This window comes from Apteryx mantelli, chromosome 3 (genome assembly GCF_036417845.1).
Source record: "Apteryx mantelli isolate bAptMan1 chromosome 3, bAptMan1.hap1, whole genome shotgun sequence".
In the NCBI taxonomy this organism is placed as follows: domain Eukaryota; kingdom Metazoa; phylum Chordata; class Aves; order Apterygiformes; family Apterygidae; genus Apteryx; species Apteryx mantelli.
The window spans coordinates 46,343,197-46,628,059 of NC_089980.1; the positions used below are offsets into that span (position 1 = coordinate 46,343,197).

At 38.9% G+C, this 284,863-nt stretch overlaps 6 protein-coding genes across 12 annotated transcripts; 3 read left to right on the forward strand and 3 right to left on the reverse strand.

Annotated features, from left to right (window-relative positions):
- Positions 1 to 16,083: 16,083 nt before the first annotated feature.
- Positions 16,084 to 20,329, reverse strand: NANP (N-acetylneuraminic acid phosphatase). The gene is made up of 2 exons (XM_067293273.1): positions 20,235 to 20,329; positions 16,084 to 20,018 (listed from the first exon to the last, which is right to left on the reverse strand). Exons 1-2 carry the CDS (start codon positions 20,322 to 20,324, stop codon positions 19,323 to 19,325), a joined length of 786 nt encoding a protein of 261 aa, XP_067149374.1. The 5' UTR covers positions 20,325 to 20,329; the 3' UTR covers positions 16,084 to 19,322.
- A 7,793-nt stretch (positions 20,330 to 28,122) lies between these two features.
- On the forward strand, positions 28,123 to 52,472 carry EIF2AK2 (eukaryotic translation initiation factor 2 alpha kinase 2). Of its 2 annotated transcripts, none has more exons than XM_067293278.1 (16): positions 28,123 to 28,248; positions 29,520 to 29,636; positions 32,729 to 32,843; positions 34,035 to 34,222; positions 36,545 to 36,671; positions 38,343 to 38,425; positions 39,369 to 39,453; positions 39,938 to 39,972; positions 40,141 to 40,269; positions 41,988 to 42,107; positions 43,407 to 43,514; positions 45,190 to 45,382; positions 47,713 to 47,838; positions 48,431 to 48,529; positions 50,587 to 50,649; positions 50,745 to 52,472. In XM_067293278.1, exons 2-16 carry the CDS (start codon positions 29,533 to 29,535, stop codon positions 50,862 to 50,864), a joined length of 1,695 nt encoding a protein of 564 aa, XP_067149379.1. In that variant the 5' UTR covers positions 28,123 to 28,248; positions 29,520 to 29,532; the 3' UTR covers positions 50,865 to 52,472. The 2 variants fall into 2 exon arrangements, with proteins under 2 accessions (XP_067149379.1, XP_067149378.1); XM_067293277.1 differs by lacking the exon at positions 28,123 to 28,248 and adding an exon at positions 28,541 to 28,565.
- Positions 52,473 to 53,065: 593 nt separating this feature from the next.
- Positions 53,066 to 59,193, reverse strand: GPATCH11 (G-patch domain containing 11). Its single transcript, XM_067293280.1, has 9 exons — positions 59,178 to 59,193; positions 58,815 to 58,894; positions 58,494 to 58,720; positions 57,558 to 57,599; positions 57,358 to 57,478; positions 56,455 to 56,545; positions 55,270 to 55,374; positions 54,473 to 54,554; positions 53,066 to 53,466 (listed from the first exon to the last, which is right to left on the reverse strand). The coding sequence occupies exons 2-9, from the start codon at positions 58,859 to 58,861 to the stop codon at positions 53,411 to 53,413; spliced, it is 771 nt and encodes a 256-aa protein (XP_067149381.1). The 5' UTR covers positions 58,862 to 58,894; positions 59,178 to 59,193; the 3' UTR covers positions 53,066 to 53,410.
- A 75-nt stretch (positions 59,194 to 59,268) lies between these two features.
- On the forward strand, positions 59,269 to 119,751 carry HEATR5B (HEAT repeat containing 5B). Of its 5 annotated transcripts, none has more exons than XM_067293281.1 (37): positions 59,269 to 59,302; positions 62,011 to 62,130; positions 62,280 to 62,448; positions 62,994 to 63,205; positions 64,951 to 65,059; positions 66,497 to 66,646; positions 67,153 to 67,324; positions 67,717 to 67,874; positions 68,946 to 69,195; positions 70,813 to 70,968; positions 72,413 to 72,663; positions 73,099 to 73,210; positions 74,451 to 74,603; positions 74,896 to 74,995; positions 75,812 to 75,921; positions 77,130 to 77,293; positions 79,282 to 79,457; positions 80,785 to 80,890; positions 83,155 to 83,345; positions 84,931 to 85,090; positions 87,911 to 88,100; positions 89,447 to 89,616; positions 91,832 to 91,976; positions 92,827 to 93,066; positions 94,948 to 95,199; positions 96,937 to 97,118; positions 99,398 to 99,466; positions 101,709 to 101,888; positions 103,226 to 103,463; positions 104,139 to 104,399; positions 105,397 to 105,524; positions 105,708 to 105,852; positions 109,286 to 109,555; positions 111,647 to 111,871; positions 114,304 to 114,455; positions 117,456 to 117,669; positions 119,204 to 119,751. In XM_067293281.1, exons 3-37 carry the CDS (start codon positions 62,323 to 62,325, stop codon positions 119,506 to 119,508), a joined length of 6,222 nt encoding a protein of 2,073 aa, XP_067149382.1. In that variant the 5' UTR covers positions 59,269 to 59,302; positions 62,011 to 62,130; positions 62,280 to 62,322; the 3' UTR covers positions 119,509 to 119,751. The 5 variants fall into 5 exon arrangements, with proteins under 5 accessions (XP_067149382.1, XP_067149384.1, XP_067149385.1 ...); XM_067293283.1 differs by having other exon boundaries at positions 92,848 to 93,066; XM_067293284.1 differs by lacking the exon at positions 104,139 to 104,399.
- A 4,048-nt stretch (positions 119,752 to 123,799) lies between these two features.
- STRN (striatin) lies at positions 123,800 to 191,541 on the forward strand. Its single transcript, XM_067293286.1, has 19 exons — positions 123,800 to 124,118; positions 137,932 to 138,035; positions 145,661 to 145,734; positions 148,954 to 149,032; positions 150,354 to 150,518; positions 161,676 to 161,811; positions 163,934 to 164,069; positions 167,922 to 168,032; positions 170,308 to 170,394; positions 170,971 to 171,114; positions 173,922 to 174,058; positions 178,578 to 178,753; positions 179,804 to 179,851; positions 180,526 to 180,647; positions 181,461 to 181,628; positions 183,917 to 184,057; positions 186,436 to 186,543; positions 187,897 to 187,983; positions 188,071 to 191,541. The coding sequence occupies exons 1-19, from the start codon at positions 123,822 to 123,824 to the stop codon at positions 188,238 to 188,240; spliced, it is 2,490 nt and encodes an 829-aa protein (XP_067149387.1). The 5' UTR covers positions 123,800 to 123,821; the 3' UTR covers positions 188,241 to 191,541.
- Positions 191,542 to 200,148: 8,607 nt separating this feature from the next.
- On the reverse strand, positions 200,149 to 265,011 carry VIT (vitrin). 2 transcript variants are annotated; one of them, XM_013943959.2, is made up of 18 exons: positions 264,989 to 265,011; positions 246,619 to 246,688; positions 244,398 to 244,463; positions 243,225 to 243,381; positions 240,693 to 240,826; positions 235,824 to 235,901; positions 230,833 to 231,039; positions 230,072 to 230,122; positions 224,617 to 224,655; positions 224,459 to 224,515; positions 223,757 to 223,819; positions 218,230 to 218,277; positions 212,920 to 212,982; positions 209,747 to 209,894; positions 208,787 to 208,890; positions 208,018 to 208,244; positions 204,112 to 204,625; positions 200,149 to 203,497 (listed from the first exon to the last, which is right to left on the reverse strand). In XM_013943959.2, exons 2-18 carry the CDS (start codon positions 246,647 to 246,649, stop codon positions 203,319 to 203,321), a joined length of 2,166 nt encoding a protein of 721 aa, XP_013799413.1. In that variant the 5' UTR covers positions 246,650 to 246,688; positions 264,989 to 265,011; the 3' UTR covers positions 200,149 to 203,318. The 2 variants fall into 2 exon arrangements, with proteins under 2 accessions (XP_013799413.1, XP_067149390.1); XM_067293289.1 differs by lacking the exon at positions 230,072 to 230,122.
- Between the last annotated feature and the right edge of the window lie 19,852 nt (positions 265,012 to 284,863).

Sequence of the window (284,863 nt, forward strand, 5' to 3'; positions counted from 1 at the left end):
TACCTTGTGCACCATATGCACACACAGCCGTGTTTGTTAGGGAGATTTGTAGCATTGCAGTTAGTAATAAGTGTAGTCTCACGTTTTGAACTTTTAAAGAAACTTCGGTAAATCCAAAACACCCATTGAAGTATTTATTTTTGTCTCTAATAATAACACCTCTGATATAAGAATTTGGTCTGTCATCTGTAGGATGCAAGTTAGCCATACCTACAGTTTTATTTTTCACCTTACTGCAGTGCACACTGTTTTTACCTCAGTCCTGTGCAGCAAAAGAGGCAGTAAATTGTGCATGTTGCAGACCAGAGTTTGCCATCCAGAGGAGCTTCGGTCAGCTCAACACTGCTGCATTCTTGGGAAACATGAAAATAGCACTTGAGCATGGGTGCGGACAGGCTGACACTCACAAACCCATGATTTTCATTGCTCCTCAAGGCCCATGGGGAAGGGTAAAGTGAGCTGAAAATTACAGGTACACATTTTACCCAGAAATTAGTTTGAACAATGAGACCGTCACTGCATAGCCATATCTCAAAGGTCATAAAACAGCATGGAAGTAGCTCAACTGTCATTACTATTGCCGTAGCCCTTACTTTATAGTCCCCGGTAGGTAATGTACTCCTTGGAGGAGTTCTTGTACTCTTTTAAGTTTCAGCCGGTGGCATGATCCCTCTGTGGGAAGAAGCACTTGACAACAAAAAAGAATGGCATGAGAACCCAGTGGCCACACAGAGTGGAAGTGTTTTAATAAAGAGCAGCTTTCTTAGGGCCAGGTGTAAAAACAGATTATATTTAATTGTTGAACCTGTCCATATATATACCTTGCACACTTTACTGTTTCACATTTACTGCTTAGTTCATGTTTCAGTTACGGTGCTGTTTCAGAAATTTCCCATGTCCTGCTAGGCCTTCCTTCTTCATTACATATAATAAGCATTTTGTTGTTGCCTGATGGCATCTAGATCAAATACTTCGTTGGCAAGATCAAGCTCAGCAGACCAGGAACGGGAGCCATGAGGTGTTCTATAAAATAGCCTATGCCTTTCATGAACTGAACTGGAGGTTTGTCAGCAACGCGGCCCTGCAATTAAATGAAATAAGCCTTGGCAATAGCTCTGCCATATCTGCCTGTACAAGGCTCCCTCAGCAGCAACGCTCCCATGGGAAATTAAGTGCCCGGCAGGCGCATGAGCCAGTCTCGGTGTCTGGTGTCTGCAGCGGGGGAACCTCAGCCCTGTCTCCAGACCAGCCCTGGTGGAGGAAGCGTTTCAGGCTTCCCTGAAGTTCGGGACAGAGCTAAGGGGAAGGTGCTGCCTGCATCCACGCAACGTGCCTGGCCCGGAGAGCGGGCGGCCGCAAGGGGACAGGGCAATGGTGGGCTGGAGGCCTCTGCTCTTCCTCTGCTTTCAGTCCCCTGCTGGAGGCTTTTCCTCTGCAGGACCAGCTGGCGGACCTAAGCGTGGATATGAGTGAAACAATAAAACAGAACAAACAAAAACCAGCGCGAGAGAATATGGCCTTCCTGGGATGAAATGGTCCAAGCACAGCTTGTCCCTTTCGCAGGAGACCACTCAATCTAACTTCTCTGGGAGTGATCTCTCCCCCTTGGGAAAGTCACCTGAGCCTGGGAGAGCAGAGAGCACCCTGGTGATACGCTGGGACGAAAATCTCTCCCTTTGGCAAAAAATACATTGTTCGATTCAGCGATTCCCCTGCTTTTTTGTATTAATGGCCACCATCATTCCACAGAAACCTCATGGGAATGAAAGAGAGGAACCACCTTGCCTGCACACTTTTGACTAAAAACACAACATAGGATACAATCCTGGGGACTGCTTTCCATGTCCTTCTGGATCATCAGCAGTGCAGAGTCTAGGAACTGCTCATTTATTTGTTTTTTGTTATCATAATTTAGTTTTTCATAAACCAAGCTTTTACTAGATTAGAAAAAAAAAGAGACTAGAAATGTGTGAATGACTGATTTCTTAATGCTTTGGCTGGGCTGAAAAACATAAAAACAATATTACCTTCACAATGAAAAAAATAGATCGGTTTGGCATCTCCTATATTTTAAAGATAGTTTAATCAAATTTGGCTTCAGAATTTTCTGAAATGAAAAATTTGAAGACTTCTTTTACTTTTACAAAATATTTCCCAAATGTAACCAGAATTCTCAAATCTTCCCTAAACTGTTAGACTTGAGATTGCACTTTTTATAAGTAAGACATTCAAAAAAATTCACTCAGATCTGAGTGATGCAACACTTCAAGAATTTCTAAAGACAGAAACCATTATACAGTTTTGTGTTATTAAATATGATGGTAAGGGTGGCAACATAGTCTTGTGCTATCATGGGTTTGTGAGTATCAGCCTGTCCGCACCCATGCTTAACTTCTTTAATTTTTCCCATGAAACTTAGCTGCTTCAAAGTGTATTCTCAGAAAATGCTAACTTCTCCAAGTTAGGCAAATCACACCAGCGTTTAATAGTCTCTGCATTACCCTCAGTTTCATGTAATTAAGTATGTCTGGGCTTTTTAAGACAGGACTAGAAAAACTCAAGAAACTGGATGGGGAATAGGGAATTCAGTGATGAGAATCCTCATTAGAAAATAAGACAGATGGAAAATAAGATTCATGAAAATAGTAAGGGAAATTAAGAGCCTTTCATCTGAAGTGAAAGCAAAGATGACAGAGCTTGAAAAGAGGATGTATGCAAAGTGACTTAGTACACATACATACAATCAACTATAGTTTAGAGATCAGTTCAGCATCTTTTCCTACCAAAAGAATAGTGACACAAGGACACTTAAAATTGTTCATTTGATCATTACTTTTCACAGTGCATATGTACCAGAAATACTAAAAATCACCTTAGTTAAGTAAAGAACCTTAAGAATAGAATTAATGGAGAGAATAAGTAAAATCCAAAAGCAAATCAGGAACTTACATGATGAAAATAAATATTATGCAGAGCTAAAATAATCTAAATATATATAAAGGGTCTGCATCGTCTCACTTCACCGCATTCACCAACTGAGTGCTCTCCAGCATGGTTGACACTGCTGAGTGTCTTTTACACCATCCTCGAAAACATCTGGTATTGACAGCTGTCAGAAAAGGGAAGCGGACTTAGTAGACTGCTGGTCTGGTTTGCAATGGTAATTCCTGCAGTGCCATTATGGAAGTGAAAGGTAATCAGTTGTGTGGGTTAAAAAAAAAAAGAAAAAAGAAAAGAAAAGAAAGGAAGAACCAAGATTTCTTTTTTCCAGCGGGGGATACTATGAACCTGAAGAGAAATCCCTGTCTTGGAAGTCTGGCCAGATGCTCAGCTGATGTAAATCAGCAGTGCTTCACTGCCTTCAGCGGAGCTACTCCAGCTGACACCAGTTAGGATCTGACCCACGAAATTTAAATTCCCCAAGCACAAAGTTTAACTCTGCTGAGGAAGGGGAATGGTGAATATGGCTTTCTGTTGGTGTGGCAGCCCTGTAATTCTATGTTGCAGCTTGGGGCTCAGGGCCCAGCTGCCCTCATCTCGGTGTGAGGATGAGGGCACCCTGCCTGGGAGGGTGTCTGAAGCAACCTGCTCTTTTCAGCCTGGCCAGATCCAAGCCTGAGGGATGTCTTTTAACAGGTACTAGTGATATAGCATGTGCTATTGCTGGGCTCAGGAGGAAAATGTTGTTTGGTCTTTGTCACTAGTGTAGTGAGCATATGTAAAACTGTAGTTTGTAGTTGTTTTGCCCTATGCTGAAGCCCAGGAGCAGGCTAAGCTGGTTTCAATGGGGGTAATCAGGAGATCTGAGTCCCCAAGTGAAGGAGGAGCTGCTGCATGCCTAACCTGGGGCACAGAAGGGTATAGATAGCCCCTCTGAGCGGTATTTCAGCCTCTGGACATACTGAATTTGCCAAATGAAACCCCTCTGTTATTCATTTGTGCAGCTTACTTTACTCTAATTACCTAATATTTCAATACACTGCAGTAGTATTTTTGTCCTATCTGCTGGATCCTTTAAACAACAAATAGTGAGTACCTTACCTCCAGTGACTATGGATTAGTTAAAGGAGCGCCTAGAGTTCCTGATAAAGGGGGAATTCCAAATACGGATGAAAACAGTCAGGATTGCCTTATGGCTTGAACATGCAAAGGCAAAAAGCTCATTAATAATACCACATCATAATTTCTCTTAAACAGATTAGATTTTCATGACCAACAGCACTAAAGTTTATTTTATATAGACATACTTATTAAAAACAGTCTCTTTCTGCTTGTGGCTGGGTCTGTTTAGCTGTGTTGGATGATACATGACTTGTTCTCTCCCAACACATTGATAATGTATTTTAGTATCTCAAAACATGAGATTTCCTTGTGTCCAGTATAAGGAAGCTTATTTTGCTACTTTTAGCAGAGAAAGGTATCTACAATAAGGTGCCTTAACATCAATAGGGCCAGTTCCTCCCTTAAGAGCTATTTTTTTCCATAAATCAGAGAATTTTGCCTTATGCAATTTATTTGTTTAGAACTCCTGCCCCTTTGGGTAGGGACCATAAGCTTTATCGAGCTGAGTATAATTGAATGCGCATGTATCCTGGTTTTTATTTCTGCTATATAAAAGACAAATTCCTGCCAGCTGTTGAAGACAACTGCCTTTGCAGTTAATGCTATCGTGACATGAGGTTTTAATGTCATATTTTATCCAGTCCTTTCATTACAGAATGCAGCTCACTTATTTGTTACTTACTAAAATGTCATCCTGAGTACATGAACAGCATGCCTACGAAATTCCTACTGCAGTTTCATAGGCAAAGGAATAACAGTCAGTAAAAACCTGTGTCCTGAAGCCCCCGGATTTTTGATTTTTAGTTCTCTTTACAGTCCTTCCATGAAGACTGTAGCTGCCTAAATCCTCTTCTGAAACTGTTTCCCTAACTTAGGTAATGTTTACCTTCAAAGCTATGCTGGTTTGCTGTATAATTTAAAAGTAGTCATATAATCTGAAGGCACTCTTTATTTCATTTCAAAGGCGATACTTACAGCTGAAGTTGGTGATAAACTCAATTAACCAGGCTGATACAGCCTTATTTAAGTCAAATTAAGTGCACTTCTGCAGTGGTTAGCATCTATTTCATTAAATGTGATTAAAAACTGCTTGGAAGTTAAATAGTATGCCTTTGAATATAGATAAAGCCAAAGGAAGACAGAATTGGCAGCTAAGCTTGAATGGGGCTGGAAAGTTTGCAGTTCTTTGTATCTCCAGCACCAGAGCTTTGTTTGGTTTCATTAAAACTTGGATCCAGCAGAATGTAATGGATGTTGCTTAGAAAAGCTGCCTGCTTGTTTCTGATAATTGGATTTTTCTAGCCCAGATTAATATCCACCATTCCATCTCATTACCTCTTAGAGTATACCTCCAAATAATTAAAAAAATGAATGCTGAAGACTATCTCATTAAGGTAAACTTACAACAACCCCTTTGATTTCAAATAAGGAGTTCCTTTCTTCTCTTGCTGGAAAGAGGCCACAGTTTATTTAGCCCAGCAGTGGCAAGAACTGATTTATATGTTTGGGTGGGGGGGCGGGGTGTGTGTGTGTGACTTTTCAAGCCATTACTGCTGAATCATTGTGTCTCAAGTAACACAAAATTAGACTAGTAAGCTTTAACAGGGGTCTGCAGAAACTAATTTTGAGGGGGTTACAGTGACAAAATAATGAAAAATAAAGCATTTGTGTGTTTCCAGAGAACTTCTGGCATGTAGCCTTGCACCAAATGGAGACTGACAAATGCACCTGCCTGATATTTAATGTTAGAAATAATAGCTTTTCTGTTTATTCATCATGGTAATATTATCTATCTGTGTTTTATGTGTAACTTGCCATGCAGTAATATATCTAGACTATTCCCAGGTCTGCTCAAGCAAGGTACTAAGGTACAAGCCTAAAGTTAAACCTGAGAGCTGTTTTCAGACTGAAACTTGTGCAGTGTATAGTTTTACTCAATACTCCTTCCCAGGGCAAATTTCACATCAAAAGCCATAAAATCTAGTAATGTCACATTTAAAGAGGTACACTTCTAGTATCTCTTTATAGAAATATATTATTTTAAAGCAATACATAAAAAAACAAAACAAAAAAACCTTATTCCTGGCTCTATTGTAAGCAGTATCTGGCATACTAAAGATAATAAACACCACTTTAAAGAATAAAAGGAGAACAGTCATGATATTGATTAAACCAATAAATAACTAGCTGCTGAAGGAAGTATCCTATAAAGAGAGGACTATATTTTATTCTTGATTAAGGATATGAATTTCAGTTTTATAGTAAGGTAGGAGTTAGATATTTCTTTCACTGTGACTTACCTTGGGTAACTTCTCTGGATCTCATGGGTCCACAGGATATTTTGAATAACTAGTATGGAGATTTCATGTACTAGGTAAGCAGGCAGGTCTGAAAACTGTATTTGAGAACACTTTCCTCCAGGTGTCAATTGTGTTTGGAAGCTGGGAGATAATGAAAATGGTTGATGCCCAGAGGGCACAGTGATTGCATCTGAAATCCCTGCAAGTTTTGCCTGGTTTCTGAGGTATTTGTCTGCAAGGGGTAAGAAGCCTCATATTATAATCTTTTCTAAATGAGCATGGAAGCTATATGTAAATTATATACATTTAATCTTAATTCTGGGGAAACTTTTCTTGAGGTTTTTAATATTATAAGAACACCTGTCTGGGACCAGATCAGAAGTGCATGCTGTCTGCAGGGGTGCCTGGTAGCAGATTGCTAGGGAGGAAGATAAGAAATGAGACATTATCTAGAGTGAGCCTTTCCCTGTTAAATACTTTCAGCTTCTGGCTGTCAGTGATTTAGAGACTTCCTGAGCCATAAGCTGTATCCAAAACATCATTTAACATTCTTTTTGGATGCATCCTCACATCCACAAACTTGCTTCATCTTTGGGAAACTGTTTATACTTTGGCAGTTGCAACATCCTGTGGCAATTAACTCACGTTCTTTCTTGACATACCCTATGTGTTAAATGTGGATTTATTTGCCATATACCTGTGTCCTGATATTGCTGTACTTCTGACCACCTTGTGCTCATCTGTAGAGATGCTGGGGCATCACTGCCTGGGAAATCGTCTGTTTTCTTCCCAGTAGCTGCTGGAGCGCAGGGCTTAGGCTGCTCTGCATGGTGTGTTAGCTTTCCTGTGCTCCAGACTGCTGCACACTGACAAATACTTGCCAGCAGCTATGAGTTTTGTCCTGGGGAATTCCAGGTAAACATGATCATTCAGCTTCTTGGAGGGAACAGCTGCTACTTTTGCTCAAAGGGAATTCCCACTGACTTTGATCTACGAGAGAAGACATTGCCCCCGATTTGCTTTGCTGCAGTGAGGTAAAAGCCGTATTAGCAAAAATGTTTGTCAAGGGCATGTGATAGGAGCAACTTCACAAGCAGCAGGCCAGGTTTTTCCACCCCATACCCATGTCATAGCTGCTTTGCTCTTAAGTGGGTTCTCTACTTGTTCCAGTGAAAGCATGGCCACAATCTGAGCTAAAGAATAGCAAGTAAGAACAGAATGAATATCAATTATTTCTTTGGTATCATTCCTGTGGATTTCCACAGGTCTTAGATTTTGGCATTTTTACCATCTAACTTTGTGTTCTTTGGTGCATTGGAAAGCTCTAAAGCCTCTAAAAGATCTGCTTTTCATTGCATAATGAAGAAATGTTGTTCATTAAAACTAAACATTCATTAACTGTCCTTACTTTGGGCATGATGCACTGGCCAACCTTCTGGGCTTATACTAAATACTGTATAAACTTGTTGTAAGAATACCTACCCAAGGAAGCTTAACAAATGGATCCTTAAAAGTAGACAAAACAAGTGAGAGGAGTTAGATGGGAAAAGGAAAAGCAGGATTTAAAAAAATATAGTATGAGGTGCACAGTTTCCAGTCAGTCAGGAATACCAGTCATAATCTTCTGCAGTCTCAGTAGTTAAAAGTGCATTGACCACTTACACTGACAGTTCCAGATTTTTATGATCAAAATTTTGGGTTTTTTATTATTATGATCTGAGTAAGGCACCCCTAGGTGTTCAGGGGGCCTTCAGGAGAAGACAGGCAGCCAGTGCAGAAATGTGTGTGTGGTGTGTTGCTTTTTCTCTTTCTTTTTTTTTTAAGTGCATGCCATAATTCACAATCATTTGTCAGAGGTGCTTTCCTGTAGGAATACTCTTCCCATACAGCCATGTTCCTTGGTGAGAAGAGTTGCTGGATGCAAGTGAACACTTTTGAAGCATTCCAATATGACACTGTTCATTCTCATTATAATGGACAGATCCTAACACCATGCTGTCATTGTTTGCCTAGAACAGCCTTGGGGGGAGGCTTTACCTGAGGTTCGATGGCTAAGGCCTCTATTGAAGGCTGGACACAAGCCCCACTTCCACCCCAAACCTGCCAGGTGACTCTCAGCAAGTCACTCTGGGTTTGAGTCTCATACATGCAGTAAGCCTGATTAGTGCCAAGTGTGTTATTCAATTGTATAGGATGCACTGGGCATCTCTGCATGTTGTATTTGCAAAACTTTGAAAGGCAGAAACCCACTGCAGGTGTTGATCAGTCTTTCTATGCTCTTAGGGTCAGTGTGATAACTGTCATGGGGAAGGAGCAGGCTGTGCTAAACCCAGGCCCTGTTTACTTTAGGATGTGCTAGTGCAGTTGCACAGGGACACAGTAGCTTGTGGGCTGGTTCTGCTGAAAACTAATCCTCACCTGCCACCTGCTGAGCATTAAGAAAAAATGCAGTAGAAACTCTTGCTTCCTCATGCTGGGACCTTAAAGCCATCACTCCAGTGCCAAAATTAAAGTCGGGGGAGCTGCTGGACACAGTCACTGTGTTTTGTGTGAAAACCAGCCTGCTTTTTCAGGTGCCCAAATAGAAATGTAGGTGCTTACTGTACAACCATGTTTTAAATCCCCAATCTGGGGATGTAGCCAAGAGCTCCTCAGAGAGAAAAATACGATGTAGTAGCAGGTAACTGTTTATAGCAATCCTTTACATGAGGTCACAGAAATAGTGTTAGTGTATTGCTTGGTTAAATTTAGATAGAGGAGCTTAGCAGGAGAATTTTGAAATTGTAAAGAAACATCAGCTATGCAGGGGGGGAAAAAAGCTCTTCTGTCTTAAATCCAGTGCTTTAAACCTAATGCTTATGTGATGTAAATCAAATTCAGTGCAAGTACCGTGGCACCTGTACCCTCTAAGGCTGGTTCTTGTTTGGCACTGTGATATTATGACAAAGTTGTTGATGACCTTAGATATGTTCTTCAACAAACTGTTGGGCATCTTGCAAACTATGCCTCGGATCCCCATACTTAAAACAAAGATGATGCTTATCTACATAGATCAAAAAACCCCTTCTAAGTAGGGCTACTTTTCCATGTATCTGTACAGAGCCAAGTGAAATGGAGTCCCAGCATCAGTTATGACTTCAGGAGGGCAGCGGGATGTGAAGAGTGCTCTGACCTCATCCATTGCTTCTAGGTGATGTCACGTGTAAAACAGTGACAGAGAAAACAATAGTGAGAACAGGGGAAGGAAACCCTGGGCTTTTAACTGCATCTAACAAATCTCTAATGCCACCTGCTGAGAAAACACTGAAAATGAGAACAGTCTTCAGCAAGCTTATTGCAGTATTCTCATTACTGATATCTTAATTTCTTAATATAAAAATATTGAAATTATTTTAAGAAACATAGGTGAGCAACTATGAGCACAATAAAGCAGATCTGTTTTTAAATGCCCAAATGGTAGGACTTCCTTTTGGACACTATATTCCCCCAGACTAACTCTTTGCAATCGAGAAATGCCCCTGATATTCAACTTTAACTTTCTCTTTTTTCACTCCTAAACTAGTCAACCACAAAATTATTCTAAAATACATTTTGTTTCTTTAAATGTAGAAAGGATTGCTTACTGGCAGCATTGTGAATCCTTAAAGGCATCTCTGTAGCACCCAATATTGCGGGGGGGGGGGGGGGGGACGGACGGATGGGACGGATGGATGGACTTCTTTTTCCTAAACAAACCCCCATACAAAGCAAGTGCATACAAACATGGATACAGTGCTCATCCTTAACAGGAAATAGGCCCCACGATTTTTCAGTCTCTTTCTGAATAGCCTTACAATTTGTTTTTGTGCCAGTGTGACCCTGCTGACATCTGAACAGTTGTACTATCAGAATAGAATGGAGAATCGAGGCCTATTACAATTCTTTCTGAAAACATATGATAAAATTATCATGTGGTATTCAGAAAACATATGATAAAATTATCATGTGGTATTCAGAAGTATCTTTGTCCATCATTCACTGGTGATAGGACTTAAGCTTCAGAGAAGGGTATTTAGTCAACCTAAAAAAGATTCCTGTAAAATTCTGAAAACACAGATCTTAACACAGAGAACATTAGAGGCCAAGGGTTTTTTTCTCTGCCGTTCATCTGCTGCATCCTGCTCACCCTGAAAATAAGCACGTACACTGCTACTCTACAGAAAAGAGGGAAAAAAACAAATGGCACATGGTGTGGGTCAATAGAACATCATTAAACAGGGATGCAGTAGTCAAAATATAAGAGCAAAAAATTGTTATTTTGGTAGATTTGTCTCAAAGTAAATAAATCCCTGAGGTAGGGGTTTGTTTTGTGTACGCTTCCATACACAGCATGAAAATACAATATAAAGCTACAATAATATAGAGATGAACCTGTGGCTGCAGCAGCAGTTATTTAAAGGGACATAAAAAGTAACAGAAAAAAGATATCAAATATAAGTGTTTTGTGTATCAAGATATTAGGTACCATTTAATACTTTCAACTGAGAGGGATGGAAGTAAAAAGTATATTTATCTAGTTACATTTACTGAAAAAATAAACAAGCTATTTGTGTTGTTGATGCATTTTCTTACTGAAAGGAAAAAAAACACTTGGAACATTCAGGACCCTTCTCATTTAAATGTCTGAAACAAAACACAATAGAAGGCATCAACAATTTGGAAAACAAAGACTATCAGTCCATACATTGCAGACCTCCTGATAAATCCTAACCCTGCTGAGATTTTATGTGCCACAAAAACATGCAATATTAACACCAAAGAACACCTAACCAACATAACAACAGAAAACAATTAAGACTGATTTTATCAAAAAGGCAGACCTATTACACATTATTACTCTGATAAAAATGGTATGGTAATTTTGAGGATAACTGTTGGTCAGACTAATTAAAAGAATAAAAGAAAATAATTTAGTGAGGTTGTAATACCTGAGCCTCAAAAGAACCAACAAATATGTATTTGCATACTTGATATATTTTCACATGTAATGATTCCACATCCAGCTGGACTATTCTGTAATGTGGGTGACTGGTATGGGAAGTGTCTGTAGATGCTTTCATCTTCTATCAAAATTTTCTAGGTTAGCTAGAGGAAATGGTCATCTTGTGTCTGCCCAAATGCAATACTTTTGAGGATACTCAGTGACAACATAAGTAAATACAAATTTGCTAATCTGATGCTCATCAGGATGTATTTTGACCGAGAAAGCAGGATAAATAGAAATGCTCTCCATCTTTTTTTCTTGGATGTTCATTGAGCAGATGGGGAAATTGAGTCATAACTATACTGACTTCCCCAAATCATGGAGAAGTACAAAGAAAACCACCAAATCCTTAGTCTCAAGCATAGTACATAGCTGACCACACTCATATATACTTAGGTACATCACTGTACTCTATTGGCCTTGTATTCTATTGCATTTTATATAGTTATTGATGTTGCAGGAAAATAAACATTTCCAGAACAAAAGACAAAAGGAGACCTAATAAAAATCTGAATACATTAAATATTAAAATGTAGTTTTAATTGTGTTCCTTCCATGTTGCCTAGTAGCATATTATTTCCAAAATAAAAGGAGGTGGTGATTCACATACAGATTTTCTCAGTGTCACAAGGTTGTCCTTAAGTATAGTTAATAGAAAAATCCCATTTTTAGAGTTGGTGATGAACAGACTGAACGGACAATGGGAAACTGCTGAAATTATTAATGTTTGATTTTCCTCACAATATTAAAGTCAACTAATCAACGTTTGTTTTGAAACTTTGAGGAAAGTAGCTCAAACTTAGTATTTTAAACCTGTCATAAACTGATATCTTTAGATGATTAACAGAAGAATTTGCATGCTTTTTTACACATTTTTATACTTTTTTAAACATATTTACAAATTTGCCTGGCTGTACAATATGAATAGAAGTTTCTTTGGAGGAAAGGCTATTTAAAACAAACACAGCCCTAATATGTGCTTGCTGCACATAGCTGCCAAGAAGCTGATAATAACTGTATATACTTACATGATCTTATTAGAAAAGCTGGCTCTCTTCCATTACTTTTTATTGCAGTCCTCTGCAAACTTTGTCCTAGATGCCAGAAACCGTTGTGATTCAGAGAGCTATGGAACTACAACTGATCAAGTAAATGGCTGAGATCAGTTAGCAAAGGGAGGAGAAGCGCAAGGCAGAGGTCGCTTACTAATGATTTTATAGATGTGTATACGAATCTTTCTTAAACTTGTGACCTTCCGCTGATCTGAATAGTAGCATTTTCTTGTTATTGTTAAATGTTCATGTTGCATATGTTAAATTAGACCCTATGCAAATTTAGTATCTGGTCTTTAGTTAGGTCTTGATATGATTAACATGGCTTGCATTTCTAAAGGACTAAAATTTCATACAATATTAATATCATAATTTCATTTTGTATTTTTTTTAAAGTATCTTTTTCTGGCATTTGAGGACTGTTCAGCAGAAGGCTTTCATGCAAATCTGTTCTTCTCAGGTGGAAAAAAAGCCAAAATACGCTGTATGGAGAGGCCAACATGATTCTTTGCCTCTAGAGCCCTTGCAACATAGGCACAAAGTTGCAGTTTTTGCTTTAGACACAGCTGACACCATCTCTGCATTATGTCTTTTGTATGTGCGCAGCATGATCTAGAAAGTGAGTTATAATGGAGACAATCCCACTGCAAGGTTGATAGAAAAATAAAAGCTATGCACAAAAGAGCAGTATGCCACTACATACAACAGAGATGCATTGTATTTCTATTTGCTGCACTTCTCAACATACTTAAATGATTTCCAGGTGATGAGTTTGGTTAGTATAGACTTAAGGTAGTGTTTTAAATTTTGTTTAAAAGCCATAAGATAATTTAGAAGTAAAATCCCCACAATTCAGAGCTGAAGTTGAAAAAAAGAGTCACTGCAGACGCGAACAGTCAACACCACTTGGTTCTGCTCCTGTACGGTAACGTTGAGAGCAACGAGAATGAGAGCTGCAGGGCAGACACAAGTCCTGCTGCCCTCACACGCACCCGTGGCATCAAAGGCCAGTGCCTCTGCACTGACCCTTCTGCCAGTGACATTAATGACAGAACTGAAGGACTTAAATTTCTTATGCATGTTTGTACAGTTTAAGATGCTAGTCCCTATCTGCATTGGCTGTAGGTGCTATTGAAGAACAAAGTTAAAATGTTAGTATTTCCTAAACCAAACTGCATCAGCACGTACGTTAGAAATGCTTGTCTTTCCCGACTTCTTGCACAATCTGTTAACAGAGGCGTTGCTGGCTGCTTTATGAATCAAATGGAACAGTAACTGCCCTCTTCCCCTCCTACCTGGATGCTGATGTTTTGAAACAAGAATGTGGCTGGTCACCTGTTTATTGTGTGAGCAATTAAACATCTTGTTTACATATGCACAGACAACTCCCATCAAAAACCAACCTTGGGTACTCTCCCCTTTGGTAAGCCTCCCCTCTGAACCCTATCCTTAACTGCATGACTAGTTATATAGAACCAGGGATAGTTTTTCTGTGTTTAAACACACAGATAAGGAGCAGCTCAATATAGGGCTATATTGTGTTGTGTATATTGTGTGCTATATGTATATAATGGCATATTTCAGTACGCTGCAGCCTAGAACAATCTCTTTGGAATAAACAACAGTCCTTCATTTGAGTTCAATGGGCTTTGAATTAGACAAACAACACTGAGGAGGGTTATCTTTTGAAGATAAAGTTATTCCATTGTAGCTCTGACCTTGATCAGACTCTCACATTCATTCAGTTGCATTTAATACAAGTAGTCTCGCAGTAGAATAGAAGTCTCTATCTGACTCCATCATCTAGGCTCCTTTATAACCAATGGAGAAAAATAAAGACATTCCTAGGACATGCGCCATCACAATGTAGCTGTCTCATATAGCTCAGCTGAATTGCGCTCTAAACATGCTTATTTGTACTGACTAGAAGAGGATCTTAGGGCAACTGGTTCTGATGGTAATCCTCCACCACATGTACTCATATTAGGTGATATGAACCCTTGCTACAATTCATTGGGATTAATGCAGAATATAGAATTTAAGCATGCATGTAAATCTTAGACATTGTTTCCAGTAGTGACATAACCATGGTATATTAGGCTCATCATTCTATGATTTGGCTATCCAAACTCATATCACAACTCTGCCTGGGGTATCCTTCAATATTTATTTCAGATTAACACAAAGAATTACTGTGTCTGACTAAATAGATTCTCTTCCTTATCTGGTAGTGCTAGATCCTTTAAAGCAGCAAAGCAGACTGACTTTCAAAGTCAGTCTTGCCTACCATTTATATTACCTCTGAGGAGTAAGCTACTGTAATGATGGGGGGAAAAAAAAAAAAAACTAACAGTGGGAGAAAAATAAAACAAGGAAGGCTATTCATAAAATATTAAAAAATAACATTAATATATTGATATAAAATTAATATAAAAATAATATAAAAGTAATTAAAAACCCTTAATAAAGAGTATTTTTATTCATTTCCTAAGAGCAGAAATTGCTCTAATGGATCAGACTACTTCAATGTAGTTCTAAACCATATTTACTTGCACTGTCAGGTGACAGAGGCTTCAGAGGAAGACAACTAGAATGGGCAGGTGCAGGTAACTAGTGCACAGTAAAGTTTCCGTTGCCAATATTTCAGGGAATAAGAAACCCTTTAGTTGCTATCCATGAGTATCCTTTCCAAACATCTTATTTTTTTTCCATTAACAGTATTCTGACTAAAGGGCTTATCTCTTGTATAAACGCTTGAGTCACTTCTAAGAACTACTAACTTTGTGCTAAAATTTTTAAAGCACGTAAGAAAACGTTATTTCTGAGACTCTCACTAGTTAGCCCAATGCTTTCCACATAATAAAACTTAAACAAGAGCAGAGGTGCTATGATATGCCTATCTGTGATACTTCAGATAGCTAGCTGGCACAGCCAAACATGTGGGTTAGGGACTGGATTCCCCTGTACACAGTTCAACACCCTACCCTCATCTAGAATCAAATTTAAAAGAAACTTTCCATCTCTCTCCATCTCTGAATGTCCAGAAGATGTGTGAGTTGTTCCATTACTCAACAGAAAACAACTGGGACAGCCTGATTTTCTACAACCAAGAGAACCATGAGATACGCAACCTTGCACCCTCCATTCTCCAACTCACGCACAGGTGAGTGTAGAAATAACTTAGATACGGCTTTGTTCACCCAGAATACACTGAAATGGGTGCCTAGGACTTGAGATTACTGTATGTCCTTACCCTATCTGCTTTGCAGCCTGTTCTTAAGCCCCTGCTGCAGTCAGTGCTGATGTCAACTCACACAGGCATGCCTGAGCTGGCACACAGCTTGGCACGTCACATTCAACTAGCAATGAACTGCAGTTAGGAATTCCATTTGGTTCATACAATCTGGCCAAAAAGTTTTATAAATACATAGTTATGTTTCAGCTTCTGTCTGAAATTATGGAAATTACACACATTCAACACACAAAATATGCAGGTCACAGATTTTTAAAGCCTAATTCTATGCCATTTAAAGAACAACTAGAATCCTTGTCCTTTGCTGTAAGCCTGGCCACAAGCATATTTATCCACAGTAATAATACAGTGTTAAAAGAAATTTTTATAAACAAAATATTTTTATTAGACTAGTACATGGGTTATTTTAAATCAAGAATTAAAATACAGTTGATATTAAACTATTGTTTCAGATCATTTCACTACAGTCAAAGTTACTGAAGATTAACCTCAGGAGATAATATTTATCTGAAAATAGGTGTTTAAAAGTACAGGTGGAATTTCTTTTTCTTTTTTTTAGTGTGTTTTGGCAGTATAATTTAAACTAGACAACCTACCTCCTACAGCATATTTACTAAGCAAAACCAGAACTCAACTGAATACACACAGTTTCATTGATCTATTTCCACTTCTGGTGTGAAAATGATCCCATGGTTATATTTATTTTTCCATTTCCATAAATATAATTAATTTTCAGCAAGCTTTCCCAGTAGGAGTAAGAGCTCCATCCAAGAAAACCAGCTCGAGAATTTGGAGATATTCCAGATACTTAATCCAGTTTACTGAATAAGTGGTTCTAAGAACATCCCGGATGGAAAAATCCCTTCCATTGTTTTTTCTTGTTTTATAGCAGCATCATAACAACATTGGCCTATGTTGAACAGGTAGTCACACATAGCCTGGTACAGTACCCAACATGGGGGGGGGGGGGGCGGAGGAGGACACCCTTGAGTGTGGCTTCTACAGACCACACTATCACCTGAGCATTCGGTTATAGTGTTTTTTTCATGTTTCATTCCTAGATTTAAGAAAAAGGCTGGCCATGTGTAAAACAAAGAATAGTCTCTTCTAAAACAAGAGACCTTTCATACAATATGTAAGCTCAGCATCCTACTTCAGGATGATGAAATGGCATGAGACTATAAACCTCAACCTATACATACAACAAAGAAAAGGCAACTGGGTGTACATCCTTAAAGCCCCTAGATAGAATTGTAAATTATTACTATTTGTCATTTTTAATCACAGGTGTATTCAGAAATTTCATTCATACCTAAGTTCTATTACCCTGATGCTGTGCAAACAATGCAGAGCTATGCTGTGACTATTTTGGGATGCTGTTGTATTTGAAGTTGTTTTTTGTATCCGACAGCATGCTTAAAACAACTTCAACTAAATTATGTTTTGGGATCCATCTAATATTTTGGATACATTTTGTTGTCTTTTTACATAATATTCCTTAACAGGCTCAATGTTCTTCATTATTTTTCTCTCAGCCCTTGGTAATAAGGCATGTTAGTAACAATGCTTCTCTCTGTATTCAATTGCTTTGCTCATCAACTAAACCACAGTGACTGTTTTCATGCTCAATGCAATGCTCATGTTCCAATGCAAAATAAAATCTTATCTTAGACCTCTTACTTCAGGAAGAAGGGTGCGTCCAGTCAGTCACACTGACTCATGTTACATGTGGCGACTTGCTATCTACCGCTGTAACTGGATCATTTTTAGCACATGCCCATTTCCTCATAGGTACAAGTGGAGCCTGCCTCTCTTCTCTTCACTGATGTCATTAATGTCTCAAAAGTCTTGGTTATCTAACACAAAGAACCTGGACTGGTTTACCCTTTTTAAAGGACAATTTGATGAAAGGTGTTCAAACCTCAAGGAGTATTTCAACTTTCTTCAGTGCAGAATCAACTTACTTTGATGCAACCTACACTTTCTGCCAAACAATTTAATCCAAATCAAAAACAGCCTCCCCTAAACTGAATCTGTCACTCCACATGGAGACTTACTTAATGCATCAATTTAAATTCAATTCAAGATAAGCAATCTATCTTTCTTTTATAAAGAGGATTCCTTCTACATACTCTCTTCCTGCTGTTTTTTATACTTTTTGCTCATCTTTTATTATTGCCTGCGTGTGCCACTTCTGCCAGCTCCTCAATATCCCCACTTTCACAACATTTGTAGCATTATTCTAAAATATAAAATGTATGATTGCTCACATAATGTTAGATACTCAGCCCAATTTATATATAGCAAATAAGTTTTGAAAAAGGCAGGCTTTCTACTTCTCCATTCAATATGTGAGCACTTTCCCAAAGTTTTCATATGCATTATGTAGTAAGAATATGATATCCAGCAAAATTAAATCATAAAGATAATTTGGGAAAGAGAAATGTTACAGTGTTTTAGAGAGTCATCTCCTTTATCTAGTGGAAACTGTACATACACATTATGAAGTTGTGTACAGCACTGTAATACATATTACATCATTTTCCAAGTTCCTGGAAGACAGTCATAAAAGCTGTTTACCAACAGCTAGCTCATATTTTCTCCAGAGTCAATCATATGAAATACATGTAGAACCTGAAGTAAGGAGGGACTGTACAGCGGTACCATGAAAACAGTCAAAAAAGCACTGATTCTGCTGATTCTGCAATTGGATCTGAAAGATAATATACCTGAGCAAGATTGAGAGCAATTTCTCCAAAAAGTCTGATCAAAATTCATCAACGAAACCGGTCCGAACAAAATGTTTTACCTTTTTAAGAGTTTGACAGTACAGCAAGAAGACCACTGAAAATACCCCTGGCATACCAATTGCAACAACAATCATAATCTGAGTAACAAGTGTACTGCATATCTGCATAGGCACCAAGACAATACAGAACAAAACCTTATCCATTAGGTCCCTCTGATAAATGATCCCCTCTAGAGATGCAAATTTTTATGTACATTTAAGTATTTTTGACAAGAAGTACCAATTCCATAGAAGAAAAGCCACTGCAAAGTCAGAGAAAAATTCTAAATACGAATTTAAACTTGAAAAAAAGATCAAAACCAAGCATTTTCTAATGGTCTGATACACAATAAACTCTGATACTTTTTATAAATAGCAAAATTCTTCAATTCTTGAGATAAACTGCAGATTCAATTTTGAAGATTTACTAGATTGTACCACACTCTCTCTCACCTTCTGCTCTTTTATACACTGCAACCAAACTTTGAACTGAATTTTTAGCTAAACTTACAAGTTAAAACACATGAAAGACCACAACATTCAACTTTTCCAGTATAAGAACAAGAGCATGGCAACTCAAGTCAGAGACAGATATGCTTTAAACAGAGTCTGTCAAAATAATTTGTGGACACAGACAGTTATTTTAAATTAACTGCACTTGCATCATTTAAATTAATCTAATTCCTTGTTTCTATCCAGCTTCATTGTCAACTGTGCTCTTATTCATCCATCTGCTGTTTGAGAAAACATACTGGACATGAGTTTAAAATCCCAAGGTCAGATTTTTAATAAGAGTGAGAGTCACCTAGCAGCTTTGCATTTGTCAGACTGTATGCTGGAACTGTCAATGTACTTCATTACTACTAACCCTATGGTCAGTTTCTGAGTTAGTATCAATTTTGTGGTCCATCTTCTGTAAAAGTGCTGGAAGATCGAGAACAGAAGAAATAACATAGTGAGGCACTGGGGAGGTATCTGAGGGGGTCGTCATTGTTTTGTTTAACCAGACAGTTGCTTTCAAGCCTGCATTCAGGCCTCCTTGAATATCTGTGTCTAGAGAGTCGCCAACCATAATACACTCCGCAGGCTGAACCCCCAGAAGATGGCAACAGTAATAAAATATAGATGGTGCCGGTTTCTCCTCTTTCTGTTCTCCTCCCACAACAATAGCATCAAAGTATGGCTGGCAGGCACATGCTTCGATCTTCTCTCTCTGGGTCTGCTTGTCGCCGTTAGTCAAGAGCAGCAAGCGGACCACCTTGCGCAGCGCCGTGAGCATGCCGCGCGTGTCCTCAGCCAGGGTGAGATGCTGCAGGCGGGTCGTCTTCCACAGGAAATAGCACTCGGCCGCCAGGCTGCGGTTCGCCTCCCCCCCCACCGTCTCCTGTATAGCCTCCTCCCAGTGCGAAATTCTCAGGTCCGTGATGCACGTTTTAGCGGGATCGTGACACTCCTCGAGCAGTTTCGCCTGGACCTTATCGCAAATGACACGGGCTTCGTCCTCGCCACAGCGGTGCTTTGACTGCAGGGCGTTAACCACCTTCAACGAACACGAGAAACCCGTGAGAGCGCCGCACGCGGAGCCCGGCGCCGCAGCCGTTAACGGCTACGTGCCGGAGGCGGACCGGCAGCGCCGCGCCCGCCGGGGAGGGACGGGCGCCGAGCGGGCCCCGTCGCCGCCCCGGGGCCGCGGAGGGGGACGGGTAGCCGCGGCCCTGCGGCTGCGGCCCGGGGAGGAGGGGGACAAGCGCAGTACCTCCTCGATGGCGCGCCGGCCCGCCGCCGCTGTGTCGACCAGCGTGTTGTCCAAGTCGAAGAAGACGGCCTTGACGCCCTGCGGCCCCATGGCGCCGCCCGCCCCGCCCCGCTCCAACGGCCGCGCCGGCGAGGGCGCTCCCAAGTCCCGCGAGAGCGCCCGGGCCAGCGCTCAGCGCGGCAGCGGCCAGCTCCGCCCCCGCCCCGCCCAGCAGCGCGCCGCCACGCCACGCCACGCCACGGCGGTGAGGCAGCGCGCGGCGCGGCTGTTGGCGCCGGTTAACGGTTGTTACGGGGAGCGGGAGGGGGAGCGGCACGCCTCAGCTCCAGGGCAGGCGCTGCACCGCCGCCCTGTGCCACCTGCGGGCGTCCGTCTCCCTCGTGCGTCTCCCTTAAAAGGCTCTTCCAGGTTTTTGCTAAACTGGAGATGAGGGCTAGTGTGCCTGCGACGTCTTGGGGAAGCCCCGCAGTCATGGTGTTCTCCCTGAGGTGCGACACTCGCCTTCCCTCACTTGGGAGGGAGAGGCGGCAGTGCTAGAAACTGTTGAATCGGGGAGGAGAGACGTGTCTGGGAGGAGAGGGAAAGAAGAGTGAGAACAGGACCTTTGGGAAAGTAGTGGTAGAAGGAAATGAAACTGGCTACTGGTGGTGGCACTCCTTTGCGTTATTTTAAGGAATGGGTTTTGGATGAGGTAACCATGAACTGGAATTTGATTTTTTGTTGTAATGCTGCCAGAAGATAAATTTATTAAGAAATGGTTTTTCCTTTATCTAGTATTAAATATGTAATAACTTTAAGAAGGGTTGCAAAGTGACCACCACTAGTTTTCTGCCCTCTCCTCTTTAACAGTCCTATTGCCTTTAGCAAAAGTGACAACTCAGTTCTATATACTGTTTTTGTGCTACACAGCATTATTTGTGTACTGTAATGACCATGGCTATTATCACAGGTGAAGTCTATTATCCATCTCATAAAATGTTATCAGTAAGGTCTTTTTATTGTGTGGCTCCCAAAGATGCCAAAATCCTTAGGTTTGTATTCTAGAGTGTTTTTTGAACAGATGTTTGTGAAAACTACATACAAGGAGGAAACATATATGGGAAAGGACTACATTCAATTCCATGTCAGGCACAGTCTTTCACGGTTCTACAGTTGCTTTCTCTGGAGCATGTCCTTTTAGAGCCACCTACAAGCAAAGAAAGCCATAATCCATTCCACAGCATCAAAATGATTTGTTTGTGATAAAGTCAAAGCCAATGATTTCAGTATAAATACTTCGGTATTTGGGGAACTGGTATAATATTAGAATATTTGAAATTCTAAAGCTTAATATTTTCTAGAACAACAGGAATCCAAAAGGGGATGAAAGCACAAGTTTTACAGTTGTACACACCGACTACTGTTTCAGAATAATCATTTTACACAAAGTGAAGTTTAAGGGCAGGCTTGATTGGTCAAGGAATGTGCCTATCTTTCTTGGATAAAATGTTTGGATAAGTACAGTATCTCTTTCTCTCTTCAGCCAGCAAGTTTTGTTGATTGATATCTGTTAGTATTGCTAATACCAGTTAGACATTAACATTAAAGTTAAATGTAACTCACAGCACTGGAGGAAACTTTACATGTTACCAGAGATACCAGAAGTTCACTACAAGCCACTTGCAATTTTGAAAACTGCACCTTTGTCAGCAATCCCTTTGGTGGACAAAAGACATTGAGTTACACAATACATAGGACCAATAAATTTATGCCACAGAGCTTGCTGTATGGCAAATGAAGCTAGACAAGACAGTATTTAAGGAGAAAGATTCTGAGAAGAAGCAGACAGCACCTTCAAGACATGGCTAAGGATTCTGTAGTTAAGGAAACGGGAGATTTTAATAGAGTTTAAGACACAAAACCTTAAGAATAAGTGTTGTTCTGTAATGGGATTTTTTTACCCAAGGTGAATGTGTAGCACTGAAACATTGTAGCTCCAGGCTACATTAATTTACTTTCCACCCAGATTTTTTTATTCTTGTCAAGAAAAAGCCTCCTAAATATATGTGATTGAAACCTCTAGCTACATTTCATTGCTATTATTTAAAGATAAATTGCAAACCAAGTAGCACTCAGTAGCCTCATTTTACCCAATAAAATTCTACCTCTTCCTTTTGAAAGCCCTCCTTTCTAGGAATCTGAAATTAGGTGGGTTTAGTTGTACCTGATTGAGTTTGTCCAGATAGGCATTCCCACAGAAATGGCTGCTAAATTCTAGACTCCGTGTTTTGATTTTCCTTCTGATTTAGTGGAATCTCCTCTTAAATTTACTACTGGGTTAAAGGTACAAGAAGATGCCATCAAGAAATCTGTTATTCCATATGTAAGTGAGAGAGATGAGAGTCCTATGGCTGGTATGTGTTTTATGAAATTTTGTGGGACTTGTGTTGAAGGTTTTGAACTTTCAATTCAAGGAAACTCAGGTGTGTTTTTTGACATTGAATTATGAAAAAGGTTTATGTTTTGAGTAACAGATTTGAATGAAAATAAGGATGGTAATAACTTTGTGGATACTTTAGTGGCAAGAAAATTTTAAAAGTTATTACATATTTAATACTAGATAAAATGTACCAAAATATAATGGTTATTTATACTTTTGCCCTACTCAGATCTTTTTTGGAGCAAGGAATCTTATCACAGGATCTTCAGCAAGGTATATTTAATAGGTTATGAGTCTAAAATGTATACTTGAATCCTTTAAACCATGTAAACTAAACTATTTAAACTTTGCTATGTAACAGGCACTAACTGGATTTGGCAGAATTTAAGTGACTTGATGGCTTCACATCTAAACTGTAAAGAGAAACCAGCAGTAGAACCTATGAGGATGCTTGGATTTGGAGTACCAGTAAAACTTCAGGTCAGCACTGATTAGATAATAACATTTATTTTCTTTTTTTTTTTTTTTACTTTAATGTTTGTTATTTCAGTGCTTATGTAAGGACAAAACAACTCATATATAGACTATATATTTCATTTGGGAAGTCTGTGAAGTTATTTCTTTATTAGTTTTTTTTTCTCTGAAAATAGATCGTAAAATATTGACGAAAGCAAGTGCAAGTTGAAAATAATTTGACTTTTGGATGAAGAGATATTAATTCCTCTCTAGCCTGTATTTCTTACTGCTTTTACTTTGCTATTTGAGTTTCATATACTATAATTGTGTAACTTTTAAGCAAAAAGCTAAATTTCCTTCTTTTAAAGAAAAAATTAGTAAAGCGGAAGCTGATTAAATCATAGGTTTGTCTTTTCCAGATGGTCCCTTGGAATCAGCTGAAACATAGCAGTAAATTTAAGCACAAAATGAATACAGAAAAGGTAATTACAAACTGGATTCAATGTTCAAATTTGGCAAAAATCAACATTTTTCCTGACCTTGGAATTAAAGGTTGAAAAGTAAAATCAGAGATGTGTAATCAAGACAATTTATATTCTTTAGTGTATTCATTTGTAAAATAGTCTCAAAAGCAATTATTTCAGATTGAATAATAGTTGTAAATTTTAAAAAAAGGCAAAATGTTATATCATTGTGTGAATACATACAATAAAGAAACAATTGAGAGGCAGCTAAACTGAAATCAAAACAGAGAACTTGTCTAATCATGCACAAACATATGGATATGCTTGATTCCCTAATTAAATAGAGATTATAACAATCATCACATTTGAAGAAAAATAACAAGTGAATTTCAACATAAAATAAGAAATTGCTACATACTTATCAGATCAATATCAAATCATCTTACTTTACAACAGAGTTTGGGAATTACTGGACCGAAAAAGCTACAAACTGAGTTGTAGATGAATAGCTGATCAGCAAGAGTTGGGATAAGAAGCTGCAGTCAAAGGAAGAGTAGTGATTATCTGGGAAGCCTTGACTGTTACTATTGGAGGAAGAAAGGATTAGAATGGGCATTCCCTATTTGCAGATCTAGGATCTGTGAATGGGAAGAGGTAAGGAGAAAGCAAGAAAGGCTGTTTGCTGGAAGACAATCACAATTACCTTGGAATCTCAATTGGGAGAAATCCACAAACTCAGTAGCAAAGGGGTTATAGTAGCTGTGAAGGCTGAGTTATATTTTGATGTGCCTCTTAAACGTGTTAAGTCCTGATCCTGGAAATGCATGGGAACTGTATATTAAATATTATGATTTTTTTAATTATTGGAAGAACACAGAAAAGAAAAGTGGGATGCTGTAGCATCGGAGTACCTACCACAAAAATTCAATTCTGATAGAGAATTGTCCTCCTCAGTGTATTTTCTTGTGTCTTCTTGAACAGATTAATTTTGTTTTAGGAAATTTCACTTTTTTTTTTTAATATTTGAAAAGTGGAAGAGGTCTTGGATAATGTAGCAGCCCTTTTAATTTCTTCTTTGTTGAAGCAAATGTGCTGTGTAATTGTTGATATTCATTACTGATAGACTCTGTGAAACTAATTTTGTGAAATTAGCTTTAGGCACATTGGCCACAGTAGCTATGTCTAAACTAGTAAATTAAGCAGCACTAGAGAATCTTCCCAGACATAGAATGTGATCATCTCTGCTGTTAGTGTTTGAGCTCTTGATGTGATTTTTGTTCCCCAAATAATTTCCGGAATGGGTCAGTGCCATTCCCAAAAGGAATTTTGAACACATCCTTTGCTGGAGGTAAGGAGAATGTGATTGAACGGGGGGTGGCCAGGCCTCCCATTTTGAAAGCTGGCAAATTTTTCCTGTCAGTTTACTAGAATAGGCATAGCCAGTGTGATGGTTAACATGCATAGAAGTAGAATATGCATGTGTTAGCAGGATCAATGTCTTAAATAATAAGAATGATAATGATTTATGATTCCAGATAAATGTTATCTGTTAGAATAACAAACTATAAAAGATAAAATGCACTCACTTCATGTATTTCCATTTCAGGAATGGAAGAGAGTTCCAAATGGCATTTAAAATAACCACCTTACTGTGACAGAATTTAATGTTTTTCTTTAATTCTGTGCTCTAGTTGGCTTGTAGTAAAATGTATTTCTTTCTTTTGATCAAATGTGAGAAGTGTTAGACATGCTAATTTTACTTAATTACTATTTTTCAGAATTTATCAAGGAGAGTGATTAAAAATAGCTGAATTTCTGGGATTTTCTCTGCTTAGAAAGATGCAGCCTGTTTTAGAGAACCCTGTGTTCCAGTTAGTAGGCAGTGGATCCCATGAAACATGGGGTAAGTTTGCTCTGTTCATTTCAGAAAAGGTACATTTATATAAAAGCAGTCTCTGTGGTTTCAAAACAGTTTCCCAGTTGGTCAAAGAAGTCATAATTGCAAAAGAAATATGTCGTAAAAGCTTTGATAAGATACCTATTTTTACTGGAAGCTTCCAGATACAGAATTGAAGCATTTAAACCATGGATAATGATAATTTTTTATGTCATCAACTGGTGTTCACTTCAAAGTAGTTGTGCAGGAAAATGGCATAATCATAAAAGATGCTTGCATGTATACTTGTAAAATTCCCTGCAAGGTCTTTTAACTTCAAACAGTATTTGCCATGCTGAATTTGTTTGAACCCTGTGGTTATGAAATAAGGCAATAAGGCCACTCATAACAGCCTTTCTATCAGCATTTCAGCATGCATTATCTATGTGCAATCTTACACTTTCAAACATACATACTACTTTTTCATTGTTCTTTCTGTATGATTGTTGGAGACTATAAATGTTTCACAGAAGCTCAGAGCCAGGAAATGGATGGAAAATTTGAAGACTGTTTACTAACTAGAAGCCAAGTTAAAATAACAGGTAGATTGCAAATTCTAAAAATGATAAGAATGCCATTTTTGGTATCTTTAAATGAGAATCCATATAGGAAATTATTCTAAGTGGGTTTCCACAATGAAGAATGTCATGAACATTTTTAAAGAAAGCCTATTCTGTCCATACATATGGTCGTACTAACTTGAGAATTATGTGAATAGTATATTGTTTGTCCTTTTTTTGTGCAAGATAATTATGCTTTCTTAATCTGCCAGATGACTCTCAGTTCTTATCTAAGATTTCTGAAAGTTTCGTATTTTCTCTGCATCCCCACCAGTAGCTGAATGGGTTCCTTTCTGGCTGCATCTGTGCTATGGAAGGGTAGGACTGCTCCCTAGGTGCAGGAAGGTGCCCAAGCTATTTACTCATTCTAAGGATGAGACCTAAAGCATTCTGTTGTTTTCTTTCTCACCTCTGTAGCTGTCTGGTTGCTACTGGAAGGAAATCTTGCTGTGAGGGGTGCAGGGAATGAAAGCACAGTCTAATAGGTTATGCATCTGGATGATCAGGAGTAGAAATATAGTGCACACAGTGGAGCGTGCCTGCTCCATAGTTTAAATATAGCCTCTGGAAAATGATCTCTGAGATCTTTTTATTATTTTTTGAAGAATATATTAATTTGGTGGCTGATGTTTTTTTATCTCAGTAAGAGATTAACTGTAACGTGTCTTAATGTTCAGCGATACCCTTAACATGTTTTAGGTTTAAACAAGGGTTAAACAATAAGAGATGAGAAGTACCTCTCATATTGGAGAAAGTTATTTGTTGGTTGAGACCAAAGCAGATGACTGTGAGGAACTTCAAAGAGATCTGAGAAGGCTGGTTGGACTGATTAACACCATTCAGCTCTGAGAAATGCAAACAGTGCAGGCTGGAAGGCAAAATGTTTAAGTTATACAATTGATTTGTAAGTTTTCTAAGTTCAATATGGGCACCTTGGTATGATCTCTGAAAAGCAAAAAGCTTATCAGCACAGAAGGAATGATGAAGCACCATGTAGAGAGGATGATGGATTTTTTTTTAAAAATCAATGGTGAAACTTCATTTGGAATATTTTGTGCTCACTGATCATGTCATTAAGCTCCCACAGATGCAGAACTGGAAAGGTTTCAGAGAAAGATAGTAAAGGCAATTAAGGGCTGAGGAAAAATGTATGGAGAGAGACTTCAATAAAATGAGATGCAATGGGATGCAATAAAGTAATGTGATAGTGAGCTTCTCTTACTTCTCTCAAACTAACTAAAAGTTATTTCAACTCAACGTATAAAAGGAAATATTTTTTTTAAATGTGCCATAACGCCCATTGGCAATACACTTCTTTGGGAAGTTGCTGAAGTTAAGACTATGAAGGTATTGAAAAAGATTAGGAAATGAACAGCAAGAATATTTGGAGCTGTACCTTTGCTGTAACATTAGCATTGTCACTCTTGGTAAGGTATATATGAGAGTACTGACAGGCTAGTCCCTTGTATTACCATTTGTATTTAGCAGAGAGAAAGGGGAAAGTGGTATGAAAACTTAACTGGGTGTATCTGGGTGTATCTATGCATCACTAACCTCCATGTCCAGAAATGGAGCTGTATGGTATGTGGTTACTGTAACTGTCTTGTATCACTTGGAATACAAAACAGTAACAGCTAGGCAGGAAAAAGATAGTGCTTCAGTAATACTAGTAATGTGACAAACATCTTTGAGAAGCAACTTGTTTGACTTACTAACCCTAGTAATAATTTCTAGAAAATTAAGTGGTGTCGAACAAACATGTGGCAAAGTAGCAAAGCCAGGGTTATGTGCGGCATAAAGAGTAAATTTCCCCACACCTGCAGGAGCAGAAGAGCTGGTTTTGTGCGGGCGAGGCCCGCGGGGACTTCTACTCCCATTTCGTCCTTGGCCGCCAAGCCCGGGTTTGGCGGAGCTTTGCAACAACCCCCCGCGGGCGAAATACAGCTGTTCCTGCCTGCCGTGGTGCGGGCAGCTTTTGCCGGGCCGCCGCATCCGCATCCGGCGCTGTCGGCGCCCCCCCCCCCCCGTTTCGGTTTCGGTTCCGGCCGAGAGCCGGCGGCGCTCCGGTAAACGAAACTGGAGCGGCCGCTGACGTGCGGAGCCTGCGTCGTGGCTCGGCTCGGCTCGGCGTGGCGGGTCGCTCCTCGGGGGTTCTTCCAGCGTGTGCCGGGGCACGGAGGTAGCCGTGGGAAGAGGCGCTTGGAGGGCAGGCGGGGTCTGACATGTCCCGCGGGGGAGGCTCTCTTCACCCGGCTGTAAGGCGGCGCCCGAGCGAGGCGCCCTGCTTGCGCCGGGGCTGCCGGGCGGGCTCGGGGTGCTGGGCTTCAGGCACAGCCGAGCGGCCCTTGCGTTTGGGGGAGAAGCCCCGTCGCTACCTCCCGGAGCCGAGCCAGCTGCTGCCGTTCCTCCCGGGAGCGGGGGCTGCAGCGGGGAAGAGGGACTGCTCGCCACTGGGCTTGGAGGTGGCAAGGGCCGCGGGGGACGAGGCGCCCGGGGGTGAGCTCAGAGAGTCGTCGTGGCCTGTGGAGGGATTTGAATCGGGGTTTCCAGTGCTCAGAGAGCCTGAAAATACACGGGAGTTTCCAGGCCCCTGGGGAGTGCGTGGGATTATAGCCCATTGGGTACTCTGTTGGGTACTCTTCCTTTTACTGTGCATTGGAATGGTAATCCTAACCGGGCATGTGTTGGGAAACAGAAGTATCCTTTCTGGGTGCCGTTACAAGTTGCCCGTTAGAAAAAGATCAGCTCAAAGTGGCCAAACTGTACGTGCACTTCTGTAATCCAGAGGAAATTTTCAATGGAATAGTTCAGCAGGCAAATTAATTGTAGGCAGTCAAAAGTTTGGAAATGCTCTTCCTTGCTGCAATTGCTGGTATTTTCACGTTGTTAGCTGCTTCTTCCCTCCCTCTCTCCCCAAGTTTCCGTTTAAAAAATCCTGCTGTTAAATTGATTTACTTTTTGCTTTTTAGTGTAGTTCTTTATTTTTTCTTCTGCTTATCTATTTGAGTTGTTATCGTTGCCATGGATTTATTTTCTGTATGTGTCACTGGGGCCTGACAATCATCACATTTTGAAAGGATATGTTAAAATGCCTCTCTGCCCCACTCTGAAAGAACTCATTTTAATTCTGTCAGGCGAAGCTTTACTGATTTTTTTTTCCTCCTGATTCAGTCAGTGATCAGCTTTTTCTTGCCACATCTTTCCTAATCACTAAAATCCCCATTTCACTTTTGAAATGTGTTGTTCTAGTTAAAAACAATAGGTCTTGAAAAACAGTTGCAAATCAACTGCTTGGGTTAGAAAGCTACCGTGAACTTAATCCTAGTGGTACCAGTTTTATATTTTATGTCACAATACTTGTCTGTCAGAATTAAGGGCTGTCTCTTCACTGTGCATGGAGACGTAGTCATGTCCTTGCATATTGCTTTACAGAACCTTTTTTTCTCTCAGAGATTGTGCCAAAATGGAACGAGACTGCATGGCCAAGATCAACAATTATTGTCAAAAGAATAATTTTACATTGCTTTATAGTGATGTCCAGATGACTGGCCCTTCTCATGATCCTGTGTAAGTTCAGAATGCATGTCAATGAACTCTGGGAATCTTAATTCAATGTACAAAGCAGCTAAAGCTTGCAATCAGTGTCTTTTTAGGACCTGTGAAAAGTAAAAGCTAATTTTCTGAAAGTGTATGTGCGGTAGGAGAGCTGATTGAAACTTGTGTAAAATCTTACATTTTAGCCTTACATACAGATTGTTGGGGGAGGGTCATGTGAATTTAAGGAGAAAACTTATTTCAGAGTTAATGGCTGTTTACCAAGGGCAACAGCAATGCACATTTTACTGGTAGCTATATTGTAAGTATGTTACGTATATGTCATGGAGAATCTCAGGAGGTCGGGGATTATGGCAAGTATTTCAGTTTATGATGAATGCTAAATTAAGCGCTTTGTTTATTATTTAGTTTTACAAGGGTGTTTACAGGAATTATTTTTTATTTCTGTTAATTCCTAAGCATTTGCATAAGGGTTGGGTATGTTAAGTGTAGTTAATTTTTGAACGTCTGTTACAAGAGAAGGGTCTTTTTTGTTAAACTGCTTTGCTTTTATTTTTAAAGATAGTTACAGGTGATGGAATATGTATTATTTTTAACATCAATAGGGTTTTTTTTGCTGTTTTCGCCTTGCCAGAGGTCATAGATACCCAAGATCTATGATATGTTTCTTTCTGTTTGTTTGCTAGTTTGCATGAAGACAAACCTCATGCTGATAATCAGGATGTTTCTTTTAAACTACAGTCTTCCACATTGCCAGCTAGCACTGTCCATGCTGAGCTATTATTAGACCTAAGCATAACCCCAGAGTAAATTAGTATGCATTAGCTGTATCTCAGATTTTGATCAGTTATCTTACTTTTTCCATACAGCTCATGTAATTCAAGAAAGTAACCCTTATCACAGTAATTGCCACTGCTATAGTCGCACAGCTGCATGTTCATAGGTGACTCAAAGGTGATGGCTGGGACTAATAGAACTTAAACATGTTTCAGACTTACCCATTTATCTCATTTATTGCATTTTTTCATTTTCTGTGTGTTCCACTACATTCACAACCACAATTTAGCCAACTGTCTTCTATTTGTAGGTCATGTGCAGTGGGATAGTGGTATCTAGGAAAATCCTGGATAACTTGGCTATTCTGAGGAGTATGGTGTGCAGTGCCTGGCTACAATGAGTCAGTGCTGTAGACCCCCTTGGGTGTCCCTGTGGTGCCTCAGTGCTCTGACTACTAGCGGGGCGGCTTGGCCATTGCTGATCCAAGCTGGCTCCCTAACCCTTCTGTGCTGTGTCCCACCTCACAAGCCCTCCTGGAGCTGTCTGGGACATGACGCAGAGATACCTGCTGCCAGCTCCTCCCATCCTTCCCTGGCTTTGGTGCTGTAGCAGCTGCTGCTATGATGTCTGGCAGGGATGGTGCTGAACACAGCCTAAGAAGCTTGAGAGCACAGGCTGGCTCTGTCTTGAGCTGCTCCAATGACTTTGCACTGCACCGCCAGCTTTCCTGGCCTGGGTACATAGCATGTGGACAGCCAGGCCAGCCATGTCGAGTCTGGGCAGGGCTTATGAACTTGGGGTCCATGGTGGGTAAATGTGGCTGTACTGCTTTTGGGACCAACTCGTGTAACACTCCCTCAGATTTAAATCTAAGGGATGAATAGTCCTCAAGTCAGATAATTAGCTCATGGTCATTGAGACTCGGACTACAGATTTCCTCAGAACACTTGAATAAAATGGTGAATTTTGGATGCGAAGTTGTAGAATGTGCATAGTATTCAGCACTTATGTATAGGTTGGCTAACAAGCCCTTTCTGGAAGAATGATCTTTCTTTTAAGCTTTTTTTATGCTCTTTTTCATATGTAGAGTATGTGGCACAGTGTGGTGTGCCTTGTCCCACTCTTTCCATCCTTAAGAGCTCTCATAAAGGCTCGCTTATGTGATGACTGCAAGCACTATTCTGCATCATGTTCCTTTTTTCACCCTAACGTTTCATTAAAGGAGAGTGAAGCTGGAGAGCGCAGTTTCATTAGAGAATAAAGTAGGGATAATGAAAATAAGTCAATTCCTGAAATCATTCCACTCTTCATGAGACAAATTCTCCCACAGAGAGACTCATGCTGTTCTACCTAGACTGCTGCTTTGTGTGTAATCTATCTCGTTTACTGTTAGCTTGAATAGCTTTATGCTGTGCTGCAATCTGAAGTGCAGTCATATCCTGAGGCCACAGTGGCACAATCACTTCAATTCCATGGAAGTCTGTGCTGTTGCCAAAAGCAGAAATTGGTCATCCTCCTCTCCTCTATTGATTTGGCTGAAAATCAGCCTTCTTTATTAGGTCACTTTTGAGTTGGACCAGTTTCCTGGTCTGGCTCACTGTGTAGCTGCATGAACAGCAGTACATGAACAGTTGTGCAAGGGAGATGGAGAGGATCAGTGGCTGAGGTGGAGAAGTGGTGGTGTGTGGGGGTGTGTGTGTGTTTTTTTTATGTTTTTTTTTTTTAAGTGGTAGCAGAGGGTTATGCTGAAGTTGAAGTGACTATATAATTCCATCCTGAATATCTCATATATGTCTTTTATTCTTTTTTTGAGAACTGGTAGAAAGGGACTGCCTTTAAATTTTTGTCACATGAAGCATCAAACACATTTTTTGCACCTACTAAATATTGTATGTAGCAGTATATCAAAGGTGTGTATAATGGCACTTCTGTATCCATGAAACCTAAGCTAGCTAATCCTTTCCCTCCATATAGCTTTGCAGTGCTGAGAAACATCCTGGTGTTAGGACTTCACAGGCCTGCCTTTAATAATGGTGACTTGATGCACTCCTTAGTGATTTCACTTTTAAAATCAGTTCAGCATTTAGAAATATTGTTAGAACCAACAAAGAATATGGATTTGTGATTAGGGAGGAAGCATAATTTTTTAAAACTATTTCTTCTAAATAATTATGATAATCAGGAGTTGGATATATCAAAGTACATGAATGCTCAAATACCTCCATGGTTAATCTATAGTATTTTGCAGATTTTTTTTAAAAAAAAAGAAAGTTGAATCCAAACAAAATTGTATAGGACAAAATGTAACAAAGTTTTCTTCATTGCAGATTTACAGTTGTGGTTAAAATAGATGATGAAGAATATGGTACAGGCACTGGTAAAACTAAGAAAGAAGCAAGAGCAGCAGCAGCAAAAATATCATGGGAAATGATAGGAAAAAAGGTGAGTAAACTCTAGGATTTTTTATTAGTAAAGGTTGAAGGTGAATTGCTAAAAGTAGAAAGAATAAAATATTGTTTTTTTTTAATTTGGAAGAGGTTCTGATTATTTAATTTAAATTGTCTTTGCTCTTTGTTATTCAGTGCTTTTCTACTTTTTTCCACTGAAGTATTTTCCTTGTCATTCTACTAATAGATTGTGTGTAGTATTAAGAGTATTTCCTCCTCTTATGTCTAGGAAGAGGAGGAAATTAATTTGCCTTTCTTAAGCTGCCTTGGTGTGTCCAGAGTGTACGGTGTTGTGGGGGGGGTTTTTTGTGTCTTGACAGTTGTTTGATGATGTAATACAATGTCTTCAAAACATTTGTAGGACGTTATTCAGTATGTCTGTTGCCGCTTTGCTCATAAAATTGCATAATCTCACCTAATACTCTGTTCATCTTTGTTTCCTTGTCATTATATTCCTGATGATATAGCTGATTCTGTGCTTTTTATCCTTGATAAAGGATTGATTTTAGGTTTGAATTTTGTTCCCTTAATTTTTTGCCATGTGTTTTGTAGTAACCATTCTTTATTTTTCTTTCTGACTCTGAATGCTTCCTAGTACCTTTTAACTGAAATCTTTTCTTGTCTGTTACCATTTGCTTTTTACCATGACACCATCATTATTTAAAAACAATTGCTGCATGTTTGCTAATGTATTATTAATGGTGGCAAATTGGGAGACAGCTGTGAAAGGAGCCCTGTTTGTCCTCTCATATATGCACCTGAGCATTTGCAGCCTTTGCTCATAGCAGCATCAGCAGCTTCCTGCTGCCACCCCTCTTCTTGGTTCTGAATCAGGCTGGGAGCAAATTCAAGAGACAGAATTCACTTGTTTGTGAGATATCTCACTGCTCATTCCTTGCCTTTTCTTAAAAGAGGGTGTGAGACATGGTGATGGGTTGTAAAATACATTGGTCCAGTATTTGGAAAATTTGGCTTAAGTTTCTTTGGAAATTCAAAATGTAATAGTTTTAGGTTGGGGTAGCTGTCTTCTGCCTTAAAAGACTCTATTAATGCACATTTGGAATATTTAAAAATATTTTGAAATGCTCACAAACCTTGCAACTATACTAGTTCTCTCATACACTGTTCTTCTTAAACCATTTATTAATCTTAAGTTTTTAAGTTACCTATTTTGCCTGTTTTGTAGCAAAGTAGATCTTCAAATGTGCAAAATCAAGAATTAATGACATCTCCAGTAACCTTATTACGTATGCCAACAGCAGAAGTGCTACCTGCATTCAACTATGTCAACTGGCTGAATATATTTTCACAACAGAAAATGCAAGTAGTTGGTTATAATACAAAAGCATATGCTGGAGATGACCACATTCCCAAGTAAGATGTACTTAGAGATATTTGCTTTTACGTCTCCTCTGTGTTTGCTGATAATACTGTTAGTTACCATGAATAGTGTCATCTGAGTCTTTTGGAAGTACGGTCAAGATTTGGAGATAGGCTGGAAAGAATCCAGTGGAGGACCACTAAGGTGTTTAGGGATTTGGAGCACGAGACATATGAGGAGAGACTAAAGTTCTGATCAGTTCAGAAAGCTATTACATGCTATTAGTGGAGTCATGGAAGAAAAATCAGCCAGGGCAGAAACAGGAGGTGGAGAAAGCAATTCTGACTCAGGATGTCTTTAAGTTGAGATTGCTGGAGATGACTATATACAGAGAAGTACTGTTATATGTTTGCCCAGTTCTCTCTCTCTGTCTGTCTCTCTGCTCCTCTTGCTCCCTCCCCCCGAAGCATCCACAGTGGGTCACTGTCCCAGGATATCAGACTAGATTGACTTCTGGTCCTGTGCCGGATATTCTTTTTTTGCTACGTGTTTCTCTTACAGTGTGTAAAGAATGCTGGGAATAGTTATGTTTTGGGGAATTTTTTTGATAGATGGGAGAACATTGAAGGAATAGGTTGAAGCACAAACAATACCTGTCAAAGAAATAGAGGGGTTTGTATTAGGGGTAACTACTTCTTGGATCTGATCTCAAAGAAAATAAAAGAGTATGTTCTAGTCTCTGCTTTTGAAACCTCAGCCAGAAGAAAATACACCACTTACAATGATTTTTTAAGTTAAAATGACAGCAGAGTCTGGCTTCCTTCAGCCAGTGCTTCAGTGAGGCAAAACAGAGAGTCACTTCCTCAAGAAAAGATTGGTGGGTTTTTTTTGTTTGTTTTTTTAACTTTATGTGTCAGAATAATTTCCTGCTGCTTAAGTAGGCCAGCCTTCAGCTTTAAATTTTCGATTATCTTGGTTGCTGCTCTGGCACCTTTGTGGACCTCTCAGCATGTAATTCTGAGGAGTGATAAAGAATATATATATATTAGCTCTCTTGACAATAGCTGCTGGCAAACTCCTTAATGTCCTAGGATCATGCTGTGGTGGAAAGTAGAGTGAACCTCTTTGAAAACGTCCCATTTTCTCTTGCTTTTTGCCCTTGGGTTTAATTCAGACACCCTTTTTCCTATGAGGCAAGAAACACTTTTATTTTCATGCTGTTCATGTACATGGCTTTCCTAACGAGGCAGTAGAACTACTGTTTTAATTCCGTTGTTCTCTAAGGATACAGCTGGGTAGAGAGCGAGGTATCAATATAGATTCTGAGTAGGGCTCATACGGTATATATCAAGTCCTGAAGGAACTGAGGAGTGAAGTGATTGAACTGCTGCCAGTTTTTGAAGTCTGCTTCAAATCAGCTACTGTAGTGGACTACTCTACCATACTTAAATCCAGTCACGGTTTTAACGTCGAGGAAGTTGGAGATAAATATATTGCAGGGAATAAAAGATACTAATAGGGTCTCTAATCCCTACACACATCATGTGGGCCAAACAAGCATGTTTTGGGTCTCTTGTCAGGGAACTAGTTGTTCAGTCATTTATTTCCACTGTGATTATGTCCTGCAATATATGAAGTTAATACATTTTTATATGAATTTTGAGAATCAGAGCCATATATTAATGCCATCGTTCTGTGTTTTTTTTTTTCGTCCCTGTGAAAATGACCATGCCTTAGTAGTATTCTTGAATAATAAATGTTCAGGAATTCATTCTAGGGAAGAAGCACTTTATCAAATGCTTCTTAATTGGTACTTGTGTCCCTTTAAGGATCAGCTTGGTTAATAAAGTTATTTACAAAACATATTAAATAACAGCCATAATAAAAACCTTAATTCTCTTTATTTTATCAAGATTTCTTGATACTGACCTTCACATACTGAAAATTCACCAGAAACATATCATTCTTTAAGCTACACCTTAATCAGCTTGCTCTGAGAGGAGGGTTTTTTAAAAATAACAGAATCCTGTAGGCAAAACTATTAAAATTTTAAACTAAAAAGCACTGGATTACATTGCATATAATGGCACTTTACATTTCAGTTCAAAATTTGCAGAGAGTCTGTGGTTGTGGGTGCCTACCAGATGAGGCTTTGAGGAGTTCAACCCTCAAAAAATGTTAAATACATTATTCTGAAAGCATGCCAAATTAGGTATCTACCATTACTAATTATATTAAATGAATATTGAAAATATTTTCTTGAAGATGTATATTTTAGGCTTCCTTTCTATAATGTTGGTTGACTGTACTGTTTTTTAATTAAAGCTTGTCATTACAGGGTGTAAGGAGACTTTATTCTCTGTTATATTTTACAGGTTTTTGGTTACTTGTACAGTTAGTGGTCATGTTTATGGAAAGGGCACTGGAATTTCTGAAGCTGCTGCTCAACAAGCTGCTGCAAAACAAGCATATGAGAAGTTAAATGAGCAAGGAGATCTAATAGTATGTACTACATTTAGCCTAAGAGAGAAGTTTAATTTTTGTATCCTTAATCTTTGAAACAGATTTCCTTATTTGGCTTAAAAACATATTCCATGGATTACTTTTAGGAAAGAAACGGTCCAGATTTTGGAGGGTTTGTTGGGCTACAGCATTCTGTTGGTGAAACTTGTTGTGTTTTTATGTCCGGTTGCTGGGTTAAAAAACCTCATAACTGCTATCTCTAACTGTGTGTTTCAGAACATGGTCTGATATGTTATAATACAAAGATGCAGGTATATTAAAAATTTCTGTATTCTCTCTACTGATTGTCTCTTCGAAGTGCTGTCAAGCTGACTGCTATGAATGTAAATCTCTTATTGCCTTCCACTGGGTCTAAAATCTTCTGTGAAGTATGAGAAAGGCAGAATCAGGAGTGAGAATCAAAAGAACTGTCTTTTTAGGGTTACAAGGAAAGATCCTATTGAAGCAATCTCTAACACCATCTGCTAGAGAGCAGAGTTGTTGTCTTCATGACAGCCATCATTATTTCCATACATGCACAAAAGTATCAGAATTCTAAAATCCCAAACCACTTCTGAAATACACAGAATAGTACATATGAACTAACTTATATGGCATGTAATTTGAAGTTTTGTAGTGGAGGAAGGCAGTAAGGCAGGTAAGGAAAGAAATCTTTTCCATTTTAAATACTTGACAGCTTTCTGTGGATTTTTTCATTTTTAAGTTACCCACTTAATTAGAATGGTCTATTATAACTCTAGAATCCTTCCTTAATATTGTAATGTATTGTGAGCTGAAGGATTTTTATTATAGTCTGAAACTTACTACCTCAAGCAGAAGCTCTGTCTTAATTATTCTAAATGCAGAGTGGTAGTTTCTTGTTTACTTGTTTTTAATTTTTATGCTAAGTTTATTCATTCTCAGTGGTGTCTGTTTGACAATCAAAATGTAACTAAATGTATGTAATCAGCAAAAAGCAGTAAAGGCCCAGTGTATTCCTGAGCCCCAAAAAGAAGGGAGAAGAAAGGTTTCTGTTTGTTGTTTTTTACTGAAACATAAACTCTAAATTTGTTGACTTTTCATCAGGTTAAGGTCTGTTACAATTGTAGGGTTTGCTTTTAATGTTACATTTAAGTTCTTATGACATGGGGGGAAAGAAGGAGGGGATTCTACTAAGCATTTAGGATTAATTAGGCCCTGAGTTAGCAATACAGATTTTAAGGGTTATCGCACTGAAGGCATTTAATATATATATATTTTTAACAGACTTATAGTTAGATTTGCTGTTGTCCTGATTACATATACCAAAACCTACGTATGTCTCGTTTTTCACATGGACAAGTGCATGTTCCACTAACAATGGAAACATTTGCTTTTGGTAACCCTCTATTGTCTTAATTCTTAATAGATCTCAGATTCTGCTTCTGCAGATGTCAGTATAAGCTGGATGCGAGTGGAAAAATGCTGCCTGTGAAAGGGCCTTGTTTTTCACTACTATGGGTGGAAGTTGGGCAGATGCTTCTCCTATGCATTGCTTCAGCTGGTAACAACTTCCACTTAGAACCTCATAATCTTCCCTCCTCCCTTTTAGAATGGCACCTTTTGCACTAGGGATTTTCTAAGTGATTTTGTTAAGCATTTTTAGTTTAGTTTTTTTTTTTTTTTTTTCAGGGGGGAAGGGAAACATCTAACATCAGTTCCACAGCTAGCAAATCTAGTAATTCCTTTGGAATGTCAAATCTGTCTGCCTCAGAGTAAGTTGGATTCACTGATAGTGTGATATTAACAAAATGTATTTACTAATTTTAGATGATCATGTGATCTAGTTCTAAATAAAATCGCTCATAGTTTCTTTATTGCAGTGTAAGGATGTTCGAGTTTGTAATTCTTTGACTTCAGAAGAAAATTCATTATAATTGTGCAAGTCTATTTGACCCGAGTCCTTACAATTTAGCTTATAATAGTGTTAGAGCTTTCTGATATATTTATAGCTTGGCACAAATAATTCTTTCAGAAACACTTCTATTGGGACATAAACAAAATAATGAAATAATGCTACTCCATTCAGTAGCGTTATTTCATTCCATTTCTAACACTCGTTTTCCTATTGTGGCACTCTTGTGAACTTGGTATAATTCAATTTCAGTACTTTTCTGTGCTCTACATTCTGATTTCTTCTGTATTTTTTTTTCCCTTTCATTCTTCATAAATCTTCATTCCCACTGAAGGGAAAACTTGCTTACCGAGGGAAAATGAATGTGCCTAATGTTTCATTTGTGGTTTGGGAACCATAGATAAGACCTTTTGTGCCTAACAGTTAATTTGACAGTGGTGCTACTACTATTTCTTTTATCTTCCTTGTGCCGTTGTAAAGCAAGCTGATACATAAAATGCCAGAGGTGGCTGTACTGCATTGAAATGAACCTCTGTACTTAACCTTGTTAATTGAAGGATATCATCCTTTTTAGTTTTTATACAAATAGAGGATTTTATTGTAAAATATTGCTGTTTTATTAGCTGTTCGGAATAAAGTTTTGTAGCTTAAATCAATCATGATTATTAATGCTTTTTTATGTTTTACTTCTTAAAAATTGTACCCTGTTTAATGCTTCTTTTTTCATAGTAGCAAGCATTGTAATTTTTATTTAGGAATGTGTTACTTACACCTAAAACCAGTCTATTATTTTTCCATGATAGTGGTATTTCTTTTGAAGACTCAAGTGCAAGCGTTGTAGAAAAAATAAAAAACATGGTAACAAGTGAAAAGCCTTTACCTTTTCAGGTATAGTATAAAAGTGGTCTTACTCATAATTATATTTTAGACCCTGAATAGAGCAAGCTTCTGGTCAAAGTGTAGCATCAGTTTGCTCCTCTATGCGCTAAAGTTATTGCTAGAAAACATATGTGGATTTTTTTCCCCTGAATATTCTGCACCTTATTGCTGTGAACCATTAGTTGTTTATTTATTTACGGTAGACCCAGTTTATGTACTGTTAACCAAATGGGCTTGTACTCCCAAGAAAGAGGACAGAACTAACCTTGTATTTTCTATGCAAATAGAATGATTTGGAAAGAATGATGATGTCATACATAGAATATGTGAAAAAATTAAACTAAGATACAACATCAGTCTTATTACTTTGTATAAGGTATGTTCATATTTATAGACAATTGCTAGATACAGTTTCAGGCACATTTTAAACTAATTTTTTATAGTGAAAATATTCAATATATCTTAGTTGTGTTTGTTTCTCTTTTTTGTGTAGAGAAATGCTCAAAGTTCCGCTCTGAAGCCCAAAAGGTATGTGTTTATTTCTAGATAGCTATTTTCCATAAATGATCTTGCAAACCTCTTTAGTGTTTTCTGTACTTAACATAGAAATATTGCTAATAGCAAGTATGTTTCTTTTCTCTTGTCACATACTATAGAAACAGTTCATTATAAATTTTGCTTTTATCCTTGTTAAAGAAAACTGGCACCTAAATTTGATAAGGCAAGAAACGAGGAAGAAAGTATGTCAGATTCAGATGAAAGTTTGTCAGATTTGGACACAAGTGAAAGTGAGGAGGGTAAAAATGCATGCTCTGTGGATAAAAGGTAAGAAAGAATTTTTGATAAGATTTGTTTGGCAGTTACGGTATGTGGTGGTCTAGATTTCTGTTTGTTTATTTGAAATAGAATGTGGGAAAATACTGCTGTAAAAGTAACTTTCAAAGAAAATTGATACTTGGGTGTTTTGTTTTTTTTAAACATACTCTAGCAACTGATATGCAGTGATATTTGATGCTTACAACCAGAAGTCATTTGTGTGAAGGTATGAAAGTAATTACAATACAGTCTGTCAAGGCAGGTACATATATCGAAATATAACAGGTAAAATGTTCTACTGACATAGTGAAGTGCCATCTGTAACCCTTGTAATAGGAAACTTCCTGGATGCATTGGCTTGTGGCAGCCTTCCATCACCGTCCTTCCTGATTCCTCAAATTGCCTTTGTGACATAGCAAGCTTTTTTATAATCAAATATCTACTATCTGAAATATTGGAGAAAGAACATTTTTGTTTCACACATGGAAGGATGGGAAAAGTTCTACCATCCAGAAATCTCCCAATAAATCTGTACTAAAGCACAAAATAGCTTGTGATCAGTTTGATGGCAAGTCTGAAAACCTTTATCTGGATTATAACAAAAAATGAAAAGAAAGGGGCCAGTGTGAATCTGGTATCCTTTTTTGATAAATACAACAGTTAAATGTTGCATTATCTTGCTGATCGATTCTACTGTTCTAAATAACTTTAATACGGAGAATTTTATGAAAGCCCGTTTAAATGGATCACTCTGAGGTTGCCTGAAGAGCATGTAGTGAAGCAGGAGCTATGAACTCTTTGGCCTTAAATGTTGAAGAATATTTTAAGCAAGTGCAAGTATGTGTGTCACAAGCAGTATATTTCTGTAGGAGCTTAATACGACTTTAAACATGGGTCTGTATTTTGTATGTTCAAGAGACAGGTTAGAACATTCTTATGAGTACCCAAATAAAGGAATAGTTTCTTCGTTTTTTGAAGCAATGCAGAGTAATGAATGAAGTGGCTTTATTCTTGTTGCCATATGAAAAAACTAAAACTGTCATGAAGCTTCATTTGCAAATGCCTAAAATTGAAAATTGAAGGGTAAGTAAGTTTTGAGATCCTGTTTGGTGAAAATGTTGATGGGTAGCATGAATAGAAGCACGTTCCTCTTGATACATGAGTTTGAATAGACTGAGAAACAACTTGAGAATTGTCATGTTAGCGGAAAGGACATTCCTCAAGTTGAAAGTTTTAAAAGTCCTTTCAAAGTTACTGTTAAAGATGTTTTGGACTAAATTCTCAGTAACATTTTCATACTGATGCACTTTTATGCAACCACAACTAAGATATGTGGGTGATCTCATTGCTATTTTGCCTGGCATAGAACTAGACTTAAGCCTAGAATCTGGATGTTTCTTATCCATAGGTGATAGTATTACATCTGAGTGCCTATCTCAGTTTCTCTTTGTATAAATTATGAAATATTTACTAGAACTACTAGTTGGAACTCATTCTTTCAGATTTCAGGTGAGAGCTGTAACTGTGGATTATAGGATCATTTTCCCTTGTTTTTTTTTGTTTATTTTATTTTATTTTATTCTTCAGGACTTAGACTTAGACCTAAATAGGTGAGTGATCCTTGTAGAACAGTATTTCAGCAGATGTATTGTACTTTACAAAATCATTCTTGTATCTTCTAAGTTTAATGTTAAAGACACTTAAGTTACTTTTTTTTTTTTTTTAAGATTTCTTACGGATTTTAAAAATATAGTGCCTATTGGTGAAGGTGGTTTTGGGAATGTTTTCAAAGCAACAGCAAGGATTGATGGGAAAACCTATGCAGTCAAACGAGTCCACCTCACAAAGTAAGTACTGTATATCTACTTGTGTTATTTATTTATTTTAGGACGTCAGTTTTTAATAGTTTAATTATTTTGTCTCTTTAATAGTTCTTATAGTATGTAAGCAATTTCCACTATTAATTGACCATTTTTCTGGTTAAACTCTGTTTTCTTTATTTCTAAGTGAAGCTGAAAATAGCATGCAACTCTGCTAATTTTTATATGCTGTGGAATAATTTTAGGTGCAGCTGTACAAAAATGATTTATTAAGTTTTACATTCCATGAACAAAATTTTACAGAGTTTTTAGTAGTTATGGTTATTATATGCTTGAAGAAAACTTGCTGATTTACTTTGCTGAAACTTTGAAAGTAGCAGTGTTACTTTGGCAGGTTGCATTGTCTGAAAATGTCCTTACCGGTAACATATAACATGACTATAAATACAGAAAATGAACAAAAATGAAAGTAATAAATTTTTGTGTATGTAATTGGAACATACTTCATATATAACCTGTGTTGTCATTCTTTGGACACAATGTTACTTGTCCTTTATAAATCCCAACACAGAATCATTATCTTAAATTATTTACAGTATTTTTCTATAACTAGTATCTAGTAGTGTATTTTATCAGCAGCTAAAAAACTAGAATTTCTTTTAATCTGTTCAGCAAATTTCAAGTTGTTCCTTTAAAATCATAATACTTACCTTAAATTTGGAAAAAATTGTCCCTTGTATTGTGTAACTGCCCTTCTTCAAATTTGTGTGTCCTTCACAATTATACATTATTTTAATTTGTATTACAGTCCTGAGAACTATACTAAAAACTATTCTACTGATGCTTCAAATACAGGCTGCTGGTCTGTTGATGGGTTTGACATTACTTTACTAGGCAATATTATGGCAGCCAGTGTAGGGCAAATTTAGTAATAGGTTTTCATGAGTATCTACACTGACTTCTGGGTTTGTAAACAAACTTCACAAAACTGAAAAGAAATGCGTGAGTGTTTGCTACATTGTGTTTTGCTACTCAGTGTAATTATGCATTGGAACTGCTTTTACTTTTGGCTCTTTTGAGTGGGACTTTCATTTCTCATAAGGTTAAAACACTTCAGCACTTGGGATAACTGAGCAGATGATAAGAAAAACACAGTTTCCAATTACAAATTTTAATTTATTAAAAATTTTTTTTTTCAAAATTAATGTAAAACTATCTGTAGATTACAACCACTCCATGATAGCATGTCTTTTATTGAATTTAGAATTTAATTTTCTTAGGGAAATGTCATTTGTTTGAGTTTTTTTTTTTTTTTCTTCTGTGTAGGAATGTAATGCGTGAAGTGAGAGAACTTGCAGGACTTGATCATGAAAATATTGTGCGATATTACTGTAGTTGGAAAGGAAAGTACTATGTAACTTATCCAGACTCAAGGTAATTACAAGGCAACTCTGCAGTATGAAACAGCAGCTCCCAGATTGCAATCACAAGCTTGTTTGCCATAATGAAGTTTGTGTTGTAAAAATGAAGGCTGATGATTCATTATAAATCTTTATACAAACAGAAAGGCGTACACATACTTACTGTTAGAAGAAAAGGCTCAGTACGTGTATCTCCTTCTCTTGGTGAACACTCTGTATTATGCAACTTTATCTCTCTCCTCTCTTAATATAAAGAACTTACTGAATATATGTAGGAGCATAAGAATGCAGAACTGAAAATTTGGGGTTAGAATTAACAGCAGAAATTAAAAAAAAAAAATTTCTAGCAGTTGGCTGCCAAATCCTTAATTGGGAAGTTTTCTGATTTTTAAAAGTACTGGTCATCCAGCAGCTCTCATAAATTTAATTATTTCTCCAAATTAGCATTTTAACCCTGATGTCTGATACAATATTATTTGTGAATACAGAGCTGTTGAGAACAGAAATACAGAATGAAACGTTCTTTCAATTAGAGGTAGTCTTTCAAAAGACTTCTGGCAAGACCATGGTGAGAAGTTTACTGGTAAATTAGGATATTACCTAAGTTTCTACTGTATGTCTTTGTCACTAGCAGTGGATTAATACTTTCAAGTAGGTTATCACACTTATCTAGAACCATAAAATATTAATGGCTTAAAAATTAGGCTTAATATCTGTTCAGTGTGCTCAGAAAAAGAGGAATAAAATGGGGGGGAGTCATTGTCAAAGAAGAACAGTTAATATGGCAGAGTCTCGATATCACTTAGGCATTTTATATTAAACAGTTATTGGATAAAAAATAGAAAAAAATCTTCAAAGCTGAGGTCCCAACCTGGAATTCCACTTACTGCCTTGACCTCAGGGCTACAGAGTAATAAGCCACTTAATATTTGTTCTTTCCATACCTCAGAATGCCTTATTCCAAGGCACTGAGATCACACAATGCAAATAGGAAAAGTGGTACCTCCTCATTGCTCTGCTGTCCTGCCCCTCTCCATCTCTGCCCTCAGCCTATTCTAGGGTCTGATGGTGAGGGAACCCTTCTGGAAAGCATGAGGCTGTCAGATTGGTGAATATATTTAATGCAGGTTTCCAGTTTTCACAGTTGTTGCTCTAACTCACAGACTTATGTAAAAGATGGTTGTCGCACTCCCTTCTCCGAGGGACAAAGGTTAAAGGAATGTGATCAAATGATATTTGAGGGAGTAGAGGAAACATAATGCTGTGTTTGTTGAGCAGAATAGAAAATTGCAGTGGTTCCTAGAGGGCCAGGTGGGAGCCAGGGACTGTGCTGTTTCTTGCTCTGTGGGGCATGCCTTTAGATATGAGGGGAGCAGAATCTGGGCACTCAGAAAATTTTCAGTGCAAATATGGAGGCAGGCAAGAAGTTAAAAATCTTCCAAGGGTAAGTAGGAACTGAGCAGGGATGCTATGGTCTGCAGTTTTACTTATTTAGATCTAGTGCAAATTGATATGACATCTTGTTAAAATCAAGGGACTTGCACACCCTGTTCTGGGAAACTCCCCAAATGATAACAATTAGGGGGGGGAAAAAAAAAAAAAAAGGAGCCGGAGAATCATTGATGCAGTGGCTTGGGAGGAATTGTATTTTGCTAATTTTAATATGGCTATATAATTTGCTTTTGCAGGCAGAGGCCACCTTCTAAACATAAATGTCTTTTTATCCAAATGGAATTATGTGAACAAGGGACATTGGAAAACTGGATTGAAAATAATCGAGAAAAACGAAACTATCAGGAGATGGCACAACACAAATTTTTACAAATAGTGAAAGGAGTAGCATATATTCATTCTAAAGGGTTAATTCATCGAGACCTCAAGGTAAGTAGAACAGGTCATTTTTTAAGTGGAAAAATGTAAGTAGTACTCACTGGAAATTCAGGAAATGTTAAATTGTTTTAGTCTTTGCTTATTCTATGATGTGCCTTAGTAGTGTGCCTCTTCTGATATGACCAGTATTTTTTTTTTTTCAGCAACCAGATTTAATTCTAAAATCAGAAGGTGAACTAAAGGATCTCAGAATACAGTAGTTCAAAAAATCAATCATCCATTAACAAACCTATTGTTACTGGGACATGAGACTGCCTATTGGAAAAAGAAATAGAAACTTACTTCAGTAATAAAATTATATAAAACATTTTTCTTACGATAACAGTGGCTGTCAATCAACCTGCTTACCAATCTTATAAAAAGAAAGGTGGCAAAAGGTTGAGACTGGGAAGTTTGCTCTTGTCTTGGGATAGTCTATTTTAATACATGCTGCGTTTTATAACTACATACTCTAGTTGTTGTTGTTGTATCCTGTACACATATAAATATGTGTATGCTACCTTTTTGGATAGAATTTCTGAGTCTCCAGAGGAAGTGCATAATCTTATAACCTTTATATTGAAATAAAATATTTTTAAAGGACAAAATTGCAAGCCTTTTCAAGGTTTCTAATGCTGGTTCTAATGTTGCTTATAGAGTTTTAAATCAGTCGCTGCACAGGCACTGATACAATTTTTAATTACACATTTACATGCCATATTTTTTACAGAATTAACATTACTCACTTCTTGAGCAACTCATTAGTATGGTGGTGTTTGTAAGAACTAAAAATAGCTGTAGCGAGTCGCACTAAATGTTGATCTAGCATGTTGTCCTCCTCATATAATGGATAATTTTGGATACCTGAAGAACATTATTAGAACTTAGAGATGCTACAGTGCTGCTTGCCTTGATGCCTGTTCCCTCCCCTCAAGACTATCCCTCCAGCAACCTGAGTTTTGTGGAATTCTTGAGCCAGCGGTGGAATCTTCTGCGTTTTGCATTCACTGCGTGGTTCCAGGCCATGTTCATTGCACACTCGTAGAATCTTGTCTTACAGACATGCATGTCATCCTGAACTTTTCTGTGTGGCTTACACCACAATATTGGAGTCAACTACAAATACTCATTCATCTGTTCTCCCCAGATGGCTGGGAAGAAGAGGCCTAATAAATGTCTTCTCTCCCCACACATTACTTCTTGGCTCTTCCTACTCTTCTGGCTTCATATATCCTTGCTCTTTCAGTCCTGCTTTATTTTCATCTCAGCTCAAACTCCTACTTTTCCCTCTTCCTATGAATCTGTTGCCCCAGTCTCTCATCTGCAGAATCTGGCCGTAAGCTACTTTCAAGTTCTATTGCTAACTTGTCTGTCTGCATATGAATTTAGAAACTTCTTTCTCCCCACTTCAATCTGCTGTCCACTCAGATGCTTTGCCAGTTGAGAGCTCCATGTCCCAGAATCCCAGCTGCAGGATAGGTTCAAGCTCTGAGGTGAATGTCTGTTTGTGGCTGGTATGAATGGAGTCTTCAAATAGCATTGCCTTGAAGCACTGTAGGTACTGTGTTAAGTGTGTGGACTTGGTCAAACTTGAACAGAATTAGGTTGGGCATTCTTGACACAATGATCTCTTCCCATAAAACCTTAAATATTTCTTGGCCTTGGGGGCCACTGGAGCTTCTCTGAGTAAAAGATAGTGTGTTTTTCTTTTTTTTGTTTTAATAACATTCAGAAATTTATTTTCTTTACCTTCTTTGGAATGACAGATGGTTTGGAAAACTGCAGCAAAATGTATATGATTCTATTTTTAGTTGCATGTAACTTTATCAAAATTTAAAATGGGAAGTTCAAAGAAACCTTAATACTTAAAAGTGATAGTGAGATGCCTATAGTAAGCCCCAGCTTTGCAACTGATTTAATATGGATAATACTGCTGTGAAACCTAGGTGAAACTATTGATTTGAGTGGAACTCCATGTGAGCCTAAAGGCTCTGCCCAAGTGTGTCAAATCCCAGGACCAGGATCTAAGATTATAAAGCACTTTTGAAAGTGAAATGTTCTATGCAAAATGTATCTATCTGAAGAGAGTTAAAGCATGACCTGAGCTAGTGAAAAATGTTATGGTTACTATGGTGTGTGCTATTTTAAAATTGGTTTGTGTGTTTAAAAAATAAGTTAATTGAATGTTCCTCTGTTCCCCCTCCCCCCCCATTTGTTTCTTAGTACTAATTTCTGTGGAAAAATTACCAAATTTTATGAGAAGCACTTCTGTGGTGCTTATGGTTGACAATAAATCTTAGCCATTTGACAATTTACTTTTTTTCCTCCTCCCCCCCATATAGCCTCAGAATATATTCATATCAAGTGAAGATAAAATAAAAATAGGTGACTTTGGGCTTGTGACTTCCGAGGCATACAACCCTCTGACTGAAAACCGAGGAACAAAATCATACATGGCACCAGAACAGGTAATTGTCCTGCTATATTAGGGTGTCTGTTATTAGACTTGCATTATAAACTCAGTATTGGTTGGGCTCAGCCCTAACATCAGTACTAAACAAAGTTGCCTAAAGTTCCCTGGTGTGATTGTAGACCAGCATAACCTCATTCTGGAGAAAGCAGTCTGCCAGTTTAGTTGGTGTAAATTACAAGGTTTGAAGCTGATGCATAAATAATGCTCTCGCAAAAATAGGATGCCCCCCATGAATTTCAAATTGAATTTAAGTAATTCAGGACTTCTGATAATTGTGGCATTTGCGTCCCTGTATTTTATTTCTTATTTGTACCAGAGAGACATTGTCTTATCACTATAGGTCTGTAGAAGTGTTAATTCCAGTGTATTCAATGTGACACAACAGTAATTATTTAACAGGCCTTTGGCAGAAAGGATTAAGGACTAATTTGAAGATCAAGTAGTAGTTCCAATCCTGTAGCATTTAGGTGAAATTTTCTACTGATTTCAAAACGTTGAAAGTGCTATCAAGCTGGATTTGATGGAAATAAATTGAAATGCATTCTTATGCATTTATGGCTATGTTTTTCTTATTGGAATCTTTGTAGTTTGGAGACAGATATGGAAAGGAAGTAGATATTTATGCACTGGGATTAATTTGGTTTGAAATTCTTTCGGCATTGGCCAGTTGTCATGAGAAACATAAGGTAAGTAATCTTTAAATTAAAAAAAAAGACAAAACCTCACATTAAGTCATTGCTTTGCCTTGCTGCTGGTCTCTCATGCTGCTTAAATGCCAGAAGGAAACTCTTTATCTAGAGTACTGCCTCTGTTTATTTACACTTCCCCCTGTGATTCATTTCTATAAGGCCTGTAAGTCTATAACACTTCAGTTAAAATGCAGCAACTCTGGTAAAGAAATACCGTTTTTATTTTACTTATCTTCTATTGACATACAAACAGATTAAGTCTTAAGTGTGCTTAGCCATGTACTTATATCTATGGGAAAGCTATTCAAACAGCTAAAAAATACTATCATCTGTTTAAAAAAAAAATCTCAAGTTTCTGATAAATCTTTTTATTTGATCAGAGCATTGAAAAGGATTATTTTGCTATTTTTAGAAAACAAATCCTTAAGAAAGACAGAGGAGACATTAGTTTCTGCCATGCTCTCCTCTTTACTGCAGAGTGAAGCAAGAACAAAATTTCCAGCAAGCCAGAACACTTGCAGTTTTCCAAAATGAAAACAAAAGTGATTTGGAGTATGAGGCTTTGTTTCGTTTAATTGAAAAAATGATACTTCAAAAAGAAATCATTAGTACTTAAAAGATACCTTTCAAAAAACTGTTTTTTGTCTTTTTTTGGTAGTTTGCACATCAGTAGTGTAACAGCTTGTATGCGCAAGCCTGTGTATTTGTAGGATGGGGACAAGGATGCTGAGTGTTTTGTCTAAGGATATTATTTTGTAACATACGCGTATCTTACATAATACACAAGATGCGGTGGACCTAGAAGCTCTTTAACCACATCAGCTTGGCCCTTTGCCAGCGTGAGGAAAACCATACCAAAGTGGTTGTTTGACTTTCAGATTCAACTTTGCTCTGTTTGGCTACCTTGTAGTATTTTCTAAGACATCTTGTTCCTCCTCACAGCTTACTATGCAGATGTGTCCCTAGTCCCATAGTGTTTAAAGTTAAAAGAGCAAGATCAATTTTTTAGTCTAGCTTCCTTAAAACAAAGCATGGAAGTCCTGTGGCTGTACGGAAATGGGGAAGTCATGTGGATGGAAAGTCCTAGGATGCTCTTCAGCTGCTCCATCAGCTTAAAATAATAATTTCACTCAGAGCATAATAGAATCTGTTGTTGGCAAGCCCTGCTGAAAGACCATCATGCAAAAGCAAAGTTGGCAATATGAGCTGAGTAACTGGCTCATTTAATGGTCATCAGCAGGTAGGATCAAAAGTCTAAAGGTATTGGTAAAGAAGAGGAAAAAAGCTTGAAGTTCATGGGAGGTGTTGTTTTACTGGACACTGATTATATGGGCTTGCTAAGCCAGGCCAGTAGCATCCAAAAATCTAGCTAATGATTCCGGCCACATAGCTAAGTGTCCAAGAACACGATTCTTTTTCTTCAGACACCCATTACAGTAGTTAACAGCAAAGTGGGTGATGTGGACATCTTTGTTTACCCAGAAAGCCTCATTGTGTAGGGAAAAATAGTTGTTACCCAGAAACAGTTTCTGAAAGCATGTAATTGTAAATACTAAGTATGTTAGTTGCTTTGAGCTCTACCTAGCGCTGTCTGCAGTGACACTGAAATAAAGTGTGTGTGATACAGAACAAGATAAAAGGGAGGAAGCACAGCTACTTGGCTTGCAAATAACAACATCCAAATGTTATCAGATTAGGAAATTTAGTTTTCTCCCATCACTTTTCTATGTGATAAGGTGATATAAAAAACACTACTTTTAAATTAGGGACAGAAAGATAATGGTTATGAAATGGAGAGTTTTGCCAGAATGAGCACATCATTGTAGTTTATGAAGCCTTTCCATTTAAAAAGGGACAATAGTTCATGACAAGAACATAAAACAAAGTACAACCAAATGTAAAACTTCAGACTTTTTACAAGTACTTTCTTTTTGAAGTCCTACCTTTTTCATAATTTATATTTTCCTAACTACTTCAGTAAATTATGTGGGTCAGAATCTGGGATGCAAAATACAATCAGTGAAAACATAGTGAAAGTGTTATATGACTTTCAGGTATGGAAAGATGTTAAAGAAGGTAACTTTCGAGAGAGCTTCACTCAGAAATTTGCAACAGAGGTATAGTATTTTAACCAATTACTTCAGCTGATTTCTTTATTTACTCATAAACAGTAATCTATATTGATTTCTTTTTCTTTAATTTTTTTCTGCAGGCACCCATGATCAAAAAGATGCTTTCAAGAGACCACCAAAGACGACCTTCTGCATCTCAAATACTTCAATTTCTTAAGTCTGTTGATAAAGACAATACACATAAAGCTCATACTCACTGAATGCCATTTTAAAAGACTTTCAGACTTGCTTAGATCCATGTCTTTTGAAACTGATGAAATATTATATCAGAAACAACAGCAAGACTTAAGTCTTCTCCTTGGTGTTTAGTCTTCCTGCCATTTATCATAGGTTGAGGAGCTTATTGACTGAAATAGTCACATCACCATTCACTCCCATCAGCTGCAAATCAGGACATTCCCCCCAATGCACTTCTGCAAACATCTGTGTGTGATTTTATTATTGTTATTTTTTAATCTGGAGCCACAGGTTGTGGATGAGCTGAACTATGTTGTTTAATATGTAAAGGAATCTAGTCCTTGGCTCCTAGAAGATCAGGCTGATGTAGTGCTAACTGATCTGTGACAACTGCCTGTATGCATGCTCTTAACATGTGCTGCATCCATTATGAGTTGAGGTCACCTATTGCTTTCTGTGGAAGTAAGTGCTGTCTTATGGCATGCAAATCAAAATATTTTTATTCGTTCATGGTGATGTTATTACAACTACCAGAATGCTCCCCTTAAGACCACAGGAGGTAATGTGCTGAACTGCAAGGAAAGACTAATTTTGTTTTAAAAAAAAAAAAAAAGCTAGAAATGGGTGTGGGTTATTTTTTAATTAATTAAGGTTCTTTAAGGACTGAACTTTCTTCTCTCTGACCAACTGTCCAACACCTAGCACCTTCAGTGTTCTGGAATTTAAAGATATTTATGCTTTTAAAGCAAGCGTCCAACTTACTTTTCTGAGCAACGTGCTCTAGGTGACACTGCTTGGGCAGGGGGGGCTGGACTCTATGATCTCTACAGGTCGCTTCCAACCTCAACCATTCTGTGATTCTGTGAAGTGTTCCTTGAGAACTTAGTTGTTGAACATCCAGTTTCTAGGAAATCTAGTTTAAAAGAAGATCTGTTCTGAACTTCTGAATACTGAGGGGGTTTTTTTATTTATTTTTTCTGAAAGGAACACCTAGTGTGCTCTAAAATATAGAAACTCTTCCTAGAGTTTTCTCAGTAGTAATCATTTAAAATCCTTTCTCAAGAGAGCACCTTAAATATATGTACTACTAGTTTTTATCCTTATTGTAATACCAAAGCATGTCTAACATGTTCTAAAGTGTTCTGAACACCCATGATGGCTCTTCTCCTCATTCCCACAAGAGATAACAATGCAGTTTGCCTGTTACTCTGTAAGTTACAGGCTTCTGTAACTTACAGAGTTCTGATCTGGCTGAATAGGAAGAATTTGGGAGGGGTAGGGAGCAGGGAGAAAAGAGAGACAAATTAGCCCTTCAGATACTTGTCTGAGCTGTATCTTTTCAAAAAATTCATAGCTGTGGAGCCCACCTAATTTCATAAAAGGCAAATGAGCAGAGATTTCTAAACAGGAAAATAGTAACTATGTGTAAAGCTTAAAATACTGTATGATTTTTTGAAATTAAAAAAAGTGGGTGTTCACTTAAAAGGAATAATAGATATGAATGCATAATCATTTTTATACTCTTAAGGAAATCTACTGCTGATCTTCTGCAAGTGTTTGTCACTAAATAAGCACCTGATGTTCTTTTGTCACATCTTTCTGTAACAAGTAAAGTTTTCTTTTCCTTGTAATGAATGTTTTTTTCTTCACAAATACATACACCACTATTTTGGACTACTTCATATTTCTTTGCACCTAAAGGTCAGGGAGAAACAATACTGTGATACAGATAAAACACCACTTGTTAGACTTCCCTCTCCCTTTCCACCCCCTCAAAACTACTCTTATACTATGAAAACTGGTATGTGTCAAATTCAGCTGAATATCTTTTACAGTTCATGGGCAGAATGCCCATAAAATAGCATTACTTTTTACTGCTAAATAATGTTGAACTTGGCCCATCACTGTGACAGATTTATTCTGTAGTGATTTGCATACTTCAGTACCTTTTATTAGTGGGTGTTTACAGTAGCCGTTGCTGTTCTATAAGAACAGCAACAACAACAAAAAAATCTATTGATATATTTATTTAGCATATCCCAAGATTCTACAAAATACCACCTTTACATACAGGAGAATATCAGTTCAAATAATGTTATTGTAATATTTCACAAGCTTTTTTTCACCAGCTCTAAGATGGTAGGAAAAGATGTACTCAATTACAACACAGATGTTGTTTTTATATCTTTACAAGAATGGCTGTACAACAAAAAAACTTGTTTAACATAATTTAAACAGAAAAACTTGTTAAGTTATCCCCCTCATTTAAACCTGAATTTCATTATCAGCTGATCTTGCTCAAGCCAGGGCTTAAGTGAAGACTGTAGAAGGCTTACCTGCCTCTAAATTATGGTAGTGCAAATATAAATGTAAAGTTGTAATTCTTATTAATCAAGCAGAAAATACATAGAATGCTTCAGATATGTGCAGTATAACCTGTCAACATTCCTCCTCTTCTGCATGCCTTGTATGTATTCTCCAGAGTCTGGCATAGCACTGAATCTTCTAAAAAAATTTTTTTTATGAACTATATACATGTTTATCTAGGATTCCTTTCTTTAAGATGACTTTAGTCATGGTCTGCAGCACTGTCTCCAGGGCAGTTTGAAGATAAATCTTCAGAATCTACAGGATAAGCAGAGAAAAAGTCAATGATTCCAGCTAGGAGGGGGCACTAAAAAAATTGTCAGAAGTTATTTGCAGAATCTGTTAAAATAGATTAAATAAAATCCATGTAGGTTTGCAAGTTTGACAGTGGGGTTACTTGCATTATGAATTCCAAAGTATATTTTAAAACAATGAAAGCAAATGAGTTTAATTCTGCCCTCTTTGGTGCAATGAGAATGGATAGTGTGTCCTAATGTTTTCAGAAATATCTGTAAGCTTTCGCAGTTTTTTTATGGTACTAGTTTTAATATCTAAATTTTGTTTTTTCAGAACCAAACAACTCTGAATACTAATTCAAATGAATGCCAATATTTATTTTTTGTGCATGTCAACACCTCAAAAGTGGCTTAAAATCTTAACATACCAAGCTTTGTACAGAAACAGTGACCTGGAAGGAAAATTTGGTATGTACATTTGAAAGACTGCAATAAAAGAAACAGATAGTAATATACTATGTGTATATATACTAGGTAGTATATATTCTCACACAAGTATTAACATAGGATAGTTATCATCTCTCCCACAGCACATGTTGGGATGGATGAGGGCTGAGCACACAATCATCAGACCACAATATGAGAACTTCTCCTAAGCCAGCTAGTAGAACAGAAAACAAAGCCACTCAGATAGCACAGGCTGATGGGAAGTATCTCTTAGGAAAACATCTCTGACAAAGTTGAAGCTATCCAGTACCAGCCATCTGCATTAAAGTAAAGGAAAGATGGTTAAGGAAATTGGGTCAGACCCCACATCCAACAGCTGATGCTCTCTGATTCTGGACCTCAGAAAAGGGGAAGTGACTGAACAGAACAAATTAAACAAAAAAAGATGCGCAGGGATCATGTCTATAGCACTGTCCTTGGTGAAAGCATGACAGGGTAAAGAATAAGTATATATCATACTATCTGAGTCTAGATACATAACCAAAACAAAACATTTATATACCTGACAGGTTTACTCTCACCTTCATAGGTTATTCCACACCAAATGCAGTAGAAGTGTTCTTCTCTTAAATAGGCAGTCAGGATCTGTAACTTTTCTGATACCTAGAAGTATGAACAGGAACACAATGATCAGGTGCTCATGATGTAAAATGGTTTGAGCTATTGGCTTTGCTGAAGTGCACTCTTTAACCTTTTGCTGCAGAAAAGCTATACAACACCGCAGTTTAGTAAGGCATAAGATCCCCAAATTGTAGCCTACAGCACAGGAATACATGAAGCCTGGAAAGCTGATGGCTGTTGTTAGTTCATCCTTGCTTCCAGCTAAGAAATTTGCAATGAAGAGACAGCTAAAAATATTACTTAGCTGCTTTATTTCAAGTGTGTGGTATTTTTGTTGGGATTTTTCATATCCAATCTCCTCTGCAAATCAAACACACAAGACTGAACAACAGTGGTATGATCTAGTTCCCAGAAAAAGTGAATTTCCTGTGTCCAACTTGAGATTACCGCTGAAGCAATTTCAGAAATTACTTAGTGCTTCTACAATTCTGCCTAAGACATGAGGCATCCAAAATTAAAACTTCAAAGCAAATGATTTTGCATTCATCAAATAAATGATTTTGCAAGATCTTAGCTAAGACATAAGCGTTTAGAACTTCACTTCTGGAGTACTTTTTTCTAAGATCGGCTTCAAAACAGATCACCAGTAAATCAGTGTTCTAATGTTTTATATTTCATATAATTGTAAAAAATATTTGCTGCAAGACTGCAAAGAGGCCATTCTGATTCAAGCCATTCATTGAGTTGCAGAACTTACACTGAAGTCTGAACTTGTGCATTCACCTTCCTTCTCCTCTTCATCCTTTTTCTCTTCCTCTTCAGGTTCTATCCAAAACCAAATCTCCTTGGGAACATCAATATCCTTAATAATGAAAGATTTAAAGGAAAGTTATCTGCCTCTGTAGGTTTTCCTGTTAGATACTGGATAAAATCAATTTCTAGTAGGTGAGATGTTAGTTTTAGTTTTCTACTACAACATTAATAATTCTTGATTATAGTTTATAAGAAAGCTTTAAAACCTAAGTACAGCAGTCCACAGGAAGGATTATTAACTTTTTCTTTTAACAAATGTAAATGCAGGCTACTATTAACTTTTATTCCATCGATGTTCAGTATGTGTAAGGCTACGCAGCAACATGATCTCACACCAAGGCTGTGCAGTTACCCTTTTCTAGATCTGTTTTTATCAGTTAAGGACATGTCACCTGAAGTTCTTGTATCAAGAGATCACACAGTGCTTCCTAATTCACCTCAGATACAGTTAACTTAAAGGAAAAAGAGGCAACAAAGATGATTTAAGCTAATACAGCTGACTTTCCTTGAAACAGACTAGGGGGTATCCTGTGATCTCAGCAGAACTCTAGGGCAATATTAACCTCCAGAAGGGTCATGAAGGTGAAAAGAACACTCAAAATTTTCCAAGCAGCAAAGCTGTAAACTACTTCACCCTTATTACTCACATTATTCCTAGCAGGCAGAAAGAGGGGTTTTTAAAATACTTTTAGAAGTGTTTTTTTAAAGTGTTTCTTGAATCTGCTTCTGCCCTTGACCATGATACTGCTCCCTCACTTGAAGCAACAGCACTGCCATTTAGGACAGCCTGACATTGCCAACTGCAAGGTATGAAAACAGCACAAAAGTAACCGCAAGAATTGCGATCCACAGGAGCAATCACATGTGAGCTCTGATGACTCCAGTGAACATGGGTCCTCACATAACTTAACATCAGGCTGGTTTCCCAAACACCTTCAAATAGCTTAACGGTGACAACATATACTTTGAGGCATTTTGAGAATACTGAAGTGTAGCCAGACTTCATGACTTTAGCCTAGTTATCCTGCAATTTTACGGAACTTTGAAGAACTGCATCACTACTTTGTTGACAGCCTTTATGTCTAACCTACAGCATTCGTTTCAGCCCAAAGAAATATATTTGCCTTACCTTTTGCATATCTAACTGCTGGCAGGCCCTCTGGCTTTTTCGAAGGTCCCCTTCCATTTTATGTTCTTCTTGTTTGTTTTTGAATCTTATTCTGTTAAGAAAAAATAAATAGCTAAAATGAGCAGGTATGCGAACAGTGAGATGCATTACAGTCGTAGCTTTTTCAGAATAGAAAATCTGTTAATATCTTAGCCATACAATTCCCTCAGACTACTGAAAGCAGACCAAAGACAATCCTAACCAGGACAATGCTTAAGTTGAGAAGTCCCTTCTGACATTGTTTCTGTAGGAGTATGCACGTATTTCTTGAGAACAATACCTTTAAATTATACTTCCAGGATAGACCTTTCGATCACACTACACCCTCTGAATGCTGTTTCTCCACCAGGTTTCCACAAGGCATGAAAAAGTGGTAATGAAGCATCTGCAAAAAATTATAGTCTTCCCTGTTTTTTTTTTTTCCACATATAAACAAGCAAATCAGGAAAAAATAGAAAATAACAAAACCTAAAAAATTTGTTCTGATTTTTAACTGGTTGTAAATGAAAATCATTGTGGCAACACTGTACTAGTAGATTTTATCTTCAAAAAGCTGATGTGGTTCTCTGATTTAAAAAAAGTTGCAAATGCTTTCTTCCAGAGAAATGAGTATTTATGTTGTTTGCATTACTAACATTTATTGTTTGCATTACTAACAAAAATACATGATGCAGCATACACTTTTAATATTACAGTGTTCATCTGCTGTTACTTTAGAACTGAGAAGCAATTACTGTATGTTTCAACTCCTTCCCTATCAAACAACATTCAGAATTAGTAACACATTGAAAGAATAACCAAACCTAAAGCTTAAAAAGAATGGCCCTATAGCCATTGCTTGGAATATTAATTACATCATTTTACCTGAACTGATCTGCAGCCTGTTCATTTGCTTTCTTTTTCATATGGAGTTTTTGTCTGTAGTTTTCTAGTTTTTCTTCAGCTTTTCGCTTTTTGAATTCCTCATGACCAAGCCCACTTCTGCCTGTGTAAGTTCAAAACATGAACGTAAGCAGCTGAGAAGCTCTGATATCCAACTAAGTAAATTAGGAAGTATCACACACCTGTTTTTATGCTCAGAGGAATAGGTTCAACAATGCCTTCTCCTGTGGGGGACAAAATAGGCAATTTAAGGAACCAGGTCTCTCTCAAACCATGAATGCAGTATATTCAAGTAGGCAAGCAGCTTTCATCATTAAAATTTTCAGCTTTCTTGAAATTTTGTTGTTTGGAAATTGAAAAATCTCACATCAAGATACATTCAGTGTACTAGAAATGACCCAGCTGAATTGCAAATCCCTTTCTTTTTTCCTCGCCTGTTTGATTGCTGTATGCTGTTTACAGGATGGTACTGCATTGAAAGAAAATGGCACTGATTTGACAGGTATAATATACCCGTGAACAATATTACATTGCTACATTCTTCTGTAGCATTTTTCATGCTAGAATCTCACGACTTGACAAACATAAAGAACATAAAGAATCTATCTTGGTCAGTTTATTTGCTGTTTATCTGCTAAAGATGCATTAAAATGGCCTAACAATTACTGATGTTTTGTTTTTACTGATTTTCTTTTTTTTTCTACTGAAGCCTCATAACAGTAGGCCAGTGTGCACCATTTTTTTTTCAGAAGCCAACTATAAATTTAAATGTGGGAGGGTGACTTTTTTTGAACACTATTAGCCTTGCAAGACCACCAAAACAAATTCCTGTTGCAATTTCTGTAGATATCATGCACCTATGGAAGTGCCACTTAGCTAGTGGAAAGTATTGCTGCTTCCCTCAGGTTTCTCAGTAGGCCATACCATTTTTATTTCAGTTCTTAGATATTTGCTCTCATCTTTTGTTCTGCCATGACACACTGACAGATCAGTAATGCTAGGGCTCTAAGAGAGGCATCTCTTGACCTTGTCTACAAATGACGTGGCAGCTGCAGTCCATACAACATAAAGGTACATCCGCATCCAGGCAAACAATTCCAGACAATGACAAAACTTACCACTTCTGCCAAGGGCCTGGCCACTCTTGTAGCCCATCTTCTGGAGCAAAGCAAAGCCTCTGTTCTCATTGCCTAAGGCACTTTTCAGCACCAGCTCACGTCTCTCTTTTTCTTCTTCTTTTATACTCTTTTGCCTGTTTTTCTCATTGGCTTCTTTTTGCTTCTCTTCTCTCTGAATAGCTTCCTTCATCCGCCTCACCATGGGCAAACCTGGCCTTACATCCTGTCTAAGAATCAATAATCCCAGCAAGGATTAACACCTTTTTGTTGTCGTTGTTTTACACTTTTTGATCACAGAGATAAACACAAACATCTACTTACTTAATAAATGAATCAGACATGTAATCCTCCTCTTCATCTTCCTCCATGTTTAACACACATGCCCTTTTCAGACCTCCGAGCTATAAACAATGCAATCACATTTTATCGTGGGTTTGTTTGCTTGTTTTTGCAAACTACCTGAAATGCAGCACCGTCTTCCGGGCTGAGGACAAGCCCGCAGCTCAGGCCTGCCGCATCCAGTGCGCAGCCGGAGTTTCAGTCGGCCCCGGCCCCGGCCTGAGGCGCCTCCCCGCCCCTGCGGGCTGCTGACCCCCCCCCGGGCGCCGGCGGGGCTCGTTTCCGACCCCATCACTGCTAACCGTCGCCACCTCCGCACCCCGCACGCAGCCGCCCCGCGCTTACCCGTCCTGGGCCCGGCTCGGCCGCATTGCGCCTGCGTGGCCCCGGCCCCGCCCACAGGCCGGCGCCTGCGCCTGCGCGCGGGCCGCTTCCTGCCAGGCGGTCGCAGGTGTCGCCGCGCTGCTGAGGTGCGTCGGTGCTGGGGTCGGCGCCGGGGGACGCCGCGGCGGAGCCGCTCGTGTCCCCTCCCCGGCGGTCTGGCGGGGGGCGGGTTCACCTGCGCGCGGTGGTCCCTCGGTTGGGAGCCTCTGGTGAGGGGGTCGGCGGGTGTACACACACACACGCACATATGCCTGTAGCCGCGTTCGCGGGGCCGGGGCCGTGTTGTCGCGCCTCGAGCAGCCCGGGGCGGGCAGGACGCGGTCACTAGGCGCTGCCGGGGTAACGTGCGCGCCGCGGCCGTTAGCGGCGGGCGGGCTCGTGCCCGTGTCCCGGCGGCGCCGCGCCCGGCCCGGCCCGGCCCGGCCCGGCCCGACGTGGGGCCCTGCCCGCCGCCTCCGGCTGCCCCCGAGCCGGGGGGGCCGGCGTGTGTGCGGGGGTTCCCCCCAAACTTGTTTGGTTTTCGGCTTTCCCAGTTAATCTGGAGAAATGTATGATGAAGGTCTAAGTGATTGGCTTAGAGATAAACACTTGGACATCAAAACTGATGTCTAGTATGTTTGTATGCTGTTAGTTATAACCTCTACATTGTTTCAAAATACTTTCCTGGATGCTAGCTGACTTTGGTGAGCCCTTATGTGCATCCTGTGGGAAGTACAGTGCATTACCTATAATGGGCACATTAAGGCCTAGCTCTAGCATCAATCAGAGGAGGTTGGCAGGCATCTTTGTTTGAATTCTGGAACAAGCCTTTGGCCACTGTAGGTGACCTTTGGATTGCTTATTTGCATAGCTCTGTATTAGACTGATTTTTCTGTTAGTTGGATATTTGTGTAATTATAGCAAATCCTTTGCGCTTCAGTGGCACAACTGAATGTATGTGGAGATTTGATACCTTAGAGCTTGTATTTCCTAAGTTTAGATGGGGAAGTGATATGGGAATGTATGGAAAGCATATAAGGAGTTCACAGCTCTAAAGGCCAGGGGAAAGTTGAAACTTTTATCTGGAGAGGAAGAGGAGACAGGTAATGAGCTGTGCTGTCAAACTGTATTGGTACCCCTGTGCTGTGCTGTGCATGGGTGTGACAAGCAGAGTAGCTCTCTGGGAGTCTCTCTGAAGAATCATAGTGCGTGCTATAATTCATTGTGTTTCTCTGTGCTTTCATTTAAAAGTGCTTTCAGGCAACGTGTCTGTACTTAGTGATAGGTGATACCTCCTGAATCCTTCATAATATTGTTTAAAAAACAACAACAAAAAAAAGGCCACAACAAGTCTCTGGAGGTTTTGGGGTGAGGGCTGAACGTGCTTGTGTATGTGCTTATTCTACCCCCACTAATCTGTCTGTGGAGATTTATGTCATATTATAATGCAAACTATCAAAGAGCAGGGAACAAGATCAGTATTAGAGATATGATGATATTATAGTTCTGTCAACCCCTAACCACTGAAGTAAATTTAGAACCATGATACAGTTTTACTATTAATATGTCATCCTGGGTGCTCTGGGGTTGGGAGAAAAAAAAAAGGACCATTTAATTTAAATCTCTTCATTCGACTTAAAGAAATTGTTGTGTTTGTCCACAAATGAGGAAGCAGCCATGAGCACAGTAACTGTCTTGAGAATACAAGCAGAAGGGCACACTTGTAAAAAGATAATACTGTTTGTTTGCCTTGCTTTCTTTGCCCAAGATCCTAGTTACAGTATCACTGAATTCATTTTTTCTTTGTTTGTTTTCTGCAGAAGATGGTCAACTTTCATTGTGCTTTTCAGATAAGCTTTGTCTGTCTGTTCTGCACTTGTTTAAATATGGTATACTAATGTTACATTTGTTGTCTGCAGAGTGCTTGCACTGAGACTGCACTTCTGGTAGTGCTTTGCTGTTAGCCCCACACCTGCTGTCTGAGCTGGATCTTAGGTGCTCGATCCGTAGTATTTTGCCTGCTGGGGAAACTTGCACTCACTTGGCTGCTGCTTATATTCCAGGCTGTGACATGTAGGGCTTGCAGGGTTTCAGAGGGCTTATTTGACTACCCCTTAAAACAAGACCGGTGGGGTCTGGGAAGTTTTGGGTCTATGATTCCAAATGCTGTGAATGTTCCTGCCTCTCTCAAATTTGTGGTGAGTGGTAAAGTCTAATAATACCATTTTCTCCCCTTTCTCTTGCTTGTTCTGTTGCACAGTTAATTAATTCAGGCCATCCTAACATTTCAACTGGAAAACTGTATTAGGCCACAGGACTATGTCTGCTGTGGGATTTTACTGGAAGATATATTGGTGGATTACCTTGTGATTCTTAGTGGTATATTCTAGAGCAGCCCAGATGAATCTTATTTTTAGATGGTGTGTATTCTGTCTTCCTTAATGTAGTGCTGTTACTTGAATATAATCATGTCTGTAGCTCTGCTGTGTCCTGAAGCTATGTTTAGTGGAATGCAAGCCTTGTGCTGTGCTAGTGCTGTGAAACCCACACTTGGTGCTTCAGAGCATGCACACATGCTTCAGAGGAAAGAATCATTTTATCTTTTCTCAAGGCAAAAAACCACTTATTCTCCACCAGCCCTTGTGATGGGTTCGTCTCTTTCTCACCCTGTCTGTTGAGGATATTGTAAAGGTGGTCAAGTTCGTGTCCAAGCATCAGGGATGGGGGGAGGGTCATGCTTAGTGATAGTCCTCGTTCTGTTTTATGTAAGAGGAGAAAGTGAAGTTTATCTCCTTTGTTTTTTTTTTTTTTTAAGAGATTTCAATATATTTTTCTTGGCAAAGAATTAACAACCTGAAGTTGCCAATAGGTTCTCCTTTTACTGTTTACAACTCTGATCTCTGAAATGCTGATGGATGTACTCAGTCTTAAGCATGTAAGTAGTTTTTATCTGAGACTGTTTAGTTAAGCTACATTTAAGCAGACTTCAACTGTGATACTGTAATCCATAACTTTGAAAACAGATGATGAAAGCTTTGTGCTGTTGTACTACACTTTATACTAATATTTTAATTTTTATTTTAGAGTCAATATACAAATCTACAATAAAACCAGAATTTAACCAATAATGGAGCTGGCTCATAGTTTGTTACTGAATGAGGAAGCATTAGCTCAAATCACAGAAGCAAAGAGACCAGTCTTTATCTTTGAGTGGTTAAGATTTTTGGACAAAGTGCTGGTAGCTGCTAACAAGGTAATTTTTTTCCTTTTTCTAAAACACTTATTAATTTCATGCTAGGGAAAGATAACAGGTTATGTCCAAGTGATAACTGTATGATTCCAGTCTCAGCCTGCAGAGCTACTGTATTCATTTGTAGCTTTTAGTGTCTAATTATAGGCACTCAGTATGACACTGTTATAAAACACTTAGTTTGATCTGAGTTCTTTGGTGTCATAAATGTTTGGAAGGCAAAACCTCTCCCAGAGTAGGGATTCTTGATGGTGAAGGGGATTAAAAGATGCTCTAGGCAGGTAATACTGCATTTTTAATAAGAATTTTTAAAAAGTGAAAAATAAACACAGTAACAGCTGATCCTGATCATTTAGCATCTGTCTCTGCTAATGTTGAGTGTATCTCAGATCTCCGTGAGACAAGCAGTTTGTTGAATTACATATATGTGGGAGTGGTATAAGGTTTACTTTAGTCTCCTGTAGGCATCTGCTGCTGACTGTTTTTGGAGACAAGACACAGGATTAGATGACTTCTCTTGTTCTTATGAATTTTTCTTCCATTAACAGACAGATGTCAAGGAAAAACAAAAGAAACTTGTAGAACAGCTAACAGGACTCATCAGCAGTTCCCCTGGACCACCTACACGGAATCTACTAGCGAAAAATCTTGCTGTGCTCTACAGCATTGGAGACACATTTACTGTTTTTCAAATGCTTGACAAATGTAATGACATAATCAAGAGTAAAGATGATACTGCTGCTTACCTGCCCACCAAACTGTAAGCTTAATATTATTAAGAATGGGGGAATTGTTTTTGTTTTTTGTTTTTTCTTAAAGCAAAGTGGTACTGCATAGTACAAAAAATATCTGCCTGCGTATGTGCACATTGTGTGACTTATTTATATTTTGAATGCTTAGAGTTTACATATGCTTAATATAACAGAAGAAAGAGCAGGACTGAGATTGTGGAGGGCAGGATTCAAAGGCAATAGATATGCAGCTCTCTGAAATTGAGATGGTTTCCTCTACGCAAGGAATCTTGTATCTTGTGTTTACTTACATGTTTGTATCACTGAGAATATAATTAACAGTTGATGGAGTAATGCAGTGAAGAAATTCATCCAGTTGCATTTTCACTAATTGGGTTTAAGTATCCAATTTAAGACAAGATGAAACCTGCAGATTGTCAGATTTGGAGCATTATCTGTGCCAAGAGAGAGTTCTAACTAAATGTTTTTTGTTTTTTTTTTTTGTCTCCTGAAGCATTGCCTGGTTATGTTCCTCTGCTGTAGTACACTGCACAAGTCTCTTAAACGTAGTCTCTATATTTGGATGTAAATGTGCATGATTGTGTGATTCAGCTTGTCTTTAGGTATGGAAGCAGTTTCATTGGTAGGAATTACAGTTAATGACAAAAAATTTTTTGCTGAAACTGTTTTTATTGCTCTCCATCACATACTGCTTCATATATTCACAGTATCTAGTGAACCCTAACTTGGGCTTGTCCTTAGGCATTGGTATAACAATAAGGGCTGACAATAAAATCACCATTTGGGTAGAAAGTGCCCGGAAGCTGTTGCAACTCTGTGAGAAACTTGTGCAAGTGGGAAGGGTTTTGTGGTATACCAATCTCAGAAATTTACTCTGCCAACTTAAGTGAGAGTCCAGAAGTCTTTTTACTGTATGACTTCAAACTGCAGTTGTGTTATTATTATTTTTTTTTGCTGGGGGAGGGTTGTTTTACTCTTTTTAATTCCAGAATTGTGTAAGAGATGTGCCAGTTAAGCAGTAGGCTTTGAGTTTGTAACAAATAGCTTTTTAGCTGATAATGCTATCAGTTGCCAAATAATCATTTATCCAGGAACTTTAGATTAAAAAAAATTGTTTCTTTGTGATTGAAAAAATGCATGTTTTCAGGAGCTGCTTCTGTGACTCTCCTGAAGCAATTAGTATATCTAACTGAAGTACATTATTACTTAAAATACCCCTGATCTCAAATGGCAGGGAAAGGAAAAGGTGTATATACAGCATGTTTATGGGCCCAGTGATCTTATAGTGCCCATAAATTTTCTTGCTTTGTGCAATAATTTAAGCATTTTAAGTTCTTGTGCTTGAAAAAATCTCTCATTTGGTGTCTAGGAAAATATATTAGTGGGTGGCGGTTTTCTTGTTTACAACTTTGCAGCTGCTTAGAAAAGAGACAGTTTATTGAAACACAGTGTCCTAATCTTGCTGAGATTTCAGCATATACTTGTCTTCTCCGGAATTTCTTATTCTATGTGTAGATCCTGTAATAATATCCCTCCAAATACATTTGTGTTCTTAGTAGCTACTAACTTTTCTGTTACTTTCTTTTTAATCAAGAAAGTAATTTAAATACATAGAGTTAAACAGCCAGTATAACCCAGTGGATAGATTTTTATTCATCAAGGATATTTAAAAATGTGCCTTTATCTGTAATTATTTGTCTTCATTTAGATGATATAGAAAATGAGTACACTGATGAATGTCTTTTTTTCATAGGGCTGCAGTGGCATGTGTTGGAGCATTTTATGAAAAAATGGGCAGAATGCTGGGTAGTTCTTTTCCAGAAACAGTTAATAATCTCTTAAAGTCTCTGAAAAGTGCAGAGGTAAGTTTCAGCCTATTTTATATGTGCAGTCTTGATTTCATCTAAACTGAAGCCCTCTTCCTCCAAAGATATTTGCCAAAATATCTTGATTGTCTGCTACTTAGGAAAATTCAAACCATTTGTGTAGTTGTATCAAGTTAAACATGTGCATTTATTTTTACTACAGAGAGAGTTTAGAGTTTTTTCATATGAATATTACAGCAGTTGCTACATTATGACATCAGTAATTAAAATTGTAAAACGATTATATGTACCATTATAACTAGTGCGTTAGGGTTCCCACTCATGTTCCCTGAATAAATTTTCAGTTGTTTAAAAAGAAAAAACTAATACTTGAGTTGTGCAAGAAAGATGTTACTGTTCTTGCAAGCAGAGTATGTTCTTTCCTGAACAGAGAATACCGTAATATTGAGAGATCGTGTCCTGGGCTGTCAGTGGGTCTGATTTGCCTTACTGTCCTGTTTTGCGTTTCAGTATGGCTTACCAAACAATGATTTTTTTTTTCTTGGAATTACTTTTTCATCTGGTGAATTTAAAAGAATGCAGATTCTAAAACTGAACTGTTCTGTGGGAATAATTTTGTTGAGCTAAGAAAGTAACTTGGTTAAATTTGCTGTAGTGGTAGATGGCAGTTTATATACCAAATAGCCTCAATAGTAAAACCGCACGCTCAGGAAAACTGCTTTTGATTCAGAGTTCTATTGATATGTAAACTGGGGTATGTAAACTTAGAAGGCTCAGCTCCATTTTTTGAAACACGTGACAAGTTGGAAGGAGTACTGATTGTACTGATCTTGATTCCTGTTTCTTACTGAAAATAAATATATATGCAATAATTAATATTACAGTAATCCCATTACTGGAGATAGAAGCAGGGACTTCTCTTGTGAGAGCCAAGGAGACCATGGGATCCTTAATATTTTTTTAGCGGTACTGTGTATGCAGAACAAATCTCCATTTTGCCCTAAGAGCTTTTTTCTTCAGTTGTGTCCTTATACCCTGTGTGGTTTCAGTGCCTTGTGGCTTTAAGTACCTGCCTGTGTGCAAGTGCAGTTGGAAGCCTTTGACTGAGTTACCTGTTCTTTCATATCAACTGGGGTTTTTTGGCTGTTTTTCCTGAAGCTGCAGCGGATAAATGATGGAGTAGAAAGGAAGCATCTTGCCTAGGGGTCAGTCTGTTGAATTGCTTAGCCTCATCTTAATTTATAGGCTGTTTTAGTAAGGTTATGCTTAGTGCTATCTAAAAACAGTCAGATGTTTGTTATATATGACTTCAGTGAAACATGTTATTTTTGTTCACAAAAATATGCATGCATAGAAGAGGAAAAATGTAGAAATACACACCTAGTACTTGATATAAATGCTGTGTCTATCTTTTTGCCTGTTTTTTGTTTGTCTGTTTTTAAACCTTTTTTAATTTCCTCTTCATGCCTTCAGTCTCAGGGCCGCAGTGAAATCCTGTTGAGTTTACAGAAAGTCTTAAATGGACTTGGAGGAGCAGCAGCTTCTTGTCACCGTGATATTTATAAGAATGCCCGACCTCTCTTGACAGACAGATCTATGGCTGTACGATGTGCAGTAGCTAAGGTGAGTGTTTCTGACCAGCTCTAGAAATTCTTTGTGCTATGACTGTGAAGTGCCTGCAGTCAAACCTTCACTTGTTGTTTATGATGTGGAATTTGGTAATTATTTGGGCAAGATAAGTCTTTATTAGTTTATACTGAATGCTCAGTCATTTGACCAATTATTTCATGTAAGCCAAAGTACAGTAGTGTTATATTCCCTCCTTCATAGACAAATATGGGGTAGAATGTATTAGCTGTGAGCCTCAGTGGGAGGGTTTTTTGGTAACAATTTTTTGGTATATTTTCCTTTTATTTATTTATTATATTTGTTAACCTAGCCCCATGATTCTTCTAAATGTTTACTCCAGCTATATTATCTGGGGTAAATGAGGCAGTGGGGAAAAAGTTAACTGTTAAGAAACTCACTAACTAAGTATTTGCTGAATAAACCTGATAATTATACTGATACCTAGACAAAAGGTAAGCATAGTCTCCACCAGTGCTCAGCAGCTCTTACTTTTTCTGCAGTGTCTACTGGAATTACAAAATGAAGCTGTGTTTATGTGGACAGCTGAGCTGGAGAATGTTGCAACACTGTGCTTTAAGGCTCTGGAAAACTCAAACTATGGTGTGCGAGTTGCAGTGTCAAAGCTTTTGGGAACAGTCATGGCTACAGCACTGATACCAAAACAAGCAACAGGTATATTCCTTTTGAATTCCATTTTCAAGTAGACAAACTGCACCTTCAGTACTGTGTTACGTGACAGTGTTGCATGATGTATTGTTGTTCCAGTTCATGGAGATTTGTAATTGAATTGTTTGGTTCTGTTACAAGCTTTAAGCTAAAATGAATAAAGTATGCAGATTTCCTGCTGTAGACATATACAAAGAAAGAGAGAGTGAACTCTGACCATCAAAAATAACTAGGGAAAAGTAGCTTATTTTTAAAGCAAAAAATAAGCTGTTATCTGAAATGATGACTGGATTCATGATTGCAAGATGGTTGTGAATAATTAGTTTTGCTTTCAAGATTATTGCTTGTAATGTTTGGAGAACTTTGAGATTAAATAATTGCTTTTATCTTTGCAAAAGTGATGCGACAGAATGTGAAGAGAGCTACGCTTGAGGAGGTCTTAGAACTCATGGCCACCGGCTTTCTGCGAGGCGGGTCTGGTTTCCTAAAGAGTGGTGGAGAGATGTTAAAAGTAGGAGGATCTGTCAATAGGGAAGTGCGAGTTGGTGTTACCCAGGTTTGTGATAATCTGGAGAAATTTTTGTTTGTTCTTCTTTTTTAAATAAAGTAACATTTATGCATCAACTGTGACCCTTTTGAAAGGAAAATGTACACTTGTGCACTTGCGGTCTTTTTTTTTTTTTTGTCTAAGTTAACTTACAAACAGTTTGGCTCACCTTTTACATGAGATGTATATGCACGGTCACTTGCCTAAGATATTTTCTTTTATTGTTGGTGTGCAGTACTGATTGATTAAAATGTATGCTAAGGAAAGCTTATTTGACCAGTGTATCTTAGGTGGGATTAACTCCTAAAGATTTTTGAAAATTTAGAATACTAAAGACTTCAGCTCCCTATTTAAATCTCTCTTCTTTTTAGAGAGGGCACACTTCTGTCCTTTTGTGTGTGCTGGCTCTCTTTTGGTTGCTGGGTAAAGTTTACAGCCCTAACTCATTAAATGGTGTTTCTTCTCTCCATATGTCTTTCTTCAGTAGGTCAAATCTGCCAAATGTGGAAGCTCTGCTTGTTTAAATCATAGTAGAAAAAGATGGCAGCAGCACATTCTCCAATTCAGGCAGTCCATGCTGACATATTTTTCAGTATACCTCAGTAACTTGCCAGAGTCCAGATTTTTTTGATCTCTAGAGTATCTTGTTAAGCCTTTTTATTTTCTCAGTCTTTTTCAAGTGAATTTGACAGAAATGCTCAGTCCTCATTTTCAGTTGGAATGCGTTCATGTTGCTTGCTGTTATTGACATTCTTTTTTTTAAAATGTGACAATTGTTTAGAGCAATGGACTAGACTTTGTTGCTGTCATCCAAAGAATATTTTGCACTTTGCAGTATATGTAGCAATATTGGAGCCAGCTGTGGCACTGGAAACAGCTTAGCTTCAGCAGCAAAGAGCTGGCTAATGGGTTGATTCATAATAAGCCTTTTTAGGGTTGCTTATAGCTAACTTTGGTATCACTATTATATTGTTATGCATGGGTATAATTGTCTACCTGTAATTGTTTAGTCTTTGGTGACTGAATATAGTCTTTTGTTTCTGTTTTAATTGGATTTGTATATAACTTATGTATTTGCAGGCCTATGTTGTCTTTGTTACAACATTAGGAGGGCAGTGGCTGGAGCGCAACTTTGCTACGTTTTTATCACATGTACTTGATCTGGTCTCCCATCCTCGTGCAACTCAGACCCATGTGGAGGCAGTGTACTCTCGAAGATGCGTGTCCTTTATTCTCAGAGCAACTGTGGGCAGCTTGTTGGGGGAGAAAGCCCAGATTGCAGCTGCCAAAGATATATGTCAAGCCATTGGTAAACAAATGAAGGCCGTGGGTGAGAATCATTTTTCTTAATCTGAGACCTGTTGAAAATTGCTGTCATTCTATAGGGTCAGCCATTTTTCCACTTTCTTCTGCCATGAGAAGTAATTTATGGTAAAAGATTATTCAGCTGTGTTCTGTTTAAAATATGATATCCAAAAGGTAAGTTCTACTTGAAAAGTGATTATGTAAAAGTGGCTTGTTATCCTGTGAGGACTTTTTCCATTAAATTTTCTTGGAAGGCAAGGGGGAAAAGAGTATGCTTTTGCAATCTGGTTTGGGATAGGCTGTATTGAAAATCACACAGACTGCCTTACGACCAGCATTGAAGATCCTGTAGACCAGATAAATGTCCTTATGTATCCCCTACTAATATCCATATCGCTGTCTAATTGGATTTTACAAATGACAAAGATGTAATCTGAAGACTGTAATACAGAAAATAAAAGTGGTCCCTTTGCAGAACCTTCGTCATGTAATCACTAAGAGGGTTGACGTTTAAAACTGTTCTGGCATTTATGTGTTTCTTATAAAATGAATTAATTTGAGCTAGAGGTTAAGAAAGTAAAATAGAATTGCACAACAATGTGTTTACCAGACAACTGCTTCTTCTGCTTCTTTTTTTTTTTTATCCTGCCATCTAGTTTGAGTTTAAAGTAGTGTTTAACACATGGAATCACACTTCTTTTTGAAACACTTCCAGGTTCTTCTTACAACTTTTTTTTTTTTTTCTTTGATAGGGAAGGTATGTTTGCGATTACATGGCACTTTAACAGAACCCTGTAAACACTGCTTTCAGGAAAAAAGTCTATTGGAAATTATACTTCTGAGATGAAAGAGTTGCAGAAATACCTCCTTCCACTCTCTCCTTATCAGTTACAGGAAATTCCATTATATATTTAGATGATGGGAGGAACTGTTAAGTTTTTTTTGAGCATTTCTAATTAATTTGATTTTTCATAAAAGTGGGACCACTTGCTAAATTTGTCCTATATTAGATATATAAATATTAAGCTGATACTAAAGCCTTTTTTCTTTAAAGTGACAGTTGCAGCTTCTTTTCCCATATGCTGCTTCTGGGACATAATGTAGGTGAAAGAACATACAGTGGAATCTATGAAATTAAATAGATAACTTTAAGGTGAAAGCAAAATATAAGGTTGTGATTATCTACTAAAGATTGAGTTTTTAAAGTTTTATTCCAGATACATGCAGGCAAATTCATATGCAGAACCTAGATATGTCAAGATTATATTCTTAGTTACTTCATCTGTAGGGGTGTATGTATCTATATGTATATATATAGATACAATGCACAAGTGTGTATCCTTTGCTGTGTTATACTATTAATCCTACCTCTTAGTGCACTGCCATCCACAGTAACTTCTGAGCATGTTATTCATGGTCTTTGGACACTTTGTGTTTGGCTAATAGCTGTAAAGATGTTATTTTTCTTCAGAATGTGTTTGCTTTGTCAGCTCATACTATGAGAGAAGTTGTGGTTTTATTTCAATATTTAGGGTGGATGTCAAAACTAAATTGTCCCTTTCTGTCCTCTGTTGTTATCTGTATATGTTTACCTGTGATTCAAGTGATAGTTAAGCAGGATACTTTGTTTTGTTTTCTACAGAAGCAGTAGTGAATGATGCTAACAGTGAAAATAAATCAGGCGCTGCTGATGTAGCTGCAAGCCAGCACGTAATGGTCTGTGCCCTTCAAGAACTGGGTAGTCTGGTTCAGAGTCTGAATGCCACTGCATCTCCTCTTATTCAAGAACCCTCCATAGGTATGCAAATCAGTTTAAGTAGATTATATGAGACATTTGAGAAACTAATATGAAGCATGATTACAATCTTGTTAAATAATAAATTATTGTGTAAGAAACAAAGTGATGAAACTGGCACTCCCTGTAGTTTATTCTGCTGTTTACTCAGCTCATTGTTTTATGGGACCCTAACTTCAAGTTTGGTTAAGTTATAAGCAACAATTTTGACAGAAGGTCTACCTGAAGCTCTCTTTTAGGGTTGTGAAGTTTTGTTTTCATACTGATGACTTTCAGATAATGATATTATAGAAAATGCACTGTTTTTCTGTATAAGTTCTAAAATATTTGCTTCTGGAAAGCTGTATTGCTTTCAGGTATCGCATTTTTGTGGGGAGATTACGGGCATTTTGTCAGGAGATGAACCTATGGATAGGCCCATTTTGAAAAGCTTATTATTTGGATACAGTTGATCAGGTTGATCAGGGTTGGTATGCATTTGCATTTTTTTTCTTTTTTCTTTTTTTTAACATTTTTAACATTTTTAACATCTGGATCCGTATTTGTACTATAGAGCTGCATAGATCTTCTTGAGTTTGTGGATTCCTGTTTTTTTCCAATGGAAGTGCAAGCCCCTTCAAACATTTCATGTATAGGTTGTTTTCTAATGCACATGACGTTCTTTTCCTACTGATTTTGCATGAGCTATGGGGTGAGGAAGATTGTGCTTGCATTTATTCCTTCTGACTGTTGTGTCCTTCAAGAACGAAGAGCAGAGGGAGCTGTATCTTGGTGTTTCTGCTAGCTACTAGGAAATAAGCAGGCAGAAGCTGTTGACTAGAGAAAAGGCATCAGTGGGGGATTTGAAGTAGGAGTTTGTAAGGGTTAGAGGACTGGGCTAGGGAAGTCCTGGGTGTTGGAGAATGAGGTGGGGTGGAAGAGCTTACAGTTAGAAAGCAGGACTAGCTAGGCCTGGAGGTTCAGAATGTGCAGAAGGATGGTAGCTTTGCGTGGAGGAGAGAGTGTTGTGTCAAAAGCAGAGTGTACAGAGTACAGTGGTCAGTGACATCTGTAGCACGTGCTTGTCTGCTGTGTGAGACAAAACCAAAAATCAATGTTATTGACAGATCATAAAAGATTGACAAAGTTTAGGCATTATCCCATTCAAAGCTTGTTCCCATATGTATGGTTACTGTCTCTTTTCAGTTGCTCTGTTAGTTCAAGTGGTAGAAGTCCGTGTTGTGGCTCTAACAGCTCTGTTTTTTCTGGTAAAACCTTATGTGGATCAGCATGATGCTAATTGCCTTTTTCTTTAAGGAAAGAAAAAAGAGTTAAGTCACAAAATTCAAGAACTTTAATTCTGGTGTTCTTAACTTTTCTGTTGCCTGTCTAATTTGGATAGTTTACTCCTCTACATATATTAAAAAGTGCTTCGTAATTGTGCAGCTATAACCTCTCTTTCCTTTAGGTCTGTTGGAGACAGTAACTTCAGTTCTTCTTCATCCCAGCATGGCTGCTCGACTTGCTGCTGCGTGGTGCTTACGGTGTGTAGCTGTGGCATTGCCTTTTCAATTGACTCCATTTTTGGATAGATGCGCAGAAAGACTCAACAATCTGAAGACTTCCCCTGAAGCTGTTAGTGGCTACAGTTTTGCAATGGCTGCTTTACTAGGTGGTGTGCATCAGTGTCCCTTAGGTATTCCTCATGCCAAAGGAAAGGTGAGATAATGAGCGTTTAGTATGTGAATGTACTAAAAGGTATCTTTTTATCTAGAAGTAATTGCTTTGCAAAATATGTGACATAGTAACAAGTTAAAGCATTGGAAAGCTAAGCTGTGCCTAGCAAGATCAATGGCCAGAGCCTTTGTATGCAGTATTTCAGTTGCAATATTTACCAGCTTTTTCCCCCCCTTCTCTAAGTTTAATTCTCATTTGGCATGTTAATATAGAATTACTCAAGAAAACATTACTTCATATTGTGTGCATAGAATAATTATTTGCATGAAATGTAATCTGCTGTTTATAGAATGTCCATTTAAATGATTTGAGACCATCTTTAATTATAATCTGTAAAGGTGAATTTCTAGCCATGTCTTCCATTATCTAAATTTAGATTTTTGAAAAAAATTTTTTTTTTTTTTGTCATTGCTGCAGATGGTTGTCAGTATTGCTGAGGATCTGTTACGAACTGCTGCACAAAATAGCAGACTCTCCTTGCAGCGGACTCAAGCTGGATGGCTTTTACTTGGAGCACTTATGACTTTAGGTTTATAAAAACAGTTGTTTTTTATTTTACTTTAATACTTTCTCAACATTTCTGATTATCCACTGTGACAAATAGTCTCTGCATGCAATCAGTCCAGTATTATGCCAGTTGTTTCCCCAAACAGAGAATTATTGCTTTTATTTCAGCAGTGATGTTTATGTTGGGGAAAAGTGAAATATTAGTGTTTATGTAAGCTGAACGATAGTAGAAGGTGTCATATCTAATTTTTCTGTGCTTTTTGGTGGGGGGAGAGGATGGACAGAACCCAGCTTGTAGTCATAGTTTGAAAAGGGGCAAAATTGCCCAATACCTTCCTTCCCTAATCAGTACTGTGGTATTGAAGTAAATGCACTGTAAACAAAATGTAACTGAAATTCCAGCAATTTGCATATGTGTCCCTGGATAAACAACAATTCTGACTACAGATATTAACAGTTTAAAAAACCCATTCAGTTGTCTTTTTAAAAATCCACCTAATATGTGTCTGTGCTTATCTGCCACCACAGAAGTATCAGAGGTTAAATTTTGAGAGGTTATAAGTATCCTCTCTTGAGTTTTGCAGCAATGATATTTTTTATAGGCAGTTCTGATGCATCCTTCAGTACAGTATTTTGATTCTCAGCAAATACCATTTTATGTTTCCTCTTGATTCTCTAAATTGTTCTATTCTTTTGCCAGCTTGTTGTCCTATGTTTTTTCTAACAGTGCAGTGCTATTTTGGCTGTCCTTCTCCAAAACGTTTTTGAATGCACTTGCATTGGGTCTTCCAGAGCTTTTTCAGAAACTTTTTATAAACTTGACCGTTAAGCTAGTCAGTAAGTGTCAGTTATTCTTCTACTCATCATATGAACAAGTTAGGATAGGCTAAAGGACTTGCCTTCAAAATAATAATATAAAAAAAATTAAAGGAAGTCAAACAATTAATAAAAACTTAAAAAGATGATTGGCAGCAGTTGGCCAATTCTGGGTATTGATTCATGTATTATATATTTCCTATTTTTAGTACTAAAATTGATTGTTAATCAGCAAATAGATATATTTATACTGTTTATTTGCAACACTTTTAACCTAAAAATGAAAAAGATTTTCCTTTATTTTTCTTTGTTCAGGTAGGGAGAAGTAGGGGGGAAAAGAGAAATGAGGAAAAATAGCATAAAGAGCAAAGCCTTCATTGCAGTTTTTTATTGTACTTAATTTAATAGGAGTTTGTATTATAACGTCATTTCATTTTTTTGCCTAGGTCCGTCTGTTGTTCGGTACCATCTACCCAAGATGTTACTGCTATGGCGAAATGTGTTTCCACGTTCTCTGAAAGAACTGGAAGCAGAGAAGGCGAGAGGAGATTCTTTTACCTGGCAAGTAACACTAGAAGGCCGTGCTGGAGCTCTGTGTGGTAAGAATTTCAAACCCGAAAATTACACGAACATAATAATACAAAACATGATCCCATATATTATAAGAGAACTCTTGTAACTTCTCTTGCTTCTTTCAAAATGAGTAAGATATATCATATTTTCACCAAATGTGACCTGTTTTTGATGCATAGTCTTGCGAACATGTCATGCGGACTTTGAATAAACATTTTTATTTGCTGCTTTTTGCTATTCTGTTAGAATCTGTATCTTGCTCATACTTTTTCTTTCTTTGTCTCAGTAAAAGTTTAATTTGAAATACTTTGTTATTAGCTATGAGAAGTTTTGTTGCTCACTGCCCTGAGCTCCTAACTGAGGATGTGATCAGGAAACTGATGACACCTATAGAATGTGCCATGACAATGATGTCGCAGTAAGTAGTTTTAAAATTAAAAGCTTTTATATAATCTTTAGAAGGACAATTTGAGACTAAAAGTGGTCTTTTGAAAACAAGTTCTTACTACTATTATGATATAAACTGTCAAAACTGAGAGAAGTTACTGTTTTATTTGTTGCTCTTTCTGCTCTTTGTTCACTTCTGTCTTTTCCCTGAGCTGAAGTATTACAACTAAATTTGTGTTAATTCAGCTTCTCATCTTTTGGCCTAGCATTGGACTATTGCCTCTTGTGTGTATTGGAAAAAGACAGTTTTTTTTATGAGCATAATATTCTGATCTTTAGCTTTGTGAAAGTATATCATCGCATAGCCTGTACCAAGCAGCCTACCATTATAGTTTTTGTTAAGTCTTTTGGATTTCCAGTTCAGTGAGCATGTGACTCCAAGGTTTGCTTATCCTTATGCAAGAAATAAGAAAACTAATATACTGCAATATTAGATGTGTCCTTTTATGAAATGCAATATTGAAGAGACACTTTAAACACTTTACAGAATGTAAGGAAAATGCAGTGTTGGGCTGGAGTTTTTTTGGGGGGGAGGAGGTAAATTAAAGATGCAGGTTTTTGTGAGGAGGTACATACCTCTGAATTACAACACTAAAAAAATGTTTCGTCAGAACAATTATTTCTGAAAACTTTTTTGTAGTTTGAGTAATGTTGTTCAAAATAGTTCTCTGAACACTTTTTTTATCTTGGCGAGGAGAGGTATCTTGTGGCGGGGGGACGGACTGGAAATGCTCTTTCAGTAAGTGCAGTATTTCTGACTTCCCTCTCTCTTTTTTTGATTCTGTAGCATTCCATCAGTAATTAAAGCCCATGGAGCTCATCTCAAAGCTAGTGCAGCTATGGTCCGTTTAAGACTTTATGATATTTTGGCTTTATTACCTCCAAAGACATATGAAGGTACATAACTTTTTGACAATTTTTATTAAAGTAAAAATTCTAGTTATTCCTTTTGATGGGTTTTTTGATTGCTCTTGAAGCTCGTTTGTCAAATTCATGTGATTATATGCAGCTGCAAGATTCAAAATAAAAGACTAAAAGTCTCTAAGTCTTATACTATATTCCGCATCTCCTGGATGTCATCTTGACAGCTTAAGTAGAGTATGAATATTGCGTATTAGAGTAACACTTAGAATATATAAGTTTCAGTTCCATTTGTAGGATTGAGATGTATTGAGTTCCCATTTTGAAATTTATTTTAGATGTTTTATATGATTGTTATTTAAAAGATAGAGAACGTATTTCATAGTATACTCACAAACAGCCAGTGTAGGAATGAAGAGTTAGTTCTGTTTTCTAGCTATGGCTTTTTTAAGCTGTATTGTAGTACCAGGTGGATATAAAAAGTACATATATGTATCTTTTCTGAAATTAAAAAAAAAAAAAAAAGAAAGAAAAAGAATTGAGTCCAACTAAACAGATAACAAACGCTTTCAGGGAACTGCAGTTTAGACAAAATAGCTTTTTATCTACCTAAGTATACAAACTTGTTTAGAAAAAATCTGATGGCTCACTTGATAAATACCAGTACCCACAATGATGGAAAATAAATATGGATTTTGGGCAAGAAAATGTGTATAATGCTTGAAATGATTCACTGAGAGATTTCTCTTTTTAAAATCTTTAATGTTTTCTGCTCTGGAGAGGTTCTGTTTGCATTCTTTCTTTGGCTTTTTTTTTTTCCTTATCAAGTATTAGTATAATCAGATATGTTAGTTTATTAGGTTATTTGATCTAGTAGACAGAATTATGCTATTATTATTGAATGACCAGACACTTTCACATGATCTGACAGATTAACTTTAAATGGAGGAAAGAAAAAAATCAGTAAATTTACATGATCACTTAGATGAGCAAATATTTATAAAATCTGGATTGTCATTCTGGAAGGAATGGTATGATCCCTTGTTTAGAACCTTGATTTGGGAACTGGAAGTCCTGGTTTTTGTTTGAAGCCTTGCTCTCAACTGTAGTCTAGTCAGGTTTACTTCTATGGCTGTTTGCTATGTGTTAAATCAAGATAATGGTATGTGCTTTCATTTGTAACTCTAGCTTAAATGTTCTGGATAAGAAGCAACAATGATTCTTTTAAATATTGTACCTTTTAGGATCGTTTAATGCGCTTCTTCGAGAGCTGGTAGCAGAATTTACTTTGACAGACAACTCTGCCAATACAACCACATCACTCCTGAGGTCTCTTTGTCATTATGATGATAGTGTTCTTCTTGGCTCCTGGCTGCAGGAAACGGATCATAAGTCAATTGAAGACCAGGTAGTATAAAAACAGAATAATAGTAAAATGAATTATCTGCATTATCTGTCTTGGGAAGTGGTGGTGGGGCAAAGCCTTCTAAAACTGAAGTTTCACTCCTTGTTTTTAGGCTTGTTTCAGTGGCTTGTTAAATTTTAAAGCCTTTTATCTACAGTGTAATATTTTGATAAAACTGCTTACAGATGAGATGCGAATATTGTTATACAATTTATATGGCTGTGGTTATTCAGCTAGCCTAGTTCTTAAAGGTTAACTAGACCCTCTTAGTCAAGCAATTGTTCTGATGGCTTTTATTATTCAGGAGATGCACTGTAAGTTCCACTTAGTATGTTTTATAAAGGAAGTGCTGTCACAGTATCAGCATTGCAAATGGTGTTATAGCAAAACAAGATAAAACTTTAAAGGTGCAGTGTGAAATCTTACAATTCATTTGGAAGTGTGATGCAGTCTTGTTGGCAGTGTAAGGAATTTGCCGTATTTCTGAATATAGTGAATCTTTGAAACATAAGAATAATGAAAGGAAGCAATTATTGCTATGGGAGTCTCTTGTAATGCATTTTTTTAGATCAGCTCCTAATATTGATCCAGTTACCTTTTTTTTTTTTTCCCTGTGGTCCTTGGAAAAAACGTAGCATTGGGAACAAATAGGTTAGAAATTCATTAATTTGAAATAGTTTGGGAAACTATCTGGCAATAACCTTCTCTTTTCTTTCCTAATCTGTAATGACTGGGAAGGGGCTGGCCTCCTCTTTCAAGCCTTTTACCCTCATATGCTTCAAGATTTAATGATATGAAGAAAAGTGGTTGTCCACATGAATATACCCACCACCCTGTCTCTGTTTTCATAATTTTGCTCTTATTTCTGGTTTATCAGTAAACTGTGCTCTCTAGACAAGTATCTATTCTGAGCATTTGCTGAATTGTGCCATCATAAACTTTGCAGCTCAGCTTCTCAGCGCTTTCTTGGAGTAAGAAGCAGGGAAGGTAAAAACACCTCTTCTGCCCCAGCCTATCTAAAATAGCAAGGTCTTCTCAGAAGGCAGCTGTCTTGATGGAGCAAATCCAGAAGCCAAGATTAATACCAAGTGTTGGGAAACCAAGGGGAAACTGTATTTCTGAGCAAAGAACAGCATGTCAGGCAGGAAAAGAGTTTTATAGACTTTATTTGTTGTGGTAGACAGTAAACTTCCAATGTACCATTCAATCCACAGAGCTTTCCCCTCACCCCGTAAAACAGTGGCACTGTTGGTAGCAATGAAGCACTGCACTGAGAGTCCCAGTATCCTCTTGTGCTTGGTCATATTTTTTTAAGCATGTGGAGATTTTGAGACCAGGGTGTTTGCTTTGTTTTTTGACCTTTTAAGAAGAATACAGAGCCACTGGACTCAGCTTTTTGTCTCATGATTAAATAATTAACAAGTTATGAAAATAAGTTATTCTTCAGAGAACATAGATGATTGTTTAATTGTGTTACCTGAAAAAATGATGATTAGGAAGTATTTGCATTATGGTAGAAATGTCTGTCATTATAATGCTGTTCCTAAACCTTTCTGCATAGGGAATCATTACAATCACAACTGATTATTTAACTTGTACAGTGTTGTAACTCAAAGCTCAAACAGGGAGTGAATTAATAGCCTTTTTTCTGAAATGATGCTTTGTTGTAACTGCTTCATAAGCTGCTATTGGTACTGGAATATATCTGCCTTTGTCTAATATCCTTGTCTTACTTCCAAGAGTGAGAGTTTGTCACTTACTTAGCTGTTAACTGTTTTGACCCTCTGGGATTAGCTGGCCCTGTAAACAAGAAGATTAATTTAAATTGGTTTGCTAGTACATTTATGCATGGGGCACTGCAGTTGCAGAATTTCAGTCTGTAGATTATCTAATTGTTCTGGCTACTGCATATGTGTTTTGGTTTTCTCTATTTCTGAATTTTATGTGCAAAGATATATTCAGAGGTTTTCATATTATGTGTCATTTTGCAGCTTCAGCCAAACAGCGCATCTGGAAGTGGTGCTTTGGAACATGATCCATCTTCTATTTATTTGCGTATCCCTGCTGGTGAAGCTGTACCTGGTCCCCTGCCCTTAGGAGTATCTGTCATTGATGCATCTGTGGCTCTCTTTGGTGTGGTTTTTCCTCATGTTTCTTACAAACATAGGTCAGTTTAAATTGGTGTTCAATTTTGGAATCTAATAGCCTGTTTTTTGGATTATATTACTCTTTTTTTTTCTTTTTTTCTTTTTTTTTTTTCTTGAAATAAGAATCTACTCGAAAATCAACTGTCTCAAATTCAAATGTCAGTATTTGGTGTTCATTGTGTCTCAGGATTTCAGAACGTGTCTACTCACTTTAGAGATAAGATGATTTCCTAAGCTTATCATCTTTGAAGAATAAGAGTCTGAGGTGTAGGCTAGATTCTTTGCTTTTCTTGCTCCTTTTCACAGTAGTAGCATCTCTGCAGCCCAGACTTCCTGCAAAAGCAATCCTTGCCTATTTAGCTTCAAATCAGCCTTGGAAATGTAGCAGTGGCATCCATTAGATTTCATTTGCCTTCCGCAAGTAAAATTGATTGATTGATTCACACTCAACAAATATTTTGCGCATAATGAAAAAGACGGAATGGAATTGGGCTTATCTTTCTTGTGTGTTCCCCGTTACCTTTGCAGAGTTATGAGCTGTCATGACTACTTTTGTCATTCAATTTAGCTAACTTGTCACTGAGTACGCAGTTGAAAGCAACTCTGAGCTGCATTTCAAAGTAAAATTACCTTTCAGTGCAATCTTCATGAGAACAGCTGTTTTTCTTAGCAGTCAATCTCATTTTGCGGTAAGCCCAAGTTAGATGTAAGACTAGCTTGCAGCAATTCAACCTTATCTATGCTGTTGTTAGCTAGAGAAAAGATCTGGCTGTGTCTGAACAGCCCTGTAGCCAGCTACAGTGGAACGGCTGAGTAGTTAAGAGTACAGATTTTTTCATTATGCTCCTGTTCTTGGTATCTTGTAGAGAATACTCCTTAGGGAGTTACTCTTTAAGGGAGTACTCCTCCTCCCAGTAGCACTTTCTGGTGTGAGGTTAAGTGGGGAAAATCTGAACAATAACAGGCATATGAAGAGTAACATTATTTTGAATGGTGGTGGAGAGGTGGTATTTTTGCCAGTCTTGGCTGCATAGTTTTCCAGTTATGCAGCCAAATGTCTGCAGACTCACCTCCTCTTGCTGGTGCTTTCTTCAAAAGGGGCAGATCATTTACTTGTGGCTGAGCTCAAAGAAGAGTTAGAAGGTGCCATTTAGAAATAGCTCTCTACTCTGCCTGCCCTGATCAGAGAAATGGACCAATACATTCTGCAGCCCCTGAAGCATAAATTCTGTAGCAGAACTTATAGCGTCCTTTTGTTGTGTTTATTTTTTTTACCAACTATATTTTAGTTTGCTTTTTTTTTTTTGAAAGAATATTGCTTAAATTGCATTCTTTCCTCTGTTTTAGATTACAGATGTTGGATCACTTTGCTGAATGTGTCAAGCAGGCTAAAGGTGTTCGACAGCAAGCTGTGCAGCTTAATATCTTTACCGCTGTTCTCAGTGCTTTGAAGGTAAAACTACTGTAAACTTGTAATGGATACCAAAATTCAGCAGTTTGATTCATAAATTTATGTGCTATACTAGAGGCTGTCAGAAGAACATTACTAAAGTTTGCAGTCAAGCACTCAGAAGTCTGAGAATACCAAAATTGAGTTTTTTCAGATGCTTGTAGCTTCACCTCTTGTCTTCATGAATCAGTACAGAGAGTAAATGATACTCACATGGTCAGCAGCTCTGCAGTGCTCCACGCTTGGAAATCAAGCCTCATGCAAGTCAGGAAGATAGACAGTAGGACACAAATATTGTTTCTGAGAAATGTTTGGTTTCAATGACCTATGCAGCCTTAAGTCTCTGTGCAGAAGTGTCCTAGAGTGCAGGATTTTCTTTCTACTGATCAGATTTCTAAAGGCATTTCTAGTGTTTCCTGCTGCTGTTCTATATGGTTTCCAACTCATGAGTCTGATACAATGAAGAACATCTTTTTGTCAGCCTCATTCACCTTCAGAGCAGCTAAGTCCTGTGCACTGAGGAAACTGCCCTCATAGAAGTGTCCACCTGCAATTAAAGATTGGATGGATTTCATTTTGTCTAACTTCTGTTATCCAAAAAATGACTGCCTACCATAAGCTCCTTATTATCTGGGCTTCATATCCCTGGTTGATAGGGAGAGAATGAGTGTCTCTGTGGAGTGACTTGTCCCACTTCTTGTAGGATGGGATGGCACACTCTTCTCTCTATTGACTACAAGATATTTACGTAGTTTTTTTAGGTTTAATGCCTAACACTTTAGATAATTATCATGTTATGTCTTCACTTGTGCAACCTAGTGCATATACACAGTCTATTTTCTTTTTCAAAACTGGTTTTGCCACATTTCTTTTTCTTGCTACACCAAATCTTCTGCTTCCTGGCATCTCTTCCAGCGATCATTTCTGCTCCAGCTGCTTTTTTTTTTTTTTTTTTTTTTTTTTGCCTCAGTTCCTGTTTCTTTCTTTCCTGCAAGTCTCTAGGCCCTGTGGTTTGGCTGCTGGTGCTCTCTCTTTTTCAGGACTTCTGAGTTCAATTTAATCAATCTTTTGCATGATTCTGGTTAGACAAGCATTAAGTGCACAGGAAGAACTGCTACCTGTTCGGTTTTGGTTCCTAGTTCTGAATTAAGACATCTGCCCTGATGTATAGCTAAGGGGCATACCCGGTTAAGTATGTGATTTGGAGCACAATAATTAAATAGAATACTCTGGGAATTTGACTGCAGAATTCTAGCAAAATTGGACAAAAAGCATTTTTTATAAATTTATTGTTGGATAAAATTTTTGTGGTAGCAGCAAAAGTCATATTCCTCCCACAAAAGTCATCTCCTGTCAAATGTCAGCTCTCTGTTTAGAACCTGACAGAGTTTTTCAGAGAAAAATGTCTTAGAAACATGAATCATTTTGCTAAAAATTGAAATACAGATTCTGAGACAGATGTCTGGAATTTCCTATGCCATGCTAAGTGGCCAAAGACTGACAAAACCGTAAGAGTTGAAACTAGGATTCCAGAAATAAAAATGAGAATCTTTGGTAGAGTCAGCAGCTTCTTCCTCTATAACATGGGCAGTTTATATACTTTACATGTATTTAATCACTTTGTGAAAAATAGAAGACTCTTTGAAAGTTGTAATGAAAGGTAAGGTGCTATTAATGGAATATGGGAACCAAAGAAGCTGCTGAAACAATGTTGTGGTTTAGTTTTATCACTCTGCAGCAGCTTTATATAACACTGTATAAATGTATGCAAAGTTGTAAAAGTTTTTTTTTTCTTTTTTTTCTCGCCCCCCAAAAAAGCTTTCATGTACCTAAGATGTCTTTGATTTAAGTGATGTTTACAGAAACGTGACTGAGCTGTAGTTTTCCTGTCTGGTAGAAAGAGATGTTGCATTTAGAAGGTAGATTTAAAGCCTCATTTTTCTGGGGTATCCTGTGTAAAGCTAGCTCAGATTCAGTAGCAGTAGGTTGCATTTTCCTGTGATGCAATCTGAGGATAAGAGACTGGTGTAACAAGACTTCCTGTAGGTGAAATAGGTAGAGTGTTGGCAAAGATAAGGCTTTTGTGTCTGTTGTTGGTATTGTTTTAAATTTTATCATTTTTCCAAGATACCTGTATATTTTAGAAAAAAATCATTGATTCAAACAAAAATAAAGTTATATCATTTTTAACTGAAGATCTCATATATAAAAAGATGACTCTTATTATCTTCCCCCCTTTGGAATTTTTTTCGCATTTGTTTGTCTAGGGTTTAGCTGAAAATAAAAGCACTTTAGGACCAGAAGAAGTTCGCAAATCTGCTCTGACATTGGTGATGGGTGCCCTTGATAATCCTAACCCTATTTTGAGATGTGCAGCAGGAGAAGCTCTTGGCAGAATGGCTCAAGTGGTTGGAGAAGCCACTTTCATCGCTAGAATGGCTCAGTACAGTTTTGATAAGTAAGTTGGTTTTGATTCAGAAAAGGAAATAAAAATATAATATAGCATTGATTGTTTGAAAAATTCCTCTACTAGATACCATAGTGATTATTCTCTTATTTTCATGATTTATGACTATATAGATCTAATTAAGTCTTCAAATTTTGATTTATTTCATGTGATTCTACCAGGAGTAGATGCTGACTTGTTAAGATACTTGGAATGCAAAGTGATACTGATGAAGAGTTTTTGATGGTTGCTTAAGGGTGACCAGACTGCTTCAGATGAATAAACTAAACTTACCGCAAACGTGTCTGCAGTGTGAGTTCTATGATAGCGGTTCTGCTTCATCAAAATACCCTTTTTACATATTGGTTTAACTTATCTCCTGGCCCATATTTTGCTTCTGTATTCTGTCACTCATTGCAGGTCTTTAGGAATCTGTCTGGTAGACTAATGAGACAACGTATTTCCCAATTTTTAGCTTAAACTTAAGAGACACCGGGCTGTCTGTGAATCAGAACGCGCCTGTGTCAAGGCTGCAGCCTGTGTCTTCTGGCTGGCCAGACTACATGCACACAGCCTCAGTCTAGCTCTCCCTGCTGCCCCCACCTTCCCCCCTCCCTCCCAAACTCAATTTTTTTTCATTATTTGATCTTTCTTGTAGTAGTTTCCTTGAGATGCAGTGAATTTCTGTTACTGGGACTATCTCCTTGGTCTTATCTAGGATTCATGTTAACATTGGATGCCTGTCTGTGACATTGTCATCATTTTGTATATTTGAGACTTGCATTTTTTTTGGTCACTAGTGGCTAACAGCATGCTTACCTCTCATACAGACAACCAGGGGAATTTTTTTTTCTTTATTCTATTCAGGCTATCCTTTTTTTCTTTCCTTTTTCTGGAAAAGGTTTAATTAAAATTGACACATATGTGACATGCATACGGAAGCTAAAATGTTGTGGAAAATATTCATCTAGTTACTACTTCATATAATTAGGTCTTTCAAAATGCTATTTATTCTGTTTTAGTTTTATTAATAAAACACTAAAAAAAAAAGCTGTATTGAAAAAGTCATAGAACTTTGCTGTAGAGGCAAACAGTTGAATTGAAAAAAGTTATTAAATTGGCTCTGTAGTAGAAAATGTAACTGTGAATTTCTTTTCCATTTCTCTCAAATGATGCATTGTCATTTTTCCATTCGTGATTTGTTTTCACTACAACAATCTAAAAATGGCTTTTCTGATTATTAAATTAGTATACTGTGAAACATTGTTAAAGAGTAAACACATTTCCTATGTTCTTTCACTTCTAAAAATATTCTCTATCAAAAATGTTAAGCTCTGACCAGGGAGAAAGAAAAGAATTATTAAATCAAAGTATCTTTTTATTTGGTTGCTTTATATGCAATCTGGTTTAATAGCAATATATATTAAATAATTTTTTATTTTTTCTTTCTTTTGTGATTAAGCCTTCTGAAGATCCTTGTAGGTTGACAGGCAATATTCTCTTAGAAGTGGAGTTATTTTTGCTGTTATGGTACTTAAAAGGTTCTTGCTACAAATTTAGTGAATAACATGATTTGTTTTTGTTTAAATGTTGATAGGTTAAAATCTGCTCGAGACGTTGTATCAAGAACAGGTCATTCTTTGGCTCTGGGCTGTCTCCATCGGTATGTTGGAGGAATAGGTTCTGGACAGCATCTGAAAACTAGCGTCAGTATTCTCTTGGCTTTGGCGCAGGATGGAACTTCTCCTGAAGTCCAGGTAGAAAAGCTCAACCAGAAAATTGCTTTAAAACATTCAAAATTAAAAGTAAAAATTAATTTACCTGTTTAAGTTCCGTTTAATAGAGATTGTCACATAAGCCAAAACAGATGGACGTAGCATGTGCCAGAGAGTGTTAAGAAAGGAGAACTTTCCTTAGAAACTCTTAGAATACAGAATCCTAAATATCTATTGCAATCGAAGTGTAACCTTACTGTGAGCTCTTATTTAGGAAGGCAATTGCAAATGGTCATGTTAATTCAAACCGACAAGTTTCTGCTTGTCAGCTGAGCCAGAGTAATTTGCTGTGGGCATGTTCCTAACTAGTTATACTTGCAAAGCAAAATGTGTTAATTGTACCTTGGTGTTCTAAACTCAAGTTTTATCAACTGGTTGATCAACTGGCACAACATCCGATCAGCTATTGGAGGCGATGAAGAGCAATAATTTTCTTTGCCAAGTAATTTCATTTCTTGTGATACAGTGAACACAGTATGACAAAACATCTTTTTAGGAGGTTTATATTATGACAACAAAATTGAAATCTGTTGCAAGATAAACTTTTTTTTTTCCAGTTACAAGGAATAGGAGATAGTACAGGAATTGGTAGGAGTCAAGTCCAAAGAAAGTAAAAGGAGGATGTTGTTACCTCAGTGGATTCTGGATCTGTGGAAATTCTCACAGGAGGGCACTCTGGCTGCTAAAAGTTGCTGTAGCATGAAGAATGGACTAGACAAGTCACTGAAGAGCAGTGCCTTTGAGGTTACTGAATATGTATAAACATTGTCCAGTTCAGAAAGTTTCCTAATCTGAAAATATTTGAAAATTGGGAGAATATGCTCTGTCTTTCCTCCCAGGTATTCTCCTAGGGAAGTAGTATTGTGCTCCTTATCTACTCTCCCGTAAACATCTATTTGTGCCTGCTGCTAGAGAAGGGAGAGTGGACTAGATAGACTAGTATATCTGTCCTTATATTATAAAGTTGACTTTTAGAGGGAGAACTGGTGGTTTTCTTTTTTTGGCAATGAAATCTATCAAAGTAGTAGAATAAAGGAGTTACTTAAGAAAAAAAAAATTTTTAGGTAAAATGTCTTGTTTGTAATTATTCTTCATAGATTATAGTCTAATAGCACCATATAACAGGTGACTTTTTGTCATTCTTTTCTCATTTTGCTGCAAGAAAATGATTATCTGAAATAGTGACTGACTATTATGCTTTAGCAGTAGGAAATTGTGTGCCACCCACAAGTAGGGGCACTTTATACCCGCAGATTGAGAAACTAAAGCCCCCAATAACTACATAGAATCGTACTCCCACATCTGTTTAAATTATTAACTTGATAGAACAAATAATAGAGTACCTTTTTATTTCTTTTCCTAAGGGCAATAAAAAAATGATAAGGGCATTTATAGCTTGTCATTTGAAAAAACAAGACTAGTTTTGTTTGGAGATAGAAGTTAAAAGTATCTAAATACAATTTAAAATCTCCTTTAAATTTTCTTAGTTAATTTAAGGTAGGACAAAGTTCAGTTTGTACGTGTAACCTTTCCTCATGTATGAGTTTGAAGTGTGCACTTGTGTGCCATTCATTTCGGAAACAGAATGGAAAGCATTACTGCTTTATGGAAAAAAAAATGTCTAAAGGGATGCATTCAAAGGCCCAGATTCAAGATATATGCCTAATTTATTTTATATGGAGAGTATGACACCAGGCCACTGTGAAAAGCTAAGCTTTTAAACTTCCTCCCTCACTAAATCAATGCGGATGCTCAGGAAATATTTGGGAACAGAAGTAATGGAGATTGGCAAGAACAAAAAGATAAGCTGTAATGTGCTACTCATGTGGTTAGGACTGTAGAGAATTAGTTATATATGATTGCTAGAGATAGTGTTAATGGTTTTTAGGTTGCATCAGAAAGGACTAAAAAAGAATGGTTTTAAAAGGCAGATTGTCCAACTTACTCCAAAGAGTCTAGCTCTGTAGCCATAATATTCTTTTAACCTAGTCTTTTCAGTGCATTCGCATCACTTATTAATAGAAGAAAATTCTGAAATAAGATCATTTAATAGAGTGATACGGAGAGATATCTAATGCTTTCAGATCTTCTAGAGCAGTTTATTTCCTATGAAGCTTTAGTGATCGTAAAGACTGTTCCCTCCTCTCCCGCCCCCTGCTGTTTTACTTTGACAATTGCAGTAAATTATTTTGTATTGTGCTCTTTTTTGTTGTTTACTTGCATTACAACTCCATAGTTTGATCTTTCACCAACTTTTTCCCCACCCTGCAGTGTGCTCCTTTCCTTTCCTGCACCCTCTAATAAGAAAATTCAATGATAAATGCACATGAACCTTTTTAACTAGGATAGAAACTGATTTTCATGACAAGTGTCAAAGGCACTCCCTAGTAAAGACCTTATCAACTGTCTCTTTCAGAATCTACATCCAGTCCTACAGAAATGATTCCTCCTTAGGAAGGAATCCCCATTAAAATCCCCCCCCCCCTTTTTTTCATAATGGGTATTTTTTTTGTGTTTGATCAAAAAATGGTTAAGCATTTTGAGGAGATAGAAGAAAAATACAAACTCTGTTGTCTTCATCTCCATTATGCCCAAAAGCACTGGCAGTCAAAGAACACACTGGAAATATTTCAGCCCCCAGGTGATTGCTTGAGATTCCGGGACCTTTGGGACATCTCTGGAATCGGAGAGCTAAGTAGAAATGTTTAAGCAAGGATGTACGGAGCAATGCTTAGCCTACATACAAGTTCGTTTAAATTTCTTAGGTGTATTACTCAAAAGTGTTCCTTTGTTTTTTAATAGACTTGGTCTCTCCATTCACTTGCCTTGATAGTGGATTCTAGTGGACCAATGTACCGTGGATATGTGGAGCCAACGCTTTCTCTAGTTCTTACCCTGCTCTTAACTGTCCCACCATCACATACAGAAGTACATCAATGCTTAGGCCGATGTCTTGGAGCTATAATAACTACAGTTGGGCCAGAGCTGCAAGGTTAGTGTGAATTTGAAGAGAAAACAAGATAAATAATTTGTATTAAATGGAAGCTACAATGGAATTTCACTCTCAAATGGAAGATGATCAATTTTTGTTTGTTGCCATTACTGAGGAGGAAAAAAGCTGACCAACTGGTAGTTACGGTCCTACAAACAACCTTAATTCAGATCTTACTTGCGTGCAGGTTTTTTTGGGTAGACTGCAGTTTGAGATTTATGTAAAGAAGTTGCAGTTATGTATGGTGTTGTGGCTAATGGCTAATTTGCATGGTAGGTAAAAGATGAAGAATGTCTTTACCATGTATATTTTTTGTATAGGTGGAGCAAGAGATGAGATTTTTTTCCTCCACTTTTCAACATATGTTGGTAGTTTCATTTTTGACTGGTGTCAAGAGCTTAAAGTTTTACATCATTGATGAACTTGTGAACTATAACTCATTGTGTTCATTCTTGAGGTTCTTAGAGCAATGTATCTTAGCACAGAGAATAAAATGTCATACAAAACACTGTATGTGAAGTTTTGTGGCTCAAATGGCAAAAACATGGATTAGTGACTTGGTCTAAGTGTGAATTTTTTAAGGATATTTATTGGATGGTCTTTGATGCAGTGCCAGAGGGCCAGGCATTAGTAAAATTTTAACTCTGAATAACTGGACTTTCATATGTAGTTATGAAAAATTTCTAGACTATTTTGTTTAACTTGTGTCTGCTTGCTATATATTAATGTTTTGGTTTGGAGTGTTGTTAACTTCAGAGCATACTTGTCTAGAATGTTTTCAGCAGGTTATGTTTTGCTGTAATTCAGGATTGTTTGTAAAGCTGATGCAGGTTAATTCTTAAAATGCAGGATGCTGCAGTTTTTAAAATCAAATTCTTTTGAAGGCTTTTCCTGTTACAGCTGTGACTTACCTGATGGAGGCAGCAGACCACCTGGGTATCTGTATGATAGCTTAAGTGTTAGCTGATATTTTAGAGAATGATTGTGTGCATGAAACGTTGCCCATATGTATAGAATGAAAGACACTTTCAAAACTGAAATTCAGATGATTTTACTGGTTTCATATCTTGGCGAGATACTCCCAAAATACTTCTGACTAAAGATCATTGATTCAAAATTTCAGTTGGAAAGGACATTGTTGTTTAACTGAGTTACACTAGAGTGTTTTGATATCTCTATTTTATCTTTAGAAATTGTGTGGGTACTAATTTGAGGTAGGAGTTCAGAAAAGTCACGTTAATCCTCTGAACTTTCATGCATTTGAAACTGTATAATTCAAAGGTTTAAAATCTACAGCTGTCATACAAAAATCTTGTTGTGTTAAGGGTATTGTATTATACCATTAGGTAATGGAGCTACCATTTCAACAATCCGTTCTTCCTGTTTGGTGGGATGTGCCATCACGCAAGACCATTCAGACTCGCTTGTTCAAGCAGCTGCCATATCCTGCCTTCAGCAGCTTCATATGTTTGCACCACGGCATGTCAACCTGTCTAGCCTGGTTCCCAGTCTTTGTGTGAGTATAAAGTGCTTCCCTTCCCTTCCTCAAAATTTATGTATGTGCCTAGCAGAGGTTAGTAGAAGAGCTCAGCAAGATGTTAAGGATACCCATGTGTAATAAACAGCATCATTTGTAAAAACACTGGTATCCCACTGAAATGCAATAAAAGGACTTTTCTCCGCAGGTGGTTTTAGATGCTTTTTAAAATGCTGCCAAAATTGAAGTCATAGGGTCTGGTTCTCTTTCACCTTACACCCTCAAGATAGCGAGCATTTATACATAATATAAATGAGTAGAAAGATGCTGAAAACTGTGTTGCTTGTAACTGGTTGTGTACACCGAGGGAAGAGGGCGCGCTGGGGAAAGGTAGGAGACTGATGAGTTATTTTATTGCTGACAGCATACTAGTTGCTGGCATTCTGATTCTTGTGCTGCTGTTGTGATGAGTGTTGCTTTCTGCTTCTGTTAGTGCTCTGACAGCAAATCCTGACTTCAGCCAGGAAGTGAGGCAGGAACCCCAAACATATCAAATGCAACTGCAAGAGAAAAGTTTTGTAAGAAGGTTCAGCAGACCAATACTGAGAAATTTGGAAAGCTTCTCCCTGGTTTTCTGTTGGATGCTTCACAAAGTTCATTGTGTGATTCCTTGTGGAATTGGCTGTCCTGTGTTACCTGAAGGAATGCAGTCCTACTTGCATCAGTGCGGGAACTTTTTCTTAGTCTCCCATTCAGACTTTTCCCTAGGGCATCCTCTCATCATGACAAGTTCTCCCCTTTCTAATCCCTGTACTTTTTGCCGCTCTGGAGCTCTCCTGCATGGTGTGTTTCCCAGATTCTGTTGTTTGTTCATGCATAAAATTTTGCATGAAGGAGATGCAGCATATCCCAAAATAGGTGAACCCTTTTGTACTAATAACACACACAGCATGACAAATAATCTCTCCAGCCAGTTCCTCTAGTGGGTAATATTAAAGGCAATGAAGTTAATTCAGACAGGACTTGTGCTGTTTTGAAAACTTTTCCCAGGCTTTTCTGCTGTCTCTTTCCTGCTTCTTTTATGGTTCTTTGTTAAACAAAAGCTGTTTTCCTTCTCTTTTCTCTTATTCTTTACTTTCAAATCATACTTGGTTTGATAAGTTTTCTTCTGAATAGTCTTGTGCAGTTCTTTATACTGCAAATATAGATATGTAGGCACAGTCTGTATTGCCTTCCCAATGCTTTTTAGTTTCCTTTCTGCTTCTTGCATTGGCATCATAACCACTATTTGTTTTTTTGTAACTAAAACCAGGGAATAGTCTTTCCATTAATTAAATCCCCAAAGCGTTCTGTGTTTTAGTTCCATTAAAACAACCTTAGTGTGATACTTAGAGGATTCTTTAAAGTCTGTTTATTTTTTCAGGACTGAAATCTTGTATATTCATATGTGGGATAAAGATCTACTGTTAAAATACTTCATACGACCTTTTCATTTAGGAAAGCAATTTCCATCCACATAATAAGCTAACACTGAAAAAGCAAATGTGTATTCAGTTTATTAAACACAAATTCCCCAGGGTAAATAAAGAATCAGAGTTTCTTAAAGAGTGCTCTTTATCTCCTCCACTGTGAAAAAACATACAGTACCCTGTGCAGCTACTTCCTCTCAAGAAAATTGGGATCATGCACAATTCTTCTATAAGAAAAATATTTACTTGTACTTGAGGTGATTCAAAAGGAATTAGAAGTCCGATACTGGTTAGCAAAGAAATCTGAAAACTCTCTTATTGAGAGGCACTTTACTGAAATTTATGCTATAAATTCTGGTACAAGTTTGAAATGGAAATTTTTAATGATAGCTGTCATGTGTGGTGTGGCTGCTGGTGGCTTTTGTGTTTTTAAAAACATGATTTATAGCTGTAGTAGTATATAGTATTTAGTAGTACTCAAGAGTATAGCAGATTCAAATGTATAATTAGTTTCAAATCACACTGGTGCTGTAGTTCCAATGTTTAAGCTCTTATCTCTTTAGCCCGATAACAGCTGTCAGCTCTGGATATGTCAGCTTTATTTTCAAATTTGTATATCGTAAGTGCTTATCTGTGAACTTTAAAGACTTTGTGTAGAGCTTGGTACCCAGCAGCTCACACAGGGATATATAATTGAAAAGGAGAATGCTGGTAGTCCTTAGCAGCTCTGATTTACTGAAATGAGGATGCAGCAGTTCAATCACTCGTAATGGTTCTGATTTTAGGTTCATTTGTGCAGCTCCCACTTGCTACTTCGCCGGGCTGCAGTTGCATGTTTACGACAGCTTGCTCAGAGGGAAGCAGCAGAAGTATGTGAATATGCCATGAGCCTAGTGAAAAATGCTGGAGACAAAGAAAATAGTAGCATCAGTAAGTATTTCTTTGATGTGGTCATCTGTAACAGCTCTGTGTGTGTGTGTGTGTGTGTGTGGACGCACACACGTGTGGTTTGTCTTCAAAAAAACAAAACCAGAAATATTCCTTCCAGCTCCAAGAACTTGTGGCCACACCCCCACTTGCCTCCTGTATTATGGCTATAACTTAACCTTTTGTAAAGCTCAGAATTAAACTTCTCTGCCCCATTAAGAATGGCAAGCAAGTAAGGAGGCACAATGTACATACAGTGGAAACATTTTATAGTTTTTCTGGTACTCCTGTTTTGGGTCTTGCTCTTTTCAAAATGGACTTAATGTATGCTGTTTGGTTGAGCTCTCTAGCTGTGATGTATTCTGTTAGCAGCATGTCTGCCAGCCTTTGGGCTTTTCTGGTTGTTTCAGTTCCTGTGTGTATCATTTCCTTCTGAAAATGGAAGGCTCAGCAGTGCTGATGAGCAAAATTTTCTTCATATGAACACAAAATTGTGAACATATTAGTACTAACTCAAACCAGTTAAGTCTGTCTCTGAAAGGATTCTGTAGAGTCCAATGCTATTCTGTATTTTTGTAGAAATGCCTCATATGTACCTTGAACAGAAATAGATTTTTTTTTTAATTAATCCTAGGAGGTTAAAATTGCATTGCAGAAAATAAATTTAATGAATTGCTATATTAAAAACTCTAATGCTAATTCAGAAGAAATTCTGTAACATCTTGATATACCACTGCCTGAACTGTATGCACATGAATGCAGAATGTCTAATTCTACTTTGTTACTCCCAATCTTAAAACTGAGTTACTGATTTCAGAAAAGTTTCCTAAGTTTCCTCGTTATCATTTTACAGATATTAATCCTTTTGCACCAGGAGCTGGTTCTCGGCGAGATATTCATTCCCGGCATCAGGGAGTTAATATAACAGAGACGGGCCTCGAGGGTGTCCTCTTTGGAATGTTGGATCGGGAGACAGATCGGAAGTTGTGCTCCGATATCCACGATACTCTGGGACATATGCTTTCTTCACTGGCAGTAGAAAACCTTTCTCACTGGCTAATGCTTTGTAAGGATGTTCTCGCAGCGTCCAGTGGTAAGTGTTCTCTAGTATTCACATGAGAAGACAGTATGTCCTTAGTATTAGGCTTGTCTGGCAATACTTCTGTGGAGCTTGTCTTTTGTCGTAGCAGGGATACGTATTATAGCTTAGTGTTGTGTATACAACTTAGATGATGGTGCGTTAAAACTTGCTCAGAAAGAGGAAGTCGTCAGTGTTTTGGTCGTTTTTTAAAAGTATTTCTTTCTTCTAAGATTTAAAAGTTGTCCTTTATAAAGCAGGATTTCCAGTGGGGAGCAATGTGGTCATTACTCTGACTTTTCAGTATGTTAGCAAAAGCAGACATATTCTTTTAGCCTTTATACATCAGGACCGTGCAGAAGGAAGAGTGCTGGTCACGCTCTGAGCTTTCTTTCATGAGGTTTTTTGAGTTACTGATGTGATGATGGGTTGCCATGGTGATGGGAGTTTTTTGCTTGTTGTTCAGCTTTGCAGACTTGTTTGCAAAGATTTTGTCCTTAGAGACCTTATTCCTGTTTTTTCAGCTTTAAGGATGGTTGTGACGCAAATTCTGCTCATTCCCCTTGCATTTATACTTGTTTATTGGCATCCTGTGAGTTCATCCTGAAGCTCTTTCTAGATGTTGCCAGCTTTACATTTACTGATGAGTAATGCTACCAATGATTTTTTCATGCCATATAGTTACCATATATCCACCTAGTGAGAATGGCCTCTTGTTTCCCGAGTTTGAAGTTATGTCCTTTTCTTATTTCATGTTGGATAGGTTTTAAAGTTATTAACATGTTTGTCCAATCTCCTCTTTGTGATTTTTTTTTTTCAGTAGCTGAAAAATCTCTGAAAGAACCATATTTAAATACATTTCTTTCAGCTGTACTTTAGTAAGCCAGCAATTTCATTTTGAACTCTTTGATGCAAGTAACTTTGGCATATGAGCAAAATCTAGTTTGCTTTTTAAGCGGAGATTTACAGGTCAGCCACATAAGTTTTCCTGGATGCTTTCTCAAAACACTCTTGTTGTAACTTGGCTTCACCCATGTTTGCTTTGTCATAGCCTCTCTCTCTATTGAGTGTCTTGGCTCTTCAGCTGCCTGCATTTGCACTAAGAAGCATGCCTTAGTTGGGGTGGATTACACTTGCAGTAATTTCTTCTTGTTGTCCTCTAGCTATTACCAGAGTGATTTTTGTCAGTATGTTGGCATTTTGCTAATTTACAAGCGGGCACTGAGATTTCATGTGCTCATATCTGAGTAGTAGGAATGTATATCCATGTTTGGTGAGTTGGTTTTTGTCGTCCTTTTTTTCCTCCTGTGATCCCTGAAGTCTTGTTATTTTCTGAAATGAAATCTCACAGGCATATTTAAATAAAAGAATTTTTGTTTGCACATTAAGCACATTTATAGGTGCCATAAACTGCCCACTTAGCTGTATATCTGTCCCATGGCACAGAACTTCAGCTTTGTTTCAATTTAATGTGACTTTTAGCTTTTTACTTGAATAGTTCAAGGCCAAGCTAATTCTTTGATTCTGAGCCTTGTAACCTCCTTACCCTGTTTATTGGTAATTTAATAGGTTAATTTTCAAAGTTGAGCTTAGATGTGGGATTCAGTTATAGTTGGTATCTGTGGAGAATTGATGTTACAGGAATTGATTTCATATCATTTAAACCAAATAAAGGATAATATAGCCCAGAGTTAGGGATGAAAAACTTTCCTTTTACTGATATTCCTATGTCCTTCTACATTTTCCAAATGTTGCTGTTTCTACAGAAGAATGTCTGTTTTGAATCTGAGTATAAAGAAAGGCCTGGCAACTTCCTTACTGAAATGTCTGTCTGCAGATTATAATGGTGCCTTTTTTTTTTTCTTTTTCTTCTTTTTCAATTGTTCTGTGTTGCAGACATGAGCACTGCAACTCCCGTGGGAGGAGGGAAGGACGAGGAATCGGAGAAGAAGGAGGAGATGGATGACGACACAATGTTTACCACCCTGGGTGAAGAGGACAAATCCAAGCCTTCTGTAGCACCTCGTTGGGCAACTCGTGTGTTTGCAGCTGACTGTCTGTGTCGAGTTATTATGCTGTGTGAGAATGCAAACAAGGCGCACTTTGATCTGGCGATGGCCCGTTCAGCCAGACTTAAAAACCCCCAAAGTAATTACATAATGTGCATGTTTGTCTTTTTGTTTTTTGTCTTTTCTCTGACACCTCTTTACAATTTAAGATTACATAGCTGAGATAGAAATGTAAGCAGTTAAAAGTAAGGTGAACGTCCTTTCATGCTAATGGTTAAAAACAAAAGCTATGTCCAGCAGAAGGCAATAAAACTGTGGTGGTGTAACCATTCTAGCACGCATGAACACGTAGGATGAGGTTTGCTGGAGGAGATAACGTCTGTTCCAGACAGACTGATCTACTTGGAAAAAAATCTTTCGGATTTGCAAACCTTTTCTCCAGTTTGCAATAGAAGCAGCAAACTTCTTGCTAAGTGTGAGCTGGGAACAGTTTCCTTGAGTTTAGCTGAAGGACAGCAATGAATTAGACTTCAGAGATTATTTTAGCACCTGTAGAGCAAAAGTATGCTAGGAAAAGAAGAATTGATAAGGCCAGGTAATTACTGCTGTGGGGTTGGTGTGGGGTTAGGGACGTGGGAGGGAGTGATAATATGACATGAAGCCGGTTGCTTTATTAAGTTCGTTATTTTGGTATCCCTGAGAGTGAAGAATATTAGTTTTAAAGCTCCTGCTTTCAAGATACTCTTATGACTTAGAGGATCTTAACTGAGATCAGAATTGAGATGGTTTGTGAAAAACATTTCTCTGACTGATAATGGGAGGTTTCTGTCCTTTGATCATCCATGTATATTCGTTCTGGTGCGTAGTGATTGTTTGCTTTCACCATATAGGGTTCATGAAGGCTTTGTGTTTGTATCTCTGAACTTGATATTTAAAGTGAACTTGGTGTATTTGGTATTATTAGAAAAAGAAAAACCCAACAACCCTCCCCCAACTTCAAAAATATTTACATTTTACTAGTATTTATGATGGCCCGAACTAGTAGTGTTAGACCTTACCTATATTTTACTAAGTTTTAAAAACTAATTACTAATTTATTATCTATTTTATTGATTACCTATATTTTTACTAATTTTTTTAAATGATTTTCAATGTTTCCTTACTGGCATGCCTCTGAAAAATTTAGCTACAAAATATATATTTTTTAACCTAGAGACATGAAAATATCCAGAGCTTAATCATTTGTGATTTTTATTTTTTGTTAATCACCCTGGATATTATGTTTTTAAATAGTTTATTTTTGTATTAATTGTACACTATCTGATAACGTAAAACTGAAATTAAAGAGAGAAATAAATAAAAACAGAAAAGAATAACCCTTACAGAAGTGTTATTGAATTAAATATCATTCTTTTCTGCATATTTTCTTCTATAACTTATGGCCTTGGATGCAGCTTTTGGGAGGAGAAGTAGAGGCATACTCAGTTTTTGGATTTTTAAGCTTGACGAAGTTGTCCTTTATCAGCAGGGGTCACTATAAGTATAGGACTCAAACAGCAATTGCCTTAAAGTTTTTCTGTAGATATGAGGAAAAAAGCAGTAAAGTTAGCTTTATTAAATATCTTAATTTCTTATAAGCTGCCTCAGCTGCATTTAAAATATTCTATTCAATGCAACTCTTGTATATCTCATATTTCACTTTGTTTCAAATAGGTTGCCTTCTTGCCTGCCTTCTCCCACACTCCAAATGGAGACCTTTGAAAAAGAATAGGTTAAATTTGTACATATCAATGAGGAAAATGTTACAAATATCTGTCATATGTCAGCTTTTAAGTCCTTTAATAGTCTTTTGTTGTTGTTTTGGTTCTGTTTGAAGATGACTTCTTAGTGCTCCATCTTTCTGACCTTATTCGAATGGCATTCATGGCTGCGACTGATCACAGCAACCAGCTACGAATGGCGGGTCTCCAAGCTCTTGAAGACATTATCAAGAAGTTTGCCTCGGTTCCTGAGCCAGAGTTTCCAGGCCATGTGATACTGGAGCAATATCAGGCTAATGTGAGACCTCCTTTATAAGTTCAGGAAATTGTGTATTTATGCCAATATGCCAATATTAGCTTTGAGAACATTTTGTAACTTCAAAAGACCTGTGAAGAGATGTGTTTATGTGTGAAAATGTACTGAAGAGACTGTTTTATTTACCTCTTAAAATTTTATTTCTGTATCTCTTTCTATTTATTATAATTTACTAGCTGACAAAGTTAAAAATCAATAGCTATTGATACTTGAAAGCCAAATATTAAAAGGTACATTTAATTTTTGGCAACAGTGACATTCATTGGTAGAATTAAGAGTTTGAAAAGAATGCTGATTCAATTCCAGAGTGAGCCTAATAAATCTGTTTTCTTGGTAATTAATGAATATACTTCTGTTTAAGTGAGAAATCTGCAAAAACATAGGAATGGGAGCTGGGCAATTTAAGATTTATTTGGGGTATTATTAATTTATTTTGTTGGGTTGCTTAACTCTTGTATGTCCTCTATCTTTGATTTTAAAAATTTCAATATAGTTAACAGTGAAGTGTCAATACTGCAACTTTAACTACATGACCCACCTAAAAGTCATCTTTTGCCTGAGGTTTGCATACAGTGATTAAAACTTTAGGATAGTGTAATTCAAAGAGATTTTTCTGTTTACTTTGCATATCTTACTGGCTTCCAGCTGTAATCAGTTTTGCTATTTCTCTCTATTTGGATAGATCTTAAGCGTGCAGACAACTGCATGTACGATTTGTCCCATTGACTTCAATATTTTCATTTATCCCATTGATAAATGATTGCAAGGTCAGGTTTTTACTTGGTTGCGTTTCCCAGTTTTGGGGGACGTTTCCCACAGTAATAAATATGAGAGCAATGTATAAAACAGTATAGTGTGATAGTAAAACAAAAGCTGATCTTAAAGCAATAGGATCTCATTTGTTCTCCTCTTGATCATTTTACTATTTTTACAAACTGCTGGAGAAATTAATGGTGCTATATTATATGCAGAGACTATCATATTATGAACCTTGTCCTCTTTCTTTTCAAATAAATGCTTTCTCTGCATTGTAGTTTTTTTGCTAACAGTATTCAAAATGTGATTGATCTCCTGTTGCTTTGGAAACGAGAATGTTTGAAATGACCGTGTTCTTTCAGTCTTATGGGAACATTTATGTTCACTTTTAATTTTATAGATGGAAATTATATAGATATATATTATATAGATATTATATAGATATAGATATAATTTTCTGTCAGTCTTGTCTTCCTTGGAACATACCAGTTGTATTTTGCTGATGCATGTTAATCAGGCTATAAAATCTATGAGTATATGTGGTTTCTAGACTGCATTCTCACTTAAGACTAGTCTGGGATAGTTCATTGGTATGTAGAAAGATCTTTGGAGAAGTGACAGAATACTTCCTTTTGATTCTTGTACAGAAGTATCCATTTGAATGGGGATACTTCATATTAGAATTAGGGGAATATGGCATCTTTAATCTGTTATATGCTGGAATATATTCCATGCATATGGAAATATATTAAAAGAGAAGATGAAGAGCAGTCGAGATGGGGGCCTTTTCTTCCTGTCTACAAGAACGACTAGACCAGCTCTGGACTCAGTCCTACAATTGCACTGATTTCCTCTTGGTCTTTTTTGCTGTCCTGTGCCTTCCACACCTACTAGCTCCCCCCAGTGCACACTCCGTCTCCCCCCCCTCCCAAGCATCTGTCTTCCTCTGGTTCTGCTGTTGTGCCATCAGGATCTTGGCAAATCCTTTTTAAAGACAGGCTTTTATCCTTTTCTCTCCCTTTCTCTTCCTCCTTCCTTCTGATAGTGCTCTGACTATTGCTTCTGTCTGTTTGACTTGGTTCCTTTTGGTTCAGGAAAAATACTGTCTCAGAAGGAGTGCCTAAAGTCTTTTTAGCCAGTGTTTGTTATTCGAGTGAACTTAATGCAAATCCAACTATAAATGTTTGATTTCACATTGCTGGTTATCAAAAAGTCATTGTCTTCTGGTGCGCTACTAAGTAGTTCAGGTAGTTAAAGGTAGTCAAAACTTAAAAAGGCAATGGGAAAGCAGGAAAAAACTGGTTGAGGACTTTTTTGTTTAAGGAATACTGTAGCAAATGTCTGCTAGGTAAAAACAAAGATATGTTTTTGGTATAATTAGAATGTCAAAATTTGCAATCCTGTCTTTGTTCATTTTGTATATGTGTTTTAGCCTTGATGAAGGTTAGAGAAGAATGCTGAGTCACAATTGTTTTAGTCAGATTTTTTTTTTTTCTTACAAATAGGTTGGAGCTGCTCTGAGGCCAGCTTTTTCCCAAGATACTCCATCAGATATTACTGCAAAGGCCTGCCAGGTACAGAGGAACATATTCAGGTGGCATAATCCAAACTGAATACATTTCATGCATTTTAAGAGTTGATGTGTACGATTTCCTTTTCTTTGGAAGAAAGATGCAGAAGAAAAAATAATATTAAATAGTAGTAAATAGTAGTAAAGAGCTGGAAAATTTTGTAAACCTGAGCTGTGATCTTTCTGGAACATCTTTAGAGTCTCCTAGCAATATATTATGTTGCTCAGAAGTGCAAAAGTCCTTTTTGGCACCTACATCAGAAAATATTTAGTCTTTCTGAAACTAGTTATGTCTCCATGTCAGTTCTGCTTTTGCTGCTGAAAATTTTACTTGCACAGTGAGACTGATGCTAATGTATTTGTTGAGATGACTTTCAGTTTGATCAACTATTTTGGATTAATGCTGATTTACCTTTATACTTTTATTTAGATTAAGACTGTCTTAGATTTGAGAAGTCCTCAGCATTCTCATTAGAGTCATAGTAACAACCCATCAGTGAAAGTTTAGTGAAAGGTTTTTGTTTTTTTCTTTAGTATGATCTTGTACTACTGTAGTTTTAAATCAGCTATCAGCTACATAGCTATCGTTGTATCAGATATGTAGTTTAAATCATCTATTTACTGTAGTTTAAATCAGCTAAACTACTACTGTAGTTTAAATCTGCAGTTAATTATCTATTCAGATGTCAGTTTTAATAAGATAATTTTGTATACATGAGAGCTTTATCTGATAAATTTTGGTCCAGTAGGACTTTGATTTTATTGTTTTATACTCCTCACTGGCAGCAAAACTTTTAGACATAGATCAAATATTGGTATAATTTGGTATTATACATATCAAAGAAGGTGTCCATTTTACCTTACGGAGAGTTTTTGTTCATTTAAAGCTAGATGAAGAGACAGTTTGTGTGAAAACATGTAAAATTCTTTCCAAGTTGTCCAAGTCTTCCCTATTCAACAAGTTTCGAAGTGGACAGGAACACTTACAGGATCGGATAGTTGGAGATCAAGTCTGGATATTTAACTCTCTCTTTAGAAATGACATAGGTAGAGACGAGCTGCACTGAATGAGCTGGGTATTGTTATTGTTTTGCATGTCATTATGGAAACAGAGTTGTTGACTTGACCAGCAGAACAAATGAAGCTGGTCTTAATCAAACTGTGAATGAATTATGGATTTGTTACAAATATATTTTCAGCAGTCCTGTCCAGTGCACCTTCAGGACCAGTTTGTATATACTTCAAATGTACTCATTATTCTGGCCACGAGGGGCCCTTCTCCTAAAGGCTTTTATAGAATCGGTTCTCTAAAAGCAAAATAAATGAATAAATTGGAGATAGGACCAAGAATACCATTAAAAAAAAAGTGTTTGGAAAACGTGGAACTCTTAAGTTCTGGGTTTTTTGCTTCTGTTCCCTTTCCCTCTAGAATCTCCACCACAATTGAAGCTGCTCATTTGTATAAAGAGCGACTTTGTCACTTTTTGTTTTTGTAAAAAAGCTGCTGCAATGAAATTCTTCTGTTGCCTTCCTTATGTGTGGGCGTGAATGTGTTTTGGAGGATGAATGCCAGTGCATAGCACAAGGCATGAGCAGCTGATCTGTATGATGCTTGGATTTTAAGTACCTGTTTTGATCAATTGGGGGGAAAAAAATAAAAGTGGGGAGACACAACTGTCTGTCCTTCGTGTCTGGTATTAACTTTCTAGGATGTGATACTGTTCATTCCATGTAAGAGCCCAGCTGTTTAGAGGCTTTATCTCATGTATTTCCAGGTGTTGTTAATGTGCTTGAAAGCCTCCAATTGCCCTGGAACCTTAACACATTATTTGAGTTGTAGATTTAGAAAAAGCATACTGTTACGGATTGCTGACTGATACGTAGTTCAAAATGAATGGGAGGACCAAATCATACCTGCATGATTTGGGAGACACTTGGGAAGGGAATAAAAAATTTATTTTCCCTATTTATGGAGGATTAAAAACCTATTTTAAGTATTGTGCAATGTATTTTCCATTTGTTTACCAAGTTGCCATTGCAGTACAATTTACAAATATAGTCTTTGTAACCACTCACATGAGCAGTTCTGTCAGTGCAGGGAGGTGGGGAAAGGAAAATCTCGGATTCATAATGTTAAGCAGAAAGAGAGCTACTAAGTTTTGGGTTTAGAAATTTTTCACTTATGAAGTTTTTTTTTTCTTTTTTTTTCCTGCTAGTTTACAATGATTCTAAACTTTGTTGTTTAGGTATGTAGTACATGGATAGGAAGTGGGGTTGTAAGTGACCTGAATGATCTCCGCCGAGTTCACAACCTTCTTGTCTCTTCCCTGGATAAAGTACAAGCAGGAAAGGGATCTTCTAGTCAGCTTTACCGAGAGAGTGCCACTACTATGGAAAAACTTGCAGTTCTGAAAGCATGGGCTGAGGTAAACATTTACCATTAAACCTCTAAACTTTTGAAAAGATTTTGCAGCATAATAGCAGCCTCATACCTCACTGGCTATTCAGCCAGTGAGCCTTACACCTGCCATCCTTCTTGCTTGCTTTTCTTTCTGTATGTATTCCTCTGTATGTCTTTCTCCATTCCTTTTTCTGCCATGCTCAGTTTTTCCATCCTGTTTGTCCATATTTATAGTGGTGCTTGTTTGCTCTTTCCCACTACTGTGTTTTTGTTTATTAAAGTACATGCCCACTTCCGTCAGATTTTGATTTTCCTCTCATCTTACTGCTCATAAATTAAAGAAAACACTTAAAAGATACTGTGGTTCCATATTGTATTTAATTAGCTAGGAATTTCTCAAAATGTTGGCAATAAATTATGGGCTTAATGTAGATGATGTTGGGGAATGGCTGGAATACCAGAAATCTTAGAAGTATCTACAAAAGGTGGAGTGAGCAATACTTACATTGCCTTGCTTCTAAAATGTTACTTGCGTGCTATAGAGCTCTACATATAATTACACAAATGATACTTGGTTTCTTGTAGTGTAGTACTGTAAGGATTTTTTTCATTAAATTTTCTTGGAAATTGCTTTTGAAAGTATTAAAATATTAACACTTCAGCCATGTAGTGTTAATCACCCTGTACTGTTATTTTCAGCTTTGATATGAAGTAGAGCATCTGTTGTGTGAAGACACTTATTTCTATACTATTCTAAAAATATTCCTTTACTGAATTCTTTCTGATATTTCTGATTATTTCCATGTTATTTATCTAAATGTTTGAAAATCCTTCCTTAGCCCCTCATAGCATCTGTCAAAGACAGATGTATATGCTCTTATATTCATGTAGCCCATATTCAAAACCATTTTCACCTTTATTTTCACTATATCTAATCTACTTCCAGAAAGTGCAAATTATTCTAAATTATCTAGTAACTCTTAACGTAGGTCAATAAATCTGTCTGTGCGGAGCAGCAGTAAAATTGACACTTTTTTTTTTTAAAGAAAAATGTAAGTGCAGCCAGATTATTTTAGGAAAGTGCTATTTATGTTCCTAAATGTTACATACTGGTAGAAATAAAAGCAAAAATATTAAATAAAATGTAATTGTAGTGCAAATCTCTTCCCCCCCCCACCCAGTCATTCTCTGGATGACTTTCATGAGCTTCACCACAAAAAAAAAAATCTAATAGCATTTATGACCTACAGGGGCTAAACTGTGAATCGTCTGTTTATGGAATCTGTTACTTTCACTGGGGAAGGCTGCTTTTTTCTTTTTATCATTTTACAGCCTATATTTTCATATCTATCTTGCTCCTAGGTGTATGTTGTTGCCATGAAAATTAAGAAGGAAGCAGAGACCAAACCAAAGCGTGTTTCAAAGAGCACAGATGATGATGATGATGATTTTGGTGCTCTAGATGAGTTGCCACCAGACAGTTTGATAACACTTGTACAACCAGAGCTGCCTGCACTTAGCCGTCTCTGGTTAGCTGCACTGAAAGACTATGCTCTTTTAACTTTACCAGCTGAATTTGCTACTCAGCTTCCACCAGATGGTAAGCACAGAATTTTTTTTGTGTTGTCATGAAGGATTGAATGAAACTCTTGCTTGAGATTTTAAAATTTTTCTATAAATTATTGGTAGACATCTTTTTTTTTCTTCTTCTATGAAAATATGTACGTAATAACATACGTTCTCATTATGTATAGGTGGAAATTTTAAAGTTTCAGTGTTTTTTTTCCTGCAGTCTACAATGAAGATATTCTGTATCTGAACTATGATCATAGATCATTAAAACCACGTTTTTGCCAAAATAAGAATACTTCAGTTACTTCTAATACTTTGATATTAAATGTAAAAAGATGTTGATGTTTATTATACGAAAAGCATAGTCTGCCCTTGAAATTAGAGTAGCTACTGTCTTATTCTTAACTCAGCAATGTACTGAGAGTGCTCTGTATGAAAAGTGCTGCAAGACCTGATGTCTTTGCCTGCCCTCTTGCTTTCTGCTTACTAATCCATCATGTCCATTGGAATTTCTTATGAGAAATACTAAGGTTACTTATTTGCATGGAGAATTCAGATGCACTGTCAGTAACAAGGGTTACATCTGAATATGTATGTGGTCAGACGCACCCAGAGCAGATACAGTGATGAATGTAGAGTATGTGCTTTTTGTTTTTATATGCAGAGAATTTCAGAATTTACGTTTGCTTTGCTAATTTAACAGGGGGAGCATTTTACACTCCAGAGACAATTGACACAGCTAGACTGCATTATCGAAACTCTTGGGCTCCCATACTACATGCAGTGGCACTTTGGCTAAATAGTACAGGATTTAATGCTTCTGAGTCTTCAGAAGAGGCTGCTGCAGCAGTGCCTAATTCACAGAAACGTGCTACATCTATAATGCTTAACCAGATACCTGGAACTCCACCGACCACTAAATCTTTGCCAGAGATAAACAAAGATCGAATGCACTTAATTTTGGGTAAGAGTTATGAGTTTAGAGTTCTGTACCAGCACATTACAGGAATAAGAAAAGATATTTTGTGTGAAATCTAGATGATTTAAAATGCAAACGCATCACATGTCTGCTTGGACACTAAAGTTTGGAAATATCTCTGTCTCTTTGTCTTTCTCTTTCTCTGCCTCCCATGTTCTTTATAGCTTTGACGGAACCTTTGACAGTGTTTCTATTGATTGATTTTTTTTTTTTAAATAAACTAGTTTTATAACTGGTTTATTTATATAATTGAAGAATAAAAGGAGTAGGTGCTGTCCTGTGCTGTAATAAAGTTCAGATAACACAAAATATTATCTGTAGAGTTTTGTTCTTTCAAAGACCCTAAAGCTATAAGATTAATTAAAATACCCACCTTAGAAAAAGCACAGTTCAGTAGAGACTGGTATTTGACAAGTCACGTGGACTAGCTTTTGCATCCATTTTTTTCATCTTTGGGTGGCACTTCCTGTTTCAATTTGTTATCTAACAACTTTTAGTGGTGAATGTGGTCAGATATTCTGAGGGATGCCAACAGATTGCTCAGATATACAGATGTTTAAAACTGGTTTTATGTGCTATATGTATACTTTGTATACAGCATTCTTGAAGCTTAGCTTTATCTTGGTTATTTTTATGTTTAAATGAGTTCAGTAAAATAAAACTCAACTTACAATTGAAAAATTCAGAATTCTAACTTACAGATCTTTAGAACAAAGCATTGATTTGTTCAATCCTCTAAGTTACTGGCTGTCAATATTTACTTGTTTTCTGGCCAGAATTTTGGGAAACAGGATGCAGAAGAGGAAGGGAATACAGTCCTAGTATTTCTAATACATGGAAACTCTTTTCCTTTAAAGGAAAACAGAATTGGGAAATATGTATGTCTTTCTGAAGATATTAAGAACCTTCTAAATTTTGAAGAAATTTAAAAAGAAAACTTTATTTTTTATATATGAACACTTTTAGTTATTGTTCTTTTCAGGTGTCAGTATACAGTTTCTCTGTTCCCCACGACCTGAAGAGCCTGTTGAGCATGTTACATCATGTTTACAAGCACTTCATACTTTATTGGATTCACCTTGTGCTAGGATCCATATTGCAGAGGATCAGGTACTGTATTCAGTTCTTTCTCTTAGTGTGTTGTAACAATTAGCTTTCATAGGTCTTGATCTTTCATCTACAAAACGTGTAATTATTTTTATGTTAGAAAAGCATTTGCTTATCATAAGCAAGCAACATTAGGAATTGTTAAGTCCCAATTCATTTTTTTATATGTGTTTTGTTTTACTGTAGCTCCTTGGTGTTGAACTCTTGAGCGTGCTTCACCGACTCCTCCTGACATGGGATCCTCCTTCAGTCCAGCTACTAGTTACAGGAGTTGTCCAGCAGATAGTAAGAGCAGCTCAAGATTATTTGCAGGAAAAAAGGAACACCCTAAGTAAGACTTTGAAAACACAACTTGTTTTGCAGAGTAAATAAGCAACAGGTTTTCATATCGGGAAAGGCATTAAGATGTGTTAGAGTACACTGAGGAAAAAATTGCTGGGTATTCCACGGATCCTTTTGATATGTTCATAATCTCACCTGCTGATTTCTTAACTCTTGTAAGATGCAGTTTTTCTTCTTCTGTTCATCCTAACAGTCATTCTCTTCATGTCATGGTTTTAATTCATTTTTCTTGAACATGGGTGACCAAAACTATGCTCCAGCAAACCAATAAGGTCTTACCAGTACCTTGCTCAGTTTCATTAATATTTCTCTATTGACAGCATCCTAGCATTCCATTTGCTTTTTTTTCCCCTGAAGTTTAGTGGTTCAACACCACATATAGGGTCCTGTAGTGTGTCCTTGGCAGAACTGGCATTCATGAGGTGAGTGAACTGCTACTGGAACCAGAAGACAGTGTGAAAAGTTGCCTGCCAACCAGAAGATCTTGCAGGGAAGTGGAGCAGGCTTGCATCTAGCCTCTTACTTAACTGACATTTAGGGAGTGTCAGCAACCAGGAGTTCTGGGAACAGAGTGTGCAAACAGGAGCAAGGCAGTTGGCTTGGAAAGGAGTGCTCATGGGGCCCAGAGGTGCTGCTCAAGACTGTACAAGACTGCTAGAGTCAGCACAGTGATGGCAGTGACATATGGTAAGACACAGTCCCCTGTCTGAGCAGTAGCAGTCACCTCTAGCACATCAGAGGTCTAATGAATCAGAGACCTGGCTTGAGATTCAGGTGAAACTCCTGATGTGACTGTCCTCCAGGTGCTTGTCCTTGCAGCCAGGGCTGGAGGTGACAGTGGACTCACCTGTGGGATGTGAAGGTAATGCACACAAAGGTGAGCAGACTGTGTAATGTCAGTGACGAGCGTGACAGTGACCTTCGTAGTGTGACAGTAAGGGAAGGCAAATGGGAGAACAGCACATTCTTCATAGGGATACTGCAGGGGCAGCAAGCCAAATCCTACATGTCACAGTAGGAGGGACAGCCAGAGGCTATGCTGGAATAGGGGGAGCATGAGACTCCCACGACCCACGATGGTGGAGGTTGCAAGCTCACGACTTCCAGAAACAAAAGGCTTTCTCCATCTCCAGATGTTTGGCTGGAGAATAGCTTAGGGCCCCAGCAAGAGGAGAGAAGGAACAAGTTGTCAGGGGAAGAATTTGGGCCAGCCGTGCCTCTTTGACAGGTCAGGACTGGTACCACTAAGAGGAAGTAGAGATGATAGTGGTCAGGAACTCTCTTCTGGTTTGCTGCAGATTGCTTAGTCAAAAAGAGGAGGTGCATGAAGCCATCTTAAAGCTACTGGAAGAAGCCTTCCAGTTGCAGGGCCTGGGAAACTTATGAGAGACTTTAATCATCCCACCATCTGGTGGAAGGGCAATACTGCAGGATGCTAGCAATTTGAAGTTTTCAGGAGGGAGTGTAGGAGGCACAGGTTTTTGATACAAGTATTGGACAGTGAGCAAGGAGGTGCTCACTGGATCTCCTACTTACCAGTGTAGAAGAAATGGTTGGGGATGTGAAGGTTGATGGCAGCCTTCACTGGAGCAACCACGAGATGGTGGAGCTCAAGATCCTGAGGAAAGTGAGGAAGGCAAGTAGCAGACTGAAAGCCCTGGGCTCTGCAGACTTGGGCTTGTTCAGGGACCTTGCAGATGATCTTGTGGTAAGCTGCCTGGAAGAGCAAAGAAAGATAGATTGTTCATCTTCAAGGACAGGAAAAAAAACAACAGCTCATGACAATGTGCAGGAAGCCAAAAAGGCATGGCAGGAGGCTGGCTCGGCTGAACTGGGAACTCCTGTCTGAGTGCAAATGCGACAAGGAAGTGTATAGAAGGTGGAAGTGTGGACAAACTGCCCAAGTATGGAGGGATGAAATTTAGAAAACCACAGTTTGGCTGGAGTTGAGACTGATGATGGATGTGAAAGGTAGCAAGAAGGACTTCTATAAGTATGTTAGCAGTAAAAGAAAGACCAAGGAAAATGTGGGCCTGCTGCTGAATAGGGTGGATGGCCTAGCTCATGGGAGAAACTGAGGCAGTCAATACTTTCTTTGCCTCAGTCTTCACTGCTAAGGCCTGTTCTTAGCCCTCCCATTTCTCTCTGTCCAGTGACAGAGTTTGGGGGAGAGAATTACTCCCTATAGTAGATGAGCATTGAGTTTGGGGCTACTTAGGTAAAAGCTGGACATACCCTGGGACCAGATGGGGTGCATCTGAGGGAGCTGGCTGATGACATGCTGAGGCTACTCTCAGTCTTTGAAAGGCTGTGGTGCTCAGGAAAGGTTCCCAATGAATGGCAAAAGACAGATGTTATGTCTAACTCTTTCTTTTAACAGAGCATCTTTTTATTTAATCTTTCCTTTACCATTTCTTTAACAGTCTCACGTAGGATGTACCCATCTTCTCTGGGAAAACTATTTTCAACTGGCAACCTGGCAAACAGTTTATTGATGTCTGGTTAGGTTAGGTCTGCTATGTTTATTTTATCTGAAAGAAACAAAGCAAACCCCAAAGAATATTTACCTTATTAAGGCAAACTACCTTCTTGGTCTTGCACAATATACTGTTAGAAAAAGATTATTAGCTTGTACCCATTTTCGACATAAAAATAGGGAGAGGATTTTCCTGGAACTTGAGGAGTCAGTGCAGCTAAAAATGTGAGCTCTGTTCCTTTTTGTGAATTAATGGCATTGTTTAATGCCATTAAGCCCAGTAAGTTGCATTTTTCAAGTCAGTTAATGTGATAACACTAGAGCAATCATTTGAATTCATAGGGGCTCCACAGGGATAGTGCAGGCCAGCTTCTGAATCTCTGTTGCTGTTTAATGATAGTGTTTAGTGGGAGAAGGAAAGACTGCAGCTGGCTGAGCTGCCATTCAAAAGAGAGACTTTTTGAACTGAACCCACTGAAATCATGAGGCCGGACACAAAATCCTACAGTGCTTTTCTGTTCTCTTATGACATAATCAACTTAGGCTGAAATAAGATTTTGGCAGGGTGAAACATTAGTTTATAGCCATTAAATTAAGAAATATTGCCATGATTGTTTATTTGGCAATCATTGCTGTTACTTTTGCCATTAGATTTAAAAGAAAAAAGTAGAATAATTGCTGCATTTTTATTTCGTGTATTACTTTTTTCTAGTTCTAGATGGATTTTAAAAATGTACTGTTGCAATCACAATACTTCTAAAGCATTTTAAACTCCTTTAGGTCATTCTAACTGGAGCATTTACTTTAACATGAGCCATGGTTGTCATATTTAACTGTGAAGCAGCATTTTTTCATGGCTCTATCTTTTTGCAGAATGTTTCATGTAGTGTTTTTTATGTTTCTTTTTGAACTGCCTGCTCAGGCATTCCCTTCCTTTTTTTTTCAGATGAAGATGACATTGAAGATAAAGAAAACTGCCTTCCTTTAGGAGAGGGAGGTGAAAGTGGTGGTCTGGTGCCTGGAAAATCTCTAGTCTTTGCAGCCATGGAACTGCTCATGTTTATCCTAGTACGGCACATGCCACATCTAAGTTCAAAAGTTTCAGATTCTCCAAGTCACAACTCTGCCAAATCTCATCTTTCTGAGGAAAGTGCTCGTCTTGTGGCTGCCACTGTTACAATACTGTCTGACCTGCCTTCTCTATGTTCTCCAGCAGGTAAAGTCGTGTAACAAAATACATATGAATGGTTATTCTAGGGGAAGTATAGTGAGCATATAATGCTAAGAGCAAACTGACTATAAGTATATATTACAGACTACTTTAAAGGTCATCTGTTGAAAATGATGTTTACATTTAATTAAGAACTCAAACTTTTCTAGTGAGCCAACATAAAGAAAATTATATGGTTTTAAGTTTGCATGTGTGCTCTGCTTTTATCCAAGTTTGCTAAAGAAATGCAACGTATGCCATTGTGATTTTGTGGGTTTTTTTTTCTCCATTTTTACCTCTCATGATTTTTGAAACCTTTTGGTCAATTGTAATCATATTGTAAAAGAAGATATACATATCAAAGATAATTGAATTATTGAGAAGTTCATGAAAAGCAGCAGCTGGTTGAAGAAGAGAATCCCGTTCAGGAAAAGATTAGCACAATTCAGCTATGGTATGCTTTGTTTTGCAGCCATTGGCTGTCAGTCATCCCAAACGTAACTCTAAACTAAATAGAGTTTGCTTCTGCCCAGGGAGACTGTCACAAAGGATGTGTGTAAACTAGGGTGATTGCACTGAGTGGAGTTCAGGGGTAAAGGACACAAATGCATGGGAAGCTGTTTTGCTTTTCAGGGAACAAATTGTTTGAGTTGTGCATCTCATGCATCTCTGGGAAGTTTCACTCACTGATGTACATAAAACATTCTGGAGGTTGGTCCCTTAGTGAGATGCATGGTAAACAACATATTTAGACAAAATCATGCTTAGAAAACCACATAGACTCTCTTCAAACAAGCAATTCATGCCCTACAGTTCTTGTTAAAACTTAGCAAATTTTGAGCTGCTCTAGAGTCCTGCTCTGTTTTATATTTGATTCTTGGTTCCCTTTTCTTTCTCCTTCATTTTGAGCAAGAAGAGTAACCACACTACTTCTGTGTTGAATGGGATGAAGGTGTGACTCCCAACACATGGGAATGACCAGTGAAAGTAGCTAAGTCTAAAGAGACTGTTACAGTTGTGTACTTTCTCGTCCAGATGTAGATGGCTGATTGCTATAGGGATAGGGAATAGTATATGTACAAATGTTTGTGGTTTTTGGATATTTGCATGTGAGGGGAACTGAACAAGGAGAGTGAATCACTTCCTGAGACTGAGTGGTTTCTTTGTTTCTTCTTCTTACTTTTACACGTGAGCATCTTTTGATCTAAGTTGGACAAGGTCCTGGGCAATCTGATCTAGAGAAACTGTTTTCACCAGGGATTTGAACTACATCTCCAGCTGTCCCTTCCAACCATAATGATTCTCCAATTCTCTTGAGTGTGTTTATCCTCAAAACATTCCCAGAAGTAGGAAAACAGTGGGGTTTGAGTTACCATGGATGTGGAAAATGAGGCATGGAGAAGATTGAGTTAGACATGCAAAGCGACCTGACTGAAATGAGCTGAGATTGGTAGTAAGCACCTAAACCTAACAGCACCCTTCTTTTAGTCCTACAGGTGCTAAAAGTCTGTATGCATTATTGAAGCTCATTCTAATAAAGTTCCCATATGTTTAAAGTCAGGTTACAGGTTACTTCACCAGTACTCCCTGAGTTGCCTGATCTGTGCCTAACTTGCACCTGCAGGACTGGCTGCACAAAACATACAGATAGTTGTTGATTTCAGCTCTCATTTCTCAATGCTGTAGTAACTTCTCAGAACTTGTTTGTGACTTAGTCACGGACTAGGGAACAGGACTTGATTCTGTTGTCTTGCAGTTTCTCCAAAGTGCTGAACCAATCTCTCTTTGACAAAATCATACCATGTTTCATGTGCCACATAGGGCAAAACTTTAACTGCTTAATATCATTCCTGAATTGATGGCAAGATTTTAAGTGTTGGTTTGTATGACTGATTATAATATACTTCACTAATACTGATAAATGAATTAGTTGATAAAATATTGAACTGCATATATCACTTGTTAGCTGAATTACGTTTATCTCAGTGTGTCCTTTGTTAGCCATATATATCCCTTTGGGGATATATATAACCTAAAGAGGTTATCCACCATGCTTGTTGGAATTAACTTCAGAAAATGTACTTTGTCTTGTTCTAGGATGTATGACAATCCTACCCACTATCCTGTTTTTGATTACAAGAGTACTGAAAGAAACAGCAGTAAAATCAGCAGATAATCAGGTCCCACCTCCAGTCAGTGCAGCCCTTCAAGGGATAAAAACTATTGTTACTCTTCCAACAGTCAAGACTGATGAAACTCAAAAGCAATGGACAGGTCTTATCCGCAGCACTCTGGCATCTATCCTGGAATACTCTCAACCTGGTAAGCAGTTTCCCAGTTTGGGAAAGTAAAATTAGAGAGAGCTGGGTTTTACTTTAGTGAAAAGGAAAGTGTTGTCTCTATAATTTAATAGGCTGCATGTCTAAAGGTTGGAGATTAAAAGCAGTGATGAATTGCTTGTAAAACAGAAGTGGAAGGAAGACCTGAGCGCACACAACTCTGTGCACTTAATCGGCTGTGTTGAGGACAAGCACAATGTTGACTTTGAGAAAATATGGTTTTATCTCAAGAATTACCATTCCAGATTTATGCTTCTTTGTCTGTATTTTTTGACAATATTGATCATAACCACCTGTTTGAAATTTTGCCTTTTGCAACTCATTCAGCCTTTCTCTCTAAGGTCACTATCTCAAGCTATTCTGTATTAGTTCAGACTTTTCCCTCTCATTTTGAATCCTGTTGAGATGTAATTATTCCTCCTTCTCTAAATTTTCCTTAGGTAGACCTTATCCATCTTCATAGTTTCAGATAGTGACTTGTTTCTGGAACTTGGGAATCTACCCTCTGATATCGATCAGTCTTTCTGACATCTGCTGAACGTCTCAATAAAATCTGTATGAGTTCCAGGCAGAAATCATTTCACTTCCTAGACCATGTCACAATTTCCATGGCTACTGGAAACTGCAGACCTCTTGGCAAGGCCAGAACAAACTATCGGTTCTAGCCCTTCTTTCCTCTTTCCACAGAATTACCTGCTAGCTTAGAGGGAAGGAGATTTTAGTTGCCAAAACAGTGTTTGTAAAGGAACTGATCTCTTAACTGAAGCTGTAATTGTTCAGTATGGTACATCAGTTCAATACATTGCCATTTTTCTTGAGGTTTAATTCAATCAGTGTATCTTTAAGTGTTTGCTGACAGGATTCATATAGTCTTCATGACAGTGAGTATTAAAGTGAATGAGTGTGAAAACAGCAAGGGATAATTGTGGCAAGGCTCTTGCTGGAGTAGGATATTCACAATACTGTTACAAGGTTTCAACGGTGGAAAAAAAACCCTACCCATGCCAAAAATCTCTTACCCACCAGCAGGATGTCTGCTGTGTCTCTTTGGAGAACTACAGGCTGCTTCTCTTGGTTCACTTTCATACTTTGCCTCGTACTGGAAAAGCAAAAAAGCTGTACAGTCTCAGTGGTATAGTTAACAAAAGAGAGACAGAAAGGCTTGTCATTTGCATAATAGTAGTTCAGCCAAAAACTTCCCATTACATCCCCCAGTAGCCATTTATACAGATTCAAGAGGGGCTTGAATGGAGTTACTCATGTGAGATATAGGGAGCGAGTAGGTAATTGCAGACAATCCTGAAAATGTGTGAAGGGGAAGGATCAGTGGATTTGTGTTATCCAAGTCAAAATTCTAATTTGATCTGTCACATCAGCTCTTGTTTTCCAAACTTCTGTTATCATAAAGGTCTCCCAGCCTCTTTCCAGAAACATTACTGCCTTTATTTAGGCATTTTGTAGACTTCAGAAATCTTTTTCATTACCTTTCAAGAGCACGTATCTGCCTTTTTCTCTCGAATCTTCTGTAGAGTGGGACATAACACATAGAAAAGAATCTAAGCAAGATGTACTGCATGTGCTTTGTCACCTAAAATGCTTGGGGTCATATCTGAAGTGAGTTTTCACATCATGGCTAAGCCAATCTAATGACTAGCTGACACCTATAAAGGGAAGTCATGCTGTTTTTCCTGCTGCTGGCTGTATATTGCTGCTGTTTCTTTGCTTTGACTCGCAAGGGAGAGCAGAATCAATCTGGGCAACAAAACCAGCAGAAAACTACTTAATTTGTTTTTTGTGTTGGTGTAGCTTCATGAATGAGATCCAGGAAGACAGAGCTGGTGCAAGGAAAAGAAGGATGGCACAGGCAAATGCAGATCAGTTTGAAAAGGAGGGATGGTTAAAGCAGGACTGCACGTTTTCGTGGTGGTTAGCTGTTGGATCAGCTTGTCTGTTATGTGAAACCTCATCCTAAGTGAAAACTGTTGCCATGTTAGATTTCAATCTCTTATTCTGCTCTATAAACTGAAGAGATTTTAAAAAAACACAATGTATATTTTTAATAGGCAAAAGATTTTAAAAATATGCCTTTTTTGCTATTGTTCACACACTGAAAACAAAAATATGACTTGGTTAGAGAAAGTGTTGATGATGTTTTGGCTTGATATTTAAGTTTCAGAAAGTTTGACTCACTTTGTTAAAACAAATAAATAACTATTAGAATAAAATTACTCAGCCTTAAATTGTCAGTCAGTCATTAAGTGACTTGGTGATGAGTATATGCTTATTTGTATGCAGCTGCAAGTCATTTCAAGTAAATTTATTTCCTGTTTGTGAATTTATCTCTTTTCACTGGAATTTACTAAAAACATTTAAACTTTTTTCAGAGTAAGCTAACAGCTTGTTTTTGTTTTTCAGAAGCCTCTAAACCAATTCTTGATGAAGTAAGCATACTTACTGCTATTGCTCTCTTTCTCTGGTCGGCAAGCAGTGAAATAATTGGAGTACAGTCTTTACAAAATGGATGTATGAACAGATTTAAAAATGCATTAAATTCCTGTGATCCTTGGGTAAGCTTATGATAAAGGAGTGTGAATGATATGTGCCTGAGAAAAAGTAATTGTGATATATTTACTGTGTTCCCTGAATTTTGTTATTTCTTTTCTTCAGAGACTAATCAGCTACTGCTTGTCCAAATAACTAGGTTTTTCAACAGTACATTATAGAAATGTTTAATGAACAGATAAAACAAAGCGACTAGGTGCTTCTGTGTAATGTCTGCTCATGGCCTTGTGCCAGACTCTTGACTCACAGTCTTTTTAAAAGAAAAACTGTATCTTTGTTAATATGTGAAATTTGGTTACCAAAGAATGGTGACATTTCTGCATTAATTATGGCTTTTTATAATACAGGCTAAACTTGTTTTTCTGCAGATAAAGTTACAGCCCAAATTCCTGATGAACTTTATATTTGTTTGTGCAAAACCTGTGCTTGTTTTATGTGTTGGTACAAAATCCTGTTTGAAACCAATGCAAAAATTCAATTCTGTGGTCTCCATTAGAACCTTTACAGGTTATGAATCATCTGTCTCGTGATTTCACTTCTGTCCTTTGGTTTGTTTTCATGAATTATCTTCTGAATTAATTCCTCACTAAAGAGAGAAACTAAAAAGTTGCAGCCTGACTTTGCTCAAGCAGGCTAATGTACTATATGGTTATGCTTAATTGTTCCAGCCATGTATAAATCCATTTGTTTGAACGGATATACAAATCTGCAGGTGTGAGCTAAAAAAAATCTAGCGTTTCCACAAGCAACCACTGCAGAGATTCCTCAGAAGAAAAATATGCAGAAAATGCTGACGTATTTAGGATCACATTGAGGCATTTGGAATCCTGTTTAGACTGAGAATTCTTCTCTGCAGCAGGCTGACTTCCTCCGGCATGGGCGTAAAGCTCAGTTCTTTGCTGAAGCCTAATTTATGGTGGAAAGCTGCTTTTAAGATTTTAGTGCATGAACAGAAGTGTCAGGTGTATCAAACAGAAGCTTTTACATCTTATTCTGTCTCGGCTCTGTATAAACACACAAACAGCGCTTACAATCTTACAGTAGAAGGACACAGAAGCACTACTTTGTCACTTTGTCCACCCGGCTGGAAAGCTGTCAGTGAGCTGGAGCTTGGCACTATTTTTGTAATTCACAGAGAATGCTTTGATAGCAGCCAGACTGTGTCCACTCTTCTTTGCTCCCTGATGTGCAGAACATAGTCTGTGATACTGGTTTGTTTTATCTTATTTTTTAAAATATAAAACACATGTATTGGGGCCAGTAGCTAGATACCTGTTTGTGATGAAAACACTGCATATTGAACTGATTATGGAAAAAGAATCTTAAAGAAATATTACTGCCTCATAAGAAATAACAGGAGTATGTTTGAAACTGTGACGATCTGCAACAAAAGCCTGAAAGGTTAAATATGCTATACAGTGTATCCTGAAGGCTGGCGAACGCAGGTTCATTTTGCCCCTACAACAGAAGTGATTTCTAGAGCCATAGGCTCTCAGCTGAGGCACCCTTGTCTCTAAATCTTTAATGGATAAGTTTTACAGGAGTGTGTGCCTTATAGACTCTAAAGAAACCCTGTTTTTTTATCTCACAAGAGTTTTTGTTGTAGACTTCTGTGAATGTAGACTAGTCAAAATATTAGCATGCATAAAATGAAGCCTGAATGATATTCTGCTGTCAGATACAGTCTTAAAAATATTTTTTGAATTAAAACCTCTGAATGCATGTAAGAAAACAGATTTTACTTTTTATTTCAAAGGCTATTGTACATTTTAAGACCTAATGAGAGAAGGTAAAGAAAGGGAAAAGAATGATTTGGAGAAGTGTGGAGAGGTATAGAAGTAACTTGTTGAAACAGATCAAAGGTGATGCTAAGACACTAGGAGAAAAAGTTCTGCCATGGAGCTCTGTTAGAAAGTATAGAAAAAGTATTAGAAGTGTTATTACTTCAGGCCTTAAACATTGAACTGTACAGAGCACTTGCAGTGTTATAATAGGGAATTAACAGCAAACTGAACTGCATAGCTTGTAATACCTTATTACAAGGTAATATTATTTCTTTAATTTATTTATATATATGGTTTTAGTCACCCTCAGATCTCCTCACAGATCGTTGTGTCCAATAATACTTCCTCTAATATGTTCCTGTTCAGAACATGCTTGGTAACTCAGCCTGTTTTGGTTGGAGTGCAGTTTACAAACATGCAGCATTTTGTCCTGGTATTTGTTGGGGCTGTACATTGTCAAGTGTTCTGGGTTATTTGTGGGGCATTTTGGAGGAAGGGGTTTTTTTTTGTTTAATCCAAATCAAATCCATTCATAAGTTCTTCTAAACAAGATTATCAGTGAGTCATTTTCACAAGCATTAACTTTATTCCCTGATTTCAGTGAAAAGGGGGAGGAAAAAAAAAAGGAAGGAAAGGAGGGGGCTCTGTGATCCAGATCACTGTATGACTATGCATATACTCCTATACTACTACGAGCACAAGAGGGAGAATTAAAAAGAAGGACAGACAGGCCTGCTGCTTTTGGCAGCAGTTTTGACCAATGCTAGAGCAACAAGGTCACTTAAATCTGGTCCGAGTCCTTTTTATGGACTGCTTCACCCTTCTAGTTGGAATAGCATTTCATGATTTTGCAGATACTTCCAGTATTGATACTGGTAGCTCTGAGACTTAAAGCTCTAGTTCTCTGTGGAGCTGTGTGACTGAGTTGTATGTCATTAACTTCCTTTCTTTCCTCCAGGTTCATATAGCTACTGGCACCTTGTCCCTGCATGTTCTTTCTAACTGGCCTCCCTTTCTTGTATTGAAAACTGAGCTAACGCTATTTTAGCAGATAAACTGTCTTGCATTGCTGCTTTCTTCTTGCTCAGTGTGTTTTCTTCCCCTTTAGTCTTTTTTTGTATCACCTGTATCTCACTTACAAACATAGATAGTGGATTTGATTAGAATTCCCTCAGTTAACAAATAACTTTCAGGACAATGTATCTATCTTGATTTGATTAGGTTCAAGCCAAGTGCTATCAGCTTCTGCTTTCTGTATTCCAACATACCAATCGTGCCCTGTCAACTCCATACATCCATTCACTGGCTCCTATAATGGTCGAGAAGTTGAAAGCTGTGGAAAGGAACCGTCCAAACAACAGCATGGAGCTGTTAGCAGTGCAGGAAGGAATTAAAGTTCTTGAAACATTGGTTGCCCTTGGTGAGGAGCAGAATAGTAAGTATTTCGTTTCTTTAAAGCACCTGTAATTCTGAAATAAAATATCGAACACTAGAGATACTGCAGTTAGGAACTTGATGGCATGTTCACAAATAGGTGACATCTATGCAACATTCTTTTGCATTTGCATTACTAGAACTTTTGTATGCATGGACTAGTAAAACATATGTGGTATGATGTGCTGTAGCATTCAAATTTATTGTAGTTGCAAAGAAAAACTTAAAAACATGAACTGCAGTAGTGATGTTTTCTTGTGCTTGGATGAGTTGTTCATACCTGTTAAATTTACTTTTTCCCATTACTAACTTCTGTTCATTTTAGCAGATTCATCACTATTTTATCGGGTTGTCTCTATCATCTCTGTCAGCAAAGTATATCCAAAAAGCCCAAGAAACTGAGTTTTACTGGTTGGAGTATCTAGATCCTAGATGGAGCCTTCTATTTGCAACAGAATAGAACACAGTTTAGTTATAGAATAACTCAAAGAATGCATCATTTAAGGATTGATTCTGCAGACACTTTGATTCAAATGTTGATTAAGTTAAAGGTAAAAATAATGCCAGTTCCCCCCCCCCCCCAATGTCTTTCTCTGCATTGATGATAAAACACTAAATTTATGTTTTCTTAAGTGCTGTTCTTTTTGGCATAGTTGTTTCAAACACATATAGAATGAGGGACTAACTGCAATGTATGAGGAAACAAAACATCTGATTTGTTAATATTGGCTGGAGTCAATCACCCTATTACATGAGTACATAAATTTGGTCAAAACCTTTAGGGGAAAAATGTTAATATTCTGATAATCAACAAGATTTGAAATAAATGAGTTGCCGTAAATGTTAAATCTCTTTGAGCTTAAAATTTACTGATTAACATGTTACATGTTTCAAAGACATTCCTTGCTGGATTCAAAAATTAGCACTGTTGCTTAAGGTTAGTTGTTTTTTTTATTCTAAACATACTCTTTTTATACCTGTGCTGTTTTGGGCTCTGGCCTCATTAGGTGTTGCTAGCTCAAGTGCAGTTGCATCATCAGTTTTTTAGATGGGGAACTTCCAAGATGGAGTGATACAGCAGATAACTGTCCCTGGATTTTTAGTAAACCGTTGCATACTAATAGAGGTTCTGTTATGCTCATTGGGAGAACTACTTTTCACATTCAGCTGAATAATTTTTCTGTCTGAGAAGGGTTTTAAAATCCTTTAGTGTGCTAGGCAGTCTACATTTTGAGATCTGTTAGCAATGATCTGTAATCCGTTTGTGCAAAGACATCTCTGAAGAGCTGTCAGGAACAAAATAACTGTGATGAACAATAGGAAAAAGTCTGAAATGCTATCCTGATTGAGTGACCCAAGGAGAAGAAACCATCTTCATTTTAAATGTTTTTGATTTGGTCATTTGTAATTACAGTGTGTGTTTGCCAGCCCTGGAAATAAAACTACCGTTAGCAGACTACTAACTGATACAATTCATTTTATTTTGTTCCTTTTTCTAATATGGTGGTTATGTTGTGTTTTCCTTTCACTTTTAGGAGTCCAGTTGCTTGCCCTTCTGGTTCCCACTCTGATCTCCTATTTACTGAATGAAAATGCCTTTGCTTCTGCATCCACAGCATCTAAGGATCTTCATGAGTTTGCACTTCAGAATCTAATGCACATTGGTCCACTTTACCCACATGCTTTCAAGACAGTAATGGGAGCTGCTCCTGAATTAAAAACACGTCTAGAAACTGCAGTCCGAGCGAGTCAGGCCAGCAAAGCAAAAGCAGCTGCTAGGCAACCACCACCCACAGTACATTCCACCCCAACAATTAAACTTAAAACTAGCTTTTTTTGAATTACTTTTATTATTTTTGGACCATTAAATAGTCAGAAGCTTTACATTATTCCTGATGTGTTACTGCATATGTCTGTAATTTTGTGTAATTTGTATGTGAAAGGCTGTCTAATGGAGCTTGTGTAATTATTTGAAATCTGTGCATTACAAGGAAGTGGTGTTGCTAGTATTTGTATAGATTTTTAAGAAATTGAATGTGATCATATTTATGAATTTGTGTTATAAATATCCACCAAAAAAGTATTCTCTATCTTACTAAATTATTTTTTTTATTTTTTAAAAACTACCCTGAACCTTTTTGAGTGGTTTTTGCAATCTAGAAATGTTATCCTACCATTGTGCCAGCACACTAACACAGTGGGGGGTGGAGGGAGGAGAGCCTGTTATGCAGTACTTACCATATATCACGGGGAATTTCAAGTGTAGAAGTATGCACTTCTTCCTTTTAAAAACAAACTAGGGTAAGGGCTTGTCATACCTTGTAGATCATTTCAGCTTGCATGAAAAAAAGAACAACAGAATTGAAAGTTTTCAGTCTTTTTCAAGCATGCTGTTATAATGAGATGTCCTTATTTATGTGGTGTATCTCTTTCTTTCAGGTCCATTTCCATGCTTGAAAATTAATAAAGGGTTCAAAGAATCTTACTCCCTATCTCTTCTAAGATAAATTAGAAAAAAAAAAAACATATTGGAAATTGAGTTTGCAAAGGGGACTGCCTGCTATCTTAATTTTAGTAGCCATAGCTGTCATGGGTTAGCAGTCTTCCTATTCTGCCAGACACTAGTTAAATATGGTGGTTCCGTGCTCTGCTCTTTGCCTGGATTCCTAGATACTTGCTTCTTCCTGCAATACTTAGTCCCATTGGCTGTATCTAATCTCCAGTCCTTGATAAAGTTTGCAGAGCCAAATGACTTGACTCCTTTGCATCTCTACTGAAAATATAGGGGAGCAGAACACAAGTGTGAGCCAGGCAACTCCAGTTTTTCCTTCCATTGCCAGGATTTTCTTTTTTGAAAAGTACTTGGCTCCCTTCACATGTGAGTGAGTTTGGTTGATTTGGGGATTTTGGAGCTCAAAGGAGAGTTCAAGTGCTGTGTTAACCTTTTAACACAGAGCCAGTGGCTCCCATTGGGTCATGTCTGTCTTCTGCCAGACCTCACATGGTTCTATACTTCTGCCAAAAGGAAGGGTATTCTCTTGCGTATACAAGACTTAACATACAGAGGTTTTTTAGACACTGTTGTCAAATTTCTAGACTGCCACAGAGATCTTTCTATACATCTTTGTTTTATAGTGACAGGCCACATAACTAGAAGCCTAGGATAGGACTGTATGGTACAGTTAGGTTTCATCTCTGATGCTTTTCTGGATATGTGTATAACAGGGTAAAAACTATGTATGTTTTAGAAGTTTCTACTTCAGTCCAAATACAACAAAGGGATAGTAATTAGAATTGAATATGATTTTAAATCATATTGGTTGCAATATTGGTAGATGATCATTTTTGTGTAGTTACTTGCCTCTAAGTCTCATTTCCCGTAGGAGCTTTGTATTGCCCTTTGGGTACTTACGCAAAGCATGCAAGATGGTGCCCTTCTGCCCTATCACATTTGATGTGTGCAAAATGTTTCTCATACAAATAACTAGAAAAGCTTTTATTTCACAGCAAATCTTCTAGTATTAAAGTGAGGTGAACAGTGGTGGAAACACTAATCTCTCAAATCATTTTCATAAACATGTGAATCAGCTTTCCAGTCTTGTTCCACTCTCCTACTGGACTAAAGATACATGCAGCAGCAAAAATAGTATGCAATACACAAGGAGGAAGGTAATTTCAATATTCACTTTTCTTCTCTGTAGTAGGAATTGATTAAAATGTTTTACTTCCTAATAACTGTTTCAAAACAAACATTACAAAGCTGTTTTGCTCAGAAGTTCCAAACCTGTTCAGTGTTTGAGAGAAAGTTCAGTTGAAGTATCAGGGAAACTTTTTCTAGATATAAAGTTGAACACAAAGATTTTTGCAAGTAAAACGGAAAAAAACACCTCATGACCTTTCTCAGATTTTTTTCCCCCCCTCGGTAGTCTAGTAACTGGTGACTCTTGAATGTTTGTTGTAGACTTTTTGTCTATGATCAGTTCAGCTTTATTTACCTTAATTTTGTGTCCCAGCACTTTCATGTTCTGGTTTGACTCTAGTTTACAAGATGGCTGAAAATTTAGTTGGGGGTTGGGGGGAGAAAGGAAGTGAGTAAGTGTATCAGTTGAGCATAACTAAGAATTTGGTAGAAAAGTAGTAAAAATGTTAGTGGAAGGGAAAATAGGACTAGATAGATGTAGAGGGATAGCGAAGGGAGGGGTTTTCTTTTTTGTATACTGTGTGACAGTATATAAAGTGCTAGACTTTCATTTGTATTCAGGCTTCTCAGGTTTCTAGTCTGCATTTGCTTTCCTTGCTCTGGACACTAAAAATATAACTGTGTGGTTTTACATAATATTTTGGCATAAAACTTCATTTGATTAAAAAAAAAAATAATGTGAAATGCCTGTAGTGCTTTTTGTTCTTCCTTCTCTTTTGTCCCCTCCTTTTAATGTTTTTCTTTGGCCTTTTTAGTGTGTTTTTTCGTGAAGCTAATTTTTTGTTTCCCTTTGAAGTCTTTCCTCTTCTCTCCCCACTATTTCCTTCCTTTCTTAATGAGCCTCGTTGTTCTACCATGCTTCTCTACTACGTTTCCCCCAGATTGCATTCCCTGTTCTGTGCTGTGATGGTTTACTTCTGTTCTCGATCTTTTTTTTTCTTTCCCTAAGCTTCATCAATTATTTTTTCTTCTGCTTAAAAATGCAGAGGGATCATCCTCGAGACAACTGTTATTTCTTCAGGCTGGGTTAAGAAGCGGACAAGTACGATTTCAGAGTAGCTAGAAAGAAACAGGAAGTGCTGCTTGAGTAAGCAGAGAAGCACTCCTGGGTGTGCAGGGTGCAGCGCAGGGTGCTGGGGCGCTCTCTCAGTACCTCACGCGCCACTATCACATGAGCATGCCCGGGTACGTCGCGGCTCTGTAGTCAGTGATCCTATTACATGCAGCACTCTCAGTGGCCTCATTTGATCTTTTACACCTGTTTACGTTCAAGTGGAGAGGACAGTGTGGTGCTAGCGCTTAACCCAGCTGTGAGGCCTGTTGGTAGTGTTGTGTTTTGTCTCTCTTTAGCAAGCCTCTCTTGGTAATATGTACGTAGCACAGAAAGCAAGCCTGACTTTGAGTCTTCTTGCATCCTTGGGAGAGGTGTGAGAAAGCAATGCCTCTGACAGCCATGATGTTGAAGGATGCTCACTTTTCCTTGTAGTCTTTTCCCTCCTTGAACCAGGGCTTTGCCCCTGGTCTTGGAAAGTTATGTTTTCTCTTTCCTCTCGGAAAAGGCAGTGTGGTAGTTCCTGAAAAATGTTCTGGTCCTCTTTCTCATTATTTCTTAAGATGTTCAAGAAATCGCTGTAGTCCTGGGATGGATTTATAGTTCAAAGTATTTTGGACAGAGCAATACTCAGAACATCACCAAAAAAAGAAAGGATCAGAGACAGGAGTTGAAAGTGCAGGACTTGACATAGCTTTTGTGGAGCTGCTCTGAGAAGACATTGCCTTGCTGCAGACCGAGTGTGGGTGCACGAGATGCCTGTCCTTTACACCCCATGGGTGTGCCACGAGCATGCCAAAGCCCTTTAAATCCTCCTTGGAGAGGGAGATTATTATTAATCCGTGGGGGAGGGCCCTGCACCCTCCCTGCTCCTCGCAGCTCTCCGTCCCTCTTCCTGCAGCGGCCTTGCAGGGCGCGAGCTGCTGTGCGGGGCCGAGGCGGCCGCAGGGTGCGGGGGCCTGAGGTGGCATCAGGCCACGTGGGGGGATTTCCAGCTGCCCCTGCCAGGCTACCGTGGCTTGCTGCTCCCTGACCTCAGGATGGCACTTCAGGGGCATGAGACTCGCTTCCTTTAAGGTCATTCTTCGAAATAAGGGCAGGGCGGAGGAGAAAACGGACATTTCCCCGCCTCTGCCCTCCTTGCCCTGCAGCGCGCCCCGCCGCCCGGCGGAACTACACTTCCCGGAGTGCTGCGGGCCGGGCCGGAGCGAATCGCTCTCTGGGATTGTCCCCGCCGGGCCCCCGTAGCAGCCGGCGGGGGCGGCTGTCAGGCGGTGGCGGCGGGCGGGACGCGCCCAGGTTGTTGCTGCTGCCGGGACGCGGCTGGGTGCGGGTGGCGGCGGCTCGCGGGGAGGGGGCGGCGGCGGCGGCGGGGAGCGAGGCAGACCCGACCCGACCGGCCATGGACGAGCAAGCGGGGCCCGGCGTTTTCTTCAGCAACAACAACAACAACAACGCGCTGCTGCTGCCGCCGCCGGCGGGCGGGCCGGGGCCGGGACTGGAGCCGGGCGAGGCGGCGGCGGCGGCGGGAGGCGGCGGCGGCGGCGGGGTCCCTCCCGGCGGGGCCGGGGCCGCCGCGCCGGTGTCGGCGTCCCGGGCTCAGTACAGCGTGCCGGGCATCCTGCATTTCCTGCAGCACGAGTGGGGCCGCTTCGAGGCGGAGCGCGCCGAGTGGGAGGCGGAGCGCGCGGAGCTGCAGGTAACACCCGCGACCTCCTTCCTCCTCCCGCGCCCCGCTCTTCGCCTCCCCCCCCCCCCCGGCGGGCCCCGGCGCGGCTCCCCCCTGCCGCGGGGGGGAGGGGGGCGGCCGGGCTGCGCCGCGCCGAGGGGCGCGACATGGCGGCGGCCCCGGCGGCGGCCTCGGCCCCGCGCTCCGCCGGCACCTGGGGCCGGGCTTGCGGGGCCCGAAGCCGGTAAAGGAAGCCTCGGCTGGCTGCTGGCGGCGCGGCCGCGGAGTGCCCGGCCTTGCCCACCGCCGCGGGAGGCTGCGCGGCGCAGCGCGCCCACGGGGCCCCGCTTCCCCGCGGGCCCCTCCCGCTTCCTTTCTGCTGCCGCCGCGGCCCAGCGCGGGGGACAGCGGGGCCCGGCGCGGCTTCGCGCTCCTCTCCAGAGCAGGCCGGTGCCCGCGCTGGTAAACCTGCCACCTGCTTCATTGCCGCTGCTAGAAGCTGCCTCCGGCCAGCCAGGCCCCCGCCCGCCGCTGGCCCACCGCAGCCTCGGTGCGGGCACGCAAGGCCCTCGGCCCCCGCCGCGCGCCCCGCGACGGACCGCGAGTCCTGTGGGGCGCGGGGCGCGCCAGGGAGCCTTCCCGGCTGCAAAGCCAGGGGGTTGCTGTGCTCATTAATACATTAAAGGATTGATAGCATCTTGTGGTTGAAGAACTCGTGAACTGTTGGCCTAGAGCCATTACTGTCAGATACTTCAGTGATGAGTGTGCTGTATTAACTCTAATAACAGCGGATAATGCAACCTTTGTTGTTGTTATTCTTTAGCTTCATTTACAAGAATGTCTCTGTTACAAATCTGAACTCTGTCCGCACTGCCAGTAGCTCACTGTTTGGTTCTCAGTGGACTGTGTTTGAGGCTGAAAAGTGTCTACTCAGCTTCCTTTTTAGGTCGCCCTTCTTTGTCTCCTACTTCCTGTCCATCCCTTTTCTTTCTGTTCTTTTCCTTGGAAGTGCTGTCTTTTGTCAACAGTCTTTTGCCTGTATAGCAATGCAAACCGTTTCTCTGTTTTTTGGGGGTTTTTTTTTTTAGTTAATAGGAAAGTCATCGTTTTAATACTACTTTTTATGGTAACATAAACAAAATCGCTCTGAGAAGAATGGCAGATGTAGCATTCTTCATTGGGGGTTCCCCTGCTGGAATTTGAAGGAAGTGGTCATGAGCACAAAAGGGAGATGCAGTGCTTATTTTAACCTGAATGATTCAATGAAGAATTTGTTAGTAACTGAGTCAGGTTTCTAGTCACTATATATAATAAATACTATGTAAAAGGTTACTAGTTTAGTGTGTGTAATAGGAACATCAGATGTCACGTATCCACTGGAGTCTCATAAGTAAGCATCTTGATAGTTTTTCATAGCTAATACAGATTTCACAAACTGCTTTGGAGAAAAAACCTGTTTTACAGGACCTAAGAAATTCTGCCAGTACTTTAATAGTAATAGCACTATGCATATTTATAATGACCCTCAGCAGAGGCCAACATCTCATTCCTCCCGTGCCTCTAGTGCCCTTCAAAAGCTTTGTAAGTATTATGGATGAAATAGGAAGAAGGAAGTAGAGCATTTAAACTATTTGCCGAAGTTGTGCACTGTCAGTGGCAGGACTGGGAATATAACCCGATTACAAGTCATTTGCTTGAACTCCTTTGGCTCCTGCCAAAACATCTCAATAAAGTTATAATTAGCTGTGACTAGCATTATCGCAAGCTGTAACAGCATTTATCTGCTGCAGAGTCATGTTCAGAAAGGTGCAAAATTCTTGGCTGTCTCCATAGGCATCATCTATAGACATTATGTCTACTGTGACCATTTACAATTGCATGTTCTTTGATCCATGTGAGAGGTTTGTGTTAGGGCTTCAACAACACTACTAGGATGGTGTTTGGAAATTGTATATGTATAACTGGATGATGAGCAGTATTAATTAAAAACAGATTCTGCACTCCTGAAGCCTTTTGTTGGCCTATATATTTGGAAGTGTTTAACTGAATAATGGAAATTCGAGGTCATGCAGTTTCTCTCTCATGAGATACAGATACAATGCTCCTGATTGTACTTTATGAGTCTTCCGTCCAATCTAAATTTAAATGTTAAATTATCTGCTCTCTTGGGAGGTTGTGTGGCAGAGATTCTGTTGTGTATGGTGTTCTTAGTGGCTCATAAAATTTATCTCTAATTCATCTTGTTTCTTGGAGGTAGCCCTTTTAGCCTCACTTTCCTACCTACTATGGTATTTAAATACTTCAGATATTGTGTGCCACAGCGTTACTGTGTTTGGCTTCTGGTCTGTAGTCATTGGTCAGTTAAGCTATACTGTTTTTGAGAAACACCTTGAAAATCAATCCCAGTGTGATTTCCTGTCTTCCTTTTTTGCCCCTCCAGGCTTCTTTTTTTTACTTTTTTTGTAATTGGTTGTGTGGAATTAAATGTGATATTCAGGAAGAATACCTTCCTGTTGCATTATGTGATGCTTATGCAGGTGACACACACCTTTTCCTTGAGTTTCGAACAGTTTGTAAGCTGATGTAAGAACAGAAAGCAAGCTGTCCGACACTTATTGGTCTATTACTGCTTTTTCAAGATTTTTCTTCCTATCAAGTGCCTGTATTTTGCTTTCTCTGGCAAATATCCATGTTTATTCTGATTTTCTGATTATTTTTCTTCAATCTTTGTTAATTATTCTTGCCTCTATTATATAATCTTCTTCATTCAGGGCAGAAGAGGACTTCAATATTTATATATGTTCAAATATCATTAGAAGCTGTGTGTTTCAGATCAGAGTGAAAGCAGATTCACAGAGGGTTCCCCTAGATACTTATCTGCTAATTATATATTTCACCATTAATGCTTGACTTGTGTTTGCAATACACGGACATCTGTTTTTATGCAGACACTCCTGTGGACTGAATAACTGTCCTAAGAATAAACTTTTGTGATGCCGTATAAAGTGATTCACTAGAACTAAAAACTAACTTTCAATTATTAGTGCTGTTATTTATTTTCATACCTTTTCAGAAACTAGTATCTTTCCCTTTCTTAGGTTCTTCTAGCAGCTGCTTGGGAGAGTTGACAAGAAAGGGTTCCCTATTTTGCAAAAATTATTTAAACTTTAAAGTGTTTTACATTCTGCATTGGACTGTGTTGCCAAGGCTTTTCAAAGTTTTTTGTTAGGTATTGAACTAGCCCATCCCAAAAATAGTTTGATCAAAGGATTTATGTGTATACAGGAAACTGGAATGTATATCTTTACTGTTGAGGCATGTAGGGTTCGAACTACCTTCCATATTGGTGTCTTGCCTTAACCATGAATCTACTGAAGTGTTGGGGGTGATTCTGTTTCTGTTGTTGACATCATTTCTCATCTTATTAATAATCTGTCACTGGCCAGACAGAGAGACCTGGATTGTGCCCCAGAGGCTAGGAGTCCTGTAGAGCAGAGAATTGAGGATGGGAGTCTTTTTTCCAGGGAGTGACAAAACTATTGAACCGTTGTTAGTCTGGACTGGATGAGTTTGGCAGACTTTTTTTTGTTTATGTGGCTTCTGTTTTGACTAGGAATTTCATCTTTGAATGTAATGTGTATGTTGTGGAAAGTTTTGCTTTTGACAAATTAAAATTTTTCTGGCAAAAATGCCAATTTGCAGAATTTGATTGGCATTTCTCTTAATTTCTCATTTGCTCTAAGTTGCAATGAACCGTTACAGGTAACTGTCTCTTTTGTGTAGACTCCCTTTATGCTGCTAAGGAATCTTCTAGCTCCTGTCCGCTAATAAAGTTTCCACTTCTTTCCATTTCTTTTAACTGTTTCTTAAGAGTAGCAGAATGTTTTGTAGTAGTGGACCTGATATGATCATGTTGGAAAGAACTGACTTTGGCTAGATAAACTTTCCTTTGAAAAGGTTTGCAAATAGGTTATGGAGAACAGGTGGATATAATTTGCTTGTCTTTCCACAACTGCTTGAAAATGTTCCTTGTAAGGCAGTGCCAAAAGGAAAAAAAGCAAATCATAAAGGAACAAGTTAATGAAATGATATGTGGTTCAATGATAGCAAACAACTGTAAGAAAGGGGTGCCTCTTGAATATGTTTGGAAGAAATGGATGGGCACTTGAGGTTGGTTATAGAAGTTGGATTTTTCTTTTGAAGTTCTTGGCTTATGTCAATTCCATTAGCTCTCTGGAGGTCGAGGTGCATAACAGTGAAGTGCACGGTTGTGAGTAGTGAGCCTTTTTTTTCCCCCTGGGGCAAAAAACAGACATTGTTACCATGCTTACTAAATTGTAAGATTGTGTTCTTGGAGATAGACAAAGTAGTTAGGAGAAGGGGCAAATCAGACAGATGGCTGTGGCTATTTGTAGCGTATTTTAGAACATTGATTACATGATTCAGAAATGGTTGATATTTACTGTTTGGCTCTTAGATATGGTATTTTTGTTGAACTAAGTTTCTAGTGAGAATCATTCTGATAGATGGATGATATGAAAAGACTATTTAGAGAAAAGGAAATGGGCAGTGAGTTGCTGAAATTGTTTAAGTCAGAACTCCCAGAGTTGCAGGTGGTTTGGTCACTAAAATGGAGGATAAGATACAATTTGCAGAAGTATTGTATCAGATTTTCAAATACTATGATGTGCCCTGAATCTCTGAGACTCTGTGAAAGACGAATTGGCAGAAGTACTGTATAAGTCTTTGGTAGTATCTGCTTTATGAAGAGAAATGTTTTACAAATAAAGCAGTGGTTAGTGTCAAATTCCTCTCCATCCCAAAAGAACAATATTTTCAGCTCTGTTGTTTTAAATCCATCAGATAATTCAAAAGAAAGGTTGTTGGATTCAGTCATGGATTGATCGCTAGACTAAGAGATCTTTAGCTGGGAAAGATGTTACTAAATGGATCTCAGTAAACAGCAGATATCCTTTCTCTTGACAATTTTTTTAGCAAACTTTCTAGTTGCCAAATTCATGGGAAGCAAAAGAGAAACTGCTGTACCTCTTTCTTCTGTTTACTTATGTGCATGATTGCCAGCTAATCCCCATATTCTCATTGATAAGCTGTCATGAGTTGTCTTATTTAAACCAGGGAACCAGTGGGAGTAAACGTTCAATGACTAAAGGGCCACATTCTAGAAATTTGTAGTTTTTATTGTAAAGTAGAGAAGTAGAATATAAATACAAATTGATGAGACTGGTTCTTTTATTTATTTATTGCATAAATGATCCTAGCTTTTCCCAGCATCAGATTTTCACATTCTTCTCAAATCTGTTAAACCTGTAATTTGGTCAAGTGCATGCAAAAACGTTTCTTAAATGGGCCTAATTCTTTTTAGGAAAGCGTTTCTTTAAATGTGAACGTGGCAGGAACAGACAGAATGTAGCAAATGTTTAAAGTGTTATCTCCAAGTGTTCTTTAAAGCTTTTAAACACTTTTCACAGAAAGTTGTACTCTTTAAAAATCATTCAGAGGGTTTTCTGATTTTTTTTTTTTTTTGTGATTTGTTATGGAATTATTGAATTACTACTAAAGTAAAAATGAAAAACTTTGTAACATTTCAGGTGAAAAACTTTATTTTTCCACATCAAGTTAGTATAATATAACAAGTTAGTAAGTTAGTAAAACATCACATTAGTGCATGTTTTTAATTCAAATTGATATCCCTATGTGTTACTTAAACTGTACACCTCATTTTTCTATTGAAGTTCTTGGCTCATGTCAGTTCCATTGCATAAGGGGGTAAATAACTTTGTACTGTTTGAACAAGAAGTTGCGAATGTAACTCAGCCTTTATCTATGTTTCAGTAGACACTGAATTTATTTACTAATTCTAGAACAGGCTGTGTGTAAAATTCCCAAAGGAAGATCACGTGCATCTTAAGAGACTTTTGGTTCATCTTAATTTAATGCTAAAAGAAGTCTATACAAATGTCAAGTCTCAAATGAAATTGATCTCTGTACACAGTTCTGTAAGTGAGAAAATAGATAGATATTGGTAAGCAACCAACTTGCATATTTAGCTTCACAAGGCTGCCAGGCCTTGTCAAGTCCTTATTCTAAGTTTCTTAGCTGAAGAGTGCCAGGAGCTGACTTAGAAATAGGTGAAGGATTGTACAATGTTTGGTTTTAAAATGCTGAGAAATGTTTAGATACTTGATATGGATCTTTTGAATCAGTGTAGGGTGTTCAGGATCCAAGACAATATCCTAGAAATAAAAATATTCTGAAATGTGAAAACAAAGGTTTACTTTGTTATAGTCACCTCCTCGGTATGTTCTGTAGTTCGATTAATCTAGATGTCATTTTCCTATTTGAAAAGAGTTTATGGATGCTAACTAATACGTATTCAGAATAACCTTTCTGGTGACAAAGAAGAGTAATTAAAGATTGTAAGTGGAAAGATTGCCTTTTCCTACTCTTAGCCTGTGATATGTTTCCCTTTAGGGCAGTCGCCTAGGGTAGGATTGCAAAAGCATCAGAACAAAAATGGCATCAATTCCATGCTTGTAAACAGGAGGTGAGAACAGAATCAGCTATTTGTGCATCTATTTCACTTGATGCTCTAGTCACTTCAGGGCTGTGGGGTGTGCTTGAATATAAGGAGTAGCTGCTCTGCCTGTAGGAGTGAAAAACAGTAGTGTGCTGTTGCCTTTGCAAATGCTTACATAGTTAAGTCTGGTTCACTCCACTTTTCATTAGCTAAGCCACTGCCATTTTTCTTCAGATTTGTTCTCCCTTGTCTTGCTGTACCCCAAGTAATTCATTCAGCTGGTGAACTTCCATCGTTTTAGTTTAAATGTGGACCACAAGCCACTTACCAGTCCTAGTGCTGACTGCTGTTGCCATCTCTACATTCCTCTGTGTGGCATCTTGTACAGTAGATGGAAAAGAATTATATTTGAACTTTTGCAGTTTGGACTTCAGCTCATAATATGCTGTGATTTTGTGACATGTTGTTGCAGTGTTGCCTATAAAATCATATCATGTTTAAAACTTACTCTCTTTTTGTCCTTACATCAATCTGCATGGAGAATGCTCCTGGCACTCAAAAAACAAACAAACAAACAAAAAAAATGCGCACCACTTAAGCAAATGTATTACATAAATGATTGAAAGACTAAAGAGAATTTGTCTTATGAAGAATGATTAAATAAGCTGAATATGTATTACTTGGCTAACTTGACAATCATTTTAATGTTTGAAGCTGTTAGAATAGTGAAAGGTACTACTGAAGACTGGGTAAAACATAGACTGTCTTTCTGGGAAGAGATCTACCTAGTAAAACACTAAATTACAGAAAGGAAAGTCTTCCTGTTGGTTGAGATATTTAAATTACTAATCAAGGTATTGCTAGGTATAAATTACTAAACTGTTTTTGGCTCTGGATGATCTATCTGAAATTTTACGTTCCTGGTCTCTTTGAAAAAATTGTTTGGAAACAATATGATATCATTGAATTTAAGGAAATAGCTTTCTCAACTTTTTTTTTTTTTTTTTAAACAGTAAACTAAATGTTTGATCTCTTTTATATGGTTCGGCTTTTTAAGTGCTTAGGACTGATGCCGGTTTTGAGGCATCTCTGAGAAATTCAGCAAAAATAATTTACCAGTAGCTGATTGTGCTATTTGTTAGTCCCATAAGGCAGCATCCTCCAGTTTGAGCATGCTGGTGATAAACTGGACTAAGCGCTGGGCTGAGCGTGTGTGACGCTAGGTGCTCTTCCTGCTGCACAGCAGTGTGGGCTTCCTGTGCGACACTTCTCCCTCGTGTCCTGTCCCGGCAGGAGGCTGGAATGGAAAAAGCCATCAGTGGCACCGCCACCCTCTTTGTGGCCGGGGCTGCTCCGTAGGCTGCCTGTCAGACCCCTTTGATCTGCAGCACATTTAAAATCTTGAAATACGGGGCAAAAAGTTTGTTTTAGTGTGATGATAATTTAGTAGTTCAGGCTTAAATGGCCCACATAATCATCTGTGTTCTCCATGATGGGTGCAGTTCAGAATTCAGTACATATGGCTCGTTTCAGCCTATGGCCCTATCTCAGTTTTGTGTAATGTTATGAATGACTGTAGGCACTCATAAAAGCTGTCTAGCCTCTCTCCTCACAGAGGACTGGGAACTGAAAATCCAAAGGTCATTTATGGGTGTGTGTTTTAATGTTTCTCGAGTGTGGTGCCTGGAAAATTGTTTGCCAGTTGTACTAGGCCATTGATATTTTCCCCTCCCCTACCTAGCTTTTAGGCATACTCGAGTTGTGTGTTTTTTGTTTTTGTTTCTTTGTTTGTTTTCTCTTCCCACCTTCCTCTTCTGCCCTACTCTCTGGGGCATACCGGCACCTATTTGCAAATAAGCTTAATGTGCAGCTCTTCGGTGAGGCAACCATAATGCAAAATACTGAGCACACCTAACAGCCTAACTGAAGCATACAGGTAAATCTTGGTAGACCGGTTGGAACCACTGTTCTAGGCTGATTCATCTGTATCATTGTTTAGTTATTTTAGCTATTTACATACTTTCTGCAATACTTTTCTCAGAGTTTTTTTCCTTCCTTCTTTCCCTCCCTCTCTTCCACCCAACTTAAGACCTCATTACTGAGTTACAGGAGCAGTATATACAGAATTGTGTGTCCTAATAATAGTGTTTATTTGGATAAATGACTTCTGTTGACCATCAAGTGCCCATAAATTTGAATAGTGAGGCTTCCTTTAAAATATTCAGAGAAATATTTTAAAGAGAAGAATGGGAATGCTTTTCATAGTTCTTGAGTCTTAATTGAAACATCATCTTTTAAGTTGAAGTAGCTTTAAAAGTCATGAATTGATAGAAGTTAATACTAAACATGAATAATTTGTGACAGCTATAGCATGGTTTCTTTTTAAACATTTTCTGGTAAGGTAAATATATCTTTTAATTTTTTTGCTTTTCTTTGATGGCAAGATGTCACCGTACAAAGGTGTGCAGATATAACATGCTTTTAACATCTGTGTCATTGTGGGTGATGATTCCAGGAAGAGTAAATTTCAGTTTATTTTTTAAAAGTGGTAAAGTCCAGATTTAATTTATAAAGATTCAATTAAATTTTCTGAATATATTTTTATGACTATTAAAAACCTGTTTTAGGAAGGCAACAGCTTTTTAAAAACATTGTTTCTAACTCAGTGCTACCTAAAGTATTGCCTCACTCTTCTTGAAGTGTGCCATCACTTCCCGGTAATGTGACCATCAGAGCCTTTTGGGAAGTCTTTCAAAACTATAATGTTGTTGTATATGAGATCTTTTTTTTCCTTTTTTTTTTTTTTTTAATTTCACAGTAAATGTGTGGAATAGTTAAGATCCTTACAGTACTGTTAACTTAGGCCCAATTCACGTGAAACTTCCAACTTCTGTTGCAGTTGATAATACAAAAATCTTCAGTGAGATCAAATGAAAAAATCAGGCTGTACAATTGTAGCTGAAATAGATTTCTCCAGGCATCCTAATATTCTTTTCCTCTCAAATCTCTTGGTTTTAATTTCACAGCTTTAGCTGTAATGCAGTAACTTCTAGCGTTTAATTTGGAATCAACTGGAGGTTAAAGCCACCTTGATTTTTCGCTGCTGAGCCAGCAGGGCCCGAGCACTTTATAGACACTAGGTACCCCACCCATAAGGCAAGGAACAGTATGTGTTTTTTGCATGACCCCCATAGGCTGCTTAGATTTGTGATGACTAGCTCACAAGTTTGATGCATTTAACCTTCTTAGCTAGACGATCAGTTGTCACAAAATCTGTTTTTTGGGCATATTTGTGAATTCTTGAAATTTTTGGTAAACCTTCCCAGGAGTGGCCAAAGCACGAGTGTAAAGCAGCCTTACAGATTATTCAAAACTAAAGTGTTCCTCCTTTGGTCTCTGATTGTGTCAGGTAGTTCACACTTACTGTTTGACTTGCAGTAAAGCTGTCGTAGTGGGAAGCTGTCCGTGCAGTCTAAATTTATTAATAAAATTTTATGGCTTGCAGTGGAATTGTAAGCAAACGCTAGGTGTACACTTGTACTTTACATCATGTTAACACTCTGACCTCTTACATTTTAAATGTTTGCACAGACATTTATCTGGGCATCGGCCAAATATTTTGATTTCTAGGTTCGGAGATGATAAATTTAGGATTATTTCTAAATTATTTTTGAGACTTATAAATGCTGTCATTTGTCATTTTCAATATATAAATTCAGTACATTAATATATAACCGAAAATTGAAAAAATGTAATTGTTTCATTTATGGTATAAATATTCAGGTTCCTCTGCACATTTTCAGTTAATTGCCAAACATGGCAAAGAATGAAATACACTTTTGATGTAGACTGTTACAATATTGTGGTTGATGTAAGATTTCGGTTATTATCTTAATGCTGTCCTCATGTGCATTATAATTTAATCTTAGTATTATTAAGAATTTTTTTAATAGTGACATAAAACTCTGAGCCTACATACATAATTATGTTTTGTTGTCCACTGAGGCTTACATAATTGTAATTACTGAGTACTTGTATAAATGGAGGATAAGGGTTGCTAATGTCCTGTGAGAAAGAGGAGGAGCAGTCCCCTTATTTTTGTGTGTTATGAAAATAACAAAATGAAAGCATTCACATTTTCAGAGCCAGAATCACTGAAAAATAGTGGGTGTTGGACATAAGTGTTCTCCTCTAAGAGGAGCATGGGCAAACTGTGCTAGAAACTTCACAGGCTCCATGGAGAGGGCATAAATTGTTCTCGAGCCCTGTGGAGCACTTGTCTATTTCTTGACTTGCCAATAAAACTACTGCTCTGTAAAGCATATAGTAACCTTGAAAGATCCTGACGATAAGCTTGTGTAGGACTGGACAGACAACTCTTGCATCATTAATTTCAGTCTGCTGTTGCTGCTGCATACTTTTTGAGTAACAAATACAAGGAATTCTTGGAAGTCTAGCAACAAGAAAAATTGCAAGATGTCAGTAACATCATTGGCATATCGCTGAAGATGAAAGATGTCCAAACATCACTTAATATTTCTTCCAGTTGTCTTCCTTCCTGTATAATATATATAATGTTATATATTGTATTTTTTATATATATATATATATATATATATATATACACATATAGTGTTCTTGTGGCCCCAAGGAGATACAAGACAATCCTATTCCTTCATGCTGAATCTTAGGATAGAGATGATTTTTCTCCAGAGGTAGAGTTAGGAACATTATTTTCATTATTTTACATGTGTAAGAACTTTCTGATAATAGTTTTAACTTTTGGTTCTCATATGTTTAGTCAAACCAGACGGAGAACCAGGCTTTCCCTATATTAGAAGCCTGCAGTGAATGACTGCTCGTTTCAGCATCAAGGGGGTGTATACTAGTCCTATTTAATCAAGTGCATTTCTGTCTCTCATAAAAGTAAGTTGTAAAGACGACTAAGAAGTTGCATTTTGTCCTTTGTCTAGGCTGCTAGCAATGGGAGAAGAGTTTAAGCTCAGTTGTTCTCGTGAAAATGCCAGAACTTTGCTAGTTGTTCGTTTTTGCCCTTTGGTGAGACTGGCGCATGAGCCAGGCCCTTGCTGGCTGTCACTGCCAAGCTGCCAAAGAGAAATAAGTCCTTCCAGTGTGTGCAGTCAGTTCTGTCTTAGCTAGAAATTGCTTGCAGACAGCAGGTCTCATCGTAGATCATTTTAGCTTGTGTCCTAATGTCATCGGATGATCTTTTACATTCCAGGATTTACATAACATTCTGCTTTTTTTTTTTTTTTTCCCAGCATGCTTTGATGTTATCTCACTTTCTTGGTTAGAAGGGCACTTGTTTCTTTCTACTGGGCCTGTCTGGAGACAGGGGCAGAAAAATTACCTAGTGTAAGCATTGTAATCTGGGTGTCTGTAGAGCTGTTACAAAGTCAGTAGTATTGGCTTTGAGTATTTGTCTTGTTACTGAGAGGAATAGTGACCTTGTTAAATTGAAATGCTTCTTGCACAGTTAAATTTTTCAGTGTAGGAAGTAATGGCTCCAAAACCAGCACTGTGTTTCCCTATGCCCGAGTATAAAATGAGCATTAGAATTCAGTTGCAGTTTTTGTTCATCCCAGTTTGAGTGTTAAGTGGGGAGAAGCTCGATGCCAGGGTGACAAAGGCCCTTTAAAAGACAAATTCCTTTGATTCCTTTGATTCAGCTGAGGTTGTTCTGGAAGCCAAATACATTTCCACAAATGAAGGTGAAGACTGACTTCATTGGAGGGCAGCCAGGGTTTTTCACTTGCCCTGAACTGGCTGCTGTAGTTGGTGACTGGTAGTTAAGGATTTTTCAGGTATCTCATTACTGGCAGTATTTGAGCAGTGCAATTACTTTAGTTGGTATCATGTTTTAGAGCAGCTGCTATAGGTGGTCACTTGCAAATGACCTGTTGGAGTGAGATTCATCTGGCCTGATATCCAAAGTTCAACTGAGTTAGTTTGTGTGCTTTCCATTTATAGTTGCTGGAGAGGAAATGGCATTTATAGATGCTATTCTCCTCATCTTTGGGTAAAAATCTAAAATCAAATGAATTGTTCTTTAGAGGTATCTGTCTGTCTCTGTTGACTTTAAAAGACATCTGGTGACTATTCTCAAGAATATGGCAGATGAGGAAAGGATACTGCCATTTGTTTCTCACAAGCTTTCCCTAAGAGGCTGGTGCAGACTGTAGTATCTGCAGAAAACACCAAGCTTGCTTCTAGAGCTGCAATCTCAAAATGTGAGTTTATATGAATGAAAAGTTTACTGGTCTTCACATTCAACATCTGATGTTCTAGACCAGCAGTCTTTTATCCTGTTGATGCTTCTCAAGAAATAGGGTAGATACTTTTAGAGACTGATCTACAAAGGTGACAGAAAGCTGCCGATACTGAAAATGGCAGGCAGCTTGCAATACCGGTGAGGCTGAGAGGTGAAGTGGTGACAGCCCATAGGTATTTTTGTCTAAATGTGGATTTCATGAGTTGTGAAAGCACAAGGACCCACGTTTTTCTAATGGACTTGATTTAAGCATCAAGTACAAAGGCAGGTAGTTCTGCCTTTATGATTGAGTATCTTGCATGTATCATCATTTTCTATTTAAAGGAGATTTTTCGAAGGCAACGAATTACTTATTTTCTACTGAAAGTCAAGAAAGGTTAGGTGTCTGTCTTCCCCTGGGCTTCTGCTTACCTCTATGCCATTTCTCTCCTCTTTCCCCTGACCAAAATACCTTTCCCTGTTTTCCCTTTTTTTCCTCGCTATTTCTGGAGAGCTTTCTTTAACCAATTTCAGTAAGTATTACAATGAATGCTTGGCAGTCTGTTACAAACTGTTTTTTATTTTTAGCTCAGCTTGCTGTACTTCAGTTCTTTTACTAGTATCATGTATCTAATTTATCTATAGAACAGTACACTAATGATACACTACTTTAGTTAGTAAGCAGAACTACTTTACCATCTTCTCCCTGCATATTGGTGGTAAATGCTTTTGTCTGCTGAAGTTTTTTGTATGCTTATTATATCTATTCCTTATCCTTGATTGAATGTTTAGAGAATAAATGAACACCGTCCAACTCAAATTGCTGCATTTCTTTATCCTTATATTATTTTTGGATCTGTAATGAGCAAACAGTTTAAGCGTTTAATGTTTATGAAAACAACTGCTTCTGGACTTTGTAAATCAAACAAAAACAACTCATGAAAGAAATAACACTTATGAGCTATGTGCAATGGTTTTGAGGAAACAGTTTGTTACCTTCTGAGTTTTTCTAAGTCGAATACTGTCTTTTGCAGGCCCAGATTGCCTTCCTTCAGGGCGAAAGGAAGGGACAAGAAAATCTGAAGAAGGATCTAGTGCGGAGAATCAAAATGCTGGAATATGCGCTTAAGCAAGAAAGGTACAACTGCTTTAGTAATGAGTTCACCATGCAGAAATTCTGAAAATGGATACTTTTGCTTTTATATTTAATAAAAACAAATATTTCTTCTGTGTACATTTAGATCTCAAATTGACAACAATTTAAATGGGAATTGTTACACTAAATAAAGCTAATTGTCTGAATGTTCTGTATTCTGGTGAAACAATAGCTAACATAATATGGTTCCCAAAAATGTATTTAAAAAAACCCAAACTGTTTAGCAGTGATGAATATTTTCTTTCAGTTAGGTGATTCCACCTAACTGTATAGTTTATACCCCAGATTTACCATGTATTCTCCCTTTGTTCGAAGTGCTAGCTTTGTTTAATAATATCTAATAGCTGAAACTGTCTTGAGTATAGTAATTACTAGTTTTTAATCTTGCTAAGTTTTTACCCTTTTCTGTATGATAGACAGTACAGGAATATCTTCTGGAGGCTACCTGTGTGAGGAAGGAGTTGTGTTTTATCAGTTATTTGAATATCTGTTTCTTAGTTCATAGGAATTTCAGCAGAAGTTTCCAGCCTACTACTTTACTGTTTTAGTCTTATGCAAACTCTCTTATTCTCAACTTTAAGCCAACCCCCCCCCCCTTTTTTCCCCCCCCCTATACAATGTTTCCAAAAGTCTTTCTGTTCGCCTGATCTATTTTAGGGCTGGGTTTCTCGTAAAATGTCTTTTAAAAATGCTTGACTAAAGAATATATTCATAAAACTATTGCAAAGCAACCATTACTTATGTACCATTTTTCCCATCAGATAATCCCTACTTCTTTTAGATAAAATAGTAATTAAATTTAAAGTCTTTTAAATATTTTGTCTTACTAGAAATAGCATGGGAGATGTACAGTAATGAAGAATAGGGTATTGCTGCTAGAGAATTAAAAAAGGACTCTTAACAGTCCTGTATCTCATCACTGTATTGTATTGTCTTTAGGTTTGGTCATCTTATATGGGTTACTTTGGCACCTGAGACATGCCTTACCCCATCCAAGTTGGCTCTTTCCAGCAGCTACCACTTCAGCCCACTAGCATGGAGCTGCACCCGTTTTTCTGGATGGCAGTAGCCTCAGGGCTCCAGCATCCTTGCTTTCCCTTCAGGGGGCTGTCAGATGAACACCTAAGGCAGATACCCTTCTTGCCCAGGCATTGTTATGGCACTGATTTTATATCAAATAGCATAGGGAAATACAGAATGTATGCATAATGGAGGTGGCAGTTTCTAGCCATGGCAAGGTTTACATTTGCGGAGTGATTATAAAGGTTAGAGTTACTCTAAATTAAGACAGGGGGCAGTGGAGCATGTTCTTGTGCAATGGAAGATATGCTCTAAGGAGTACAAATACAATAATATTTCTCTTCTTGTATTTCAAAAATAAGGGTGTTCTTCCTGGTTTCTTAGAGAAATCTCTAATATTTCAAAGTTGTAATCTTGTTAAATTAGGAAGTAATTTATGCAAAATTATCAGAATACATAAATACATGTCCTTGCACTATTAGAGAGGCTGAGAGCTTTGCAAGATTAAAAAAAAAAAAAAGACTTCTGTATCAATAATAAAAATGTCCATCAGTTGCATTCAGTAAGATCCACAGTAAATTAGGCATTGAAATCCTAATGCTTCAGCATGCAAACAGTCACTGTCAGGATTAAGGAAAAACTCCCTGTGATTTCTTATTGGCAGTTTTTACATATGCATCTTTTATTTTTCTTGCACTTTTTTCTGCAATATATGGTGTTAGCCTCAGTTACTCAGGTTGCAAAACTAGGCAGTCAGCTGGTCTGATCTAGTTTGACAGTTCCTGTATGGGTGTGCAATCCTTTTTTAAAGTAAATCTAATGCTTGTGAATGGTGTGTGCTGAAGACAGCTATTTATAACAGTTTGTGGCTTTAAACAAGAGTTCTGTTTGCCAGTTACTGGAGAAACAGCCTTGTATTTCTGCTGGGAACGTCTCCCAACAAGTGTTCCTGCTTGATACTTAAAGACATGGCAAGATAGTGATCTTGGAAGCACTGCTCTCTTTCCCAACATTTTCCTAAATCAGCCATTGGCCTGGTCAGCCAGTAGTCAGTTTGGATGCTGAGTGGTCCCACTGGGCATCTCAGAGTTGAAAAATGAGGTCCTACAAGGTAGGAGAAAAACATTTCTGGTCAGTTTGCAAAGGGTGGTGCATGTGGGAGAGGGCAAGGAAACATTCCTGCATTCTTTCATTTCTGCCCTGCCCTCGCAGTGCACCAAATCTTTCTTAGCTAGATGAAAGAAATGGGTGATTAGTTATGGGACAGAATATACAAATTGTGACCCACAGGAGTGTGTGTTGGCAGCACCCTCAGGAAACCAAGAGCAAGAAATTAGTGACATTGTTTTTCTCAAATACATGCTTTTCTGAGCTGCTGTTCTGTGTGGTGGGTGTTTAGCACTTCTTTTTTTCAATCCTTATAAATAATAAACTTTGCAAGCAGTTATTGTTCTCTATTTCATGGCACTTATGTAATTTTATAGTGGGAGAGGTAGAAAATGAGGGTTACTAGGAATCATCCTGTTGTTTTTTTCTGACAAATTTAGTTGACTGTAATGTTCAGTCATTACGTCAGTCATCATAAGATTACCTTTTCATTGTTTGTGTCTGGAAACGCACTTATTTCTGCTGAAGAGTCTTAATACACTAAATAGAAAAGAATTTGGAGGTAGTTAATTATTAAGCATTATCATTTGTTCAACAGCAGTTTTGATGTAGTTTTGTTAACATCCAGTAGATCGCAGCGTAAGTCTGTCGTTCATACTTCAGGGTTACTTTTTATTACCTTATCGATAGTTACTTCATCACCAGTAAATTGCATTGTTTCCTCTGGGTTTTCAGGAGCTAACTGAAATATAGTACTCTTTCTCCCAAGTACATGTCTAATTTAGTAGTCTAGTCTAGCTCATTTCCTGTCTTAACATATTTTAACCTAAGAACTTGACTCTTGAGCCATGTCTCTAGAAACACTTGATTTAATTTTATGTTGTTTTCTGCACTGGTGTGTCTGATCAGAGTAAGGCTGGCGCCTTCTCCCCTGTGCAGAATATCTCACAGTGCTGTTCCTGGCAGTCTGTCTTGTTTACGTCTATTGGTTTGGCAGCGACTCCTAGATCTTCTACGGATGTTTTGGCAGGCTCCCTCAGCACGGCTGGATCAGATGCTTCAGGTCTGATGACAGATATTTCCAAGAAATAGTGGCCTTTCTTGATTGTAATCAAATTTGTTTCTATGCAAAGTATTCAGAAGAGTTTCATTGCTCTCAATTGTAGGAAATTTAGAAGGATGAAAGCCGTTAGCAATTTTTTCAGCAGCTTTTCAAGTGTCGCAGTAGCCATATTGAATGTCTTCATGCACTGTTTGCATAGAAGACACATGGTTTAAAGAAAATAATAAAAAAAGATGAGTTATGTAATGAAGTGCAACAGCCAGAGCAATTGTAATATTCATCCTTACCTTAGTAACTACATCTACCTGGTAACATTGTTGACAATCCAAAAATAGCTTTCTTCCAAATAACTGGCAAAGCCAATTTTCAGATGGTAAATGACTCCTATAAAGCTGTGTGTCCTCAAGCTAGTTACTTTCAAGTAATTTTTCATTTTCTGCATACAGTTGATAATTCAGATTTTGTTTTCAGAAATGGAAGTCAAGTCATCAAGATTGAACAAGTTTCAGTTAATGAAGCACGTTATTCTGATTTTTCTCCCTCCTCATCCTCCCTCCTTCCCTGCCCCCCCCCAAAAAAAACCCCTCCCCAAACCCATCATTTTTATTTTTGACTGGATGATAACAAGATTGGAGGAACTTTGATTTTTCTGAATACTGATTTACAGGAAAAAAATAGTGTAGTTGTGCTTAGTTTTGATATGAAATTATCTCATGGCTGAGATGTCTGAACTAGAGTTCAGTGTGAACTGTAGGGGGTCAAATTCAAGCTGTTCATACTTGGAATATAAGATTTCTGGGAAAACTGAGAAATTAAACATGATAGGTGGGGAAGAGATTTGATTGTATAGAAATAGATAAGTATAAACAAATGAACAAAATATAACAAATTCTAGTTCTTCCAAAAATTAAAAAAATGCTACAGGAATAAGATATATTAAGCAAGTATATATAAATTTCTTCTGTGAGAAATTTCTTAGCCTTTGATTGCAATATGTGAAACTGAATTATCAAGATTCCATTCTGGACTTAGAGTCTGAATCCTTCAGTTCATCTCTTTCCTTAGTATATTTAGAAAGAAAAAGATTGTCTTTCATACGTGTGACATTTCCAACTCTGCCATAAGAAAGTTCCTAAAATTAAATCTCATACTTGTTTCCTGCAGGAGTGCAGAAATTTGTTTCCCTCATGCACTGTTAGCTAAGTATATTAATTTTTTCATTTTCTTCTAAACTTCAGAAGCTGACCACAGCTGGAGATGGGTTCACCAGGTCAGGTACTCTGACATGGTACTCATGATCCTGTTTCACATCTAGCTGATGTCTTGCTCAGATACTTGAATTCATACTAATGAATTCTCAGTTTGAGTTTGGCATCGAATTTTCTGTCACATTCTGCAGGCAAAGGTCTTTGGCTTTTTATTTTATAATTTCCCTGCAATGTTAAAAATAAGGATTGCTTTTTGAGGTTGTCAGTTATTCAATTGTCTGCCTTTGCAAGGACATTATGCTTTAGTTGGGTCTCTGTTTTTACTGGTCTCTGCCTGTGACACACAAAGTTAAATCTTCTAAAGGATGAAACCTTAGATGACCTTAGTCATGAAATAAATTTAAGGGCCTGAGACGTAGAAGACTACATAATCTAGGTTATCCTTTTGAAGTAAGGAAGAATAACAAAGGCTTTAAAAACTGTTCCATTAGGGGGAGGAACCAGTTCAAAAAAACTGCACTACTATTAGATTAGGATGTGGATGGAATGAATAATCTCACTTTTCTGAACTGATTTTATAATGCATGTAACTGAGGGGGAAAATACTAGTACAAAGACAGACACAAAATATTACTATTGATTTAAAGGGAACACCCCCTAAGAACTTTAAAAAGGACCATTGGCAAATTTAACAAATTTGAATAAACATACTGAGAAACTAAAAAAAAAAAAAAAAAAGTTACAGACTTGCAGAATTACTTTTTTTTTTTTTTAAGAAATTTTGGAAACTGGGAGAGATTTGAAGAATAGGAAAAGTGTAAGGAATGACCCTTTCAGTTAATCTACCAAATGTTTTCGTTTGGTTTTTAGACTGAAAATTATTAATCAAACTTTGATAAGAAAATTGGTGAATGAATAGAGGATAATGTGATTTTTGTATAAGAACCATGAGCTAAAAGCAAATGCTTCATGCCACAAAACTAGTTGTTCTCTGAATTTACCTGGAGGAAAGGAGTACAGCACAGTATAGGTCACATATTTGGGTTTGAGTAAAGTGTTTATATTTGCTCATTTTTGCAAGATAAAGTTAAAATGGATTAAATATTAGTGTCACTTGAATTGGTAACTGCATAAAGACTTTTAAGTATTTGACAAAATGTAGTGTTTAGAGCTGGTGAGTTAGGTTAGTGACAGACTGGGGATTGTTAGTTCTTGATTAGTCATTCCTTTTCATTAATGACGGTGGGAGAAAAAAAGCATACGCAGCATCAGTATAATTTAAGAATAATGAAATGGAGTTGTAAAAAAACAAGTGCCTACAGGGTAACGGCTCTCTCCTTGCGAGATGTAGTAAACAGATAATTGAAAGATGAAAGTTAAATATTTAAATTGGGTGTCCAACTTTAATTTTGTTCTATTCTTGGTTATTCTTTTCTATACCAACCAAAATGTGTTTTTCCCTTCGCTTGCCACTAGTAGTACCTTTTGAGTGCGTCCCTTCTGCTTTCCTCCCTGGCTGCTGTTCAGCTGGGTTAGAGCTTAGTGCTCCAACTCTTGAGGAGGAAGTTGGTTCCTTCCTCTATCTCTGTGGCTGCACCTGAGAGGCTTTTGTTCAGTCTGCACTTACTCTTCTCATCCAGAATTAAATGGAATCTTTATTTTAATGGAAATGCAGCTGGATCAGTAGGAAACTGGCACTGTCAATACTGAAGCAGAAAAACTACCAAACATCATTTCTCTCACCACCATTTCATTAGAAGTAATGAGCTTTCTTGATGAAATAGGAAAAGGCAAAACAAAACAAAACAATAATGTAATGAAGGTATCCCAGAAGCAGTCAAGAGACGCAGGTAACTTGATAGCATTATCTGCAGTCACTCTTGATATAGTTGCTCTAATTTAGTGGGACTTCTTGCCTCATGCAACTGTGAAGTGTCACAGCAAGTAACTTTAACAAAAAAAAAAAAAGGGGGGGGGAACAAATTGAAAGCAGAAGAGTTCCCTTATGAATAGTGGAACTAATGAAACCTGTTCTTCACTTGGGTTATGTGGGGGTTTCTTTTTTCTTTTTGTCTTTTGTTGCCTCTCTTGCCTTCTCTCCTTCCCCCTGGCTCAGTACACGTGCATTGGAGCTGCGTGTGTGTGTGCGTGGTAGCTGGTCCTTTCACTATTGCCAAGCTGAATGTAAAGTATTTCCTGATTTTTTTTTTTTTTTCCTTGTCTCCTATTCAAGGTAGGAACTAGTATAAGTGCCGCTTTTCTAGCCAGTTATGAATTTCTGTGGAAGTCTTTTTTGAGTCTTCTAAGCTTTCATTTTTGGCTGAAATTAATCAAACAGTCAGAAGTCATTGTGAGTGTGAGAGAAGGAAGCAGCAGAGAAATTGCACAAGGCTCTATTTGCCTTGGTTGTTCTCTCTATTACTGTGTTAAAGACTTCCGTTTATTGTGATGAATCTTTTTTAATGACTTATGAGTGCATTTGTAACGCTATACTACTGTGGCATTATTTTGTGTGCCTAAAAGTCTATAGGCACTGACTCTGCAGGATGAAGCTTTTCAAATCAAAAGGCCTTTCTCTTTTTTGTAGCTACTCTTGGTTTCATCATATAGCATGATCTGTGGGGTTTATTACAATATTACTTCTGTAGGCTAAATATTTTTGGAAGAAAACCCTCCATTTTCAAACTCAGTCAGGCAGCAATTTAGCAGCTTTGAGAAACTTATAGATGGACCTCTGTGGTTGCTAGAATCTAATTTAGAACTGTTCTTACTGAGAGCTTGCTTTTGATGAAAAGCATAGCATTTTGAAGAATAAAACAAAGGCATTTAGTAGTTGAGTGACAGTGAAGAAAATGGGAGAAGCAAGGAGCAGCACATGTCCATGAGGAAGGAACCTTTTCTGTACCAAAAACATTCTGTAAAATCTAGTATCTAGTGGTCTGTGTGTTTTATCATTATTCACTTTGCAAATACTTGCCAACCTTTGGGAAAAGTAATTAGGCAAAGAAGTTCATATCTCAAGTTCTGCTGAAATTACTTCCTTTTTTTTAATTTGTTGTTTTGTTTTGTTTTGTTTTGCTCTAGCCTAGAAGGAAGGAGTGGCTTTTTTTAGTGAGGACAAATGACATTTATGATCTACAGATATCCTTTAAATGTGCTAATAGATTCCCTTGTTTTTATTTTTCTTTTTTTCTTTTATTTTCTTTCAGGGCTAAATATCACAAATTAAAATATGGCACAGAACTGAATCAGGGAGATATGAAGCCACCAAACTATGATTCTGGTAAGAGTTTATTGAAAATGAGATCATTGCTGATGTAAAAGCTTAACTATGGTTTGTGCAAGTGCTGAAATGATAGTGTTGATAAAATAAGCCACTTAATGGAAATAGTGGAAATAGACATAATTAATGAAGGTCATATTTTACTGTTATAAGATGCAAATATTAACAATGCATTTTGTTACGCCTCTTAAGAGCGTTAATGGTAGAATGAATATTAAAAATATCTAAAATCAGAAATATATATAATGCTCTAAAAGTCTCTTAATAAATCAAATGAGTTTAGTTTAAAAAAGAAAAGAAAAAGAAACCCTTATTGCTCCTGGAGAGAATGATCTTTTTCTTCCTAAGTCATGTGAATGAGTATTTTGGAACAGGGAGGTACTGGATTTATAGCTATAAGAATCCTTTTATTTATGAATAATTCTTCAGATGAAAAAGTTAACAGCAGAGAACATGCAGTATATACTATATGATTGTTTAATTACCTCAACTGGATTCCAGGAAAAAAAATGAGAGTACAAATTAAAAATAAGTGAGAATCTGAGATTAGGGAATTTATTTATAAACCATTGGAAATGCATGCAGCAAACTTCAGTGATGTGCTGTGACAGGGCAACTTTTTACCTCAATTTCTGGAAAGCATACTTGTTTCTCCAGAGTTTGCATCTCCTGCTTCAGAAAAATAGTTTTTAAGCCCTGAACAGGAGGTATTAGGAAGTAAAATTACTTCCTTTCTTCCTTCCCTCTACCTCCTGTGCCTTCCTCCATTAAAAAAAAAAAGGGGGGGAGTATGAGACTATGGGTGTGGGTCAAGCCCTTGAGAAGGAGGAGAGAAATAGCAGGTGATTTTTTTTGTTTGTTTTGTTTTTTTATCTCAGTCCCCTGATACTTCTTCTACAGGAACAAAACCAGAACCACCAATACATAAGGGAAGAATATAGACAGTCTGCAGACCTCAACTCTTGTAATTTGGTTTCTGAAAGGGATGGCCAGATTTACTGTCATAGTTAACTCTTTGTCTCGTTGGATTCAGAATGTGTTCTAAAAAAAAGAAAAGGCCAACTGATGAAATTTTACACCAGGCTTTTCCTGTCCAAGATGAATGAAATTTTGAGGAATTTTATTTCCTATTCATATCAAAGTCATTTCCTGAACTGAAGAAATAGTTTAATCTGGTGTTACTCAAGTGGCAGACCCCATCTATATCTGGGCCACAAATAAACTTTGTCCTGATCATGCCAAGATCACGTTCCTTGTTTTTGTATTTTCTCACGTTGCTCAAGGTTTCTGCTGAGAAAGCATAATGCAGGGCCTGGCTTGCCATGCAGAGCTGGTGCCAGTGCACTACTTCTGCAAAGTGAACATTAGTGAAATTAACTTTGTTAGATATACATTATGCTGATCTATCCCATTGCATTCTATGTGTAGCTGTCAGGAATGTACATTTTTACTCTGTATCAAATCTACAATGATTAAATATGCAGATTTAAGAGGGAGACTTTATCATGCTCCTTTGGAGTTGTCCTCAGTAGATACTTGTCCTTTCCCCCCACTTTCCCTTACCCAGTCAGGAAAAAATGTTGAAATGTTTCTAGGAAGATTTCCAAGTGAGTCCTTGTTTTTGGTCTTCTCTATGATCTCTCGGGGAACCTAGTAATACAGTTCTGAAGGAAGAGTTTAATCTCCTGATTAAAGGATATCATTTTTCTCTATCTCATGAGATCATCTGCCATTATATGCTCGCAAGTCCCTTCGTTCTCATCCATAAACCGCTGTTATCATGAGCTGTCATCAGTTTTGAGGAAACTAAGCAGAAGAGAATTCTTACCTGTAGATGATTTCAACCTTAACAGTGCCTTTGGAAGAAAGGTTTCCACTTTCAAAAGACATTTTAGATCAGATTTGTCTCAGTGTTGTTTTAGTTCTTATATAGAGTGAGCTTTGACAGTTGTGTACTGGGTCCAGCTGTGCTCAGTTGTGTTCAAAAGATCATTGTGCAATTGATTATTTCCCACATTTGCTATTGAATGGATTTGTGAGTTTGAGATGGATAAAATGCATATGGTTCACTTATAAAATTGCATATAAAATCTCCATATGAATTTTGATTAATCTTTGACAGCTTCTTTGGTGTTTTTTTTTAATTCAATTTTTTGAAGGAAAATGGCTTCTCAGTAAGGCAGAGTAACTTTCCTATATCACATATCAGGTTATTCATAGGATTACACCACAGGTTTTTCTGGTTCTTAATTTTTGTTTATGCAACAAGACTTTGTTCCTCCTTTAATGTTTGAACTGCAAGGACTTCAAGTTTTGTAGAGCCTTTTGTAGATAATAAACCAAGATCTTTTATCAAGACCAAGATCTTGGGAAGCATATGCTTATATTTGTAAGCCTCTCTCCTGGAAAACAAAAAAATAAACCAAAACCGTCGTGTAGTTTGAAACTGTATATGTGATAAATATGTAGCTGTTGGTAGCTAGCCTTCAGATAGCTTTTTTTCCAGAACAGCCACATGAATTTTTTTTGTGTGTATTTTCACAGAACAGTGTTGTTTGGATCCGGATTTGTGGTTCTGGAAAATGTGGTGAAAATTTGTTCAGCAGCTTATCACACTAAAAAAGCAAACAAACTCTGCTGTATTTTTTTTTTTTCTTCCACAAAAGTAATACAAATATGGATAAACTTAAAGTTGATGCAGGTAGGTCTGACAGGTACATGCTGTATGGTCAAATACTAAGGAAATTGGCTGAATAATAAAGCTTGTGAATAGATACCATGTAGCTGTTGCAGTGGATATTATTAACAGTTAAAGATGTTTGTATTCAAACTTAAAGTTTTATGAGCAGCAATCATACTGAAAGGTTAATGTGGATACAGAACTCCAGATTGTTCATATGATTGTGTTACCTTAAAGAAAAAAGAGCAAGTTGGGAATTTCTGCCTTGGATGTGAGATAGAAGGGAAGACACTGGTGACTTACAGAACTTGCTCTCATACAGTAGGATGTACCAGACAATCTTTGTTACGTGTTGGTAGTACTATAATTATATACTGTGTGCGTTTTTTATTTCTTGATTGATTTTTGACACTTTTCATTTTGTTATTAAACCATTTCTAATAATTTTAAGGCAAGCCACATTTGTCTTTTAAATTGGATGGGCATCTTTAAAAATAGGACAAGGAAAAAAATGTTTATAATGAAATAATCTTTTCCAGATGAAGGGAATGAAACAGAGATTCAGCCCCAACCAAACAGTCAGCTAATATGGAAACAAGGGCGACAGCTGCTAAGACAGTAAGTACTGAAAAAAAGACTTGAATAAAGAATGAAAAGGAGAGAATCTGGCAATGGAATGTGATGATGGCGGTATTTGATTTTTCTATTAGATTTTCTTTCAAGAAAAGTTAGTGTGATGGAGTTCATTCAGCTTCTGCCCAACTTTTCCTAGTTTTTTAAAAAATTTTAATGTTTCAGAACTTCAAAGGAGAAATCTTGTCAAATGAAAAACACCTAATCCTGCTTGCTTTCCATTCACTGAGTATGATAAAACAATCTGCTTAGGAGAATATTTGGGTGATGAGACTTTTTTCCAGTTCTTTTAGCAATTAAAACCGAAAAAAAACGCACAAGTAATTCTGTTTAAAACTATTTAGAATAAAAATAAGTAGGGTCAGGGAGGGATAACTTTTCCATTTTGGCTTGCTTTACGTGCACAAAATGCTGATACCAGAAAGTTAGCCTAGAGGGATCTTTTATTTTCTAATTCACAGTTTTTGTCATTGAAGTAAATGTCTGTTAGACTAAATCAGTTTTTGAACTGTGGCCTTAATGAATTATTCACTTTCAAGGAACTTAGTCACATTCTTGTGTGCTTTTGCTCAGTTACAGCCCTCAGTTTAAATTAAAGAGGTCTGTTAGTAAGACAGTATCAATATTGCACCTTCTACTCTGTAAGTTGGTCTTTCTGTGCGTATGCCTCATTCCCTAGGCTGATAGTCAGGTTCTGTCGTCTTCCAATCGGGTACCAAAAAGACAAATGAATATTCTGCCGAATAAGAAAATGGCAAGGCTAAATTTATATCAAGCTTTGTGTGTTATAAATAACACTTTTTTTCTGTTGTAGCTGCAGCTACAGAATTTGTTTTTATTCAGTTTTCCAGGCTTTAAATAATGTTTTTCTAAGGAACATATCTGACACTTTTTTTTTTTTGCTTCATGTTTAGTTTCCATGTGTTGAAGAATAAAATGGCTATGTTATATATGCAACTGTAGTGATTTTTGTAAGCTGGTAAATGTTTTAATTGAAAGTTCTTTTCCATCCATTTTAGTAAATGAATGAATAACGTATTGTATAACCTCTGATTGCTAGGCTCTTTGATTTTATTTATTTATTTATTTATTTATTTTTCCCTCAGAGACTGTAGAGACTGGTACTGCAAGAGACGAGCCCTCTGCAGCTGGTACAGGATGATTTATTAGCATGTTTCATTAGCACAGCACCATGCTTTGCCAAGCTAAGGAGTTGAAGATGAGTTTAGAGAGAAGTTTTTATTTATGGATTTGAATAAACAACTGAGATATGCATGGAATATTACCATGATTCCTGTTCCTACAGGTACCTACAAGAAGTGGGCTACACTGACACGATATTGGATGTGAAGTCAAAACGGGTACGAGCTTTGTTGGGCCTCTCAAGTGATGCTTCAGAGAAGGAAAACAGGAATCAAGAGCCAATGGTAAATGGCACAGAGGACCAGATTAAAGAAAACGCAATGATTGGGTAAGCATCAGAGATGACAGTGTTATCTTTGTGCATAAATGCGATTAATGGTTTAGAACTAATTTTTGTTTACTGAGAAGATTTCAGGACTTTCTGCTAATTAGAGATTAGAATATTTTTGCCTAATTTTATCACATCAGGTAATAAGTTTGGACGCAGCACCTCTCTAAGATTCACAGATCAAAAGCAACATGGGTTTTTTCAGCTGGATGGCAGCAGAAAGGAAAGTCAAGCCTCTCTGAGGTACCGTTGCTAAAAGGTTAGAGATCAGTGTTGTTTCAACAACAGCTTTTCATTTAGATTGCTGTAAACCTTACTGTGTAGAGTACAGGCTTTGCAATTCTGGTGTATATGGACTTTGACATGATAATGTGCATCAGGTAGAGGATTTTTTTGATAGGATCTGAAAAACATTTACTTTTTAAATTCTAATACCTGAAAGTTCTGAGTTTTCCACTAGTGGATATACATATGCAAATCTGGCTGAAATGTAAGATATTCATCTGTCTTTTTTTAATATTTCTAATACTACCAAAAGTTAGTCAGAGTAAAAGCTTGTTGTGCTTACATTTGCTTTTAAATAATGTTGAAAATATAAAACCCTTGTTTTTATTTTTTCATTTTTTTCTCTTTTCCATGGAAAAAAAAAAAAGGGAAAATTTAAATCTACAGCTTACTGTAGAGGCATCAGGAAGACAATCCATTTGTTCTTGTTTAAGATATTGTAGTTAGAAAACTTGAAAAATGATGCAGAAGTTTTTGTCCAAACAGTACGGGAGGTTTCTGTTCCCAGTAGTTTGTGCTGTCATTAACATGCAGTCAGCACTGTTTTCTTTGAAGACTCTCCCTCCTGTTTTTTCTTTTCTATACTAATGTGGCAAAACTCAAGACCCTTTTATTCTAAGGTATAATACTGTTACAGGATACATTCTGTCTTTTCAAAAGTATTTGTGAAATTTCATTATACCTGGCAGATAGTTAAAAGTGACTGCAGGCAAATATGTTATATAAGGGCATAAGTTCATTGTTATGTAATTAAATTTAATGCTGTGGAGTGGAAAATTTGAACGTATGAGAGAACCTCCAAGCTGTATACTGTGCTACTACATAGCTGACAAGCCATGTCCTTTATGTGAGAGAGATTTGGTTTTGAAGGAGTGCTTGATAGATTACAATAACAATTTTTCTTCTATTTCTGGTGAAGAAATGATTTCTCAGGGGAAGTGGCTAAATAAAGCTCCTGTTCTTTTCCTTATGCTTGAAGATTGAAATTTTATTAAAATGTGTTTACTCTGGTTTGAAAAAGATGGAGATTTATAAGGAAGTTGTGATGGATGAAAAAATTGGACAAGGAAGTTGAGATAGCAGTTTTGAATACACGTGCATTTTTCCCCATATACATGCTTTCTGGCTAGATATGGTTTTAGGTTTAACATTTGTAGTCTACTCTATGGCTGAGGGTATTCACTGTTGCAGAAAAATCAGTTTTCCTTCCGTTTTTGCTCTGCAAGATTGTCAGCTACAAGGCTATTAAAGCTTGCACACTTTGAGACTTTGTTTTCATCTCAGTGGTAATACATAAGTGGCAGACTGTATTAGAAAGCTAAGGGGAACATTCTGATACATGATATGTGTGAGACAGGACTCCAGGGTTTTGCAATGAAAGAATTTTCAAGTGATCTTGTTCAACATAGTCATGTCAGTCTTCATGGGCTATTTTGGGTTTATGAGTTTCAGCTGAGATATCTCTCACTGAAAGGAAAAAGTTGGGATTTTTATTAAAAAAAAAAAAAAAAACCTGATAAAGATGAATCTAAGACTAGCTTTCAATGTTATGATTCTTCTGGATATTTCAGTACACATTCAGATCATCAGTGCAGAAGGCACTCCATGGCTTTCTTCCTAGCAGAGACTGCCTGTTATTTTGCAGCTGTTTCATCTTGGGCTAGTAGATGGTGTAAAATCTTATACTTCACTCTTTTTGTGGTATATGGTGTTATTTACTTTCTCTCAACTTCATTATCACTTGCCTCTGAGATTTCACAGTGCAGCTTTATGGCAGATTGGAAATCAGAAAGGGGATGAGATATGGTGCTCAGCTCAAACTTACCTATTCCCTCTCTAACCTATTATTATCATTACTTGAGGATATATAGGCCAGCTTCTTTCTGAAGTGTATCAGTATTGAATGGGTGTGTAAGGTTTAAGCCATGTGGTTCACACTCCTGATCCCAGCTGGAATTCTTGCTGAGTGTTTAAAACTTCTTCAACTCATCATTTTAGCATATGATTTCTTTTATGTTGTTGACAGAACTGGGAAAAAGTTAGGTGGCCCAGCTAGCTTGATTCTAGCTTACAGCAGAGGAAAGATCACTCTGTGAAGCAACACCACTAGTTCTAGGCTGCTTAATTCTCATGGAGGGAGAAAAAGTTAGCAGTTCTTTAGCAGCCTCTTGTTACTCCTAGTGTACACATAAAGGGCGAAGGGGATTGGGGTCACAGCAAGCTCAGAAGTTTTGAAGGAGGGTAAAGAACAAGTCTCTACTTTGGTAGTGACAGAGGAGGAAAGTAATGGAGAGAGATTGGAAGAACGGGAAGAAAAACAAAACTTTAGTGTAATCCCCAAAAGATTAACGGCATGTATGGGTTTGCCAGGATCACCGGACATTGGGACAGCTGCAAAGTAAAATGCAGGTGGAAGACACAGAGCATGGCTGTATGGACACAGTGACACTCTTTGTATGAGAAAGCTTTCCTACTACCACAGAACCATTTGAACTACTGAAGCCAATGCAATTTGGTGAATTTTTTAGTTCAAAACATTTGATGAAGGAAACCTTGATATTAAATACCTGCTAGTGTGGAAGTAGTGGTCAACCTGAGGATGTTTTAATTGTCTTTGAAGGATGGAGTTCAGGGCAAAATATAATGTATGGAAATGAGTCTAGTTTAACAATGAATATCTGTGTTAATGACAGGAAATGCAGCACACAAAACGTTGCTGATTTGTTTGGTCTTGGGAGAACTACATAATACCGTAGACCCAGACAGGACTACAGATTTCAAAAGTCTGATTAAAAAAAAAAAAAAAAAAGTACATGGAAGGAAGAATGTGAAAAGTGGACTAGAGGGAATGAAGAAAGAGAAAGTTTGTGGATGAGAAACAAATAAAGACTAATCAATAGGAATTTGGAAAAAACGTGGGTGAATGTGAAAGAGATAACCTATCATAGAGTGGAAAAAATAGCGCAGTGAAGAACAGAAGCAAAAAAGGATACAATGATGAGTTTCAGGAACAGGAGAACAGAGGGCACGTTAGGCTTAGATGTTCATAAAAAATTCTTCATATAGGAATGTAAATTGTAGAAGGAACAGATTGGCTAAACTGCCTACCATATGACTGGAAAGCTCATTCGATAAATTCTGAAGAAAGTCAAAAATGATGTTTCAGGCTGCCATATGGTTACCTCTTTGGGGGTTGAGAGGGGACAACAGAAAGAGGAAGCAAGTTTTCCATTTTGCTTTGAATATCATTTACTGCTAAACAACTAATTCCTTCTCAATGAAAATAAAGTGGTGAAAAACAAAACACCAATTTGTACTGAAAGTAATCCCAGTAGAAGAACCAAAGAGCTGCCATACTTTGCCCTGTCTGATTCTAGCAAAGTTTCTGTACGAACCCATCAAACTGTTTACAGTGATTGCTGCTGCTAGTCAGCCTCAGCCTCCTTCAGCAATATCACTGGTCTACCTCTGAGCTCTCACAGAGACACACACACACACACTTTTTCTATTTTTTCTTTCTTTTTTTTTTTTTTTTCCCTCTGAAATGCCTTTGTTTAAGGGTAGGCCCTGGCTTTCTTCCTCTGATCCCAGGGCTGTGTGCAGTATATACTTTTTGGCAAGTAGAGAGGATATTCCTCCTCTCCTCAATTCACTGCTTTCTTTTATGAATTCCAGTGGAAAAAGTCTGCTCTACCAGAGCTCGTGTACTTACTGCAGCACCTGGGGTCTGATACGCGGTGCTGTCATGTTGACAATAAGTAGAGCCTTTTTTGGGGAGAGGCTTGTGAGAATGTTTGGGCTGGTTATTGTCAGGTTGCTGCTGTTTACTTCAGCATCTAGATGCTGATGGCCTTGCTACTGCAGGGCAAATATTCAGGACAACAGTCTTTATTTACAGTGGACAAAATGTAACTTCAGTTCTATTAGTCTGCAGTTACTGAAGAAAATTGCTGTGCTCCATCTGTCCGTCTGATCTCCTCTCAGCTTAATGTTGGATATCTTAGAGGGTTGTGTTTACATTAGCCTTTTTTTTTTTTTTAAACCCTTTTGGTTGTCTCTTCTTTAGTACAATGATGAACCAACTACTTGTTATCTAATAATCCTTTAAATCCAACTCAGTTTCTTTTCTTACTATTAGGTAAAGTAGCTTCAGTCTCTGTGTTACTTACCGCTACACCTGTAGCCAAATATTTGTATTCTTACACTGCCTATTTATTTGCTAATGTACAGATCCTCATGAAAACTTTAGCACTCAAGACATCATGTGGATTTCGAATGCGCCCTGGAAGATTTTGATTCCATAAATGAAACATTATTTTGATAACCTGACATAGATATAGCCCTGTTTCCACTTATTTTATGGAATTTAAAAGGCGATCTCTTTTCAGTTTCTTCGAATCAGCTCACTTGCATTACAACAGATAAGTACCACTTGGCATGATTGGACTCAAAACTGGATACTAAAATAGTAACTTTACATTAACAGTTGAAATTCTTAACACCTGTAGTGAGAGGAATGGATCCTTTCCCCAGCAAATTTGAATACAAATGAAAGCCACCTCTAAATGTCAGTTGTAGCCTTGAAAACATGAGAGTGTTTAAGTACCCTCAGTTCACCTATTACCTCATTTTTTATTGCTTCACCTTCGTGACTGAAACCTAAGCAGTCAATTTAGTTTATCTTCTGAAGGTGTGTATCTGACTACTGTTTGATATGAGTAGAAGGAAATCTAATGAAGCAACACAACTGTAAAGGAACAAGGGGATACCAAGCATATCTATGAGTATAAACACGTATGCATGTGTATATATAAAAACAATATAGATAAATTATCTGAGTTCTTGCTAAAAGTTTGATAATTAGAAGTCTTTTAAAATAGCCAATAGAAACTTTTTAAAGAAAAACTAAGCCTGATTGATATATCAGTCTCTCTCTGATCTCCTGCCTTCCCTCCCCTGCTATGGAACCACATATTGTTTCTACGGCATGTATTTTACTTGAGCAGAAAACCAACAAACCTCAAGTAAAGCATTTGAGAGCAAATCCCAAGATGTTTTCAGAGATTAAAATTAAACATTTTGAAGAGCTTATCTTTCTCATAAACAATAAATCATTCCAGTCAAGACTTTAGCAAGTGAACATGTTTTTACACTAGAAGGCCTTGAATAACTCTTTTGCTTCCCTAAATCCTATTAACACTGACATATTTCATGAAACTGCTGCATACTGGCTGATGAATGTGTATAGGCTTATGAATGTTGTGTGTTTGCTCACTTATAAAATGGTTTATTGGAAAAAGATCTTTGACTTTAGTAACCTGAGGTAACATTTGCCATGAGAAAGATTTCCAGAATAGTGTGCAAGTCTAAAATATTGAATTAAAAAAAGAAAAAAACGCAAAGTCTATTTGCCTTATTTCCTTTACTGCTGTTTTTCCACCTTTTTGCCTTTTGTCCTTACCTCTGTCTTGCAGTGACCTAACCAGTGTTTCAAAGATAACTGGTTTTGGCCAGCCCTAGACATTTTGAACAGATGCATTGAAGCAGAAAAAAAGGTTAGATAAATTGGAGATTTGTGTGGAGAAAGTAGCACCAGTGACAGTGCTTTTCACTTCATTGGCGCAGATCTATGGCTTAAGGGGCTGAAAGCTGCTTCTTGGAAATGTCACATAAGACTCATAGCTCAGGAATGGGGAGGAAGACGCAGAGAAGTTGTGCAATGGGAGAAAGGGAAACAAAGAGAGAGGAAGTAAATGAGGAAATAACTTCTAAAAGTTACTTCAGTTCTTCCGATACTGAATTTTTTTTATTTGTATTTAGAAAAAAAAGTTTATCTGACATAGTTTAGTTATCTGACTAGATTTGGCAAGATGAGCAGCCTTTCCTTTTTAAGTGGCATTCCTTAACAATTGCAGTTTACATCCAAACCATTTTGTAAGTGTTGTTTACCAGATGTAATATGTCTTGCGCTGGTTCTTGCACTGTGTGGTGTGAATTCATAAAAAGTTTCAAAAAGATTGTGACAGACTGTCTAGCCTGTCCAGTGTTTATCCTGTGTGTAAGTTTTGATGATTGTAAGTGTCCAGCAGTTTATAGATTGGTAATTTCATATTTTCCATACTGCATTATGAAAGATTTTGCACAGTATTTAAGATTTCTCAAAGTGTTCCTTAAAGGCAGTTGTCATAGAAAGGAAGCAATTTGAATTTGCATACATGTATTTGTTTTACAGTTTGAAAGAGATAACTCAATTAGCCACACAGAAAAGACTGTATTAAAACATGAAATAACAAAATTCTGTGAGAAATTAATAAAAATTATGACCTTGCACTAACACAAGGTTAGATAGGAGGAGGAAACTGAGCCAACAAAAATGGCTCAAGAAAGGGTAACTTGTGTTGCTGTCTAAAGTATGAAGCAGGCCACAGCCAGAAAGAGACATTCGAAAATTGGGGAAAGGCAGCATGGCAGCACACGTTATAACCTGTGGGTCATGCAGCATCTTTGTGGTACATTAGAATAGCTCCTCAAATGGTAGGTCAGAACTGTCCTTTTCCTATACGGGCCCCCAGAAACACTTCCCAACAAAAGTTGAGCCTGTATTTATTTAACTTTATATTGTGGAATTTCTTCCTGCTTTTGAATTTATCAATAAAATCTGTTGTTATTTGAGATAACTTGTGTTTCTCTTGGCTGGAAAAGAAATAGCCCTGTACTTTTTCCTTTGGGAGAGCGGGTAGGACCGAGGCAGTTCATGGCTCTGTGGCTGGGCAGTTTGTGGAGGAGTTCATGAATGTTTCCCTGGACATTACCACAGAAATTCTCCTGAGAGTTGGTAGGGGGACTGGAAAAGGCAACAATAGAAATACTGAATGTGTTGGTTACGAAGAAAATACTGGTCCACAATCTGGCTTTAGTCCAAGTTAAACCTGATTTTACAATATAAAATGCCCTGATCATGTTAGAAGCAGGAAAGGTATCATCAATATGATGGCTTAGCTGCCACATAACTTACAGGAAAAGTGAATTTATTACAGTTTCTACTTTTTATGCAGTCAAAACCAGGATTTATGTTAAGCTCCTAATATTAAATGCTGAGAGCCAATTGGATACTACATATTTTGTAAAGCTGCTAATATTTAGATGTCAGGGCCCAACTGTATTTAACTCAAAATGCTTTGTCTTGAGCCATATGACTGTAGGGCAGAAAATGAAGAGTTGGCTGCATGGGCTGCTGACGGCCAGTAAGATCCATGAATGCTTTAAACAGTATACGTAGAATATGTAGAAATCGTATTTCTTTGATTTCATGGAAAGAGATCATGATTATTCTTAATCCTAAGGGGGCCAAGGAGTTTAAGCAAAACTGAATAATTGAACATCCCATAAAGTACAAGTTAAAATGAGATTTTCAGAGCTGTCATAGCTGCAGAAAATTCTGGCAACCTCATGCTCCTGAGGAAAAAAATATTTGTGTGATTTCAGGAGGTTTGTATTGCTTTAAAGGAGGTAAAAGTGAGGAACAGTGGAACAGAGATTCAGAGCAAATAGCTGATGAGCACAGAGTGAACAAAGTCCAGTCCAAATTAGGCTGTTCTGGGATTGCTGCTTTGGCAGCTTCTGTCGCTGCTCCCACTGTCTGGGACTTCTGGCTCCTTCTCCCCCTAATTTTTCTTTATACAGTATGGCTGGGAAAGAAGGGAAAAGCACTGCCAGAGTTCTTGCACTCTGAAAATGATGTCCTCCCCTACATAGATTTGGGTTCAGGACAGTTCAGCGAGTCTCCCTGTATTTGCAGCAGTTCCGGCATCTTGCCATAGTCTTGCACCACTCATGACTGTAATACGACAGTTCCCGCACCAGTTCCTGCCTTGAACCCTCAGGTTCTTTGAACCTGTTTAAAATGGTTTTGGTTTTTTTTCCTCCTTACTATTCTAGACTACAAGAGCCCCAGAACTGTTATTTTTTTTCTAAACTGTATTTTAAAGTAATTTATTACACTGCCTTATCTGTGAATGTTTTTGCCACTTCTGCATTCTTTAGTTGCGTCGTGAATGACCCTGTAACAGAAGCAAACTAAACAGCTGGAAAATAATGAACCAGGCAAGCTTCACCTCGCTGTCAAAGTACATAACAGAGATTAAGTCTAGGCATTTTCTGTCATATATTTTACAGTATTCTTAAGTGTTTCTTTTGACAGTAATATCTAAAATGTGCTCTGTACCACTAAAGGATGAAAAATATCGTAGATAGAGCATTATGAGTTACTTCTGTTAGACTGTTAAATATATTAGGGTCTGATACAGCTGATCAACCCATGAGCATGAAGCTTCTTTTCTCTGTAGAACCTTTAAATGGTTTAAATATTCTGTCACTTCTGTTTTCTTTTTGTGTTCTTTTGAGCTCTCTTGGAAATTGTGCCTTAACACAAATACCTTTTGTGGTACTGTGCTGACTTTGTACATTTTTGTTCTGTGCAGGAGTTTTGAAATATATGATTAGCTACTGTGTTTCCCGGTAGGTAAGATACCTTCCCCCCCATATAAGAGGAGATGCACAAAATTCAGTATATATCCCGTGCACTGAAGTATGTGATAATTAATATGATAGTTGAATTCAGGCTGGTTACTTAAAGAAGATACAACCTTTTCTTTCTGGTGGTCACTTTGAACTTCAGTGTGAGAGAACCTGATGTAAAATCAAATGAGTATAGAAACTAAGTAATCTGGGTATGAATTGTTGCAAATATGTGGTACCTGTAGAAGGATATTTGGTTCTTAACAACAAGTTCTGTAAATTAAAACTTTGTTCTACGTTTGGTATTAATTCATATATAGCTATTTACTGTAGTGTGTCTGTGATAGTTGCCACAGTGGATTGACAGCCATGATGTTCTTAAATGGCAGATTTCTAAATAACAACAGCAAAATACACAGGAAAAAACAAATACAATTGCAGAAAGACATTTTAGTCCACTAAAAGTTGAGCAGGACACACAAAATCTGTTAAAAATCAAGAAGTTAGTTAAGTGAAGCACACTACAAATTTTGTTGGAAGCAGCAAAATACCAATCCCGTAGGATTTCTGTGAAAATGTACATTGTTGCTACAGATTCATAAGATGTTACAGTCTGCTGATGTAATGATTATTTAAGGGAAAAGAGAACAATATGATGGCATTTTTTCAGGTTTGTCATAGAAACAGGAAGGATAAAATACTGCAAGAAGCAAGGCAAATTGAAAGCATGTTTGAGATTACTTTCATCTGAGGTAAGATACAGGAAAGTGAAAGGAGGAATCTCAGTAAAACCAGTGACCGTGAAAAGATACAGTACGTCGTTTTATGTTATGCTGATGGCACAGAACTGCTGTGTATCTGGATTTTCAAATGGAAGATGAAATCCTCATAGGTATTTTTTTTCCATGAATAGATGAATGAAAAAAGGGTAGGAGGACAGATTGTCTTAAAAAGATACAGACATAGTAGAGCTATGAAGAAGCTGCTCCTGCTAATTGTTGTCGTGTGTGTATGGAGCTAACTGAGCAGAGACTTTGTAAAGAAGGGAGTGTATCACACCTGACTGTGCATCATAGCTTTTGCCCTTGAATGTTCCCCGTAATAAGCCTTTGAAAAATGTTACGAAGGAACACTGAAATCAGTGGGCAAGGGACAGGTAATCAGGTGTTCACACTGCAGGGAGTTAAAAAGGCCTTCTATTACTGCGTGGTCTTGTCAGCTGAGCGAACCTTTCTGGAGTGGGTCATAGCTGAAGGGAAATGTAGCAGTAGCAAGGCACTTGGTCATTACCAAGTAAGGATGACTGTACGAAACAGGTTAGAACTACAGTTCTGAAAAGAGAGAGACTTCTATGGTTTCAGTGGTTGTGAAAATCAAGATGACGTGCATTTAGTGATGAACTGTGAAAAACAGACTACTGGTTGAAGGTAAGAAAACTTAACTGTAAAGTCTGTCTTTTTTTTTACTGTTGTAAATACATATAAAGAATGTACAAGGTTTTCCTGAAGTCTTTGTTACAATAAAAGCTCAATTAAAAGTTTGAGGGATTGGAGGAGAAGAGGTGTCTCTTATGTATAGAAAGCATAGTACCTGTTGTTGATTTTAGGATTGCTTTAATTATACATTCATCAATGTTTTCTTTAAGAATGGTTACAATCCTACTTCTTGGATTTTTCTTCTTCAGTTGTTAATATGACAACCTTTCTGGTTCCTGTCCCTGAGACACTGCCTGAATTTCTGCCAGTGCTGACAATCATAACTTTACCCAACCCACCTTCCCTTGCCCTATTTGGTTAATGATAACATCTCCTTAAACATTATTTAGTCACTTATGATATATTTCCATTATATTGTTTTATAGTGGCAAATTTTACATGTCTCAAAAGTTAATTGATAGATCTAGAATCTGATGTTTTCTAGCAGGATGGGGAACATCGCAGGTAGCAGCAGCAAAATTTTACTCTACCCTGACATGCGTGTAGGAGGCCAACTAGTAGTCATAACTGATGTCCTTGCTGCTGCAGCTTTCAATGATGGTATATCAATATTGATACTACTTTGGGGGCAAATATCAGACAGATAGTGCTTTCAAATGCATCAAAAATTGAAGTGCCTGTGATGGGAGTTGCAGCTGGATGAAGATGAGTTGTTGGTTGTGATAAGGTAGCTTATGGATATATATATATATTTTTTTCAAACCCACAAACATTGCTACCTGTCATAATCTATTTTTACCTTTAGGCTTATTTTAATCTCATGTGTTGTTGAACATTATAAAACAGAACAGACTAGTAAATGCAAAAGTGGCTTCATTCTGATTTCTTTTGACTCATGGTGGTGGTTGTTGTTGTTTAGGAAACCAGAGTTGACTGACTCTGCCTCTCTGCTAGAGACCTTCAAGTTTCTTGAAAATGCAGCTGCAGACTTCAGTGATGAAGAAGATGAAGAAGATATTGAAGGAAGAGAGAAAACAATCATTGATACCTCAACAGTGAGTGGAAAAAATAATTGAAAAAGTTGCGAAGAACAGAAAAAGTGTGAGATTAATAAGATGCCTATTTGCAAAGTATATGACTGTATGTACAGGTGCAAATCCTTAATGCATCTTTATGATGGTCTGTCCAAGCATGTGTGCATAAGAACAGATATATATGCATTTCTGAGTTTGTGCATACAAATTAAGCTTGTTTACCTATATTGCATTTTTAAGTTTGCAGTGACAGATTAAAAAACATTTTAAATTGTCCTCATACTGTTCCATATTGCCTAGTATTTTTGATATTTTTGATATACAGTTTTTAAGTTACAAGATGTCCCTTTTTACAATTTTCAGCTTAGTTTGAGAGTATTGTTTGTAATGCTGCATGTCAAAATGCATTATTTCTTTAATATTTGTATAAATATAGTTGAATATTTAAAATGATTTGTAGGAATTTCTCCCTGTAGAGTCCAGAACTGAAATACCAGATTTCTCTTTAAATAGCTGTGAAAGGAAGAAAAGTATAACAAGAAAAATACTAACATATGAATAATCAACTTTTTATTTGTTCAGTCAAATGGCTAAAACTCCCCCATGATATATAATTTGCAATATAACTTGGTCATATAACCAGATAAGATATAATAGGTATATACTGTCAGTATGTGATTTTATTCTCTTCTTTTCAAAATTAGTATTTATTCAATGAGTTATGCATCTTAAAAATTGAAGCTGGTATCTGAGTTATGATGGAAGTGAAACGATGATCAATTTTAGAGTTTTTAAAGAAGATCTTGGTAAACTTGTTCCTGCCATACATGGACTGTGAACTAATGTCTGACACTTCTCTGTAAAAGCATCTATATATTCAATATGCCAGACAAAGCAACTAAGTTTAATTTTTAGTATTGTTTCATGTCTTGAAATTGGTCCTCTGTATTTAGAGGAAACAGCCATTCCTTCTCATGAACTATGGGATATTGTCCATATATCGAACTCTTGTGGGACTAACCCTTATCAAGATTCCAAGTCAAAATACGGTGGTGAATGTAACTTCTTTTCTTTCCTAGAAGTAAATTTTTTGCTGCAGATTTCAGCGGTGTCACTTCACGTCTTAGTTAAATAACCATAAGGCAGCCAGTCCATTTTGATTATTGAGGAAAAGCAAATTAAGTATGCTGTTAGGTCCTTCATTAAAATATTTCTTTTTTTAATCAACTACCAAGTTAGCTTTTGAATTAGTAAGGAATATGCAGTTTAAACATGGAAGCAGCATATTTAAGTAACAGTAATGCCTGAGGAAGTATTCAGGATGGAATGATTTTTGCCAAATCTGAGCAAATCAGCACTTGGCAGTGTTGGTGGGTGGTTTTTTTTCTTTTTTTTTTTTTTTTCCTTCCCCCCTGGTCTCATGTCATCTTGGTCTGTAAGTGGAATAATTTCAGAATAAAAGAGTTTAAAAGGCTATTTTCAGAGAACCAGAGCCAATTTTGCTTTGCTCAAATCTTTCAAAAACATTCTATATACTTCTTTTACATCTATTAAAAGAAAATTTGTACTTTTCTTGGATTAAAAAGATTAATAGTCTGTGTCAGTGTAGATACACTATCAAGAGATTGAATAGTGATGGTTCTTGATGGTAACATGATGAGAGGCAATGGGCACAAACTGAAAATTCTGCAGGAATTCTAGTTGAACAGGAAATTCTAGCCGAACATAAGAAAGTACTGCTCCACTATGAGGGTGGTTGAACACAGGAACAGATTGCCCAGAAGGGTTGTGGCATCTCCATCCTTGGAGATGCTCAAAACCTGGCTGGACGCTGTCTTTCACAGCCTGCTCTAGGTGACCCTGCTTGAGCAGGGGGGTTGGACCAGATGATCTCCAGAGCTACCTGCCAACCTCAGCTATTCTGTGATTCTGTTACAGGAAGAAAAATCTACATGTGGCTTCATTTTGACTTTGAATTTGAACAAAATCTGTATGCATATTCTAGATTTGCTTATTAATGTATACTTTTCTGCTTCCTCAACTTCCTGTTAGAATTTTATGTAAGAGAGGAGATAATACTGCTAGGTATGAAGATGTGCTTTTAGTTTAATTGAACTTTTTTCCTCCCTTCCTGACCTTTCAGATTGTGAGGAAAAGAGTGCTGTCTGACAGCAGTGAAGACAGAGATACAGAAGAAGCTTTGAAAGAGTTTGACTTTTTGGTTACCTCAGATGAAGGTGATGGAGAATCAAGAAGTTCAGGAGATGGAACAGACTGGGGTAAGGCAATGTAATGGATTGTACCAGGAGGAAAAAAAAAATATGCTAAGCACAGAGTTGACTGATTGTGATCTTTGTCAAGATGGCAGCACCTTTTGAGTATCCCTACAGTAAATCCCTCTATGGCAGACTGAGATCCTCTTGGCATAATATCCTCATTTTTCTGTATACTGCTTTTATGCAAAAATTCTCAGAGGTTTATGCTTCTAGTCATTTTGCCTTTTTTGTCTTTCTTTCTTAATAAGGCAGATAAAATTGGAATTTTATGAATAGAATTTCAATGTGTTTTTCAGTGATTCATGCTAATGAAGGACTCTGCTAAAGCTATATTTTATAATTACAAGCATGAAAGATATTTCATCCTTCTGCTTCCTCCTACTTTGATACAGAGAGTAATGTGAGTCATAAAGACTGCATTAGTTGTACCGTATTCATATGTTAGCAGTTTGGGCAGTATGATCTATTGTGTTGCTCAGATTTTCTTTTATAAGTTAACAAATATATATATATTTTAAGCCCTCTAGTCAAAAAGAGAGAACAGTTTGGGAAATTTCTGTGTCCTTGAGGTTAATGTCCTGCATTTCAGGTTGCCAGGATCTACTTTACCTTGACATAACTTCTCTGCATAAGCCCACTGTATAGGGAAGGGAAGAAGGAAGAGAACCGTGATTAAATCTTTTGGTGGGAAGTTGTTTCCTCCTTAAGCTTCTCTGAAAAGTCTTATATGTAAGGTGGCACAGAGAGGGCAGGGAAGATGAATGGGAAGTAATTGGCCTTTTCAATGAAATTGAAACCTTGACGCACAAATGAGTCATGGTGGCTGTGGCTCTCTGGTGGGTTAACAGCTCTGAGATTCTGTATTTCACTGAAATTACCAGCTCATGGTTGGACCCCAAATTATTGTTCAGTGTGGTGTAGCCTCTCTATTTAAGAGGATAACATCTCAGTATCTTTAGAAATAGCAGTCAGTGTTCTGTTCCCCAGATACATTTAGGAATGTTATTCTTCAGTAAAAATATATTTTTTAAGTTGTTCTACTATTTCTTCTCTTAAAACTTTGTCAATTTATTCTTTGTTTGTGTTACTGAAATGTTAGTATGTCAACAGGAGCTTTTTTGTTCTCACATAAATTCACACATCTAATTTGTTGTTACTTCCATTGAAGACAGCTGAGTACAAATCAGCAAAAGTCTAGCATTAAAAAGGCACTGTCATGGAAAGTAGTAGTTTTGTTTCTAGAAATATTAAGACTTCTTTCTGAGTTACAACGATTCATGTTTTTAAATTATTTCTATTTCTCAACCTGTGACTTTAATGATAGTGGTCTCTGAAAATAACCTTCTTCAAGAAACTGCCATTATGAATCACTTGAGTCAATTTGATTTAAGCGAAACTGTTATATGTAGCATAGGAGAGAATAATGTTGTTTATTGAGGATAAAAAGCAAATGGAGGAAGTCCTTGCTTCATTTTTGATTCTAAGCAATATTGATTGATTATAGTAATCTGTGGCACTCATTTAATTTTACAGAGCCTCAAAAGTGTTCAGCTGATTTTTAACTATAAAGCTCTTTTACAGGAGTTCAAGATCCACTTTGTGAAATTGAATCAAACCTGTGGGACATGCAGAAAGTATCCTGGGACATTCTATAGAAAATTAAGTTATGGAGTAGTTTCCTGACAACAGTGCTACCTGTTATAAATCCATCTAAATTTTTTCTTGGAGGAAGCAAAGAATTTCATCTAGCTGTGGAGGAAAAACATGATCAAAACTTTTAACCTCGTCACTGAAACAATTGTTTTTTCCCCCTCAAACATGACCTTTTTGAATTTCTCATCACACAGTTTTTGATCATTAGTGGTACTTAACTGGACATGTGTATTAAGAGGACATGACTTAGTCCACAGACCATCCTTCCAGGAGTTTCTCTTCAGTTTATTAATACATCTCTACTTTGATAGCTACTGTAAAAATGCTTCAAGACTTTGGGTCTTGAATTAATCTATCACTTGTGAGTATAGGATCATAAACTGTCACTGCAAAGTTCAAAGGGATCTTCATCCAGTCCAGTTTCCTGCTCAAACAGATCCATTTACAGCAGGTTGCTCTGGGCTTTGTTCTTGTCAAGTTTTGAATATCTCCAAGAATGGAGAACCTGCAACCTCTTGGGGCCCTTTTCCAGTGGCACTTATGTCTGTTGCCTCCTGCCCTTCCATGGTGTGCGTCCGAGCGGAGTCTGGCTCCCCCTCCTTTGCAGCTGCCAATTAGGTAGTTGCAGGCAGCAATAAGATCCTTTTTTTGCCATTGTATCTTAAGGCTGAACAAACACAGTTCTCAGCCTCTCCTTGTACATCATCTGCTCCAGCCTTCTTAACCATCTTAGTGGCCTGCCACTGAACTTGCTACAGTAGGTCAGTACTGTATATTTACTATTATACATATAAGGCTCCCCTATATAAGAAATATTATACTGGATGCAGTACCGCAGATGCGGTCTCACAAGTGCTAAATAGAGAGGAATGATGACTTCGCTCATCCTGCTGGCTACATGCTTGTTAATACAGCCCAGCATGTGCTTGGTCGCCTTTACTGCAGGGGCACGCTGCTGACTCCTGATCAATTTGTTGTTGCGTAGGACCCCTGAGTCTTTTTCTGCAAAGCTGCTGTCTGACCAGTCAGCCCCCAGAATAACCCATCTCTGGTTTTATGTCTTCAATCCAAATGTAGTGACTCCTTCAGTTTATGACTGGTAGTGGTGTGCTTCCTCTGCAGACTTTTTAATAGCCTTACTGCATATTATTCTGAAGATAAGTTTATTATTGTTTATATTTTAGGAAGGGCTAGAATAATTTATTAATGTGCAAAACAAGCTTTGTCTAAAGCATAAAGAATTAATATTTAAATAGGAAGTATAAGGTTGAGATCTTAAACAGGAAAATAAAGCAAAAAGAATGCATTTTAAAAAATACATAGCTGTAATGGTCATGAAAATAAATATATGTAAGAAAAAAGTGTATTATCTCTCACTTTTCAGATGTGAATTATTTGTTTAAGCTGCCTCAGAACAGTCTTTCCATATGCAGAGAAAATGTATTGGAAGTTTGAATTTCAGTAGCACCTTTTGTTCAAAAAATTGCTGAATACCATACTCTTGGAAGAAAACTTCTTGTCTGTATCATGTCACAGGAGAAGCAAATTGAGAGAGATACTTACAAAAAAAATTCTTTTATTTTTTATTCTAGATCTTCCGTCCATGTCATTAGGCATGTTGTCAAGTTTTGTGTATTTTTCAAAGACTAATAACTCAGGCTTTTCCCCCTTTTGTGAAATTTCATGGCTTTTATGCTTTAAGATTCTATTCAAAGTTTGGTGGAATGTGTACTATGTTCAGAAATTATTAAATATGCTGCTGCTTTGTAAAATGACATATCACAAAGACAATGAAATCAAAATTTCAAATGTAGTGGCACAGCATCCATATTGTAAAGTTATGCTGACCAATAACATAACAGTTGCTTTTAGATATAATTTGTTTCCTGAAGGAAGAAAATGCTGAAAAATGTTTCCTGATTTATTGTAAAGTAAATGTTGCTTAAATTTATGAACTGATATGTATTTGGTTATAGAGACTAGATGTGAGAAATTTCATGTCAAAATTTCTTTTTAAGAAAATTCTGAGCAAATGAAAGTGGAATATGAGTAGCAGTTTTACAGCTTTCACAAGCTTGGTGCTATTTCTGTCTGCTTAAAATAAAAGACAAATGCCATTGACAGCAGCTGTTACCTCCTTCAGTGGAGATCACGTGGTGACATTATTGAAAAAGGATGTTTCATTTGTTTCACTTTGTTTAGAAAAGGAAGACCAGTGTCTCATGCCTGAAGCTTGGAATGTGGACCAGGGAGTAATAACCAAACTCAAGGAACAATACAAAAAGGAGCGCAAGGGGAAAAAGGGGGTGAAGAGTAAGTGGAAAACATTGCACCTTAAAACCATAAATCCCATGTCTTTCACACCCTTGATTCTATCTCTCTTTCAATGTTTTCCTAGAATTACTTACTCTTTTACTTTGCTGCTCCTGACTGCTTTCCTGTTCACCAGTTCTCAGGGGTTGAAATTAATGGTAGTCAATCAAGTTACCTGATAAATAGTTGGATTAGACATAACTTCTTCCAACCAGGTGTTGGATTAATTCAAAATGATTGCTTTGAATGTGGATTGTACTTTTATTATGTAAAATGCATTGGTTTAATACTTTTACTTCACATTTTAACTTAGAGAATTTCAGAACCCTATCTTAGTAAAAACATGCCAGTTTCACAGGAGGCATTTTGAAGTCTGGTATGTAAATTAAAAAACAAAACAGAAACTGTCTTGAGTATCATAGTAGATGACAGAGGGAGAAAACAGGTTAATTTCTACCCCTGTTTATACTTAACATTCACAACATGGAAGTCATGCTCTCATCATAATTCCTTATGCAGGGCTCGAAATAGGAAGTAACTCTGATCATCAGTTTATTTGCAAATCACAGGATTTATTTATCAACTTATTTGTGTGGGACTAATCTTTAAAAATGCTGGGTATTTTTATCCAAACAAACAGCTGTGATCAGTATCTGAAATACAGTTTCTAGCCCTGTATTACAGTTTTTATGTTTCTTGAAACACAAATCCATTTTGTTCTTGATTAAGTAAGCCTTAAAACCTTCTTGACCTCAAAGTGTTTAAAATGAAACACTGTATTCACAACTATATTTCAAACATTTAGCCATGCTGAGAATTCATGTGTGAATGATGTAATTTAAAAAGTACTGCATGTAGCTCAATAAGAAATTTGAGGGAAATTTCTCCCTTTGTGGGAAGATGCTTATTAACACCAAGGAAATTCTCACTTACAAAGAGACGTGCAGACCAATGCTAAAGATGTCAGCTCCTCACATCATTGAGGCTGGCTTATTTTGTTACTCTTTGTATTTAATTGATGTTAAATATGATAACCTACTGCTCAGCAGTTAGTTATGTTGCTGAAATTACACTATCAAATATACAAACTAAACCTCCATTTTTTTAAAGTAAATCATTACATACCTTAATTAAATTCATCAAGTGATAAGAGCAATATCTTTGTCATCTTCGGAATCATTTAAGTTACTTGAAGATGTTGCAAGTCTGGCAAGAAGTTGCGCTGGTCAACAAGAGTGTTAATGTTTCACAAAATCAGTTCTAAATTTCTTTATAGTTAAGATTGAGAGGGCATACCATTGTATGACTTCAATGCAAATTACTTTTATAACTTCTTGTCTGTGATTTTTAAAGTATGCGGATGTGCTATGTAGTGCCAGGGTGAATAACTGTAGAATTAACTTAGCAGAAATGCTTTAATCAAGTTATTGAAATGATACTCTTGAAGAGCTATTGAGTACACTTTATCTTTGATAATAAAGTTAATATTTAATTGTTAATATAGACCTAGATATTATTGGAAATTTTATCAAATATTTACGAGAAAAATACCTGATGTTAGGCAACATTGGCCATCCAGTGTTCTTTCATGAAGATAAATGCTGCTCAGCACACTTACAGTACATTTTGGATGGAGGTTTGCTCTTGGGACACCAAATGATTTACCACAGTAAAGAAATTAAGCATCTTTCCATGGACAAACCATCATTGGAAGGGCATCAATGCAGAAAAATCAGGATGAATCACAACCTATAACCACCTATTCATGATATTGCACATAGTGAAGAAGAGTGTGAGGAAGGAAGTCTGGGGAAAAAGAAGGGACTAAATATTGTGACATTAAATTGTACAAAGTATGTTTTTATGATTTTTAATATGATCATAAATGGTGTTTAGACACTGAACTGCTACTAAGTAAAATACTGTGTTTTATATAAAGCAGATATTGTAGTAAAACAATCTTGCAAAATCTTTCTTACTGTTTTCCTGAATCAAATAATATTTTCTGACAGACCAGTTAAATACCATTTAGTTTATTAACCATCATTATGGTTAGGGTGGGCAAAGCAGAGTTTGCAACTGCATTAGTAAACTTACGATTTTGCAAGGCTGTGGTAAACACTCCTGTGAAGTAGTTTAATAAGAGCATACATATATTAGAGTACACTTCTGTCTTAAAGCTGCTTAAAAATAGCTGTATTATTTACTGGTCTAGGAAAAACCATAATGGACTATGGGTAAGACATTTTCCCATTCTTAATTAAACTTACAACAGGAAAAACTACCGAAGATATGTTTCAGCCTCAATCCTATATAAAACAGTCAAAACAGGGATGTGGGAAAATGATGGAGCAAAGTACAGGTAAGTGTCAAGAAGGGCATGGGTCTTCACCATATGTAGCTTCAGGAAGTAGGCCAGTGAATCCAGTTGCATTTATAGTATAATATAACTATCTTTTTCTTTTTTTTTATGATTATGTAGTTCCACGATACTACACTGCTGCACAAATAAATTTAAAATAATCATGTTGTCATAAGAATATGCTTCACAAAGTATCTGATACACAAATTTTAAAATATTCACAAATATTTGCACTTGCTTTGGAAAAGTAAATATTTTAATAATCATTTTGATGCTGGGACTCAATTGGAGGCATTCTTCAGTTTTCCATGCAAATAGCAGTATGAGTTTATAAATGCGGGGAAAACTGTACATTCACAATTCTCAGTTGCTTCCATCACTTTCTTTTCAAGAAATTCATTTCATGCTGGATGATTAGTTACTGCCAAAAGTAGGTGCTCATTAGTTTTTCTGTGGTAACATTATAATGCTAGGTAGGATCCATTGTTGCATGTGCTGCTGTAGCATATTTGATGTGATAAGTAGCATTGTTATGAATTACACATAAACCATTTCACTTTTTGTTTTTCTGGTTAGGGCCCAACAGGTCAAAGCTGCAAGATATGCTTGCAAACTTGAGAGATGTTGATGATCTCCCTTCATTACAGCCATCTGTTGCACCTTCTTCCAGGCCCAGTAGCTCAAGGCTCATTGAACATGAGATAAACAGGACAGATGAAGGCAAGTATTTAAAATGTATATACACCCTTTTAAAGTGTAGATGTTTGTAGCTACAGCTGCTTGAAGATTATCCTCTAAGATTTTCACAGCACTTTACAAATGCCGATTCAGTGTTACCTATTCTATCTAAATGGGATAAACAGCATTCCCATTCCTCCCCTCCAGTCATTCCTGGGAAAGTAAAGACACCTAGTTAAAGCCTTGACTGAATGCCTTTGAACCCAGCAGAAAAGACCTATGTAGTACTTGGTGGCTTTATAATATGAGGATCTTAAGTTGCTTGCCTGTGTTCATACTCATGTCTGCCAGCGTCAGGTGTGGACCATAATCTCTCAAGACATTAGAGCATCTGTTTTCCTCTCCATGCGTGTAACACAATTTATGTTTATATATCTAGCTATATGTGTCTGTATGTGTATATAGAAATAGATATGTGTATGTATTTTTTTTTTTAATATGTTAAAGTAGAAAGATAAGCTCTTCAAGTAAACATGCAGGTGGCTAGGTGTACCTTGTAAATACACATGGAGACTTTATCCAAGATCTTACAGAAGAATGTATACAACTTGCTGATATATTCATTTCCATAATCTGTTCCAAAAATTCTCATAGTAGCTAAGTCCAAGTATGGAAAGCTATCCATCTTTACAGTGCTTTGTCTCAAATGTGGCATGTGATCCCTTACCTTCATTAGTATTACCTCTGTAAGTTGCTAATTCATGTATCTGATTTGACATTTGAATTACCTTATTATGCAGCATAATAAAATAAATATATTAGGATATATTAATTTGTAAAAGACCATATCATACGCTCTTTATTTAAATGGTAAATATGTCATTAGAAGAATGAGCAAAACACAGTGGTGGCTTAGCAGTCTTTCAGTGAGTGTGAAAAAGTAGGTCAGCCAAATTATAATTAAGATGCACAAAAAAACCCCAGCATGTGGCGTGGTTACTAAAGATCTCAGTCGTTCTACTTCCTACATGCTCAGTGATTTTGTTTATGAAAGGATGGGGTAACTTAGCAACACTTTGAAAAGTGAAGGAATTTTTTGTTGAATGTTTGCTTTCCAACTTTTCTCACATGTGCTAGGAGCCATAATAGCAGAGCTTTATTTTCATGTCCTTTCAAGTATGTGTTTTTAATTCAGAGACTCAGATGGACTCACGGAAAAACAAAAGAGGACAGTTAATTTTTATTAGTCTGAGTTCAGTATTACAAGCTGTTAGTTGCATATTCCTTTATAAATCTGAGACCCTCTGATATTTTTGGCATCAAAATCTTGTTTTCCTAGTAGCATCTCAAATTTGACGTTAAATTCATCAGAATACAGGAATTTGCTGGTAGCACTAACGACAGTCCCGTATATGTTGTGTTGAACGGAGTATTACAGCACAAATGCAAGAGAACGAACAGTAGTTTATATTCCATGAGGGTGTGAAGAGATGTTTGTGATTAATAACTTGAGAACTAATCAAACAGCAGAGCTTTGAAGGGTGTCATGAAAACCTTTTACTTGTTCGTGAAAGGTAACAGGAAGCAAACAGGGCATTTTAGAGAGGTGTGAGTGTGGAATGGAAAGACCGTGAAGATGAGCTTACCATACGCTGGATGGACTAGAGAGGAACTGAGTAACATCTGAATCCAAAGCGCTAAGATAGAGGAGGAAGAAGACTGAATAGATCAGGCTATTCATTGTTAAGCCATAGTTTTTTTCGTTTAAACTTAGTGTTTATGCTGTTAAATTAAATAACATTTTGAGGATGAGATGGTGTTTCCTTTCCTCTCTCCCTGGCAGCAGCAGTGTTTGCAAAGGCTTGTGTTTGCAGTGCAACTCAAAAGAAAAGTTAAATTGTAATTTATTGAAAAACCCTTGTAACTTGAGATAACAAAGTGTATAAAATTGAGTAGGGTCTGTCATGCCCAAAGATAACAGGTTTTTATGTGTTCAGCCCATCTTTTGTGATGTATGGCTATAGTCTTGGAGAGCTGTTGTAGACAGAAGCTGGTAATGGCACAACTCTTTCCAGTTATATTGCATAAGGCTCTGCATCAAATGGTACAAGTGTATGAACTATACTCCCCTTAGTCTTCTGTCCTTCTATCTCCAGTGAATCTGCCATCAAGCATGCTTATATTAGTGACTGGTGCTCCTACAGGCATGCTGTATAGCAGCGGTAAACTAGTAAGTTTGGATACTGCTAGTAAAAACCTGGAATTCAGTGCTGACTAACCTTTTGGGTAGTTAAACTGATTTTGCAAGCAGCAATGAATTCTTTGCTTCCAATCATGTTGCTAGGTTGGAGTGCATGTAAACAAACCTTATTGTAGACATACTTTTGGATACATGTATGTGCAGCGTTAAGAAGAAGTAGTCTCATTTTTTTGTTAGGATGTCCTCTGTATTTGTTGTTCCCATTAGCTATTCTTGTATACTTTTTTTGCTGCTTCTTCAGAGTCTTGTGTATTTTATAGGGGAACTGGGGAAGAGCCTGAGTTTCTGTGTTACTTTTGCATTATACATGCGTGAATGATAGCATACTCTTCCCTCCTGTGGCTAATTGTGCTTATTGTTCTGAGTCATGCAGACTTCAAGTACAAGTATTATGTTCAGAGGGCACCATTTATTGGGAAGCGGGGTGATTACCTTTAGAATGTCTATTTTTTTCTGCATCCTTTTATATCTTTTTGTCCCCAGCTGCTTGAGAGATTGTTTAGTATTTTGAAAGTAGATAATATGCTTTTGTTAATCAATATTGTATAAACCTATGTTTCTGTATGTATTTTTGTTTCTTTTCTTGCAGTGGAAGCTTTAACATTCCCTCCTTCTTCAGGAAAGTCTTTCATTATGGGAACAGATGAAGCCCTTGAAAATGAGCTGGGTCTTGGAGAGCTCGCAGGCCTTACAGTAGCCAATGAGGCAGATTCGCTGACTTATGATGTAAGTGGTTTTTAATAGTAACTCAAGGTCCTACTGTCTCTACGTGCTGAAGGCAGGTGGCAGTTACATCCATGTAGACTCAGCAGAAAAATTTCTCTTGTTTAAAATTATGCTGTCAAAGGAGATCACAAGTTTTTCTTGAAATATCTGTTTTCTCCCTGTGCAGCAGCCTTCAAGCTGTCTTCAAGCCTCCCTCCTACAGTCCTTTGCATGCTGTTTCATTCAAATACTTGAAAGCTGAAAGTAACTGTAATTGGCGATAGTGATATAGGGCACTGTACACCCAATGATGGAGTTGGGTTACATGCAACATCAGGAATAGCATGGCCAGTGGATTGAGGGAAGTTGATGTCTTCTCTGTTTGTGGCTGGTGAGGCCATACTTATATCCAGTTTTAGGCCCCTCCACTTCAAGAGGGTTGTAGAAAAACAGGAGAAGTTGAGGGAACTTGACTTGTTCACTCTGAAGAGGCTAAGAGGTGCTACAATAGCAGTCTGTAAGTGTTGGCAGAGTGCTTATACAAAGATGACAGAGCCAAACCTCTTGGTAGTGTTGGGTGATACAGCAAGGGGCAACAGTCACAAATTGTGGCTTGGGAGGCCAAGCTAGGTTTGGCATTATGAAAAAGATACTATATAGGAGAGTGGTGCAGCATTGAAGCAAATTGCCCAGAGAGACTGTGGAATTCCTGTCCTTGAAAGTGTTTGAGACTTGGTTAGGGAAAGCTATGGCTGACTTTATCTGATGTTGGTGATAGTCAAATTTCAAGTGGGAGGCTGAACCAGAGGTCTTTAGGTATGAGGCCTTTGTAGTCAGCACTTTTTTGGTTGTGTGTGCAGCACAGCACTCATAAGTTAATATATATGGCTGCCTTCTATTTCACTTTTCATGGAAAGCGTTTCTTAAAATTGCTTCTTTGCAGCCATATGCAATTTCTGTCTGTATTTCTCATTTCTTGCAAGAAGATACTTTGTATATTACTTTAATCACTTGCTCCTTTGTGATCTGACAACTTCAGATGAGTCTGGCCATTGCATTGTCCAGCTCTGTCAAAGTTGAGGCAATTCAGAATTGACTGAGTACTGCATGTTGGAGGGGAATGTTATCCTTCAGCAAACCTGACTGTTTATAAGTAGTCACTGTCTGGGATTTTACTATCACAAGTCAAATCGAAGACTTCAAACATAACATGCAGGTCCTTACTCTGAAGAAGCTCTACCTTTGTATGTACTTGTAGAGACATATATTACATAGCTGATACAATTTACACACAGTCTATGAATGACACGGCAGAGGCGTGTGTGTGACTTTTTGTGAATCATCAGGATTGCAATGAAATAGAACATCCCTGATTTTAAATTCGGTATCTTAGTTTTATCTCCTAATTTGTGCTCAGCATGAATTTTTTTGTTAATCTTGCCCAACTCTGTCTCCAAAAAGATGATGTACAAGTTCCACTTCTTCTCCGGTTACACATGAAATTTCTGCTGAATTTTTAAATTTAGAGATGATGACAAACCTAATCTATCTGTACAAAATCTTACTGCTTTCACTGGTCAGCTTCATTGTTCAGTTGTCCATAAAATCTCTAGTGTCATTTGTTCATGTCTCCACATCTTGAAGGAACAGCTTTCATTTATGAAATCTAGCATTTCTTTACACTCCCCACCATCCCTTCCTCCATGGATGGGAGTAGTAACTTCAGTTTGTTCGCTGATTAAATGCCTTTATTAAGCCAATCACTGTGATCGGGAATTCATAGTCATTCTTACCTCACTCCTTATCTTTTCTAGTGTTGACAATTTTAAAGTTCTTATTTGGGAAGCTCCTCTCTCTTGTTGCCGTCATCTTTATGGAAGCAGAATAAATGATTAATTTTTCCATTTCAAATTCCCCTGGGAGTTTAGCTTAGAGGTAATACAATCTGTCTGTACTCTGGAGTACTTGATACCTTTTTTCAGATGCTAAATGTGAATCAGGTGTTTAGGAGGATTTCTTTTAAGTGTTGATTTTTGAGAATGACGTTGAAAATTTTTCATGTGGATCAATCTTTAATTATGTCCTTTTATAAGTTGCAGACACTTTCTTATTTTGAGGCCTTTTCTTCCCACTTAAGTTTTTACGTGGGTTCCTTTCTTCCACAAAATGGGAATATTAGCCTATTTCATTTCATAGTTCATATATTTAAAATGTTGCTTGGGCTGTCTTTAAATTAAAGAACAGTTTCAATTAGTGTAGATTATTAGTTTATTAATTAAAATAAAATTTTTCCCCCTTTGTGTATCTGTTCTTAGAATATCCAACAAAGTGAAATTTCCCAGCTTGCTGGCCAATACAGTCTTAAATTTATCTGTTCTTTTTCCATGCTAACAATATTACAGAATTTTGTCTTAAGTGTTCACTTTAGTGGGTTCTTTTTTCTGTTAAGTTTTCTGGGTAGATTAAGAAGCTTCATTAAAAATTATAATAGACTATGTTGTGAGTACAGTATATAAGAGTACCTAAACTACAAATTATTTTACAGTAATTAATACCTTGGAGTTTTAGTATGGGGTTTGCAGTAGCTCTTGTTTGCCTACAGCTTTGATCAACAAAAGTATCCGTAATGTTACCTGCATATCATGGCTTTTTCTGGAATTTCCAAGTTGTTTATATAATATAGAGTTAAATACTTGCAGACAGCATTGCTATGACTGGCAAATACTAGCACTGCCAAATTGGGTGCTAACTTTGGGGTACAAACCCCCGCAAAGACTGATTTTCAAATCTGTTAATAGCTCACTGTGGTATTTTAGTGGAGAAAGAAAAAGGAGTCTGGCTGCTTTGTTTTTCCCAACTTTTCATGGCCCTTATGTGACTCTTAGATGAAAAGGAGTGATGATAGTGTGGGCTGCCTGTGGGGCATCTGCCCTTGGTCCCACCGCTGCTACTGCTCTGTGGACTGGTACTGCCCTCTGGCTGTTTGCCAGTGTTTAAATCAACCATCTGGGATGCCTTTGGAAATAAATTTTTGAATGAATTAGAAATAAATTGAGAAAACTATCTTGTCAGAATTTGCATAAGAATTTGGGATGTCTGAGATAGCTGTGTGGGTCTGACAGATAAGCACAAGCCCTGTGCTTCTGGCATGGTCAGGGGGGTTCCCTCAGTTATCTAAATCAGCGTTAGATACCTGTGTTTAGGCAACTGAATTCTACTCCGGATATGTATGATTACTCTGTACATGTATTACCCTTTTTGCTGAGACATTCTTGGCCAATCTCCAGAAAATCTGGCAGAGCTGCCAACTTTACAGTCCTGCCCCTTCCTTGCACCAGCTCCAGCATTTGTGTGATTTGTCACTGAGCCAACAGAGCTCCGTAAACTGGCAAAGAAACTGAACTGTCTAACTGAGCAGACAGTACATAATTACTAGGAAGTATGATGAGACTGAGCCTGCTGGTTGTTTTGCATTGTTTCTCATTGTTTGAATGTATAGAACTCTCTAAAGGGAAGTGAGTGAGTAACAAAATTTAAGAAAAGGTACTTCTGGTTTCAAACTTTTCGTACCTTGCAAAAATATCCAAAATAAAGTATAGATTCCCAAAGTGGCTCAAAACAGCTGTCTTTTCTTTGCAGTTAATATTACTAAAGTATTTGGAGTTATCTGTAGCTTTCAATATAATAAAGTCATCAATATTTGAATTAGTTGTTTATATTAATATTTATTTAATAGACCGTTTGCAGTGGTTATGGCATGGTAAAATTAACCATGGCAGCGATGACTGACAAAGTCCTAAAAGTCTGTGCAGCGTTTTATGTCAATATTTGTTCAGAGGAACAATGCCAAAATAACTGTTATTTCTTAAGGGCTTTCTTTTAGATCTGTTAAAAATGCTCTTACTGCCAAATAATTGTGTCTGTATATATGATAGTTTATTACATGCCAGTTACACTCCTCAGGTGTATCCAAGTAATTTTTGCCCCCTTTTTTTTTTTGCTGGCGAGGCTTGCTTGTTTTGCGTTATTACAAAGCCTGTACTGCCTCAGGAGAACGGGTTAGATTGTGTTTCTTTGTGCCCTGCTAGGCATTTTCCTTAGATCTTTACTTAAGAGACTCCCTTGTCAATGGTATTTCAGATATTTATGGAACTCGGCTTGGTTGAGTCAGGTCTAGTGTTAATGAATGAACCAGTAGGTATAGGTTGACCTTCAAATCCCAAGCCAAGTTTACAGTGGTATCAGTCAGGAAAGTTATTTTTCAGCTTTCAAATTATGAAACTTAACAGAAACGCAGTGTATTTCAGGTTTGCACAGAACACTTTACTGTGGAGGTATACTTGCTGTCTGTTTTTGTGGAATATCTTCATATTCATTTTGAACTGTCTAATCAAGGTCAAATGGACTGTTGCTCAAGAACAGGTTGTTTTGGAAAAAGGGTGAGGTGATCTGACATTTGAAAATACCAAAGCCAAATTCTGATTTTGTCCTTTCTTGGTGCCCTCCACATTAATTATGGTTTTGACTTTTTTTTTAATAGATAGCAAACAATAAGGATGCATTGAGAAAAACTTGGAACCCCAAATTCACTTTAAGAAGTCACTTTGATGGAATAAGAGGTCTGGCTTTTCATCCAGTTGAACCAGTCTTAATAACAGCTTCAGAGGACCATACATTAAAAATGTGGAATTTACAAAAAACAGCCCCAGCAAAAAAGTAAGACTTTTTTGTTTCCTTTGTTTCCTAAAAACATTTTTATTCATTATTTATGGAAATAAAATCATAGATGCAGCTTCTTTTAAAATTCCTTAGAGTTAATGGGAATTGTTCTTTGACTTTAAGAGTATGGAAACTAGCTGTTAAAGAAGGATGGAGACTTCTAAAGAGTGCCAAGAGAAAGTCATGCAAGTTCATGAGTGCTTTTTCATTTTCAAAGACAAAAAAAATATTCACTTTTGTATTTTTCTTGTAGCTAGCATGGCATGTCAGTTTACTAATGAAAATATTTGGACGTGGCCTGTTTTATATTAGTGTGCTTGCATGCGTGTAACACATAAGAGACAGTGTACAAAGAAGCCTAACAACGTGTCTGACGAAGTTTGAATTTGTGTATGTATACACACATGCACACACATTCACCCACACACAGATTCAAACATGGGCTGACATGTTATTAGGTTCTTTTGTACACTATCTCCTTTGTGTTGGTGGGGACTTCCAGAAATGAGAGTAAATCCGTGGCAGGGCTAACGTAATAAGTGAGTATACCATAAATTTTAGGAAGAAAGGACAAAACATGGCCTTCCTGCAGTCCATAATAGGCAGCCCCTGGTTGGTAAAGTTTAGATTAAGGGTTTTGAAACTGTGCTACATCTTCGGTATAAAACCAAGGGGTCTTAAGCTCCCTCCCTCTGGTAGGGGCTGGGAGCACTTAATGATATTTTCCCTGATACTGATGACACTCTCATTCTTCCCCACCACTGAGGTACCCACTGGTTTGACTGGTGTGTGAGGGCTCATATACAGCCTGCCTCCACCTTGAAGGTCTTTAAACAAGAAAAAAAGAAAAAAATCTGTTATGTTTTGAAAGAATACAAAGAATTACTAGTCACATGAAAAATCATGTTGGGAGAGGGAGTTGTGGGAGGACATTCAAAAGAGCTAGATTTTAAGAACGTAGCAATTTTTGGCACATTTTCATAAAATATTTCTAGGAACATTGTGTAAGGTCAAATACATGTTAATGTCTTCCTGTGTTTCATTTAGGAGTGCTTCTCTTGATGTAGAGCCAATATATACATTCAGAGCGCATAAGTGAGTATTTGCTAAGAACATTGTCTTGTCTTATTTTGAGAAAAGTAAGATTTTTAAACAGACACAGATTTTTTTTTTCAGTAGTTTCCAACATGTCAGCTAATGATATCATGTGGTGCTCTTACTTCCCACCTTACTTATTTTAAATATCTGCATATGCTCAGTTCCTTTCTACATAACTATTTACATCTGGAGCTAGGTAAACCACCATTTAAAAAAAAAATCAAAACTACAAATTATATGGCTCAAATGTGATCAGGTTTTCTGTTCATCATTGCAGCTCTTGCCTTTTTGCTCAGTATTGCATCTATAGAATGAAGCTGTTTTCAGTGAATTAAAATCTACTGAATGGTTTTCATGAAAGAGTCTTAGATTTTTAAAAGGGAGAAAAGCTATTTAAACAAAATAGCAAAGCTTATAGTTTAAAAGTGTGACACTGTTCATGTTTCATGTGCTTAATGATTAAATTGTTCTGACTGTAATTATATTACTAAATATTGTGGAGGTTTTTTTGTGGGAGATGTTGTAGCATTTGATCTGAAATATGCAGAATTTTTATTGCAGCTAGTGAATTGTATTTAACAAGAAAGTGTGAAGATTGGGTTATCATTGTTTTTTCATTTAATTAATGAAAATGTTAATAGTCAACTTGTTTTTTGTGGGTTTTATTCCAGTGGGCCAGTGCTCTGTGTGGTGATGAGCAGTAATGGTGAACAGTGTTACAGTGGGGGAACTGATGGCCTCATCCATGGCTGGAATACAACCAACCCAAACATTGACCCCTATGACTCTTATGGTACGTTGCTATCAGACATACCAATGAAATGATACATCTAGAGACTGCTCTGTGGCTAAAAAAAAGTATAATTTCTAGGAAATTCTTCTTTTGAAAATTTAAAAGAGAAAATGGAATGTTGGCTTCAGTTACTAGAAGTAAATTTTTGTTTTAATACTGATTGAGAAGGTCAGCTTGATGCTTTCATAAAAAGGGCCTTGATCTCATCACAATTTTGAGAAACAGCTAGGTTGAAAAAATACTGGACCTAAGCTTTGGCAAGTACAGCAAATGTCTATTTTAATGTTCTTTTCTTTTACAAATTGCTGTGCATCTGAAATAAAAAGAGATTGTATAGTCTGAGACCAAAGTTCTTAATATTGTTGGCAAACTACCAGTTCAGCAAGGTTTACCAAATCTGAATGTGTCAGCCTTGTGTCTGTGTTTTAAAGCATTCTTAACTTCTCATAGCTTCAGACATGACGGGCCTCAAAGCTGACTTTTGGAAAAAGGGACATTAATGGCTGCTTGAGAGTTGATTTTGAAGTCAAAGTCCGTGTTGCTGACTAACTTGATATGGTCCCTTTTGTTGAAACTTTGTTTTGTTCTATTAGTTGCAAATTATCAGTTGGATAACTGAAGTCAGATATGCTGATGAAATTCAATCGTCTTCACACCAGGATAAGTGAGCTTTCTGCATTGATAAGACCTATCTGCTCTTTTTGCTTTATGGGCTAGCTTATTAAGGCTGATCCGTAAACAGAGACCAGGATACAACTATTGATGTAATCTACGTTTTGTTTTGAATGTGAATTGTTGTTGTTCTCTTTGCAGATCCTTCTGTTCTAAGGGGTGCTTTTGTAGGCCATACAGATGCAGTGTGGGGTCTGGTATACAGTGGAGCACACCAGCGTTTCCTGTCCTGTTCAGCCGACGGCACTATACGTTTATGGAAAGCTACAGAAATTGCTCCAGCTCTTAATATATTTAATGATAATCAAGGTACAGAAAAGTGTCCTACCTTAAAGTTTATGAGTGTCTATGTTCAGGCTGCCATAATTTTGTCCACTGAGTAGAAAACTTTCTTGTCTGTTTTGGTGGATCTTATATTTTTATGAATATTTTTGGGGGGAGTGAAGTTTGGGTCCCTTTTCCTGTGGCAACAGTTGAATAGATACCTGTACACAGGGGGACAGTCGCACGTATCTAAAAGCCAACTCTTGCAGCTTATTTGCTGCTGTTACTAGAGCCATGGAGGGTAATGCTTCTAATCTGCAGTTCAGATTGACGCTAAATTTCCATTAGGCCTTTCTGGTTTGCCCAGAATGAAAATCCCCTTCCTCTCCCTTAGTGGTTTGGAATAGCCAGTGATTAGATCCAGACTAGGGTTAAATATCTTTTCAGATTAGATTCCTTATGCTTCTAACACGGTAATTCTGGTTCAATTTCTGATTTTGTGCATTAACTAAAAAGCAATAATCTGGTCATCCCAAATGCTGCTAGTTTAAAAGAAAATAAAAAACGTTAGTCCTTTGGATTTAGTTACTGAAATGTGTCATGCTCAGACCAAAATCCCATTGTTTAGAGCCTAGTTTCTTAAAGCTGCTGTTTCAGTAAGTGCGCTAGAATGAGCCCATTAACACTGCCAAATTCTTGTAGAATTGATCATTCTAAAGGTAATTTATTAACTGAGGCAGTTGCATTGCTCTTCAGAACAATTTCAAGGCAAAATAAATTTCTACATAACTGAACTGAGTGAGTTACAGTGTAAAGCTGATAGATCTGCTGGGACAGTTTCTTGTTATTTAAAAGGGACTGAGCAAAATAGAAATGTTTCATGTAGTTTAGTTCTGGCAGAACTGTCTCCAAAGGTCTGCAGAGTTTTGTCAGAAATCTGAATGGTTTACCGCTGGCTTGCCTGCCTGTCTACTTTGAAGCCTTCCTGGCAGAGTTTTTTGTTTGAAATCGTTAAATTAATGGGGACCGGAGGGGAGGGGAAGGGGATCTTGCCTCTCAGAGCTCTTTGTTTTTCTGTGTTGTTTCAAACTGGAATGAAACCCAGTTGTGAAATTCCAAGATCCTCCTTTGAAACTCAGTTTTCCCTCTGGCTTATTGCAAAGCTTGAACAAACTCTTTAAAATACTCAGCAGCTGTTGTTTAAATCCTTTAGATTAACCATGGTAGGTTTACCAGGATAAGTGGGAAGGTCAGTGGCAGAAGAGGTTGCTTCTCACTTCAGAAACAATACAGGTTTCCTTTTCACTCCATTCCTTTTTGGCCTTGTTGGAGGATCTGTAGATAAGTACCATCCTTCATGAGCACACAGGCAGCGTGTCCAAGATATTTCTCTTGGGAATCTTAGGTTTAGGTAGAAGCAGTGATGATATTCCTGCATTAGCTGGATCCATGGACATTAGGATACTTAACCTTCAGTGTCCCACTCTGTACCTCCTCCTGCTGCTGCTCCTCCTAACATCTGTTGGGACTGTTTTTGTTCTTTCAGATAGTGGGTGGAGAATAGTAAACTTGAGAAAAATTCTAAGGGATATGTCTTGTACCCAAGTCTGTCGATCTCAGCTTCTGTCCTGTAGTGTTCAGATAGCTACAGTGTAAAGAGGAGATCAGTTGTATTACTGTAGTAGGCAGGTTGGAAGAAGCTTTGTAATATGAGTTGATAATTTATATAAATAACTTCCCATGCTGACAGTATCGTTGTATAAATTTGCACCTGGGAAACTTTTCTGGGGGGGTTACTAATAACTTTATGATTAAAATAATAACTTTAATCACCTGTGTTGTGGTTTTACCACTTCTATTTCAAATCTTTTTGCTTGATACAGTGGAGGTTTGATTGAGAATTGGTCTTACAGCTGAAAGAAGGAAAGGATGGAGGTGGTTTTTACTTTCCAGTAGATTTCAGAGTATACATTTGCCCCAGCCCCCATACAGCATCTTAGCAGAAAATGTTGTTGATACGCATATCAAAGAAATAGGATAAAAGTAGTGATCAAACAGACAATCTAGATTCTTGGTATAATGTAGATTTTAAAATCTATAATAAAATGGCATGCCAGGCTTGAAGTAGTAATTTGATATAATATGTCCAAGACGGCAGCCAGTGTTTCAGCATTTCAGGTAGTGTTTTGGAGAAGAAATCTGTATTTGTTTTAAGGTCACATAACTTTTCCTTTCATAAAGATGATCTTTTTAATATCTAAGTGCTTTGTTTGTTTGTTTGTTTGCTTGTTTTGACTATATCTTACAGAAGTGTTTTCTAAATTATTTTCTAGAAATGGGAATCCCTTCATCAGTAGATCTTGTGAGCAGTGACCCAAGCCTCATGGTAGCATCATTTAATAGTGGACACACTAGCATTTTTAACATGGAGACACGGCAACGAATTCTTACCCTGGAGTCTGGAGTAGATACTAGTACGTATCAAAAAAAAGAAAGAAAGAAAGAAAGAAACTTGCTTGCTTAAGATCAGACACTGTTAATGGTCTTTTTAGTGCTTTCAAAATAATAGGCAGACACTGTTATGGTAGCTTATAATATGAGTTATGTTATAAGCTGCATTTTAAGGTGTAACACAAAGTTGTTATTACTATACCAGACCTCATGGGCACTTCAATAGCAGAAGGATGCATGTACTTCTGAAAGAAGGTAGAAGAAGAAACCACACGCTGTGAATTATTCTTCAAGGAATAATAACACAAGGAAAAGCATTGATTTTTCCAGGTTTCTTTAATAGAGCCCAATGATCTTTGCAGGTTTATGATTTTCCAATATCTCTCTGGTTCAAAATTGCACAAAAATAGTAATATCAGGAAAATATAAAGTTGATTTTAGTTTTTAAAAAATGGGGGAGGAGGATTCCCCCCCCCAATATAGCTTTTTTTTTTTTTTTTAATGTATGCTTCTAGCTCATTTGCTGGTAGGGTTTGTTTGAGATTTTCACTGTAGGAGAACAGCAAAGCTCCAGTGGAAGAGAGTATTCACAGAGTTCCATATAATGCCTTGGATCATGGCAGTGGCCAATATCAGATGTTTTAGAGGAAACTAATAACTCTGCTATCAGGATATTACTTTACCTCTGCATTTGGAAAGAGACCAGTATGAGCTGAAGCACAAGGTTTCATATTCAGGCTAAAATTGTACCTGATAACAATATAAATGCTCAGTCTTTTCTTTTCTTTTCTTTTTTTTTTTTTGAACCTTATTTTTTTTCCCCAAAAGTTTTCTATGTCAATGAGTCTGCTATTTAATTATATTTTTAAAAGGAAATAACCCTTCTTGCCAGCTTTGCTCCACTGTTTTAAAATAGTTGAACGACTCCATTTTTTAAGGGGGAACAGAAACTCCCACCTCCCTCCTTAATATCATTTCTTGTTGTACAGAAGTTTATATCATCTTTGTCCCTGTGTGGAAAAGAAAAATCTTAAATCACTTATCTTTATTTAGTGGAAGTTCTTTCTCCTTTTTCCTCTTTCTTGCCTTTTTTTTTTTTTTTTTTTTTTGACTGCCCATAATTCAGGAATATTCCTTTTAAGAAAAGGAGACCAGTATGACAATGAGCAATCCCTATTTAGTGTTTTTAGTTACATAAAGGCACTATAGTACTTCTGTGTCTGTATAAAAAAATATATATATACAAGAATCGGGCAAGAGGAAAATGAATCACCTATTTTGCACCGCACCCCCACCCCAGTCCAGGTTATCACTGTTCAGTACGGGCCTTGTTCTACTTGGCATTTTCAAAGCTGAGGATAGCCAGCTCTGATGCAGTTTCATGTGCTGTAAAGAAGTACTTTTAGGTGTTTTAAGTAATTTACATTTTGATGATTTTTAGGTGTCCTATGGATGCTGACACTATTTGTAGGTTCAGATTTTTAGACGAAGATGTAAAATTGAATTTTTCACCATCTGGGTAGCAAGTGATCCTCTAGTGGTATTTTATTTCATTTGGCAAGATTTTGATTAGTCGATGCTGAGTGTCCTTTGGCCGCAGTTTGACTAAATACAGTTAGCTTGTTTCATGTGGGAGGTGACTGTATTTTGATCTGTGAAGTGGCTATTTGTGTTTTCTCTGCTAATCTGTCCCTCTTAAGAGCACTCTTGCACTAGTCTGTGCATCAGAGCAATGCCTAGATTTCTAATCAAAACATGAACTACCAAAAATTCTTCTTTCCTATAATTTCCTAATTCCTGCTGTGAGTAGTGGTAGTTTAAGGGGAGGATAGAGCATGTATAGTCTTGATATTTCAAGATTCCTGAAGGCTAGAAAAATGGTGCTACTGTGAATAGTCCAGAGTCCTTTTCTTCAAGAAGAATTTTAATTCCTGTGTATCAAGTGATTGTAGATTGTTGTTGTTGTTATGTGGTGGTTAAGGGGGTGAATCCTGTTTGCTTCCAAAACATGCTGACTGTAATGTTAATCTCCCTCAACTGCCTGTATATTAAGGAGAAAGTTTGGCTTGACAGAAAGAGGAATATGGAGGTGGGGAATGCAAAAAAAAATTTTCACTCATTTTTCACTTCCCATTCTTAAGTGACACATCTATCTAAAAGTGTGGACCTTATTTGTTTGTTTGTATTTACACTCATATGTATGGTTAATGTATGCCTGTGTGTGTGTAATTTGAAAAGTATTTTAGAGTAAAAAGTATATGAGGTGTTAGTTGAAAGAATTTCCGTTATATAAAGGTAAGAATTATATTACTAATAAGAATGATCACATTTATTTCGTAGTGCCAATCTTTCAAAGGACTTAGCAATTTACATGTGTTGATATGTGTGGTTTTTTTCTTAGCAGTCAGTTCTTCCCATCAGATAAACAGAGTCATCAGCCATCCAACTCTTCCGATTAGTATCACTGCTCATGAGGACAGACACATCAAATTCTATGACAACAATACAGGTAGGTGTCTTTCCAGCAGACCCTAGTCATAGCAGTTGTATAAAATAAAACAGAAACAGAATTTCGTTGTGATTAATATTCTTCACATAAATCCTGGGGGATGTTTAGAGGTGGATATCCTCTGATAGAGAAATAGCTTTTCACCAGTAGAGCCAAAAGATGGCCAGCCCATATAAAACTTTATTGGGGCAGTAATGAAGAACTTCCAACATTCTCTGTCCATTGTTTTTAAATGCCTTAAATATGGGGGTTATCAATATTTAACATAAAAGGAAATCTCTTTTTTAATTTTCTTGTGCTCATGGTCATGTTTCTTCTATTGTGCCTGTTATCTTCATCTGAGGGCAGGAAGCTTGAGCACTACTTTAGTGCTTCTAAGACCTCTGTCTGGATGGTCTGGAGGCAGAAGTTCCCTTGTGGGAATTGTTATTCTCAATTTGATCCAATGTTTTATCTTCACATCTCTTGCTTCTGCAGAAATATCTGGACAGCTTTTAATACTTTTTTTAATCTGTAGTGGGAGTCACAATGAGATGAGTAATTATAAATTACTTCATTTAAAGGAATTTTTGAATGGAATGGTAGTATTAATCTGGTCTTCTTTCTGGGAGTCATGAGGATGTTCAATTTGTGACGACTTTGCTTCCAGGTCACACTGTCTTTAAAGTTAAGTTAAGAACTTCCAATATTCTTGTTAATATTATGTGTCTACCCTGATTTGTGTTAAAACAGAAGAGGTCAAAGGACCCAATGAAAGCTGAGAAAAAAGCTGAAAATAGCTGGGGTTTTTTATGTAGTTCTGAAATAGTAGAGGAAACATTTAGCGTCTCCATTTTTTTTATACCTTCTTATTTTCTGCAACAAAAAAAGAGATTTGACCCTTGATTTCTTATTTTTAATATAAAATCATTACTGTAATAGTGAGAAGATATAATAGAACATTGATTCTCTCTGCGTTGATTAAATGTATCCCTTATTCCTACTTAGTTTATATTCATTGCTTACCAGTGTACTCAGCCCCTGTCCTCCTTCCCACTCAAGATATTGTTGCTGAACTTACTTAAGTCACTTAAGAGGCAGATATTTAAAGTGCACACTGATTGCAGCATCAGGGTGGTTTGGCACACACAATGTAAAGGGCTGACAAAGCTGGTAGTATTGGTACCGTTGCTCTCCTGAGACAGTAAACATTATAAGAATGACTTCTTGCATAAGTGTATTCAATTGTAAGACAAGATCTTGTATTTATAGTAATGTAGGCTGTGGTGGGGTTTAGGCAATGAATACAGATAATGAAGTCAATTGCAGAAAATAATGTAAATTTTTTTTTTTTCCCCTCCCCCCCCCCAAAAGGAAAACTGATCCATTCCATGGTAGCTCACTTAGATGCAGTTACAAGTTTAGCTGTTGATCCTAATGGCTTGTATTTGATGTCTGGCAGTAAGTACATTAGATTTCATATTTTCCTTTCTCATAACGGTGGCAAACATGAGAATTATAACGAAAACTGGTTTTTCCTTTCTTTAGGTCATGACTGTTCAATTCGCTTATGGAATCTTGAAAGCAAGACCTGCATCCAAGAATTTACTGCTCATCGCAAAAAATTTGATGAATCCATTCATGATGTGGCATTCCACCCATCCAAATGCTATATTGCCAGTGCAGGAGCAGATGCCCTGGCTAAAGTGTTTGTATGACAGAGTGCTTCCCTTTCAATTCTAGCTTGTATATATTTAACCAGCTACACAAAAGAGAAGAGGAGGGCAAGAGTCTCCTTACCCTGCCCTATAATTCAAAGAATGTTTGTAAGTGTTTAGTTTTTGCGGGGTGCTCTTTTCTAAATTAAGGTTTGTTCTGGTTTCTGTGAGCTCAGCTGGTGCTGAGAGCTTGGAAACTCTCAGTTTCAAATAGTTCAAAAACAAAAGAAACGCTTTTATTTCAGAGGGTGTGAGTTTTCGTCCAGGCAGGCCTTGGGTGAAACTTAAGTCTATGTATGCTCTGTTAATAAAATGGGATACTGGAAAGGAAGGGTCCAGTTGCTTCAGGGAGCGGGAAAAGAGGGAAATTTCCTGGGATGCTTCTCATGGGGGAATCTTAATGTGCTTAAAATTAAATCACCTGGAAAAAGTGTCAGTTCACATGCTCATTATTGTGCCATGTGAGAGGCACTTTATCATCCCTTTGGTATTAATAAGTAGATAATGTTCAGAGAGCAGTAGCTGATAGTTAATCTCAGCCACCTGGCTGCTAGCCTAAGATAAATGCGGTCAAAAGAAAGCAAATTACTAACAAAAATTAAAATGCAAAAAAGTTGTGTTACATCTTTTATGTTATACAGCAAATATTTAGTTTGCAAAAAAAATTATATAATTTTTTTAAAGACTGTATTAGCGTGTGGCTAGAAGCTGAGCCTTTAGTCTAGTCACAATTAACAACAGACTGAAGCAGTCTGTATATACTGTAGTAGCAGATTAACTTATTCAGATTTATAATACTGTTTATTCTTGGAGGTCTGGCACAAGAAATTATCACAAAATTTTCCAAAGAAACTCTCTTACAATTTAATTGTCAGATGTTCATCTCCTCTTTCTGTTCCTGCTAAAAAAAGGTGTCATTCAGGGCATTAAGTGTAACAGTGAAATACTTTAATTCGTTTGAAGATAAAAACTGTACCTGATACTCCGTATGAGTTGTGTTACTGTAATAGATGTCCATACAAAGTTCCACCAGTTGGAAAGATTCTGCTATTTCTAGAGGTATTTCCTAACTTTAACATTTGTGGAACTTTTTAGCATGTTGTGCCATTGATCAGGTTATGTGAAGAATGAGTGCTTTTTTTTTTTTTTTAATTACTCAACAGATGTGCTTTGTTTGTATATTCAGAGCTGCTCTGTTGATTTGAATGACAAATAACTTTTAAACCAATATTTTAGTCTTTTTATCCCTTCTTAAAGGAAAGCGCGTGAATTCTTTTCTATTATGCATCATCATCAGAGTTCTTAGTACTCTTCTCCAAGTCTATGGAAGTTGGTGTTTTCCTTTTAAGTGGAACGAAAAGCAGAATTTATGCTGGAAATTGTGTGGTGCTGATGTGAGTAGGAAAGAACCCAATGCAACTCTTTCAAATACCAGCCTGAGTTTAAGACTGGAAGTTGATAAATAAATCTTTAGTTTTAAACTGACACTTCCTAAAAAGGAATCATTGAAAGATACCGTCATAGGATTTGATCATGTTGTTTTAGTGTGACATTTCAGGATGGGACCATGTTTTAAGCTGAACTCAGAGTGTAGATTAGCTGTATTATTTAGAATAAAAGGTTGACCTGTGCTGTTTGAGCCTGCAACACATTATATTTACTGCTAAGATATCCTGGAATACCTTTTATTGCTCAGAATATTCAAATATGTCACTTCATGATACTGATATGCAATATATTTCCATAGATAAGATTAGAACATTTACCATTAAACAGATGACTACAATAGTAATTCAGATTATTTAGTTTTTATAATGCGTTTTGGTTATGATGAAAAAGGGGAAACTTGGCTGCAAAATGGAGCATTCAACTTTGTGAGAGTTCTGTGTACTTGACTCTTATTCTTTCAGTGTCATTATTTTATTTCTTTTTGAAAAGGAATTACAAAGGTTTATTTGAGAAATTCTAAAAGTTATGTATGTTATATATGTGTATATATATACTGTAAACATGTATTAAATGTGTCTAGTAAGGGAAGACTCCATGGGTGCATTTTAATGTTTTAGTAGTAAGAGTTCTCTTGAGTTTGTGTATACAAAGGGTAATGGTGTGAGTATGAAATGAATGTTGTGCTTTTGCTTACACAATACAATACGTAGTTACAATTGTTTAAATTGCTGTACATAAAACTAATAGGCCAGCATGCTTGTTTTTAAAGACGGTCATTCTGATTACAATTGGAATGTAAGAAGTGGCTGTTTAAATGTGAATTGAAAGACGAAAATCACTGAAACGTGATTCTTTAAAGCTGGCAATAGCTAGAGGATGAGGTGCCTTTAAAAAAAACAAATGTAGCCTTACAAAGAGGTTGTGGAGTATATATATTTTTGTGCTGGTCTTCATAATTGATGTCAATGTCTTTTTACTGTACTTGCTCACATACTTGTAGGACTGCAGGGTGTTGTGCATGAGCCTGTCAGATCTGAACATCATCATAGAAGTTAGGGATGAAAAAATTATTTAGGTTATCTAGTTCATCTGCTTGCTAAAGCAGGTTTGTAGACTTGTGCATTTTAATAGTGTCTTGGACAGTGAGTTTTTTATGTATGTTCGAAATGATTAGGCTTCCTTTGGCAGATTATTTCAATGATTATATCTCACTGACAGGAGAATTTACCTGTTTAGCGGTTCTTTTTTGTAATTTCATGTCAGTATTCCAAGTCATGTTCTTTTGTGCCATTTTAAATATTCCTCATAATCTTCGTAATTTGGAACCTGCAAGTGCACACTAGCTCTAGTTGTATATTAACGTTCCTTTCATCGGTCTTCAAGCTATCTTTATCCTGCTCCTTTTACACAACTTTTTTTTCTTGTTTTCGTCTTATTAGCTCATTTCTCTGTAGCTCGGTGCCTATGACACCATTCCACATAGATGACTTGTTGGACTTAGCCTGGAATTAACCTAATTTTTTTTTTTTTTTAAATCTGTAACATGATGCCTTTGCATAGGAAGTCCAAATTTTTGGTCTTATGGCTCATGTCACACAAACCCAAATCTTATTTGTCTGACAACTGTTTTAAATAACTACAAGCATTGCTGCTTCTCAAGTTTCTTCTTCTCTTTTCAGTATGTATTTATGTTTCTTCTCCAGCTGGATACTTAACTCTTGTTTCATGATTGATGCTATTTTTTGTAAGCTTTGAACTTCTGATCTCTGAGGGCACTAAATTATTTTTATTTTCCTCCCTTTTATGTGCAGTTCTTCCAAGTTTGATGTAACTGGTAATTTCATGAATGTGATTGATATATATATATATATATATATATATATATGTGTGTGTGTGTGTGGAAAAAAAAAAATATATATATATAAATATGTGAAAGATATAAATAAAACTGGACATAATGCTTATTCTTGCAATAAGCATTTTTGTGCAACTCGGTATAATGCATTTTGCCATTACTGGTTTTCCCATATCTAATTCACATGGTACATTTTGTAATGGCTAACTCAGAAATTTTTGTGTATGTTAGCCTGTGCTACTGATTTTGATTTTAGTGACTAACTGAAAAGGAGAAGTTGCAGTCCTTCCATATGCTGAAAATTGGTCCACTAGGTTTAAATATTCTCATTTTTATTTCTAAGTTACATCACTGTGGTATGTGGTTTCACATTTTTGATTCAGTTACCAAAACGCTCACACAAAATGATTTGAAATAACCTGGAAAAAGCTCCAGATATAATTATATTGTGGAAAATATTTCTTTCACTTTTATTATAGTGTCCTAGTCGATGCATTTATTTTTGTCCCTCAAAAGACAAAATTGTTTTGACGTACCAGGTAAAAGACTTTGTTTATTGCTTATAGGAAAATCACTGATTAATATTTTTGGATCTCATTCATCTTTATTTTGATAAAATGCTTTTTTAGCAAGGAGTCTGTACAACTGCATACCACCTACTGTTTTTTTTTTGCCATATGTTTTCAATTAATGTTGCATTAAATCAGCCCCTTACATAATGTGCTTGAGTAAGTGTGTGATGTTTAACGTACAGCTTTGTGATTAGGCCATACAGCGTCATTTTGCAGTTGTGAATTCAAAGTGAATAGAAATTTGTCCTTTTGAATAAATGTGTAAAAGATAAAGGACTTAATCACACTATCCTTTTCAGTACATACGTGTGATCTCAGGCGTGTCCCCTTTCCCCACCTCCATACTTACCCTTTAACAGCATAGTTTTGGGGAGCAGCAATTTCCATAAATTGATATGTCACTTGAGCAGTATTTGATTGGCAGAAGTATTAGTCCATAGCAAAGGAAGCAAAAAATTAAAAAGCAGGCATAACCATCAGTTCATAAAGGTTTTCGAATGTCTTTGGAGATGTGTACTGGGAAGTGTTTGCAGCCTGTGGTTTGGCAGGGTCTTTTCAGAACTGTCTTAGGGAGACTATTTGACACCTTTGTGAAATGTTTATTATGGATTATAAGTAGTAAATCCTATGTGGTCCAGTTTACAGCTTCCTAAAATCTATCTTATAATGGGTCAAATTTTGTAAGGTAGGTTGAGCGACAGAAGAAAACGCAGCTGGTGCGTTTGTTCCTGTGTCTGGACACCAAGAGGCTATAGCAGTGTTCTTGTTGGAGTCCTCTTGCTGAAGCTCCAGGCTTGTGATCTAGCATTAATAGTTTTTTCAGCATTGTATTAAATGAGATCCTGCTGAAAATTTTTTATTAGTAGTATTAGTTTTTATTTTGAAGATCTGTAGACAGTGGTGGTATCTGGGATTGTGTGCCCATCAGTGAGGCGAGCTGACAGATCATTCACTGAACTCCAGGGAGGATAAGTGAAGTGTCCAAAACCAGTGTTTGCCCCATGTGACTGAGGTGCTCTCGGTAGCGTTAGGCTGGGAAGCTGTGCAGAACTTAGCCTGGTGCTGTCACGGGGAGCGAAGGAAACCCTTTAAAAGGTCAAAGGAGCAAGTTGAGTGAGGCTTTCCCAGAATGACTCCTAAGTTTTATTCATTCATCCATTCGTTGCAGGCTGTATGTAGGACAAAACTTAGTACGTATTCAGGTTCTTTTGTGTCAAAGTAAAAGACGTAATTTGTTCAAATTTCAAAACTATACCACTTTAGAGGAGGAGATGGCAAGGTATTTCTAACAGGTCATTACTTAAATTCTAAGAACAGAACCTTTCTCTTAACTTAATCCTCTTGTTGAGAGCCCAACTGTGCTAAGATAGATATCTCAGATAGCTGTAATGGGACCACTCTTGCCCTTCTGGATAAACATTTACTTTTTTAAAAAATTACAGGATTAAGGCTCTGTCTTGTGATGTCTGTTGGGATTGAACCAAAGCCACAAAATTTGGAAAGCAGAAATGATGATTCAGCTTGTTTCTCAATTTTCTTTTTTTGTATCAGTCATTACCTTCATATTTAAAAATAATATATTACATGCATCGTGTCATTTTCATCACTCCTCATAAATGCCTCTTCTGTAAAAATACTGCCTCTTCGGATCAGTTGTGAAGGCACTTGTGAACTGTAGCTTGTAGCTTTCCAGTTCAGCAATAATACGATAAAGGAGTGCCCAAACCTTTTGCCTAAGTTGATCAAGGTTTCTGTGTCTTTTCTAATTTTATTTTTTCATACAAATGAGATGTGGATTGAACCAGTAGTTCCAGGTGATTTATGACTCACTTCAGTATGCATGTATTTCAGCTTTCTAACAGGGGAGCTGGAGCTCATTTATAAGATTCGTGGAAATAACTGTGAAAACATTATGCTGCTTATAATACAGCATTTAAAAACATTCTGAAATTTGCGGGTATTCAATGGAAATCATTTTGGCCTTCACTGTTAAAAATGAAATCTGAATATGATAAAACAGTCACATATGGTAGATTGGCTTGTATAAAATGTTGCAATCTTTGACGTGGTAATTTGAGTTTTCTTGGGCATCTGCTGTTGGTAAGCATTGCAGTGATGCTCAGTTTAGCTGTTCTTGTTGAGTGACAGAGAGGAGGCAAAGATTTTTCTGCAAAGTCTACTACCTTTCCCTATCTGACTAACGTTTCAGGAAACTCCCTTTTTCCATAAGGAGGTGAAGGCATTCTGTCTAAATCTGATACCTATGTAGCTGATGGGGTTACAATAAGTTAGCAGTCTCGATTATTTCCTCATCCATGGATTTAGGCTTATAGAAGAATAGTGTTAGCGACGCTAATGGCCTGTAAACTGCTAGTCAAAACCTCGGCAATGTTTTTTGAAACTATGAGAAACAAGTGGTAGACAGTGTTTAATTCATCCAGTTATATATGGGGTGCTTCAGGAGGAATAACCCACATTTTAAAAGATGATCTTATGTACCATAGAGCAAAGTAACAAACATTGACAGGGGAGGAACTAGAATGACTTTTGTGTAAATAGTCCTTGCTCAAATACTCCTGTTCAGCAGATGGGGCTAATCCTGTGAGGGAGAATTTTGGGAAATCAGTCCTTTTACATGATGTCTCTACCTGTGCTAACCTACTTGTTGTGCAGATTATCTGTCTTTTTTAATCTTACTTTATTTTATCACTTAAATCCTTCTATAGACTATAATTTCTTGGAATCTTAAAATCCCATCTGCAGTGGACTCTCAGGGCAAGGTAAATTAGTAAAGCACTATTGATATTCTTTTTGAGTTTTAGTGTTTTGAAAAGTAGTGGGATTTCACCAGCAGCCCTAAGCTTCCCACCACCACCACCAAAAGGCTCTTTTGCACCTCCTTATTCATAACACACTTTCACTGTACTGAGTTATCTCTTATCCCACCTGCTGACTTAATTTTACTGCTCTGTAGTCTGTTGTCAAAACTCGTGAAGTGCTGTATCAATTAAGATTATGTTCTTGAGAATCTGAATTCAACTGTAGAAGGCGTAAATGCAGTTGAACAGTACAATTTAAGGGTCTGAACTGGTTTTTGTCAGTAGATACTTGTTGCTGGCTGAGGAAATCCAAACTATAGCTGAACTAAAGAAGCATTTAATAGCGCATGCTTTTTAGCCCAAGTTTCTTCCTGATTTGAGTCTGTGTTGTGTTGTTGTGTGTTAAACTAGTTTGGCCCTGTTTGTGCTGCCAGGACATGCTGTGGTCCCGGGAGATCAGACCCATGTTTAAACCATGCCTGCATGTGTTTTTAAGCTACTCCAAGCACTGCATTGACAAGGTCCTCAGGCCCTGCCTGCTTGCATTCACTTGGTGAGTTTACTTGCTTGCTATTTCAAGAAACCCTTAGTCCTAGTGCCAGAATGTTAAGTGGAAGGTTGAGAAAAGATTTACACAGCTGGATTTGTACTTTTCTAAAAGGGAAGGGATAACTTGTTACCAAGCCAAATATTTTCATTATTTTGGATTACTTACTAAAAGCAGCCAAAAACATTCTTTAAGGGATGAATGATGGACTTCAAGCTAATATTTTTCCATTAAGAATTTATTTTTTTATTCTCCTTTCATCAAGATAGCGGTCTTTGAATGTAGCTTGTTTTCAGATGTATGGCTCCTAAAATTGTTGTTTTCTTGCAGTCAGACATTCACAAGCATACACAGGTTTTTAAGACTGTCGCATATGTTAGCATTTTTTCTGGAAATGCAAAGTGAGCATGTTAGCTAATAATTTCTTGTACCTTTGTAGCCTAAGCAGACTGCAAAGCAGTTTTGTGCTATGTTTTCCTTGAATCATGCATCTGAAAAACTTGTAGGAGAAAATCCGTGATAAGACGACTATTGTTGCTGTAGCATTTTCTATTGGTATTTGTCAGTATGACTGCTACCTGCATTGTATTTCATATAAGTATCTTCAATTGGTTTCTTTTAAAAGAAACTTGTCAGGTAACAAAAAATGGTTTCAGATAAATTTCTTTGCCTTATGGAACTAATATTAATAAAACTGAAGTAATTATCTGATTTACTTTTCACCATAATGACAGTTTGGACTTTTTTTTAGTGTTGCTTGTATCCTCTACTACTTTTTTCCTACAAAAGCAACTATTGATTTAGAGTTACCTGACAGTTCCCTTTCGGAGGAGATATTGCAGGTTGTAACCACTTAAATGTTAGTAATTACAGTTGGTCCTATTCTTTTTGGGTCACTTCCATGACAGATAGTTAATATGAAAAGGCTACTGTTACCCATACATAAACTCTTCCTTAAACAGCTAAAGGAAATTAAGATTAAGATGCTGAGGTTGTGATGTTGCATGCCAGTTTTGAATGACTAATTTGAAAAAGCATTGGACTTCAAGTGTCTTGCAAAGTGGTGGATCCAAATGAGAAATATCTGCTTGTTGAGTAATACAGTCTGCTTGTTAATTTGTGTATGGTCAGTACAAGGCTGTGTCAGAATTACAATACCACCAAATTACCTTGTTTAAATGCTACTGTTGTATAAAAGTGAATGTTATCTTAAGTGAGATATTCTGTTTTCTGGTTTGTGAAGGAAATAGTTCTCTTGGCAGTACGAATCCATAAATTTCATGTAACTCATGATTCCAGAAAGGCTTTTTATTCATGGGAAATGAGAGAAATGAAGTAATGATTTGTTCTCTAAAAATTTGATAAGCCTTTATCATAAAAAATACAAATTTTTGCTTTAAAAGAAAATGCTGCATCAAACATTTAATATTAAAACTTCATATTAAACTTCAATATTTTAAAATCCTGGATAAATATCTAAAATGACAAAGATAGAAAATTCTGTGGGAGATTATTTTGAAATACACCAGTATATTTTTGAGCTTCTCAATTGCAATCCTGAATTTTCTATTTTTCACTGCAATTCATGCTTTGCGAAACTTCTTGGGTAGCTTATACTTAAAGTTACATTCACTTGCCTGATTAAGCCAAGTAAATACTTTGTCATTAAAATCATATTGATCTGCTTATGTTAGTGTGCAGTTCAAAATGAGACCATATTGAGGTAACCATGCAGGTATTTATATTGGTATGACAGTAGTGAAGTGGGATAGCTGTATACTGTACCCGCAATCTGTGCTGAGCAAAATCACATGGACTTCCAGAAATAAGCAATGTTTTTTAAGAGCAGCTTTATTTAATGTTACAGCAGCAAGTAAGTGTCATTTGTACTATATAATTATGTAAATTGGGTGCTAATAAATACTATTTTTCAACATTTTGTATTGTGTTCGTAATTCTGCTTGTTTCTTATCAAGAAATGCGTGGTCTTGGAGTGTGTACCAGGAGGGGGAAATGCATGCAGACTAGCACAAGCTGACATGAATTGAGTGGCACGAGGTAACTTCATGTGAACTTCCTTTCGAACTGTGCAAAGTATTATCGGTCTCCACTTTTCTGTTCTCCATATGTTTTGTTTTTCTGCTGTTATGCCATCTTGGCACTGTTGGCATCCTACATCTTTTCATGCACGTAGGCACATGGTCTGCAATATCCTCATCGGGTGAACACGCTTGCAGAGTGGGCACGGTGCCTTTGTTCAGGAGCTGATTTATCAGTGGTGCATAGATCCCAACAAAACATGGTGCACGTTCTAGGTAGAACATTCATTTAAAATAGAAGTAAGTGCACAGTTCTGCCCTCGTGAAGAGAATGAGAGCGAGCAAACCACACATCACAGATGGCAGTTGCGTTGCTACAGGAAAATGCTCAGAACGGCACTGTTGAGGGGGTGGGATGGGAACCTACACAGAATAGAATAGAACAACTTGTTAGCAAGCCCATCCTGTTTTTTCTAAGCTTGTAGGTGGGATAAGTAAAGTTCTCATCTCCTCTCCATGGTAGGTAAAATAAGCGTTCTGATTTAGTCCTACTCATCTTCCCTCCTCAGGGGAAAATAGGAGTTGCTTTACAAAGTAACAACACATTGCATTCACCCTGGTATTCTGCCTCCAAAGAGGGTCAATAGAAAGCTTCTTGAAACAAGGAGAAAAAACATTTAATGAACAATGTAGGAGTATCCTGCCCACGCAGGACACTTCCTTGCCTCCTTAAGGATTTGCCTATAAACTGGACGTATCCCTGTGAGAGAAAAGTGAGCATGTTCTCTTTGGCTGTATGATGAAACTTTTAACTAGCATTTGAGTGTGGGCTTAAAAATAATCCATTTCCATGAGTGGTTATTGGAGTTAGTTAACTGTATTGTCAGAGTTAGCAGTTGTTTTAGAACTCAGACATGGGGCTAAACTGGTGTAAAGGAAAATAATACCTACTTCTTGTGCCACTCATTATGACTGACAGTTGAATGTGAATGATGTAGCTGATACCTTGCTAAACCTGTTGTACCCCACAGGTTTAATTTGTTAACTTTAACAAAGAAAAAAGGCTCCTTTGGGGAGTCTGAGACACAGCTGTATAGATGTACGCTTGCAATGTTTCCAATATATGGATGATTTAGCAAGTGTAGGTTGCCTTGTATTACCTAAGACTTCCACGAACTGAGATGGGAATGGAAAAGAAAATGGGGCTGGCTCAAGTCTTTTCTGTAATGGAGAGATGTTGCTGATGGGCAGAGGAAAACAGCTAGAGGAATGACAGACAGTAACTTTGTTCTACAGTGAAATCATTTGAGGTATGTGTAATACAGAAGATTGACTTTCTGTTCGGTATCTAGGTAATATTTCTGATATTTGCTGCTTGCATTGATTTGTCAGTACGATATTGTGGAATAGATTCTGGGGAGTTTATGGGTAGGGAATGAGACCCATTAAAGACGTGTAGGTCGAGTTGGACCTGTCTGGACGTTTAACCCTGAAGTTTTTCCCGGTTCTCAGAACCGTTCCCGGGAGAGGCATGGGGGAGCAAGGCCTCCCCCCGGCAGCAGAGTGAAGCCACAGGCTGCTGTGGGGAGCTCCTCTGCTTGCTGAACAGAAAAGCAGCAGCTGAGGAGCGGGAAAGCACACGCCGCAGGCAATGCTGTCCGTGCAGGGTGCTGCAGTAACAGGAGGTGCCCGTTCTCCTGACACTGGACTGACTTAGGTGAGACACTGCTGAGAAAAAGTCATCATGGCTTTGAGTTACCTCTGCCTGAAGAGGTGGTTGAGCTTTGAACTGAACTTTGGTTGTTCACCCAGAATGTGAATAATTAATGACGGAGTTGCATGTAAAAGGGGATGACGCTTGTTACAGGATTCCCCCACTGCTCTCCCAACAGGGCTGGGGGTATTTATTTCCAGGTGCATGCTCTGCACTATGACGACTGAGCAGTGACAAACACCAACCCAACTCCAGAGTGCAATGATACTTGTGTCCCAGGACAGGATGATCAGACATGCCCCTTCTAGCCATATAGCCAGTGCGCACTTCAGGCAGCTCCCAGCTTGGCTGGCTCCCTGCCTCCCAAGTCCAGCTCTAGGTGCTCTACTCTTTTGTATGTTTTAGCCGACTGCAGGTTTGACTGCATTGGCCAGGCACCTAAAATTAAGTGGCCTAGTGTCAAGCATCAGGACATCCAAATCCTCTTATGATTCAGTCCCACACCTAGAAGAGGTGTAGACTACGTGTGTTGACTGTTTTACTTGTTTTTTTCAGCTTCCAAAACAAGTCTGGTTCCAAAACTCATGCTCTTGCAGACTTGGGAAAGGTACATACAAGTTTGATGCCTTTCAGCCAGTAAACTCTGCTTCAATGACTGATTCCTCTTGGTAGGTAATTTGGTAGTCCCTCCTCTGCTAGCTCACTTGTTGGCTTTTTTTTTTTTTTTTTTTTTTTCCTTCCTCACAGTTAAACATGTAAAAGAAGTGCACTGGAACATCTGAGGTTTTACCAGTCTTGCTAGGTCTTCCAAAATCTAGTAAGAACCTCAGCTGCATTTCAGAAACTAAAATTGCATGGGCCATATTTGATGTTTATTTTTTAACCAAATGTATGAGACAACATGTACTGCATATGCCTTTTGGGACATTTTTATTGCGAAAGATTTAGCAACTTGTGTTGTGAGAAGCTCAGAATAGCTTGTATATGTTACAAAGGTAGTTCTGCTGCTTTCTTCAAACAAACACCCCCCCCCCCAACTTCTATGAAGAAGATTTAAATGTAAGTTATCTTGTTTCTTTTTTTTTAATAAAATATTATTTATAGAGACTTAACTAAATGGGCCAGTGTTTTGTTTGCTTTGAAGGGTGAAGGTTGAGAGGAGTGTGTTCTGCCCTGATCCACATGCTTGTTTTTGTTAATGGAAAGGTATATTCTTACAACTTTTGAGGCTTGCGCTTAAGTTTACAGTGTTTATGAACAGGACATCTATGTTTAGATGAGAGTTGGATGAAAAATTAAACCATTTTCCCACTTTTGGATTGGACAATTTCACAGTCACCTCAAGAACTTAATAAAAATACACGTTGGCAGGCAAGCACCATCGTTGTTCTGTAAAGTTCAGATAAACCATTTAAGCAACACAAACCCTGAAGTGCATTTTATAAGTGCTTGACACAGAGGGTAACACTTGAACTGAGGAGCATTTGAAAACTGTTGCTGTTGTTGCTTGAAGTTCAAGCTTTTGGAAGGAATTAAAATGCCTGTCCTAAATACGTGTGTGGCTGTAACTGTTCCTAACTTCTCTGCCATCTGTGCTGTGCTTTCAGCAGAACACAAGCAATACACTTGGAAGTATCTGAAGAGTATCTCTGTTCTGTACTCTGAGAGTACCTTCAGTATGGAGCTAAATATACGGTGATATTTGTTGCATTAGAAACAGGTGCAGCATTAAGTGTAGTTAAAAGTTAAAATGTAGGTTCTTTTCTCAGGTAGGTCTAAATAAAACCCCAGGCAAGCAGGTTTTCAAACAATAAATCTGGCATCTGAGCTTCAGTCCCCAGTAAATCCAGTTTATGAGTTTGAGTTTTGTCCAGATCAGCCTTTGTCAGAGAGAGTGATGCCTTCAGCAGAATGATATTGGGGAAGCATATCTGAAGATGGGGGGTGGGAAATACCGGGCTTGCTCTGATTCTACATAATTGTCTGTCCTTGATCTTTATTTTTTTTCAAGGCAAGAGGCTATTGCTGTGGAAGTGCTGCAGCATAAATTAGTGTGTTTTTTTTGTTTTTGTTTTTGTTTTAAAAAAACCTTCTGTGTATGTATCTTTTATGTCTTTGTTTTGCTTTCTTTCTTCTGGCAGTAACCTGTGTCTTCTGTCTGGGTAACATTACTATATTTTAGGTGTTCAGTTAAAGCTGGAATGGAAAATTCCTTCTAAAAGAAGAAAATCTGAATCTTTCCTGTGTAAAACTGTTGTTTCATCCAATTTTGTTTTTGATAACAGTTGGAGCACCTCTTGAGAGGATCCTAGCCTGACTTACAGAGATCATGTAGAATCTGCTGTACTCATTAATTTGGTTTATGCTTATTTCACTGATATTTTTTAAACTACCAAAGTCATATTTTCAAACATAAAGATTTGAAAGATTATGCTAATTTTGTTGACAGAAAGGAGTCTTCTGTGATGGCAATTTACTTCAATTAACATTTTTATGTGAATAGATATTAAACATCCTTTGGTCATGGTTATTCATTAAAAGTATAAAGGCTATTAAAACTCCAGTTTGCAAGTAAGATGTGAAATTTGAGCCTTAATTTATTTCAGTTTCCTGTTAGTTCCACAAGCCTGATGCAGTATTGCTTTGACAGCCATAAGGTGTATGAACACACACATTTTCACTGACTCTGAAGCTTCTTTCCTCTCCTTCTGTAGCTTCTGCTTAATGAACATGTTTTCTTAAATTACAGTGGATGGAAACATAACCAGCAACTGCTGCTTCCTAATTAAAGTGTAATTCTTTTGACCCTCTTAATGTATCGCTCCTGGCATCACCAACTAGTGATGTGGCTCGTTCTTTGCTTAAGAAGCAAGGGTGTCTTTTGAATAATCAAGGGCTGTAGTAGGTGCGTTTTGAAATCCATCTATATAGCAGAAGCCAATTCCGAATTCTGAAGAGAGTGTCTGTAAATGCTAGAAATCTTGTTTTTCCCAGCGTATAGTACAAAACATTAAGATTCTTTCCTCTTAAAATCCTTCTAATGGCCCTTGAATAATTCTCTTCGTATTAGTGAGTACTATAAGCTGATCTAACTGAGCGATGGTTTAATGATAGGGCAGTGGTTCTCAAGCACTTTTCGGATTGTGAGCAACTTAAACCCACGATTTTTCTCAAGAGTCTCTTCTGTCTCTGCAACTCTCCTGCTGTACTACAGGCCTTGAGCTGCCAGGCAAAGTGGAGCAAGAGAGAGCTAAGGGGAAAAGATTTTCTTCCCCAAATCAAATTTTTATGCAGGACTGTGGGAGGAAGGAGAGGGAAAACTTTAGATTCTAGTTCCTGTGTGTTAGCTGCTTTGTGGATCTGCGGCTTTATTGGGATTGAAAAATGCTTGTAGGGCCCCACAGCTATAGCTGATCAGGTGCCTCAGAAGCTTGAAACTTTCTTCTCACCTGTTTTGCAATCTCTGGATTTGGATAAATCTCAACACTTGAATTTACATTAGCTGAACCTTAGCTTGCTAGCAAGACAGCTCTATGGGGAGAGTGGCTGCTTTTAAGAAGGTGCTCAAATTTTAGTCAAAAAAAGAAACAAATCTCTGGAATTTCAGTCCTGACCTGGAGGACAGCTGATGGGCAGTGTCACATGGAGGTGCTTCTGCCACAGTAGGTAGGCAGTGTGGATGCTCCCTGAAAGGTCCTGCGGACCGGGGCTGAGGCCACACACCAGTTCAGGAAGGAGGTGGTTCATTTTAAAGAGCTTGCATGTGCGCAAGGTGGGAATCAGAAGCTTATCTCTACTGGAAGAAACTTTTCAAACAGCTCCAATCATCTCCTCCATAAAGTTTACTGCCTTTTTCACTATCCATCCAAATCAGAGTTTCTGAAGCCTGCAAGAAAAACAAAAATCAACAGCCTACACAGAGCATTATCATGCATAGGGAAAGAGCTGCAATCAACCTTGCTAACTGGAAAGTGCCGGAGAATAACAGTTCCAGTATTTCTTGAACTCAGAGCTGGCATTACTCCTATAGCATTTTGTGTGTCTTCAGCATGACGACCAAGGATCCTGCTTTGCTTGATTCGATCAGTTCCGTGGCTGTGAATTAAATTCAGTACAAATGTTTTGGATGAGCTGATTAACAAATTGGTAGAGGTTGTCAAATTCATCCACAAAAAAGGAATGCTCCTTATCGGGATCTGTTGCAATGGCTTCCAGTTCATCCTGGGCTGCCCAAGCAATTCCAATGGAGTAAGCTATGACTCCTGAAAAGAAATCCGGAGTTTAGAATGCATCTAAAAGTAGTCACTACATTAAAATTGATTTGCTTAAGTGTCATACCGTAAGCATAGTTACCAGGACACAAAAATGTGGGCAGTGAATTGCAGTACTCTCTCTCCCTACAAAAATGGTATTTTCAAATTCAAACAAGCCTAATCTGTTCTTTGGAGCTGACTTTTGTCAATAATATAAAGGTTTAAATAATAGCAAATTTATAACTGTGGCTGTGATCAACAGGCTCCTGAACGAGAGGTTCTTGCTCCAATGTAAATGTCTTGCAATAGTGTAGGGAGATGAATGAATAGCTGGACTGGAGAGCCAAAGGAGGCTTTATGCGTTACTAAGGCAACAGAAATCCACCAAGATCTCCTAGGAATAGATACATATTGCTAAATCTGTCATTGATTTTTTTTTTTTTTTTAAGTTATTAAACAGATTCTGGTCTTGCTTCAAGCTTGACTAGACCACATTGCAAGGTGCTATGTTTCCTTCCTAAAGTTTCATCTAGCGCCTTCAAATCACAGAAAACTCTAATCCTCTGAGCTGAATAAATGCTGAGGTAGAAAGAGCAGATAACAACAGAAGAGCCCCAGCTTACCGTTCTGGTGAGCTGTCATAGCCGGCACTCTGACGTCATCGTAAGACCTGCCGTCTGTGATGACAATCATGATCTTTCTTTTGTTGGGTTTGGATTTGTTGAACAGCTGCTCTGAGGCATAGCTGATAGCTGCTCCCGTGCTGGTGCCTCCACTCCAGTAACTGATCCTTTTAATAGCACTCAGTATGTCTTGCTTAGAGCTGTATTTGTCAAAGCCAAACTCCAGCCGTTGCTCGTATGTGTACTGAACAGCTCCGATGCGTGTGTCAGTGTCCGAAATCTCAAACTCCTTGCTGATGTTGGCTACAAACTGGAGGACTGTGCGGAAGTTGTCGGTGCCAACGCTACTGGAGCCATCGATTACAAAGCCAATGTCAGCTGAGTTGAGGCACGTCTTGCTGCAAACCAGCCGATTGGTGTCACAGACCCGCTTCACCAAGGGCTGGACTGCCTTGTGGAGGCTGAACCAACTGGGCACGTTGATGGAATAGAAACCATTCGTTCTGCATACGGCCTGCAAAACGACACAAGTAGAAATGCAATGGAGATGCAGTGCACCTGTTTCAGTTAGGATTTTAGTTAAACTAAGTTTGGGTCCCGGAAAGGAGGATGCTGGAGTCTGAAGTGGCCTCTCCTCCAGTTACCATCTGCTTTCCTGAGAAATGACGTCAATGTAACATCACAGATACTTGTGTAAAGAGGTCTTTCCTGCTGCTTTATTTACAAACTGTTGGATCTAGCTGATGATGTTATGCTAGTGAAAGAAATGTAGTAGGGAAGTTTGCTACCTGTCAGTCTTTTATAGATAAATTATATAGTTCCTGGGGAAAGTATCCAAATCACAGAGCTAGTGTTAATTTGGCTCCAGTGGGCGTTATGTGAGCCTCTAGATACGGGAGCAGCAAACCCTGCTACCTTGAACCGAAACCTGGGACTGAAGTGGGGTTCTTCCTGGCTCATATGCTCCTCGGCAGAAAAAACCCCCCAACCAAACAAGGAATTTTGGTGAAAATGCAGAAAGCCCATAAAGACTCCCAGCTGTGCTGGCTCTGCTGAGTAATAAAATTTTATTAATTTTTATTTTTATAACTGAATACTTGTAGGGAATTAGGGGTGGCACAGAAAAGTGAGTAGGAGAAGTCAAGCTGGTTGGGACAGGCTAGAGAAAATTGTCCTTGGCTTTAGTACCTTTAAAGTGCTAATGTCCCAGTTCTCTGACTGAGAATATTTTGTTAAGCCAGGCTTTCCCTATCAACTTCTTGTGTATGCATGTGAGATGAAAGAACTAGGTACTGTCTTCTTCCCTGTGCCTCGACTTGGTTCCCGTCAGTTTGGGCTTCTCAGCATATCCTGCTCTCACTAGTTTTCTTCTGTCTTGCTGCTTTTTAATGTTATGTTGCAGCTGTATGAAGTCACCAAACACTCTTTGCTTTCCTATTTTGGGTTTATACTATACTCCCAGGTTTGCTCTGTCTCTGCCAGGCTCACCGAGACTCACCATAGCTTTGCCCTTTTAAAAAGTACTACAACCAAGTAAATACTGACCAGACAGAGCAAAGCTCTCTGGAACAGCCCTGAAGCTCGTTGAAAATGGATTTCATGGCGGAACAACATGGCTCAGACAGGAATCTGTTTTCTAAAAATATCGGATATCTTCCGCCCTTCTTCCTCTACTCAGGCTGGTCTGGCACTCGATACATCCCTCCATAACTTTGTGCCAATTTGCCCTGAAGCACTATTAAAGTAGGCAGCTACCATTAGCGCTCAGTGCATATAGTTCAAGGCTTGCATTCTCCTCTTTGCTGCGCACTGTAGCTTTTTACTCTTTTTTGAAGAGTTACCGTAAGGTTCATGACAGCAGAAGGAAATAACAGAGACAAAAATACATCAGATCAGCCACTGATACAAAATGTTAGTTATCCAGTGTAGCTAAACAATTGGGATATCCTAGTATTCACAGTGGCCCAACACTTGTACGTATGGGTGTTTCCTGCAACTCGGGCATGAATATATCTGGTCTCTGGGTCTCCTACTGGAATTGCTGTCAAGATACCATTTAGCAACATTAAAAACCACTGCCAAAATACTTACATCTGCCAACATATGCTACACTTTAAATAAAAGTTGATTAAAAAGCTTAGTGTGACCACTGGATTACACCTAGTGATTTATCCTTATGTTTAAAGTGTGGTGAATCATAATAACCAAAGATCCGGTCTTTTCTAATCATTGAGCTTAATAGCAACAAAGAAAAGCCCACATTTTAAAATGAAGTCACTTTCATCTAGAACTTTAAAAAAAGTATATATATAAAAAGTATATTTGGACTTTTCTTTGATGCAGGATATTGTGACAGATTTTAGTTATGTATGGTAAGCCTGAAAAAAACCCCACAAACCCCACGCTGCTCCAAAAGCTAGCACAGTATCATTTCAGCTCGGCAAAGATGTCCATATCTTGCTTTAACTTAGTTTTAGGAAGTTTTGTTTTCTGACTGACAGTCTCAGAGCACGGTTTGCGTGGATTTACAGATTCTTGATATCTTGGTACTAATCTACTGGTGTTTTTTACTCCAGTAGGTTTCTAGTCAGCAATTCTCACCATAGGTGTTAATTTGTTGAAGGCCTTTAAGAATTTTTTGTTGTTGCTAGTACTCTAACACCTCTGAAAGGTGAAATAGATTTAAATGATCTGCTTTTGTTATCCTGTGCATCCACCTGAATGTGGAAACGGCGCCTGTTTGTAACTGCAACACAAACATTACACTGGAAGGGCTTCTCAGCCTTTGCTGAGAGGCGCTGTAGGAGGTTCACAGATAAACTTGAGTGCAGCTGTGCTTTGTCACTCTACTGCATATTCAGAAAACCTCTTGTTGCAGAACGACTGCAGATTTGTGCCAATGTTTAGTGACTGATCAGCAAAAAGCCATTTGCTTCATAATATGCATCAAACCAGAACTCCATGGTGAGACCTTTGGTGCCCTGCGGTACCTTTTAGTGTGTTGCAGACTCAGATTCCCTTTATGACTTTAGCACTGCTGCCTGCTATGTGTGCCTTCATGTGTGAAGCCTCGGGACAGTGTAAGCAGGACAAGAAATAGACATAAGCATCAAGAAGAAGAGGGGAATCTCCTGTGAGAAGGACTGTGGCTATCACGAAAGGAGTGATGCACTTCACTCGTAAGAGGGAAGCAGCACTACATTTATTGGAGTAAGACAGCGACTTAACAAAGTTCAATCGTAAATAAGAACGATTTAATGAGGTTCGATTGGCAAGGTTCACTCAGTTATTTACTGCATGAAGGACAGGGTCAGATGCGTGTGCAACGGAGACCCTCCCGTTGAGTCACGAGGTTCAGACTGGACCCCCTTGCTTTCTAAACTCCTTCGGAGAGGAGCCTAGGTGCGGCTGCATCCAGTCCTAGTCCCAGACTTGGTCAATGGTTTATGTCTAAGGGATTATGTGTGCAATTAGTCAGAGATATAACTCAGCAAAGTTTCGTGAAGTTCGCAAAAGTTCAGCATGCTATTAATCACTTACCGAGGATCTGTCGCGGGTAAGGAATCTCTCAGCCTCGAGGAGTAACCCTGAGAGGCGTCCCTGCTCAAGGGGAGGTTCTGCAGTGCAGCCCGCTGCCATGCAGGAGAGCTCAATGGGCTCTGGGCTGCCCCCTGTTTATGGGGGGGAGATGATTGACTCATAGTCATATTTGCATGCTAGACGGGCCTTAGTTGGCGCACGTTCAACCAGCCCCTACATACGTGCTGTTTACAGGGAGGTCAGGTTGAAGGGGAGAGAGCACATCAGTGGAGGGGAAAGGAGCACACTGTCACAGTGGCTGCCTACTTGAAATAGCTTGAAAGAGTCAGAGCCAAATTTCCAACCAGAGCCCAGCCCTGTGTGTACCTTGTCCACAAAGTCTGGTTCGATAACGTTCTGCTTTTCATTTTCAGCAGCTCCTTCGATAGTGACAAAGAAAATATTGATTCCTGATTCTCTGGCCAGCCTGGACGCCTCCTCCACTTTGTCAGTAGGCCATCCGTCCACCATCACTACGACCACGTTTGGCGCTCCGCCTCTGTTTCCATTAGCATCCAAAAAGAAGTTTTTGTTAACAAACGAAAGTGCCCTCCCTGAAACAGAAGAGGAGACTGAGGATGAGTTACAGGGCAGGCAGAGCTTGTCTGATAATATCTCTGGAGACAGGAAAAAAACTACTCATGAAACATTAGGCAGAGGGCAGATTTAAGCATTAGTGCTCTGATGAGAGCTGGGAAAAGCAGTAAGGCAGTTCATCTAGCTGTGAAAACGGGAAAGGGAGGCACCTTTATTGGTACAAGGACCTCCTGAGCCCTGCTGTGCCCCTGTGCCAACATCAGCCCCCCCCCCCCACCTCTGTGGCGGCTGGAGGTGACAAGCTGTGTTAGCAAGGGCCTCCAGCACATCAGTGGGAGCTGCTGATGAGGAGAAGGGCAAGTCCTTCCCTCGCAATGGACTCGCAGTGCCCCTGACTGGAGCAGGTACGTCATCATGGAAGTGGTGTGCTCCAGCCAGCCCTGCTGTAGCCCAAAGCATGGTTCAGTCACGGGCTCCACAGTCCTGTGAGGAGCTCGTAGACTTGCCACAACTGAGGCTCTGAAGCCTTCCTCAAGCATGCAAGCAGTCCAGCACGTACCAACGTTGGAAAGTCCGCCTTTCTGTGGGATTTTCTCAATGGCATTTCTTATATCCTTGGAGTTTGTGTAAGTTTTCAGGTTAAATTCTGTGGAAGGGTTATTGCTAGCAGATCAAAAGAAGAAATAAAGCAGTCATCAGTTTTTTGCTTTGCATACAATATAATAGCTGTAGATCCTGCCAGTGGTATACGGTTCCTGGGAGCAAGCTGGAGTGTGACCTTTCCTACATGTTAGCTACACAGCTACGCCTGCCAGGGAGCACAGTCGCACCCCACAGTAATGGGAGTAGCTTATCCCTAGGAAGCACCCTAGATAATATTCGACTGTTTCTACAGGCCACGCAATAAGATGGAGAAGGCTGTATGAAAGCAGCAGATTGGGATAAGCTACTTGCTCAAAGCAGGGAGTGTAACACTGGGTGCTAAGGCAGGATAACTGCACTTTAGCACACCATTATTTTATGCGAATGTGCCCCACGCCCTCGGGGATTTCCTGGGGGAGAGGAGAGCCAGTCTTCTCACGCAGCGCACGTTAATACCCAGTCATGGTGGAAGCCCCTATATCTAGCCACCAGCACTGACAACAAACTGTTGCCATGCCATGCGCACAAGGGAAAAATAAACTGGTGAGGCCACACCAGTGAGATTTTAGATGTTATTTCTGCAGTGAGCACCTCTGAATTTGATAATTGTTGTTTATGGTAATGATGGAACAGAACTAAGTTTATCGCCCCTAGGGGCCTGCTCTCACGTGGATGTTTATTGTTTAGGATAGCTACAACATGTGTTGAAAAAACATGGCAGGTGTAATTTTTAATTAAGCTCAACTTTAGGCAGTGTTAGAAGTTAGAAAACTAGATGGCCTTTCCCTCAGTTACCCCCATTTCAAGGCCTCCCTGAAAACCTGCCTACCCCAGCCTGTCTGGGCGGAGGTAGTGCTGATATTTAGGAAGCTCTTACCCATACTGAATGATGCCCATCAGAGGACCAGCACTGCCAACGTCAAGGGCTTCAACCACATTACTGAGGAACTGCTTCTGGATCTGAAAGCGGCGTTTACCAATGCTCCAGCTCCCATCAATCAAGAAGGACAAATCAACTTTGCAATCTGAGGTGAGACACACAAACACAGAAAAAGTTCCTTTCTGACAGCTTTTCTTCTTGCGAGGATCAGCAGCCTAAGTAATATCTATATCCAGCAACTTTTCCTGTTATGCAGGCTCTACTAAAAAGCCTTTTACAAGGATGAGGGCAAAGTTGTGGGCTCACGTCTGTACTTCTCGCTGGCGAGCACACTGCCTGGTAAGGTTTGCTCCCATGCTAAAAAGCGCCCTCCCGTGCGATGTCCGAGCTGGGTCTGGGTGCCAGCATGGGCTAGAAACTGTTCCCAGTGGGCAGTTTGGGCGTTGGTGGCCAGGGAGGAAAAACTGGCCCTGTAGGAGGAGCAAGCTGTGCCATGCCGTTTGTCCTCCTAGCCAAAGCCTGGCCTCTGCACGTTTTGCTTACTGGGCCGGAAGTAGTAGTGAGTGCTTTTAACGCCTGACGTGACTGCTGGGTTATGTAGTGTGGTCACCTGCAGAATGCAGGCTATAGGATTTCCCTTGGTTACGCTTTTATGGGCTTAATTAGTATAATAGACATAACAGGAAGAGTTCTTCATATGTTACGTTAACCCTGTTCAGAAGGAAGGGAAAAGCTGTTCGGTTCCCTGAAAACTTGAGGCTGAAATCCTGGCTTCCTTGGAGCCTGCGGCAGAGCTGTCCGGGATGTCCCTGGGCTCGGGAACCAGGGGGACCAGGCTGGCGTGTGGGGCTGGCTTGTGTCTCTGCCTGTGGCACCCTCCACGCCACGGGTGCCGAGCTGGAGCTGCTAGCTGTGCCCTGACAGGCAGTGCCTGCATCCCCTGCTCACTGCCTGCTGCAGCTTGCTGCCTGTGAAGCGCTCGCAGGGCGAAGGAAAGTGCTTGACTTCCTCCATGGGCTTTCTTCCAGCAGCTGCTGAGAGCAGCCCTTGCAGTACTGCTTGCCAGCCCACCAAGCACTTCTGAATGAGAGTCGTTCAGCAGCTCCTCTCTCTGGGCTGGCATTAACGTCAGAAGTGAGGAGCTCGCTTGGTGTTTTGAGATTGAGCGCAGGATCTTTTCAAACACAGTTGTAGATTTTTCCTGTGTGTATGCAGCAGCACACATTTGCCTATTTTCTCACTCAGCTAAAAGCAATGTTCTAGAAAGGCTGCATCTCCATACAAACAAACTTTTCCCTGTAATTATACAGCTGAACCTGATCTTTGTGCCTCTGCAAATAGTGTCGTCAATCACTATCGGCCTGCTTCTATGTCTCTGCAAGCTAGTGGTAAAACATTTGTTGACTGAACTGTGACTAGGAAAGGGATCAAAGTTTGGCTTACCTAGAGCGCTAATTAACATTTTCCCCTTCCATGGGCATCTCTTGATTTCTCACTGATGTTACTTCCTATCAATCAGACTGTCCAAAATAGTCTGTTTTAATCATTAGATAGCCCTAAGGCTACATAGCACTGATTGTTCTTACTGCCTTATGCAACTGCCTCCCATCTCATTACTTTCAATTTTTTTCTCCTGCGGCTGTCTGTTTTTCTAATTTTAATAATGCTGAATTATGGAAGCATGACAGCGAACTGTGTTCTTTCACAGCAGATCATGAGGCAAGGCCAGGAACACACAACAAATAATAACTTAATAAAGGGCCAAATTCTCCTGAATTTCCTGTCCTTAAAAGGGAAATGCTTTCATGTGATGTGTATGTGTAAAGTGGAAGTCTCTTAGCCAACAAGGGACTGAGCAAGGAAAGACTTACATGCCTTCTCAAAGTTATACACAAACTTAATTTCTGAGGACAATTCACACAGCAGGAATATTTCAGCGCTTGGACGTTAGCAGGGCTCTGAAAGATCATGTGCTAAATATGCTCTGTAGGGAGCTAAATGCTTTCTGATTTGTAGGAGATCTGAATTCTAGCTTATGGTCCTAGAGGTATCAGATGGATGGGACTTATGATTCTGGCACATCCTATTTCTGCTCAGTTGCAGCTGTGCAATTGCCTGGATCTCTGCTAAACCACTAAATTTTCCTTCAGTGAGACTGTGTCTGTATGGCAGATCCTTCTCCTTTTCTTCTCCCCTCCCTTATTTCTATACTAATTTTAGGTATGTTTGACATTCTTTGGAGCAAAAAATATATTTCTAAGTATTAGATGAAGCACTCAGGAATATAATGATACTTGGTTTAGTAAATACTAAATATTAATACTAAATACTAATTTAAGGATGCCCTGTAATGCAAATTCTGCCACAGAGAGCCCTCAGCTGTTGTAGGATTGGTAATGGGACGCTGGGTGCCAGTGGGAGGGTGAGGCAAACGCAGACACATGGTCCTCTCCAGGGAGAAGATGGGGCAGAAGACCTCGTCTCTCCACTCAGTTTGCTTTCTTTCTCTTTCTCCTATTCTGGGTACGATCTAAAGGTGAGTGAAGTTAACAGGCAATCTGCCTTTAATTATAAAGGGCTGTACAAGACTTCCTTTTCAGAGATGGAGACCTAACATCTCCTTTTCCGGACTGAGGGATCCTAGATGCTCTCTCTGTACCCCCCGCTGTGGCAGGCACAGGGGCCCTTTCTCGAGTGGTTTCTTGCCTTCCCACCCATGGCAGTAGGAAGGGTGCCTGCGTGCTGGGCTTCCCGCTCAGCGTGGCCACAAGAACGTACTCTTGTCAGCAGGACCTACTCGTCTAGCCCTGGCCACAACAAATGGTTTTGCTATGGCCCCCCATCGATACCCCCGTATCGAAATTCTGTGCCCTGGAAATGTGGAGATGATATAGCCCCAGGCAAGGTAATGGTAGGTAGCCATCATCTTGCTGTCCAGGTATGCCAAATTTGGGTTGTATTTCCTTCCCTATAGAAGCAAAAACTGATGATGTGTATGAGAAGGATCAGTGGAGAATGCCTGCTACTCCTCTGTGAAGGAAAATGTATTCCTTAAGTTTGTTATGTTCCTTAATAACTTATCTTTAGTTAATTAATTTGAAAACATTCCAGTAAAGTGTAATTAATAAAATGCTACTGCTTAATTATGAAAGTAATTCTGATATACATACTTGGGTTCCCCTGGGTTCTTGACTCCAGTGGTTTTGTATTCAATTCTTCTTTTGAACTGAAGCCTAGAGAGATTAATGAAATGTTCAGTCGGTGCATGCACAGGAGCTACCTTAACTGAGAGAAAAAAGGCGGCGAGAGCGTAGCTCTTCCTGGGCCACTCGTGGAGTGAAAGCTGCTAGTGCGGTTGCTGAATTCACTGTGATCTGAGGAGTTATATAAGAAGGAAATGAGGCTGTGGCCCGTGTGCTTGGAACTTACCTTTTTGTGTCTTCTAGGATAGCTTCCTATAAAACAACAGTGGAGGCATTTCTGGAAAGGCCAGCAAAATGTATCTGAGCAGGCAGTCCACTGTGAACGCCAAGTCAGCAAGTACTTTCCTTTTTCTGACTCTTTGACTCCCCTTTTGGAGTTGGTTACCTCACTCAAGGATGTATAAACGGAGGATTCCTCAGATGCAAAAAGAGAGCAAAATAGCATGAGCTGTCGACTTCCCAGTACTTTGCTCCTTATCTTGCCATTTGCGGCTGGGCTGAGTGAACTGGCAGCCTTACCACACTGACTTCTGATTATTTTACAGGTTCTTTACACTGAGCCGCACAAAATTTGAAGCAGTTCAAGAGATGTTTCTAGTGTGCTGCCTTTCTGTCTGGAGATGAAAGCACAGGCAATGATGCACCCCCACCATGTTATAGCTAGGGAAGCAATGCAAGTCGTGGCTCTTCAGGTGCTTCCAGGGGGTTGGATTTGTTTGGAAAGCCTAAAGAAAATGGGGTAAATCCTGGTGGAAGACCACAGTGAAGTCATGGGAAATAGTCTCATGGGTCATTAGTAGATTTTAGCTGAGTTCCTACACAAGATATTTGCAAGGCAGCAACCTTAGAAACGTGAGATTATGTCTTTGTGAGGGGAAAAAGTGATGCACTGAATCACAGAGCATTGTTGGATTGGCACCAGAGGTTTGAAAATGTTTCATTTCAGTCATGATTTGCAGGCCTGGAGAGAGTATCTCAGACTGTACAGCAACTCACTCCTGACTGAGGGTGAAAAGCTGTTTCTTTTCATAAAAGCAGGAAAAGATCAAGGGAATTTCTCTGGGATAATCCTGAAAAGAGACAGCAATGATCAGACAAGCTGCAAACTGAACCCTCACCAAGGAAGCAGTTTATCCAGGGGATAGCAGAACTGCGTTTTTTGTTGTTTTTTTTTTAATTGTGGATTATATTTATAAAATAAGGAGGCAAAAGGCTTCCATAAAACTTTGTCAACAAATAAGTTGGGGAAAGACTACAGACTTCAAAGACAGACAGTAAAAAGGTAACATTAGAAAGTGTGAACTTCTTATAGAAGAGAAGTTGAGAAATTACACAGTGCCTCAGAGTTCCTCTTGCCAAAACAGCCGGTCACTAGAAAATCAGCTATGGCAGCATTGGTGCATGTAAAGGGAGTGGGTGCCAAAGAAGAGCAGCAAAGGTCACCACTGAAACCTGATGGGAGCTATAGCAGCTCTAGCTCATGTACCACCTGAACTGGTTGGTGAAGATACAAATGACCAAGCCACAATGCAAGAAACATTCAAGAAAAGGGGGTAAAACCTACTCCAGTGCCCTCCATCACCAGTCCAGTTTCTGTCCGTGTCTAATGTTCCACCTTTCATAAGTGGCAACTACAACTAATCTGAGTCCTTCCATCAGCATGGTGAAAGCTGTGCATGGTTTTGGGTCAGGGCCAAATTTTTATGACGTCTGTGTATGCAATGCCTAATGTAAAGCTGCCCGATGCCTGATTCCCCACGGGGAGGCTATAGCATGATACAGCAGTTATTGCTGGACAGCATGGTTGCCTTGGAGTCTCATTTTTAAGTTCAGCTGCCAGCGAAGAAAATATCTTCTACTGTAGAGACTAAATGGACCTGCTGGCCCCATCACTATATGTCTATGCCTTTTGGTTTGCTCTTCCCTAGGCATGTGCCATTGCCTGCTGTTAGAGGCGGGATACTGAGCTAGTGGGAGCACTGGGCTCGACCTTGTATGGAAGTCCCTGTGTCCCCATAAGGATGAAAAAGGCAAAGGGCACAAAGGTCGGCCCTAGCTTGTTCATGACAAAAGCTATTGACATGTTTATTTGTCTGTTTGCTTTGTCTGAGGATTTATTAATTGCAAATTGGGATCGGAGAAAGAAAAATTTGGTGAAGAACTCTGACGAAATAAAGCCAACTTCTGGTTTCCTTGCATTGCCTGGCCTTTTTCCTTTTCTTTGCCTTTTTCTTGCCTGTTTTCCTTCCCTTGCCTTTCCTAACAATGTTTATATTAAAAAAAAAAACAGTCCTTTTTAAAAGAGCTTTAGAGTATTGTAAACAGATGAAAATGCTGAATTCTGAATGCTCAGTCAGGCCTGAGACTGAGCATGGGCTCCCCTTGGAAGAAAAATTACGTTTTTGGAACAGAGGTGATGCAAAACGGCTCCATCTAGCAACGTCTGCTGTAACACATGTTTCTGTGCATCTCGGGCATTCGTGTTTCACCGAAAGGAACCTGCCTGCTTGTATAACGCCTGCCTCTGGTGTCAGGAAGGGCCCAAGGCACATCCCGTGCACATGGAGCTCCTGCCTCGGACAGAGACGTGTTGGCTCTGCCACCCTGCGAAAGCCCCCCTTGGCACCGGGGTGAGCGTGAACACGGGTGACTCGTGCCTCCGCAGTGCCTTCGGGCTTCTCCCGGAAGCCAAGACTGGGCTGAGGACTAGCGACCCCGCTCCTTCACCAGCACCCACTGCTTGGCAAGCCTGCGAGAGGACCTGCTTGCCAGTGGGATTTGGCAATGTGCCCTCTCTGTGCTCGCTTGGCCTGGCACAGATGCCTGTAGGCGCTGGCCCGCGGGCACTTCTGGGTGGCACAAACCAGCCTCGCTGCCAAAGGAAGGAGCCCCCCTTCCCAGGACCTCTGCCTGCCCTCGCCGCCCGCTCCCGGTGCTGGCTGCGCGTTGGTGGGATGAGTGGAGAATGGGATTGAGGGGGGAGAGCATAGTTAAAACTGAGAGAGAAAAAAAAAAGAAAAATTAACGATGAGCTGGACCAGTCAGTCCCACTATCCAGTTCACCCTTGGACCACGCAGGTGCTTGGGCTGGCAGAAGGCAAAGGGTGGCTGGAAGGTAAGACGGCTCTTGTGGCTGCCAGTGCTGGCTTACGGCAGTTTGAAATGATGTAAAAATGATGGCCAGCTATAAGAGATAAAGACAAAAGAAGCAACGACTTGGACCCACGCATAGGCTGTCCTTGGCAAATGCATGCATTAAAAACAATGATTATGGGGTTTTTTGGTTTTTTTTGTTGTTGTTTTTCTTAAACCTGAGACACTCTGCAGCTTCCCCTCATGGCTGTGTATGTTCCAGTGTAGCCTTTAATTACATGGGCATGTAACAGTTCGTCAATAACACACCAAAGCCACACTTCATCTTACAGCCTGTGCACCACATACGTAACGTGTGCCAGCTTGGTATTGCATATGTGCAGATTCCTCAGCCTGCCTTATATGCAGAACATAAAGTAGGTGGATTTAACACTGTAGTGAAAACAGATATTAATACTTTCCATCCATTTTAGCAACCAAATTGTATAGGGAAGCCAATTCATACTTAACTGCCTTATGCATTTATCTACATCCAATAGAATCCCTACTCCATACTCAGGCATATAACTGATATTAGCTTTGTCAGTTTGGAAAATCCAAGTCTAGGCAACACAGCACTTCTTGTTTTTTTTCTTGCTAGTGCAATTAACAGTTCTTGAAGGTTGTGGGTTGGCTGGCTGATTTGCGTTTAGTGTAACAATAAGGTCACCCACCAAATAGTCTTCTCCACTAATTGGGGTGGTGGTTGGTTTCTGTGGCTCTCCCTGTCCTGCCAGTCCAACTTCATGTTGTTATTGCCATGGGAATTTCAACTCACTGCATGGGCAGCTCACTTCATGCTAATTAAAGTTCCCTTCACTGATTGTCACAGCTGTCCATGCTGATTAAACTTCCCATTCATTTAAGTAAGACGGCAGTGGCCACATACACTCCAGAAACCATTCCTTTGAAGTGACAATCTGAATTCATCAGACTTTAGCATGAGTCTGCACAGACACTTCAGTTATAGAGAAACTATTAATACAACTTCCCTTCCCCCATGCCCAACCTTTCATTGCATTTAATGCAATCTGTCATTTTTTTTTCTCAAAATACCCATCTGCATCACTGGCCCTAGTGCTGTAGCTTTTTTCTGGATAAACGCACTGACAGCTTTAGCTGCAATGGCTAGAAACGATTTCTCTCTAGCTCAGCTTGCAACTTCTGCAGAAGGGAAATCTGTTCATATTTAGAATGATGCAAATTTTGACCAAGCAGCCATCATTGCTGATACTGGATTTTCAAACTAATGCAAATGCTTCAGTTTTCAGTCATGCTTCAGCTTTGAAGTAAGCAGAGCTTTCAGACGAATGGTCTTTACAAGGGCCACCAGCACAGCACAGCATAGCACAGCGCAGCCTTGCTCCAGCAACAAAACTGGTGACGGAAAAGACATCTTACATTGGAAGGTCAAGTCCCTTGTGAGAGAGAGAGTGTACCCTATAATGAATTGCCCTGCACTTTGCATGGTCTGTTTTTAAATGTTTCTGAGGAAAGGATCCCCTAAATATCAAGAATGTAGAAACTGCAGTTGGTAATTGCTCCTGATTAAGGGTTGTGCAAGTCCCTTTCTGGTTGCTGCCTGTCTCCTACAAATGTAGGATTCCATCAATAATTATAAAAATGTTGGCATCTCCATATTGTCAGTTTTTGAGGCTAAAACATTAGAAATGTTCAATAATGTTTATTTTTCTTTACATTCAGTTTAAATTCTCCTTTTCTTATCTGAATGCCCTTCCTTCTTATATCCATTGACCTCAGAATAACTCATCTTCTTTGCTGATTGCATCTCTAGACTGCTATCTATCTGAACTGTGGCATTCCCCAAATTCACCTTTGTAATATAGAAATGGATTTTAGTAGTTAGAACTCAATTTTTTGCAGTAGAGCTGCCAGCTCTTTCCAGAGCTCATCTGTTCTGTTCCCACTTGACGCACCACTTGAGACTGATGCAAGCACAGAATAATTTTAACTACTGAGATGTAAACTGTGTACCTCATTTATCACTTTAAAATACTATAATTACTCCTTAAAATGAGATTGTTATCAACAGTGTCATGGGATTGATTAACAGTGCTAGCTTTCCCCATATGTGTTGGAAACCAATCATTCCCAGAGTAGTTACTGGATGCTTTAAATATTTACCTGTATCAAAAAAGCTCAGTCCAGGTTTCCACAAGTCTGTTTCCATTGCTTTCACACATGAAAGAGAAGAAAATTTATTACTGAAAATAATAATGGAATTACTGGAGGTTACAGAGCTCTTGGCTTAGTTTACAAAGGTCAATTTGTACAATGAATCATCATTAATGAGTAGGAGCTAAGGAAATCAGCAAACCTGGAAATCTTTATGGACACATTTCAAGCCATATTTAAGAGCCTCATATCATTGCCTCCAAAGCACTAATCTTTCTTATGATTTTAAATATGCCTCTTTAGGTCAGTTTCATTCTTGTTCCTCTAAACTGCATTGATACTGAGGCAAGTATGCTAACTGCAGTATGCATACATACATACATACATACACATACATACATACATATACATACATACATACACACATACACACACACACACACACACATATATATATATATCTACACACACACATATGCTGGGCCTACATTATGTCTCAATGAAAATCTGCAGGTACCTCCCTTCCACTAACTTCTGTATCACCTCAACCCCTCCAAACACAAAGTTGTCTAAATCTTGTCTACAGCCTATTAGGCATGAAAAACTATCAAAATTGCTATTTTTGTAAGCAAATCCCAAAGTGTCCCTGGCTTTGGAGACTGGTGAAAAACTTTCCCAGAAAAGTAATATTTTGTTCTGGACTACAGCCAGATGAAAGCACTTACAGCCAACTGAGATAGTGACAAGACTAAGAGCACTGGTGAGATCACTGGCCTCACCATCCTCCTCCGAATGTACCATAACATACCTGGCCTGCTATGATAATTCTGAGACACATATTTTTTCACGCCTCCCCCCCCCCCCACCTCACTCATAGTTTCCCCTATTTCCCCCCACTAGTATTTTTAATGGAAGCTCATGATATGTTTTCTTTTGTTTTTTGCTTCTTATTTTTGTTTGTTCCCAGGACAAAACCTTGAACCTTATGCATGCAAGCCTTGTTGTTCCTTGGGCCTTTCTCTATACTACCTTTGAGAGCTGAACTTGAGTTCAGAGTGGTTTGCAAAAACCATGTATCTCAGGCCCATTGAATCTATAGTGCCTGTAGGGTCACAGCCAACCCCCTTCCACGACTGCGTTTCCTTGCCTGGATAGGCAGCTGGCTTGCTCTAGACTAGTCACTGGGTGAACTGCTACGCAGATGTGGAAAAATCTGGGGGTCTTGGGCTGTCCTTAGTCCTCCAACTTATGAGAGCACTGACTTGGCCATTAGATCCCCAACCCTGTGAGGAGCTATCAGTTTCTATTTGAGAGGGAGGCTTGTTGCATGAGTAGGATGACTGAATAAGATTTATGGTCTCCCATAGGTTAGGAGGAACCTCAGCCACATTTCATTGCTACTGTGATTCTTCCAGATCCCATTCCCTCCTTATGCTAAACACTGTTTAGACACACTATGAAGAATCCAAGAACCAGAATAAGCAAAGGATTGATAAGTCAGTGATGATTCACACAGAAGTTTTGCTGTGATTTTACTCAGGCGGAGAAGTAGGTTGAGGGGAGGACAGGACTGAGTAATGAAGAAGGAAACAGAAGGAAAGACAGGAGGAATATTCCTAACTTATCATCCACCTGGGCAGGATTATTTGCCAGAATTTTCATGACCAAACAGAGAAAACTTTCTTTCATGAGAAACAGCAGTGAATGGAGTGAGGGATGGTGCTTGCAGAGCAGGAGGAACCTAGCTACAGAGAAGGTCTGTGGTGCTTATTTGTTATGAGAGTGCCCAATGTGTCTCATGGACTCTGTCACTGAGAAGAACATCAGATGTCAACAAAAAGCAGCTTATGAGCAGTTGACCTCAAAATGTGTGCTTCACCTTCCAGAGCAGAGTTTCCAGTGGCTGCTAAAACAAAAAATTCATATGAAGCTACTTTTCAGCCTGACTGGATGAAAAAAATAGCCAAAGAGCAGATCATGAGAAAGACCCCCACCCTTCTTGAGTCTTCTATACCACAAATATGCTGACTGTGTAGGTTACAGGAGAAAAAGATGTTTAAAAATGTAGGAACTGTGTTGCGCATGAAACAAGCTGAGGAGCTTCACAAAGAGTCTACACATCTTTTCTCTTCTTTGTAAGCAGGGACATGAACTGAAGGACTTTTAGAACAAGGGAACATACCTGTCTCACATATCACAGATTTGCTTCTGCTGCCACCTCATTGTCAAGGACTGTCAGTCCAAGGCATTATGTTGTGTGACTGAAGCATTGGCTCCTCTAACTCTTCTGGATTGTTTAACCTCAGAGAAGAAAGACGTTTTTCAGTAACTCTATGTAAAGACTGTTTTTTGTCAATAGGAGCACTGCTGAAGTTTCTCTAGATCTACTCTTCTCAAGAACTACTTTTACTCAGCCAATAACAAGTGCTCTAGTCCTTCTAAATCCCCATAAGTGAGTGCTGTCTATTGCTTCTTTGAGAAGTCTTTGCATGGCTTGCATCCTTTAAAACTTTGTGTGGTGAGATGACCCCTGTGTTTTCATTCTTAATGAAGAAATGAATACTAGTTAAGTGGTAGAGGCCAAGGATTTTGGGTAGCTGGCTGCAAATATGGAGAATATACAGCTTTCTGGGTGATCTGTAAATCTGTGCACATATACTGTATTTCTTGCATGTAGTCCTAGGTAAATGACAAAAAAGATTCTCGATAAAATGTACATCTAAAAGGGAAATGAGTGTTCTTGTATGTAACCAAGGATTTTTTTTTACTTGATGATGCCCATAAAGAATGAAGGGTTGATTTTTAAAATACTACAAGACTGGCTTAAAAAAAAAAAAAAACCTCCTGAGTATAATTGTCTTGAAAAAAATTCTGGACTCAGTACTTGAGCAAGTAAGGAATTTCAAGAGATTTGATGTGCATTGTCAAGATCTTGGAAGAGATGGGATGTTCTTAAGAATGCGTAGTGAGAAGCAGAGCAGGAAAATGGTGTGTGGGGATGGGTGTTTTCCCAGCACACCTTTTTCCTAACAGGAGCTGATGACATGAAGTTACTCAAGAGCCCAGCCAAGCCCGTAGAATTGATCATTGTTGTTTGCTGAAAAGTGTGTGCTCGCTTGGTAGGATCAAGAAAAACAACACTCCTTTCCAAGAAAGCAAGGAGTTGTCCAGGAATTTCCCTTTGATCATTAGAGAAACTGGCTGCTTGGAAGAAACACATCTGAGCTGCCAGAACCTGGGCTGAAAAAAAGATCAGGACTCGTTGGGAACATGGCAAGTATGTGTCTGTGGGGTTTTTCCTTCTTCTGTGATTGAGAAAAGAGAGTCATTCATGAGGTTTATGTTTTGTAATCACCTTGGGGGAGAATCTTAAGATGTTTCAAGTCAATATATTTGGCAGAATTAAATGCTGACTTTGAGTTAAACAAGTCTCAGCACTGTTTCCCCCTGCCTCGCAGGCACAGATTCTGATAGATTGAGGGTTGGCCTCCTTTAGCATCCTTTGGTCCAGATCACAAGACTCTTCCCATTTTAATCCTGCCAGCCAGGCAAGTCTGCCATCTTGGGCTATCATTCTCCTGTCTAGGGTGTCACATACTTATCACATTGCTGTGAGTGGCACATTTACAGGCAACCTATTTGCCCTACTGTTCTGTACAGGCAAGTATTGCCCATCTATCTCTCCTCTGAAGGTGGGCACTGGATTTTGACAAGGGCAAAGGGAGTTGAGGGAGAGAAAAAAAATGTGTGGTAGAAAAAGGAAATGGCTGTGACACCGGTATGGCAAAAAGAACATGAGAAACACAAACAAGGGTGGAAATCAGAGGAAAGACTGACTGAAACAAGGAGGAGTAGTGGAAAAGTGAGGAAAATTTGTCATTTTTGAGGGAGACATTGCTGGGTAAACTTACTTGGCCTGTATTATCCAGGAAGTCATACTGCATAATGATGGCATCTGACGTTAACATCTACAGCTATATTGCTCTCTCCTGTTGCAATATCCCCGCTGTGTACTTTCTAGCCCTCAGGAAAGCTGTCAGGGTGCTGAGTGGACCAACAGGCTCTGTAACCTCTTCCCTACCCAGGGGATTTGGCTGCCTGTGTGCAAGGGTAGATCCAACACAGCACAGCCTTGGACCAGGCTTCAGTGAAACATCTGAGCCTGCTTGGGGACCTCCACCCGTGCAGTTCAGGAGCAGCACTTAACTTCAGACTCTTGCCTTTGCTCCGTGCCTGAGCTACATTGCAGGGCTACAAAGATGATTAGGGGACCGGAACATCTCTCTTATGAGGAAAGACTGAGAGAGCTGGGCCTGTTTAGCTTGGAGAAGAGAAGGCTGAGAGGAGATCTTATTAATGTGTACAAGTATCTGAAGGGAGGGTGTCGCGAGGATGGGACCAGACTCTTTTCAGTGGTGCCCAGTGACAGGACGCGAGGCAACGGGCACAAACTGAAACACAGGCAGTTCCATCTGAACATGAGGAAAAACTTCTTCACTGTGAGGGTGACAGAGCACTGGAACAGGTTGCCCAGAGAGGTTGTGGAGTCTCCTTCTCTGGAGATATTCAAAACACGCCTGGACGCAATCCTGTGCAACGTGCTCTAGGTGACCCTGCTTGAGCAGGGGGGTTGGACTAGATGACCTCCAGAGGTCCCTTCCAACCTCAACCATCCTGTGGTTCTGTGATCCTGTATGTCTGTGCCCAGCCTTGTACCATGCTGAGCCTGACCTTGCCTTGCTGGCCTGACGTCCTGCCTTGACCTCAGACCTCCTTCATTAGTTTGGACTTGTCTGGGCTGTCAGCTGACCCTGGACACTGCCACCAGACCTGCTCTGCTTGTTTGGGGTCTGCGTGTCTCCAGACCTTGTTGGTGAGTGCTGCCCTGCCTGCCGTGTCATCACCCAGCACCCTTCCCTCCTGAGGTGGCTGGCGCTGGCTGCTCCCTGACAAAAGCTGCTTCTGAGCAACTTTGCTCTCTGGTTGAATGAGAAGTAATATTTATACATGAGCTGGGTGCTCTGGAACCCTGTAAAGTTGTCAGTAGCCTTCCAGAGAGCCCACTGAAACGTCTGCTTGCTGATGAAACAGGTTAAAGAATTGCACAGCCAGGGAAGAAGGAAAGTATAGCTGATGTTTCTACCCTCAGTATTAAAGGCAATCTCCATGGCTGCAATCAGCTTGGAGGCTTCTAGGAACAACAGGAAGAGAAGAAAATTTAGCTTGCTCATAGACCTGATAGGCTACACAGAGCTGATTTTTTTTGTTCCACGTTTTGACTAACAAAAAAAGGAAAATTGCAAACATTGTGGTAGATGTTCATTCCCATGGCCTGAAACAACAGCTCACCAGTGACTGAGCTTGTCCTTTGCTTTTCACATTCAGGAAGTTGCTAGTTAGCATTCAGTACATGTGGATTGCTCTGGTGTTCCTCCAGGATACATGAAAACAATCTGAAATGCTGCCTGTGGGTTTATTTTGGATTACTAAAACTATGAAAGAGAGCAGAAAAACTACTCCTAGCAGTCCTGCTCACCCAGATGGACTGGAGATCTGGCAGGCTTCTGGAAGGCTGCAACAGGTTCCTGACGCTGAATACCTACGTGATTGAACAGAAAGGTTAGAGGTGAGACATCAGTTGGCTAGGAGACATAAGCACGATAGCAAGGTACACAGAGGCCACAAACTGTCTTTCTATACATGTTTTCAAACCAAATGGAAAAGGAAGATGGAAACTATGGATTAAAAATAATGAATTTAAAAGCAGAAAAGGGGACCAAAAGAAGAAAAGGGTTTAAATGTTAGTAGGTGCTGCACAGTGCAGCTATTCACCTGTGCACTGTAACAACAGACAGTGTGTCCTGTGAGGTGCTGATCAAGCTCAGTCCCTGGAAACTGAAAGCACTCATCTCCTCTAAGAGTCAGGCCAGTGGTCCCCAAACTTGCATATACACAAAGTTCTCTTGCTGTTTTGCAACAGGAAATGTTATAGAAGACCTTTATAAATGGGTTTAGAATTCTATTTTGAGAACAATTATAAGTTGAATTATTTCCATTTCTTTTTTTCTAGAAGTTATACTATTGACATGCAATAACCAATGTGATGCCTGCTAGCATTGCATCCTGCTAAGAATGTGATTAGGAGTGGAAATAAAACACATCACTACATGTCTCAGTAGACATGAGTGGTGGAACTAGCTATAGGGAGAAATTAGAGAAGATATTTTAATGCCATTACCTGTACTGGGTCGTAAAATATTCCTGTTATTTGAGGAAGTGGAAGTGCCCCTGAATGCTTTGAAAACATTATATTGGTTAGTACATGGAACTTAAATATAATGTTTTCTAATATTATAGTGATAAAAATCTACTAGTTCTTATTAATTTAAAACATACCTGTATTCTGTCTTCTTCCTTGTGCAGCCTGAATCTGTCCTAAGAAGACATCAGAATGGAAAAGTATAATTAACACCATGCTTGGTTCAAAACTACTGTTACCTGGGATTTCCATTTAGTCTCATTTTATAGCTATCAGAGTTAATAGTTCATACAGAGAGAGTTTTCATTAGCATACTTTCTCAGTTGTTAGCACTGTATAGCTGGAGTCAGCTTAAAAGAGAATTGCTTTGGTCTGTCACATAGAAAAGGTTAGTTAGCATTCACTTCAGTTATGAATATTACTTGAATAGGACTCTAGTCTACATTAAAAAAGCTTGTAGTTATTGCTGTGATTTGTTTCCAGTTAGAATTTTCCTTTTCTCAATTACTTACACTTGTTATCTATTTTTATTTATATTTCAGTACCAACCAGTTGTGCTGGCTGTGGGAGGTAGGAAATACCAAACCAGATCAAATATAACGCTTCCTGCAGCTAGCTTACAGCCTGCAACAAGAAACAGTAAGCAGACACAAGCAAGCAGGTAGACTGTAAATAATGAGACAATGACAATATGAATGTGGGAGAATTCATGTGTCTGAAATATCTTCAGCACTGTCTTCAAGAAAGGCTTTTTTAAGGTGATTGGGTTAATATATTAAATTCCCATTGTTGAAAAATACTAAAGGTTTTGTAGATGAAAATTATGTCTTTAGTCATGCTTTTCATTTCATTACTTATTCTTAAGAAGCTTGTTAACGAACTTATTCTTCAACGAGCTTTTATTCATTAGTTTTTCCCAATTAATTCCAAAGCTTGCTGAAATCAATGAGAATATTTTAGCTGACTTCTGTGAACTTTGGGCTAAGGTCCATGAGACATTTTTATCAGTAAGATATTGTAAAGGAGACCATTTTGAATGGTTGGTTCAGAAAATAGGAATTGCTGCTCCTTGGGGCCTTGGCGTTGCAAAATTAGGTGACAGCAAATATTTTATAGTTGACCCAAACTGGAACATTTCCAGGCCACTGGAAGTCCTTTGATTGGATTTCTAGGAGCTGTCTTGAGAGAAGGGAGCTGTCTCGAGAGACAGCTTCTTCTCCTGAAGACCCTCAGCTAGCAAATGAGGCTGAGTTTTCAGGTTCTGGAGTGAAATGTCTGTTTATGCAGCAGTGTTGTATGGAGTTTTGCAGTTTACGCTTCCCACACTGGAGATCTGTGTGTGCCAAAGAGTCTAAAGAAAATGAACATTGAGCCTGAGAGCTCTCCTTCTTTTGGGTTTGCCACAACTGAGCAGGATATAACACTGTCTACAAGGACAGTAGCAACAGAGTATGAGAGGGGGGTAAGAGAAAGATTAGGTCAGTATCAGAAGTATTTTATGCCACCAAACTTGCATCCAAGCCTGCCGTGCCCTTCACATCCCTGTTGGCAGCCTAGCTTTCCCTTTCAGCTCCTTTTGACTGTGCTGGGCTGTGGGGCTGTTTACTCTTGCTGTGCCACCCAAAGGGACGTTGCCAGCAGCCCCACAGTAAGCTGATTTCTGCTAGGTCTTCGTTGGCTGGGACAAACATGGTGGTGGTAAAGGGGAAAAGTTGGAATTGCACTTCCAGGGCCTGCAAGGGTTGTTCTTCTTTCAAATACAAGAAGCCAGTGAGTCTGTGGCATGTAAATGTGGGTGTTCATTAAAGCAGAGCTTTGCTGGAGCTGAAGTCCGTAAAGAAATGGGGATGGGCAGTCACCGAGTGAAGCCCAAGAACTGGGTCAGAAATTAAAGCAGTGGAGCAGAGAAACCTTTTAAATACCCAGATCAGAGAGGTCCCATTTCAGATTGATGCTGTGGTTGTAAACTGTGAGAATGGGTGTAAATAACGAGCAGCTAACAGAGCAAGGAATGAATGTGCAATGCAAAACTGAGATCAGTTCTGGAGGGCTCAGATTAAATATGGCCAGGCAGAACAGAGAGCTAATTGGGGTCTGGGATCAGTGACATGCAGATACACTCAGATCTGTGGCTAGAAACAGATCTCAGCCCATGATTGGGAGCAAATCCTATAGTGAACAGGGAGGCATGGAGGCAGTAAAGGATGGGCCAAAATAGCTGACAGGGCAGCAGAGAGAAATGCAATTTGGAGCAGACCTTGCAAGTGCTGGGACTTGTATGAGAAGGGGAGCAGCTACTCCATGCACAAAGCATGAGTGGCAGGAGGCTCCGCTGGAACTTTGTCAGCACCCTTGGTGGGTCGGGGTTAACTTCGGAGATAAAAGCAGCATCCAAACTCCAGCTGTTCTCCAGTGCTTCCTGTGCATATAAACCCTGATGGTTATGCACTGCTGGGTAAGACCTTTCAATGCTTTCTGTAGTATTTGTAATACTGTTGTTTCTCTCCACACTCTGCCCCTCTTTTTTCCTTTTCTTACTACTATAGTAGTGCCAGAATGGTGCTCTCAGCTGGGGACAGAAAGCACTGTAGAGTACTGTTGCAGACAGCACCAGCTTAGAGTCATGGCCTGAAAAGAAAAGAGATGCAACAGCTGAACTGAGATACCAAATACAGGGCAGTGGCTTCCCTAAGGATGCCCAGGCGCTTCCTGGCTGATGCTGAATTGCCAGCTCAGGGCTTTAACATGGGACTCTGCTCTGTGTCACACATGGTAGGTTGATGATATGACTGACTATGATCCCAATGTTCACAGAAGCACTGGACATATGCCCAGTCCTTATCCAGGGTCGAAGCAGCTATGCAAGGAAGGACTGCCTGAAGAGCTGTGACTGGAGAGGGCAAATGCATTTGCCGCACTTTGGCGTGTGCTTGGTTAACTGCTGTTGGGAAGAAGCAAAAGCCATGGTTGTACTACAACGCGACTGAAATCAAAGTTCTGCCCAGAGCAGGAGAGTCTGGATCCCCTTTCAAAGCCTGCTCCTCTCAGTTCTCCCCACTCAGGAGAGTTGTTTTCTGCCTACTGCACCAGGGAAGTGCTACGTGCTTTTGTAAGGCACGTAGGAATAACCTGTCCAGTGTCAAGCTACTTGCATCAGTGTTTTCACATTTAGCAGTTCTGCCTCATCAAAAAGTGTTTAAAGCAGGGGTCCTGCAGTGGAGCGGAGTGTCAGGTATTTTCCCTGATTCCATATCTTTGACAACTATGGAAGATAAAGGGGAAAGAAGTGCAAGAACAGCAAGGGCTAGGATGGGCAGTTTTAGCACCCTGCTCTGACACTGAAAGCTGTAAGTCTTGCTTTGCTTTTGGTCCTGTGAACTTTTGCCAATGCCAGTGACTGGAAATGGAAACACCTTAGCTAACAGCAGCCACAGCAGTGCTCATTCTGACTGTGCTCTATTTCAAGGGTATTTACTTTTGAGGTGTCTTTTGCAGGCAAACTACCAATATAGTGAGAGGTAGATCTGTGAGCCTCTGTGAGCCAAGACAGACAGGAGAACATTTGATTCTGCCCGCAACGTTTCTTTATTTTTTTTTTTTAGAGTCCAGTTAAGCCAAACTGTGGTAAAGACAAGGGCATCATCAGAAACTCCAGTCTGAATAATAGGAGTGAGCCCTAAAGGCTCCTCAGACAGAAAAAGCTGATGATACTACTTCATAGGTTCAGAAATATACTGTGGTCATAGGTTCAGAAATATATTGTAATTTCTGCGGGTTTTAGCCATTTTTTCTCTTAAGAATCAAGAAGACATCAGGAGAAGTCAGGAAGTCAAATACCGAGTATAGACAGGGTTCTAAAAATAAAGTCCATGAAATCAGAAGTAAGTCTCCACTACTCCTCTAGCTCACAATTAACTGTCCCTAAATCTGACATTTTAATCTTTTAGGGATTAATTTACATTAGAACTTCAGTAAAGAGCATTATGAAGAAACATGCATCCAAATTGCAGTGAGGAGGCTTTAGAAGGATTTGCAAAAGTGAGAGGCTTTTTATTTATTTTTTCATTTTTTGGCTAAAACTTTGGTGTTATTGAAGACATACAACCTTCAAACTGATTTCAATGCTGCCAGAACTTCACTCTTAAGATGGATCTCTTACTAACTGGGGAACCTCAAATAGTTTTTTCTAATTATCAGTAGAAACAATAAAGTCCTCATTTTTTCTCAACCTGCAGGAACGTGAAATGGGAAAGAAAACAACAAATAGGACCAGGTTTACAGGGGCATTAGGTGCTAAATGAGGCAGATTCACAGTGAATCTAAAGCCCACCGAATTGTGTTGGCACTTGAGTAAATCCTGCCATATACATATCTGCAAATTTTGCTCTGTAAGATTAACCCCCAGCACCCTGAAAGAAGGCAGGAGCATACAAATCCTGCCTAGGGTCACTTGCACTTAGTCCTCAGAAGATGAGGGAATTAAAGAAGGCAGATGGTTACGGGGCCTCAGGTACTTGTTGCCCCTTTGGTGTGGGCAGGTAGGAAATGGAACACTCCCCCCACATACACACACTCTTTGAAAGGCTCAGCTATAGCTTTCCTGGAGGGTGAACACTTGCCTTATTGCATGAATGCCTCAAAAAACCAAAACCTTTTACCTCATCCCCTTTCTTTCTCTCCGGGCTTTCCAGGTAGACATAGAGAGGTATGAGACTTCTGGACTTGCAGCTAAATTTGACTTCATGATGCTTTTTCTGAACACCTGAATTGACCAGAAGATGCCTGCCATGTGCTTTGGGTCTGAATTATTAGGCTACAGGGATGGCTCTAGTCATGTTTGTGAGAGCAGAACTGAGCTCAAGGCATTCAGAAATAGTGACACAACATAAAACCTAATGATGGCCCACCTCCCTTTTTATTTGAAAGCAATCATATTGCAGCACTCAGAAACAGCTGAAAGTATTCTCCTTTACTTGACCACACAGCTGAGCAATTGCACATTGTATGGGAAAGCTCCTCTAAATATTTGTATTGCAGCTTGCAGGCTAGAATGGAAGCAGGCTTCTGGATCAGGATGAAGAGCTTTGAACAGCCATGATTTTGTTGTCAATAACACGAATGTGATGCCAGAAATAACATCACATTTATGCCAGGCTCAGAACCACAGCCTGAGGTTTTTGAAAGAGCATTGGTCTAATTTAAGTTGGCATTTCAGAGCTCTCAGCTCTAAGTTTAGATAGCTATGCAACCATCTGTATTATCTATCTTACAACTAACTCAAATCTTTGAGAGACTAAGACTGCAGAAAGCAATATGAAAATATGATTCAAACAGCACAAGTTTCATCTCAGGTTTTGCCAAACCTAGCGTTTGTCAAGGCTGAAATGTGCAGGTACCACTAGAACGGCTTCTCCAAAGCTGTGGATGATTAGCATCTGACAATCAGACCAAGCGTCTATTTTTTGGTTTATATCCAGACTTGGCTGCAAGCATTGAGTTTGCTGAGGCTTTAAAGGTTGTTATTGAATCATTGCTGCCTTAAAATATGCAGTACTCCATGTCTTGTGGCACATACTTCTTCACTGTACTTACTTGATGCTGCAGCTACCACAGATGAATATGCCGGGTGGATACTGCTAGAGCCTAAAAACAAGGGATTTTGTCTTCAGGTACTGAACCAAAAAAACAATGTTAATGAATGAGAATAAATGAAGGGAAGAAGAAAAGATTGAGGAAAGCTGTATGTGCAAAAATCATACGAGAAGAACTCCTTTAGGGTGTTTTCATCTTTAAAATTCAAGAGTTGTTACAAAAACATATATTACAACTCTCACTTGTTGGAAAGTTATCACAAAATTAATTCTAAACAGAGTCTTGACCTATTTTTTGAACTCTCAGTCCAGGTATATGAATCAAAGAAATATTTGTTGACTATTATATCTGAAAATTACAAAAGCATTTGGGGATGAAGAGTTTACTCCCACATGAAGCAGCTTATATATCAGTATATTATAGGTAGAGGTAAGGACTAGCCATAATTGCATTGTGTATTGCAGATGAACTAAGTTAAATATAGCCACTCTTACCTCAGAGAATCTACACACGTTGTTTAAGTGTAAAAGAAACACACTAATTTTGTATGTATCTCAAAGTCAATACTGCAACTCTAACTCCAGCCCATCTGCTGGAATGAATTTCTTTATCTGCTGTTAATATTTCTACATTGAACTGCTGAATACATGTTCACAATCTACTAAATAGTGGCGTTTTTAACTTCATGTCCTGTTCCTTAAATTTTACGAAAACTCCAACTTCAGGAAAAAAAACAATGCTTCATAGTTCATGCTACTGACCTGTATCTCTAACTCTATGCAGTGCAGGTCGAGACTTGGCTGCAGCTGCAACTGTTGTGGTTCTGGTTGTCGCAGGTGTTGTAGTTGGTTTTGGTGTTGTGGTGACAGGGTCTGTTGTTGTGGTCATCTGTGTTGGGGTTGTGGTGGCAATTTGTGTAGTTGGTATTGGTACTGGAGATGTCTGGTACTCTTTGCCAACTGTATTGCCTTTAAGAACAGTGAAAAAAATCAGTGCATGTCATTAGCTGGGTATGTGACACACACATGGAAGCATCATTAACAGTGCTCGCTGTTTAAGGCAACCAAGACACTGGCATTTTCCTCAGAATGTCTACAAACATCATCATCTTTGGATCCATTAGCACCTTCATTGCTGTGCAGATATAACACACATGCCTATGTGACACAGTATTACACTGCTCTCTGGAGAGTGTTGACAGCGACCTCTCAAAACCTTAATGTTTCCCCTACACTTTCTCTACCTTGGACAAGAAAACCTATAAAGCTGACAGATGTCTCAGAGCTATGGATTGGTTCAAACAGCTCCTTGCTGTTGCAGTTTCTGTTTTGTTGTCACCTTTTCTCAGTGTAATTAGGCAATTAGAAAGTCCATATAAATAGAAATCAACTGACACCTGGTAATAAAAGATGGCAACTTCTGAGTCATAGACCGGAATAAGATATGCACTACCTACCACAGCACTGAAATGCTTTTGGACAAATGACAACTTCTAGAAAATAATGATTCAGGGAGCTGGTCCGAACCAGAACGGAGAGCATTATGGCTTTGGCTGTAGTGAGCAGGGGAGAGGAGAATCTTTGAGGTGCCAATTTCATCCTAACTTTGACTCATTTCACAGTTGATACTACTTTTAAAGTTTATCATCTGTTGTGAGAGGAAGAGACAATTCTAGTTGCAAAAATGCACATCCTAAATATCCTTATACAAAATTGGTGACATGCTTACCATCATTTCAAGTCATCAGCTTAAGAAAAAAACCTTCACTGTTATCTTTTCCATCTATCTACAAAAAAACTTCCACCAAATATATGCCATGTTCACCTCAGTCTTGTTCCTTTCCTCCCTGCCCATATCCCCAGGGATGACCTGCCAGACTGTGTACACTGAAAGGGAATGATCTGTCTTTATGCAGTTTATTCATTGCTGCACAGCACAAGCCTGTATTTTATTCCTGGATGCTCTCCTTTTGGAAAGCATCAACATGAAACTGTCCAGTGGATTAATTACTGCCTAATGCTAGCCAGTGAAAAATTCAGATCTCAGGCAGTTTTAATGGGATAATGCTGAAAGAGGGGTTGGAAGAAAAGCAGAACAACTCAGCTGAAAAAATCAATCTGAATGACTCTCTTTGGGCTGAACTGTGCCCTGCTCTACGCTGGTGCACTAAAATAAAGAAAACAGAGGGCACAGTGATTCTTCCCATGCAATCTGGTGCTGCAGAAATGGGGAGCAGGGGTATCTGTGGTCTCTATACCCTAGGCTGCAAGGAGCAAAGAAGCCTGGAGCTAACAATATAGCAGAAAACCCAGGGACAAGGAAATATCATAAAAAAAGCAGAGACAAGATGTTGCCTTGGCACACACTGGCTGGGCCTCTGGCAGAGCCTTTAGGGCGACAGAAGTGCTCGGGAGGGCTGGCTCTTCCCAGTGCTCTGACAGGCAGGATGTCCACCTCCATTGCAGCATCTGAACAGGGTTTGCAGGGCACATTTTCTGCGTAGGAAATAGCTGAGAGCTCTAATGCAGGCTTTCGAAGGTCATGACACGTGAACTTGCCCAAAACACAGGCAGAAGCTAAGCTGTGAGGGTGCCCTCTCTTCTCTGAATTGTCACGTGCCCTCAGGCCCAGGTCCCAGGAGCTCCCGCAGGGGCTGCATGGGGCAGTAGAGCTGCATGCATTACCTGTTTGAAACTGCCTGCTATATATTCCTATAATCATTTTGCAGGCAGCTTAGGCTGGAAGGGATAATGTAATTGACTTTGGAAAGCAGCGCCAGGATCCCTAACCCATACTTTGTTCTGATGCTTTTTCTGAAGCGTTCAAGGTGCTGGCATTCTTCATAGGTTTTCTATCTCGCTCTGACTTTTTAGGCTCTGAAGCAAAATTAAACACATTAGGAAATGCATCTTTGGGAGAAAATAATTTTAAGTCTCCTATTTAGAGATTATCAGTCCTCAAATGGAGGCGTCCTGTTGCCTAGCTTAGAAAGGCTAGTCAGTCTCATCAGAGCTTTCTCGCCAGATGAGAAAAAGTGATGGTTGCTTCAGTTACCCCCTATTTTCAGTGCCTAATTTAGGTGTCTGAATTAGGCAGTACCTGCTCAAAAGCTCCTGCCAATGTCAGCAGAACTTCAGAAGTGAGCAATAAACATGGGATTTTTGTCACTGATAAACCCAAACTCATAAGATTAACTCATCATGTTGTTGATTTTTCCTCTGAATAGCAGTGTTCTGAGAATCAGGGCCACAGTGTGTGCACAGTGTTTGGTGAATACTAACTGGCATGTGATATTTCAGTAACTAATTCACATTCAGATGCAGTTCTTTCCTGTCTGACATTGTCAAATCATCATGGGGCCAAATCCTGAATTTTATGCACTGGCTTAGAAGGAAAGATTTTTCTTCAGTCTTTTCTTCTTCTAAGATCCAGAGTCATCAAAGTATTTGGAACATTTATTACAGTTCACTTAGCTCTACTCTGCAACAGAGTTTGCCTATGCTTTTAGACCTGACTGAGTACTGGAGGTTTTTGATCTTGTATTTTTTTTCTCTTTTCTAGCTATTTTGGCAGCATAGACCTATTTTAGAAATTACTCCAGGGTTAATAGTTTCCTATTAATTTGGATTATTTTTTAAAACAGCAGTTGTTGGTTGTTTTTACCAGCTGTGAATCGTTGTAATTCTGGGAAGGTTTTTCTTGCTACATCCAGTGTTTGGAGGGCACTGTAACCATCAGCAACATTTAAATAAATGTCAGGCACTATGAATCTCCAGTGTCCCTGGGATGAGGACCAAAATTGCATCTCTGACGGCTGATCAGATGTGAAGCAAGATTTTCCACTAGTCTGGCAGTGAGTGAGTGTAATCCTCAAAGGACTCACTTTAGCTCCCGGAGATAATGGGTTTAAGTATCCAGCTGTGTTATGTGGGCTCTATAACTTAAATCAGAATTTAAAAAGTAGCTTTTTTAATTAAAAAAAAAAGTAGGAAATCCTCTATCACAAGATGGCTCTAGCACCACATTACAGAGATCTTATATTAGCAACAAGCTGTTTCTACACAGTGGGGCTGAGAGAGCTGGGCTGAGGTGGTGGGGCCAAGGAGGTCTCGGGAAGGTTGATTCTGGTGGTCAGAGCTCTTTGCTGCTTGTGGGACAGGGCTGTGGAGTCCTCAAGTGCTGTGTTTGATGAAACAGATATTATTTGTTCTTACAATCATCCTGGGTTTTCACTGCACGAATGCACGGTTTTTGTTGCTAGGATCCTAACATTTTCATTCATACTATTTCATTCAAGAACAAAAGTAAAGGAAGTTCCTAGCATCTTTGGATTGCTGCAGGCACAGTCTTTGATATTTTGTTTGTATAACTGAGATGTGATTTGAGAATGCTCCCCATTCCTACGCTATTTCTCATGTAATGTGGGTTTTAGCACTTGTGGAAGAAATCTTTGCTTGCAGCCAGCTGAGCACTACCTTGACTCTGATAGTTCCTGGTTTGGCGCGATACATTTGAACTGATACTTAAAGTGTGGGCACATTCAGGAATGAAAACGTCTGTTTTTAGTGAACTTTTCCTGGAAAAAGACAAAATTTCCAAGGTATTGCCTCCCTTCTAGAGGAGCTTAATATTTGGGTCAGTGATTTCTATGTGCCTAGTCAAGGAGCACATATGAATCTGTATGTATTTGACTGTAACGCAAAGGTACTGCAAGCCAAAAGCACGGATTTACGTGACGCATATTCAGTCTAAACAACTACAGCATTCAGAAGAATAAAGTAAAAGTGCCTTTGAGCAAGTAAAAGCGTAAAGATGAGGAAAGAGCTTTATAATTTACCTCCATAGACCAAACAATAATGAAGAGATGAATGGCACAGATTCCAAGTTACCTCTGTGCAACCTTGGATGGATACACGCAGTAACAAGTGTTTGAATTCATGGAGAAGCTACAGCACCTTTCATTATACCACAGTTCACGGTGGATCAGCTCAGTAAGGTTCAGGCTCAGCAAAGGCTCAGCAAAAGAGCTGTGATAGCTAGGAACCGCTAATAGAGAAGTATGGTACTATAAGATATTAATTTTGCTTTCGTTCACACTGCCAGGGAAGAGGCTGGACATTATACTGTTACAGGAAGCACAAACAAGTGGCATTTCGGCAATGGAGACACTTCATGTACCCTTGAATATTGACTACCACCTGGTGTGAGACGTGATCAAAGACCTTTCCAAACAACTAAATTATTCAAACTGAGTGGGTCTGACAGAGTAGGATGCAAGCTAAAATGGTTATACAGAGTTGGTCTTTATCATATTATCCTTAGCTAAGGCTGCTGTAAATTGCCATCTTTATCATTAATATTCTATTATTATTTATGATTATACTCTCCACATTGAACATCCCAAGAGATAACATGACTAACATTAGGAGAAAGACAACATGTAAAATCTCAAATGATTTCATACAACCAGTACAACATCATACTTTCAAATGGATTTAAAGCAAGGGGGAAACTACTTGGGAACAGAAGTTCTGTGGAAAAATAGAACAAAACCAGAAATTGTCTGGAATAATTTCCATATACTTAACACAAAAACTATGAAGAGGGATTTGGATGAGATATTAACACTGATGAGCAAAACAGATGCATTAACTTCAGACTCTGAACAATCAAACCTTTGTATTACACAACTGAGACACTACAGCAGATAGGTATGAATGGATTTGAGGGAAGGTCAGTCAAAAATACTTGCCTGATTTAACAACTGTGCTTTTTGAAGAAGAATATTCAAGAGTTGATGGGTACGTGACACCTTTCCTTGGCTTGCCCTCTACAAAAAATCATTAAATAACATCACAGAGTAAAGTCATGTCACAGAACAGAGACAAGTACTCCAAATAGCTAAGGAGTGCCACAATACAACAGGCAAATGTGTAGCTGGCATTTGAAGAACTGTAAGTTTTGTTACACCAAAACTCCCATCTAGCATATAGATGCAAAATCAGACTCTGCTTCTCCACCACCCAACTTGTTTTCTTTAAAATTTCTTTCGTCTCATGGTAGAATCACAAAACCATTCCACGGAAAATACCAATGCCTAAATTGAGCATCATTAAAAAAAAAAAAAAGGCATAAAAATGCAGACCTGGGAGCATTTTGAAGAGGTTAGCTAGTTCATTCCTTTGCTCTCGGGCAGTGTTAAGTATAAGGACATTTGTATAACCTGTACTTAAGCTCACAGCCTTCCTAGGTAGCCTTTTCCAGTGCCCAACCATCCAGTTGAGTTAGAAAGTGTGTTTGATGTGGGAGTCCTTTCTTCAGGCACACAGCATTCTTTTCTAACCTCACTTTTGTGATGTGCCATTTCTGGTAACAGTCTTTTGCAATAATAACAGTGAGAAAAGGCTGTGTTTGTGTGTGGGAGCATATGGTAGCTGTATTTAGATCTAAAATGAGGTTCTGTCTTAAAACAATGAGGTGCATTTCCCAGTTAAGCTCAAAACCACAAATCTTTTTAGTGCCACACCAGATGCCATTTCCACTGGCACGTGTGGCCATGCAGTTCCATCTCATGGGGCAGTTTTTATATTCCTAAGGCAAATCTACACCAGTGAATGAAAAATGCTGCAGAGAAGCCCAGGGAAATAAAGACCACTCTGGCCTCTAGAAGCTATTTGCAACTAGTCTGTGAGAGCTTGGATGCGGTGGACATGGGACTTCTGGATCCAACTGACTCTCTGCGAGATGCTGCTCTTTCTCATACGTCTGTGCTAGCTCAAGTTAGACCTACCTCTCCCTTCAGCTCCTGGAAACACTGAGCAGTGGAGCTCAGTTTGCTTTCCCTTATCACCACAGTGGATTCTTTTAGATCTGTGTATGTGGCACTGTAAACACGACAGCTGTCATCTTAGCTGATCAATCTGGAGACCATCAGCATTGAAGAGAATTAGTTGCTACAGACTGAAGCACATTTGGAAACTGAAAGATTCGTTTCCTCTGTGGTAGTGCACAGTGAAGGATGTGTGTCTGTGGAGCTGGCCCTCTATATGCAGGAATGACCATGCTCATCCCTGGAGCGGGAGATGCACCATCCTAATTCCCAGTTCTGTCCCTTTTTATGTCTCTAGAGCCTTTATTATTCTTCTTTCTGAGGTTTTAGATGTCATTAAGCTCCCTAGGTGAAGAAGTTAATTTGAGAGTTAAACTGATTTAGTAACAAGGTGATGGGGTAAGGATCTATTCTATTTCTCATTTACAGAAATATAAACTGAGAGTAGCTCCACCGAAGTCAACATAGCTCCATTGAAGACCAAAGCCGGCAAATTAACATGTAAGCACATGCCACCTTCTTGTGGAAAAGAGCTTCTCCCTTGCCCTTACAGGAGTTGGCCTAAGTAAAAGGCAGCAAGTCTTGCCTTCCACTTCCCCCTGAGCTTTGAACATAGCTAAAACTGGGATCAGGATCTTCTGTTTCTTGCAGCAGCAAAGTAGGATTAGGGAGCCCTTCTGCCAATGTGGTAGGAAACTGAAAAATTTGCTTGATAACAGATGATTACTAAAAGCATTTCTTGATCTCTGGCAGAGGTAGAATTGCCAGATGTACCAGGTCATTACATGGATGCAGCAATAAAGTAATAATCAGATTTTAATCTAGAATCTCTCTGTGCTAACCTGACTTCTAATGCAAATCTGAAGCCTGCCATTGTGCAAATAAGCTGGCATGGGGAGGCTGGCTACTCCTGAACTCTGGGGGTTTCGATAAACAGCAGCCTGGGTCCCACGTGTGGTCCATAGGCAGGTCTGAGACCTGGGCTGAGTGTGTTCCTACTTTCTGGAGCAATGGTAATACATCCTTTTCATTGATGTATCATCTGGAAAAAGTTGCATCTAGACCAGACTTTGTTTAACATACCTAAAAATGGGCTACATGTGGGTTGAGAACCTCAACTTCTGCCTTTTTGAAGTACAAGCAATGAGGTGGTCGCTGCTCACCTCTCAAGCTTATTTGTAACTAGCAAACCCAGAGGTTTAGGACTCTATTTTCTTAACCTAGGAGCTGCAAAACTCCCACTACACTGAATGGAGTCATTCAGCTGAGTGCCAAGGCATTTCACTGCTTGAAAGTGAATACCAGTACATTTGCATACCTCCTGGTGTGCTCCCTGCTTTAATCCCAGAGGACAGGCCTTGTCCCCTGCTGCTCCTAAATCACGCCACTTCATTGCCTGGCTCCCTGAAGGATTCCCCTTCAGTGCTCTTTTGTTTGGATTCTTATTCACAATTTAAATATCACAAACTCTTCGTGACAATATCCTAACTAGGAATAAACTGTCAGCACTTTTCCAGGGTACAACATCACATACGTTTTTGGTCTGCTGAAAGGGAACTTGGCTGGAAGATAGGTGACTCGGTTAAAACTCAAAAGCTGTCCTGAAATTAATGCTTTGGTTGACTTTGTATTTTTATTGGAATCCTTTGACTCATAATTATAAAAAACAAAACAAAACAAAACAAAACCTTTTCTCCTTTTGAGAATGAGATCTGTCTACCTTCAGCCTCAGGCTAATGAGATCAATAGCACAGGTTTCCTGGGTTTTTATTCTTCTAAATTTCCCACATACAAACCCACATTTTCAGAAGGCACAGTGAGGATTTCCTTCCTACCAAAGTATTATAAATTATATTTGCTTTAATGTTTGAACTAGTTTATAAACCGAGTAGTTCCACTGACTTTAGTGGGACCACTCAACATGAGTAAAATTAAGTGCATGAGGGACAAATGTTATCATGCCTATATGTACACTGATTTCTCATCTTATCTTACATGCGTTTGTAACTTTCCTCTGTCTCATCTTTTATAGTGACTCATTAATTAAGAATCAAGATTTGTTACTATGAATCAAAAATTTCTACAGTTTCACAGGATAGCAGCTGAGCAGCTACTGAGGTAAAAAATCTTATTTCCCATTTATGTACCAGAATTACAATGTGCTGTTTGTTGGGAAGAAAACAGCAACAAGTACAAGCAGCAATTCAGCTGTTCCAGGAAATTCCTACTCATCCAAAATAAATCCCTCTCGTAATGTGGTCGACCCATGGCAGAATGCAGTAAAAAAGTGCATCCAAATATATTAATGCAGATTCCAGATGGCAGTTCGCTTTGGTCAGTTTCTGAGACCTCCTTTGCTGTTCACAAATTTTCACATGAAAAGAACATTTCTTTATTTTTAGTGGCTGTTCGGTTACTTGAACTGTTGATTTTTCCAGAAGTGATGTAGTTAGCTAACATTAACTGGTCATACCTATCCTAAATCCTCAGGAGAAGTTTGGACCACATGTATGGATGCTGCAAGAAGTTAGATTTAGAAATAGTACATAAAGCAAAGTAAATTAGACCCTACTTCACATGGGCAGAATGGCTGCAAGTAGGTTTAAGAGAATCTGAAGTTGGTGTAAAGGGGATCTAACTTCCAAAATAATGTGAATTTCACCAGTGAATCCAAGGTAATATAGTTATGGGGACATTTGGGGAGAAAAAGGAGTTAGTATTAAATTAAATTAAATTAAATTAAATTAAATTAAAGTGTATTTCCTTGCACTGAGTGGATACTGAAGCTGTTTGGCTAACAGAGGTGAGGAGAACTCACAACATATTTGGGTTACATCAATATGATTGTTTAATATAGGGTTCTGCATAAATACATATGTGGGTATATAAATAAACTCTGCATATTTAATTTTAATAAGGAACTCAGAGAACCTGAGACACTGTGGCCAATAACTGTAGTGAAAATGTATTACTACGTTAGTGAAGGAAACCTTCGAAACCTAGAACGTGCTAGCCTACCTGCCTTTGCCAGAAAGCCTAAATATACGGAATCTGTGGAATATGTTGGTCACTTCAGAGGGCACTAATGCGGATGCAGACTGAGGGTACTTCAAATAGCCAAGAGGTCATTTAGCCCCCTTGCTGGCAATACTTACCAGGGAGGAGGGGAAGTGCATTAAGAAGACCTGCACTTCAGTACTGAGGCCTTAATTCTTTTCCCCAGATTTTAAGCGTCAATAGCAAGAACTAAGACGCCCCTGACGATAGTTCAGAATGACTGTCGTCTCCAGAAGTGGATTCAGATCTAAGATTGGCTGAAAAACCCTCTCCAGCAGTGAGTACTTCTCTTCACTGGCTATATAGGAAACCCAGAATAAAGACACTCCTGGCTCAAATGCCTTAGTTAAATTATTCACCCTAAAGTTAGGTGGGGTGGACCTCCGGTGAATAAACAGGTATTTAAAACAAGAACAGAATAACAGAAAGTTGCAATTGTTTTTGTTCTCTTGTAATAGGGTAGGTAGGCACATTTTTTTCAAAAGATGAGTAAATCACACAGATTCAGGGTACCTGAGCAAGGGCTACCACAGAGCTTTTCAGCTAACTGCTGAAAGGGGTCTGGCCCTTACAGTGCCAGAGGTGAAGGAGGCATTTTGCCTTTCCAGAGCCAAGAGCCCTGCTCAGAGGGAAACTTTATGGTGACACTGTTTTGCTTCCCTCTGCCTGTTCCTGACCTGCCCATTTGACAGCTTTGGGCAGCCTGGCTGTGGACTTGGTGCTTTCCCACATTACCTGCAACGAGGAAGGACTCCCTCCAGCGCGGCAGCGACAGGGATCGGACCCCGTTTGAGAAGCTCCCTCTGTAACCAGAATGGCTGGCAACTTTCTGGACGAGGATCTTCCCACCTGTGTTGTCAATTATACCACTGCAAGGGGGAAACACGGTATCTGAAGGCGGAAATTCTCCCAAGAAACATAGAAACCATTAAACAGTGCAAGAGGTATTAAGTGTTCACTTTTTTCTTGAAACCATGAGTTATAGTGAAGCTATGAAGATACAGCTAAGTCTGTTGCTAATAAATATTTGTACTTCTTCAATATATAGAGAAGATCAGTTTGTTATAAAGTGCTGTTTGGGTCTGTTTGCTCTTCCCATTTATCTACTGGTTCTGTGTTTAAATTTGACCTAGTTGCAGGGAAGAACACGTTTCTGCCTTCATTAAAATCCCTACAAGCTTCATTGAACTACTGAAGATGCATGGAAATGTAGCCAGAGGAGTTTTAGGGCCAACCATGCAGCAGAAATAATTAGACAAATATGAGGCAAACCTCCCCTCCTCTGACTTTTTGTTCTGTAAAAACTGATGTTTTCTTCGAATTTCACTATATGTGTTATCTGCAGAAAATGTAGCTTGGTTCTAATCTCAGCCTAGAGTAAACTCAACAAAATGTTATTGAAAGCTGTAGAAAACCTGACAGGCTGTGTGTGGGGTGCACACTAAATGGTGTTTGTCATATGTTGTGATATGTATCTCAAGACAAATGAAAAACCTTCAGTGAATGAAACCTGACCATGGCATTATTAGGGGAGTATGAAAAACAAGATGTGACTGCTACTATAAAGGCATAATACAATTGACAAAAATTACATGCTGCTGGAAAATAAGAAATGAATGGCAAAATATGGTGAAGAATATGCTAGAGATGTAGATTTCTCTCATGCTTGCAAGATGCTATTGGTAAAATAATTGTAAGGAAAGAAAATTTGCTGTTTGTGGAAATGCAACATATAAGCTAACAAATCCAAACTCAGTTGGCAAACAAAGAAAACTGAGACCCTCTACTCCAAAAATATAGGCAGCCAGCATTTGAACTATAGGTATTCACTGTCAGTATTTTGAATGAAGGTTGTAACTTCTGTTTGGGGCAAACTCTGCTAGCAGAGGCATTCACACAATTTCCATTGTGTGCAAGTATCTGAAGGAAGAATTGGCTGGTTGTCGGCCAGTTGCTTGACTGTCATTTCCGTAGCAAACAGCTGAGCACGCATGGTTGCAGCCAGGAGATGGCAGCGGTATACCCACAGACGTGTCTATCCGCACAGTGTACAGCAGAGAGATAAGGCTTACTGATACGATCTGCAGCTACGCAGTCTCTCATTAGGCTGTGGTCCTCAAAGCAGGGACAGCTCAGCTGCCTTGTGATAACCATCCCTTACAGCAAAACATTTTGTCTTCTTACAGGTTCAAGTAAGAACACATACCAGACATTTTTAGTTAAGAAAACTAAATACTTTGCATCTTCTTCCCAATTTACAGGGAGTTTCCCAGAGCAACTAAAAGCTTCACTTTAATCTCATCAGATCATACTGGAGTAGGTATCACATGGCTAGAGCAACTCACAGGATGCGACTGAGAAGAGAGGAAGAGAGAAGTTCCCAGCAGTGATACTGCTGGTGTCACCTAAGATTCACAAAACTCTTCCTTTCTCAGTCAATGCTGCTGCAGTTCCCTAACACACTATTAAGGGAAACTGTTTTTCAAATACAGTATGAACTTCCAAAGTCTTAGCTATTCATGTTTACTCAAGATCCTAACTATTTCATAGAACTAGAAGTGTAAGCACTGCAATAGTGCTCAAAATGAAGTCACGATGTCAGTCAGACTATATGAGTTCTTACTGCATTTTCAGTTGGATCTTATGGTCTTTGCATCCTGCCTATAATTGTTGTGTGTTGTTGTTGCCAAGTTATTCTCCATTAAAGATTTCTGCACATCTTAACATGGCAAACAAAACTTTGCAAAATGTGTACTATGCATTTCCTTGTCTGTTATCCTTTCCTGTGGTGTGAAAGCCCATTACTCAGCATTTGATGTTGAGGATCGTTAAATTGAAACCTGGGCAACCAAAACCAATCCCAGAACTATGTGAGTTGCATATATTCATCACTGGTGATATACCTGTTTTTTTCTGAAGCTTTATTAGCAGCAACAACTCTATCCCCCTCTTCCACTCAAATAATAATAGTGCAACAATAGTCATTTGCTATACATAAATGAGAGATCTGCAGATCTCAAGATATTTCTTCAAAGATTGAGAAGCACCTTTAAACATGACTAATTTCAATAGGAATGCAGGACTGACAGCATTTTATAAGATTGGAACCATAATATCACAAACAGTCTTTCTCATATGCTTTCTACTAGAACAGCAGCCTGCAATCAAACCTGCAAAGCATTGGCAGCTGTAAATAATGTGAAAAACTTAGAGCTCTCTACACTGAAATTATGGTTCTGTCTATCTTGCTCATTTAAACTCACTCACCTGTGAATTGCAGCACTACACACACTGGAAAAAGAAGCATAAATGTCTGTGCCATAAACATGGTATTTTACATCTTGACATCCAGGAGGGCATTTTGCAATGAATTCTGGATTGATTATCTTCCCCGCCTTGACGTCACAATCGATCTGGGGTACGTCTGTGAGTACAAAATCTTTGTAATATCAGATTGAATGTTTTCACAACAGAATGATCTTGTCATGAAATGAGTGAGCTGGGTGACAGGGATGCCACTCCTCCCGTACATTTATACAAACTCTTTAGGAGATACAAGAGATGTCTATGTGTTATGCATCTACATACAACTCATAACCCCCATGCCAAGGGATGTGGCTGTAACTAATGATGGACAGAACAAGTCTGTGGATATTTTTGACCTTGAATGTTTGTTTCTCTGAAGGAAGCATCCATTATAATACTTTTCTGGGGAGATAGAGAAATATATTCGCTCAGACTGTGGTTAACATATGGGAAGGAGGCAGTAGGGGAAGACGTGGTTGTGAGTCAGGACTGTGAACTACTGTGCATGCACAAGGCAGGATGCTTCCCAAGCCTCCCTCTGTGGTCTTGTAGCTCTGTGCCATCTATAAGGCAAGGCTGCAGCCACATCCCATTACCTTGCCCTTGACTTTTAAAAATATTTGCTGGGCACAATTTACTTTGCACAAGGGGTCTAAGTGTGAATTCAAAACCTCACAACAGGCTTGTATTTCAACTAACAAGGCAAAATAATCTGTAAATAGAAATGTTCTTATGGGAGCAGAGCTAGAAGTTATATAGCCCTGTGCATAGAACATACACCACCTCTTTCATGCTAATTAACTACATGTGTTTCATGTTACAGCAGGTTCATTTCACGTATTTACGTCTCTCTCTTTCTGAAAGCCTTAGTGCTATGATCCTTGTGTGATTCCTGGTTGACTATGGAGATATAATTTAGTAGAGAAACATGCAATATGTTCTTCACACATGTTCAGTGGTATAAATTTTACTCGGTGATATGATTTCACTAACAGAATATGTTAGTTAATATATGTTCCTACTGCATCTACAGAGAATTGTGAAGAGTTACAAAAATATAATTTCACTTTGGACTTTTTCTGCACCAGACTTGGCTGCTGTAAAGCAACCAAGCATACTACTGGGACCACTTACATAGCTTAGCCTTTTTAGTCTTCTTCGTGGCTTCCTTAGCTGCATATGCATATGTAAGAAATACACCTAGAACAAAGAAAAAACAGTATGAGGAAAATGGTGGATAACAGCATTGGTCACCACAATCTCCTGTATATGGGATTTCCTAAGTTTGACTCAACTGGTTGAACAAATGAAATGGAAATATTCTAAGCCACAGTTAGGTTTCTGCTTATTAGTGAGCTTTGCAGACAAGATGGTGTCTACTGCAGGTGATTTTTTTCAAAGGGATTAAAGATCAATTCATCTCACATGTTAATCTGTGGAACTCACTGTCAAAAGATACTGTTGAGTCCACATGGTCAAGAAAATCATGAAAGGCCCAGATATTTTCTTAAGTAGTGGAAACACCTTATAGTTAGTGAGAGAGAGATATTAGGGATATGCAACATGCTGTGTGCATAAAACACCTGGGAAGTTAGGGAGAGAAAGATCCCTCTTAACAGCCTTTGTGAGGAGTTTATCCCTTAATAGTGTATTGTGAAATTTCACTCATTGGTCTCTGGTGGTAGCAGGTATGGGGTACCAGACAGCATTATGGACTGTATGAGATTGTAGTGTGGCATGTTCCAGTATCCTGTCTCAGCAAAGGCACTGTTTTCCTTCAGTAAGCATAACTATGATTTGAAAACTGTAATGGCAAGAGAGAAATGCACAGTTATGTTAAAACATATCTCACTCTGTCTCTATATATGTAGCTTACCTTGTCAGGTTTACTTGGTAAGCGTATGACATACAAAAACTCTTTGTTCTCTGTGCTTATCTTATAAGCAATATGTTATGGGTAATAACCTCATTACAAATATTTTCACCTTCCTATTCACCTTTCACTTGTCTGAGCTTTCAGAGGGAATTAAAACTCTGTGATGTGTTGGTTGATCCTCTGATGATTTGTTAGGTTAATCTTACTAAAATACGTAACAGCAGTCTTATTTCTTTAATGCTCTTCTCCCTCTAGACTGATTGCAGAGAGTTTGCAGACTTAATAACTCTTAGAACTTGCTCAAAAGAAAGAACAGTCTCACAGTATCTGAAATGATGGTGTGTAGGTGCAGCACTGGGGCCTTTTGTCATTGGTGTAATTGTGTTATCAAGGATAACTTTTAGTTTAAGAAGAAAAAAAAAGAGAACCAACATAAAAGAAAGTGCAAAGTCCTGGATGCATGCAATATTAGGGCACAATTTTATGTGGAGAAAATAATTTGCCCTTTGTAGCAAAGAGAGAAGAACTATATGGATAGCTATGAAGCTAAACATGGATCTCCTAGTTTTGAAGGTTCCAGCTAGAGAGAGTATTGCATGGGAATGTTGCAATGAAAGCCAGACAGCACAGCTAGGCTACATGATGGCTACATCTCTGTCAAAGGGAGATATGTAAGTAAAGTACACAAAGAAATCCCGCTTGATTCATTGCAATCAACCAGGTTGTTCATGAAAGATCATTTGTAAGTTCTGGAATCTCTACATGTTTCCTGAAGAAGCAAGATCCTGTCTGACTGCCAAGGTAAAGAAAATAAGACATATTTACAGCTGTTTTTCTTTGGCACTCCTTGGTCATGGAAAGCCCTACATTCTTGGATGACTCAGAGAAAAACTGGGAATGGATGTTTCCAAAGCGTGAAGAAGCTGATTTTTCTTTGGGGGGGATCTTTAAGTACAGATGCTTTTCAGCTCCAGCTGTGCTATCTGATATAGACTGTATGTAGCTAATCAGGTATTTAGAGATCTGTCCAACTAATTAATATAGTTTCTATGACAAATTTGCTATGACAAATATGACAAGTATGTCAGGAAATTCAGGCATCCAGTTTCTGAAAAGCTCTGTGCCAAGGCTTACTCCACCTTCCATTGAAAGCTTCAACAGCAGTGGAGCCCAGAAGGAAGAGAAGAAGCCAACAGCCACTGGTCAGCCAGGACAGGGGAATACAAACAGACTTTCCAGAGTTTCAGACTGCCTTGGAGTGTTTTTCATGCAGTTGTCTGAACTGTGTGCATTTTTCATGAACTCTGTTGGTATTTTCTTTTGGGGAGTGGAGGAAACATCCTAATAGGTTTCTCAGCCAAACTGACAACATCTGAAGCATGCAGACTCATAATGTTAAAATGATATTGTTGTTTTCCAGGAATCCTTGGCCTAGCTCTACTCAAGCTAGTATAAATGTAGCAGATCAGCTGTACTTACCAAAAAAGGTTGCGATGACTGAGGCCTTCATGGTGAGAAAAGCAAAGTCTGGATGTATCAGTAAGGAACTCTGAAAAGGAAGAGTACACCAGACTGCATTCAGAGGAACAATAGCTGACACCGAAACCATGGGGCAAGAGACACTGTGCACTTTCTTCAACCTTTCATAGTCCTCATGTGCTGAATCCTCTTCTCACAGGCTGCGTGTGCTTTTTAGAGAAGTTGATGTCACTGGAGTAGATGGTGTTTGGGCTATGGTATTCCCATGGTTTAATTTTTACTTCTTTCCATGTTTTGCCTTTTACCTCAGTAGAAACAAGATTTCATTGCATGAACTTATTTCTGAAGCCAGTGGTAACAGAGGGCATAACAGATACTGACATGCTCTTGCAGCTAATCAGATTATTTCACTAGACTTTTAAAGAGTATTCACAAAATTGTATTTATCTGTACTTCCTACTACATCATTAAATCTCATAAAGGTACAGGGAACATAAGTCCACTTAGTCATTAAGCAAGTTGAACATAGTATCTTGCAATCCTGCCATCAGTTGTGAGCCATATGACTAGTTTCTTTCCTTTTCTGAGGATGTGTGTGTGTTTGTGTGTGTGTGCATGTGAGTGTGTTTGTTTGAGATTAAGAGGACTCTTTCTGTCAGAACATCTAGATAATATTTTTTCTAGGATAGTTAGGAGGCAGGGCAACTTGTTCCTAATTTGGAACAGTGGGTCCAACAGAAAGATGAAGACAGAGGAAATGAGTGGAAGCCTTTGTGACCCTGTTAAAACATGGGTGGGATAAACCACTTCAATTAAAATGAGACTTTCAGCAGAGTTCCACTCCTTTTGAAGAATAGGAACTCTGTTTTATTTGGGATAATCATTCTCTTGGCATATGGTTGTGCAAAGGATTCCTGATGTTGTTTTGTAAGAACACATAGGAATTTGAAAACTGGCAAACCAGAGCAAATCACCTATCCATAAAGTCCAGTATCTGTCTGACAGTTGCCTCCTTCAGATGCTTCTGTGTTAGCTGTAAAATCCCATTGAAGATCTGAGCCAACTGGACATATTCATGTTGGGAACACATATTTAGGGGCTTTTTTCATAAGAAATGATTGCATTGACCAAAAGTTCAGCATTGTCTGCAATCATTTCAATTAACCAGAGGAATCTAACCCAGATGTCCTCTCCTACAGCTAAAACCCTGCCAGCGTGCAGGATTTACTGAGCTCAGTCTGCATATGGGTTTCCTGACTCCTGCTCTCCCTGAGGCTCTTGGCCAGGCTACAAGAATATAATCTTATCAGAGATATCCTCTAAGTTTCTCCTGAGTAACACTGCCTATGCTGTTTTTCCAGTCACTCTTCTCCCATGTAACATCCAGGCTACCTCAGGAAGCATGCCTCTTCTTTTTACTGGGATTGATCTAAAAGGACTGTAGGTGTTATGGAAGTGAGAACTGTCAGTGCCTAGGGAGTGGGGGGGTGTCTGCTTTTTGATATGTTTGAAGATTTCAATGACTTGGCAATGGGCCTCAGCCCATTGATAGCTGCTGAACATTTTCTGAACCATCATATACCACTAAAGGCTATATTGTTATCAACTTGGTCTTTGGAAAAGGCATCTTAATATGAGTATCCCCCAAATGTGCAGCAAGTAAAATCGCTGGTGACATCTTTATTTAAAGTCAAGAGGTTTGTAGGAATTTGTCCTGACAGTATTTGCCTTGGTACTGTCGTCATCTTTAGTTTAACTAGAGTAGAAAAGATTTGAGATGGTAAAGGACACATCTACAAGCTCATTTATATGTGGATTGCTGTTGTGTTGTGGAGAGACTCCAATACTACTTAATTTTTCCTGTATGACAACTGTATAAGCCACCTGTATGACCAGTGTTGCACAGAAATCCTCATTATGTTCCTAAGACTCTGCCACCCCCAGGGCCCTGCTCTCCCAAAAGTCCTCCTGTCCCTAGAGGCCAGAAGTTGCGGTCCCCGAGGCCCCGTGGTCCCCCAGAGCATTGCAGTGCTCTGGGGCAGCACAGCCTCAGACTTGGCTGCAATCACCATCTCTCCCTTGTCTGCTGGTGGCATTGCTTCTCAAGGCAATAGGAACTGTATTGTTTTTTTTTTTTCCTAAAACATTGTGAATTTCCTGTGAAAAGAAACCACACAGTCTAAGAGGAGTTCAAATGTAAAGCCTATCAGGTGGCATATGAGTTGAGTAAGTAGACCCCATTGCCTGCAATAATAGATATTCTTTCAGTAGGAAAATTAGCAGAAGCATTTAGATAATACACTTACCCAACAGATTTGTTGTCACAGCTACACCTGAAAGCATCCTATGGGCATCCTATGTTAAGTGCCCGGCTTAGATGCTCTAAACTTTCTGTTGTAGAAAGTCTGTTTGCATTCACTGTATTTAGAGACTAGGGAGTTACCTGGGTGAGGGTGCCTCAAATGAGGTTGTATGAGATCCCCTATACTGTGTAGCAGTATGAAAGCTGCTACTTCAGAAAGGTAAAGAGTGAAAAAGCCTGGAATAAAATAGTGCTTTTCTTCTTCTGTTTCTCTGGGATCAGAAACCAAGGCTCTGATCCTGCAAATGGACCCAGGCATATTACAGGCTCTTTAGTCTACATATATCCAATGACAGATTCGGAGATGTTTTATCTTTAGACAGTCAAGAATAATGCTGTGCTATTAAATACTGCTGTGCTATTGTCCCCTTGTTATTTTACCAGATAAATATTTCCCATTAAAACAAATCCAAAAGTTTCTACACTGGGGTAATTTATAGTGTGATTTTTTTTCTGACATTTCACCTTCTATTTTACCATTGTTAATCTCACTACTATGATGTAGTGAGTTAAACTCACTACATTTTTTACCCTATTTTTTTTTCCTGAAAATACAAGCTCACCACATAATGCATAAAACTATCAACCTTTATGTGCAAGACAGATTTACACACCAAAGCTATCAAATCATTTGGTTTTATTCCAATAAACATATAGAAAACCCCCAATTCACCTGATTTTCTTCATTTTCTTCTAAAGTGGGATGTGATTCATGTAGGTCTAAAGCTAACTCTCCCCTTTGCTCCAAGATCTTAGTTCCGTTCTGAAGATTATTTAACCTCATATCTTTCAAATATGTCTGATGATATGTAATCTGATCCCTCACTAACAAATACCTAATCACAGAGTCATCCATTGACATTACTACAAACTTAGCATTAGGCGGCCACATGGATTTAAGCTTCAGCCTTTTGCAGTTATTCTCCTGACACCCTGTTATTTAAGTACACCTGGTTAAGGCCCCTGTCCTTTAGAAATGTGATGCAGGGGGCCACATGGATGCATGAGACAATCCACACTGCAATTAACACTACAAAAGCCAAAAGGAGGAATCTTACCTACAAGAGTGAGTGCCTCTGTTGCAGCTTTATAGCTCCGGTAAATTATACCCGAGTTTCACATGGGCTTTCCTCTATGGGTTTTATATCCCTCTCTTCCGCCTATGACATGTAACCTCAGTGACCCCTTCTTCTCCACCCCTGTATTACATATTCTCAAGTCTGACTAAAGAGTCATTTAAAAAATTATCTATTTAAAATATTGTTAATAATAATCTGAGCAATATTATTAATAATATACTACTAGCAATGTGTTTGCTACATCTTTTTCAGACATTCTGGAAGGCTTTTTATACAAGTGGTGCAGGAGCATGCTGTGCCCTACTCTTCTAGCTAGAAAAATGCATTTGGGACATTTTGAAAAAGCAGAAGAGCAGTCAAATATACCAATGATTGATTAAGAGCAAGAGCTATCCCAATTCAGGCCTTTCTGATCATGTTCTGAGAGTCTTTCCTGAGTGAAGCGTGTTTTTATTAGTACCTGCTGGCAGAAAGTGAAGCCAAAAAGTACCTTCCTCCAGTTGTCCTGGTTTGTATGTTCCTCCTTATACTATCTTGTCTTATTGCAGAAAACTCCTGGTGGCCTGATCCCGTAGCCTATTAGCCACTGGGGGCCTGACCTCCAGCCCTCCAGCAGTCCGATCTCCTGCCTGTAGCGGCGGACTGGCTGGGAGGGGATGAAGAGCCTTATCTCGTGGGAGCCCCTGCTGCGGGTGGGCACGCAGCCCCACTGCCATGGAGAAACACAGGTCCCTTGGTAAATTTGGCCCCCAGGACTGTTTTTAAGTGTCTATTATTTATTATGGGTGGTTCATTCTTCATTTTCTCTCTTGCACCCTGCAAAGGAAAGGGAAAGTAACAGTCCTAAAGACATGAAGCAAGTCAGCAGCAGAGCTGGGAAAGGGACCAGTTATCCTGAGTCTGAGCATGGTGTCTTACCCACCAAACTATACGTTGTCTCTGGTGATGTTAGATTTTCCATACTTCTATTTTTCCACCTCGTGCGATCCCTGTCACACAAAATGGGGGGGGGGGGGGGGGAGGCATCTAATGCCCGCTGCCCTGTTCTTGTTTGATTTGTTCAGTTGCTGTGACTTCTTTCATCCACAGCTCTGAGATCCTAAGGAGACTTTGGAATTTGAGTCTCACTAGCAAACCAGAAAAATGGATGATCTGGATGATATTTTGGAAGCTCCAACTCACTGGCATTTTCCTTTTCTTGCCATCGTACTTGGATCACATATGGCACTCTTTGTAAACTGAGTGATAATGCCAGTTATCCTTGTCAGATTTCCATTAATGCAGCATTTGCAGTCTTGGTCAGTACTGATAAATAGTGACCATCCTGTTTTAAATCACCTAAACTGTATGCTGGCTCTTTGTTCATCTGAGTAAATTTTCTCATCTGTATCCTTCAGACTCCATAACTGATGTTACCCCTTTCCAGGAAAGCAGTGAAAAATATGCATTACATTAACATATGCTCAAATCCCAGATAAGGCAAGCACAAATGAAATAAGAAGCATCTCCTTCAATGTTTCTCAGCATAGGTCCTGTCTTACCTTTTAAAATCAAATTTCTATTTGAAGGAAGGTTGATTACTTTTTCCCTAACACAGATATTTGAAAAAGTTTGAATGTTAGGGAAGAAAAACAGTTAGCAAACTAGTCTTTCAACATATAAAGTCATATATTTATACTGGCCTTTTATTAGCAGCTTGGCTTTTATAAAGCTCTCTGAGAGAGCTGCTACATGAAAAAAAACCTACAAGCAAACAGACTGTTTAAATTCATATAAATTGTAACTGTATGGCAAACTGTACATTTCTAAATGAAAATGCAGGTTTTAAGTCCTTGAATTCTGGTTAAGGCATTACTGTGCATTACATGTGCAAACAGAAACTCTTTGTTAGTGTCATGTGTTTTGTCTCTGCAAGAGTAAGCAGTTTATTTCCTGTAATCTCCTATGCTGTAGAAATTAATTTGTGTACTCTCTTTGTGCAACAGTAGTGTGTATTATTGTTCTCCTTCTCAAGAAGTCATAATGCAGCAGCAGCAGTGACACCATAGAAAATCAGAAGTGGACTTTATTTGGAAGCTATTTGAGCAAGTAGCTTGGAGTTAACAATACTGTCTTTAAACATTGTGGGATGAGTTAAATGTGAGTTCCTTATAGGAAAATCAAGTGAGTTTGGTGTAGGTGTGAGTAAACTGGTTTGAATAAATAAGAGGTGATCATCACCTTCTAAAATGAAATTTTAGACTTTTTTTCTTTCATTTCTTTTTTTAAGTATTTCTCTCTTTCTTTTTCATGCTCTTATTCTGTCCCTGTGGTACTTAAACCATGCTCAACAGTGTAATAGCTGTGCATTTTGGTGCACACTAGGTAGTATAACTAATACCTGCCACATAAGATTTATTCTCACCTCCTTTCTCCCCAGAGGGAAGGAATGATGTGTACTTAGTGCATTGTGTTGCTCTGACAGACTATACATAAAAACAAAAATCCTAGTGGATGTTTATTTTAAAAAGGCAGTCAGTGAGTCCTGTTGAGCCAGGAAAGCAGATTTGATAACTATATTTCATTTCAGAGGCTTAGGCTGCCCTGTATGTTTCCCAGGCCAGGTCACTGGCTATCAGAAGGTAAGAAAGACCAAAGATGCTGTTTTGCAAGGGTGAAGCTCATTCGCATGAGATGCTGGTCTTTCTCTTGGGCTGGTCTGAGAATATACTTGTCCAGGAACTAAAAAATACCACAGACCTCATCATCTTCTGCTATAAAAAAGGTGAGTGAAAGCTCGACTGTATTCTTTCATATATGAAGGAAATTGCAAAGTGGCTGCTATAAGTTAAACAAGAGAAAGTTAGTATCTGTGCTAGCACCATCTGCCAGGATAGGACATATCATATCCTATCATATCAAAGATAAGACATTATTTGCCTGCACTGTTTTATGAGAAGTGTCAATAAGACACTCAAGACTGTTCCTATATCAGGGGCTGATTGTGCATACTTCTTCAGCCTCCTTCAGCTTTCAGAGGAGTCTGTGCAGTGGTTGCAAGCAGGACATCTTGGCCAGACAGCAGGAAATGGAAATGCCAAAAGGAAGAGCTTTTTCTGAAAGCCTGTCCCCTGTTTGGACATAGGTGCCTCTGCAGATTAGGAGTAAACTAGGAGTGTGGACTAGGGTGAGCTAGGACTCAAAACCAAAAACGCTTCCTGGAGCCTGTAACAAGACTCAGAGCATGATGGTGCCTTTTGCCTAATTCTCTAGTGCCTCAGAAGGAAAGCTGTCAAGGAGATGCACGGTTTTGTGGCTGCAGGTCCCTACACTGCGGTGGAGGAGTTGTATGAAATATTAGGCATTACATGCTAGGCAATTGTCTACTTAATAAAATGAACAATCACTACTAAATAAAATTCTGAGCCCATGGACAATTTGTGCTTTTGCCTTAAAGAGTCCTTGGATAAAATACATAGCTAGAAGTAGGATTACAAGCAGAGCTATTCATTTTGAATAAAAAGCATTTATCAACCAAGTGGTAGCTACAGACTCTGTGTTAGCTACTTTCTCTGGCTACAGGAATCCCATGCTCCAGTCCACAGTGGTCCCCACCCCTGCAAATAATCACCCTTTCTACAGCAGAGGTGGCAATCACTGTCATTCCAGCTTGGCAGTTAGGCTTTTGCTTCAGAGATGTTAACTATGGGCTTGAACACTGCTCTGTTCCCGGGGCAGGTGCTGTTTTCCACTACGCTGCTATGCAGAGGTACCTGTTGGCCCTGTTTCTTAAAGAAATGCAACAGACTGGCTGAGCTTACTGTTGTCAGTGTGCAGTAACTGTACTCAGATTGGGCTGTTTAGCCTATTGGATGGTCTGTGATCTGCCTAAAATGGATGTAGGCCTAATGCTCCTGCCAGCGATTGAGTTCATCCTCTTTTCAGTACTGCCTGCCCCCAAGCACCTAAAACATAAAAAGTTTCCCTGTGTGGCCTGAAAGATCCTGGCTACCTAACTTTAGAGACCCATGCAGTGTTAGCGCAGAGGAGATCAGTGCCTCTGTTATAACTCAGTCTTACTTTTGACACCAGTTTAGAGTTTGTTCCAGTCCACAGAGAAGCCCCAGCATTTCCAGATGACACTGGTTACAGCTGATCTGTCTCCTGTGAGCAGTCACTGTCAGCAGGATGCTGTAGTGAGCAGAGGCTTCACCTCTAGAGTGGGGCTAATAGATCCTTTTCAGAGTGAAGAGATTTAAGAGATTTTTTGAGAAAGAAGGTGCTATTCACTAGGCTACTGAGGATGCCTGGACTCTTCCCTCTCTGCTGAAGTTAGACCACTGCGTGGTCAGGATTATAACAGCTGGGAAGATGCAAAAGGTGCCTTGCTGAAGTCCTGTGGTTTGGCCATTAGATGGGAGGAGGACAAGGACATAAGGTTCTAAGACCTTCCTCCTCCTGGACTATCTCTGCTTTTTTTCTCTGCCAATAATGAGCTGCTGTGAAATGCATGCCCCCTCCAGGGACCAAAGCCATGAACTCTGCTCCTGCTCTGCTCCCAGGTGAGGCTTAGGCTCCTTCTCAGTTGCTCTCTTTCTGATCCCATTTTTGGTGTTCCTCATTGCACCGGGGTCCTGCTTCATCACAGAGAACGGGGCATACCCCAGCCTCCTGAGGTGCCTCTGGAGCCTGATGACGAGAGGTCACTTTGGCAATGAAGGAAATGTGGGTTCAAATTCTCTGGGGCTGAGGACAACCCTGAACCCTGTTCTTCCTGATCAAGGGTTTTCACTGCCTGCCGCTTACACAAAAAGCCTTGATTGTGGGGGCTGCCACATCCTGTTTTAAAAGGTGTCTTCTCTGCTCCATGAGGTACCTATCTCAGAAGAGGGTTAGCTGGACTGCTGGTACCCAGTACCTCTCACTGGGTGCCTATCAAGTCACTGAAGTGAGATATGGGTGGCATTGTCCTTGGGAGGTCTTTGAGCACCTACCTTCCTTTGTCGATTTTGGAGGGAACTTAGGTATGTGCTACAGGATGTCTAACTCCAACTAAGTGGGGTGCCTGAATCGGTCATATTGAATCTGGCCCCTAATTTGTCAACTCCAGGTGTCCTTCTTCCCCCAAGAAGTGACACAAACAACTCTGGAAAGACTGTGACAACACTAAGCAGGAGCGTATAGACCCAAAATGCTGACAAGACCAGAGCCTCACAGTGCCTCGGCAGCCAGGACTGCTCCTTATGGATTGCATGCTTGAATTTAGACATCTAAATTCTGCCTAAGCTGTACTTTGGGCACCTGAGTCCTTTTTTTAGAGCTGCTTTAAGAGATGTTTATATGCAGACTTGCAAAAAGAATTTAGTCCAAAAGGGCTCCACTCAGAAAGGAATAATGAAGAGATGCTATACTCAGCAATTTAGGGACAAACAAAAACACCCAAGCAGGCATGTGCTACTTATTTTATACCCACGAGATGCTCTGAAATTAAACCAACATAAGGCTGAAGTAACAGTGATGAATCAAGCCCTCTGCTTTGTAAAGAGGTTGTGAAGAGCTTGAAGCTCTTTCAGAAGAAGGTAATTTATTTAAAACTGTAGTGTGATTTATTTTGCCAAACCTTTCTCAGGGCCTAAATAAAACTGTAATGGTTATACTTTCTCCTCTGTCTCACAGAAATAACTATCAATTATGCTAAGTCTGACCAGCAAAGGAAGAAATACACTTAGAATATGCCACCCACTTACAGAGAAAATGTAACTGGGAACATCCAGATGACTGGATCCAGGATCATCATATTTCACTTTCCTGTTTCCTGTTAATGTAATATACATTAATTTACTTCATTGCAATGGGCAGCTTTCATGGTTCACTGGAAATCTCCATTAGCTCAAACCCATGAAGCCCTGTCCAGCGGACTACCTCTGTCCATCCTTCTCCCCGCACAACTGCTCTTGTTGCCTCCCACACCTGCCCCCAGCCTCCTGCTCTGCCCTCACGGAGCCCAGACCTCCTGCGCACACTGGAGCTTGTCCAGTGAAATAGTGCTATTGAGAAATACCTCCTTCCCTTTTCTAATACAACTAGTTCTACTTAAACATCAGTCAGGCCCCAGACTGCATCCCTGTGCATCCCTGGCACAGCCACTTTCCCCAGAAACTGAGGGCAAAGCGGTGACATAAGGGAGATGGAAATATCTTCAGCAGGGCCTGAGGGCTCTGCTAGGTTTGGTTTCGTGTTCCTCTTTCTTTCACTTTTTAGAAAATGCACCATTTTCTATTTTCAACAAAAACACCCAGTTCTAGTGAGTCAAACTGGCTTTTTAAAGTGTAATACATGCTTTCTGAGGTTGGACACCCAATAAAAAAAGCACTGAATACCCATACTATTGTGCTGACTGCAAACTAAGAATTACTGTAGTGTTTCAGAATTCCCCTGAAGGTAGATATTTGGTTTGAAAGTGAAGAATTGGTGTTAAAGGCACTGAAAAAACTGCAGATCGCCCTGGGGATGGTTTTACGAATTTTTCTAACATGTTCAAACAAGGCTTGAAAACCTTTTGGTAAAAACTTAGAAGCAGCAATTCAGAGAAACTTTAGGATGTTTGTGCCCTGCTTATTAAAGCTACATGTATCCCTTTATTTTAGAAGTGAGTTATACGCATAATACAAAAGCAAAACTGATCCTGAAGTACGCTAGTAAGTTTATACAACATCCCACAGGAAAAAATAAAAAGAAAAAAAAGGAAACTATATCAATTCAGTGTGTCCTGCACTCACTATGACTACTCATGCCTCATGCCAAAGCCATAGACTGGATAAGAATTCAGAAAAGAGATATATTTTAACAAGATATCTGGAGCTATCCTGATATGTGGCACTGATTTGAAATAAGAGTGTAAGTACATGGTAAAACTCATCAATGAGATGAATCATCTAGTAATGATGACTTAATTTTACTTAAAATATCTTCAGCAAATCAGGAGGTATCAGGGGAAACTGTAGAAAGCATTTTGAAAAGCTAAGTTGAAATCTGCTTCTATGCTGGAAGCCAGCTGAACAAAGCTGAGGAAATAATTTCACTTCTGCTTTATAGTTCTTTCTTAAAATGATAATCCCATGCTGAACATATTCTCCCTTATATATTTTGTAAATGTCCTTAAATTTCAAAAATAATATTTCCTCCTGACTAATTTCATTAGTCGTAATTGGGAATCTCTCCCTCTCACTCTCTCAGATCCCCCTCTGATACCTTTTTTGGGCTTGCTTTCAGGAAAAAAAATTACTACCAATGGTTCACATATGAGACTGAGGAAGGATGAGTATCATTGCTAATCACAGTCTTCCTTGTTTCCAAAGCAAAACAAAAACTATTATTCATTCAGGCCTCTCCTGAAAACCTGCATGCATCCAAGCAACAACCTGATGGTACTTACAACACCTCTTGTCAACGTGTAGTGGCTGGAAAGGACTTAACCCTGAAAGTCAGCCCAGTTACTAGCTGTCTGTTGCCCAACTGGGAACCCCAAATTTAAAGAGAAAATAGTTGTATATAACGCAATGCTCACTGGGATCAGGACTGCTCAGCCAGAGTGTGTCAACAAACACAAAGACCAGCCTTTGCTTATGGTAGACAACTCGAATCAGGCACATTCCCATCAAAGGCTATGGAGCTATATGCAGCCTTGCTTGCTAGGACCACCTGAAAACCCTCGAGGTCAGCCAGGTGCCCTGCTGAAGGTGTGATCTGGAGCAGAGTGCTTAGAAAAAGATGGAGGGCATAAGCACATGCCATACTTTGGTCTGGGTTTCCATGGCAGTTAAAATAAAAACTGTCATGTGGGCATTGATGTCTGTCCACTGATACAAGGGAACAGCGCTTAGGGCCATCCACTCTCTCCGCCTTGCTGTTTCAGGCCTTGAATCCACCTCAGACCATATGCTAAGTGCTTATTCAAAATTAGCTGTTATCATACTCTGTGAGCGAGTGCAGAAAATGGCCAACCCCTGCCACAAAAGGCAAATCAGGAAAAAAAATCCAACCCAAAACAGCCTTCTGACCCTCAGTCATCATCTAGCGCTCCCCTGCTGGTCTCATGACCTGCAAATCCTTTGCCCCCTTGCTGGGTCAGCTGCCTCGGGTCAGGATGCCTGACCCCAGAGCTGAGGCCTTACGGGTGGCCTCCCCAGCCCGTGCCCTGCCAGCGTAGAGGCCTGCCTAGACTCCCCCGTTCCTTAGGCGTGGGGATGGCACACAAAAGTGCCGCCTGGATGCTCAGAGGAAATGCATGGGCTACTGTGATACATCCAGGTGCAAAAGGCAGGTCTGTGGCCCTCCTACTGGAGGTGGTCTTCATGTCCTACTGCTCTGGGCCATGAGGGACTCCTACTCACTACCTCTCTGCTTTCTCATTCTCCTCACAGAGAATGGCAAAGTCTAGTCTTTAGTTCAGTCTTAATCTTTAGGCTAAGTCTAACCATATTCCTGTGGATAAGTTGGATGTTTCTCTGCTGTCCTCTCCAGAGATACCTTTGGGATAGGAAGCCTGTCCCCTCTCCTTCTTCTAGGTAGGAGATAAGTCTTGCTCCTCAAGGACTTATTGTGCATGGCCACAGGGAGGCAGGTGCCTTACACCTTGTATTAAGGCAGGATGATGTCCTGTGCAAGTGGTTGTTGCCACTCCAGCCTTGCTACAGGCCTCTTTCAAGCCCTTTCATCAGCACTGGTCTGCAGGCACATTCAAGCTGAAGCTCCTGACTAGAAGTGGGCTGTTGTGGGGAGCAACTTGAAAACTGTCATCCGGTGAATGTTGTTTCCATTTTTTAATGACTGCATAGGACATCTATGGACTCCATGTTGCTCCTGTAAAAAAGCTGAGCTCTGGGTCTGCACTGGTGCCACCATTACAAATGAGAAGATTTTGAAAAGGTGTTATTGGTGGAGGTGCTGGTGCATGACCTGATGTAGTGTGGGCCAAGCTCTGCAGCCTTATGGCATAAGTGTTGGCAGCCTTTGGCAACTGGCAGGAGTGGATTCTCTAGCATACAGGTCATACAGATGGCATGGGGGGAGGCTGTGCTTCCAAAACTACACCCCTCAATATCTGGGTGCCCTGGAGGGCACTGCAGGAGCTAGAAAATGTGGTGGCAGGGAATCCAGCCTCCAGAGCTTTGCCTGTGGTATTGTCACAGGGTAAATGCTGCCAGAACTCATTGAGAAACATGTCTCAGGACCAGGTTGATAATGATTTACTAATTGTGCATATTAGAAGCATTTAGAACCTGCTATTTCAACACTGATATGAATTACAGGATTCTGAGATCACAAGATCAGAAAGGAAAACTGCACTTATTGCAATGATTGTAGGAGCAATCAGGCAATCACAGAACAGGAACTTGTAAATTGTGGTCAAAGTTCTCTTTTAAAAACAAAACTAAATCCACAGAACTCAGTATTGCACAATCCACTTCCATGTCAGAAAGTTTGTTCTGAACTCTGGCTTTAAGAAATAGCCAGATGAGCTTCTACTTATTACAGAATCACGGAGTCACAGAATGGTTGAGGTTGGAATGGACCTCTGGAGATCATCTGGTCCAACCCCCCTACTCAAGCAGGGTCACCTAGAGCACATTGCACAGAATTGCATCCAGGTGGATAATTTTTCACTCACATATTTTTTTCTACACACAAATTTCACCAGTGAGAATACAAGATGTATACTGTGGAAGCTTGAGACATTACATCCCAAATTACCACATATTTTGAGATGCCCAATGATTGTCCCCAAAGCAGGATGAAAGAAGATCCGTCTGACCATGGCCCTCTATTCTTACCCTATGTTTGAGGAAAATGGCGATGTCCATTTAAATTCATGCAGATTCATGGATGCATATGCAATATCTAAACTTCTGTAACCTTTTTCATCCTTCATCTTCCTCCCATTTAGCCTAATCTCCAAACAGCCTCTCCTTCTTCATACCCTTCATGTCCAAACACTTCTTCCACCAAGCCCAGGAGAACAAAATGCTGGAGTCCTGCAGATGCATTGTGAGAAAGGTGAAAAAGATGGGCTCCCACTAAAAAACACTAAGGTAAGCCAGATGGGCTCCCATCGTCCTCAGCTGGCTAGTAGGTATGAAAATAGCTGCAGGAGTCATGGAACCGTTACCCTTTCGTAACTCTGACTCGTTGGAGGTGACCAGGGCCAGGATATACAGTGCCGTTGGCAGTGTCCCTGTATGTCTCACCCTTGTTCTATGGACTCAAGGGTAAACTACGTATTTGGCGAAAATACAAAGAACGAAGCCTTCTAAATCCTTAAAGGAACCTGGCAGAGAGACTGAGAGGTACAGGCAGAGATGGTTGCATTCAAATTTTCCTATAAACAAGCAATTTTGGAGAAGGTAAAAATTTCCACAGTTCTGTGTACAAGCCTGGAGCTACCACAAATCCCCAATACATCCTGATGGGAACATTAAAGGATTGCATGAAGCTACACAAAATCATTCCAAATTTTTCCAGAAATTCTGGCTCATGTAAAACTGTCACTTGGCAATTATACATTTTTTTAATACGAAGAAAGCTGCTAGCTGAGAGACTGTTGACTGCCGTGCTACATTTATAAAGCTATTTAATAAGGTGACAGGCAGAAAAACAGATTGCAGATGCGGCTGATCTTGAAAATATTTTTTATATTTGTATCTATGAGATGTCCTGTGGAATGAGATACATCAAGGACAACCAACATTAGTAGTGCCATTGAACTCTTAAGAAGCTCTGAAGACAAAGTAAAAGTAGGAATGGACTTAATGGATGCTAGCAAGCCAGTTCAGTCATGACAGTAAGACTTGTCAGCCTAAGAACTGCTTAAACCTCGATGATTTGAATAAAGCAGAGGAGGTTATAGCTACCCTTCTGAATACAGGTAGCTAACCCATGAGTGCCATGCTGTTGTGCCTGCCCGCTTCTGATACATCCCAGCATTAGCTAGTTTGGCTACATCCGTGCACACTGCAGTTGGCTGGTGAGTACAGCTGCCCCCAGAGACTTCGTAGGAGCCTACCTAATTTCCATCATCTTTCCCACTCATCCTGTGGGCCACAACACCAGAGAAAATCTCATCAGTGATATATGCTCTTGTCTTAGCTGCAGCATGTCCCTTCACGGACACAGTTTCCTTTCTACAGGGTTTTATACAGAGCCTGTAAGAGTGGTTTTACTGCTCCCTTCCACAGTGATTGCAGGGTGGGGAAAGGGAGGGAGAGAAGACAGAAACCTGCAGATGGTGAATCCTCTGTGTTGGAGTCCAGGGCTCAGGCTGTACTAATTAACCAGTGGTCAGGAGTGTTTGCAGGCACAGGACCATGGTCATCTACATTGTTAGACCAGGTACCTTTCTGGCTAATCTAGGACTTTTCCCATCAGCTCCCCAGCAAGTGTGATGGCTTAGAAATTTCCAGGGATTCCCTCTATCTAACACAGTTTGTGTGCACTTTGGTTTGGGGCTAAAAGAGTTTAAAGCATGATGCAGACTGTTGTGAGCCAGACAGTCAGAGTGCCTGGGAATGTTCCCAGGCATGTTTAATTCACTAACGTAGACACAACCTAAATGGCTACAGATTTTCTGGGAACTTCTGCACCACTCTGACCCTCTTCCGTGACACAGGGAGGCTGCACTGCCTGGGCAGCATTCACTCAAGTTTTCCAAGTGTGAAATGTGTAATAAGTAAAGGGATCAGGATGCAAAAGAATGGCATCTGTTCCAAGACTGCTAGAGAGGCTCTTTTACAGGCGAATGAACCATAAATTCGTAGTAAGACATTGTTTTCTGAACGTAGTAGAAAAACTGTTGTTATCTTGCTTGGTTGGTCATTAGAAGAGCAATATTTATAGTCTCTTTGTAACAATTGGGACCAGAACAGTGAATGCATTGTCCCTAATGCTAGCTGAATTCTATCACATTTACCCAAGGTGAGGAGCCCTTATGAATAAGTCTCCTTGTGCCACAGGCAAGTTCAAAAAAGTATTCAACTGCTTAAGCAGGTCTTAAGCACTTACCTGTCTCTATGAATCTGGCCTTATTATAGCTACTCAACATGCGTAAAAGGCGGAAGGAGGGTGAGGAGGGCAGAACTGTGATTACTCTAGCTGCATATTCTGTGGCTTTATGTACAATATATACCATCACTATTATTTTTTCTCTTCCAAAAGACCTTATTTTGCTTTTGCATTTCCTTTTATATCAAAGTTATAAAGTTTGCAATTTGCTTCATAGTTTCTGTTTTCCACCACGGATCAATGAGACCTTTATTACTGGTGCATGCCACAGAGATGGAATTACAGAAGGAAAGATACATACGAGGTGCCATCTGTTCCTACCTACTAATTCAATATTTTAGTCTTTAAACTCTGAATGTGGGTTTTAAACCTCAGCTGACACTGTAGCATGCCCGAGGTGTTATGGTGCACTCAGAGCTTTAGGAGGCCAGAACATTTCCCAGGGCTCTCAGCAAACCCTGGCACTATCGCTTTGTACCACCTGACCAGAAAATACAATACCTCCCCTGCAACAATTGCAATAGGCCAGCTAGCACATCATTGATCCAGCACCTACCCATTCCAGTCAATCTGCTTGAAGAATTCATGACTATGAGTGCCTCAATATTTTTTTCTATGCATTTAGGCTTAAGACACCAGAGGCAGAATACAGTCTCAGTTTCACCAACAGTAAACTGAGCTATCAGTCTTGTTGCTCAGTTCAGCTGGGTGCCCTAAATGACTTGCCTATCATTTAGGAAGCTTTTGGTAGAGCAGAGACTTGACGGTGAATATCCCGAGTCTTGGGTTAGGTTGTTAAGCTACTGGGCCAACTTTTCTTTCTGGAGCTGTATTTTTGGCTCAGGGTGAAAAGGAAAAAGTTAAAAATTCTCCAGGAAGACCAGCTACAATCTAGTCCTTAACGCCACTGTTATATAAACTTCAGGTTTATTTTTAGCAGTGTTCTCCAAAAAGCAATGGGCAGAAGTAATTAATTATTCTGTTCTATCATATGAATTAATTAGCCTGTTTTCCCAAACTTCTGTATTTACCCTGTGTCTATGGCAGTCCCCTTTTAGAAATATTCAAATTCAAACAGATTTTACAGAAGGGAGTGTTAAAATTAATCTCTCACTTCAGTGAAAGCAAGTAGCTGGGTGAAGGGGGAACACCTTGTTGATGCCCACACTAAAGGAAAGACTTCAGTAGGAATTCATTCTTTATTAGACACCAGAGATCCACAAGAGTGGATTCCTGCATTCCAAGAGTGAGAAAACCTGGTTTCCTCCATGGAAAACCATGCTCGTAAAACCAGCTTAAATGGCAGTGTCAATTCTTGTGTAAGAATACTGTCACTGAACATGAAAGAAGCATCTCACATAAATCACTTTTAGCAAGCTAAGAACATAAAATTCCTATTACAGGTAAAACCACAAAGCAATATTAAATTATATTGGCAGGACACTAAGGGTTTGTTTTTTTAAATATTGTTTATGCCTTGAACAACAGAAAGACAGAAAGTGTTTCCTGTCACCCTGGTGAGAATGACCTCAGCAACTTGAAGCATTAGATTAAAAAATGCAAGCAAAATAAGTTTGTTTAAAATAAGATACTAATTTAATATAGAGAAAGTAATGTGCATGTGCATTGCAGTTAGTTTTGTTTGAGCTCTGTGTAAGTCACTTAAAGAGATCAGTCTTACAGCCCTCACTTTAACTCAAGGGATGAACTGAATAAAGTCTGAATGTGGTGCTACAGATATAGAAAAATATAAAGGTGCATTTTCTTTGAACACAGTCAAATGCAAGGTGTTTTTAAATATGGTAAAATTCAAGCTACAAACATGTATGACTATTGCTGTTCTCAGCCAAATGTATTTTAAAAGACATCTAAACTGAAGTTACTTTTTCTGAGTGTGTGTTTACTTGTTTTTAGTGGTTTGTTTAACTTTTGGAGGGGTTAGAGGAAAAGAAGTGTTCTCTAAGGAAGATCTGCTTCTAAAATCTGTAATTCCTTTTTTGCTCTGGATGTGGCATAGTTCCCACAAACTGTAGGAGCAAAATATCAACTAACGTCTTCAGAAGTCGCTCTGTGAAAAGTTTGCTTGGGGCATTTGGTTCATGTTTGTACTAGTCTAACATAAATTGCATTTTGAAGAGCCTTATCAAGAATCTAATCTCTCTGCAGAGACCTGAATGGCTGTGGCAGGCTCGACAATGCTATTCATTTTTGGAGCCTCACCAGCAAAACAAACACTCAGCACAAAAGAATATATAGATTGTAGGCTACTCTACTGTTTATACACGCATATCTATCCATCTAGCAGGAAAGTTCACACTGTATATATATAGATATATATTTGTGTATGAATCACTGGAATAATAACTATTTTCCATTCTGTATCTCTGAGATTAGTGTTCCCCAGTGTCACCTAATGCTAATTAATGTTACAACCCATACATACTTATTGACCAAAGAGGCAAAGAAAAAGTGGTGGAAGTAAAAGCATTTTAAACATAGGGAGCAAGTCACACTATCTATTACACATTTTATTTGAACTGTTAGCCTATATATGTCTACTGATGTGTGAATAATGTTCATCATTATTTATGAAATAGTTAAGCCCTTGCTGTGCAGACAATGAGTATGTGTGTCCACTTTAACAGTAGGGGTTTAATGCTTTTATAATTTATAAAATATATATATAATTTAAAGTACAGTTTCATTCTACCTCTATGTCTTCATCTTCTCAGGTCTTTGATCCCATGCCCACAGCTGAACTGTTAGACAAAAAAGTAAGTCTCCACAGTTTCTTAGCAGTGAACATATTTAGCTATTATTATCAGCATACCAAAAAGCAACTCCCCCCTCTCCCCAATGAATAAATATAATAGAGAAACAACATCAGAATTACCTTGCTTGAGGTGTGTAACTTTTTATTCCTTTTCTCCACCCAGTATCAAAGTGTAATTTTTTCCAAGTTTTTCTGTACCACAAACTCCAGTCAACATTATTCTAAAGAATCAGAGGCAGGCAGCGAAGGGGAGGCCTGAACACCTTTTCTCTTTCCGAGAGGAGCTAATCAAACATTCCCATCAAGCTCCCAGCTCTCTGCAAGGCACATTACTCCCTCTCTCTCCCTCTCTCTCTTTCTGTCTCTCTCTCCCTCTGTCTCTCTCTCCCTCTGTCTCTCTCTCTCTCTGTCTCTCTCTCCCTCTGTCTCTCTCTCCCTCTGTCTCTCTCTCTCCCTCCCTCCCTCACACACAGACATACAGAGCTCCTTACATTGATTTAGCAGCTGAATTAGGCGGTCCTATTTTAAATATATGTTCCCTCCCACATATTTTTTGGTAGGGATTTCTATGCTCCTTTTGCACCAGCCTGTCAGATTTGTCAGGTTTTTCTCTTTTGGAAAATAAAGCTTCCCTTGACTGATGTTTTGGTTCTTTTTTTTCAGTTTCCCGTGCAGTTCAGCATTGTAGTAAAAGGACTACAGCTAGTAGCCTGGAGTAAACTAAGTTGCTCTAAAGGTTACAAACAACAGATTACTTAGGTGTGAGCCAGATTTAAAGAAGAAAATTAGCTTTTGAAGAAACAGATTGCAATGCCTTTACTCACATGAATAGCATCTTATTCCATAAACAGTTAACGCTGAAGTCAGAGGATTAGTGACAGAGCAGGGTCTTTATGAGTAAAGGGCATTTGGGTCTAATCACAAAGAAAGAAAAGTACAAAATCAGCATGAGTATGGGCTTCTTTTGTATGAGGGTGTGGAAGTTTAATAAAAAGCTTTCAAACCAGCATTCACTCAGTGTGGCTTAGCCCGACGAGATATACAAAATGACTAGTTTGATCAAGTATCTGTACATGGATTGCCACCCTAAAAATCTCAGGTAGCCTGAAGGATAACATTTTCCTGAGATAATTGAGATTGCAGCATTTACAGGATTATCACAGAACAGATTATATATACTGGAATGTGAACAACAACCTGCAATTCCACCTAAGTATTCAGAAATATATAGATAACATATATGATTGAACATACACTTTTATCTAAGTTTATTGTTGGCTAAGATTTACATACAAAAATCTGAAATAAGTACAGGACAAGGACTTCAAAAGACACAGTGAAAACACATGTAGTTCCTGACTACTTTTGATCTAACGATCCTGTAAGTATATTTTGTTTAAATGAAAACAATTACCTTTCTTTTGTGAACTTCTACGCCAGTGCTTACTGAAAGTGTACAATAGCTCAGCATATCAATAGCTAGTACAACGGGAAAGGTTCATCAAGAAGTTCCAGCTGTGTTACTACTGAATAATGATCCGTAATTTATTTGGGTGATTCTCTTAGTGTAGAAGTTCAGGCTTGCCATGGTAATCCCTTGTGAGGCAGCATAAGATCCCTTGTGTGGACTGGCAGAAAGCCTGTCTAGATAGTAAATCTACTTAAAAAAAAGTCCAGCCAATTCAAGTTAACACTTCTTTTAGAATATCATCATCATTTTCATAATGCTTTGTTAGGTTCCTTTATTCAGATAATCCTGGCCAAGAAGACTGAAACTGTAGGGCTAGAAGTTTAAAGGCACATAGGTGCTGGGTGCCCGACACTATCCTGATCTAAATATTGGGGTTTTGCAGCTAAGTGATGAAGTGCCATTTGCCAGCCCTGGTGGAAGACTGAAGTTCTCACAATAACCCCTTACCTACAGATGTTGACAGAAATACTCTGAAGTTTTTGGGCCCAGATCTTCAATGGTATATAGGGACTTATACGCCACTCCGGTAGATTATTTTCGGAAATCTATAGGCATCTATGTATATGTTTAGATGCCCATATAGCTTTAAAAGTCTAGGGTCAGTGGGTTATCTAAGAGGCCTCTTGAGCCCAAACCAGTCAAATCCGGAAGTGATATTATAAAAAGCTGTTTGTCAGGGAAGGAGAGCAGAAGAAATATTACGATGAGAGTGCTGAAGAGCGAGCCCCTGGCAAAGCGAAGCATTGCCAGACCACAAACGCTCTGGCTGTGCCTGCAGAGCACAGAGCTGTGCTGCAGAAAATAGCTGTACTGGTGCTGTCCGGTGGAGCTGAGGCGCCAGAAACGGCAGATCATCAGGATAACCAGCACTGGCAAAATGTCCTGCCGGTGCAGCAGTTTGGCTTCTGGTACCTGAGTCAGCTCATTTGGAGCTGTAGACGTAGACATACCCAACATGGTTGGCAAGATGTCAAAGCTACTGTGCCTACACCTAGACCATGGTTCATCACTACTGCTCAGTGGTGGTTTTACAAGAGGAACCGCTGATAGCTCCACGCCTCATTTTCCATAGCCAGGTTATCTAATTTGTAGGTAAACTGTACGAAGGGCAAAGAGCCAGCGTGGACCTGGCAGAACTTGGCACAAAGGCAGCTGTCTGTGAACACAGCTCTGCTGCTTCCGGAAAGGCAGCCGTGGCGCAGCCGCGGCCACGTAGCGCCCACCGCAGCAGAGGCGCTTGGGGCCGAGAATGCGGAGTAGCACCTGCAGGCCAGCGCTTTCCTGCATCACGGGCTGCGAGCTGGAAACAAGCATGCCGGGAAGCGTGGTGCAGAAACACTGAGTGGGCAGAAAAAGAAAAACTCTCTAAGTTTGGCATTACCCAGGGTATTCAGCCTCTCATTATCTTGTGTAATGGAGAGCTGAAGAGTATCAAAACAAAACCCTGGGAGGGCACTGGCTGTCTCTTTTTATCACAACATTTTGGAGCGCTGCTGTCTGTGCGCCTTCCTGACAGAAGTAATTCCCAGCCGCCCAAGCACCGGCTCTGCAAAGTGCAGGGACCAGAGGTGGCCCTCAGCGTGCGGCTCTGCTTCAGCACTGGAATTTGCCATGCAGGAAAGAATTGTTCACAAAAGAAGTGACTGGGCGATCAGGAAGCTGCTCATTTGAAGACAATAGGTATTGATCACAATTGTCTAGGCCACGGAAAAGTCTTCTGTGTCTGTACATGTTCATGTCACCTACCCTCACTTCCAACTTCCATTTGTGTTTTCTGTTAGTTGGTAGTTTTGTTTGTGGTGGTAGTTTTTAAGTCTTACTATATTGTATTTTCATTTGCTTGTTAACTAAAAGGATATTTAGCAGTCTCCAGTTGATAATATTATTAAATATGTGCATCCATACTTAGACTGGGTGACTAATTTCAGGGAATAGTTTCTTTACTACTGTGTGACATATATATATATACATATATATATATATATATACACACCTATCAAGTAAGGCATATTATAGCCTCACTCCAGCACAGCAGCAGAAGCCTAGTAACTCCCTTTCAGTAAAATATTTTACCAAAATCACTGCTCATATTAATTTTCAAGTAGGTTTCACTGACAGGCAGAGTAACTTTCTTTCCACATTTATGAAGCAAGAAAGCAAAGGAATTCAGACCTCTAACCTGTTCTCTGAAAGTCTTAATGTAGCAGCTCATGAACACGAACAGTGAGTCTAAATACTTACATTTCAAAGAGAGTTTGATAAAGTTCTTCTTTTTTGAGGAATATTTAGTGACCACATTGAATTAAAATCTAGTCTCAGATTACCAACTCACTGAAAGATAAACTGCCAGAAATCGAGAGATATAATAAGATGTATGTAAGTAATGTCAGCACGGAAAGAGGAGACAATCTGGCCTAAGACTCAGTGAGGAAGTCTAGCATTTTTGAACAACAGAGTTATTGGCAGACCTGGAAGACCAGGCAATTGCTGGTGATGGCTGGATCCTAGTCACAACCCTTAATAACTCTTCATTTTGAATCAGCTGTCGTGCAGGATTTTTAAGGTCCATAATTTTTGTTTAAAACTCATTGCTTTGGGTAAAAGTTGGGTAGATATAATTTGGGGTATTAGTCAAAAATCTAACTTCATTGAAGGGAAGCTCATTTCACTTAATCTAACCCTCACTACAAATCTAACTTCACCATTTTTTAATGAAGCTTTTGTTTATAATATACTTGGTGCATTTATGTGTTTCAGCCAATACAGAAATGTAAGATCCCTCTTATGCAGTGGCTAGCCTTCAGGTGGGGCCCAGGGAGGATGCATGCCATTGTTTTCAGACCTCCCCCCCTTTTTTTTTTTCACTGTCTAAAACCATAGGAAGATAGTTAGTCAAGGACTGAATGATTTGTCACTGGAAACCTTTTAAATACTGTATCAGTTAAGAAATCTTTCGTCTGAGGCTGGTTTAGTGACTGATGCTGGGCGCAGTGCCTGAAGGGCTCAGCTAGCATTTTGCAGTCGGGCTGCCCTCTAGTGACTGAAGTTTTAAAGGTTGGCTTGAGTCCCTTGAGTACTGGGTGATAAATATCTTTTTGCCTTTTGAGAAGCTTCAGTGGAAGGAAAAGTCGGTTTTGCCCTAATGTGAAGTGAGTCGGAGGGGGAGAGTGCGGAAGCCTGATCCTGCTGCTGATGAGGTGGAAGGAGAGGCTTGGTGGCGAGAGAGTCTCTCTCTCTGGTTATCCTTATCGCTTTTCATGTCACGAATTAACTGGCACTGATAAATAGTGACGCAGCCCTGAGACTTGAATCTGGCCTGGCAAACACTAAAAGGGGGTTTCTACATCACTCTCTGTTGCATAAACGGGAAGGAGCTGATTGCAGAAGCATCTTGAGGCTGTACAAGAGCGTTCGGCAGCTCTCGTGCACCAGCCAGGTCAGGTGTTTCCAGGAGACACCTGGATCTCCGATGGGACCTGGATCTGTAGCTGCTGGGTTTCTTGGCTTTGCCCTACATGGGTCTGGGCTTACTCAGAGACACTTCACTCTGGCTCTGGGGCACTTGGAAATAAAGGAATGATGAGGTTTGGACACCATCAGGAACAGGCAGAAGGTATAATTTTGGACTCAGGTATCTAAATTCAGTTTGAGTTCATTACTGGTCTGGCCTGTAATCTTTTGATCATAGCTGGCATTGCTGTAGTGATTTACATGAATAGGTCAAACTTTCGTGGAAAAAAGAAGAGAGAAAAAGTTCTTATGTTACTACTGAACAGATCACGTAGTAAGTCAATACCTACGCAAGGGCAGAAGATGGTAGTTTCAAGGGCCATGAACTACCTCTGAAAGGCCTGTGCAAGGTGATGAAGGGCGTTTCAATCCTGTGAAGCGGGTGCATGATGCACTGCAACCCGTAGAGCTCATCCCCCCACCACTCTGATAGGACTCCTGAGTCCACCAGTGTGGGCGTAGGCAAAGAACAACATCTTCATGTATGCTATAGAACATGCTATGCATGCAAAATTTTTCAAGGGGTCTGAACTTCAGTTGGGAAATTGTTAAGGAGAAGACCCAGTGTCTCCTGCACACCAGATCTTTGTCCCACCTGTGGAGACCAACTCGCATGCTGCTTTTCTGGTGCGGGACTGTGGACCACCCTTTTAAAACCATGAGGCCATTTGCTCTCCAGGTTGCAAGCAGAAAATGTGTGAGGAATCAAAGGGAGCCAAGGCCGAGCTAGCTGGCCTGTGATCACTATGCAGAAACTATTGAATATATCTTCTCAGCAAAACACTGTGGGCTAAGGAAGTACTGCAAAATCCTGACTCTGCATATAAAGATACAAAGCATAGACAAATTAAATGATTTCTGCAAGATCACACGTAGCTATGTCACATCTAATCCCATTCAAGTGCTTAAACTGTAAGGAATAAGTTTTCTGCTCTCAAACAATTACCCTCAAGTCTTTCTACTAAATGCTACCACAAGAATCATAAAGCAGAGTACTCTCCAAGTTATAACACCCCGAAATGTCATTGCATAGCCTAGCAGTGCTAGCTATGTTCAAAGAAGATGCGGTAGCACGTGGTAGTGCTAAACTACTAACAAGTGACAGCAGGGTTTAAAATCTGTAGTGTTTCTGGATTCATGATAGTCTGTGAAAGAAAATATTAATTTATGCATTACTATACTTGAGACAATCTGTGCTTAAAAAACATTTATATGTGAAGAAAAGGCATGGGGAGAACACAGAACAAGTTAGAACTATAATTGTGACCATAAGGCATTTAGGGGTTAACATTGTTTGGCTTCAGCTGCTTAAAGCACTTACATCTAAATTGACCTCAAGTAAATAAAGTAACCAATGTCCTGGAAGGCTTATATAAAATACACTGATGCATTTGTCTTGTGTTTGAGAAAGGTACGAAGGCTGAATTATGTATGCTGTAGCTGCTGCCAGCATCAGAAACTGCTTTAAATAATTAGAGCAACTGAGTAGCCAGGCATCTGGGATTTCTTTTTTTTATGAATGAGGAGACCTCACGGGCCAAATGAATGCATAATGTTGGCATGCTTGGCTTAAATGGATGGATATCAAACTTACACAGTGTAAATGTGACCCATTGGGTGTTTCTCAGCTAGGATGGCAATGGTTGTATTTTATGAGACTGCAGAGAAACTGGTCTCAGTAAACCCCAAGCCTCAGGTCCATTTGTACACCCCACATGGAAGAGGTGGGGGGGAAGATGACAAAATTAGCCTTTTCAAGTTTGCCAAGAAACGGTGTTGAAGGGAGAGCTGAAAAGCACCTTGTCCTGGAGCTCCTGCCCTGAGTGCTGGACCAGGCAGTAGCATGGGGCTATGGGATGCAGGAGTGTGGGGTCTTCTGGCAGCCCCCCATCCCACCAGGCTGGCTCAAAAAATGGGGATTCATAATGGGAAATGGGAAACAGAACCTCTTCTGTGACTGATATATGGAGAGTTTGAGCGTTGTCCAGTTTAACTTTCTGAGTATCATGGATTTGAACTGTTTTTTGAGTGCTGGGTAACCACTGTGGAAACTTTTGACCTCATCAGCCTTTGTAATAATCAAAAGATGCAATGAGAAATGAACTTGTGTCTGGACAGAGATATAGTAAGGTATTTAAGCAAAGCCAGAAGTTACTGTAATCTCTAAGGATTGTTTGTATACTTTGAGAGTGATATAATGTGTAGTGCATTAGCTATAAGCATGCTGACAATATAGTTAGGACCAAGAAGTCAACTGAGTTTGCTTGTAGATCTTGGACTGTAGCAGAAACCAGCAATGTTCAGATATTGCTTTCTTTTGATTAGTTCAAGATATATCTCTATAGAAGAAAGAGAAAGCAGACAGAGGATTCACTTGCACTTGAAATACAACAAAGAGCTATCATGGGCATCAGGAAAACTTTATTTTTTTCACCATGCAGCTGAATCTACCCACATCATGTATCCCCTGTATTCCCCATGCCAGATTTAGAACAGAGGCTGCCACAAATACAGTGTTGGAACATAAATAAAGTAATTGCCAAGGTTGAAAAGTACCCGTTATATTCAGGATCAGGAAATTCCAAGGGTTGCTGTATGGGAGGAGGTTTGTACTGATTATGTCCACAGGCCTTAGAAACGGAAAGGATTGTAACCAGCTTTAAAAACTGTTACATTATGGAGGTAGACTGTGATGTTTGCATCTCAGCACTCTGCTATCAGAAACTAAGCAGTCACCACAATGGAATTCCATTTTGAGAACTTTTTTTTCTGGCAGAACCTCTGGTTATTGCAGACTAAAACGTAGAGCGACTGAACATATAGTGACTGAACAGAACTCAGTCTGTAGAAAGTATAGCATACAGATTTTGTTCATCTCAAATCTAGTGTAGGTGGGCATTGAGACTTCCCAGGATAAGTGGGATGTATTTTATAGCTTATATGAAAATGATTCATCAGCACAAAAGTCCTTATACAAGGAGTCAAGTCATTTGCTTAGGATAGCGCTCTTCGTTAATCAAAAATTTCAGCCGTACTGAATTCTATGAAGAAATTTGCTTATGAGCATGACAGCTCTAAGAAAATGCAAATGGCTTTTTCAGTTTGCTTTGCCATAAGCAAGTACTTGCAGGGTGAGCCAGGTGCTATCATTGCCACCGTAAATCCAGTTTCCCAAGCATACCAGGTCTCACTCTGGATCCCGGAGCACCTTACCTCGGCAGCAAAGCTTAGCTATTCACTGCAAATCAGGCCCGGAAAATGCCAACCCAGTAACAGTCTTCTGTCTGTTCTTCCTGACCATTTTGCCTATGTGTTTTCTGTTTACGTTCTGTAGGGCATCAGGTGTCAGAGCAAGCAGGGGATGCCAGTAAAAGCCACTTCACAGTAGAGAGCTCGTGGCTGCCTCCCAGCAACTGACTGCATCCCCTCTGTGGTGCCCTTATCCTTGTCTTCTCCAGGGCTGGCTCTTGGCACTGAAGGCTGTTCAACACATAGTTTTTTTCTGGAGGTGACACGCAGAAATCATAGTGCTACTCTGGCAAGTTGAAGTGTCCAAACATGCACTAGGGCCAGAACTGCCAGTGTGTTTAACGAGTGGATTAATGTATTTTCTTTACTGGTATGTATCTTTTAAAAAAAAGGCATGTGCCAGAGCTCATAAAAAGCCCCTCTGCGTGCAGCCCTGGTGCAAAGGCTCCCCATGCAAGGGCTTAAATCACACTCTCACAGCTGAGTGGTAGCAGCTTGGCCTCTCGCCAGGGTCTCTCTGCCTCCAAAGCCACTGCGCTTGCCTTCAGGGAGGCAAAACTTCCAGGAGGGACCTGGGTGGTGGAGGAGGGACTGGTCTGCATGCAGCTCGCCCCAAGTGGGAAGAAGCAGGGACACACATGGTCCCCCTGCCTCCTACCCCCGATAAACCTCTCCCAGTGTGGAGCCAGGGGCTGGTAACACCTCCCTGAGAGACCGATGGTGTTGTGGAGACAGATGTGCGGTGTTTCAGCAACAGGGATGCCGCTGGGAAGTGGAGAAGAGAGAAGGGGATGGGGAGGCCGTGGGGCAATGGGAGGGGGACATGGGGGGCTGGCAGAGGGAAGGGTGCAGGGTGCACACACGCAGGTCCTCATCCCTCCCTTCCCCAAGATCAGGGTGAAGGGGAGGTGGTGTGGGTTTGCTGCCCACTGCGAATGCAAAGTGAGGATGCAGAATAACGCGGTGGTTGTCTTCCCATCCCCAGTCTGCTTCTGCACATGGTCTCTTTCCGCTGCTCGGTACACTGGCCCGGTGTTTGTGAAAACCCTCCCCGTTTCCACCATTTTTTCCAAGGATCAAGTCATTTGGGGTGCCTTCAGTCACATGGAGCAATGTGGTCTACCATAATGTACAGAACAGAGACACAATTTTCTGCACTGCACTAGTCTGTACCCATAAGTTGGTAATTTCTCACAATTCCTTTCAACTTAAAAAAACCCAGAAAACAGAGAACATGTAAAAACCTTACTCCATGTTGCAGTAGTTCAATTAATGATGAACTCAGTAAAGTAGAAATATAATAGTAAGGAAGAGTCATTCCTATTTCTTCAATGATGATGTTAAGTACCATAGAAAGATCCAGTGCAATTTTAAATCCTTCTTTGAAGTCAAACCTTGAAAATGAATGCTGCTCTTCTGTTAGATTTAAAAGAAAAAAAAACCTTTTCAAATTTTATTAGAAAGATAAATCTTTCTGAATAAGCTCGGTCCTCTGTTCTTGCCTCCAGTGCCACAACCATACATTATAAGGTGAGCTCTGCATTTTGATCCCCAAATTAAATAAATTACTTCTAATAAATTGCTTAGTCACATGCACAGTTAAGCTGGAAATACCACTTGCATTCTTGTAATTGCCAATGTTAAATCTTCGTAAGAATTGTCAGGGAAAAGCCTCTACATATTATGCTTGCTAACACCTTGGAATGTTTTATACTGTGGAAAATACTTTCAAACGGCTTTAGTAATTGACATTTTCCACCTTAGGTTCTCAAAGCTCTTTGCAAAGAAGGGCAAACATTGAGAAAATCTGAAAAATGCTTTTGGGAGGGAGGAAAATTAAATTACCTGCATGTTCTTATAAAGTATCAAAAAAAAGGGGGGGGGCAGGCAGTTTTTGCAGATAAGAAAGCGGAGCACAGTGCTTTCAGAACAGAGTTGGAAAAGGCATTTGGGTTACTGAAGAAGCAGCTGAGCACACACATCTAGAGAGAGACTAGGAAACTACCTCTTAGCACTACCTCCACAAAAAGACATCTACGAGGTTACTCCCCACAGCTGCTTGCAGCTATCCCCAGCTACTAGTTACCACCCTCTTCCTCCCAATTTGGCCTGGTCCAGCCCTTTCGTTCCCTAACTTGAGATAAAGACAGCTGGTTTAGGTTTGTTTTGACTGATGCTAGTAGGGGAGCACTACACAGATGGCTGAGTATGCAACTCTGAAAAAGTGGTAACTTCTGGTGGAAGAGATAGTGATGTACAAGGCAATCACCTGTTTTAACCCAGCAGCTGAAAGAGGATGCTGCAGACAGATTCTGGGTTTTGCAGCCCTGTGAGTGGTGCCTGCACTCTGCGTAGCTCCCAGAGAGATGCCTTCAGTTTCTGAATGGGAGCTGCAAAGGCAAGTGTGCCAGCAAAGAAGCTGCTCAGGACCAGGTAAAGGGAAATGTTTAGTGCTGCTTCACCCGTAGCCCTGGGTGCTGAGGTCAGTGCCTGCACTTTAATTCGCAAGGTCCTGGGTTTTTTTTGCTGAATGCTGATAGGAGGAGGGGAGTTGCAGGGGGAAAGCCAGGGAATAACTAACCCCAGAGGAAGGTTGGTCTAGGTGTCTGGTGAGTTAATTTTGCCGAGTTACAGCTACAGCAATGCTGTAGTGAGTCTGCATCCTGGTTCAGTGTCTGGGTGTTTCTGGGACAGCCAGCGAAAACAGTGCAGTGTACAGCTCCCTTAAAATCTCCAGAGCAAGTTTATCATAGCTGGTAAGTTCTGGTGATGGATTCTGGGGTCCCTTACCATAAAGTGAAAAGATGTTCATGACAGGAGAGGAATGCATACTGCACATCGTGCTTGTTTGTGTTGTGTAATTGCAGTGAGGCCAGAAGAGACAGTGTAAAAGAAGGTGGAATCAGCCCTGTAGAGCTTTGTTAGATGACTCATTACCCTCCTAAGTGAACTAATAAAGTATGTAACTTCACAGTTAACACAGCTTGGTTCAATATGATCCTATATCCTCTGTTAGAGCTCACTGATTTCTTTGGCTGTTTGCTTGTGTTTGGTGGAGTGGTGGAGGTGCTGTTGACAATGCATTAACAACCCAAATGAGTTGTAAATATTCTCTATCAAGGTCTCTGGTGCGTCATGCAAAGGTTCTGTATTCAACACCAGTTGTGATAGCTGTACTTCCCTTTCATCGTGTCCTAGTTACATAGGCTTGCTAACATCAAGCAGTCTTTGCCATGGATTTTTTTTCAAACAATGTTTCACATGTCAGTGAAGGGCTCCTTTGGGGACACATCTATGGCTTTTAGTCAATGACAAAAATGTTCATTAATGCAGAATTAAGGTCACCTGGTGATGTCTTGCAGCACTCAGACTTATAAGAACCAGGAAATTTATGTCCAGCCAGCCACTACGCTGCATGCTGGGCTAGTAGCCCTTTGGCACTGTGTGCATGCTCTCTAGCTGACCCCCTAGCTTACATACTGAATGGCGTAAGCCTTCGTTACAGCAGCTTGTTGGAGCTTGGTTTGTGTCAGGAAGGTCCCAGTCTTTCTGGTATGCGAGTCCCGTGGTATGATCATTCAACAGGAGGCCAAAGCGCACCAGTCGGAGGTGTGTTTTTGTGAATTTGTGGGCAAAAACATCCAGATTCTTCCTTGCTTCAGTAGTTCCTTTTTTTCTAAAGGACCTTAAACATCCCAACCCTGGGATTCATTCAGGAAAGAAGCAAAAGATCTCAGCTGGCTGTGAGGCAAACCAAAAACTCTCAGAGAAAGCACTGGAAAGACAGGAGCCACCCATGTGATATGCTTTTCAGTATATACAGTTTGCATTAATACTTAAAGAAATTCATCTGCCCAATGGGGAAACATCAGAATCTCAGTTTGTCTCCTTTGTGTTATTGCACAGGAAAGCCCATAAATAAACCTATATGTGCTAACTGCAATTTTTTCTGTCCAGCTAAGTTTTTGTCCAGCTAAGCAGACTGTTTTTTTTAAATAATTAAATTTTAAAGTCTCTGCTGCTCTAAAGTGAATTTCCCTGGAATATTGATGCTTTGCAGCCCAGACTAGACCCAGATTAAACACAATGTCCAGTCTTTAGTGAGGTTCAGGAAATTTAACTCTAACTTCTCAGCCCTGTCAGTAGTGTTCTGGCATGAGACCTCTCTCTTGCTACTTCACCAGTATGTGCCAGGCATTGAAGAAAATTTGCAGCAGTGTATTTGAGAACACATGCTATTTTAAAATGATAATGCTATGTCATCTGATGACATCTTTTATTCACTGTTTTCCTAAGAAGCATTATGGGATAAATAGCTCCACTTCTGTTAAAAGGAAGAGACTTTCAGTCTACCTCTTCATCACTCTGCTTTTTCACTTCTCTGCAGGGAACCTCTCCAAGACAGATGCAGTCATAATGCTGCTAAGAGGAAGGGCTTCCCATACAATACTGGCTTTCTGTTTTCTTTCTTTCATTAAATGAATACATTTCATGATCTAGTAAGAAGCCAACTTACAACAATGAAAATGAAAACAGGTACTGATTTCATGTAATAAATTGGATTAATTAACAATAGGTAATTGCTTGCTTTTTGTTGTTCTGTTTTTCACTTTTCACACATGGGGGAAACAGGAATTGGTGTTACTGCAAAGGATGCAGTTTGCCAAACAATTCTGTTTAGTTATGAGAAGTCTTGAGTAAACTCCCAGTCTAGTTTATTTCATATTTCCAAAGCTGGACTTTCTGAAGGTCCCAAGGTCCAGGTCACAAAATCAGGCTGATGTCTGCTGAGAGATGCAAGAAATGAAAGACAATAGACAAATGGGCTCGAAAAGAAAACTGAATAATGCCTTTGCATACCAGCTTCTTCCATCATCATGTTTTCTCTTCTACATTGTTTGTCTTTGGAAAACAGAAAACCAAGAATTCCATGAATATGGAATTACATAGCAGCAGCTATATCTGAGGGAAATGGTACAAATGCTAATTTTATTTTATCACTCTCTCTCTTTTTTTTTTTTTTTCTTTTGTGTGTGTGTGTGCGCTTGTTTGTAAGCACTCCTTGGATCTTGAAGGGGAGTTCCTGAAGAAATTCTGTGGTCTCTTTGGTGTTTCTTTTGTGGGAAACTGTGAGAGTGCAAGAGTTTATCTTTCAAGTGAATCTCCATGGAATCAGTTGCTATGAAAAAGATGGTGCCTAGGAACTAGATGTTAGTGCTTGGACCAGTATTTCAGAAGAGATTTGCCATATGATCACCTCTACCCACCAACTTCTGTCTAAAGTGCAAATCACCAGGTTGCATGAAGACACTCCCAGAGACCATATTGGTGGGAGGGTAGAGGTGGTGTGTCTGTGTTTCATAAGCTTCTATGGCACAAAATTTTGTGGGAGAGAACATAATTTACTGCAGTCAGTGTAAATATTGTTTCTGTTTTACAAAACTTTAAAAAATCTGAGAACAATTACAGTGTTATACACAACAATTTTGATAACAGGCACTGATTAACTGTGCCTAGACACTTGGTCTTGGTGCTGTCATGTTTCACTTCAGTTTATTTGTTCTGTGACTAGGCTTCATCTTGGGACACTGTGGATGCAATCTTTGCTAGTTACAATTAATTGGAGTTTTGCTGTTGCTTCCAACGGAATCAGAATTTCTGTCTCATAACTCTAGGATGAAAAGAGATGGTTTTTTCTGCCTCTGCTGTAAATGACAGACATCAAACCATAGCAACGCCGTAACCGAAAAGGGAGGAGGAAGATGGCATTTCCCCTCTGCTGCACTCTCCTTCTACTTCCCTGAGCAGCTGTGGGAAGGTGTAGGGAGGATGCAGGCGTGATCCCAGCTGCTTGGGTCCAGACTCAAGAACAAGTGAAGCTGTTGGGGAAGATTGTGGGTTTTCGTTAGTGCCTCAACAGCTGATCTTGTGGACTTGGTTGTGTTTGTAAACTGCCACGATGATAAACACAGAAGTCGAGCCATTATGCAGGGCTGGGACAACTTGGCCCTGGATTTACAAGGGGTGGCGTATATGATGACTCTTTCTAACCGAAAGCACAGATTGTGGGGTTTGTTACAGTCACATGGCTTCTTAATCACAAGGTTTTACACAGTGAGGGTCAAGACTAGAGTAATAGCATAAGGAATTTGAGCCAAAACTCTGAATTTTCATTGCTGCAGAGGGCAGAATAATTGTCTCTCCTTCTAAATGGTATTTAAGGATTTCTGCAGCTGAATGCTATTACTGAGCACCACATTTCAGATGAATAGCCCTACACATATATTCCACTACTGTAATGTGATTAATTGTGAAGATTCCTCACTCTTCCTCTTGCCTCCCCCAGCCTAAGCACAAACACTCACTTCAGGGCTAAAGATAAGCTCTTAAATCCCTTCTGACATTCCTTTGTTGTTGTTTAATGAAGGCTGGTTTGATGGGCTAGAGAAAAGTTATGTAACCCGTTGCTCGGCCTTCATTGTAGAGCCGGCAGTAGGCAGCAGTTGCAAATGTTGCCATTTGTCTCTGGAGTTTATTTAATTGCATCCCTGAATGTTTGCATGGTGTGCAGGGCTCTGTTCCCCCCCGCCTTGTTTTTCTGAGTCCCAGTGAAATGCCACAGTCCCAAGCACCGCGAGGTTCAAAGAGCAGCTACGCTACTGTCCCTGCTGGATTAACAAGGGGCCTCTTTGAGCCGTTGTTTGAGGGGGATGGTCCACAGGGGACGTGCTGGCTGCTGCTCCGTGCTTTTTTCAACCACTTCCAAGCACTTTTACACTCTGCTTCTTTCATTAATTGGATTATTTGTTTTTCAGCTCGTTGCTGAGCGAGTCAAATCGTCCCACGCCTGGTTAACAAAGCCCAAAATAATTGTGAGTAGGTCAAAGTAGTGTTTAAAGGGGAGACCAGGCTCACAGACCAGGCTAGTTTCCTGGCCCTGCTGCAAGTATTTAATCGGCACTGGGTTTATCCATATGTCAAGGAAAAGCCTGAATGGCAGAGTGAATTCAGAGTGTGCCCCTGTTTGCCTGAGGGTCTGATGTTTGTAAACTGGAATAATACAGGGATTTACAGACCAATTGAGATGACCTAGCTCTCTTGTGGGGAGTCCAGAGGAGCTTGCTCTGCTGTGTTGTCCTCCTCCTAAAGAAGAGGACAGCCAGTTCAAAATGGGGACTTCCTTTGCGTGGTTGGGAGAACATTTTCCACTGAATAGTTAGTTGTAGAGTAGGATGACAGGACACTCCTGCTCTGTGGATTTGGAGGACTAGGTAGGTCAGTTCTCTATAGTGATATGCTATAAATCCCCAAGCTCAACAGATGAGGTTTATCTGCTGTTTTGATTGATTAAGTAGAGAAGAAAATTTCAATACTGTTCACTGACAGTGACTGCCCAGACTACACCTGGTTTTCACTTTACTTACTGTGTAAAATCCCATATTAAAAGATATGATGAATCTGACATACATGAGAGAAGTACTTTTGCTGTGCTCTGCCATTCAGAAAATGATCACGCTCTTCAGGATTAGAAGTGGCCGAGGCACGTCACATCCATTAAAATCCTTTGGGATCCCAGAGCTGAGAGACCATAGTTGGGTATCCCTAGACCTGACTGTGCCAGCTGAACTGCAGTAGCACTTGCTGGGTAAAGGGCAATTCCAGAACTTGTAGAGAGAGGCATTAGGAAAAAGCCCCTAGGTTACTGAGTAGATTCCCTGAATGAATCTCATTTATAAGAAAGATGTAAATCCATGAGGCCAAGCAGTATCACCCCAGGAATAGATAGCAGCAATTATAATTCTGTTAACTTCATTTCTGCTGCATGTGGCATGGCCCCCAAATCCATGTTGACTTTGCAGGAAGACTTCAGGGAGAAATACACTTGGTAGTGGTTTTTGATGCATATGCCAAGCCTATTCTTTTCTCTAATGCCCAAAGGGATTTTTTTTTTTTTTTTATGGACTATCAGAACAGTTTACATCATTGTGGGAATTCAAACTATTTCCCATATTTCATTATCTAGCATCACATTTTATTCTATTCCTTGGTGATGCACTACTTTCATATGTAGGTAGGATGAGGAGATTTGTGCCTCCTTCACAGTAAGAATTCTTATTAGAAAGTGTTTTACTGTTGTATTTGTCTGTGCTAGCATTCTGGTTGTTTGTTGTTCTCTTCCTTGTTTATTGTCAAGGCACCTTCAAACAGCATATATTGGCAAAATGCAGCAATAAAATGAGCTGCAAACATGCAGTTTGGAGCATGGGATTTCTATTAGATGAGAGATGTGAAACTAAGATGCTGTTTCGCCTCAGGATCACAGCAAACCAATAGAGACTCAGGTGGGCACCAGCAAACATAACACAGACATGGACACTTTCCATATGGTAGTCTTCTGATGTGTTCAAACATAACAACATAACAGCAAGTAGGGCATAGACAAACAATGTCTAAAATAACTTGAGGAAGACTCAAGTCTGCTAAAAAAATGCTGCAGCTCAAAAGCTGATAGAGCCTTGCTCTTCCTTGCAGTTTTAAGTTGTGACTTTATGGCTGTCTGCCCATTTATCTGCAAACATAGCTGGCCAGGTCTCCTAGTGCTAGCCCAGTTTTTCTCACAACCCCCTAAGAGATAGCTACTTTTTTCCACACTTTCTGAGTCCAAGTACTCCAGCCTCACATTTTGATCTCTTGTAAATGCTCTGACTTCTTTCAGCAGCTGAAAGGTTTAAGATCTTCCTGTGAATTTAGCCAAGCCCTAGCTGTGATGTCTGACTCCCAAAGAAAAGATAAAGATACCCAGTTCAAGCAAGAGCAGAGTTCCTTCTTGTCACCATTGCAACCTGCTCCTGATCTCTCTCCCTGTGTGCTTTTTCTGTAGCAAATTATTTGTTCATATTGTAAGTGCTGGTCCCATGTCCCTGTGTTGTCATCTCCCCCTGTGATGCTGCAGCAGACCCCCGGACCCTCCACCCTACGAAAGCCAGAGTGCTAGGCAAGCATGTGCTTGGCCAAGGAAAGGTCTTTCCTCCTCAGCTCTCTTCTTTGCCTCCCTCTTCACATCTCATCCTTCCATGGGAGCCAAGCTCAGAGACACGCACAATAACATTCACTGTAAGCTGACCCTCACAGATATAGTGACTTTACATTCATAGTAGCTGGCTTTTCTTTGTCCTTATGTATGTTGCACATCTGATCCAATTCTTCCTTGACTTGCAGAGCTGTTCTTGTTGTGCTTTAATATTCAGACAATGAGCAGTGGCTTTTTTGATGTTCTACCCTCCCTCCTTTGGACCACCTTCCACCCCACCACATTAAATATATTATCTTTTCAAGAACAGGTATTTCCAAGAGTATATATCATATTTCAAAGAACAAGATATATCAGGTTTCCAAGAATAAATGCTTTCCTTCTTTGCCATGACTCCCAAGGATGGAAAATGGTTTGGTAATATCTGTCCCAAATTGTAGGGTGATTGGGATCTGATCTCTGGAGCTATGACTTAAACGCTGAAATTACTGGTCATTTGCCTGGAATGACCTTTTTCTAACAGGACCCTTGGGAACACTTCTGTACTTGGCTGTGCTTGAGTGAGTGAAGTTGAAGGCTGGATTGTCAGGTAACATGGTGCCAGTTAAGTATCAGTTAGAGCTCATTTTCTATTCCCTTTAAATCCACATATAGCCCAAATGTTATAGCAGGAATTAGCTAGCTTGTTCTCAGAGAAGTTCATGTTTTGGTCATTGTACAAAGCAATTTCCCAGTGGTGCTAAGCATACAGTAAATTTACTACATTTCTTCCACTTTATTATACAAAGTCCTGTGCCTGTGTGCAGGATTATGGCTGTCTCCCACAGTGACAGGAACAGTTACAGTTTGGATTGGGATTTCCTTATGAATTCCTTGAAATTTATCTTTAGCACTTGGCAAGGCTCTGCCAGGTCACAACACCAGGACACACTCACTCTCATTTGTCCTCCCAAACGTTACTCATGACTTCATATTTCTTTTGCAAATATTGTGGCAAATATAGCATGCGGGCAGCCTACTGCTTGGGTAGCTGGCCTTGTGTTGGACCTGGCAAGTATGCCACCAGCCTAGTGGCTAAATAGACTCCCTCTTTGGTCATCCTAAATTTGCTCAAGCAGTGTTTTTTTGCAGCAATCAGGCTGACTGGTGTACAGTGTCAAAGGCTAGTCTAGGCTGTCAGATATCAACAATGGAATTGCAGTTATTGCAGTGATTTCTGTAAGTCCTACCACTCTTATTTTGTTAGGATACATCCTTCAATTACATGATTAAATGATGTTTGTTCATTACCCCCAAAGGTCTCATTCAATGAGCATTAGAGATGATGCTTATTGGCACAGACTGTTGGTACTTTTATCTCTGTCATCCAGAGTGTGGCCCTGATTTTTGTATTGACAATCAGACTATTACTTTCCGTAAGGTAGTCTTCTGATGTGTTCTTATTGTAGTACTATTTGGACATCTTTTGAATCTTGAGTTTATTCTTATGTTTCTCCTGCACACCAAGAAGGATGCATTCTTGTCACCCTTTTATGATGAGCTATTGTTTATATATAGAGATTATCCCCCGCCCCACAAAAAACCCAACCCAAAAAACAACCTTTGGCAACTTGAGAGGAAGGCAGAGGGACACTTATAACATTGCAAGAGGACCTGATCTGTGAGGCTGGCTTATATATAATGGTTAGCTCTCCAGGATTATCCACCTTTTCATTATTGCCCAGGGGTGAGAGCAGGGCAGCAAGAAACTGGAATTTGAGTCCAATCCTACCCTAGGGAAGGGACTTTATCTCTGTCTCTCACTTCCAAGAAAAGTGTTAAAAATTAGGACATGCCTGGATGGGCATACTCTGTATCCCTCTTATCTTGTCAGTCTGTGCTGCGAAGAATGAAGGGGTGGAGGGAGAGTATACAAGAATGTGCAGGCTGGAGTTGTTTGTACTGTAATAAAATCACTGTCCTAAGAAGGGTAGGATTTTCTGTTTTCTGGTGTCTGCTACGTGAAATGTTTTTGCATGACTCATTAGATAAAAATGCATAAATAGCACTAAGAACAGGGACTGGACTGCATTGTGCCATCCCCACTCCCTCCAACTATACACATAAGCTATTCACGTTACCCTGAGAAATGTCAAAGCTATTAAGAAATGTTCTCTGTATTTCAATGCACTGATACTCAAAGGGATTTTCAGCTCTGCAAAAATGCCAGCAGGGAAAATGTGGGCCCAAAAGGTTTCCTTGGCATAAATAAACAACTTATAGCAATAGATTTTTTAGAAAAAAACAGAAGAGGCTATTTTAAAATGGGGAAATAGAACATAAGTGGTCCTGGGTTAACTTGGTTGCTTGGATAGTGTAATCCAGGTACTAGGGCTGGTTCAGTAACAGGAGTGTTGATAATCCACCTGCAAGGTCAGATTGTACATATGAGTATGAATAATAGATGCACTATTAATAACTGCAGTAATTACAGTATAATGCTAATATGTTAATAATTATAAATAATAATGATCATAAATAATCAAGTAAGAGCTGATGAGAGTTTGGCATATATGTAAATGCACAATTTGTGCAACCATTAAAAACTTGCCTGCAATGAACACATTCATTGAAAAAGGCACCTGGTAGAGGGTAGTGGGAGACCTGGGTCCTATATGCAAGCCCACACTGCCTGCATGTCATGTGCCTTCACGTAAGGTGAAGTGGCAGTATTAGCATGGGATCTCCTGTCATG

Bases quoted from the DNA above. Each gene is read 5' to 3' on its own strand.
- GPATCH11 (XM_067293280.1), bottom strand. From the start codon at position 58,861: ATGGAGGAAGATGAAGAGGAGGATTACATGTCTGATTCATTTATTAA. The intron at 57,600-58,493 runs GTAAGTTTTGTC...TGTCCCCCACAG, and splicing joins CCAGGCCCTTGGCAGAAGTG to GAGAAGGCATTGTTGAACCT. The intron at 54,555-55,269 runs GTAAGTTCTGCA...TCATACTTCTAG, and splicing joins GCACAAGTTCAGACTTCAGT to GTATCAGAAAAGTTACAGAT.
- STRN (XM_067293286.1), top strand. From the start codon at position 123,822: ATGGACGAGCAAGCGGGGCCCGGCGTTTTCTTCAGCAACAACAACAAC. The intron at 184,058-186,435 runs GTACGTATCAAA...TTTTTTTCTTAG, and splicing joins GGAGTCTGGAGTAGATACTA to CAGTCAGTTCTTCCCATCAG. The intron at 186,544-187,896 runs GTAGGTGTCTTT...CCCCCCCAAAAG, and splicing joins ATTCTATGACAACAATACAG to GAAAACTGATCCATTCCATG.
- VIT (XM_013943959.2), bottom strand. From the start codon at position 246,649: ATGAAGGCCTCAGTCATCGCAACCTTTTTTG. The intron at 235,902-240,692 runs GTAATGTGGGAA...GATTTTTTGTAG, and splicing joins GGAGTCCTTCCTCGTTGCAG to AGGGCAAGCCAAGGAAAGGT. The intron at 224,656-230,071 runs GTAAGTACAGTG...ATGTCTTCTTAG, and splicing joins TGTGGTAGCTGCAGCATCAA to GACAGATTCAGGCTGCACAA.
- EIF2AK2 (XM_067293278.1), top strand. From the start codon at position 29,533: ATGGAACGAGACTGCATGGCCAAGATCAACAATTATTGTCAAAAGAAT. The intron at 36,672-38,342 runs GTATGTACTACA...TTTTTTTTTCAG, and splicing joins ATGAGCAAGGAGATCTAATA to GGGGGAAGGGAAACATCTAA. The intron at 45,383-47,712 runs GTAAGTAGAACA...CCCCCCATATAG, and splicing joins TAATTCATCGAGACCTCAAG to CCTCAGAATATATTCATATC.
- NANP (XM_067293273.1), bottom strand. From the start codon at position 20,324: ATGGGGCCGCAGGGCGTCAAGGCCGTCTTCTTCGACTTGGACAACACG. The intron at 20,019-20,234 runs GTACTGCGCTTG...TGTTCGTTGAAG, and splicing joins GCCGGCGCGCCATCGAGGAG to GTGGTTAACGCCCTGCAGTC.
- HEATR5B (XM_067293281.1), top strand. From the start codon at position 62,323: ATGGAGCTGGCTCATAGTTTGTTACTGAATGAGGAAGCATTAGCTCAA. The intron at 74,604-74,895 runs GTAAGAATTTCA...CTTTGTTATTAG, and splicing joins CCGTGCTGGAGCTCTGTGTG to CTATGAGAAGTTTTGTTGCT. The intron at 93,067-94,947 runs GTAAGTGTTCTC...TCTGTGTTGCAG, and splicing joins TGTTCTCGCAGCGTCCAGTG to ACATGAGCACTGCAACTCCC.